The sequence below is a fragment of the Mustela nivalis genome (genome assembly GCF_964662115.1).
Source record: "Mustela nivalis genome assembly, chromosome: 6".
In the NCBI taxonomy this organism is placed as follows: domain Eukaryota; kingdom Metazoa; phylum Chordata; class Mammalia; order Carnivora; family Mustelidae; genus Mustela; species Mustela nivalis.
In genome coordinates, this window is record NC_139025.1 from 153,872,184 (window position 1) to 154,117,758 (window position 245,575).

The following is a 245,575-nucleotide window of genomic DNA, read 5'->3' on the forward strand; positions in this document are numbered from 1 at the left end:
TCCTCCTCATATAATCATTCCCTTTGTTAAGACGAATCCTTCTATTTCTGTGCTGAAGGGTCACTACCCTGCCCCCGGCTCTGCTGCACCAGGACGGGCTGCATCCCCGGGGCTGAGGCTGCCCTGAGTGCCTCCTTGAACACCCTCCTTTCCGTCTGCGTCTCTGGAGCCGATCAAGGCCGGGAGCGCTCCTGCCACCAGCCCCCTCCCTGCGGTCCTGCGCCTTGCCCACCACGCCGGAGTCGTTCATGATCCAGGGACACCGAGGACCCCCCAGGAGGGATTCTTGCTGCTGCTTTCTGAGGCGGCTGTCCCTGGGCTGCCCCACGGCTCCCTCTGTTGCTTCTGTGTCTCCTGTGTGTGCGGCTTCTGCGAGGTCCCAGCCGCTTCTCAGATTCAGGCAAGCGGAGACAAAATTCCCCCTCGTCTTCCTTGTTCGTGGGGTTACTTCCAAAGAGATCTTGGTGAAATTTCTGGGGGAGAGGAGTCTGGTTTGCAAAAATAGTTTGTGCAGAAGAGCATTTTCCATAGTGCATTCTAGAGACAACTTCTTTATAGGGCAAAGGGTTACTTAAAAAAAACAAAACAACAACAACAAAAAAAACTGGTCAGAAAAGTTCGGAAGATATTGGACTTCCTGACTGCAGAAAGTGCTCAGAGCCTTTCTCATGCTAATGAACCTGTCCCTCTTCGGGACATACTGTAATATTTCCCTCCACACGCCAACACCCCTAATAAACCACTAGGTATGATTTAGGAAGCCCTCATCGAAGACCTTTCTCTCCGGTGTCACTTGACTTCTCAGCCTTCGACACAGGGGCTGCTAGGGACATCCGGGGAGAGAGGAGTCCGTGCCTGAGAGAATCTCCCTCCACCGGGCCCACGGCCAAACCCTGGAAGAATCCAGCCCACCGTGTGGGACCGTCGGGGGCTGGGACAGCAGGGACAGGGCTCTTCTCCAGGAGCTAAGAGACCCGTGTCACAGTAAAGAGAGCCCAAGGCAGGAAGTAATGATGCAGACACGGGCGTGGAGGTGTGACATCACACGTGCATGTGGGGACAGGGCTGGTTCACAAGAAGCAAAGAGGGGTCTGAGTTCAAGGTCACAGAGTGAGGGGGATTTCGTGAGGCTGAGCGCCTACGTCCTCCTGTGTCCTGTCTCCAGGGGCTTTTCCTGTGGGCGAGCGGGAGTCCTGCCTACGAACAGAGAGGAAAAGCAGAAAGAGCTCGAGTCTCTCATTTCAGAGGCTCCAAACCCTGAAAGATGACACCGGGTCTCCGTGCTGGAGATTTCATCCGTGTGGCCTCGTTCCACGTGGGGACGCAGAGAACATGCCAGCAAAGGACACACGTGGTAACGTGGAGACTATTTTCTCTTTGGAAAGAGGTGGTGGAGGGTGGCAGAGGACAGGCCTGAGCCGAGGGCGCAGGTCGCCCCGAACAGCGGCAAGGAGCGGATGTGCACAGCTGCGAGGACGGGGCAGAACTGCCGGCCGCGGGGACGTCTGTGCTCCCAGGGCCGCAACATCTACGAGCCCCTAGAAGAGAAGAGTTTTCCGGGGAACCGGGCTGGCTCAGTCTGTGAAGCGTCCGGCTCTTGGTTTTGGCTCAGGTCATGACCTCAGGGTCTCGGGACTGAGCCCCGGGTCGGCCTCGAGCTCAGCCCGGAGTCTGCTTCTCCCTCCGCCTCTGCCGCTCCCCGGTTCATGCGCTCATTCTCTCTCTCTCTCTCCAGTTAATCAATAAAATCATAAAAAATAAAAAAAATTAAGAAATAAAAGGGAGGGAGGAAAGGGAAGAGCTTTCAACCGTCTTGCTCACTTCTCCCAGAAGTAAAGCAGCAATTGGATGCCCCGTTCCTCGTGATGGAGCACCGGCCCTGGGCCCGTGGGGAGACCTGCCGCTTCCTCCCACACGCTGCAGACAGCCACGGGGCCGCCTCCTCTTCCCAGCCGTCTCTCGCGACCTGCCCCCTCCTCACCTCCTGTCTTCCCCCCAAGACCTCCGTGGTGAGCAGAACTCGGGGGCGGGCCCCAAGATTCCGGCCTGCAGGTGCACACGGCTGGACGACCTTGGCCTTGAGCGTGGGCAGGTCCCGGGGGTTTGTCGCATCAGCGGGGGTCAGGTGGGCACACACTGGGCCAGTCTCCGTCTGAGCAGACTCCGAGGAGGGAGAGACTCTCCCGCCAACCTCAAGGGCTCTGCCTGGGGAGGGGGCAGCGTGGCCGGGGACCGCAGATGGCCCCTAGAACCCAGCATTTCTGTCCTGCGGATGCAGGGAACTAGGTTCTGCCAGAAACCACAAGAGCTTTAAAAAGGACCCCAAGGTAATACATTATATGTTTATAAATTTTTTTTAACTTAAAAGAAAAAGGACCCCAAGGAAAAAAATAACAAAATAAGATAAAAAGGACCCTCAAGTCCAGGGGAAACCACAGCCCAGCCGACACTTGATTTAAGCCCCGCGATGCCCTGAGCAGGAGCCCAGCTGCGCCCACCTGGGCTTCTGTGTCCCAGACACAGTGAGGCGACCAGTGGGTGAGGTTTCAATGCCCTGGGTTGTGGTCCTTTGGGCCCAGCAGCAGGAAACGGATGTAACCCTGATCGCCGGGGTAGCCCACACCCTGCCAGAGCGGCCCACAGAGCCACCGGCCCGTCACCCCACACTTCCAGGCCCTGAGACCCTCGTGATTCCCGTGACTTTATCCCACGCGAGCCACCGCTAACACAAGAACACCCGGGACCCCATCGCGCCCGGAACCTAATGCCCGTCTCCGCGCTTTCCTTCACCCTCCCGCCCTGTCTCTGTGGGGCCACTGTCCCCTTCTAACCTGCCCTTCCGGTCCATTTCACGACCCCCCAGAGTGTCCTCTCGAAGCACACATTGCTTTCTCCTCTGCCCTCAGTGCACTTCCCCTCTCCTTCCCCAGGTCAAGTTCTGTACCTGCTTCGGGCAGATGCCTTCTGCTCTAGAACGTTCTGCTCTAGAACGGCTGCCTGACTCCCTGGCCCTCCCCGGGGTCCCACCACCCACGTGCATCCATAAGCATTTCCCACCAGGTGCCCGTCTTCTTGTCCGCTGCCCACTTCGGACTGTGAGCTCAGCCCAGCAGGGACTGCACCGCACTCGCCGACAGACCTGCATTCCCAGCCGCAGCCGGCCCCGTCTCGGGCAGAAGTCCAAAGGAATGTTGAGATCCCCTTCCCAATGGAGTTTCGCAAAGAAGCCTTGTGCTGAAGCTAAGCTGCCCCTCAGGCTGACTCTGCGGTTGCTTCTTGTCAAGCGTTCATTGCAGGGGCTCCTGGGCCCCTCAGGGGGTGAAGCGTCCCCCTTGGCTCCGGTCATGACCTCGGGGTCCTGGGATCGAGCCCCGTGTCCTGCTCGCTGCTCAGCAGGGAGCCTGCTTCTCCCTCTTCCCTGCTCCTGCTCTCTCTGGTTCTCCCGGTCTCTCTCTCAAATCAATTTTTAAAAATCAAATAAATAAATAAATAAATAAAGTCTTAAAAAAAAAGTTCATTGCAGACCTGGATTTCGCCACAAGATGGAGACTTCATCCTGGTCCTGGGGATTTATGAAACACCTTCTTCAACGTCTAGCCCAGCGTCTGGCCCTACCTGGAAGACGGAAGACCTGAGCCGCAGAGAGGTCACAGAGCCGTTGTCAGCCATGCCCGAGTCTCTTATCATCCCCGAGGGTCAGAGTCTCCAGAGAAAAACGCCGCCGTGTGCGTCCCGGGCACACACACAGACACGCACACTCTGGGATCACATCATTTCATCTCTCCTGCACGAGAGGACGCCTCGCTAGTCCTGCCTTGAGGTACCAGGAGCCGGGGAGGAACCAGAGGAGGGTGGGACAAGGTGAACAAGAAAGGACAAGAAAAAGACCTCCAGCGGCGGAGGGGGCGGCTTCATGCGTCACGGGGATCTCAGTGGTCGGTGTTCTCCCTTTTCGCCCTCCGGGAAAGCAGCCGCAATGGTGCCCACTGCCTTTCCATGGTCCAGGGAGACGAACGGGTCCGTGCTGGAGAGTGTGCTGGGGCCTCCATCCAAGCCAGCCCGCGCGGATCGCACCCACTCTGTGATCCAGAACACAGTTCCGCGGTGCCGGACTCGGGACGGGGCCCCGGGCTCCCACAGAATGGCAGAGGCTGGAGGAAAAGTCAGCCGGCCACAGCCGAGGGGGGACCCCACGGCCGCGAGACGGTCTCCCAGAACTCGAGAGAGCACCACACCTCCAGCTGCAGATTTAACATCGCAGAGGACACAAATCAGAAGCAAAGGGAGAGAGAGACGCCTAGAGTGAGGTCTTAGAGGATCCCAGCACGGAGCCTCTGCTGTGCTGCCCCCCAGCAACCAGACGTGTCATCTCCGGAACACTGATGCGTGACACTCGGCCGAACATCACCAACCAGGAAAGCTCCCCCTGGCTTTGGCGTCCAGAGTTTTTACTGAAGTTTCATTATGTAGACGTGACTGATGGGATCATTAGCCACGCGGCTGAACCCCAACCCCAGGCTCGGGCCTCCCTGGAGGTTGGACCCCTCTCACCTGGCTCAAAGCCCCAACCCGTGATGCTGCTGGGTCTTCCCGGCAGGACCCAGTCCCTTCTTGAGTCACCTGCTTAGAATAAACCACCCCATGGCGTCCCAGGGGCCCCACCGTGAACGGACAACAAAGACACTCCTAGCATGCAGGGAATTCCAAAGGTCTGGAGGCGGCCTCCCGGGAACTGGGGACACCGGGGGGGGGGCCTTGCTCACTGTTGCACATCAATTAAAATAACTGTCGGACCACAGTTACAGGGGGAGCAAAGGTGCTAAGACAGACGGTGTGGGCCCAGGAATGGGGCTGGGGGTCAGGTGGCTCAGGCCTAACAAGGTCTCAAAGGATGAAAGAAAAATGGGGGAAATCCTGCCTTCTGGTTTAAGGGACCGGAATCCTGGGACTGTCATCTGTCATCTACCACCTTCCAGGAGGCCTCCCAGCACTGCGACCTCCAGACGGGACCCTTAGCTTCGCCCACAGGAGCTCGGTCCCCACGCACTGACCACCACGTCCAAACACAGATTGGGACACTCTGCATCTACCCAGCCTGCGTGGGAAGAAAGCTCCTGTTTCTGTTCCTATCGGGTCAAGACTGAAGACCGTGGGGAGGCTACTCTCTCCACTGGCACTTTGTCATGAACTCGTTTGAAGAAACAAGTTGCTTTTATTCTCCTATTACCAAGCAAGAACTCTTAAGAACAAAGGAGTTCATTCACTTACTCTTTATTTCAACTCTTACCCCTCGACAGGGGTTCAATTCCACAAGCTGTAGAATGAAAGGATAGGTTGGAGGTGTCGTTCTAAAGACCGGCACCCTGTTCCAAACCACGCGGGCATTTCGTTTCTCCTGTAGATGACTCTCTGGCTGGCCCGCGTCACCAGCCCTCCCGATACCCCTGGTTGTGACTCCACCGTGCAGAGGGACCTGGCCACCAGCTGGAGACAAGGCCTCCTGGGACACAGAGAGGAGGGAGGTTACACTGAAAGGTTGGCTGTGGCCTGAAGATCCTACGGATTATTCCCTGGGAAGTCAGAACTCTAATATAAATTTATCATAGCTCGGTTCCAAAAGGAGCTTGGTTTGTGTTGACCGATCACGTCCATCTGAGACAGCTTTGTCGGGATCCCTGTTCTCCAGGCGCTGATGCCGTCATTGGAGCCAGGCCAGGCTGTGACTAAGGTTCGTGTCTTGTGTTTCAGCGAGGCCCAGGCCAAGGGCTGAGAGGGCTGCCCTGGGGAGGCACTTGGCTAGACGTCCAAAACCTATTTCTCTGGGTCATCGCCAGCAGACACGGTGACTGCCTTTGCTCCATTTCCTAGACAATTTAGGAAGATCATTAAGCAGCAGGAGAGAGCAGAGGTCAGACGTGGAAGGATGGCAGGGAAAGTCTCGGCTGGCCCCCAAGATGAAAAGGAACCGGAAAGATCCGCGGCAAGGCTGCCATAGGGGTGAGAGGCGAGGCTACAGTCCTCTCCATGATTCGTGATGCCTTGAGCCAAGATTCATTAGGAGATGTTATTTTATTTTATTATTATCAAAACCAAGACCACCAACCCTATCAATAAGGACGGCGTGATCACACTGTCACTGCACAATATGTAGGTATGTAATATACCAAGTCTCGGCATCATGGAGGTCAGCAGGGAAGATGTTATGATCAACACAGTGAAGGTTCCTCTGTGGCTCCCGTCAGATGCTGCTGTGGATCCAGGGACCCCCCGGGGAAGCCCTCCTCTGTGCACACTTAGAGACCCTGCTTCCTTCCTTCCTTCCTGCGGCTCTGCCATCTCAAACCGTGACCCCCATGGTCACGGCCAAAGGGGACAAGACAGGTGGATGGGCCTCCCCAGCTGTCACATGTCTGGTTCTGCGTATGACACGTTTTACTTCCGCTCACACATCATGAGAACCAGGCACAGGACCCGGCCAAATTGCAAAGGTGCTAGAAAATATAGTTTTCTCATGTGTCCAGGAAAAACATAGGTGGCTGAGCCCGGTTGCCCCTTTCTTAGTGTCTATAACTGTTGTCATTATCAGGATGATAACAGAGGTCTGCTAGTGTAGTTAGTAGGTGTAAGTGTGGAGGCAAAAGCTACCCAATTAAAAAATAGGTAAATTGGTCAAAGATCTGAAGAGATTCCTCCCCTAACGACACAGGAGGTCTTCAGTCCACGCTGCTGTTGTCTTTATTAGGTACCCCATACCACTAGTGTAAGCACGTAGTTCGAGCAAAAGAAATGTCAAAAAAGCAGAAGCAGGACACATTTGGGGGTGCCTGGGGGGCTCAGTCAGTTAAGCGGCTGCCTTTGGCTCCGGTCATAATCTCAGGGTCCTGGAATCGAGTCCCGCATTGGGCTCCTTGCTCGGCAGGGAGCCTGCTTCCCCCTCTGTCCCTCCGCCTGCCTGAGCTCTCTGCCTCACTCTCAGATAAATAAAAACTTAAAAAAAAAAAAAAAAAAGGAGACATCTAGAAAGGCAGCTCAGAACTTTGACACTATTATATTCTTAAAAATCCTTTATTTTAGAATACTTTCAGAAAGATGGATAAGTTGTGCCGGTAGTCTAGGAAGTTCTCATATATGCCACACCCACTTTGTCCTGTCACTAGTCTCTTACATCTGGATGGATCATCTGTCACAATTAACGAACCAATATGGATACACTGTTATTAGTTAAAGTCCCTAATATATTCAGATCTTCTTGGTTTTCACTGAATGACCTTCTGTTCAAGGATCTCATCCAGGATCCCACATCTTATTCATGCATTATTTCTTTTTGGACTACTCTTGGCTGTGATCATTTTTCAGATATTCCTTGTTTTTGAAGACTTTGGTAGTTCTAGGGGTTTGGGGTCAATGTATTATAGAATGCTCCTCCCCTGGGATTTGTCTAGTGTTGATCCCAATTGCATGGGGAGCAATGAATTCAAAGACTACAGGAATCATTCTTATGGCTTATGACTCAGGGCAAGACTGTGTTCACTTTTGTAGGAAAATGTTGACCCATCTTCCAAGGTGGCTGCACCATCATGCGTTCCCACCACCAAAGAATGAGCATTCCTGTTTCTCCACATCTTCACCAGCAATTGGTATTGTCAGTTTTTTGGATTTTAGCCTTTCTAAAGATTTTGGAATGCTATCTCATCATTGCCTTAATATGTGTTTCCCTACTGATGAATGATGTGGAGCATTTTTTCATACACTTACTTGTATAAACCATCTGGGTCTCTTCTTTGGTGAGGAGTCTATTCAGGTCTCTTACCTATTTTTTTTAACTGGGTTGTTAGGGTTCTTATTATTGATTTGTAATAGCCTTTTGCATATTTGGGGCACAGATCCTTTACCACATATATGTTTTGCAAATGTGGTCTCCTGTCTGTGGATTATATTTTCCTTCTCTTACCACTGTCTTTCCCACAGCAGAAGCTTTGATTTTAATAAAGCCGAACTTAACAAGTGTTTCCATCCACAGATCATACTTTCAGTGTTGTATCTAAAAACTCATCACAAAACCCAAGACCATGTGTGCTTTCGTTGTACTGCATTTCACTCTTGGGTCTCTAATCCCTTTTGCATTAATTTTGTGAATGGTGTAAGGTGTGTTTCTACGTTTATTTTTTTTATGTATGAACATCCATCTGTTTCATCACCATCTGTCGAAAAGACTGATCTTTCTCCAATGAATCGCCTCTGCTCTTTTGTCGAAAATCAGTTGACTCTGTTTCTGTGGGTCTATTTCTGGATGTTGTTCTGTCCCATTAATCTGTACATCTGTTCCTTCACCAGCATCGTGCTCTCTTGATTTCCATAGCTCGTAAGTCTGGAAACTGGGTAGAGTGAGGCCTCCAGTTTTGTTCTTTGGTGTTGTGTTGATTAGTCCAGATCTTATGCCTTTCTATATAAACTGGAGAATGCGTTTATTGGTACATATAGAACAGCTTGCTAGCATTTTAGCTGAGATGCTGTTGAATCTGTAGGCCAGTTTGGTAAGAATTAACATTTTCGTAATAATGTGTCTTCCAATCTATGAATATGAAATATCTCTCCACTTATTTAGATCTTTTATTCCTTTTGTTAATTTTACAGTTTTTCACATACAGTTCATTTATCTATTTTGATATATGTACACCTAAATATTCCCTTATTTGGTGCGATCATAAGTGGTATTGTTTCTTCAATTTCCAACTCCAGTTATTCATTGCTGGTATACAAAAACGCTTCTGCGTTTTTGTCAAGACCTTGTGTCCTGCAACCTGGCTATCCTCATTTGTCAGTTCTCTGGATCCAGAAAATAATAATCAGACGCATGGGTAGAAACTTTAGAACGATGATTTCAGACCCATATAAAGAAGGATTAATGATGAGGGCAATCTGCAGATAAGTGGACTGCGTCAGGAGAAAATGATCTCTTAGACCCTGATGTATTCAGGCGGGAGCCACAGAATCACAGAGGGAAATGTTAATGATGTTCCAATACCAGTAGAGGAATTCCAGTAAAGGCTCTGAGATCCCATCTTCCCTGAAGACTGTACCTACCACGCTGATGGAGAAGCTAGAAGAGAAAGGAAGGGCGTGCTTACTAAATACGAGCTCACTTCCCAGTCTCCGCTAACAGAGGTGGGGCGGCACCGTAATCAATGAAGAGGCACTCATACGTTTACTAATATCAAGTTCAGACGCTTCGAGATTTCTCATTCCATTGCAACTTCAAACCCAAGCTCTGGAAGGGGGCCAAGGCGTGGTCCTTCTCTCCCCTCCCCATTATCACAGACCTAGAGATGCCTCCTCGAGAAACCTGTGTCTAGAGCAGTTTTCCTGCGATTCCAGGAATCTTCCTGCAGGTAAGGCTGGGAAAGGGTGTGATTGGTCGGCTGGGGGCCTAAGCTTGGGGGATGGAGCAGGTGGGGTCATGAGAGAAACGGGGCAGCAAAGGGAGGAGACCTGGGGAGAAGGGCTCCCTTTGGGGTTCTGCCTGGACAGACACACTTAGAGGGGGACAGTGGTGAAGGGCCATCTGTGTTTGGTTATGCGGGGTTCCAGGAAAGCGTGGGGGACCCAGATCCCACAAGTAGAGGAGAAAAGGCGGTCCTCGTGAGACGATCAGGCCAGCGGGTGAGGCAGGTGATTTGGAAGGACGGTCCCACTGCCTAGACGGAGGGGACAAGTTTTGAGGCCCAAAGGGGACTGATGTCACAAGTTCTTGAATGGCAGACTGAAAAAGAGAAATACCGGCTTCTTGTATTGAGGATGGCAGGGGGCCAGGCGCGTTTTCTCAGAAGCGTGGCGGGACAATCCAAGCTTAGGACTCACAGTCGACCCGAGCCATGACTCCGAAGAACAGACATCAGACCCCAACCCCAGTTACCTCGGATGGTTTCCCATCCTCCCGCGTCCCCCGGGGCTCGCGAAGGGACTGGCACGCTGTCGGTGTCAGGAAATGCTGAGCACGGGATGAATTATTGAATGTGTGAGGCTCGTGCTTAATTGGCGAAGGGGCGGGGGTGGCTCACTCCGAGTGAGGCTTGATGGCTTCACTTGACTTTCGTCCAACACGTCTCCCGGACGCTAGGAACGCACCGGGCGAGAAGCGTGTTAGGTTCCCTGGATTGCCAGACCTACACCTTGGACTCCAGCTCCTTCCAACTGTGTCTTCTCGGGGCCTGGGGTCTAAGCATCCACGCACCATCCCCCACCCCCCAGGCCCTGCAGGTGGTTAGGGGCCCAAAGGTATTTCACTCTTGAATGGCTTATCCGTGTCCCTCTGCCAGCCGCCACCATGCCTTCAGAGCAGGGATTTACCTTCCAGGGCCCCAACAAAGCAGCACTCCTTTTTTCTCTTCTACCCTCTAGAGTTCCAGGCGTCCACCCAGCTGAGAGGGCGCAGACCCCATCACTCTGAAATCGGCCACTTTGGCAGAGCGATCACTTTGAATTACAGGAGCCGGAGAAGCCGCAGGTACCAGAAGGACCCTCTGTGCCCCATTTGTTCCCAGGTAAGACACAGACATTGTTGCTTCGTCACGATTCCCGACCCACAGCCCAGACCCCTTTGTCTTATCTGCTCCACACAAATGTATTGCTTTTTTTGACTAAAAGGCATAAAAGCGTCCTTCTCTGAGCACTTCTGCAGCTGCTCATTCTCCTGCAAAGATGCTTGCGTACGTGCAAAAATTCGGTCAGAGGTATAGGCTTTCCTCCTGTTAATCTGTCTTGTATCAGCGGAGTTCTTGAGCCGAGCCAAAGCCCCAAATTGCGTGAAGGGAATGTTTCCTCCCTCCCTAGCACGACTTACCATGCTAGCACTCCTCCTGGTCTGCTTGTCAACCCGCCAGGCCCACGTGGCTTTAACTAAGGAGAGGGTCGTGCATTTCTTTTTTTCTTTTTTTTTCATTTCACCCCCAACGGAGTGCACAGGACCAGGCACAAGCCAGCCTTCAATGATGAATGTGGTCATTGGTTCCGTACCTTTCCAGCACCTTCGCTCATACTCCCTGACCCCGACGTGCCAGCTCATACCAGAACCGGCCAAGCCGGGACGTCTCTTTTGGCCTTGACATTTGGATTGGAGGGGACAGAGCAGAAAGGCTATGGACAAGAGGAGGGGACTAGAACAAGTTTCAGTGAGGATGCCAGAGGGTTTCTGCCGGAAGGTAGGAAGGACAGGAAGGGGTCAACCCAGCTTTCAGAATAAGCCATCTCAGATTTTAGCCAGTCGAATGTTGTTCGTGCTTTCCTCCCATTTCGGTGAACGGCCGTCTCCACTTTACGACCATTCGGAGATCATTGGAAGTCCATTCCGTAATTGTTCTCTTGCTAAGCTTCCTTTATGCAGAAAAATGATAATGTAGTTAGGAGGCTTTCAAAAGTCCTGGGGGAAATTAATTTGTTTACAGGATGGTGTATCGTATGGTTAAACCAACAAGGAGAAGCAGCCGGTCGTTTCTCTTCTCCGCGGAGCTGAAGGGGGGCTGAGTGGAGTTGCTAGGCAGGTGATGTTCACGGGGTCCCCAGGAGCCCCGCCATGGCTCTGTCTCCCACTGTCCCCACCAGACAAATGTCCCAGCACCATTCTTTGGAGTGGGTCATTCTCTAATGCTCCCCACCACGGCTCCTCACAGCTCCCCACCCCCCCGATGTCTGTCTTCCCAGGACTGATGGTTGCTGGGCAGACAGACGTCCCTTCTGCACTCAGTCCTGTTGCTTCTTGATCTCACCCTCCTGAACCTTCTCTCTCTGCTCTGCCACCACCCAGTTCCTGGCACTCGGGGAGTTGTTTCTTCTCCCTGAGCATTGAAAGGGAATCACAACCGCATTCAAGCAGCTGGCGGGGGGTGGTTAAGTCTCAGTGCCCAGAAGAAAAACACAGTCAACGTCATTCAGCTATAGGCCTGTGTCACCCGGCCACACCACTCACGGCCGAGGGTCTCAACGTCATTCAGCTATAGGCCTGTGTCACCCGGCCACACCACTCACGGCCGAGGGTCTCTGCTTGGGACAGTGTTTGATGGCACACTGACACGTCCGTCGCACGTGCCGACATCATCACAGGTTGCAGACCAGCAGCGTAGAAATGTAGTAAGGCCCCATCATAACCAGTGAGGGTCTGTCTTCCTTTCAGAACTTCGAGAAGAATTCCACTTACCAAATGTCTCCTCTTCCTGCAATCAGGCGGGGACCACATGCTCGGTTTCACGGTCCTGGCCCGTGGGACGGTCAGCCGGCTTCCCCGTGAGCTCTGGGAAGGAAATCCCTGTGCCTCCGAGCCTTGGCTGCCTCCTCCCCTCGCCCACAGCCGACCACCATGAGTGCAAACACCCGCTTGGACTCCGCACGGGTGATCGGCCTCCGCTCGGGCTTGTCTGTCTGCTTTTCAGAAGGAGGAAGGCATTTCTCAAAGTCTCACTCGTATAGACGGGTATACTGAAAGGAACACAGAGAATGGCTCTCCTGGAGTTAACAAGTAGCTTCGCAACACGCCGTACACGAATCCGGTCCATTGTCAGGAAATAAATTATTTCGATGCCATTCTCATCAGCTTTCCTGCTGAAGTTAAAATAAGGTTGATGATCGTGAGAATGACAGTCGTAACAATGGTTCGGATAAAATGACTGAGCTCAAACCATTCCAGCCGAGCTTTCATAGTGGGGTTGGAATGTTAATACGATCAGAGACACAACAGTAAAACCTACCTGTCAGTTTGGGACTCTGACCACGTTCCAGGCACTGTGCTAGACCCATCGTCCACACGAGCATCGACAACCTTACAAGGTCACTTCCGGCCCACAGGAGGGGACATAAAGGCTTGTGGACAGTCCGTGACTCCTCCAGGGTAACCCAGTCGGCCCACAGTGACACAGTTATTAGTGACCAGAATTTCGTGCTCCCAAGGTCGTTGCAAATGATCTCAGTTGATGAGTTGGAGTCTTAGGAGAAAAAGAACAAATGATAGACTCAATTTTTTCCATTCATACACGTTTGAGTAAATCCTGTCTTTGTTAGACAAAGATGTAATATACAAACCTTTGTTTTCAGCTTTTGTGCAAAAGTATAAAATCCGTGATTTGTAAAGAAGACCCTCGCGACCTTTGTATGTACAGTATTTTACGATGAGAACAGAACTCACACGTGAACCCTCTTTCTGGACGCACATGGGGCAAAACTGAACCTTCCTCTTTAAAAATCAACAGAGATGTAGATAGACCTGGGAAAATTCTCTTTAATCACAAGGAAGGAAACAGAGTTCTAGAAGAAAAACGGGGCGGGGGGGGGGGGCTTTCAGGTTGTTAAGTCTTGCTTGGGGGAAGTAAAGTGTTAAGGGAGAAACTGCTTTGCACTTTAAGGAAAAGGACTTCACCCGGTCATTATAAAACAGGAAACGGTATGTCAAAACAGGATGAAGAGGGATGTCCGTGAAACTGAGGGGGAAAACACTCGAGATAAGAAAGCCACACACAGGCCAAGGCGGGACCCCGGTTCGCCTCCTGGTCGGGTGGTGGGTGACAAAGACACTCCGTCGGACCCGCCCAGCTGTGTGGACCTGGCCCGCAGAGGCTCTCGGGCCCGTTCTCCGCCGTCTGCTCCCCCGCATCTCCACAGGGCCCTGGAGAAATGCCGGCAGGAGGCTGCCCTGCCCAGAGACGGCGTCCGCTGGGCTTTCTACTCGTCCCCGAATATTCGGGAGCCCGCAATCTGAGAATCATTAGAGAGGAATCACAGCCAGATCTTAAGTGCCTCCTTGATGAGGAGCTCAGCTGCTTGCTTTCATCCGACGTTCGAGCAAGTTCGATTCTGTTTTTCGTGTCCCAGGATGGGGCATGCATTTCGATGGCGTTCTCTACACAAAAGGCCTTCTTTCCTCAAGGAGCCATGACCACAGAGCAGCACGGGGCGGGGGGGGGGGGGGGGGCCCGGAACTTGTGTCTCGACGGCCACCCGTCTGGCCATCAGCATCTCGTCTGCAGGGAGTCTGTGGGGTGTGGACAGTCCGTCTTCACTGGGGTGTGGGAGGCCACCGAGGTCAAGACCAAGCCGGCCCCCCTCCGCTGTGTGAGGACAGGCTCATGGGCTACATGAGTCACCGCCCAGCACGCGACCCCGGATGGAAATCTCAGGGTGTCTGCTCAGTTTCAGACTCAGCCGCGGCCGCTGCGTGCGTGAGAAGCTCACCACCAACGAACACCCGCTCCGAGTCTGACTGATTCGGTTGTCACCCAGAGAAGTGGAAACAATCGTTTCCTGAGGCCCCCGCCTGCATCGCCTCTTTCCGACCCAAAACGGAGCTCTCGACTTCAAAGCCAAAGCTTCAGAGTCCCTGAAGCAATATCCTGGGGCTGTGGGGATGTCTCCGAGACAGAAATGTCTCTCTTGGAAAAGGCAGAGAGGAGGACTTGATGCCATTGAGAAGAGAGGCTGGCGTGGCCCGAGGGACGCCTACCTTCCTCGGAGATGCGCTCAGGGGCATTGCTGTCTCTGAACAGAACTCCCTTAGCGGGGGAGAATATCATTTAATCGATGACATAGGTTATGAACATTTTTGTTCCTGTAAGCTAAGCCTCTGACCGGTTCTATTAGGACCTCCTGGGAGGTGTAACCAGATGAGCTGGGCTCTTCCCCGCCCCCGCTCAAAAGGATCTGTAGGTTCTGCAACTAGGTCTTCTAGAGCTCCTTCTCTCCCTCTGCCTTCATGACCTTGCTTTTGCCCCCACAAAGATTCTAAAAGCAGTTGGTCTAGAAACAACAGTTTTTAGCTCACTTTGACATTGGATCGTCTCTGGGGTTTTCCAACCATGAGCATTTGAGGGGCTTGTCGTCCTTCTGTCTGCAGATGCCCATCTAACACCCAGAGCCCCTGAAACCTCTGATGAAATCGTCAGAGGGTGTGCAACGCGCAAAAGGTGATTGAGCCCCTCGCATTCTGGAAGCGGCACCCCCCATCTGCACTTCCTCTGCCTGCCCCCCGGGAGCCTGTGGGCCCTGGGGGAGAGAACCAGCGTCCCAAGTGCCCGGCTGCTGTGGGGGAGGAGCAGCAGCGAACCGCAGCTAGAACTCACTAGAACTCATCGCCAGGATGGGCGGCGGGTGGACCTCGAAGGGAGTTTTAAAAAATCAGATCACGGAAGCCAGAGGGAGACCACAGACGAATCTGACCGCATTAACAACTCATGTTTACTGGTAATAATAATAATAAACCATGAAATCCACATACAGGGGAAGAGAGCGACCTCAGCTTGACAGACAACATGACAGAATTTTGTGATGATTCTCCCTTTGATCCAGTCAGTTCACTTCTGGAAAACTAATTCTGAAGAAATGATGGGAAAAGCCCAAAAGTCATTAGTGGCAAAACCAAACCAAACCAACCAAACAAACAAACAAAAACACGTGGAGAGAGAACATGATGTTTGAGAAATGGCGCAACATTCGAGTCTTTCGTGTTCTAAATAGAATACCCACTAAATATTGGTGAAACACATCCACAAACAATTGAAAAATAACATGGAAATTGCTTTAGATACGAAACTAATGGAAAGTCAGAGATGCACATTTATATTAAAACCGAAAAATGTATAAATAGTCACGGCACCCAGGAGGCTCAGTGGGTTAAGCCTCTGCCTTCGGCTCAGGTCATGATCTCAGGGTCCTGGGATCGAGTCCTGCATCGGGCTCTCTGCTCTGTGGGAAGCTTACTTCTCCCTCTCCCTCTGCCTGCTGCTCGCCCTCCTCATGCTGTTTCTCTTTCCCTTTCTCTCTCTTTCTGATAAATAAATAAATAAATAAATAAAACCTTTAAAAAACGAAATAAATAAATAAAATCTTAAAATGTGCATGCACACACGCACACACGCGTATCCGTACACATACATATGCGGGGAAGAGACAAAAATGTTCAAAATGTTAATGCAGAAGGACCTTCAGAAAAAGTAGGATGAAAAACATCTTTGAAACGCTCAGAAATAATCCCTTAGGTAAAGATCTCTAGAAGAATGCAAAAAAAAAGAAGGTGGGGGAGAGGGTTGGGTAGAAATAATCGTATTACATGCACTATTTTGTCGGTCTGACAAGCGCAGATGTTGTGCAGTGTTACCAAACAGAGCATCAGACCACATGGCCCCGGGCAAACTGGCAGACAGGCGATCTGGTCTCCCAGCCCACCCCCCCACCCCCTACCGGGGACCTGCTCTAGCACCGGCCTCTGCTTCATTCCCCTGCCCTGAGCTCTAGGTCTGAGCACACCCTCTGACAGTCCCTGAGCCTCAGGACCCTGGCTAGGGCTCCAGCTTGCCTTTGGCCCTCCAGCCTGGGGCAGACTTTTAAGAGCTATCTCAATTAAAAGAAAAAAAAAAAAAAAAAGAACGATCTAATTGATTTGCTAATGAGTCAACGGAGGAATCCCTACAGGGGAGAAAACAGCCTGTGCCCAGCCCCTTACCTAGAGCTGCCCATGGATGTGTCTCTTTCTCTTGCCCAATTGTGTGACCCCTGCCTGCCGAGTCTCTAGGACACCAGACGGGCTGCTCTGCAGAAGTGGACCTTTCTGTTCCAGTCCTGCGCCTTCTTGTTCCGTGAGTCCAAACTGCAAACAGGCCGTTTTGTGTGTCAATCAGAAAATAGAATTTTATATCATGAAATGGTGGGAAAATCCTGGATTTCGGGAGAAATGTTTCGGTAGAGAATCCCAGGGAATGACTGGAGAAGGGAACGTGTGGGTGGGCTCCTTTCTACCTAGGAAAGCCGCTGATGTGTCCCCCAGGAGCAGCCCGACCTGGGTACCCCCTCTTCCAGCAGCAGCAGGTCTGTTTTCAGAACCCGTCCTGAGCCTCCCCTCTCTCCAGTTCTTGTCTATGAGCCCAGGGGGCCTCGTAAGCCTCCTCACCCCACGCCTCAGTAGGATTATCCTGCTGATTAACAGGGCCACACTTAGAAAATGTAAACTGTAAGAAAACGTTACTTTGAGTCTTGTCCATATCACGCTGAAATAGTTGGGGGGCGTGTCCTTATTTCTGAAATATGCTTATAAACGATGTTGGGGGGGAAAGTGAATAGATAGAGATAGAGCAGAGAGGGCAGAAGGTCGGCGACCCCTGGTCCAGGCTGGGGAGGAGGCAGTGCTCCTGCTGCAACCTGGGCTGGGGGGTGGGATTCGGCTTCTGTCCAAGAGGGAAAAGAAAGTTGAGAAAAAATTTAAGTCCTCTCCGGGACTTTGCCATGCGAGCACAGGCAAGGTTCTTACTGCAAGCCTCTTTCTTGAGTGGTAAACACGAGAGAGCAAAGAAAAACATCTGTGCCTGCATTCTATTTCGTGAGCACCGGTCACAGGAAGAGACAAAAGGCAGTTTGCAACGCGCAGAGCCCCGCTGGGTGTGAGGGTCACAGATGTGAGGATCCGGGCAGCACCTAGCGGTCCCTCGCTCAGCCTGGCCAAGCCTCCCGCCCAGACTCCAGCCAATCTGAGCTGCCGAGGCCACCTTAGCATTACATATGCACACAGGCCTCCTGGGCAGGGGACTCGCTGCAGACGCGCACTCCTGCTCCTGAGAACCGGCGAGACCAGCACCGAGCAGCTCCCCAGCAGAAGCCTCCTCCGTGGTGGGAGCGGACCCCTGAAGCCGGCCCCAGAGGTCACTGGCAGTAGGTCAGCCCCCATGAAAGCTTCCAAGGCATGTCCGCGCCACAGAAGCCGGAGGAACACCGGCCAGCACTACTTGTACCAGGAGTCCCTGCTGCTCAGGTGAGTGGGTCCCCGCCCTCCGCCCACAGAGAAGGCAGGTGTGTGGAGGAAGGGGGGGCCGAGTCCCCAGAGCCTTGCTGCAGCTGCCCCAAGGACAGAGCCCCCAACCCACTCCCCACGCCTTCAGAACGGACCCAGAAACTCCCTTCTCCGGGCTTTTGTACCGCGGGGCTGGCCACCTGCTCATTGCCCGGGGGACCTGAATCCAAGCTACCCCAGCCTGGCGGAGCCCACGGGCGTGCGCTCTCCGTTTCCCCTCTTGACTCGGTCGGCAACGTCAAGTGAGAGCCGGAATCCATCCGTCCGAGTAAATGAGGTGTCTGTCGGAGCAGGCTTCAGGCTGGGAAGAAGGGGGGGGGGTAGTGCTGTTCGAATCCGTTAGATATTTACAAAGGTATATTAAAACCTCCATTAATTTGGAGAAACTGGAGAAAATTCTCCTCTAAGTAAAAACCGTCTGAACCCGGGAAAAGCAAAGGAACGATTTTGTCTCACTTGTTGAGCCAAGACCACAGCACTCCCCTCGTGCTGATCAGCCGTCGTCGGGTTAACACGGTAATTGTTCCCGGGAATAGATGCATCCACGTGTGGAACACGGTTCCCCTACACAGTAACTCCTGCCCTGCGGTATCTGCCACCTAAACCTGCTCGGCTGCAGCCTCGTTTCTAGACGCTGCTGGCCGTTCTGCGTCCACTGTCCCGGTTTGAGAGAATGGAAGTGAGCACACAGGGAGGGTCTCTGGAGGGCAGCGCGTGGCTTTGCTTTCCGTTGCCTCCAGAGCTGAGGGACAGGAGGAGCGCGGGCTCTGAAATGAGCGGGTGATCTCGATCGGCCTGAACAGAGTTGCCCATCCGAGATGTGGCTGCTCAGGAATTGTTCATCAGCGCCCACTTGTCTCCTTCTGTGGTGTCCTCTGAAGACACCTTTCCTCCAGGGAAACCATTTTTTTTTTCATGGACCCATCAAAGCAGCAGACTCCGATGGGTGTCCTTCCGGGGTTGCCCGAGGCTGCCAAACTCTCCCTCTGCCTCCCTGGGTCCCTGTCCCCTGACAGGTACAAACCTCACACAGACGACCCTGGGGCAGCGAGGGGCTAATGTGCCCCGGGCAAGCGCTTTGCTGGAAGCAACAGCACTAATCAGATTTCCTCCTTCATGCCCAATCCATTCAGCAACCTGGATGACAGCTTTAATGCTGAGGAGGCAGGGGACAGCGCTGATCCGGAACAGATCTTCCAGAATATCCAGTTCCAGAAGGATCTCATGGCGAACCTTCGCTGCAGACCCTGGACCATGGGCCAGAAGCTGGGAGCACTGAGGTGAGGGCTACGGCGGCCGTTTTTGATTATTGCGAATACGCTTCCCACGCAACCACCCCGACCTGCCCACGGAAACAAGCACAGAGACCCACGTGAGGGTGGCGGGTGGGCGCCTCGACCTGACTCGGAGATGTCACAAGGGCCTCAGGGTGGCCAGGATCTCTGTGAGGGTCTGTGTACGAGCGTCTGGGTTTGTGTGTGTGTGTGTGTGTGTGTGTGTGTGTGTGTTGATGGAATTGGTGGTTTTCTACCTCCTGTCAAACACTAGATTTTAGAAATCTAAAATCCCCCTGCTGGGCGGTTACTCCCTCTGGGGAGAGCCGGACTCTATGGGAAACCAGAAAACCATGCTATCGAGTCGCACTACAGAATCCGAGAGAGAACTCGGAACAGCTGAGGAGTGGCCGCTAGGTTGCGAGGAGCTGACCGCCACCTCCCAGTCCTCAGCTGAGCGATGCTGGGTCGCTCTCTTAATTTCTTGGCCACTTTCTTTCTCTTTAAAGTTGAGGGGATGGGGCAGAAAGGCACCTGCCACCTGCTTCCAAAAAAACGTGCCCTGTTAGGCAAGCCGGTGTGTGTTGAAGACTCAGAACCCCAGATGGCCCTGAGAGCTGCCCCATCAGAACGTGCGGGAGAGACGGCCCGTGTTTTTAACACACATTCAGGTAGATTCTTTCACTTACTGAAGTTTGAGATCCACGGAGAGGTCCGAGGTTAAACAGATGAGAGCGGGGACAGTGCCCCCACTGTCTCGGGTATGTGGAAGTCACGCCCCCGCCCCCGGGGTCCTGATGGACGGGGCAGAGGGAGTTCACTGCATGGTCTTAATGAGCTACTCGGACCTGTCAAACGGACCTTCCTGGAGAGACAGGCAGCAGCCCCACTGATCCGGCGCCCCACGGAGAGACGGATCGGAAGCTCGTTAGCGCCCCTTTCCCGATGCCAAGCACACAGCCCCTCAGGCTTCCCATTTGACTCCCATCAGATCATGGCTTTGTCGGCTTCCCCGGCAAGCAAGACGCAGTGGGCCCCCCAGGTTGGTTCAGCAGATGGCTAAGGGCACCTGTCATCTCTAGTCTCAGCAGTTTCTGGCTAACCCTCCCTGTCTGCTGTTGGCTCCCACCCTGTGTGTGTTCCCTTGGGCGAGGACAGCAATTTCAGATGGAAGATTGATTCTCGGAGATGTGAAGTGACTTACCCCAGGACACACAGCCTCTGAGAGCTGGCCCTGAGCTGTATTGAAAGCCAGACTTTCTGACCCTGACTCTGATGTTCTATTGAAATACTGGAACTCAGCCAAAAGAATCATGGGGACAATTTATCCGAAAACCAAAAATAAGTTGTGTGTTGTATCCAAAATTATTTTTAAGATTTTATTTATTTATTTGACAGACAGAGATCGCAAGCAGGCAGAGAGGCAGGCAGAGAGAGGGGGAAGCAGGCTGCCTGCCGAGCGGAGAGCCCAATGCGGGGCTCGATCCCAGGACCCTGAGATCATGACCTGAGCCGAAGGCAAAGGCTTTAACCCACTGAGCCACCCAGGTGCCCCCAGAATTGTTAAGAATCATGCAGAAATGCTCCTGCTGATTCCTGATCACTGCCTAATAGGAGTCATCAGTAATTACTAATTAGTAATTAATGATCATTAATTATTAGTACGAGACTGAGGCTTTTCAACCTGCAGGCAGAGCACAGAGAATGATAACTGTCCCATCAAAAAAGCAAACCAGGCCTTCGGGGCTGATGCCTGGCCAGGGGCTCAGCCTGGTGACAGCCCCCCCCCCCCAGTTTCCCTGGGCCACCAGTCAGGCTCCCGGAGGAGGCTCGTCCTCTGAGCACCTCCGTTTATCATTCCCTGGTCCCCATGTCTCCTCCCTCATCACCTTGAGAAGCTACTGGAGCAATGCCTCCCTCATTGGACTTGCTGAGGCATCTGGAAAGCACGGTGACCACTGAAGCCTGACCGCGGGGGGAGCCAGCGAGGGGGGCCGACGCCGAGGAAGCCAGGGCATGGGCGAGGCTGTGGAGCTGGGATGATGGCAGGGAGGGCACAGTGCCCCAAAACCCAGCAAGCACTCTGATGAGCTCACGTCTCACTCGGGGGAAGGGAGTCCGCTCGTTCCTGCGTCTCTTAGGGAAAGGCTCAGCCACAGTGGGTATTGCTAAGAGGCTATTGGGGTGCACATGTAAGACCTCCCTTGCACGAACGGGGCAAACTCGAGACCGAGGGACTCCAAAGAACCAAGCCCTTCAGCACTGAGCATACTCAAGTGGAGGGGGCTGGCCACCCGTAACGAGGGTCTCATCAGCTCAGTGTCGAGGAGGTCGCCTTGAAAGTGACATTCACCTCTAAGCGTCCTTGACTGCTGTCCCTCCCACGGGTGCTGACATTAATTGTCTAATCCGGCTACTCCTGTAGGTGTGGATTGAACCACTTATCCCAGTAAATTCAGTGCGTTTCAAGGATCAGCCCACCAAGGAGGTCAGTTAGCGTGCTAGTAGTTGGTGTAGGCTGAATCGGGTTCTTTGTGGCCGTGTAGACAGCACCCTTTCCTCGAGGCAGGACTCGTAGGCTCGATCTGACTTTCTCTTCCAGAGACGAGGCCATAGGAGGAAGGCTGCTGAGGTTAAGGGGAGGGGTGAGGCCCCCTAGTGCTGCTGCCAGGAACCCCCCCACCCCTGCCCCTACCTGCTCATGATTGATTCCCAGGCAACAATCAGGGAAGGGCTTTAAGAAATTCATTGAAACTCATTTCATCATTGATTCATCATTTTCTAAGAATTTAATCCATTACATTTTTTTTTCAGAAAGTTTTTTTTTTTTTTTCAGCGTAACAGTATTCATTGTTTTTGCACCACGCCCAGTGCTCCATGCAATCCGTGCTCTCCCCAATACCCACCAGCTGGCTCCCCCAACCTCCCACCCCCCCACCCCTTCAAACCCCTCAGAGTGTTTTTCAGAGTCCACAGTCTCTCATGGTTCACCTCCCCTTCCAATTTCCCCCAACTCCCTTCTCCTCATCATCTCCCATGTCCTCCATGCTATTTGTTATGCTCCACAAATAAGAGAAACCATAAGATAATTGACTCTCTCTGCTTGACTGATTTCACTCAGCATTTTTTAAGAGCGCTTTCTGGTTGCTGGAGGTCAGGAAAGGAACGATTTGCCGACCTGCATAGCCTTGCCTTGCCGTGGCCGCTTCTCCCTCACCTTTTGGCTCCTGTCGCACTTTGGCACATTTAGCCAAGATAGCGGGTGGGATAAGATTGTGCTCACTGGCGTGTTTTTGTCCTCTCAGGCGAGCGAAGGAGATTGTGCTGAAGTTTGAAGGGCGGCTGACCAGGACCCGCGGCTACCAAGCAGCCGGTGCCGAGGTGAGAGCCTGCGTTCGCGGACACCCCCACGCCCTCTTGTGGTCTTGGGGCCGGGAAGTTGCGAGCCACTGCTCTGTCACTGCACACGGGCTGCACCATCAGTCACAGCAGCCACAGAGAAGTGCTGCGAGCTGCAAGGTCCCCGCGTCCCAGAACCTGGAGCTTAGTCCCGGATGTGGTCACCTACTGATGGGACACGGCCCTGGGGCAGCCTAGCTCATCTGAGAAAGGGCGTCTTCCCTTGAGAAAATGATCTAACATCCTTCCTGATGTGCTCCCATCCATACGTGTGGGGTTTTGTTTTTTTCAGTGCACATCTTGTAATGAGAAAGTTCCAGATAAATCCCAACGCTCACTTTATAATCCAATGCTAAGGTTTTTGTCTGTTATTTTTTCCATCCAGTTCCCTAAAACTAAATTTTAGTATATATTGAAGTTATCTGTCTGGAGAGATGCTACAATAATTTTCATAAATGTTTAGAAGGCAAGGAAAAAACATGCCCTTAGTATCTTTTTTTAAATCTCACATTCCAGTCACTGAATATATAATTTTCACGGAGAGGATGTGTAGTATACAAGCCTTTCTCTTTCTTCTTTTTTCACTTAACCCCACACATAACAGAAGGATTTTTCCATGTTGCTCCTATCATGTCCCATGACAGACAAACGCATATTAACTTAATTAGTTATTTGTCTGCTGCTGAATATTTAAGTTGTCTGTAGTTTTTCATTATCATTACTAACCCTGCAAAGACTATCTTTGCACATACTGCTTTTCCTACCTTTTATTTGTTTATTTAAAATATATATTTTAGTTATTTATTTGAGAGAGAGACAGCACAAGCAGAGGGAGAGAGAGCTCATGATCAGGGAGAGAGGCAGAGGGAGAAGCAGAGGCAGAGGGAGAAGCAGGCTTCCTGCTGAGCAGGGACACTGACTTGCAGCTTGACCCTAGGACTCTGGGATCGTGGCCTGAGCCGAAGGCAGACACTAAACAGACTGAGCCGCCCAGGCGCCCCCTTTCCCTACCTTTTAAAATTTCTCTCCTAGGATAAATGCCAGAACTATAATCACTATAAAAAAAAATGTCATTTTTTGGCTCTTGATAAATATTAATAAATGATTCCTCAACCCTTGATAGTTGATCTTGCCATACATGACAAGTTTATGATTTTCATAATATTTTTTCAAGTACTGGATATTGTATTTTTTTAAACTTTGTTATACTTGAACAGAAAAAGCTGACAGATGCCCTTTTCAGATTTTCTGAAACAAAAAGTGTTCTTCCTGAAGTTTTCCTTAAAGCTGACCACAAATTTTACATACCTGAAAAATTATAAAATCTCAAAGAATCCCCAAGGTCCTGCCCTGGCTGTCCGCTCACTTTCCTCAGACCCTGCCTAAAAACTCGAATCTAGTCCTAGGACCAAGATTACCCATGACTGCTCACGCCCGTCCCACGATGATGTGGCTTACAGATGAAATACAGAAAAAATTATCTTTTGAATAATTAGCGTATGTGCTCCCTCCTTTTTTCCCCTGCGTAGTATGAAATGCTGTGGGAAAACTGGAAGGTCCTTCTGTTGGGTTCAGACAAACTGTCGTATATCAGAGTGAAAGTTACCGCCACTTTTGGTCACAGTGAGACCGGTGTCTTCACACTGTGCTCCTCCCCCGCCCCACATTCAGAACTCTGTTTCTGCACCTTATTTTACACTGGAAATGCTATATTTTTATATGAACAGCTGGGGACCAGCATCTGCTCCCGCTGCCGGGTAGAGAAAGCCGAAGGCGTCTAGCCAACGGCATACTGCCTGCAGCCGGTCTGTATGTCATCCTCGGTTTATACCCCGAAGACGGTTCAATATTTTCCAAATAAGAAATTTTGTGAGCTCCCCATTCTCTGGGACTCCCAGCACTGAGATCCCGTCTCCACTCAGAGCGGCCGCACAAGGCATCCTGGGGAGGCCTCCCCTGATTCCAGCCTGCATCCCCCGTTCACGTGGGTCTCCACTCGACTCCAGCTCGTTAGGGACGGTCTCCCTTCGGCACCAGCACGTGTCCGTGCTTCTGAAGGAAACCAGGTGTGAGTGTGTGGGACCCCTGGGATCGGAGGAGTCACACCGGCACGAGTCAGGACGCCCAGGTCCCTCTGCCATTGGTTCCTGGACCCCACTCCTGGAGCGGGGTCAAATGGATGCATATGGACATTATTTGACTTTGGCTTTCATGTTTGATTCTCAAGGTTCCTTCTAGTCCTAGTAGTCTGTGTCCTTGTGTCTCACACGATACCAGTGAAGGAGGTCACCGTTCCAAGAGCCTTCGTGATGCAATTGGGCACCTGCCCATGATGGTATATAGACTCCGCGAGCTCCTGGCAGGTCCCCCGGCTTCCACGTACCGTCTCCTGCTGTCCAGGCTCTTCCACAGAGACCTGCTCACGCCAGCCCTTACTTAAAATAATGGTAGATGAGAGAGAGAGAGATACAAAGATACACACACAGACAGATACATGGACACATGGACACACAGATAGATACACAGACAGATACACAGATACATAGATGCGCTTTCATCACACTAAGAATTAAATCTAAGTCCTTCCCATGACCCACCTGATCTGGCCATTGCTTACCTATTAGATCTCCCCCCCTCCTCCATCCTCTATTGTAAAACGCCCAGCACAGTTTTAACATCTGTGCTAACTCACAGATGTGACTGGGCTGCCCTGCCCTCCTGGACAGCTTCTCTACCAGCTTATTCTTTTTTGAAACATCAATTCCTTTTCATTCAAGCCTCAGCTCACATGTGACCTCCCCACACGGACCTCTCCTGATCCCCTTGTTTAGAAGAGGTTTTCCTCCTCCTGATGGACGGTGTCCCCCTGTGGCACTGACTCGTCCACTGCTTCCCTCCCTCTACTGGACGTAAGCTGTGCAGCAGCTGACATCTTAGCTGTCTTGTCCGTTTGCAATCGTGGTACCGGAAACACACGTAGGTGCTCGGTACATGCTCTGAATGAACTCATTTTTCACGAACTGTAGTATGTGTTGTTAGAGCATCTTTATTCCAATATCCCAAAAAGGAAAGAGCGAGCTTATTCTTTCTGATGGCCAGTAGCCCGAGCCCACAATTAAGACCTATTTCCTCCAAGCCCAGCTTTTGTTTTGTCTTTGCATTGCTCTTAAAATCTCAACTCGTTTCAGAGTTCCAGGGCTTTCCCTGGAGATGCGGGGCAAACAGCAGAGAAGTGTATGTTCCCTGCCTTACTGAGTCTTGCCATCAATAAGTCGTGTTTTTCCATCTCATCTACCTCTAGGAAGCTCCTGTGGGAAGCTAGAGTAGACTTGCCTCACCAGCGTGAGTGTTGAGGGTTCAGGGCCCTAGGAGCTGCATTGGAGGCCCCCAACTTCCTGCATGAGCCCAAAAGGCAGGGGAGGTTTTGCATCTCTTACCTCCAAAAATTGTTCTGCATTAGTGTGTTTGGGCATTGACATTCTCATTGAAATTTAACCAAAATTTAAATTGAAAAAGGAGTTCTGCCTACCTCTGACGGAATCCTGTTTCTCATGCAGACAAGGAAATTGAATCCTAAAGAAAGAAAATCCCTTTTCGCACAGTAGGATAGCAGTGGAGCTGGAACTCCAGTGTGGGGCCCCCACGCGGGACCCCTGATGCTTCGGGACCTCATTCGCAGTGGGCTAGAGACTCAGAGCTCTCCAATGCCAAACCCACCCCCACGGGTGTCTGAGCCCCTGCTTCTGCGTGCTACAGGGCATGAATGAGCAAAAGCTTTGATGTCCCCTGCGTGCCACGGCGTGTGCACCATGGGGAAAATCCCAAGGCAACGGGAGGCAGGCTGTGATCAACATGACAGGGTTTCCATGTGGGGAGTTTACAGGGAGAAGGATCTAGTTCTGTCTCCCGAGAAGCCGGGTGAAACACTATGGGCGTGGCTAGGTCTGAGCTGGGTCTGGAATCCACCATCTACAGCTTCTCATTTACAAGCAGCCGTTCCGGCCTGAGCAGACACATTCCCGAAGGACAGTATCACGCGCGTCTGCCTCAGGACCACGTGGCGTCTCTGGGTTCAGAATGCTGTAATCACATTTGCGAGCTTTCCTTCGGCAATGAGATCATTGGCTTTCCACACGAACCCAGATTGTTTGTGTGTTAAGAACGAGCAGCCCGCCAGTACTGTGGGGAGCTGACCCGGGGAGAGCACGTTCTGCTTTATTCTCCTTGGAGGAAAAAGAAAGAAAAATAAGGATTTTGAACTCTTGGCAAATGCATCTTAAACACACAAGATGAATTTCCAGAGCTCACCGCTGGCAGCAGTGGCCAGGAGCGAGGGGGGGAGACAGACAACAGTCGCAAGACGGGAGGCACACGAGGGTCTCTCATTCAGCGGCTGTTCTAGACTCCTTGTCCCCCAAACAAGGCACTGTGATCCCGGGGGGGGCAGTTTCCTGGTCACATGGATTCCTGGACCCCACTCCTGGAGCGGGGTCAAATGGGTGCATTGGGACATTATTCCTCAAGTAATTTCGGACACTTGTTTTCGTGTCCGGAGCAGGAACAGGAGGAATAAGGCAGGTGCAGCCCTGGAGCGTGAGCCTCGTACAGACAGCACAGCTCAGAGCCTGAAGCAGGGCCTCCTGCACAGAGGAGAGGAGGAGGCTGCTTTGGCCCTCATATTGCCCAGAGTCCTGCAGAGGCGTGATTGAAGGCATCAGACAGTGTGTGGGAGCCCGTGCTCCACTCAGGACCTTAGCATCCCAGGGTCACTGCCGCGTGGACCGCTGTGAAGTTCTCTAACCCTGCTCTCTCCTTTTCAGCTCTGGCGGAAGTTTGCACGTCTGGCCTGTAACTTCATGGTCATCTTCATTCCCTGGGAAATGAGGATAAAGAAAATTGAGAGTAAGTGTGGGCGCTCGGAGGAGTGTGGCGGGGATGGGGTGCCCGCGGCCTGAGAAGGAGGGGCCGGGCCTCCCGGTGCCCGCAAGGCGCCACGGGGGCCATGCGGACATGATGTGGAGCACGGCTGGACGTGGGACCGTGGGGGATGGAAGACATTGGTCCCACCGCGGCCGCCAGGACGGCAGCAGCCCCACATCCCTGCGGCTCTGCTGTCCCGGCCTTTCCTTCCGAAGTCGACCTGGCGCGGACCCCGAAGCATCAGCTGAGAAACCGTAGGAGAGTAGGAGGGTCTTGTGTGAGCCACGGCCAAGCAAACCCGCAGCAGTCCGCGTTTTCTCAGACGCAGTAGGGTCAGCTCCGAGAGCATGTTCGGAGAAATAAGTAAGTCACGTTCACAGCGTAGTCACGAACGTGTACACACAGCACATACACCATAACGCACAGCGAACAAGGCCAGGGATAAACCCAACAGTGAGCCTACAGTGAAGAAAACTGGACAACTGGGCCACGGGCTGTTTAAAAAACCTGTGAAGAGACACAGGAGGACTTAAGATTGGAAGAGGTGGATTCCCTCAGTTTGGAGAAATCTCATGTCAACTCTTTGTTCGATCGAAATGATCGATCACGGAAGAAGCCCATCCATAAGACTCACCTAAAAAAAAATCTTTTTACAAAGAAAAACACAAATGAACTTGCATAAGAAATGTTCAAAGACATTGTAAACCCTAGAGCCGTGGAAAGTGGAGCATAGCATCGTAGATGGTTCTGGAACAGGTGGTTTCTCTGTTGGAGTGAAACCCTTCACCGTGAGGCTCTGGGAGTTGTTACCGGAGATAGGGAGCCACTCGGAATTATAAGAAACGATAGAGCACAGAAGGCGACCCTGTCTGAGAGAGGACAGGAGGACGTCACCAAGGAAAGGAGCACTGTGTTTAGTGACCTGTAGAAGAAATCGTGCATACCTACAACAACAAAGCTAAAAGCCCACAAACGGAGAGAACACAATTTTCAGCATTTCAATGGAAGTTAGCAGTTTATTTATTTTTTTTTTCCTACACAGTGGGCGGGAATGCACATTGCAACGGGCATTTCTAGGGGAAAGGTACCATTTGTAACCAAAGCCTTCCTAATGTTTGTGCTCTTTGATGAAACCCTCCCACTCCCTAACAACCAGAGAGAGGAGAGCCACAGCAAAAGCAGCGCGCCAGGACCCAGTGGGTGCCCCACCCAGATTTCCTGGCTGGTCAGGCTGTTCCTGGCTGCTCTGGGTGTCAATGCTGTGACTCACCGCTGTCCCCTTTCCTGGAGAATGGTCCTGGGCTTGCACTGTTGCAGCAGTTGGGCTCACATCACCTGCCCTGCCTCCCGGGGGGGGCGGGGGGGCGAGGGAGGACCTAGACGGAGGGAGGGCCTGAGCAAGGGGAGTCCAGTCGGGGTCCTCGTGCAAAGTGGACCAACTGTGTTGTGCAATTTGCCTTCTGGGATTCCCCAGGGATCTGGAGAAGCCAGGTCCCCGCAGAGACCACAACCTTGCACCCACCCTGACCCTTCAGCTCTCCCCCTGCACCTGCCTGCCCCTTCCTCCCTCCCGCCCCCCTCCCCACTCCCTTTCTCCAGAGTGGGGTCCCTCCCTTAGGCTCTGCTTCTAGGAAACCTGCCCTTGGAGGGAAATTATTTATTGCAGACTTATTTCCCCTAGTGAATCCCCTACCTAGCAAAAAGTCAGAGGCTTAAGTCTCAAGCAGGTTAAAGAAATTATGGAAAATCCAGTTGAAGAAACAATAAAATTTATTTTATAGAATATTTTTTGTATGAGAAAACACGTACAATATATTAAAAACTCAAGATACATATTGTAGAGAGACGCTGATTTTATACCCAAGATCTATACATACAGAATAAGAATGGGGGAGCACACTAAAAGTTTACTAGAAAGTCATTCTAGTAGTGATTTTAAGTTAGTGGGCTCAGAATAGGTAAGTTTTGGTTTTCCTTGTGATGCTTTGCATTTTTCTAGTTATTATGATAAACATAAGCTAAATTTGAAGTAAAAATTCAAGAGGTTTCTTTTTCTAAGGATGATACAAATCACCCACGTTCTCATCTAATCTCGAGGCTCCCTTAGTTTCTTAGTACACATTTGGTCTCGAATACACTTTCTTTGTTTTATTTATTTATTTATTTAAAATATATATATTTTAAATTTATTTGACAGACAGAGATCACAAGCAGGCAGAGAGGCAGGCAGAGAGAGAGAGAGAGAGAAGCAAGCTCCCCGCTGAGCAGAGAGCCCGATGCGGGACTCGATCCCAGAACCCTGAGATCATGACCTGAGCCGAAGGCAGCGGCTTAACCCACTGAACCATCCAGGTGCCCCACTTTCTTTATTTTAGAATAAAATAGATATATAGAAAAGTTTAGCTATATGGAAAAGTTGTTAAGTCCCTGTGATTCCTTCCCCCAGTTTGCCCTAACATTAACCCTTAGCAAATTGCTCTATTTCCAAGTAAAAAAATTAAGACAAAGTAATTCGAAGAGAAATTGTTGAAATTCTCAAAAGGACACACAATGAAAAAAAACCAAAAAAACACATATCCAGTTCTCAAAAGATGCTGATTCTTCTGAACAAAAGTGAAATGTGAAGTATTGACAAGTATTTTAGATGACTGTGTCATAAGGGAATTGATTAAATTAGGGTTTTTTTGTGTGCTTATACGTGGAAAGCCTCATGGGCCTCTTGACCCCCCCATAAATGACTATTTGGGAGGATCACCCCGATTGGTACAATCACGGCGTTCTCCGTGTTTGTCCTGATACACAAAGGATCGCAGGGCTGCGGTACAGAGAACTTTGCTCTGTGCGGATTTTATACTGTTCATTCCGTTGTTGCCGGGTTTCACTGTTCTTATCGTCCGGCCTTTTTTTTTTTTTTTTTAGGTCATTTTGGATCTGGTGTCGCCTCCTACTTCATATTCCTCAGATGGTTGTTTGGAATTAATATTGTGCTGACGATAATGACAGGCGCTTTTATTGTCATTCCAGAGGTAAGAACGAGTTGGGGGGAAGTAAGGAAGCCCTTTCGTTCGAAACGGGAGACGGGCGTGCAGCCTCGTAAAGCGATCGCCCCCACTATCCTCATGGGAAGGATGACCCGTGCGTTCAAGCAGGACACAGCTGACCTCTTCCGTGAAGGGCCGGGTAGCCAAGAGGGGAGGCTTTGGGTCCCACCCGTGCTGTCCCCCATGCAGCATGAAACATGATACACGAGCTCATGATGGTGTCGGTGTTCCCGTCGAATTTTATTTACGGATATTTACGGATACGGGTTTGACTGTCACATCATTCCTAAGTGTCCCGATGTATTCTTCTGCTTTTGATTTTTTTTTTTCCAACCCATTAACAATGCAAAAACAATTCTTAGCTCTTGGGCCGCGCAAGAGGAGGTGATAGGCGGAGTCTGGCAACCGGGCCAGCTCGCCGGCACCGTGATAACACGGAAGCCGCTTCTCAGCTAAGCTTCGTCCTCACGAAATAAATGGGGCTATTTCCCGTGCAGAAACCCAGTGACCTCAGAAAGCTGCCTGTAGAAGCCCAGGGAGAGGACTCCCAGGAGGGCTGATCAAGCAGGAAGCTCGGCCCACGCAGGATGACTGTGCCCTCAGTGAGGATCTAGCAGAAAGGCAGCCGCTAGAGACCCGGGCCATGCAGGGCCTTCCCAGGCCGTGGGGATCTGGGCATCCGCCGCCCCTTTACTTGTGGTCCCCTCCCCGCCCCAGAGGATCACAGGACATCCTGTTTTCTCTACCAGCTCATCGCAGGCCAGCCCTTCGGAAGCACGGCCAGCAAGACCATCCCCAAGGAGCATGTGGCGGCTGCACAGGACCTGGACACCGTCTGGTCCCTGGGGGTGAGGCTGAGGCTTGGCCGGGCTCTCGTCTCCAGGGAGGGCTGACCGGGCGGCGAAGTTCCGGAAGCCGGGGCAGGAGGTGACGCCGGGCGCTCTCTTGGCAGGGTTACCTGCAGTACTCCGTGCTCTTCTACGGCTACTACGGCAGGGAGCGAAGAATCGGAAGGGCTGGTTACCGGCTGCCCTTGGCCTACTTCCTGGTGGGGATGGCCGTGTTTGCTTACAGCTTCATTATCCTCTTGAGAAAGTACGGCTACTCCGCCTCCCTCCGTATGCCAGGGACGGTATGAGGGATCGAAGTCCGGTCGGTGATGGGTACGGGTCAGCCGTAGCTGGACCCATTTTGCAGATGAGGAGACCGAGGCTAAAAGAGATATGCTCATTTTAACCGACATATATCCAACGTTCACTGCTTTGTGTCAGGTTCTGGGCTGGGTCTGGAGAGACGAGAATCACATGGGCTTGGCAGCTAGCGTAATTTCAGGAGATTTAGTCCTTGTGCTCACAGAGACAGGAACAGCGTGGTCTCAGTGACCAGAGGCTGCAGAGAGCAAAACGCGGTCCTTCAACTGTACGTATGCCTGCAACCTAGCTACAAGCCCTGCAAAGGCCAGGCTTATCTGTACCGTGATGGGGTTTGCACAGCCAGTTTCTCACCGAGAGGAGGCACGGTGGGTGGAAAACAGAGTGGCTGGGGGCCAGGGCTCAGGCACCATCCCCACACGTTCTGGGCTTCTGTATTAGCGTTGGTTCATTGCACGGATGGGCAGGCTCTGAGCCGGGGGAACGCAGCCCTCCCTGCCTGTTGCACCTGCTGCTTCTGTCTGCTCCCTGGGTGTCTCCATCACCCGCCCCGTGGGGCATCTTAGCCCAGTGCACATACAAGTGCTTGGGGTAAAAAAAGACCATTAGCATCGTCATCCCCATCAATTCCAAGGAGGTACACGGGGTCCTGGGGGCCTTTGGCTCACAAGAAGCTTTCTCAATTAGCTTCTGTGTGTGTGTGTGGGGGGGTCTCAACACCCCACCTACAAGACAGACCGTTTGCTACTGTTACAGTTTAGGGACAGATGGAGGCAGGCTCAGGACGAAGAACTATGGAGGGAGAAGATAACCAGGGAGAGATCATCTGAAAGACGGGGAGCTTCCACCCAAGGGGGGCGCAGAGCCCTGCCTTCTGGTGCATCTGAGCAGCACCACGGGCTGGAGGGACCCGGCTGGCGTCCTGAGGTGGGGTCGCTGCCCCTCCACGGACAGGGCCTCCAGGAAGCTCCAGGAGAGTTTGATTTCACAACCAGGCTGCACGGCGATGGGACAGGCTGGACCCCCCAACCCCGGGCGCACACAACTCAGGGACCTCCTGGCCACCACAGCATCGAGTCTGCTTGTCAGATGGGCTTACCCCACAACCGTCCAGTGCCGTATCCCCATGAGGGGGCTGAACCCAGCCCGCTCAGTCTCCTTCACACCAGGGCCCTGCAAGGATGGGCGGCAGCTCCGGGCAGACAGGACCCAGCCCGACCCTGCTCTCACGCTCCCGGCCCGGCCCCTCTTTCACAGGATGGCTAAGAACTCCCGCACCAGCCTGGCCAGTGCCTCCAGTGAGGACTACACCTTCTGCTGGCGGGTGTTCTGTGCCTGGGATTACCTCATCGGCAACCCAGAGGCCGCCGAGAGCAAGACCGCGGCCGTCGTGAACAGCATCAGGGTGAGTGGGCACCATGGTGGGACGGGGTTGTCAGGGCTCCTGCCACCAAGCCGTGGCCCTCACTGTGGAGCCACAGGGCCGCTGCAGGCATCGGCAGTCCTCCCCCCCGGCGCTCCCTGGGCAGGGCACTACCAATCCCATGGAGCACAGGAGGAGACACTGAAAAACTCCTTTTAATTCTTTCACTCTGCTTCCCTAAAATTTCAATTGGTGTATTTTGACACTTTGCATAATGGGTTGGGACCATATCATAGGTAACTTGTGGGAGACGGACACACGTAACGTGCTGGGGACGTGAGCTTTACCTTTAACTCTGAGGACGAGGTCACCAGACACACCGGGGACGTGGGTCTCCTGAGCAGCACAGACTGCTAAATGCTGCCCCTTTGAGGGAAAAAAATCTAGATTATTTCACTTATATAAATGATGCGCCCTTTCTCCTCCTCTGCCCAAGCCCCGATTTCTTCTGCATCCACTTATCGTTAGGCAAAACACTGATGTCAATAAAAATCTCAATTAAAAATAATAAATCATGCCTTACCGTGCAATATTTCTGAAGATTAACGATTAATGGCAAGGCTAAGCGTTTAATTCGGTTGTGTCTTTTCTTAAAGGAGGCAATCCTGGAGGAGCAAGAAAAGAAGAAAAGCAAAAACCTGTATGTATGGACCCTTGCCTCCCTTCGTTCGCTGACGCGCTATTTTTAGTTCAGTATAAAATTTACCAGATGATCTCCGTCTCGTCCCGCACATTGTCAGGCAGCTTGCTTTCTCCTTCAATCGGTCCTTCTAGTAAGGTGATGCGTGGGAAGCCGGTAAAGGCTAGAGAGCGGTCCTCGGGACTGGTTCCTCCCTCCGTCCATCGACGGAGAACAGTGCGAGAGCTCTGAAGCTGACCGACTTCTTTCACTTAGATGATAAAAGAGGTATTTTGGGCGCCAATTTCTAGTTTGCTAAATTAAGCAAAAGTACTTTATTTAGCAACAGATCCCTGAGGGTGTAAGATACAAGTAGCATCTAGTTCTTGCTGACAAGGCTTCCAAGGTGATGTCTCCAATCTGAACTCCTGCTCTGGGATCTGAGGACCGCCTTGGTGTGGCGAGTCCCTTCCGCAAAAGAGTCGATGACACGGAAGGGCCCTTCCCTGGAAGGGACGGTGGCCTGTCCTCATGAGATGGCCACGTCTGCCCTCTGAGGTCCTCACTGGTTCTTTACCCCTGGATCAGTTCCTGTGATGCAGAACCTGATGGAGCAAGACAGGGGACATGGGGCGAGGGGGCCGTGAGGAAGCAGGGTGTGGGACCGGAAGGACTCTCCATAGGGACACGGATGAGGGTCTCCAGTTCCCCTTTGATCATTAGCTCCCATGACCTGGGAAAGTTCGCTGGCCTTTCCAGGCCCTACTTCCTCCCCCATGAAATGAGGGTGGGCTCCAGCCGTGCTTCTCAGAGGGAAACGTGGACCCGAGTGCACGACCTGCCTGACCCTACCCATCGCAGCGTGGTTGGGGACAGGAGGGAGTGAGGAAGCCCCGGCATGGGATTAATGGGCCTCGCTGTCGCTCCGAATTTCCATCTCCGGGCTCCGATTCTTTAGGTAAAACTCTCCCCAGAGAGACCAGGTGATGCTTATCTCTTCCTTTGGGAGTGAGCTTCCTCCTTGAAAAGAGAAAGGCCCAAGAGTCACGTAGAGAGAGGTCATGACCAGCCCAAGGTCACCCAGAGGGTAGACTTGGGCTCTGCGGGCAGGATGGTACATCTCTCCTGTGCCCTTCAGATCCTCCTGCCCCACCTGTTCCTCTAGTCCCTGCTGCCCGGGGGGGCCACGCACAGGTCCCCGGCACCCCTGACCCGTACCTGCTGCCCCAGGACACCCACCAAACCCCCATCAGCCCCGTCAGTGCGCACGCATGCAAATCAGGGCGGCAAGGGCAATGCGGGGGTTCGTGCGGAGGGAGGCGCCCTTGACCAGTAGGGACGGGAGTGATGACCCAAGCCTCCCTGCTTCTCCGTGGACGGAGATGAAGCTGTCGCTCCCTCAGAAGGCCCTGCCGTTGCCTCCAGCCGGGGCCGTGTCCACCACACACCCTTGTCCGGACCACTCCTCCCCCTGTCTGGCCCCTTAGACCTTGTGGGATCGTGTCCCAAATATAGTACTTGCACACAGGCCGTTGCCTGAGGCTCTGCTTGAGGGGAAACCCAATGTGAGATGTCCTAAAGGCCAGTTGGTTGGTGTCTGTGAGATTTCCCCAGCGTGAGGAAGGACAGGGCAAGCCCCCGTTCCAGCTCAGGAGCCCGCTCGTCTGGACCACAGCTCTGATGCGCACGTACGTGGCGGGCCTGTCCTGGGCGCCGAGCCTGCAACAGCAGCCCCCGCCCCCGCGTCAATCTGTGTACGGCGCAGGTTCATGGCGCCAGCTTCAAGTCCGACCCACGGTAGCCGGTCAGATTTTAAGCGGCTGCAGCTCCCTGAGGAAATGAGGAGTTTGGACCCGGGTAGAGGACGGGGTGGTAGGGAAAAGCACAGACCCTCGGGGGCCAAGGATTCCCGCGACAGCAGGCAGGTCCCGTCGCTACCGGGCACCCGTGCGTCTCACCCGCTGCCTGTCCCCGCAGGGCGGTGACCATCTGCCTGAGGGTCGTTGCCAACATCCTGGTGCTTCTCTCGCTCGCGGGGAGCATCTACCTGATCTACTTCGTGGTGGACCGGTCTCAGAAGCTGGAGCAGTCCAGGAAGGAGCTGACGCTCTGGGAGAAGAATGAGGTACCCGCCCTGCGCCCCCACGTGCGCCCCCAGAGGGATGTGAGAGCTGCCCACCCTCTCTTTCATGTTGTGTCGAAGGGGGGGCTAGCTAGACGTGTCTCCCTGCAAGGACTGAGTCCTCTGCTCCTAGAGCCCGAACTACAAGGGCTTTAAGCCAGAGGGACGACTCCAAGACCTGGCTGACCGGTTTTACTGGTCCCCATCGGGAAGGTTCTCGTACAACATGACCCTCAGCACTCATCCCACTGCTTGTCTTTGGGTCTTGCCGATGGCTTGGTTGTTCTCCCACGGTGCCTTTCCAGAAATAGACTTCACCTGCTACAGTGCCTGGACAGTTACCACGGCACGTGCCACAGATGACCGTGGGCCAGCTCTCAGACACTTAAGTTGTTTCTGTTTATCTGAATTACAAACAATGCTTCCCAAACCACGTTGGTTTGCTAAAAGAGCTCTTCCCTTTGTTTATGGGAATATCCCCACGACGGGAAGTGGCCAAGAGGAGAGTTGGGAACAGTCTTACAATTCTTAATATTTGCAACAAGACGGCTGTGCTCACTTTCCCTGCAAAGATCTGAAAAGCAGACGGACCACAGAGGCCAGCTCGCCGCCCGTGGAGGTGGGAAGGAGCGTCCTTCATGAAATTTGTAAAGCAAAGCGTGTAGGGGACATGATGCTTGTTCATCCCCAACGTACGGTGGTTGTTCAGAATCTGAGGCCACGTTAGGTCGCGTTTTCCCAGACCTCCTTGTATTTCATGCCAGTTAGGTGGCTCATATGAGGACGTGCTTGTGTGTCTGCAGATAGGTCAGGGTCTTAAGGGCCTATCCAGGAATTCCGTCTTCCTTCAGCTCGCGCCTCCCAGTTTCGGGCAAGATGTCCTCTTTCAGTTACCGGAAGGGCAGACACACCAGAGCCAGGAATAATCCTCTCGATAACTCTCTTCCACGCACAGGAAGAATATCCCACGCCCCCTCGGCCCGCCCCCTTCCCTGTGCGTAACAGTTGGGGTCCCTCCGTCTGCCATCTGAAGTGAGCAGGACGGCAGGGCGGTGGGAGAGATGGGGCCGGACCGCTCCTGCTGAATCCCAGCGGCCGGTGGGAGCCTCTCGGATTCCGGATGGTTTCCGCCAGGACCAAGTGGCGGGGGCCTCCGGGCAACAGCTGACTGGCTGTTGGGGGTTCGGGGGAGGTTTTCTGTGCCGCCCTCGGAGCGACCGCTGACCAGGAGGCCGGCATGAGGGAGGGTAGGGCAGGCCGCGAGGCCGGGACTCAGGTGGGCACGCACGCTCTGGGCAGGTGAGCGTGGTGGTGTCCCTGGTCACCATGCTGGCGCCATCGGCCTTCGACCTCATCGCCGCCCTGGAGATGTACCACCCGCGAACCACGCTGCGCTTCCAGCTAGCAAGGTGAGACCGCCCCGTGGGAGGTGCCCACGGTGGGACCCCTGTGCGTCCGCCGCCCCCCGCCCCCCGGGAACCCACACCCCTCGAGAGCCAGGCTTGCCCCGCTGCCCCCCAGACCTCGCACGGAGCTTCCCTCAGGATGCACCGCAGGGATGACAGGAAAGCAGGACGCGGCAGGAGAGAAGGGGAGAAGGAAGATGGACAGGGGTGGGGGGGAGAGGAGGGGTCGCAGGAGGGACCGGACAGCAGGTGGCGCTGGCGGGCCCACGGGATGGCCTGAAAGGGGCCCAGGGAAACCCGTCCACCAGCGGCGGTGGCCCTGTCCCTCACAACTTTATTTACAGAAACGGGGAAGGCTAGCGTTTGGCCTCGAGGCTGCCGTTGGCCCCTCCCTGAAATCCGACCGTCATTCCAAAAGCAGGAAAACAGGACTAGAAAGAGCCAGGGGTCTGCAGAAGGCCCTGCCCGGGGTGGCTCCGGGCTGAGACTCTGGTCAGCCCCAGCTGGGCTCCGCACCACCTTGACCTGCGGGAGAACGTCTTCCTCCTCTCCTCCCTCACCGGCAGACGCGGGAGGATCAGTTCTGCGACTTGTTCTGAGGGCGACCCAATCACACAGACTCCTCTCGACATTCTCGTCTAAAACTGGAGAAACGGAGGCGTCAAGAGACATGCCCCCGACGACTGAGGGCTCATTCTGAGCCAGACGTACTATTTTAGTTCCATTTAGTCCACCCACCGCTCGTGTCTCCTTCTGTCCAAGACAGTGAGGACCAGAGCAATGGGAGAGCTGGGCAGGGGGTGGTGGGGGGGGCAGCATCAGGGAGCATTTCTGAGCACACGCCCAGGGTTCAGGGACCCCGAATGCAGAGATGGGCAGGCCCCCGCTGGGTGTGCAGGGAGTCACGGGGAGAGCTGGGGCCGGCCGCAGCAGTGCCCCCGATGCCCTCTGCTCGCTCCCACACAGGTGTCTGCCCTGCCCCTGTGGAACGTCAGGACCTGTGGGCACCAGGGGCCACACAAAGCTTCACCTTGGAGTCTTGTCCTTGGGATAAAGCTGCTCTCTCGTTGTCCTCCACCTGTATTGGTTTCTTGACTCCCTAAGTTTGCACTTAGTGTCCGTGGGGGGCTGTTGGTGAACCTGCGCTGTCCGTTCCCACCTCACTGTCCCAGACATGTTTCTAGTAAGATGCAAGTTACGTCCTGGGAAACTCTGGGATGCTTCCAAAGCCTCGGGGAGATGGTAGCAAGTCTTGGCCCGCTGGCTAGCGGCTCCCACCGGCTCACAGCTGTCCGCAGCCCCCCTGCCCGCTCAGCCTGCATTTCAGAAGCAGACTCCGAGATCCTGGAATTGTGTCTGCCTCTTGCAAACTGTGCAGACCTGAGAGGCTGCCCTGCGCGCCCCCTGCCCCCATGTTTCAATCTCGTCCGTCCACGGGGGTTGTCATCACGTGTGCCTCCCAGAGCCGTGAGGGTCAAATGAGATCCTGCTTGGAAAATCACTTCTGCCACCGGAAATCAAGGGGAGAGCCGAGGCTGCTGCCGCGGTGCCCGGCATCCTCAGCAAACCCTTTTGCTCTGACAAAGTGATTTGAAAATGCTGAGCCAAGCATGGACTGCAGCAGGATCTTGGGGGAAAACTAGAACGGGGTGTCCAGACCCCATCCAGCCTGAGGGTAACAGAACGGGTTCTGGGATCCTGTATTTTTTAAATGCCACCCCCCGCCATGATTCTGAAGGAAACCAAGTGTGGTGGCCACTGGCTTAGCAGGACCCTGAGAGTCCCCCCGACGGGTGGCACATGTGTCCCCCAGGACTCTCCTACGTGGTCTTGTCTCTCCAAGCGGGCTTGTGCTTTCAGGGTCCTGGTGCTGTACCTGGGGAACCTCTACAGCCTGATCATCGCGCTCCTGGACAAAGTCAACAGCATGAGCCCCGAGGTGAGCGCTCCCCAGCCCGGCGGCCACACACGAGGGCACGCGTGCACGCACCTACACCCACACAGGTACATGCACGTTCACATGCACACACGTGCACACGCATACACTCCAGGGCCAGCCTTGTGGGCGTCCTCACGGCTCATAATCATGCTCCACACATCACGTTCCAAACTCAACTCAGCTGCAGTGGTCTCGACGTGAGGAGAGGAGTGTCAGCCCCGCTTCCAAGGTAAAGAAACCAAGGCTGGGGTTTAGGGTGAGTGAGTGACCCTGCTGGGATGAGAACCGGGGTGGGGGGGTCTCCGGAGTCCAGCGGTGGGTGAGGCACCGCTCCGTTCCCAGCAGCACCAGGGGGACAAAGTGTCCGCAGTGGTCACCGGTGATCCGAGGACAGGAGGCAGGCTGTGGGAGTCTTTTAGCAAACTGGGAGAAAATGAGAGCCGGTGGGCAACAGCTCGGAGTGGATCCCCCATCCCACCCCGCAGGGGTTTCGGCTCCCATCCTAGGGAAAAGCGCCCGGCCTGTGAGCGCATCCCACGCGGCGGGGGCGGGGCAGGGAGGGAGGAGTCGGGGGTTCCCAGGGGTCTCGGTCCACGCCGCTCTGCGCCCGAACGTCCCATCCCAGAGGCTCACAGGGCAGAAGAGGGGGTGCACAGGGCAGTTTTGTATCCGGATGTCGCACGGCTGGGTCTCACCGCCACCCCCTGGCAGAACCCCCGGCAGTGGTTCTCCTCCACCGGGCTGAGCTTCAGCCTCTGCGTTTGTAACGAGGGATGATGGGTCGGACCCGAGGCACTTGTAGGGACGAGGAGAACCAGCAGGTGTTAACCTAGTGTCCCCGACACTCACTCGGGATCAACAAATGCTGTCCATTAGGACCCTGTGTTCATGGTCAGAGACAGCTGCAAAGTGACCCTCCGCCGAGTGGAGACAGAAAGATCCAGTGAGCACGACAGAAAGGGGTAGAGAGAGGTTGCTCCCAAGCAAGGCAGAGGTGCCCTAGGTGGCTGTAAAGTTTGCGAATATGTGGACAGCCTTTTTTCCTTTCTCCGTCCCCCCATAGGAAGCTGGCACCCCAAATAACACGAGCCGCTGGACAGATCTCATCACCTTCTCTGCCACCAGGACGGCCCCTGAAGAAGAGACATGGTCCACACCCGGGCCGGGGCTCCCGAGACACAGCACGTGGGCCCCGGAAGAGACCAGTATTCCAGCTCCCACCTTGCCCTTCTCCGAGGCCAACAAGACCAGCGTCTACACCCAGCGTCCGCAAGACCAGTGCTGGGAGACCTACGTCGGGCAGGTGGGTCCCTTTTCTGCCTTACAAGGCCCTTCCCATCATCCTTAATTCGGGAAGGTCGTCATCTCTGTTTTGTAGAAAAGGAAGATAATATCCCGTAACGGTTTATGGTTTCCCCAGATGAAGAGTGACCGTCGGCACAAGGGCCCGCACAGTGTGAACGACATGTTGGCCCTGGTTTTTGTTTTGTTTTGTTTTGTTTTATTTATTTATTTATTTGGGGCCGGGTAGGCGGGAACAAGCGGGGACAGAGGCCAAGCCAGGGGGAGAGAATCCCAAGCAGACTGTGCTGAGCAGGGAGCCCGATGTGGGGCTTGATCCCGGGACCCTGAGATCACGACCTGAGCAGAAATCAAGAGTCAGACGCTCACCCGACTGAGCGCCCCAGGGACCCCTGCCGGCCCTGTTTTAAGAGCTTAGTCCTCATGAGAATCTGAGCATCCTCCTCACAGGCACAAATGGGGAAACTGAGGCACAAACGGGGACGTGAGGACACAGACGGGAGCACAAGGAAGGTCTGAGCCCAGGCACCTGCTCCAGACCCTGTGTCTGAGCGGCTCTGCCTTCCGCCTTCCACATGGGATCTCGTACAGAGAATCTCTGCCCCTGAACTGGAACCACTGACCCCGCGTGGTCTCCGGTGGCTCGGGGTCTCTCCTGGTTTTGTGTAAAGTTGGCCTCAGACATCAAAATTCAGTTCAAATTAACAAATATTTACTGAGCCCCCGTGATGTGCCAGACGTGAAGACGCTGCGGGTGAGACCGTGGAATTGGCAGAGGAGGGGCCCCGCAGGAAGTGGGGGGGGGGGCGGTGGCGAGCGGGACGTGGGGGCACTGAGGCTGCTGTGTGTCCAGGAGATGCTGAAGCTCTCCATCATCGACATGCTGTTCACCGTGGCCAGCACGCTGCTCATAGACTTCTTCCGAGGACTCTTCGTCCGGCACTTGAGCGACTACTGGTGTTGGGACCTGGAAAGCAAGTTTGTGAGTGAGATGCGGAGGTCCCCCACCACCCCGGGGGACCTTCAGACGGCTGGACCCCCTCCCCCTTTGCTGACACAGCTGAAACTCAGGCGGGAGCGGGGGAGGGGGCACAGAGCTGAGTCTTCTCGTTCTGACCCTGCGTCCTGGGGCGATCTCTCCGTGGCTGTGGGAGCAAAGGGTCCTCTGCCTGGGACGATCAGCACCTGGTTTGTGCAAAGAACCCCGGACCCTTTCTTTGATGCGGTTCATTTTCTCTTGTAGCCTGAATACGGGGAATTCAAAATAGCCGAGAACGTGTTACATTTAGTCTACAACCAGGGAATGATCTGGTAGGTACCGAAGCTGCTTCTTACCTCAGCTTGCGTCTCATCTGGGCTAAGATTTTGATTTACTTGGTCTGGACGGGACATGCCTGTAGTCAAGCCATAAGAATTAGGGAGGACGTACACCGTTCCTAAGGAACCCATTTGCTTGCATGATAATTTAGTAATGGCTTTCCGAGCATTTTGAGGAAAGGAACAATGAAAGAAATAATCTGGCTTTAAGCCACTATAGGTCATATCCACCCCCCAACCAAAAAAAAAAAAAAAAAAAAAAATCTGCACAGGAATCATTCAAATAACCATTCTGAGTAAGAATCATTCAGAAGCTTCTAAGCTTAGACCCTCCCCGGAAGTTTATTCGAACGATTCCTATTAGAGGCACGTCCCGTCTATGGTTATCATTGTTCTATTTTATTATGAATTATTATGAATTTGTTAATTTCCTACTGTGCCTAAGTTACACACACAACGTTATCATAGGCACGTAGGTGTGCACAGGGAGAAGCAGCTTTGGCTCTGTTTTTCTGGGCATCCCCCCGGGGTCTTGGGACAAACCCCGTAGAAAAGGGGGCACTGTTGTACCATTTTGTAAACGCAAAAAAATGCCAAGATCCTCTTCGGATTTCTTTCCACTAGCGAGAACAGGGAGGAGGTCAGTCTGCCGTGAGCGGGTTGGCCTAGGCGGACTCTCAGACGGGCTGGGGCGGGGGAGACGCAGGGGCGGAGGGAGAGACGAGCTCGGGGTGCGCAGGTGCACACGGGGTGCCGGGCAAGGGGACCCCGGCTGGAGAGCTGGGGCCGCACACCTGTCTGGGGCTTCTCTAGCTCTTCAGGCCTAGGGAGGGAACCCCAGAGTCGCAGACGCACGGTGGCGGGAGGAGGCCGGACGCTAACCCGCCTCCCTCTGCGGCTGTAGGATGGGGGCCTTCTTCTCCCCCTGCCTCCCGGCGTTCAACGTCCTCAAGCTGATCGGCCTCATGTACCTGCGGAGCTGGGCTGTGCTGACCTGCAACGTGCCGCACCAGCAAGTGTTCCGGGCCTCCAGGTAGCGGGGACCCCGTCCGCCCCGCCCAGGGGACCTAGGCCATGTGCACCCTCCTCGCCGGCCAGGCGGGTTCCGGCACGGGGCTCTCCCAGTGGCCTGCCCCCCCCCATGGTATCCCTTCCGGAAGCCACGCCAGTGCCCACCCTCGGATCCAATCATGACTCCCCTTTCTTTTTTTTTTTTTTTCCCAACTTTTTACTGGTTTAATAACCATTTAGAAAATGCACGAGGCATGAACGTCCATCAGAATATTCACAAACCAAAGATTGTAACCAGCGTCCAGATCAAGACATGAAGCAAGAATAAGCCCCAGAGGCCCCCCTTGGCTCAATTCCACGAGCTACCAATTCCCTTTTTTTTTTTTTTTTAATATTTTATTTATTTATTTGACAGAGAGAGATCACAAGTAGACAGAGAGGCAGGCAGAGAGAGAGAGGGAAGCAGGCTCCCTGCTGAGCAGAGAGCCCGACGTGGGACTCGATCCCAGGACCCTGAGACCATGACCCGAGCCGAAGGCAGTGGCTTAACCCACTGAGCCACCCAGGCGCCCCCAATTCCCTTTTTTTAAAAAAAGATTTTTAAGCTTTTTTTTTTTTAATTTTATTTATTTATTTTGACAGAGAGAGAGAGAGAGAGAGTGCACAAGCAGGCAGAGGGAGAAGCAGCCCCCCCCCCAGCAGGGAGCCAGATGCGGGGCTCGATCCCACGACCCCGGCATCATGAGAGCCCAAGGCAGACCCTTCACTGACGGAGCCCCACAGGCGCCCCGGAAGAGATTTTTAAACTATAGTAGTATACAGTATACAATTCTACATTTAAAAAGTTGAATCATAATAAAATAGACCTTTTTATGCAAAACTAAAAGCTGCCAAGATGACTCATGGAGGAAACTAGGAAGATTAAGGATCTTGGAAATAGACGGGAAAGAGAAACATCTCCCCAAAGCCTTCAGCTTTACAGTGTTTTACAAACAAGTTTCTCAAATTTCTAAGTAACCGTTATTTCTGATCTTCACAAGCAGTTTTTTAAAGCCCAGAAAGGGAGGTGGGGAGAATCGAAATGGGATTGAGACTATTAAAAAACGAGGCTATTAAATTAAAATTTGATTGAGACTATGAAAGAATAAGACTATTAAAAAATCAACTTTGAATGAGGACTGCCTCCTAACCTATGTGCCCATGCTACTATCCTATACAAATCACTCCTAAAAACACCACAGATTTATTGTCTCACAATGCTGTTTCATCTATCAGGTTTGGAATTTAACTCTTCGTAACCACCTGGCCCTCACTCTTGAGGACCGAGGACCACCCCGATGTAAACGTAGCTTTCCAAAAGATGCTCTTTGCAGGGCACGTGACACACTGAGTAAGAGATTGTTAAAGTATGGCTTTCCCTGAAGAATAAAATAGTTCAAATTTATACTCGTTCCAAAAAAAGTCTACAGCTTCTTTCCCATAATTGTAGAAATCTAGCAAGGGTTTCTTCCTTCCTTCCTTCCTTTCTTTCTTTTTGCTTTCTCTTTTTCTTTCCTTCTTTTTCTTTCTTTCTTATTTTCAGAAGTTCTGAGTATCTAGCTAAAGCAGCCAGGTCTGTCTTCTCAAAGATCACAGAGTCATGACCAACTTCTAAAGGTATTAACGGTCCGAGGTTCTTTCCCATACTTAAATGCCGGCACGCACACTCTGGGCTCTTACATCCCAAGCTTCTCCGCCTCAGCGTTCTGTTGGGGAGACTCAGCTAATGAAGGAAGACCCCCCAGGGTCCGTATCTGCGCCCCTCCTGGTGGGTGCATGGGTCGCTCGCTATCACAGATAGCGCTGCCTTGACCACGCTCCTCAGCGTCTCTGCTGGGAACACACTTGGGGTACAGCTGCCGGCTCGGGGCATGCATGTGCTCAACTCCCCACACAGGCCCAGAAAGGTCCTCAGAGTGGTCACACCTTTTGTCCCCTCTCTCAGCATCCTGGGAGCGTCTCGGATGTCCCACAACCTTGTCAGCACTTGTTCTTTTCTGTGTTTTCCTTTGAGCCACTCTGGTGAACTTGTAACACAGTTTGAACACGTTGGCTAGAGCCCCGTTGTTTTCTTTGGATGTAAGAGCTACTTAGGCGGCTTTACACTGGTGGCTTTCAAACTTCGGACCATGAACTGCCTACGTGACAATGTATCTGGTGACCAGGACACACATTCAGGCATACACTCGTACATATATGTATATTTATATGTTTTTATATGTATCACACATACATGCGTGCATATATTTTATGTGTACACACACACACACACACACACACGAATCCGGATAACTGTGGATACACACCCTGTCCATGTACACACTATGTGTGCCCACCTACCGCGCTCCTCATACTTACACGTATGTGTAGGACACAGAGAAAGGTTTCACAAATGAACAATCAGTGTTCACCTGCTTACTCCTTTGCACGAGCTCTGATATTTTCTATTCGCTTCTAGGCCAGTCTCTTTCACTAAAGAGAGAGAGACACAGAGCAGCAAAGGGCGCTAGCTGACCATCTCTACGCTGACCGCTCGTGTCCTCTTTCCAGAGCCGTGTGCAGGGCCTCGCACACTGAACCGACCAGAGCCGCCCTCGGGGACGCCCCGCGGGAGCTGAGCTCCCTGATACCAGCGTAGCGCTCAGGGCCCAGGGCTTAATCAGGCAGAACAGTCACCCTGAGCAGCCAGGACCAGAAAGGATAAGAAACTGGGCACAAGCCACATCCCAGTGTGAGAGCCAGGAGTCGCCCCAGAGGACCCTAACTGTCCTTAGACAGAGGAGGCAAGTTCAAGGCTGGGAACACGACGGGGCAACCATCAGGCAGGGACGCAGGTGGACGGAGGAAAGGCGCTAAGATTTTTCGATGAGTCGAGCTCATTCGGGGACGACCGAGGGCCTGCCACTCTCTCGGTTTGAGGGGGCAGGTGCTTGTCCAGCGCGGAGCAGAGGACCGGGCAGGGCTGGACCGCCTACGAAGTCCCTCTGGGCGCCCAGTTCTAGTTCGCGAAGCTCCCCACGACCTCATGACAGACCCTCTGTAGGTAACTGCCGGAGGAGCTCTCTGTGTATAGTCAGAGCTACGGCTCCGGGGTCGGTCCTCCGGACAGGTGGGTCCTCGACCACGGGCCACGGGAGGGACTCAGCCCGCGGCGGTTCCTCTGCAGATCCAACAACTTCTACCTGGCGATGCTCCTGTTCATGCTCTTCCTCTGCATGTTGCCGACCGTCTTTGCGATCGTGCGCTACAAGCCGTCCCTGAGCTGCGGGCCCTTCAGGTAAGTTATTTTGGAGCCTTCTGCTCCTCCTGGAGCGACGGCCAGCTCTAGGGGAAGGGCCCCTGCACGCAGATGAACTCTCCTCCCGACCGACAGAATGCGTCCGCAGCAGAGAAAGCTCTCGAACCCACAGACCAGGGCTCCTGCCTCGAGAGCAGGCGGCCGTCAGAGAGGCGCGCCTCGGGGTTCATCTTGCAAAGCTGGAGCTCCACGAAAAGCAGCAGGGGCTGGGGCAGAGCTCCTGGGCTGCGGAGAAATTCCGGCTGGGCACCGTTTCCCTTCCAGAACTCGGGAAGCTTTTATTAAAAGATAACCTAGGTCGCTTTTGATACATTATTTCTCAAATGGCATCAAGGCAGCGAGTTCTAGACTCTCTCCTCCTAGCGTTTGCTTCAGGTCAGTTTCAAAACTACATACGACATTGGGAGGCTGGGTTTTATACAGCCTCAAACTCACGCACACGCGCACACACCGGGATCACGGACGCCCCCGTTAAACCTGGTGTTAATCGGACAATCAGCTCCTAGAAGACCTTCTTAGGGGCCTTACGTATCCTTCCCGTGGGGGTGGGAGGGTGCCCTGCCTCTGCACCTGACCTTGAGGGCTGGACCTCCAGCCCCGTGGCTGTTTGGTGACGGCTTTGCGGCACCCTCCCGCCTAGAGCGATCCAGTCTGGGTTTTGCCTTTCTCACAGCGGACAGGAGAAAATGTACGACATCGTGTCAGAAACGATCGAGGACTTCCCCGCGTGGTTTGGCTCCGTGGTGGGCTATGTCAGCAGTCCTGTGGTTATCTTGCCCGCCGTGCTCCTGCTTTTGTGAGTACCACCGACGGCCTCCTGGCCTGCTCCGGCCAACAGAGGAGCACGGCTTTCCAGTCATTCCAGAAAACCAACGAGCTCATCGCAAAGTCCCGTACACAGCCTCATGATACAGGCAGGGACTGGATCACACAGGAGCCAGGGAGGTTTGGGGTCCTGATTCGTCAGCTGCGTGTGGGCGATCGCTGGGACCACGGTGATGGGGCTGCGTATCATTACCATTGTACTATCTGACTGAAACTAAAATAATCTCCAGAAGGGGTTTCACAAAGCAGCTGGGTAGCTTCTGCTTGTTTTTGACTGAGAAGAAACACAGCAGAGAGCAGGTCCAGCACTCCTAGTGCGATGCTCTGTAAAACCTCTCCCCCTGTCCCCACCTTGGCCGTGTCCGTATGACCCTGCAGAAGTCCAGGTGAGGGGATGTCACTGGGGAAACCAAGAAGCTTTCCTTCTAGAGCAGCACTCTCCTGATGCTGGCCAGCTTGAGCACTCGCTCATACCTCCCTCCCCGGCAGCAGCGTGGGAGGTGGTGGGGACCCCTGGCTCCTGCCCGCCAGCCTGGCAGGGAGCGTGCCCTGAGCCCCAACCCCGGGGAAGGGGCTCACTCTTGGCCCGTGCTCTCTTCCAGCATGCTCATCTACTACCTCCAGAGCATCGCAAGGTCCTTAAAACTCAGCAACCAGCAGCTCCGAATGCAGATCCAAAACGCAAGTATCACACCATCTTTGCTTTGTCCCGTGTGAGGGCCACACGGCAGGTCTGGCCAGCAAGGGAATGCAGGTGAGGTCCCGTTTTCAAATCACTGGCCGTACCCAGGGAACATAAGGCCATGCCTGCCCCAGGCTCCCCAGAGTTATTTCTAAGAACACCCAAGGACATCTCCCATCTACCCAGGAACTAGCGGAGTCCAGCTTTTCCTGCCCCAGGACCCTTGCTGATGCCCTGAGCACTTTGGTGCCCTCTTGTGGCTGCACCAAGGCTTTAGGGCGTGGCAGGCAGGGGGAAAAGTGGGCTTCCCAGGCCTGTGTCAACCTGGACATCTGAGCCCACTCTGCTTGGACCCAAAGACACACCTTTCTCATGGCTTAGACTCTAGTAATCATTATCTTATCTCTCATCTGGGACTTGGCTCTCCAAACAGTCAGAGGGAGACCGACAGGTCCAGTCTCTGCATACCGCAGGGGGCCCCTCCACCTCACCCCAGGCCAGGACGGGGACAAGGGAGGCACCTGTCCTCGGGCTCGCACTGACCCTGCCCCACATGCCTGAGAGTGGGTGCGACCCTTTTCTCACCCCAGTCCCAGAACCCCGTGCAAGAAGAGATGCCTTTTTCAGTTCTTGTAAACATAGCTCCATGAATAATCAATTCACATAAAGAAACAGTTCCAGAAGCAATCAGAGAAGAAATGAATTTGGAGCTGCGAAGGGCATTTTTGGGGAAACATACATTTCCTACGTTGTCGATCTATACTTTCTCTTTTGTGTCACAAAGTTTCGGCAGAGTCTAAGCATGGTCTGAAAACAAACCTTGCAAACAAACAAAAACTTCCTAGGTAAAACGTCAGCTCTGGGTTTGAGCATTTACTTATTCAAGTAGCAGGTCCAAGTCCGGAGTACGCCGTCCCCAAGTGACAGCAGGTGTAGTAGGGTCATGGCCTACGACAGGAGGGATGACATAATGCCCCTCCCTGCTCTCCACCCAAGATTAGTATTATCATGTCTTCCTGCTAAACCCAAAACAAACGTACACTTATCATTTGTATTTTAGGCCAGATCTGAAGATAAGAAGAAGGCTGCCCAAATGGTAGAAGGTAAGTATAAGCGAAGACGTCAGGTGTCTCGGTCATGCCTGTGTTTAAAACTGCGGCAGCTTACGGTACACCACCAATGGCGAACCGTGGTTGTCACAGTTAACCAGGCACAATAAAATAAAGTCTACGGTTATAAATATTGGTTTAAATGGACAAGTTTTACATCATATTCAGGCCTGTGAATAACACCAAAACATGTCTGAACAGAGAAGGAAGTTTTGAGGTAGGGGAGAAAAAGAAACCCCCAAATCTGGAGAAAACCCCCAAGAACACCCTTGCTCACTTTTGTCTACTTCTCAGTGGCCGTTTCTTCCTGGCAAGACCCCTTCCCCAGGTCTCTACCCCAGGGTCCAGCCTCCGGAGGGCACGCCCCTCGGGTCCCCTCCGGCAGGGCAATGCCTGATGGACACCCCAGCCACCCACACAGCGGGCACACAGCGGGCACACCTGCTCTGCCCGATTCCCCAGCAGCTCCTGGAGAAACTCGCTCCCACCCAGGCTCCTTGAGGGAAGAGGAAAGAGCCTCGTGGAGAAAGAAGGAAAATGGGCTCGTGTGGCCAGAAGGGAGGCAAGCGGGCAGGGATAGCTCGAGGGAAACTGCCCCTCCCTGGGGGCCACTCCGAGACCACGTCATATACGGACTGCCTCATTTTATGAGCTAATGGGAAGGGGGGCGTGGGGGGAGGCCTGCGTTGGAGCCACACAGACCAAGGGTTGGGTTTGCCCCACCCCCTAGCAGGAAGGCAGCCTCCGCACAGAAAGGGACTAGAGCTCATGCCATCAAACCCCACTGAGAGTCATAGGACATAGTCAAGTTCAGCTCATGTTGTCTTCAAACCCAAGCGTCTCCGGGACCTCTCTCGGGATGGCAGGACCATTGTCCGATGGTACTTACCTTAATTCGGTCTACATGTCCTCTCGGAATGCTCTGTGAACCTCTTCCAAAAATAATTGCAATTGTCCCATCGGCTTTAATAGATACCATCAGAGCCCCAAAGCTGGGCAACGACCCACTTTCTCTCTAGGGGGCATTCAATGGTGCATGTGTAAAGTCTCAGGGTTCATGTGAGTCCACGCTGCCTTCCTGTTCCAACTGACCGTGAAGAAATGATTTGAGTGGCCGAATGCTCGTTGCCGGTGGAAGGGGCGTCTCTGCAAAGCTCGCGTGATTGTTTGCAGACCCAGCAGCTGGACGTCCGCCCGCGCCGACCGCCCGGTCAGCTTGAGCGTGTCACCCCCTCTTCTCCCACCCCACCTTCTCCCTGCAGCCCGGATCCAAACCCAAGAGGAAAGCATCAGGAGGCTTCCGAAGGAGAGTGACCTCAGCCTCCAGCTGTCCTCGGCTCACTCGGTGACGCCCCAAAGCAACGGCATCCTGGTCAACGCAGGCTCCTCCAGCAGCAGGAGTGGCAGGATGGAGACCGGCACCCCGGGCACACCCCCGAGTCCCCGGCCAGGCCTCAGGAGCCCCAGCTCGCCTCTTCCTGGCACCTTCAAGCCCAGGCCGGAGCAGGACCCTAACAGGTGAGCCGACCCTCAGCAAAGCAGAAAACCCGCCTCCCTGGCCGGGACACCTGTCGTGGAGGGCCCAGGGCCATAGAGCTCAGGATAAAGAGCCCTTAGGGATTTGAGGGCCTCGGCAGTTTCGGGGGGGCGGGGCCATCGAATTCCGATTCTGCCAGAAGGGCCCCGGGGCCAGCTGCTCCTGAGAAGAAATGAGGGGACAGAGCGGGTCCAAGTCCAATGGGGCAGTGCTTCCTAGGCCTTCTGCCAGATAACCTCCGGGCAAACATTCCTGCCCACCTAGGGTGGGTATTTCTATAGCCCAAGGGGGGAGGGGAATGCCTTTTGTAATTGTTTTGTCTTTTATTTTTTAACTTCACAATGGCCGTATTATTGCCAAGATCTTTTATATTTTATATATTTTATTTTATTTTATATATTTTATTTTATATATTTATATATTTTATATATTTATTTTATATATTTTATTATATTTTATATATTTATATTTTATATTTTAATTCTAGACTGTCCGAGTTAACGGCAGGATCAGCCTGCCGTGATCGGACACGGGGTGTGTGGTCTCGGCCTTACTTGCCTGTTAAGACAGCAGCGAAACCCTGGATCTCCTTCACGGAGGAGGGGCTTCTGGAAGGATGCAGGTCCCCTAACCCGCCTGGAGAACTGGATCTCAGTGTAACACAGAGAAGGCCACACAGATAAGATACAGGTGGATGGAGGGTTGGCGTTCCGTTCTGGCTTTTTTGTTAAAGCCGACGGCTAGGTTAACAAAGGATTGGAAAGCTTGCTGTAGGAGGGTTATCTTTGTATATCTGTGGGGCCTTGACACAGAGGGATTCCATTCTGGTGGGTGGGCCCCAGGCCGGCCGCATCTGAGCCGCTGGACAGCTGGGCGCCTGGCCGAGGGGGTGAGGGGTGACACTCCTAACAGGTTTTCCACACGTCAGTCCCGCTACGTGCTCCAGGATGAAAGGGGGCTCCCTCGCGAATTATATTAGCACACCCTCCGTGGAGGGTCACTGGGCACACCATTCCGTGAAGGGCTCTGAGAATTCCAGGAGTAAAGACATCTGTGTAGCCGCGTCCCCAAACCCTCCTGAGTGCCACCTGCAGAACCTGCACTAACACTTAGGAACGTGGGTCAGGGAACACGCAGAGAGCGCCACTGCCCTCGCTCACTGCACGCAGGAGGCCCGGGGCTCAGAGGGTACCGAGGGCACGGGAGACTCACCCCCTGCCTTACAGGTGTCTGTGCGGTCAGAGTGCGAGGGCAGGTGACCGGCGCAAGAACAGGTCCTACTCCCCGGGGACGCAGGCGAAGCACACGGAAGATGTCTACTCACAGCCCCTTTGCCGAAGAGACTTCCAGCAGATCGACCCCCCTCTTCGTGGAGGGGGGCTCTCGGCCGCCGTGCCGCGTGATCCCAGGACCCATGCCCCCAGATACTACATTGTTAATGAACGAGACTCTCGCCAAAAAACCCATCCCACTTTCTGGCCAGAGAGACGTTTCAGGATGGAAGCCTCAGGGGACATCGTGGCGATGTGCCCCAGGACCCCGCGACCAGGTGTGTCCTGGGCCCACCAGCAGGGGCCCTCTCCGCGGCTGAGCGAAGAAGAGGAGGGTGAACTGAGGAGGGAGCTGGTCCGTCGGTCTCTCCACCCCCCGTCCCTAAGAAGCCTCCAAGGCGCTCCTCATTTTTATGTCGGCGACAGGTCAGAAGGTCAGAGCCCGGCTCCTGAGCGCCAGGGAAGGCCGCACTTCAGGTCCCTGGATGATGGCTTTGGGGCTCCACTCGACAGGCCCGTGGCTGGGCACAAGAAGCTGCGCTCCCGCAATCTCCAGTCCACACAGCACCCCGCGATGGTCAGGGGCAAGCCCGAGGTTGAGCCATCCCTCTCCGAATCCGATTCCATGTCGGCGGCGTCCAGCAGCGACCAGCAGACCAGCGGCAATGACCAGCACCTCCAGATCGCCCCCGGCCAGCCCAGATTCCCCAGGTCCATGAGCCCGCCGGGCGGGAGGAAGGCCATCTCCAGGCAGGAGCTGATCGTGGATCTGAATGACTTGATTTGTTCCAACGTCTAGGGGCGTCTTCTGGTGTCGCGGTCATAGCACGGGAGCCCTTCCAGACTGCCCGCGTGGTCTGACACCATGTGCTCCCAGGCCTTCTGGAAGGAGATGCAAACACACAGCCCCGAGACAGGACCGCAGCTCCCCCTTCTCCAGCAAGGGAGCTGTGTCTGGCGGGTTCTTTGTGACCAGTGCCTCTGGAACACGAGGCTGTCCTTTCTAAAACATCCGTCCCCTTCCTCCATTCCGGGTGACCACAAATCACAGGCAAGCCGGACCGCTCATGAAAACGGATGGCAGGGCCCCTTCCGAGATGTCCGCGCCCACCTTCATCCCAGGTGTGCTTTGTTTGCACCATCCTGCCTGGGACTCAGTCCTCCCCAGTAAGCACCCGGGACCCATGTGCCCGCCCTTCAAGGTCTCACAGGGCTTCGTTAGTTCCCACGGATAACGGTTTGGGGGATGACAGCAGTAACTAAAACTGGGGAGCTGCTTATACTGGCTGCGTGCACGTCGTGTTAATGAGTCAGGACAGTCGGATCCCTGAGGTTTACTAGTTCCTTGAACTGGGAAGGACGGGACTCAAGCTGGTTTCAGGCTCGGCTGGACCTGGGGGTCCAACGCCTTCAGGATCCTCTGTCTTCCCCTGTCAGCTCTCCTCGTCTGCTGCCCTCAGACTTCCTCCGGGAGGGAGGAGGAAGAGGAATGCATAGCCGCAGAGAACGGCAGGTCTATGCCACGCAGCCGACGAGCCCGGGGAAGAGCGGAGGGGTCCCGCCTCACCTGGCGCAGTCTTCACCCGTCACGGCTGGAGCGCCTCCCGCCGGCGCTGGGCAGGGTTCTGCAGGAGCGTGGGAGGGTCTGCCGCGCTCAACCGAAGGGCACCCCCTTATTCCCATCTCCAGGATCCCTCTTCCTGCTGTAAACTGTGTCTTTCCCGTTTTCTCTCCTCCACCAGCCCGAGCGCTTGCGGAACAAAGTGCCGTTTGTTCCTTTCTGCGTCCCCAGCAAGCGACACATAATGCGTATTGTCAGTTTCTACGGCGGCGCCGTGGCTTAGAGCAACGCACATTATCATCTAGCACTTCGCGTGGGTGGAGGGTGGACCCAGCCCGGCAGGGTGCTCTGCTCGGGGTCTGCTGGCACCTGGCATCTCCTCTGAGGCGACGGGTACCCTTGGGAGCAGTGCATGGGCTTGTTGGCAGATTTCATATGCCTGGGGCTGTGGAGGCCTTATGCTTCCCTGCTCCGTGGCCCGTCCCCAGCACGACTGCCTGCCCCTTCAAGGCCAGCAAGAGAAGGCCCTCAGCTAGGACTCTCCTTTTCTGGGGAAATCCTGGACAGGCTTATAACAGACCCCACCTGATCAGGGCAGGCCCACCCAGGATAATCTCCCTTTCCGTTACTTCAAAGTTCCCTGGTCAGAGACCTTAATGACATCTTCCCAAATCAGTTCATCTGGACCACATAAGAGAACCAGTCGGGACTGAAATCTCATCTCATTGGCCGGGGCCAGCACGCTCAGAGGGTGGGTCCACGGGAAAGGTACGTCAGGCAGCAGGAATCCTGGGGGCCGTGTGGAAGCCCTGCCTAACCAGATACCTGTGGAATGTCGCCGGGTGGGTGAGTAAATGAAGGAGCTACACTACGAGCCAATCGCAGATGACGGCGTGATAGGATTCCAGTCCAAGATCTGCTGCCAGTTCTAACCAGAAAGGAAAGTTCTGTGCAAATAACACCGCTCCGAAAGCAGACACACGTGAATGTTCCTCCTCCAAATTTGTGACAAGGTACACACCTATTTTTAATATATGTTGGGAGGTCGCCGTCAGTCCGCTGTGGAACAAATGTTCTGTAGTGCCACGGGAACACGTGCTTGTGACAGGGGCACCCACTGCAGGGGGCGTGCGTCCCCTCTGCCGAGCGCTTGGTCTGGGGCTGAGGCTCAGGGCTTCCAGGGACACCAAGACACACGTTGGAGAGGCTGGTGCTCCCGCTGGGGACCTGCCGTAGCAGCTGTGTCTGTGAAGGTGGGAAGGTGCTCCGCCAGGACGAGAGAACCGGCAGGCTCTGCGTCATAACAGAGGACACACGGGCATCGCCAACACACACCCATGGCCGCAGGTGTGGGTAGCACCTTTCCCTGCACAACGTAGCTCACCTGCGTGCCCACACTCAGCATTGGGCTCCGTCTTAGAGAAATTTAAAAGACGCAGAATAGTACCAAGCTGGGTGTGACAAGCACCCCCCTTCCTACAGTGTCAGCAGCCGCTGTGATTTCACGTCCTCTCCACCTGGTCCCTTTATTATGATTAATAAGAAAATATTACAGATATAATCAAAGTACACAAAATCCCCACACACAGATCCACGCCCCTCCTACTGCCAAGAATTCCATGTATGTCCATTAAATTGTTTAGACTTATATAAGCTGCGTGCCTGTATGAAATAAATGTCTAAATAAATGTCTAAGTGTCTAAATAAATATCCATAAATAATGTGCAAGCAGGTGTTACTCCATAAATATTATCCTTGTGCATGTATCATTGTACCTCTTTGTGTGTTTGAGGTCTTTCGATAAAATGTATCGATCAAGCTCACTTAGAACCGATGCATGGTATTTCGCCGTATGAATAAACTCAGTATCTCTCCATCCCCTGCTGGTGGACATTGAAATCATTCCCACTTGAGTGAAACACGTCGCACTCAGCATCTTCTATAAGGCTTCATCCACACACATGCTGGAGCTGACCCCGGAGTGCATGCTGGTCCTGCCGGAAGGAGGATCCCCGGGGCACAGGCCAGGCGTTCAGCATCACAGGCTGCTCCTCCGTGAGTCTCTAGGCACCCAGACCCCCATGCAAACTCTATCGGCAGCTGACAAGGGCCATTTTGCTTAGAGCCCCACTCAAACATGATATCACTGCACTAGGTAAATCCTGCCAATGGCTGAAAAAAGAGTTATTTTAATTAATTTGCATTCCCCTGATTTTTAGCATCCTCCCCTGTGTGGACCAGCCACCTGCATTTTCTCTTCTGTGAACCGACAGCCTGCCCACCTTTGCTTGGTTTTCTGTCCCTGGAGGCCACCAACTCTGGTCCCCCTGTCAGCTGTGTGCTGCGGGAGGCTTCGCGTCTGCACGGTCGAGCACCTTCTCACTGATGCTGCACAACATTCCTTTGGCTTTCAGTGGTGGGCGCTGGGGGGCAGTGATTCACATCTGTGCTTTGGTCAAACCATCACAGAGAACAAGACTCACGCTATTTTTCAAAGTCTCTCCTATAAAAGCCTGTGTAACAAACTCCTCTGGGGTCCCAGAAATTGTCATAACGATATCCATTACATATGACATGTGAAATTCTTTCTCTTTTTTTTTTTAAGATTTTATTTATTTGACAGAGAGGCAGGCAGAGAGAGAGGAGGAAGCAGGCTCCCTACTGAGCAGAGAGCCAGATGCGGGGCTCGATGCCAGAACCCTGGGATCGTGGCCTGAGCTGAAGGCAGAGGCTTTAACCCACTGAGCCACCGATAGGAATATTCTGGTAAACATCTTACTAATCTTAGGACACTCCCTTGGGTCACTGCTTATGTTTCTAAATTTGCGAAGGTCAGAACTTTTACAGAAAAGTTTTCTAGACATCTTTAAAAGACTCACATCTACAGTCCAAGGTAGAATTCCTGCTTTCCCGCTATTTGGTGTATGTGTCTCTCCTGTGTGTGTGTGTGTGTGTGTGTGTGTGTGTGTGTGTGTGCATGTGTTCCGTCTTTTAGGGTCTGTAGATTGCTCCGATTTCTGATTTCACTCGCCACCCATTTCATGCTAAACTGTATGTCATTACGGGGAGGAAGAGGCAGTAAAGCATGTAAGCAAACCCGTGACCTTCAGAAAAAGGAACTGGGTGTGGGCCACAGTTCTGCTCCTCAGTAGCTGTGTGATTTTCAGTTTCTTAACCTGTAAGATGGGACTGTGGCCGCACCTCCCACTGCTAGGGTGTCCTGAGGCTTCGAAGGTCCAGCACGGGTGCAGAGCCCAGGATGCTGGCCGGTGAGTAGCACAGCTCAGTAGCCATCAGCTGCTGCTAAGAATAAACAGACAGACATGCGCTTCCGGAAGGCGATTCGCCCATGTGGACAGCACCTGCCTGAGCTAACGTATTACAGAACGAACATCATGGTCCACATGAAAAGCACATACTCCATGCAGGAGCTTTTAAGGCTGGACCACTTGTGCACGTGGCTCCACCCCATGTCCCTGGTGGGTTTGGGGTGGACACTCCTGGGCCCCCTCCCATACCGTATACACCTATTTAAAATTCATCTGGGACTTTGGTGAGATCTGGACTACAGCCGGGTTACTCCGAGGCCCTCGAAGAAGGGGCTCTGATCAGTGGACACGACAGACCCCTCCCCTCCACCCTCCTTCCCATCAGCTCTGAACTGCAGCCCCAGGTCTCACTGAGCACCTGGCCGTGTGGGTGGACCTCCTGCCCCCTGCTCCTGCCCCCTGCCTGGCCTCCACAGGCAAGAGACCAGAAGTTTCCCAGGGAGGATGCCCTGACCTCGACGTCCCCTGCTGCCATTTCTCCCAGACCTCGGGGATCCGCACTTTGCTCCTGCAAATATCTCATCTACCTGGGGCTTCCCACTTTCTGAGAGCAAACATTAAAAGCTCTTACAGGGATTAAAAAAAAAATTCATAAAATAAAAAAAAATTTTTAAATAAAAAATAATAAAAAATAAAAATTCAAAACCAATGCACCATTTGATAAAAATAGAAATCTCTCAAGTGTCGGATGTCTAATGGAAGTCACTTTCTATAGCAAGTCTTAATTTCCTCCAGCTTTGTTTTCAGAGCATTTTATCTCCAAATAAAATTCTGCAAGGCTGCAGGCTGACTGGGTGTCCAGTCATAGCTCTACAGAGATAGTCTACATTGAATTTTTCAATGAGGCTTTTTTTTTTAATTTAAAAACTCTTTCATATCAGTAATTAAAATAAACAGTATATGATGAATTAAAATAAATAAGTAATCTCCTTTGGCATTACTCCCTACTGCTCACAGTTTATTCTGTACCTTTCTAGAAGTCAGTCTTCCAAACACCTAGATGTATAAACATGCACAGACATCTCTAGATATTTCTCGCTCACTCAAGATATTTATGGATATCTTACACGTAAACATGCATTGTATGCCAAGCACCATTCTAATTGTTACTCATCCATTGAAACCTTTGACCCATACTTCAACCTTATGAGTTAGTACTATTATTTTTCTCATTCTCCAAAGGAGGATGCTAAGGTCTGCATGGGCCAGTGACTTACCAGGGTCACAGCTAGTAAGTGGTGATGCTGGAATCTGGCCCCGGGCCATCTCAGCTGAGCACCGACTCACCTACAACACTCCTGGCCTTCAATTTACACATTTGGAAAATATATATATGTGTGTGTGTGTGTGTGTGTGTGTGTGTGTATAAATATAAATATATATTTATATATGAATGTAATAAATATAATAATATTAATTAATATTATAATATAATATTGTATTAATTATATAATTATATATTATATTTATATATAATTAATATTATATTATTATATACTATATATATTTTATATTATATAATTCTATTATATTTAATAATATAATAAATATATATATTTAATATACACACATATATACACACACATATATACACACACACACACATATATATATATCATATATATATTTATTAATATCATATATATGTATATCATATTGTTCCCTGTCAGTACACATATAAAACATTTTAAGGAGGGGGATAAGAATTTAAATAATATTGAGCTATTTTTTAAGTTGTTTTAAATACCATTTATTTCCTTTGTGGAGAATAAATTGTTCTTGGTTAGAACAGTCTCTTCGTAGCAAGTCCTGCTTCTAGATGAGCTCTAGAGAACATTTCCTGTTCCAGCTCCACTTTCCTTTCATCTGTGTCACGATAGCTACATAGTATTCTACCAAGTGAGTATCCTGTTACTTTCTTTACTCCATTGAGAAATAAATCCTTCCCTATTGCAAGAGCCATCCTATGCATCTTGGCGCAGGAGGCTTTGGGTCAAAACACAAGTAAATGCAGATTTTAAGATAGGTTGTTTTCCTCCTGTAAGGTTATATAGACTTACACTCCTGGTTACAGTGTATTAAAAAAATTGTTTCTCTGTGTATACACTTGCCAACACAGGGAATTAACAAATCTCTTGCTATCTAGGCATCAGATAGCTGTGAATGTGCTCCCTCGTTTTAATTACAAATTCCTTAGCTACGCAGGGGTTCTGCATCTTTTCATGTCTCCATTAACCCCGTTAATTTAGTTTTCTGCCTAGTATCTGTTCATTTCTGATGCATTTGTTTTGTCTGTTGGGTTGTTTGAAAATTTCCTAATAATTTATAACAGCACTTTATACATGGAAAAAAAAAAACCACTTTCAGTCAAAGTATGGCCCGATTTTGCCTTTAGACTATTGCCTAACTTTTTGAGGCATTTTCGATGTGCTTAAGTTTATTTTTAAGACTTTATTTATTTGTCAGAGAGGGCACAAGCGGGGGTGAGTGTTAGACAGAGGGAGAAGCAGGCTGCCCCCCAGGCAGGGAGCCTGATGCGGGGCTCAATCCCAGGACCCTGGGATCATGACCTAAGCCAAAGGCAAACACTTCACCTACTGAGCCACCGAGGTGTCCCATGCTAATTTTTTTTTAATGTGGTTATGTTATTGGTCTTTTTTTTTTTTTTTTTAATGGCTCCTAGGAACAACCACATGTCTCTTCGCTTGCCCATCACAAGCGTATTACTGTGATGTAATACACACAGAGACACGTGTTACTGTCCCCGAAACTAAGGCTCTGGGTTAAATGACTTGCCCAAAAACCACACAGTCACTACTGGGGGAAGCTGGGTCCAGAGTCTGGGACCCCCTAATTCCCCACTCACGGCTTCTTTACAACCCAGCAGCCCACCACATCCTCGGAAAAGGGTTTCCAAGCAGTCCTTTTGTTTACACCATTTGTCAAACCTTTATATGAAAGGATAAGCCAACAAACAGAAACAGACCTCAGTGAGGACCTTTTTAAATTTATTTAGTTGGTTACAGAAGAGGAGGAAACCGAGACTGCCCTAGCCATGCACCCGCAGGGGATGGGACCCCACTAGCTCCCCGAGACTGGGGACACCTGCTCCCAGAGAAGCCTGTACTTAGCCAGAGCCCAGCTCTCCCCGCAGATGCCTGGGCATCTCAGCCTCCTGGACACCCCCACTGAGGTCTTTCAGGCCCTACTGGCCAAAAACTAAAGAGAACAAACCGAGGGTTGATGGAGGGAGGTGGGCAGGGGCTGAGCTAGATGGGGGACGGGCATTACGGACCGCACTCTTGATGAGCACTGGATGTCCTGTGTACGCGATGAGCCGCGAATCTACTCCTGGAACAAACCAGTCTTGCACTGGGAAGTTAACTAACCAGATGGGAGTAAAAATTAAAACAATAACAACAAACGTGCCCAGCACTGAACGCGCCAGGTGTCCACTCCGCCGGGCCACCAGGGGCTCAGGCCGGGCCCCCGAGCTGCCCGCTGCCGCAGCCCCCAGGTCACAGGCACCGACCTCCGGATCCCACCCGGGGGGGCACTGCCCGAGGAGCCTTCCGCTGCCCGCCGCCGCCGCCGCCCGCGCTACAGGCCCCACCGCCTCCCCCACTCCCCGCGCCCCTCCTGCGCCCCCCCAGGTCATTCCTGGCCCTGCGACAGCCCTCTGGGCGCTCGGAGCGGAACTCCCCGCTCCCGCCGCCTCTGCCACCGGGCCGCCCACCCCGCCCCTCCTCGGCCGCGCGGGGCCCCTCCCAGGCCGGAGGCGGACCCCGCAGGTCTGCACCGCCCGCCCAGGACCGCCCCGCCCGGCTCGGCCGTCTCCCGCCCTGCCAATCTCGGGGCGGGGCGGGGCCCGCCTGCCCGCCGGGGCCAATCCGAGGCGCGAGGCGGGGCCGGAGCTGTGGCTCCGCCCCCGGGGCCGGGCGCCGCGGCCTCCCGGACCCAGACCCAGAGCCAACCTAGGCCACAGCACGGCCCGGCCGGGATCCCGTAACCGCGGGGACCGCTTGGCGCGATGGACCCGGCGCTGGCCGCGCAGATGAGCGAGGCGGTGGCGGAGAAGGTGCTCCAGTACCGGCGGGACGAGTCAGGATGGAAGATTTGCCGGGAAGCCGTGAGTGCGGAGCTGGGCAGGAAGGGGTCGCGTGCTCCCTGGGGCTGGGGTCTCCGAAGACCGCAGGCTCCTCCTCTTCCTGCCACCTTTCTGCTCTCCAGTACCCTGGAGCTGGAGAGGGTGGGGGTAGGTTCCACTGAGGGTCGATTCCTTAAAAAACCCTGGGCCTGTTTGCACCATGACCCTGGGAGATGCGGATCTGTCCCTTTCAGTGAGTGACTTGCCCCAGGTCACTTGGCCAGCAGCCGGTGGTTAGGCTCTAGAGCCTGCCCTCTTCCTGACAGGAGCCTCTCCCTGTCCCCAGGAGGGCGGCATGGGCATAGTTTTGCTTATGCGAGGCTTCTGATTCTTAACAAATAGAGGGAAATTGCTTGACGAGACAAATGGCATGGTGGCTTTTAGGAGGTTTGAAAATCACCCCAAGCTCTTGGAATCAGCCGGTTCAGAACCCCTGCTCCACCACGTTCTACGGAGGGAAAGCTCGGTCCCAGACCAGCCCCTGCCCTGCCGCACAGGAGTCGGTCGGCGTGGAGCAGCCAATCTCTTGAGGCTGCAGACTCCTCTTCTGTAGCACAGGGGACTGGGTCACGTGACCTCCCTGAGCCTTTCTAGCTCTAAATTCTACGATTCTGTGCCTTTTGACAGAATGGAGTGTCAGTTTCCTGGAGGCCATCTGTGGAGTTTTCAGGGAACCTGTAAGTGCCTGCCTCGCCCAAGTTTGTGAGAGGGGCCACTCCCTTATTGATGTCTCTGTGGGTTTGCTTCCTGAAATCAGGCAGATCTGCCCTAGCACCCTGGAATCCAGTTGTCGGTTATGGTCCAGAAAAGCCTCTATTGTTAGGTGAATCCTTTCCAGCAGGCTGTATCTCACGAATGCTTAAGGTCCGCTCCGGCAGGTGTGAGGGAGGGAGGCCGGTTCACTCGCAGCCCCTGACCGCAAGGCTGTCTCCAAAGAGCAGGGACAGGTGTGACGTCTAGTCCTTGCCTATGATCCCGGGATCAGAAGCTTGGGTGGATGCCCCAGCTCACGTTCCTTCTCATGCTCCAGGTACCGGGGAGAAGGCATGGTGAACGCGCCCCCAGAGAAGGTGTGGGACTGCATCAAGCCACTTCCTGGGACCCTTCGAGCCAAGTGGGATGAGAACGTGAGCAGCTTTGAAATTATCGAAAGCCTCACTGATGTAAGTCTTTCCAAGCATGGTTACTCTAGGGGGTCTGGGTCACCTTTGGGCAAGGGCAGCACCCCGCACGGCCCCGGTACCGCGGCAGACACGGGCTGCCCGCTGCTTGCCATGTTCAGACCCGACCTTGGCCCGGGCGCAGGTGGGAAACCGTGTGACCAGATGGGGGGAGACTCCCTAAGCAGTCAGAGAAACAGCACTGGTCAAGGCCGGCGGCGTGAACGTGCTCTGAGGTCACTAAAGCCTGGACTCGTCAGCTCGGGTTTGAAATGGTGCCCCTCGATGGGGCCGTGATAATGAGTCCAGAGCCGCAGAGTGAGCACCTGCCTCGCCGGGTAGCCTCCCTGGATTACAGTTTCTCCGCTGGTGCCAGTGTATGTCATTCGAGCTCGAGCTGCCCGGGAAGAACTTTCTAGAATAATGGAAATGTTCTGTCAACCCTGTCCGCTACAGTAGCCCCTGGGCCCCATGGGGCCACAGAGCACTTGAAAGGTGTCTCGTTGGAGGAAACGAGTTGTTCGTTTTATTTACTTTTTATTACTCTCGGGGTAAATTTAAACAGACACGGGGAGCTAGTGGCTATCGTATTAGCGCCATTCTAGATGCTTCTGTCTGAAGAACAGTAAGCGTTAGGAACTTGCAGCGTGAAGAACCCAACTCGTTTGATTACAGAAGTTAGAAAGGGGGGTGGGGAGTCGTAGCCAGAACTAATACTAAAGTTGCCCTGGGGGAAAGTTGCCAGTCCGATAGTTCTGAGGTGTGTAGACGTGATGCCCTCTTGCCTATTTACACAGATGGTGTTTTGAAACCTCAGGCCACAGTTCTGTGCTGGTCCATCTGGATGACCCAGGAGCTCTTGGCCTGGCCCAAAATTCACATTTGAGTTCATGGTCTAGAGTTTATATGGGTGTTTCCTGAAGGGTGGGGCACACACCCCTGAGATACAAGGTTGTTAGGCAAACCCTGACCTTGAATCATGCACGGTGACATCACTGGGATTCAGTTCTTTTCTAATTCCTCTCAGAGCTTGAAGGGGAGAGTTTCAGTTAGGTCCCTGTGACACCCATTTAACACTTGCTAATCTTTCAGCCTCAGAATCAGAATTAGAAGCAACAATATAAAAATCCTATATTTTACAGATAAGTAGCTTCCTTTTAAAATAAATTTATCCAAGTTTATGAGAGGGAGTACATTTGGATAAAAATATTGTGAACAACAACATGGGAGCCACCAGAGAGTAAAAAAAATTAGGAAGCCAGTAAATAAATAGACACCTATGCTTCAAGTTGGGAAACCAGGGGCTAGTGGCCTTTACAACAGAACACAGATGTGACAGAATGACTGGTTATGGAGTTTTCTTGAAGGTCACAGGGGCTGCATTTCTGTGGGCTGTTTAGACTTGGAAGTTGGGGGAGGTAAGGAAAAGGGAAGGCGTCCAAAAGGCCTTTCATAGGCTGGGATCCTGGAGGCTTGGCTCCCACCAAGCTAAGGTTGTTTTAGCCTCTTACAAATAGTGGCGAGTGTCCTGGAGGAATGTCACACACACCCACCCAGGAGGGGCGTGGGGGAGGTTGTGGGTGGTCAACTCAGGCTTTGTCCTCTGCTAGCCTTCTGCTCCCTCATCAGTGCCACAGGGTCTCTCCCTGAGCACCCTGGTTCTTCCTGGAAAGGCATGCCTGCTTCCCTGCCTGGGGCCCGCACGGACCCTTGGTCCTTGGCCCATGGCTGAGCCAGTGTGGGCCCAAAACAGCCCCCACGCCCTGCCCCCTCCCCCTTCCCTGCCTGACCCTGTCAATCCTGTCCTGCAAGTTTCCAAATGTTTTGCGAGCATGCCCTCCAGCAGAGTTCCAAGAAATTCTCCATCATCCCCATAGGTCCACTTGATGCAGAACATTTCGTGAATGTCTAAAATTTTCATCATAAATTGCAAAGCAGAGCATATATTTTTTTTTAAGATTTTTTTTATTTATTTGACAGACGAATGAGAGAGGGGGCATAGGCAGCGGGTATGGGGGAGGGGGAAGCAGCTTCCGGCGGAGCAGGGAGCCCAGTGCGGGGCTGGGTCCCAGGACCCTGAGAGCACGACCTGAATTGAAGGCAGATGCTTAACCCACTGAGCCACCCAGGCGGCCCTAGAAGCATGGCATTTTTACATGGGATAAATCAGACAGTTTTAGGCAAAACAAGGACGTCATTCTTCCCGATGCATCTGCATGACATGAGGTTTTATTTACTATCCTTTATTTTAAAAGTATGTTGACACGAGGTGGGCCAGGAGTGAACGGTGTAGAAAGAATTCTTGAGACATGTTAGGCGCAGAAAGGCACTTTTATTAAAGCACAGGGACGGATGTGGGCACAGAGATCTGCACTGGGAGTGAGAGGAGCCTGTGATTCTACAGTTTGAACTTGGGGCGTTGGGTAGAGATAAAGGAAGTTTCCAGAAGGGTTTTCATATGCTAAAGAAGACTTCCAAGATCCTGGAGGCCTGCCTAGCTGTGGTCAAGCTAAGGTTGCTTTTTGCCTCTAGCAAGGCAGTCCTGAGTTCCTGCAGGGGTATCTTTCCTGACTCAAGTATTTGTCATTCATCTTCAAGCTGTAAGGAAATTGAATTTTATCTACTTTCTTTTGTCTTTGTTCTCCTCATCACAACAGGAACACGTTTTCCTGAAACAAAAATTTTATATTATTTTTTTTTTCTTGAACTCGTTTCTCCATGGCTTGCGGGCTACAGAATTCCACCCTAATATATTTATGCTTCAAAGACATCATCCTTCATTAATATGGCTATTAATTATATGTACATAATACATCTCCTGGGACTGCATGTTAGGAAGACTCTGGATTGAGATACGGTTGTAAGTTATTAAGACAGTACGATTGTATTACAGATGTGGGTGAAGCACTAGTATATGTAAAAAGTAATATATTTGACATCTCTTGAAGAGAGGAACGGGAGGCCTTTTCTCACGCAAATTCCCAGGCCCCTGGAAAGATAGGACTTCCTGCTAGGAAGAGAGAGGGGCGCCTGGCTGGTTCCAGTCGGTGGAGCAGGTGCAGGTGACTGGCTTCGGGGCTCCCTGAGTTCGAGCCCGCCATTGTTGGATGCAGAGATGACTTAGAGATGAAGTCTTCAAAGAAAAAAAAGGAGGAGGAAGATGGAAGGACAGAGCCTTCGGTGGACGGGACTGTGAAAAGAGGAAGACCCAGGCTGCCGGTGAGCTCAGGTTTCAGAGAAGGGGAGGCACAGCCAACCTGTGGTTCCTCCTTGCCAAGACGACAATGCGGAGAAGGAACCCTCCCTTGCAGACTGGTGTTGATGAGCCTGATTTTGAGCACTCCCAAATCCTGGAGTTCTGCGTCGGAGAGAGAGACGGCCGGCGGACAGCAGGAAGGATGAGACACAGATCCGCGCGCAACTTTTGGGATTTATCGCACGTTGCCGCCCTGGGTGTTTCTTACCAATACTGTCCGTGCTCCTTCAGGAGGGATGGATCCTGCAGCAGGAATCAGGACGCAAAGCCAGCTGTTACTAATAAAAATACAGATAGATAGGTATCACTTCTGTCATTCCTGCTGCAAAATAGGAGAATTCAGAAGCGTCAAAACTGCCTTGTTTCTAACAACCAGCTTTGGCCTTTAAAAAGAGTAAGAGGGTGGACATGGGATCCTAACTGTGGCCGTGTTCAACTGGTGGAACCAGCGTCCGGACCTGTCCCTTTGGTGCCCTGGGGGACGTGGCCACCGGGACCGTGCCTGCTAGCAGGATTCTGGGTGGGCAGCGTGTGCTGTGCATTTGTTCCCAGCGGAAAGGGAGAGCCTGTGTGCGGGTGACCCTGTTCCAGGGCTGGTGTTTTTAGGAGGAACATAGGGAGGCCGCATCGTCTGGAAGTGGATTCCCAGTGCCCTCCTGAAGGCTCAGACCCTCAGGGCACAGGTGTCTCTGCCAAGACACTCCGTGCCTCAGTCTTCAAACCCAGTCCCTTAAAGGCAGCCCCTTCTTGCCTGCGCGCGGCCCCGGAGAGGTGCGTGCCATCCTGCAGCTGACCTGCTCTAATCCCCTGTGCCCCGGAGAGGGCGGCGGCCCGGCTGGAGGAGGGAAGGGGGGGGTAAAGCCTGGTTGGGTTTGGGGCGACCTTGACTTCAAAGCAGGAGGGTGGCCTGGTGGCGTATTCTGAGATTGGGGTGTGGATCAAAGGGGGCTCCCTCCAGGGCCGGCCCGGGGGGACCAGAAGGCTGCCCAGGCACAGCACTGAAGGAGGCTCTTGCTCTGAAGGCCGGACTCCCCAGACTCCCCGCTTCCCAGACGCCGGGTGTGGGGCAGGGCAGGGAGGCCTGTGGCCATAAGCGCGACCCTCTGTGCTTTGACAGACATTGTGTGTGAGCAGAACCACCAGCCCCTCGGCTGCCATGAAGCTCATCTCCCCCAGAGACTTCGTGGACTTGGTGCTCATGAAGACGTATGAGGACGGGACCCTCAGTTCCAATGGTGAGTGACAGCGAGACTGCCGCGGGGGACTCACAGCCTGGGTCCCCTGTTCTGCATAAATCCGGCCTCGGCAACTGGCAGGGGGATCACCCTGGGTCTCCTGTTCCACGTGCACCTGGCCTCGGCGGGTGCAGGGGCATCGCATGTCGTGGGGGGCCATGGCAAGGGAGCGCACAGGCCAGTCATTGTAGGTTGACGTCACAGACGTGGCCAGCATCCCCGGTCTTTCCCACTGAGGCTCGTGGTCTACACTGTCACTGCACGGGGTTGTGACCCTGTCCCCTCCCTCCTGCCCCTGCACGTGTCCCACTGCCTCCTAAAAGCCACAGCCCTGGCCATTCATCCGGATCCTCTATGTGGGGACAGGTGGAGATGGGAGCCTCCCTCCCGCCCCCTGGCCTTACCCTGTGGAATGTTCTCGTCTCTGATGCCAGCAGGTTTGGGAAGCCGTGAACATGGGTGTGTGCATGTGTGGATTTGTGTGTGTGTGTGTGTGTACGCGGGACAGGTCCCAGGGCACTCGTGCTGACTCCTCGGGCTCCAGGTGGTGCGGTCTGCGTGCACAAGAGCTGAGGTCGTAGCTCACTTCCCGTTTGGCTGTCTTCCAGCTATCAACGTGGAGCACCCGTTGTGTCCCCCGAAGCCTGGTTATGTGAGAGGGTTTAACCACCCCTGTGGCTGCTTCTGTGAGCCTGTGCCAGGGTAAGGATCCTCGGAGTTGAATGATGTGCCCAGACCTACGTGTAGCGTCACTGTGGACCTTCTGGGCCATGGGTGCGTTAATCACAGTTTGCGATAAGACACCAGCCCGTGGGGAGCCCTGTTCTGGACACGTCGTGACGCAGTGCGCCCAAGCACCAGGGGAAGGCACAGTGGGAGGCCTTGCTCTTACTGTTTCCAGTGTGGGGCTCCCCTCCAGCCCCATAAGGCAGGCTAGGCAAATGTCATGGTCCCATTTAGCAGATGAGAGAAGGCGCTCAGGGAGGTCGGGGGACCTCTCCCGGGTCAGAGGCATCAGAGGCTAGCAGTGCAGGCCCGGAGGGCCAGGTCCTCCCTTCTGCGCTCTTTGACCTCTGTCTGCCAGCCCGGAGCAGCTGAGGGGGGCGGTCCTCACCCCATGTCCCACGCAGGGCTTGTCTCCCCCTCCATGAGTAGAAAAGCCACAGCCCAGAGCAGCCCGTGCTGGGTTCCCAGCCCGTGCCTGTGCTCATCTGCCCACCGTGTCCCACCCCAGGCCTCTGTTGTCCTGTCTGTGCGGCTGGGAGGAGGCCGCCGTTTGGAAGGTGCAGGCCCTCGGGCTCCCTGATGGGCAGGTGCCGTGCTGGGTGGGGTTCCCGATCACGAATCTCGGTGTCCTGGCCTTGTCTGTCAGGGTGGGTGCTCCTCTGTGGCCTCGGGGCACAGCCCCCATGCCCCGCTCCCGACGCGTGACGCGGCTCTGCCCCTGTTTCCCTAGGGAGCCCAACAAGACCCACCTGGTCACGTTCTTCCAGACTGACCTCAGCGGCTACCTCCCGCAGAGCGTGGTGGACTCCTTCTTCCCCCGCAGCATGGCCGGGTTCTACGCCAACCTGGAGAAAGCCGTGAAGACTTTGCACGACTGATGTTCGCACCTGCGAGACGTGGACTCCCGGGCCTCACTGCAGAACCCTGATGCCGGGGTACCGGAGAGCTCCAAGGGCCAGTCTTCACTCTGTGGGACCTCCTTGGGGACAGCTCGTCTTGGCGGAGAAACCGGTGGGAGTGGCCCCCACCACCCCGCTCCCCTCTCCGGGCCGGCTTCGGGAAGTCGCTCCTTGGCCCTGGTTGGCCGCAGACCCCAAGGGGTGCGCTCCGGTCTGAGGCCTGCGTATGCCAGTCGCCGCCAGAGGCCTCCTGCCCCCGCCGGATAGAAAGGACCCCCACGGACGCCAAAAGCCAGGCCCTGCTGCCTGGTTCGCACCTAGTGCCCTCCGACCTGATCACACGGCCCCAGGTTTTCCCCCCTTAAAAAAAAATAACAGCTTGGAAAATACTCTTTTAACAAATGAGCTGAGCATTGGGGAAAAATACATTCGCTATTTCTTCTGGTTGTAGCTTCCATTTGAGTCTGTCCTTTCTGCTCTTTTCCACTGAGTTAACTCCCGTGTCCCCAGTGGACCCCGGCGGCCGGCAGCGGCCCGGAGCCAGCTCTGCAGCCTCGGGGCTGGCGTCCTCCGTGCTCGAGCCACTCTGCTGTCCCCATGAAAGATGGGAGGGCAGGTCCCCTCCAGCGGCGCTGGCTGGAGTCCCCGCTCTAGGCTCTGTTCTGAGATCGCTCAGGTCTGGCCTACTGTGTAGGTCGTCAGAACCGGGGAGCACGGCTTTGCCACCTGGAAGGGGCCTTGGCAGCCACACCCCTCCCTGTCTCGGGTCAGGACCACACAGCCTGTCACAGTGCGCACTATCCCGTGTCTGACCCCAGTGTCCTCGAGTTGCGGTGACGACGGTCCGCAGGAAGTTTTCAGAGTCCCTCCAGGGAAAGATAGCCCCGCTTTGTGCGTAGGACTCACTTCCCCACCTTCGAGTCCTGGGGCGTCTGTCTCTGGATGTGCTGAAGCACGAGCCAGCTTTGAAACAGGAGGGGTTCGGGAGCCCCCTTCTTACAGGTCGCGGTGGGACCGCAGACCTCATAGTCCTGGCATTGGGACCATCCCGCTGACTTACCGAGAAACCTTCATCAGTCTCTCGGATTCATTAGATCGCATCCCTCGGTAAGTGCGTGGCAGGGCCTGACTCCGCCAGGCGGCAGCTCAGGAGACCCTGGAAACCACCTCTGCCTCCCTGTCTAGCAGGATGGAAAGTCCACTGCGCCGCGGACCAGGGTCGCAGGGTCCTTCGGGGGGAGCCGTGCTGCCCAGGAGACTGAAAACGTGCCCCTGTCCCGGTGCCTGCCTCTCACTCAGAATTCCTTCTCCCTGTCAACGCCCTCACCAGCCCCTGCTGCTCCTCCTGTCTTGCAGGGACAGTGTGGGGACAGGAATAACAGTCCCCAGGTCGCCTGCTGCTTCAGGTCCCTGCAGATGAGATGGCGTACCGACTGGCTAGACGGGGCTCAAGGCGAGGAGCCAGGGCGCCCTGGGAGAGGCCCTGGGGTGGGAGTGGGTCCCTGACGGTGAGCTGTGGCACTTGCCGTATTTGGGGGTGACCGGAAGCCGTTCACTGAGGCGCTCTCCTCGGCCTCTGCTCCCTTCTCAAGGCGTCGGCCAGGGACGGCCAAATCTCCCGCGTAAATCCCAGCACCGTGACTTCAAACGGATGAGTGCTTTTGTGTCGAGACCTTGCTGGCTCCTCGACTGAAGACGTGTCCCCCACCCCCCAGCACCGAGACTGGAAACGACCAGTGGCCGCGTCCTGAGTGGGGAGGGCGGGACCTTCTGAAGCAGGAAGAGGGACTGGGAGGGCCGCGGGCCCGCTGTGTCCTAGGCCTGAGACAAGCCTGCTGAGACTTGCCTTGCCGGGTGCCTTCTGTTCCCGGCCCGCGGCCAGCCCTGCGCTCATGTGCGTCCCCTGCTCCAGTCCCGATGGCAGGCCACTCCTTCCCTGGGCTGGTCCGCATGCCTGACCCGGCTACTCGCCCGGCAGTTGGTTGCCACGAGATGGTGGGATCTGGGTGTGCCTCCCCGGCCAGCCCGGGGTGGGGGCAAAGGCAGGATCCCGTGGAGTGACCCGGGGAACTCGGGCACGTCTTCCTGTGCTGGGTCACAGTGATCTTCAGTGTCTGTTAAAGCTGAAGAACCAGTCCGCCCGGTGTCTGAGACCTTGTCTCAGTGTGGGGCCGGGCAAAACTCAAGGGGAACACGCCAGGCAGCAGGCAGGACGCGACCGCTGTAAGCCCGCCGCTTCCTGGGATGAGGGGATGGGCAGCAGGCAGGACGCGACCGCTGTAAGCCCGCCGCTTCCTGGGATGAGGGGATGGGCCAGCTGGTGCCCACTGCGGTGACGTCGCACGCGGCGATGGCGTGAAGAGGACCCCCGGGTGAGACTCCTAGGAGTTCGCTGCCAGGAAACAGTCTGCCTCCTCCAGACCCTGGAGAAGCCACCAGAGTCCACGGATGTGGCCCTAGTGCTCCTGGCCTGGGAGGAACTCGCTTGTGTGTTGTCCCCAGACTCCAGCAGTCACGGGGCTGGGGCAAGGCTGGGGCACTGCGGGGGCTGGTCGGCGGCTGCTGCTGGCTGCTGCTTGCTGCTAAGACGTCGGTCTGCCCTGAGCATGGCCGTCAGGCATTAAGAGATGAACAAAGCAAATATGTGCTGGTCCATACGGGCCCGTCGGTCCGTACCGAGTCACAGAAAAGAAGGACTTAGTCCCGGCTGCATCGTTCACCAGCCTGGACGGGCCACTTGCCGTCTCCAGGTCTTGGCCCCCTCATCAATTCAGTGGCCCAAAACCACGCCCCATAGACCCCCACTGTGATTAGCAAAGACCGTGACTGCTAACGCCAGCCCGGTGCTCGGCCCGGGGTAGGTTGACGGTAGCAATTTCTAGTTTGCCGTGTCGTACGCGTCGGGTCCGTGCTGTCGGCACACCTGCCCACGCTTTGAGTCTCACCTGTACTCCCCTCGGCGTCTTGGCCTCACCACCCGGTTCCCCCAGGCCTTGGACCGTGTCTCCCACCCGACGACAACCAGCTTCGCAAGGGTTTTGTCTGGTAGATGGTGTTTCCCCCGTAGCCCAGCAGCAGCTGCCCTGGCCTCGCACCTGGGCCGGCTTCCCCGATAGGGTCCAGCGGAAGATGCCACAGGGCTCCGAGGCAGGGTCCGAAGAGGACCCCCGAGCTGGCTCTTACTCTTGCCCCAGCCGCCGTGTGTGAGGAAGCCCGGGCCCTGGGGCGAGCGTCCAGGCCGACCACTCCAGCTTGGGTCCCACCAAAAGACCACAGCAGACTGACCCTTGGGGGCAGGGATGGAGCAGCCTCCGAGCGGTCAGGCAGATGCCCAGGAGAGCAGCACAGCCCATCCCCACGCGGCAGACGCCTGAGAAACGCAAATGCCGTATGCGGCGTGAATCATGCCACCGTTGGAGGACTCGGGAAGTCTGCCGAGCAGGACATGGGTTTCATACAAACCGGGACACAGCCGTTTTATTTATAGCACCACAGCATTTTCTTTACGCTCTCTGTGCATCGTCTGTACGGGCCTCCCCGGTGTGACTCTGCCCTTTCCTTTCGGGACCGCGTTCTGGCTGGGTGACCTCCCGGAAGGTCAGGACCAGGGCAGCGACACCAGGAAGCACATCTCTGCTGTCCCCTGTCCCGGCGGGGAGCAGCAGTGACCCTGAGAATTAGCGCTTGTGAGCAGCTCTGGGCTTGCCTACGGGTCTCCCGCCCCTGCGGTCCCCTTGGCCTGATGGCTTTTCCTCCTGATGACGATCGGGACGGGCCCATCGGGCAAGGTCTTGATGATGTTCCAGGCTTCAAACCGCGTGAGGCCCTGCATGGCCGTGCCGGCCAAGTGGAGGAGCTCGTCCCCTGGCTGGATCGTCTCGCTCTGCTCCGAGGCGGCCCCTGAGAGGCAGAGGAAGAAGATAACGGGTTGCACAGGTGACTGGGGAGCAAGGAGAGTCCCCTCCCAGCGTCAGTCTCCCAGGAGCGGGACAGCTCGGGAGAGGACAAGGGTGCCCGTCCCTCAGGAGCTTGGCGGGGCATCTCATCGGACGGTGACCTCAAGGTGGGCACGCCAGGCTCCAGCTCCGTGGCCCTTGGGAGAGGTGTAGCCTGTATGTCCCCAGGGAAGGGAGGTGCCGGGCAGCCCCAAGCCCAGAGCCAGGTTGAGGAGACTTTCTGGGTCCCAGAGGCCTGGGAAGAGGACAGAACCGCGTACGGCCCCCACTCTTCCAAAGGACTGTTGCTTTACTGTGACGGATTTCCCATCCGTTTGCTGCCATGAGATTCAGAGATAGTGACTGAAAGCTAATAGGAATGAGAATTTAAAAACTGCTCAAGTCTTTGGGTTCCTTGTGCCCATCGGGTGTCCGACTAGCACTGCAGGAGGAGCACTCGTCCCTCTGCACCTGCCGGGAGCACGAGGACTCGGGTAGCCAGCCAGGCCTCAGAGCTGGTAGTCCACCTTCAAACGCTAAGAACGTCTTTCCCAGAGTTGGAGTCAATGAGGATCCCCGGGGAGCCCCCGCCCGAGGGAGCTCCTCGCACCCGGGTCCAGACACACCCCACAGCTCTGTGTGGACAAGGAGCCCTGGGCCCTGGGGGGGGCAGCAGTCACTCAGCAAGTGAGAGGCTGAGCGGGGACCCGAAGCCGGGTCCCTCGACCCCTGCCCGGGGCTCTGCCCCAGCTCCCCGCCCTGCTGCTGGGGCTCTAGCCTGAAAAGCCCTGAGAGTGCAGGCCTCCCACGGCAGTCATGGGGAATCCTGAGTGACCCCCACATTTGGCCGGCTTGCACCTCAACCTACGGTGAACCAAACGTCAGCGTTTTGTATAAAAACGAGAGGTGATGGGTCCAGGAGTGGGGGGAGCCGCGCGAGGCTGAGTGTGTCCAAGTGGGAAGACCCTGCCCTTATTTTAAACTTTGATATTTTGTTCATTATGGATTTTGTTTAATTTTAATTCTTAGACCTAGTGCATTAAAACTGACTACTGTGGGTCTGGGGACCCCCTTCAGGGCCATGTCCTGGGCTGTGCCTCTCTGGCCTCACCGTAGTTCTGGGCCCTGTGCGGCTGAACCAAGCCCAGGGCTTCGTCACTTAGCAGGACCCAGCGAATGAGAAGGGGAAAGGGACTGTCCCGAGGCGAGGAGAGAAGGTAGAAAAAGCAGAACTGAGTCCCTGAGTAGACTGCCTGACTCCAGAAGGGCACAGGGTTGTGGGAGACGAATGTGGCCCAAAGGTGCCCAGAAGCTTTGTGAGGGCCTGGCCCGACCCCCCCAACCGGAGAGAACACAAAGACACAGACGCACACCACACCTTTGAAAATCCGGTTCACGGTGAGAGGCTTGTCGCCGAGCAGGGAGCCCTTGCCGCCCTCCAGGCTGAAGCCCAGCCCCGCGGAGGTCTTCTCCAGCGTCACTGTGTGCACCGTGGTCTCTGCTGCGGGGGAAGCACAGGGACATTGTTAGGGACGCCCTCCGCTCCGGGCGCCCACGTGAGCCAAGGAAGCTGCCTGCTCGCCTTGCACCCGTGCCCACGCACATATGAACACAGACACGTGCCCCCGGCAGTGTTCCAGGCAGGCCACGCATGATCGAGCCCCAGCCGCGCTGGCCCCACGTGGCCAAAGGCGGTGCGACCCCCAGCGCCTCCCGCAAGCCTGGAGGCACTTACTGGAATCTGCGGAAACGTCGCTGGCCTCAGAGGCTGCTGTCGTGGAGTCCGAGGAGGAGTTCAGGTCGGGCGTGGCCTCCAGAACCGGCTTCCTGGTGACGATCACGGCTTGCCTGGGGTCCCGAGCTTGGCGGAGGATGGCCAGGGCATCGCTGTGGGTGGCCCCTTTGAGGGACTTGCCGTTGATGGATAGAACCTCGTTGCCCTTCTGAATAGTTCCCTCCTGGGAGGCCAGCCCGTTGGGGAACACTCTGTGGACCTGCAGAAACCAACGGAAGTCAAGACCCCGGAACCAGCCGGCATCAGCTCCAGACGCGTGCTGGAAGAGGATCCAGACCAGGTGGCCAAACCCAGACACCCAGAGCAGAGATCCCCAGCGAGAGTGGTCAGACCCGTCCTCAGAACCCTTCCCAACACAGTGCCCTAGCCGGTCCCAGCAATCCCAGTGAACAACCCAGTTCAAATCTCTCGCCTTCCCTGCTCCGCAGCGCCTCCTGGAGTGTCTTCCCGAAGCACAGTTTCTGTGCCTCCTGCGCGATCCTTGCATAGGGAAGGGGCTCTAAGGTCTGGGTGCAACGGAAGGTCCGAAAAGGTCTCCAGTTGGTCAGAAGACGTATTAGAGACTCAGCAAAGCCAGTGTGCGCCGCACTCCTGGAGGAGCGCGCCGTGACCCCCGAAAGCCTTTTTCACAAACCATCCTTTTTTTCCGGGCGCAGTTCTCAGGCCCCCGTCTTCCGCAGGATGATTTTTTGAGAAATGCTTTTCTGGGACGTCTGGGCATTTTTTAAAGCTCCTCCCGCAGAAATTCTGACCCAGAATTTCTATTTTGCTGAAAGGGGACCCCTCCCGGTCCCCTTTCTACCCAGTTCTACCGTGCACAGCGCGAAGGGACTGCGCGACGACGTGCTGGGGCTGTCACTGAGACGTGCGACAGCATCGTGCAAACCAGGCCCTCAGCTTCTCTCCGTTATTTTGGTTTCCGAAAAATTCTGTGTCGCAGACAGACGTAGCGAGGCTCTCCAGGCTCTGTAGGAGACCCAGGGACGAAGCAGAAGTTCTGGTAGGCATCTCCGTCCCCTGCCGGAGTCCCTCCTTGTCCACCCCCGCTCCCTGAGTCAGGGGGAAGATGGTTGACACGAGCCAGTGAGTGTCCGGCACGGCCCTCGGTCAAGGACAGTGCTCAGCATTGGTTCTCTTGCAGTGACGACTCGGGAAAGGAAAGGACGTGTTCCCGCCCGGAGGGTGAGAGAGGAAGTCTGGTGCCCGTGCCTGGCCGACGTGCATTGTCTGTTTGGTGTCCAGGGAGGCTGGCCAAAGGGGACGGAGACAGGTCACCCCTCAGGGCAGAACCCAGGATCCCAAGGGCTCTTCTCACAGGCCCGGCTCTCACTCCTCCTCAAACGGAAGGTCAACCGCACAGCCGGGGGCTCTTTGCAGTCCGGGACTGTGTGCCTCGGGACAGAAACAGGTCCTGGGTGGTTTTCGGTACTTTCTTATGGCAGAGAACCTGCTTCAGAGAAGGAAGTCACCACTCACGCGGGGGCGGTCGGAACAGCCGAGTCATCGGCCGGGAGGTGGGTGCTCCGCGCAGGCGGGTGGTGAGCTGGAGGGTCAGCCTCCGGCTGGGCAGGGGAATGCGTGTGCGCCGCACCAGGAGCCCCTGCGACAACGCAGCTGTCACGCGCAGGTGTCGGGTCCCGGCTGCGCAGCCTTCCGTGGAGGCCCCGAGACCATAAACCATCCCGGTCTAAATGTCCAGCCGCGAACAGCTTCCTCGTCTCCTTGTCCAGAGCAAGAGACGTTGGATACAATCTGCTTCGAATTGTTGTTGTTGACTTGAAATTCGCACAACACGCAATGAGCCACTTCCAGGTGTACGATCCCGTGACATTCGCTGGGTTTGCTGTTTCTTAGAACGTCCCCTTTGACGTCGAGAAATCCTGGCCCAGCGGTCCCCGCTGTGAGGCTGAGACACCTGGGGGTTTTTATTTATTTAGTCATTTATTTTGCGTTCCCACAAGTGATTCAGGTTCCCTCGCCGTGTGCAGGTTGTCTGGGTTCCGCAGAGACCTGCTTGTTCAGTGAAGGATTGCGGTGAGGGTCGAATGTGCAGTCCCGTAGGGGACATCACTAAGCTCCTTATAAAGGGTGGGGTCCCCACAGCTCCCCTCTAGGAACCTGTCCGGCGGCCCGGCGCCAGCCGCTCGCTCGTCGGAGCCCCAGAGTGAGGCCCTTCCTGGCAGGTGTCCTCTCCGCTGGGGCCGTTGCCTCCAGCGCTCCTGCCCCCCCGCAGCCCCGGGCCACTCACCGTGATCACTTTGTTTTCCAGATCCGCTCCCCCTGCCAGGCTGAACCCCAGGCCGGCCCCTTCCTCCTTGTGCAAGACGGTGACGTGGATGTTGTCTAATTGCTGTGGAAGGAAACACATCTGTTAAGGACATGCACCAGGCCGGCCCGAACAATCGAAGAGCCACGTCAGGCTCGCTCCGTCCCCGAGCCCAGCGTGGCCACAGGCCAAGTTCTAGCCTTTCTTCAAACCCCGTCCATCACCCGGACCGGGAGCACTGTGCTTTCTGGAGTCGTAGGAACTTGAGCAGGGAAAAGGCGTGTATAAAGTAACGGGTACCCCCCCTCTTTCCCTCTCCTGGCTGCCCCACCCCACACCCACAATGGGTTTGGACAGGGCCGGGTGCCGCTAAGTTGGCTGGAAACCCGGCGCTTTGGGGAACACAACTCTGCCATTTTGGTGTGGGGCGAGGCCAGCCAGGGGGCTGCAGGGACGGCCGGAGGTCAGGACTGGTCTGCACAAGTTGGCTCTGCCCCTGCCCTCTTCCTCCTCCTCACGGGGCACCGCCGCACGTGGAGGAGCTCGGCCAGGTCCCAGCCACAGCCCACGCGGGCGCCCGTGCACACACACGTGCCTGCAAGAGCACACACACACACACACACACACACACACGGCTTCCCGCTGTGGGCTCACAGGAGCCGAAAAAACCCCTCTGACTGTCCTCTGAAATCACAGACACTCTGGTCTTGACCTGAGGCCTCAAGCTCAAATACGTAGTAACAGGGGAGGGGGCGTCGCAGGCAGGTCCTTAAAGGAGCAAACCAGACAGACTGAGGAGTTGCAGGGTGAAGGGAACCACTGAGAACCAGGGAGCCCGTCTCCCCTGCACCCTAGCCACACAGACCCAGGGCTACCCGGCCACCCCCTTTCAATGAGGAGAGAAGCCCGACCACCAGGTATCAATTCAGCTCTTTAGAACGTAATAGTTCAACAGTCCCCACAAAGACCAAATTCAACACCCTGGCGGGCCCATGTGGCTCTCGGGCCATCACGTAGCCCCTCGGTGCTAGGGATGACCCTGTGCCAAAGGATTCCCTTGCTCGGACACCACGAGAGCTCCTGGTGTGCAGCTGACCTGTGATGCCTGTTTGGGAGTCCCCGAGACCCAGAGGGATGGGGGCACTGCTCCACCCACCTCTATCATCCCAGCACTGGCCCAAATCTCCCCACTTTGACCCCAGTATCAGGTCACCTGCCCTTGCCCAGCACAAAAGCAAGTGGCCTCCCAGGGACACCCTAGACAAGACAGCTCTTTGTTTCTGACCCGTCATTCTGTGTGAATGAAGCCCTGGGGGACGGTGGTCCCGGGTCCGGGAGACGAGTGAGTCGCCGCGCAGGGTGTCTTGTGTTGGCCGGGCTGTGCCAACGCTCTTGGCCTTGGGAATTTCAGCTACGAGGCCTCCTTAATGCTTTCACCCCGGTCTGGACGCGTCTGGGGGCAGAAAGCCCTTGCCGATCCAGACGACCCAGGAGGGCCACGCCGTGGGCCGGTGCTCGCCTGCTCACCCGGGCTGAGCCGCCACTTCCCCTCCCCCCATCCAGGGGGTGTGCCCAGAAGCAGATGGGAAGTGGGACTTTCACAATGACTTGAGTGAAATGGGGGGCCCCTTGCAAGCCCTGGGAGCTGTCCCTTCCCCCCCCCGTGCAGGGGAAGTCTCCGGCGTGAGAGCGCGCGAGCCAGGCCGCTTACAATGGCGCGTTTCCGTTAACACAAGCTGGTCCCTGGACGTGCACGCCCGGCCGGCGGCCCGTGGGACAGGGATAGGGCACAGAACGTGGAGAAAGAAAACTCGCACCCCACCTTTCTCATTTCCAGAATGGCTGGAAAGATGCAATAAGCCAGAGGTTTTTAAAAGCACTTTCTGAGCTGCCAAGCATCCTTCGAGGGTGGGTCTTACTGTGGGCCAGTGAGGCAATGTCCTTCTCCCATGGGGGCAGGGGGACCCGCCCAGGGCCACTTCTGCACCCGCTCTGGCCACGGCTTGGAGCATGGCCGTGGTCACTCTAAGCGCTCGCCAAGGAAGCCTACCTTCAACGTCGCTTCATCCAGAACCTTCACTTCCTCAATGAGCTTCTTTAACTCCTCGGAGCTCAGCAGGGAGATGACCGACTGGCCAGGCTGAGGGGAGCCGTGGTCCCAGCTTTCAGCTTCCGTGGGCTCACTGAGGCCCTCTGTGTACTCTCTCAGCTCTGAAAGGCTTTCAGGGGGAAACACCACAGGGTACGATCAGAATATTACAGACACTTGCGGTCACCGCATCACCTTCTGTTCCAGGCACGGGGCTGGGCACCCACGCGCGTTCCGTCATTTGATGGAGTAAGTCTGAGTGGACACCAGCGTCCCACCACTGAAGCATCAGGACTGTGGGCGTGCGGAGGGCGAGCCCTGCTCTGTGCTCACGCGGCTGCGGAGGGCCCTGTCCGGGGGTCACGGTCACAGGTCGTGGCGTGTCGGACTCCGGGTCAGGGTGTGCAATGTCAGCACCTCACCCCGGAGGACAGTGGGGTGGACGACCGGCACCCACGCCAGGGTCGGACCGCGGCCACGGCGCCTCGCACACACTCACCCCTGCGCTCCTTCACAGCAGCCGTCAGCACCCGTGAATCCCCCGCTGTTAGCACCTAATAACTACAAGCGGCACCACACAGCCGGCGACTGCCCTTCCTTTCCCTTTGGAACTTATTGGGATATTCTGTAGCCAGTTTTTTTTTTTTTCAGCTACACCTCGTTTTTGCAGGAAACTGTGGTTTCAGCGAGAAGCTGCTTCCCCGCCCTCCAGCCGGCAGAGCTCCGATGCGGGCAGGTGCAGCCATCCCGGGGCAGAGCCCACTGGAACGGTGAGCCTCGCCGTCACGACCAGAGCACAGCTGCTCCGCCAGAGAGAGCCGGCCCCCGGCCACCCCCACATCAGCCCGGCTCCCAGGAGCTCCCCGTGCGGTGTCCGGCTCTGGAGACCCTGCCCTCCATGTGTGCTCGGGGCTCACGCGGGCTCTCTCCCGGGCTGTGTGCTGGGGCTGGGACATGGATCTGAGGGTCAGCAGGTCTCAGACAGGTCTCGGCAGTCTGAGAGTAAGAGCTAAAGCTCTGACATGCAGGGTGGTCCTAATTCGAGGCAGGACCTCGCCCCCCAGCAGGAGCCCCGGGGGACTGTGGGGAGTCCCCCGGTTTTTGGACCAGGTCCTGCCCACCTCCTAACCTCAGCTGAAGGGCAAACTGAGAGTGAGGAAACCGCACACGGTCCCAGACGTCCTAACGCCCAGGCCAGGGACCGGGAGCCACGTACAGAGGACGTGTGGATTCCTTCGGGACGTGTGGATTCCTTCGGGGGTGATGGAAAAAACAGGGAGAGGGTCGTCCCCTCCGGATTCCAGTCGGGTCTTCCTGAGCAGGAGCGGGACATGTCAGATGTGCATTCATTCCAACCCCTCATGGACAGCTCACCGGGGACCACCAGCACAGCCCCGTTCCCCACCCCTCCCAGACCAGGGGTCGGGAAAAAGTCCTCCTTCCTGCGGAGGATGTAACGCACATGCACGTGCCCGGGGAAGAACAGGTAGAACCACCCTTTCGGGTACCCGAGACATCGTAAATAAAGTTATGCCCAGTTACGAAAGAGAAGACGAGAAAGAACGGGAAGACCGACAGGACGCTGCGGGAGGTCCCGGACACACTCACTTGAGGGAGAAGCCCGTGTCCGAGGCAGGGGTTTCTGCAGAACTGTTGGCGGCTGGGGTGTCCCCGGCCGACGACGCAGGAGAACCCCCTTCCTTGGGGCTGCAAGGTGTCTGGCCCCAGGAGACGGAAGACGGAAGACACAGCAGGGACTTCATGACCGCCGACGACACTTGGCTGCTGATGGAGTAGAGCTTGCTGGTCTTCTCATCCAGCGGCTTCACCTCCCAGGACTGGGTCCGGGACAGGGGGAAGCTCCGCGCCCGCTGGCCCGGCATCTTGACGATGGGGCCCTGGGGCTCCTCCGTCTGTGCGGACAGCAATCTCGAGAGAGGGTCGGGGTCACGGAGGGGGGTTTTCTGAACGGACTGCTGTCCGGACAGAGGGGACGCTGACACACCAGGCTCATTGTTCTCGGGGGAGCTGGGGGACCCCCGTGACGGCGGCTCTCGCTCTGGTGGCTGTAGCTCGACGGTGGGGGGAGCTCCTCGCCCCGAGCGGCCGGGACCCTGTCCTCCCTCTTGTTCCCCCGGAGCTTGTGCTGCTTCCCCCCAGGAGGCCCGCAGGCTCTGTCTCTGGGCTCCTCTGCTGGGCAGTGGAGAGGAGCCAAAGGTCTCAAAGGAGCTGATCCTCTGTTTGATGGAGGAGGAGAAGGTCCGAGTGGGGGGCCCCGGGCGCTCCCGGGGAGCCGGGGTCGGCTGGTCGGGGGAGGCTGTGTCGGGCAGCCGCCTCGGCTCCTGGGCACGCGTCCTCAAACTTTTCAAACTTTGGCGAAACCAGGCGGGCTTGGGGGCCACTGGGGGGCCCTTCTTCACAGTGCCGCCGTCCGCCAACTTGTAAGCTTTGGGAGCACCGCCGGCGGCCTCCGGCTTGGACGGCGTCCCATCAGGGTGGCCCCGTACCCCGACTTCTTCACCCAGACTGACGCTGGGCGGCAGAGGCACGTGGCCGTGGTTCTCGCTCATGATGGGGCTGAACAGGTTTTTGATGCAGTCGGAAATTCGAACCCAGGGGTCTTCGATGGTGCTATCAAGGCTGTAGTCCATCCGAGCCTGCCTCTTAAGGAGAGGGTGCTTCACGGCGGAGGCTGGGGCCCCTGGGGAGCACAAACAAGACCAAGGCCGAGCGTTACACCTCCGTCCTATTTTCAGAGCTAAATAGCAAGGAGCCTTCTGCAGGAGAGCAGCTCTGGTTGGGGGAGCAGCTGCCCCCACCCTGGTACTGTTCCCTGACGGCAGGGCCAGCAACAAGCACCGCAGAACCACAGTCAGCTTCTCCACGCTTTAGAGCTAGAAGGATCTGCAGAGACGGTCTGGCTCCTTCTCTGGCCCTTCTCAGTTGGGCAACATTAAGGGCTCCCCTCTCGGCGACAGCCCCGTCTCCTGACTCTGCCCGCTTCCCGCTGCACTACAGCAGCCTGCCCGTAGTCGTGCAAATTTAAAAGCCAAAGCAATGTTCTTACCCTTCCAAACTCATAAGCCAAAGGTCACAGAAGGGCGGCCGTATTTGCTTTGGACCACTCATGCCATTAAACAGCACTGGGGACGAGCGTGCCTTCCGATGGGGACCCCTAGCTCTCCTCGCTCCTTAACCCACTTCTCACTGCTCAGCACCTTACGTCACCTGTGCACCCCGCCCCCACCCTGGAAAGGTGGGGAGACTCCCTGATCCGGGGACAGAGGGAGCCGGCCCCCCAAGCACCAGCCAGCAAAGACGCCAAGTGGACGTGTGACCGTCCTGTGGCCCCCGGGTCCGATCTGGCCCCAGAGGCAGAACGTGTTGCTCTGGATTTGTGTTCTAGGGGCTGCGTGGTCCCCGGAAGCAGCCCAGGGAGAGGAGTGCTGACCCCTGCTATCCCAGTCTCGGTGCGGGGCTTCTAGGGAAGCCTCAGGGAACCAGAGCTGCTCTGCACAAGCCGGAGATCTGCGGGGGGACTGGATTCCAGGCTTGGCCAGCGGGCCCAGGCCTCTCGGCCCGGCTCAGCCTCTGTCCACTGCTCTGCTGCAAGGAGCCGTCCGGAAGCTCCGCGGTCAGAGTCAGCAAGCCCTTTGCTCAAAGGCGTGAGGCACTCTTAGAGCTGAGCACCGAGGTGTTCTGTCCTGTGTTCCTCAACTGGGGTGGTGAGGGGGAGGGAGCATGGAGGAGGGGAGCCCTCTGCAGTGGGACACCTGCTCAGGGGACATGAGCCAGGTGTAACCCACTCCTGACCTGCTCAGGAGACATGAGCCAGGTGTAACCCACTCCTGACCTGCTCAGGAGACATGAGCCAGGTGTAACCCACTCCCGACCCTCCGGGAGCCGCTCCTGTGCTCTCCACGGAGCGTTTCTCCAACAGGCGTGCAGTTTGCAGCCACCGCTGGGAGCACCTCGACGGCCCAAACGGGTTTGTGCGTTCTCTGTCCCACGGTCCCTCCCTCTCTCGGCACCTAGCCCAAGCCCCAGAGGGCCAGCATTCAACATAGGTTGGGGTGACATGTGACTTTCCACACCCCACTAGTGAGCGACAGAGGCTCAGGAGAGCAAAGGAGGTGACCTGAGGGGTCAGAGCCAGGGGTCCTCCCGACCCCGAGTCCTATGCCCTGACCCCACACCCAGCCGGGGGCATGGCCACCCTCCTGGTCACAGCGCCCGCCAGGCTGCTGCCTCAGCTGGAGGCCCATAGGACACCACATGCGAGAGGGCGTCCTGCTCCGTCCCGCGGCTGACTGTCCTGACCGAGACCCTCCACGGCATCGCCGGTTGGACCATGGGGTCCTGCCCCCCCCCCGGGCACCTCAGGGCTCCTGCCCATTCATCAGCCTGTGTCCAGCTGCCCCGTTGGGCACAGCCTCCATCCCCGGCGCCAACACACGTCCTTGCCCCAGTCCTGGACCTTAACCCAGAAGGTCCTTCCTGCCTTTGGGAAGCCGGAGCTGAGAGCCTACCTGGGCTGCCTCCTCTCCTCCCGGGCTCTGCCTCCGAGGAGGGTGCCGTGGGCGGGCCGGCCTCAGGCCCCGGGCAGCAGGCAGGGGCGCAGGGGACTCTCCCTGCTGTGTCTTCCTGCGGCAGCGTCGGTGGCAGCCGCTCTCTGGCTTCCTGTGGTGTAAACAGGAAGGGAGACCACGTGAAAACGGTGGCCTGCTGCCGTGAGAGGCCCGGCACACGCAGGCTGGCACCGGAGAGCCCGCGCCCCACTGCTCCCCCGACGGGCTCTCTGGCAGCCCTGTACGCTGGCCCCTTCCTCCCAAGGGCTGTCCACTCCCCAGAGGCCCAGGGTGCCCCACGGCTTCCAGGGAGCCCGCGTCCTGCACAGAGCTCCTCCTGGCCAGACGTAAAGTCCCTGGGTGCAATGAGACAGGGACCAGGAGCTCTGGGTGTGGACGGTAGCTGCCTCCAGGTGAAGCTCTGGCCTGGGAAGGGGGGAACAGCAGGCTCCTGGTCTTAATGAACGTAAGGTTTGGACACTCGGAGCCATATGCGTGTCTGTCACTTCCCGCACGGCTCTCCGTCACAAGCGTGCTTTGAGGACACCAGGCCCTCAGGACCTGCGTCCCAGCGGCCCTCTCCGCACCTGCCGTGGCCAGGTCAGTCCCTGGCAGGCGTGTTTCTCCCCACCAAACCCGGGATGCAGTCGTAGGCTCCTTCCTTACGGGCTTGGACCAGCCGGACCAGCCCCAAGCACCCGTCTCCAGCTGGCCTGGGGTTTGCAGTCCCACAGCACACACCAGAGGCCGCTGGGGCCCTGAGGAAGAGGACAGGTGAACGAGGCTTCCTAGAGAGATGTTTTCTGTCTGGTTCTTGAGCAAAGAGTGAGAATGTCCCAGGCAGAGAGGCAGAAAAGGAGCGAGCAGGACACAGTGAGAGGGACAAGCATGACGCCAGCCCAGGCGAGAAGAAGAAGGAGTAGGGTGGCATTATTACAGGGACCCCCCCGTGTGGGTTCGTCTACAGGTGTAACACTTCACGACGCCGTGGTGGCCCCGTGTCCACTCAGTCCAGAGGCAGGTGGTGTGAGGGCTGGCTGGCTGACAACGCTGCCGGCTTCCTCCGCAGAGGAAGGAAAAAAGGGGCAATAAATGCATCATTTGCGACTAACACAGAAATGGCAGATGTCTGTGGCCCGAGGTGAACATCTCTATTGGCAATCAGCCTTCCTTGACAGAGGGCTCCCGAAGCTAGAAATGTGTTCACAGAGCCTCGTCCCCACCCAAGGTCCCCGTCAGAGACCTTAGCTTGGGGAGAGCGTTTGGAAACACAGGGAGACCAACCAACCTAGGAATCACTGGGCTCCTTGAACTAGTCCTTTGAAGAAACAAGACGTGGCCGTGGTATTTGGAGCTTGAAACACTAGTCCAGGGGTGTCTGAGACCCTCATCACACCGAGAAAATGACAGGGGGCTGGGATTCAACTTGGCTCAACCGGGAGCTCCGTGTGGGGACATCTGTCTCATCCATGGATTGCTGGCCGTCTTACAGGCTGACCTGACCACTAGTCAAAGCAACGTTGCCTCTCAGAACAGACATGAATGTATTTTGCTGTTTCGTTAACACACCTGCTATTATTAGGGTTTTTTTTTCCCCCCTTAATTAGCCCTCGAAATAAATCCAAGTTGACTCAAATTTTTCTGGAAGCTACTTCGAGCTCCTTCCCTAGCACAGAGCTCAGCGAGTGAGGGAGAGAGGGGGAAGGGGACAGGCAGACGCGTGGGCTTACAGGCCAGACAGTGTGCTTCCGCCCGAGGGATGGTCGGAGCTGATTTTCTAGAAGGGAACGAACTGGTCTTTGGCTGAAGGAACTATCCCCGGGGTCGTTTCGGTGGTGGGTCTGAAGTTCCCGTGGGTCTCAGGTTGGGAAAGCTTCGGGGCTGACCCCGGAGAGAAAGGCTGCAGGGGGGCTGGGAGAGAAGGGGGGGCAGAGGGGGGCCAAGCAGAGACCCACCCAGTGGGAATCCCCAGGAATGGTCGAGGGAGGTCCAGCTTTACTTCTTGGTTTTGTCCTTTCTCCGCGACTCCCACTCCCAGGAAAAGTAGCTCCTGCGGCCTGTGCTGCTGAGAGGGGCCTGCCGGCCACGCGGGACTGAGCCCAGGGACAGAGAAAGGCAGCTGTGGGCAGGGGTGGGGAGGCCGGACAGCGGACCCCCGCGGACCCCCGCGGACCCCAGCGGACCCCCGCTCAGGGAAGGCTGCTCAGAGGACGCGCCCCAAACCGCGGCGGGATCTTCCTGCAAAAACCCCGCTTCTCCCTCCAGCCGGCTGGCCTGGGGACACCTGCCTCTAGGGCCTTGCTGAGCAAGGAACCTGGCTGAGGAGGCCCCGCAGACCTCCTCCTTCTCGAAGTCTCCGGGAATGAAGCCAAAAGCCCGGCTTCCAGGCCTGCCGGCTCCTCACTTGCCCTTCCAGACCCGCAGGAAAAGAGCAACATTTGCTTCAAGCCGGGGGCGGGGAAGAGACCCACCGCGACAAGCCCAGCGAAGCCGCCACATCCGGCCTCGCTCTGCAGGACCTGCTTCCCTCCCAGCACCTGCTTCCTCCTCCGCCACCAGCCCTCCTGCTCACAGCCCCCACCCCCGCCAGGCTTCCCACCCCACCGCTCTGGCCTCCTCCCCTCCTGCATGGTCAACCCGGATGGCAGGCGGTTGGGGGATTTCCTGGGGTCCCCCTGCCACCTGCGTGGCCACGGCCGCTGCAGGGGTCCAGGGTGGGAAAGGTGGCCGGGCCGCTGGCAGAGGGAGCTGGAGCTCGGCTGCGTCTCCATGACCAGGTCCCTCGCCCCAGCAGGGTGGGGCCGAACAGGGGCGACGCCTGCATGGCATGAAGACGTCCGCACTGTGCAGCCTGGCTGGCCTCGGGGGCTTTCCTCTGGGGGGCGGCCCGGGCAGCGGGGGAGGGGCGCAGAGGTCGTGCACAGACTTGCGGGAGGGACCATCCCAGCCGCGAACCCGTGTGCGCCTGAGACGGGGCTGGGCTTCAGCCTCGTGGGTCCACATACCGAGCAGGGAGCCACCGGCGAGCCCCGGGGACCAGGAAGGGAAACTGAGGTTCAGAGAACTCTGGTTCCCCCCAAACTCCACCCAGAAGGAAGTGAGAGTCGGCAAGAGGAGCTGGCAAAGCCCCAGGAGCCGGGGTCTCGCCATCGCTCAGACCAACCCCCTCTCAAAGCGGGGAACGAGTTCCGCTCAGAAGCCCCCAGCCAGCGCCTCCCCCAGGGCCTTCCGGGAGCTCTGCTGGGGCTCCGTCGATGCAAGCCTGACGAATGAGCCCCGTGAAAGCAGCCAGAGACCCCCGCGTGTTCTAGAAGGGTTCCCGCAGCCCCTCAGTGGGCTTGGGTTCCGGGCCGCCCAGCTCGGACTCAGCAGTCAGCCCGGAGCTTGGCTGAGGGAGCCGGAGACCCTCCCCCAGGGCGAAGGCTGCGCCCGCGGTCAGGAACAACTGTGCACACGACGAACACCAAACCAACAGCAACAAAACCACGACCCTGGCTCTGGAGCTCAGGAGGACATTCGGCCCGCCAGACCCCTCTCTTACCTGGCCACACGGGGGCACAGTGTGCCCAGAAGGGCCGACGGCGTCCTCTCTCTCTACCAGACTCTTCCGAGGGTCACTGTCACTTTTGAAGTATTTTCTGGGCGGAGGCTTGGGCTTGGAGGTCGTGGGCTTTCTCACCAAAATCTCGAAGGACTTCTTCAGCTTCAGGGGCGGGTGGCTGTCCCGCGTCCCAGGGAGGGGTGGGCTCTCCTGGGGCGGCCTGGAAGGAGCCGTGGGAAGTGTCCCCGGCTCCTGCCCCTGGGACAGGCTGGGGCTGTGGGTGGAGACTTCCGGGTCAGAAGACTGCTGCTCGAAGCCACTAATGGGACTCCCCCCGGGGGACCCAGACATGTAGCTGCTGTCGCTGCTGGAGCGGATCATGACCTTCTGAGCCCTGCGATGCGGGGGTGCTGAGTTCTTCTCTCTCTCCTTCTCCAAGGTCGGCCGCCCGTGCCAGCTACTCTCCAGCCTCTTGACGCCTGCCGTGGGAGCACAGGGGACCCCCTACAGCTGAGCTTGGAGGGCACACAGAACCTTGGCCCCCGTGCTCCCAATGGCCCTGGGTTGCCCACTGCACCCCCCCAACCTGTCTGCTGCTCATCTGAGGTCCCTTTGGATCTGGAGCCCAGGAGGTGTCGGTCTGTCCTGGGTCGAGCTGTACGACTTCCACCTGGGAACATCACGCGACCTTTCTGAGTCTCCATGCGATGGAGACGGAGGTGCATCCCCGATTTACTCATCAAGGGAGGGTGTGCTGTCCCACCCGTGGGGAGCAGAGGCCGCTGTCGGCCTCTCCAGGGACTGCCCACAGGGAGTCTCTCACATCCTGCCAAACATGGTCTCAGAGTTGACTTCTGGGAGAACCCAGCCAGCAACACCCCATTTTCTCATCTGCTAAATGGGGATAATAACCCCAGGGCCATGGGGGTGGTTTCAGGGCTCAGTAGGAAAAAGAGAAAACACCTGTGAATGTGTATAGAGACTTGTCCCAAGAGGCTACCATTTCTCTCTCTCTTTTTTTTTTTTTAAGATTTTATTTATCTATTTGACAGAGACAGAGAGAGAGATCACAAGCAGGCAGAGAGGCAGGCCAAGAGAGAAGGGGAAACAGGCTCCCTGCTGAGGGAGCTCCATCCTAGGACCTTGAGATCATGACCCAAGATGAAGGCAGAGGCTTACCCCACTGAGCCACCCAGTGCCCCGAGACTACCATTTCTTCCAGCTGAGCGCAAATCAAGACCCAAAACCACAGTTTCTTAGCCACAGCCTCCCTTTCACTTCCCTCCCATCTAGCCTTTCTTCCTGGGCCATCCCCTCAACACACCCATTCTCAGCACCAGGGACCATCCACACAACCTTCCTCTAGCGACAAACTGTTCCAGGTGTTTCTTTCCTCGAGTCAGTGCTCCAAGGAGTGGGAGCAGGCTGAAACCCAGCCTTTTGCTCAAATTCCTGCTCATTCTGGAAGGCCAGGAGAGCTAGGAGAGCCCCAAGGAAGAGAATCCTAAACTTTAGGAGAAAATCACAATCAGCCAAGCTCACAGCTCGAATCCTCTTTCAAGAAAAAAACTTTCTTTTTGCTTTATCCTGGCCGTAAAATAGCGCACCCTCCTTAGAAAAAAAATTCAGCCACAAAAAGGAAGAAATGAAAGTGAAAATTCAGCAGCAGTCCTACCAGCTGGAGGGAACCGCTGTCAAAACGTTGGTGAGCTTCTCGGCTAGATTTTCCTGAGCATAAATGCATGTCGAGTGGGTAAAGATAGTAGAACAGAGTTGAAATAAGATTTTGTGAGCCTTCATTTCTTGGATCATTTGCAGAGAGATGAGCCTTCTTGTTGATAATTTGCATGTAGTTCTACCGTTTGCTCCATGGTTGAGCACTGAGCAATTAGAGCCTAGCACTGAGCAATTAGAGCCCAGTAGCCCAGGCACTGGACTCATCTAACCTAGTTAGATGCACCACACAGAGTGATTACAGGCAGCTTGGTGTCAGATAACAGGGGACACTGTGGACTCCAGAGGCTGGGAACCTGCCTCCCCATTGAAAAAAAAATCAAATTCAGATGCTTCTGTCATCCCGTGCTTCCCAAACAAAGCGAAAATGTGAGTCTGGCTTAGCTGGTGGGCAGCTAGCCTTCAGCCTTTGTCCATGCGTCGTGCTTGTCTGTGGTCACTGTTACGTCGCTGGGGTAGAAGGTGAGTGAATGGCGAAGCCCTAAGCTATCTAAGAAGGGCAAGATGTTCAAGTCAGAGCTTGCTGTCTCCCTTACCTTCCAGACTCCACTGATGCCTCTCCTTTCCAAACTTGACGCTCTCCACAGCCTGGGCCACAGCTTCCTTGAGTTGCAGTTCAGACACCTGGAAATACGAGTCACTTACTCAAGGAAAACAGCAGAAATGTGCGCATCGGGCTTTGTCATTCTTGTCATCATTGTCGTTGTCAATGTTGTGACTGTCGTCTTCATCATCACCATGGTCATCATCATCATGGTCATCACCATCATCCCCACCATTGTATCATCTTCATCACCATCATCATCACCATCAGCACCATCATCACCATCCCCATCATTGTCAACATCCCCATCCCCATCGTCAACATCCCCATCACCATCGTCATCACTATCACCATCATCGTCACCATCATCATTGTCATCATCATCATTGTCATCATCTTTATCACCACCAGCATCATTATCACTGTCCTCATCATCCTCATCACCATCAGCACCATCACCATCATTGTCATCATCACCATCACCATCGTCATCATCATCACCATCATCGTCATCGTTACCAACATCATTTTACTGTCACAGGTCACTAATCACCTTAGAATAATAGTTGAGAGTATGACTTTTGGAGCCAAACAGACTTATATTCAAGTCCTAGTTCCTCCACTTTCTAGTCATAGACTCTTAGAAAGCCACTTAGCCTCCCAAGTCTCAAGTTCTTCTTCTGTAAGGTAATAATACAACCTATTTCCCATTGAGGTCAGAGGGTTTTTAAAAAAATAAACCATTCGACACCAAAAGTACAGGCAACAACAATAAAAATAGGTAAATCTGACTATGTCAACCTTAAGATCTGTATGTTAAAGACACAATCAACCAAGTGAAAGGCAACTTATGGAATGGGAGAAAATATTCATATATCTTCTAAGGGATTATGACCCAGAATATATAAAGAACCCCTACAATTCAACAACAACAACAAAATCAAACAGCCCAATTTAAAAAGGAGCACGGGACTTGAATAGACTTTTCTCCAAAGAAGACATAGAAATGGCTGGTGAGTACATGAAAAGGTGTTCAATATCACTCATCATTGGGGAAATGCATATCAAAACCATAATGAGGTACTGCCTCACACCATAACATGAGTGCTATCAAAAAACAGGAAACAACATGTGTTGATCAGGATGTGAGTGCCACTGCTGTGGAAAACACTGTGGCAGTTCCTCAAAAAATTAAAAATAGAATTATCCTACGGTCTAACAATTTCTCTTCTGGACACATACCCAAAGACGACGGAAAGCAAGGACTCAGATAACAGCATTATTCACAATAGCTAAAAGGCGAAGCAGCCCGAGCGTCCGTTGATAGATGAGCAGATAAACTACACTGCGCACAATGGAGTATTGAGCAGCCTCCACGAGGAAGGAAAGGCTGACACCTGCTACCACGTGGATGAAATTTGGAGACATTTACTGAGTGAAATAATTCAGTCACAAAAGGACAAGTCCTGTAGGATTCCACTTCTATGAAGTACCCGAGGTCGTCAGAACCACAGGGACAGAAAGAAGAATGCGGGTTTCCAGGGGCCGGAGGGAGAGAGGACAGCAAGCTGTTTCGTGAACCAGAGCTGCAGCTTTACGAGGTGAAAAGAGATACAGAGACGGATGGCGGCGCTGGTGCCGAGGAGGAGAAGGTCCTTCATGCCACCAAACCATACGCTTAAAATGGTGAAGATGGTGAGTTTATGTTGGATGTGTTTTACCACGATAAAAAAAATAATAACAAATCATTCAACGCCCTGGACACAATGCCCAGGAAACGGTCAATTCTCAACGCAGGGATTTAGAATAAGCAGCCATCCTGCCGGGTCCAGAACGCTTCCCCGATTCCAGAATTGAGGAACGAGAGGTGCTGGGATGTCCCAGGAGTCACTGAGAGTGAGGAGCCGAGCTGGACAGGGCCAGGTGAGCACATAGGACCTGCCTCCCTGCGCTGCCTTTGCCCCACCCCCTGGCTGTCCTTTCAAGACCTGGCTCGGTTTTCTGGGCCACTGGAACCCTGAACCCTCGCCCCCATAGCCCTCACCCCTCGTGGCCTCTCTGTGTGCGTGTCCCACCCCTCTGGCTAGAACCAAGCGCCACGAGGCCAGGGTCCCCGGCTGTGGTCCCACGCCCGAGTCCTAGGCCACTGTCCTCTCCCCGTGGTGCCCCAGCACAGCAAGACACACTGAGCGGCTCTCTTTTCTTCTGCCTCCGGAGGTTTAGATGAATCCCTTGCTGGCCTTCCTAGGAAGTCTGCTTTTGCCTCGGGTCCTCACCACGCAGCGCCCCCCAGAGGAACGGACCTGGGTCTGAACCCCATGACCCAAGGAGCGTCTGGATCTGGTCCGTGATCCCGTCTCTGCCCTGTTTCCACGGGGAGTTTGCAGTCTGCTGTCAAGAGACAGGCTTTAAAGCCGAGCTCCTCACATGGTAGCTCCACCAGGAGCCCAGTGCCTTGGTTACCTCCCCTGTGGCTTGGAAGGGAGAATTACACTGACTTCAGAGGGTGTTTCAACAACTAAATGCACCCGTGCACGTCACGTCTTTCGGCAAATACGCCCGGTACCTACAAAGATTCCGTGAGTAGAGATGGGGACCCAGCAGGCTCCCGGAGAACCTCACCGGTGCCCACAACCTCCGCCTCGGAGGCTCACTCCGAACTTGACCCCACGCATCAGCCATTGGATCTGACCATCTCCTGGGCACCCCATGGCACCTCAATCTCTTTATGCCCCTCGTGAGACCATTTCCTCCCTCCCAAGGCCCCTTCCTCCTCCTTGTCTTCTCCTTACTGTGGGTGCGGTTGTCATAGCTCAGTCTTCCGACCTGAAAACACCCCCGTCAGCAGAGAGCCCCCTGCCCCAGGCTAATCAGCCAACAGCTGGACCAGTTCTCCCCGAGTTGTCCCCACACCCCCTTCTCCTCCATCTTCTGCTCACATCTACTGTGTAGTCAGGCTCTCGCCATCTGTTTCCTTCCTCTTCCAGACTCCTGGCTGCACCCACCCCACCCCGTCCCCCACTGTCCCCCACCCCATCCCGCACCCTGCCGCCCGCCCCGTCCCCCACCCTGTTAGAGACACTGACTTCCCCCACCCCGTCCCCCACCCTGTCCTCCACGGCACCATCAGTGGTTAAAAGACAAAATGTGACATATTCCTCCCACGGCCCCCGTCGCCCCGCAGCTCCTCACCCCCACAGAACACAGTGTGAACCGAGCACCCCGAGGGAAGCCCACCACCGTGTCGCTCCGGGGCCATGCCGACCTGGACCCTGGGCCTCTCCACTCAGTCCCCACATCCCAGCCGCACGAGAACCCGCCACTCCCCTGTGACAGGTCCCTACATGACTCTGCCAAAGAACTTTGTGTCCCCCCTTCCAGGAAGGACCCCCTCCAAGCTCCTCACCCGGAGCCAGCGATCTCCTGGTGCTTCTTGCTCTGCCAGCCTTCCTTTCTGTCTCCCTCCGTCCCCAGCATACTCTGCCCTTTGTGCTGCAATCATCCCAGCGTCAGTGTCTCTAGGAAGACCCCGAGCTTCCAGAGGGCAGGACTGGGCGCTAGGACGTGTCCAGCTTCGTCTGCTCTGAGCTGGACTGTCACGCAGCAGGTCCCTGCGAGACGTGCGGGTGAGCTGTCTGACTCCTGGCCTCTCTAGGAGAGATGCCCTGTCTATAGTCTCTTGCCCGTGAGCTTGCAACCCAACCTCAAGCCTCCCCCTAAGCTCACGCCGGTTGCCCCTGCTGTCTAGGACTCTGCCAGTTGAGCCCTGCTACGGACACATGTTATCACACTCGGAGCAGGTTCTTGGAAATTCAAGTCCAAACCCAACCAGCATCACCTGCTTTTGTCTATGTCTTGTTCGAAGCTGAATCCCGGAAGAGGGAGCCTGGGTGGGGACGATGTCCCGGCGGATGTTACCTGCGGGTCTGGGTGTCGGCTGATGATGATGGGGACCGGCCCGGGACTGCAGCGACTCAGGACCGCGTAGACCTCATTGAGTGTCATGCAGTGCACGGGGGAGTCGTTGATTTCCACGATCTCGTCACCGCACCTGTGAGGGCACACACGGGGCCGCGGTCAGCAGGCCAACCAGCGTGGCATGCAGACGCCCCCTTCCCGGGAGCCCCACTCCGAGCTGGGCTGTTCGATGAGACCTAAAAACTCCACCAACAAGAAGAGCTCCTTCGCCACCCAACGGAGCCTCAGAGCAGGACAGACCAGAGCCGTTCACAACTCGCCCCCTCACTGCGCAGCCACGGTGGGGGGCACCTGTCATGCCCCGTGAGCAAAAGTTTGTCCGTAACCTTCCTCCTCCTTTTCCCCCGTTAAACTCTGCCTGATGGAGACTGAGGGCGTAGGTGAACCAGCTGACGTGACTGACCCAGTAACCGTGATTTAACCAATCACAGCCGCTCTCTGGGCCTTGGCGTTCCCATCTGTAGAATGGTTAGAGGGAAAGAGGGACGCTTTGTGCATTGAAGGCTAGAGAAGAAATAACTGTCTGGGGAGTAGCTGAAGTCCTTGCAAGAAGTAGGGAGAAGGGGCAGGGAGCACATTCTGGCCCTGAGATGGGAAGTGAGTCATGGAAAATTCACATTTGTTCTGTGACATGACCAGGAAAAAAAAAAAAAAAAAAAGAAAAGAAAAGAGGGATTTATCCATACACAGAGAATGGTGCAGTCCAACCCCCTGTGCCTCACAGACGGGGAAACGGAGGCACAGGGTGAAATCGTCTCCTCAGTAAGACCTAGCTTAGAGCTAAAAAAAAAAGCTTTCTCTGAAAAAGGCCAAATAATAACTACTTTAGGCTTCGCAGGCCACACTGTCTCTGCCACAATCAGCCAGCTCTGATGTTGCCCATGAAAACAGCAGTCACAGGTATGTCGACAAATGAGTGTGACTGTGTTTAAATAAAACTTTATTTAAAAAAAAAAAAAACCAAGCAGGTGGTGGGCCCCGGTTCGCTGACCACTGGCAGGGCTGGTCATCAGCATGGCCAGGATTGAAACGCAGGTGTCCTGGGACGGGTGTCACTGACCCCCACACTGTGGTCGACTGCCTCCTGCTACAGTGTTGCTGAGTGGGTCCCCCTTGACCTCGGCTAAGAAAGTACCCATTTTCATTGACATAAAGGAAGACCACAGACGTATAGCGCCAGATGCCGGGGAGAGCAGAGGCTTCGGGAACAGTCCCTGCCCAGCAACACGTCTAGGAGGAAGGACTGTCATCGGAAGGGATTAGGGCGAAGGCAGTTGCTGTGATTCTCATTATGTCCCCAGTGACAGCACAGCAGCTCAGCCAATCAGCCGTCACCACCCTACACATGACGGCAAGTCCGCCTCTAACTCGAAGCACCACCAAGACAGTGTCTGAGCCTGGCTGGCCCTTTTGCCTCCGCAGCAATCGTAGGAAAGAAAATCTTGGAAAATATGGCAAAGCCTTCCTGATGTAGCAAACCTCAAACCCGGGGGGGAAGACAGAGAAGAGAAGACACCTGAGCCACAAATATCGTAACCAGTCAGTCTGGGAGGAATGTACCCGAACCCAATCACGTACGGAAAGGAAATGTAGAGTCAGGGCTCCTGTCACAAGTATTTTGCCCTGAGATATGTCTGCGGTGCCTGCAAAGATTTTGTTTCTCCCATCCAGAAACTGATTGGCTTGGTAAGCCTCCTTATCCACACAGGGTCCACAGGCAGACCGCACCGGAGTCCCTACGATGTCACTATAAATTCTGGGTCAGCTCCATCAGAATTAAAGTGTGGTCACTTTGTGTTTTCCGTTTCCGACTGGAATTCCCCGAGGTGATGCCTATTGAACTGCCACGTGCCCACAGATCCCTGAGGATCTGGTGAAGTTGTGGATTCCATCGTAGGAGGTCTGGAGAGGAGCCCGAGAGTCTGCATTTCTACCGAACCCCCAAGTGATTCCAATGCCGGCGGTCCAGAGGCCACAGTCTGAAGACGGAGGCTCCGAGCCACGCTGGTTCATTCTAAATACCTCGTCTCCAAACGAACCTCCTGGCCTTCTAAGGAATTCCTTCCCTCTGCTGTAAATCAGGGTGTTTTTTGGTTTGTTTTGTTTTTTCCTTTCTGAGAACAGAAATAAGGACCTACCGGAGCCGTCCATCCAAATGTGCCACCGATCCCGGAGAGAGCGTGTGGACGAAGATGCCGGAGATGCACTGGAAGTAGGGCACGCTGCACAGGCCGATCCCCAGACCGACGCCGGCCTCTGCCAGGGAGAGCGGAGACAGCCCGGGGGCTCGGGAACGAGGGTAGGAGCACAGGTGCCCGCGGGGAAGACCCGCCCCAGACCTCGCGGTGTCTGAGCTGCTGTCGAGCCCCCAGCCCTGCTCTCGGTGCGCCCGGGGCTCGCCTTGCTCTCTCCTATTTTCCCCGCGGCCACAGAACCCCTGGATGGAAGGTGCCTGGTGTGTCCTGGGCTTCGGCCGACACCCAGAGCAGTGGCCGCAATCTGCTCGCCGACCGCACCCCGCCCTGTCCTCGGACTGACTCCAGAGGAGGGAAGCGCGGGGGACCCTTGGGTGGCAGGAGACCCAAGCAGGAAGGTGAAGGAAGAGAGGGGAGGAAGAGGCACTGCCCCCCTACCTTTCTGCAGAGAGACCTCCACCATGACCCTGTAGTTGGCCTTGGCCGTGCTGGCAGGGGCGGCCGAGCTTTCCAAGCCGAAGGAGCTGCCGTCCTTGGTGGCACAGGTGCTGGAGCTCAGGGAGCGGCACAGCGGCGGGGACAGGTGGCTGCTCAGGGAGTGGGGGGCCGTCAGGCGCGTTCTCACCGTGAGGGTCAGGAGCCCCTTTTTGGCTTGCTGAAAGGAAGAGAGAGTGTAGCGTTCAGCAGCTGTGTGTGTGATTGTGTGTGTCTGCACGTATGCACGGGCCTGTTGCCGTGTGTGCCCACGCAAGTGCATGTGTGCCTACATGTGTGCATGCGTGTGCAGGTGTGTGTGTGAGCACATGCGTGTGTGCCCGTGTCTGCATGTTTGGTACAATCTACATCCATCTGGTGTAGCCAAACGGCTATGACACATCACGCACGTAACCCGCACGCGTGCGTACACAGATGTGCAGAACGGACCGAGCCTCGAACTGAACTCATTACATGGGTTCTTAAAACCATCCGGTTGCCTTAAAAACTATGAGCAGATCCGAAAATATGTCACCATAAACACATTGAGCGTTTTGAAACCATCTGCTAATCTTAAATAGCGGAAACATCCCGACAGCAACCCAGACCACACTTGTATTTTCCGAGCAGGGTCCTTTTTTAACGCTGGGCCCAGGCCCGCATCAGCGGGGCGCCCCACGTCAAGGATCCCACGGTTCGAATTTGCAGGTTTGAGTGGAGGAGGGTCGTAGCTTGGTTCCTATGCCCGAAGCCCCGGCGTCCGGCCGCGGACGGAGAGCAAGCGGTCACCTTGAACTTCTGCAAGGCATCCTGATGTGTGAGCCCGGCCATTGATTCGCCATTGAGTTCCAGAATTTCATCCCCTGTCGGGAGAGGGAGAGATCATAGCGGAGAGGAGTGTGACCCAGTGAGGGGACATCCACGCACCCAGTCTGGGAAAACGGCTTCCCGGCCCGGGGCTCTCCCCCTCGGGGGCAGGTGGGCAGCCGTGACCGGCCTTCCAAGGTCCCTCCCCTCTCCCGAGGGCAGATCGAGGGTCCCTGGCCGCCCACAAGGCCTGGCCTGACCTGTCCTGCCCACCTGGGGTTCAGCCCCTGCCCTCCTGCCTCCCCGACCCTCAGGCCACACGCTCCCACAGCCCATTCCCTGATGCCTTTCCCACAGCGGGGTCTGCGCTCCGAGCCTCCCGCGCCCGCCTCTCTCAGGGCCCTGCCGCCTTCATCTCCTGCGTCCTCCGCTAACGATCGCAGCCCGGGCGGCGGGCGCGGACCCTCCACTCCGGCTTTCTGCTGCCGGCTGCTCCCCCAGTCACGCCCTCCTCCCCGGTTCATTGAAAGACGCTCTTGCTCTTGTCTGGGACGGTCCGAAGCTCCGCCGTGACGTCCTAGCGTGCTGCCCCGCACAAAGTTTCGCGCCTTCAAATGACTCTGGGAAGTGCTCAGCCGCTATCCCACGTGGCCCGCCTCGTCTCTTCCTCGCTGACCTCGCTGTCTAGAACTCGCCCTCCCTTTGGTCCCGCTCACCCCCCACGTGTCTCGGACGCTCGCCCGGTCCCCCACCGCTCCGGGCAGCCCACCGGGTCACGCCCAGCCCCGGTTCTCCTTCTCGCCGCGGGTCACCTGGGTTTGAGCTGGTCACGGACTTCCCTGTTTCCATGACTCGCCTTTTGTTCCCTCCAAGTTATTTCTCCCCCCACCGTGTTCTTTTCTTTCTAGGTCATTCACGTTCCCTCTTGCACCTTTTCAACGATGTCTTTAGACACAGCAGATCTAAAACTACGAAGATACTAACGCAAAGGGATACATGAACCTCTATGTCCAGTCACGTGGTTATCGACACTAGCCAGATTCTGGAGGCGGCCCGAGCGTCCACGGACTGACGGACAGGTACAGACGACGTGGCGTACACACACCCAATGGACTATTACTCAGCCGTAAAAAGAACGAAATCCTGCCCCTTGCAACAACACGCATGAAACTGGAGGGTATTCTGCTGAGTGAGGTGAGTCAGTCCGGGAGAGACAAATACCATATGACTCCACTCGTGTGCGACGTTTAGGAAACAAAACAAAGAGAAAAAGAGACGAACCAAGACACAGACGCGGAACCCTTGGGGACGCAGTGCTGGCCCCCAGCGGGGACGTGGCTGGGGGGTGGGGGGACGAGGTGATGGGGTGAAGGAATGACGGGCCCCGGTGATGTCAGGAGGTGCTGAATTTCTCTATTGCACACCTGAAGCGATTGCAAAGCTCTACATTAACGGACTGGAATTAAAATTTAAAAACTTAATTAAAAATGCATAGTTAAAAGTGGTCGTTCTATAGTGTCTTAGATGGTTCCGTGATCTTGGGTTTTTGAGGGCTTATCCTCCTGTTATTCCCACCAACGCTCATTAATTAGCGAAGTTTCCCCACCTCCTGAGGTGTCTCTGTGTCGAGCTCATTTTTCTGTGGCCCGTTTTTCTCAGGGACTTCCCTACACCCCCCGCTGCTGGGTGGGAACATTTCCTTGCTCTCCGGGGGCAACCAGAGGTTTTCCCTCCTCCAAGACTAGCGCTGAGGTTAGGTTCTTGGCTTGGGGTGTCCTGCACCCAGTAGGGATGCCAATGTGCCCAGGACACGCATACGTGATGCAGGCTTGGGTCTTCCTTTGCCTGTGGGGAGAAGTCTTTCCTCACGCCCAAGAGCTACGGGCAAAGTGAAGCTTCCTCTCTGCTTCTCTGGGTCCCGATGGCCTCTCACAGGGGAACTCTTTGGTATCAAGGCTTCAAGCAAGTTCTCCAAGGTTCCTGGGGACACAAAGCTGTATCTCCTGTCCTGTGTGGGCAGGTAAATCCTGGTCCTGTGGGCTTCAGCTCCACGGGCCACTGTATCATCAACTCCTACGTCTGCCGTACTTCAATTCAAAGTTTAAATGAGGTACTTTATCCAACACATCCTTGGGTCAGAAATAAAGGGCAGAAGTGGGCTGGGCAGAGAATTCAAATCAGCGTCATCGGTGAAGCCACCAGAATTTGACCAAAAATGGAAGAACCCACCCAAGGAAGAACCTTGGACTTCAGAGAGTCCAAGCGGAGTAGAAACAGACAAAATTTTTTTTTTAAATAATCAAAATGTAACTAATGTGTCCGAAGGAAGAAGAGACAACGTATTTCAGAAATGACCATTCCTTTTTACCGCCATGGACAAGAGGCTGACGGGTCGATGACAAAGATGTGAGCCTCATCGACGCTCTGGGTGCTCCGGCCGCTAACGCTTACGTCTTGACGTCGAAGGACAGTGGACACACTAGTTTTAGGTCTGCAGCATGACGACTCGACAACTATGGATGTGACGAAATGCTCACCGAGGAAGCGCGGTCGCCATCCGTGCCACCCAGAGTCATCCCGACATCGCTGACCACGTTCCCAACGCTGCACTTTTCTCCCCCGTGACGTCTTTATCTCATCACCGGAACTTCGTCCCTCTTGACCTACTGTACCCCATCACCTACTTCACTCCCCCGTCTCCCCGGGCAGACCCAGCTCATCCTCTGCGCGCACGTCCGTTTCTCTTTCTGTCGTAGGTGTTTGTGGGCTTGTTCACTGGTGTGTAGTTTGGGTTCTGCCTGCGGGTGAAATCCTACGGTGTTTGTCTTTCTCTGTCTGACTTATTTCACTTATAATAATGCCCTCCAGGTCCATCCATGTCGTCACAGACGGCATGATCGCATTCTTATTGTATGACTGAGCAATAGCCCATTATGTGCGTGCACACGCACACACACACACACACACACACACACACAGGCCAGTTTCACCCATTCATTCATCCGTGGACACCTGGGTTGCTTCCCTATCTTGGCTGCTATAAACAACACGGCAGTGGACATGGGGCCGCCTTTCTTCACTTCTTGAGACATGGCCACTCTGACCAACCTTCATGACAGAATGGACTGAACTTCTCCTGTCAGCCTTAACAGAACTACATAGCCCAGCTCTGGGCTCTTTGGAGAGTCCCAGCGCTTCTGTGGCCATTATCTGGTGGGAAGTGATTAAACTTTGTTTTGCCAAATCAATCTTACACAATCGTTTGTGTATTGAGAGTTATGCAAATAAAACATCGTGAGCCTTGATCTGTGCACCAAAGTTTGGTTGCAGTTGGATGTACCTCATGGGCTCAAGGGCAGATTCTAAAACTTGACTTTGAAAGAGATACAACAGGGTAATCTGGTCAGTCATTTGGGGCTAGAATCAGGGGCTGGGGGAAGACTCAGTGTCTTTCCCACTGAAATTTTTTAGGGTCGGTATTCACAAGGTGAGACAAATAGTGGGGATCGAGAAGCGCGCCTCAAACCACTTGCATTCTGGAAAGAAAACAGAGCTCGGTACCCTTTTTCTTGCCGCTCAACCCCTCCCCCACCTTCATTTAAACCCCTCCCCCACCTTCATTTAAGCCCCTCCCCCACCTTCATTTAAACCCCTCCCCCACCTTCATTTAAACCCGGGAGAGCACAGAAGCTCAGGAAACACCGCAAGACTCTGATTCCGCTTTCCTCCCTTCGTCTCACGGATTCTCGTCTTTACTTGCCTCTCGATTAGGCGATTCCCCTAGAGCCGCGCCTCCGCCCTCCTCTCCCCCCCACACCTCCTTCACCTGCCCTATAACTCGACTATTTGCAGGTGTGCAGCCCCCCCAGATCTACATCCAGCCCTGCTCCCTCCCAGGGCGGACCCGGCTCCGCCGCCTGCGGCACAGCCCCACCTAGTGGCCGCCTGCGTGGCTGCCCCGCACGGCACCCCTGCACGCCAGGGCGCAAACCCGGGCATCCTCCTTGGCCGTCCTTGGCCTCCTCCTCTGTCACCTGGTCCTGTTTCTAAGGCCCGAGCATTCTCTCTGACCTCCCTTCACGCCCGCCTCGGGGAGGCTGTCTCCTCTGCTCCTTCCTCCTCCCCTAGAGAAGCCTTGAGAGCCGAGCTGGAGCCTGGCTCTTTCAACGGCCTCTCCGCGGGCTTGCCCACCTCTGCTCTCCGGCCAGCCCGCTGCATCCCACACCCTGCTTCCCGAGTCCCCTAAGAACCCTGGGCACAGCTGGTCCCTCCCAAATTATAAGAACCTTCAAAGACTCCCCCTTGCTCCCTCGATAAAGTCCGAATGCGTTATCTTGCATAACCCTGATATCAACGAACTCGTCCTAGGAAGGGCCAGAGAGCAAACATGGTGGGCTTTGCTGGCCACGGGCCCTCCGTCGCAATGACACAAGACTGTGGTCACAAGCCCAAGCTTCAGACCGCGGGTGAGCAAGACAGCTGTGCCCGCGGCTGTAGCCTCCTGCAGCTTTTCTGGGGATCCTGAAATTTGAATATCATGCAGTTTTCACTTGCCACAAAAGAATTATAAATTCCTTTGACTTTTTCCCCAGCCATTTAGAAGCAGGAAAACCATTCTTCAGTTGGGAACGGTAGGAAGACAGGAGGCCGAACAAGTGAGGTTCTTAAAGGGGGTCAGGCTCCCAGCACAGCCTGGAGACTGGCCTGGCGGAGAAGGGTGGGGACAGCTGTGACACCGCCTCTCCCAAGCATCCCTTGTGTAACCCAGTGTCTGGCCAGCAGGGGCTGCCCTCGGCTCAAGAGGTGCCTGCTCCCCTTGAATTTTTGCCCCTGGTTGCAATTTGTGGGTATCTTCAGACCAAGACTGTTGTCCAATGCTCCAAAAGTTACTTTGGGGGGGTGTTGGGGTGGGGAGAAATCCCGGGCCCTCCAGGACAAGAAGACGGGAAGGGCCCTCACGAGGTAGCTCTGTTCCCCGGGCCCCTTACCCGGTGGACTGTGAGCTCCACAGAAGAAAGATCATACGCGGTCATGACCTCTACTCCTAGAGCCGGGAGCACTGCCCGCTCTCAGAGAGTGTTTCTCAGATGCATCAGAAGCACAAGGCCTGATTTCCCTGTGGTTGTGGTCAGGGAGGGCAGGACAGAAGGAGAGGGGCCCTTGGAAAGGAAAGGAAGAGAACCAGACAGCTCGGGCCTCTGTCCCAGGCCGGCCACAGGACCCGGACTGAGGGCAAACACACCCAGCAAAGTGCCTGCCCGACGGCATGGGCAGGGACAGGGACTGCGGACCCCAGACGCATGCAAGCCGGATTCTGAAGGCTGCAGAGGCATTTTGCTTTCCACCCTCTCCTAGGGCCGCGCGAGTCTGTCTGCCGGTGAGACACGGGAGCTCTACCTTCCTGCAGCCTTCCGTCCGCCGCCGCTGCTCCCCCCGGAAAGATGGTTTTGACATAAATTCCAATGGGGCCATAAATGCTATCCTTTCCCCCAACGATGCTGAAGCCCAGGCCCTGAGGAGAGAAGAGGAAAGTATGTGTCAGGAGCGGGGTCCGCGCTATTCCTTGGGCTGATGTTTGCCGAGCGCCTGCCCCAACCCTGAGCCAAGGTCCCGGGGAGGAGACAGGTGCCCTTGGCCTCACAGACCCCCGGCCTTGGGGAAAACCAGGACTTCCGAGCCACACTGGGCTGCGTGGGGTCACGGGCTCTCCTGCGGGTCTGATGTCCTGACCCAGAGCCAGGGATGTGGCCCGAGACCTCGTCACGACGCTGAGCCCTGGCTCGGCCGCTCTTTCCGGCAAGTCTGTCTCCGAGCCCCGGGTCAGCCCCGTGGGAAATGATGCTCGTAACCTAACCCACAGGCTGCGCTTGGACCTTCAAGGAGATCCAAGCAACAAACGCCCGCGGGAGTAATTACAGCAGCTTGCACCCGAGGAAGCCCCGTTCTCCCACCAAGGGCTGCTCACTTCTTTTCTGTTTTTGCATCTCACCCTCTCTTTCCCAAGGACATCACTGCGACCTTGAGCCCCCTCTACTGGGTCACGAGCTGACAAACGCCCCAGGAGCTCACAGCACTGGCCGGCGGCTCTGGTGGGAGCTCAGGGGGCTCAGGAGACAGCCCCCAAAGCAGGAGCGGCCGGGAGGTTGCAGAGACAAGGCCAGGTCAGAGGCGGAGGAGGAAGAGGAGTGGCGTGTGCACCGTCAGAGCGAGGAGGGAGCCCCCAGCCTTCCCCGCGGACCCGCCCCTGAGTCAGGAGAACCGCATGCAGACCCAGAGAGCAGCCGAGGAAAGTCACACATGCTACTCGGATTGTGGGGGACTGAGGAGCTCCCTGCTTCCCAGGAGGGCTTGGCTGTGGCCTCGATGGGCCCCCTTCTAGACTCTCAGCTCCTGAAGGCAGGGAACGCATCAGACTGGTCGCTGCCTGGCCACTGGCAGGTGCTCAGGTGACGTGCGTCATGGAGTGAAGCCACGAGTCCGGTGACAGCTGGGTCTTTGGGTCCAGCTCGCAGGGGCATTGGGCAGTGGCTCAGAGCGTGGCTCCTGGACGGACCCCACGGGGACAGCCACCGTGGTAACAGCCTCATGGCTCCGGGCCAGTGTCCCTTTGGTCGGCAGCTGCTCAGAGCTGAGCCCGTGTGTCACCAGGTACCAGATCGATGGCAGGCCCGGCGCCCATTCAGATGCCGTAGGGAACCAGGCAGGGACTGTGTTTCATGGTAGGAGAGATGAGTGGTGTCCAAGGATAGCACGGGGCCAGGAAAAGAGAGGGGGTGTGGCTTCGGGGTCCTCTGGGGGCCCCAGCTTCATCCTGAAATAATTGTCGTGGACTCGAGTCTGCCACCACTGAGGAGGCCGCACGGCACCGCGGGAACAACGAGGCCCAGGAGTCAGGGAGTCTGGGGTCGTTTTAGTGCGGCTGCTGACTAACCCACAGACCCTGAGCAAGTCTTGTGCCCTCAGACCCTCAGTGTCCTCAGCTGGAAAGGGAGGGTCCCCCGGGGCTGTGGCCGCCGTCGGAGGAGGCATCCTTGCCCAGCCCTGAGCACGATGCCTGGCCTTCCTTCCGAAGCTGCTCTGTGGTCCCCTTTGATCGTGACCCTGCCTCGAGCCCTTACGGAGCCTTCGAGCTCCGCTTCCTACTCCCCAGCTCAGCTCCACCGCTCCTACTCGCCGTCCTCCACCACGGGCCTTCCTTCCAGCTCCTGTCGCGCGAGGCGGCCGGTGGAGGTCCTGCTTGCGTCGGACTCGCCACCATGCTGTGCACTCAGGCTTCCTGCACCCAACAGCTCGCCTCGCCCTGGCCCCTGCCCCTGCAGGCCGGCTCGGTCAGCCCCGTGACCCGTGATGTGCGATCACGTGGGATCTAGTGAAGGTTCAGACACGAGATCAGTTAAACCACCGTCGACCCTCTCTGCGTGCCCTTTGCTTTCTTCTGAGCACCGCAAACGACTTAAAAGCCACCGATTTTTTAAAAAAAATACTGCTGCCTAAGTCCAGGGGGAGGGGAGGAAGCATTGGGATCTACGAGTCAGAAAGCCGGACTGTTAGCGAGGTCGGCGAGGAGAGAGGGCTTCTCCTTGCGCCGAGAGGAGCCGTGGTGTCGGCATTTGGTGCTTCTGTCTTCTCTTTCGTGTCTCTGCTGAGCTCCCGGGAGAAGGAGGGTATGGGGAGGAGGGAGAGAACATCCGGGCGCAGGGGCCCCTCCGGACCGACCAGAAAGGAAGCGGCCAGCAAGGACATCTCCTGACACACCACACGCTGCGTTGCAGCAGGTAGATCAAACGAACAAACAAAAACCCAAAACCCACTGTTTTGTTATTTAAGCATCTCGGCTCCTTGGGCTCCTCTGTGAACTTGGCAACCACTGCCCATATCTACTCCAGAATGTTCTGGAGGGAACACGAAGAAACATTTGGGATGTCCCCCCCCCCCCACCGCTGCCTTGTCCCTCCTTTCAGGATTCCGCAGTCATGGTCAGAACTCAGGGTGGGTGTATCAGGCGGGTGGGGACACGTGGATCGAACCAACGTCGTGTGTCAGCTGGAGCCTTCGGGAGGGGTCAGGTCATGGAAGGGAGCTCACGAAAGGATGAGCGCCCTTAGGGAGGAGACCCCAGAGCGCTCTGTCACCCTTGCCACGTGCCCTGTACCCACACAGCGAGACGGTCCCATCCACCCACCGGGAAAGCCGTCCTCAACGGACACCTTAGCCATAGACGTCCAGCCTCCCCAGCGGTGAGACCGTGCTGGCTAAGCCGCCTCCAGCAGCTTGAACGGACACAGACACAACTGAAAGGATTTGAATTTAATCACCAGGGGGAATTCACTTCTAGAAAACACCACGCCAAGAGCAAGCTGGCCGACAGTCGCCCTGTGGTGACCTGCACGGGGACATCGCGACGCTCACACTAGCAGCCAGAACCACCAGCCCTGGTTCCTTCCTTCCCTGAACAGGACAGCTCCTTGGGAGCGTGTGTCCGTCCAGCGGCTTCTGTTGGCAGTGATCCTTGCTTACCTTGGCCTGGCCCTTCATCAGCACGATGTTGGAGATGACGGAAGCCTGCAGGCCTCCCGTGGGCTGCGCGAGCTGAGCTGTGCTGAGCGACCGTGTGGGTCTCGAGGTGCCCTGCAGGAGGGAAGCGGCGTGGGGAGGGTGAGCCGATGGGACAGCAGCACACACCTCACAGGACAGGAGAGGGCCAGAGCCCCTCTCTCGGGGGGCTCACGGCATGGCCCCCACGTGTGGTCGATGAGGCACAGTGGGAGTCTGGTGAAGAGGGGCTGTGTTTCATGGTCTGCATGGTTTCAGCCTTGCTGAGTAGTCCTGTGTCCCTGCAGACCAGCACCTGGGAGCCCCCCGAGACCTGTCCAGTTGGCAGGTGCACAGCAGATCCCAGACCACACGGCCCTGGGGTGGGTGATGGATCCTACCGCCAAAGTCGCAGACAGAGGCGGGAACTGCAGCCGCCCAGAATGCCCTTGGCAGACCCTGTCTGATTCAAGACACATGTGCTGAGAGCCCTTCTTGTGCGGGGTGTGGGTGGTGGGCAAGGCACATGAAGATTTTTAAAAAGCAGAACATAAATCTCAGGGCAGGCCCACAGGTGACTTGCCCCCGAGAAGCAAAGTGTGCCCGAGAGACAGACGCCCTGTGTGCTGCTGGAAGCCACTCGGGGAGGGGACAGTGGAGCCTGGCCCGCCGGTCAGGGCTGAGACTCGAGCCCCCACTGCCGCGGGCTCTTCTGGTGGCTCTGCCCAAATTCAGCCGGTGACCTTGAGGAAGTGACCTCACCATTCTGTGCCCGACTCCTCTTACGTGAAATCATCGGCCACTTGGAAAGTCATCTTTTTCCTAACCCTGGGACCCTCGATGCTCCCAGTTGGCAAATGAAAGACATACTAAGTCCACGAAGGGAAGGGAAGAGGAAAGTGAGACTTGCGGGCATCTGCCGGGGGCCCGAGTACCGTGCGGAGAGAATCAGGCATCACTTGCCTACGGAGCCCGCCCTCAGAGCGCTCCTGCTCTGCTGGGGCGAGGCTATGAGGACAGGCGCCCAGGATGGGCACTGGGAAAAGTGTAAGGCCCACGCAGCTGGCGGGTCAGGGGCGCTCCCAGCAGAGGTAGGGTTAGGCAGGTGTCGGAAGGATGAGGTGGGCTTTCCAGAGCTGGAGACAAAAAGGGGCTGGGTGCTACAGACAGGGCTTCTGGGTGGTCGTGGGGGCCGCACGCGGTGTGCACTCCCCACAGCTTTGGGCAGGAGCAGGAGGAGGCTGGGGACACCGTGTTTCATGACTGCTAAGCCAGCTGATGCCCGCAGTGGGAAGAACGTGTGATGCACAGTGTGCGGGCTGGGCTCAAAGTCTGCCCGGTCCCTTTGGTTCTAAGACATGTAAACTCAGACAGCTACTCACCTGGCCACGCTCCTGCTACACATTCATTTCTGAGCTTATGAACTGCAGGCACTGCATGTAAAGCGCATTGCCGTAGCACGGGGTTAAGAGCCCAAGGTTTCGGAGTCCTGAAGGTCTGACTTCAAGCCCCAGGGGCCGTCGGCCACCGGCCGCATGCACGTGTGTGCGTTCCCTCCCCTGTCCCAGCCCAGTTCTTCGGCGACTCGCCGAGTCAGGGTGCAGGTAGGGCACAGCCGCGCCCCAGGCTCCGCTCACGTTCACTGCCCATCGGCTCCTGATAGCGCGGACGAGGCAGCCGCTGCACGCGGGGAGGCTCAACGGGGACCAGCGCCCCCTGGGGTTCTTCCTTTGCCCAGAGCTGCCCACACCCGCTAGCCGGCGCCCCCCGCCCCCACCTCGGCCACTGCTGAGCCGGGCCCTTCCCCGCTCCCTTTCCCCCTCCGTTCTTACCGCAGCCCTGCCTGCCGGACAGTCCAGCTGCTGAGACAGAGACTTCCGGCTACTGCAGAGGGAGTAGGGCTGTCTGTCTGCACAAGCCGAGGACTTCTTGATCATCGGGAAATCGATTTCTCCTGTGCAGTAGGGATTCACACCTGAAGCACGAGGGGAGGAAAGGGAGAAGTCATGTGTGCTCTCCGCACGCAGAGGGCCGGGGAGAACACCTCGGAGCCACCCCAAAGCCACAGGCTAGTGCAGGGGCAAGCTCGGGGCTCTGCCCCCCAGTCCCCTGCCACCAGGCAGCCGGAGGGCAGTTCCCACTCCCAGTACGGAGCTGGGACCAGCACAGACCCAGGCCCGGGGTCCGGACAGAGCGGGTCCCCGAAGCACCGCTGGTCTGAAAACGGCTCATGGATGTGCTCCAGCCACAAGGTCACCATCGCAAGTTGTGTGTTGGGTGGGGGGGGTGCAAAACCAGTTAAACACACCGCACTGATGGAGTTCATCGAAAACGTGGTCGTGAAAGGGGGTGCAAAGGCCCAAGTAACTTCTGAAAGGGAGACTGTACCGTGAGGCTGGCACAGCAGTGACGCACGTCGGTCCTTGACGGTGAAGCTGAATTATGGGATGGAGACATAGTCGGGAAGACACGGGGGGTACAGGAAGCCATTTTCCAGGGGGGGGGGCACTTGGAAAATCGAGTCTCAGGTGTTCCTTAATTAATGAAACCCAACTGATCAGTTAATTAACATCCCGTGAAGGAAACCAGAAGTGGGGATAAAAATAGGACACACCTCTCGAATCGCTGCCAAAATGAAGCAAACACAGAGCAAGAAGCAGGGGACCAACGAGCCACACGTGACCAGAATCACAGCGAGCGAAACGCAGAAAAGCGAAGAGAATATTCTCTGTAAAACCAACACCCACCGCCTGAGCATCTCTCTTTAAAGAGACGGCCCTGTTCGCTTCTGAGATGGAACCGCGCATCGTTTCAAGAGATGAAACAGATGCACGAGAAGAGGACCACGAGAGGCGGGCGGAGACCGATCCCCGACCAGCAAAGAGCAATCGTCCATCAGCTGCGCTGGGCCTGGCTTCAAAACATGGTTAGTCCTGCTTCACACCAAACAGCAAACGTGAATGACGAACAGAGCAGGCTTGTTAAAAAAAAAAAAAAAAAAAAGGCAAATTGTTTACAAATTAGAAGGAAGTTTGGCCAAATATTTCATCGTTCTCTGGATGTGGAAAAAACGTTAACAGTATTAGGAAGGAAAAAAAAAAAAACATACGTTTGATTATGGAAAGATATTCTCATCTTTCTGTTAAGAAAAGACTTAAAGAGAAAACAGTAAACACAGAATGTACGTTCCACAAAAGACAGCCAAATATTAACACAACTGAGAGGCTCTTTATAAATTAACGCTAAAACTGATCACCCGGATAAAAAAATAAGAGGAACTCCTGCCAAAGGGAAAGGAAGAAACGAGGAACATTTAAGGTCAGCTGGGTGGAGAGGCTGGTTTTCGGGGCCAGCGAACCAGGCAGGTGGGAGCCCACAAGGCCCCTGAGAGGAATGAATGAAGGGCCGTGTGCAAAGTGTGGACAGGGTTTAGGAAAAGAGCGAAGCCCACCGGGTATCTAGGAACTGGCAAAAACTGGAAGCTGGCGCCATCTCGGGCCTGAAGGGGCAAGGGGAGGAGACCGTCTTCTCAGAGTCCAGTGGGTGCTAGGTCCACGGAAGGTGGGCCACCCTGACCTGGTGTCTGGTCCCAGCCAGACAAGGTCTGCCAGGACACAGCACGGCGGCAGAGGGAACTGGGAAGACGCGCTCCAGCAGCTGTTCCTTCACCGTCCAGTCTCCTGCTGGTGCTCCTCTCTCACTGAGCTCCATGAAAAAGCAGAGAGCCAGGGGGGCAGGAGGCCGGGGGGCTAGGGGGTCCCGGGGAGTCAGGGGCTAGGGTCTGCTCGGTGCCCACAGTGCAAGCAGGGCTGACTGCGTGCGCATGTGCCCTATGGAGTCACAGAGCCTCACACTCAAAGGGGCCTTGGCTTGGGTCTAATGCCCCACCGACTCCCGTTCTATATTTGAACAAGGTTCCCACACTTTCATTTCACACAGATCCCTACAACTCACGTAGTCGGTCCTGGGTGCGAAGCCGACCAGAAGAAAGCAGAGGTGAGGAAAGAGGGGAGTAGAGAAAAATCTGCAGCAAATACATATTGTTAAATGCTCATATGGCGGCTATGAACGAAGAAGGAGGTACACCTCCACGTCACTGGAGTCTTCGCTTCTTTAACTGGGCAGCACGGATCAACTCTAAGGCATAGTTAACCTTTTGAAACTCCATTTCTAGGAAATTGTTCTAAAGGGGAAAATAAGCAAAAACTTATGATAAAAAAAAAAAAATAACTAGCAGCCCCCCAAATAGGAAATGAGCTTGGGAAATCATGGTTTAGAGATGGAATGAAAGGGACCAAAGGTGGCATGGACGGTTGTTTCTGGAAGCAAGTGTGAACTCCTAACCATGCTTCTATCCACGGCCCCTCATGCTTCCCTAAGAAAATCATCACAAACGTAAGCAAAATTTCACAGACGAACTTAACACTGCTGCTTATCCTCGTGAAAACCTGAGAATAACGGGAATAACTTAGCTCTCTGACAGGAGGGAGCTGGTTGACTAGGTTAGGTGTGGTCACACAATGAAATACAAGGGACCCACTGAGCATGGTGTTTGCAGAAGAATGTTCAAGGACACGAAGTTGTGCCGTGTGCGCGTGTGTAGACGTGTGCTCTGTGGGCATATAGAGGCATCGGAGGGGAAGCACAGAAAACATTAGTGTGGGTTGTTTCTAACATCAGCATGTGGTGTGGTTTTAATCTCATCATGCTTTTCTGCATTCTTCAAATTCCCTGACTTTGGAGTAGAGCTCCTCTCTTTGCAGCAACCAAGAGTCCTGATGTCCTCCAGCCTCCACTCCCATCTGGTGACAGATGAGGTGACGGAGAGCTGGGGAAAGCCAGTGGCCTTCCTAAAATCAAGGAGCACATCAGAAGACAGAGCTAGAGCAAAGCCCTTGCCTTTTATCCTCTATGTCGGCTCTTCCCAACATGGCACCTGAGTCCATCACGAGGCGGAACTGCCGAGGGAACCTTCCAGCAGACCACAGCCGTGTGTAATCCAGCTGGACCCACCGAGACCTGCCCTCCCCCAGATCCCCCCACATCCCTGATGTTCCCGGTCCTCAGCAACAGCGAGGCGCCGTCCCGGGGACAGGTCCACAACACACTTACTGGTTGAATTGCTGCGAGTCCTTTGGTGACAGGCTTTGGGAAGCAGGAAGGTACTACTCTGCGCTTCTACTTTTCCAGACTTTTCTCGGGAAGACGTCGTGGAAGCTTCCTGCAAAACAGTTCCCACCTTTTATTCAGTAAGTCGGTTAGAACGGAAAAACCTGCGTAGACAGCGGCCGTTCAGGCACTGACGTTGGAAGTACTGGTTGGATTCTCTATGTCCCCCAGTAAATTATAGGCTCTATACAGGCTGGGATTTAGAATCACCATCATCGGCTAAGCTATGGGTAGAGTCACCCATTTAATAAAAATTGAGAGAATAGATATATTTGCACAGACACGGATCTAAGGCAAGAGATGATGTTGAATAACCATGTCAGCCAATACACGTCTGATTATTTGTCAAGCGCTGGGGAAACGAGCGTGAACAAGCCGGACAGGGCATCGATGGCAGAGCAATGCTGTTCTAGCAGAGGAAGGCCCCCAGCAAGCGAGCAAGCCAAGACGAGGGGTCGGTGATGACAGAGGACGACAAACAGGGGAAAGACCTTCCCTGGACGGGAAGCCAGGGAGACGCATTTGAGAGAAGAGCTCAGGTCACTTGCCCTGTTCTAAGCATAGGAGGCACTTAGGAACTCTGTCGAATGAATGTTATGTGAATAGTTTCTTAATATCAAACCATCCTTGCATTCTTGAGAGTATTATGATTTTATTATCTTGCTGATTTCCTTCTCTGAAGATTTAATTCAAAGCCTTAAAAACCAGCGTTCTCAAGTTATGGCTCTTTTCGTCTTCTTTACCTTGTCATACAGATCACATTGTCCTTGTGCCTTTTTTAGACTAATAATCTGGAGCACTCTCCCATGGTGCTGAGTTTATAAGGCAATATGTTGAACAGTTACATTTGGACTCATTTCTCCATCGGGGCGAAGGATGAAACAGAAAACATACAACTTGGAGATTTTAGGGACAGAAGACAGGAGGACAGAGGGACAGAGGTCAATAAGAGGATCATGGAATTATTTCATTTCTCTCCCTAGAACTGTTTTTATATAACTTTATTACCTATAATGATTTTGACCTAATTCTTGAATTATGTTGTTTACACTCATCACTACCATCATCATTGAGTGCATACGCATGTGTGTGCGTGTGTGTGTGTGCATGTTTTCTCTCAAGGAAGTTATGCAGATGGAAAGCTCTGGATATCTGCATGTCTGAGAATGTTATTTGGTGGTTGTCACACTTAAATTATCTGCTGAGTATAGAATCTTTGGGTATTTGTCATTGGACCTGGAAACCATTGTCGGCTCGAATGCTACCTGGGACTGAAGTGTATGGGGGAGAGGTCTGTAGGGCACCTGCTGCTGTCTTCTTACTGATATGCCTGCCTTGCTTCGAAGCCAGCCTTGTCGGTGCCTGGTTAATGTCCTGGCTCCAGGGGTGTGTGTGTGTGTGTGTGTGTCTGTCTGTCTGTGTGTCTGTGGGGGGGGGGGCTTGAGCACCTGGCTGCTTTCCAAGGGTGGAGAGAGGATCTCCCAGGGCCTCTCACTTTGCATCCTAGCCCCTGGCACTGCGAGTGAGCGGGTTCTGCGGGAGCGGGGAGGGGTCTGCGGACATCTGCCGCACTCATTTCCTGCGTGGCCAGCGCAGGTGAGTCAGCCCTGCCCTCAGTCCTGAGTCACCCGCACTGCTCGTGCAGGAAGTTCTCCGGGGTCCCAGAAGGAGGCTGGCCTCACCCGCGGCTCTTGTCCTGACATGCACGTCTCCCCATGAGTCTATCTATTCTTTGAATTTTGGTAGAAATAGACTTTTTTGGTAGAACATCTAAGAGGAGGGGGAATGACTAGAAAGTACTCTGGAGTGCATAGTCCACTTCCAGCCCCTTTCTAGGCCTACGGTTGTATCTAGTTCTGACCCAAGAGGATCCTGCCAGAAACCGCATCTCACTCTCCTTGTATTTCTTGCACACGTCAGGGTTTAAAACCAGCGCTCATCTCCCTCGCATGCCTTCTCCTTTTCAGCAGCAGGTGGTGCTCTATGAATCTGAGCAGAACTATCTTCCACCAAACTCCCCTGAGAGCCCTCAGGAGACGGAGCAGGAACTTTCCGGAAGGTGACGCAGTTCATTTGAACCTTTGAAACTCTCTATTTCTAGGACTTAGCATCATGACTCGTTCTTTGAATCAGTCGCTTCATGCACTGTAAGAGTCAAAAGATATTTCTTAATTACCAGAGTCCCTGAGGTCATGTCCTCTGATATGATTCCCACTTCCCCATGCTTTCCAGGGAAACTGTGCAAGCGAATGCTGACATGTGAACTCAGTAGCTCTTTGGGTTCACGGAACATAGAGAAACCTCATAAAACAGCCAGTACGTCTCCTCGTCTAAAGCCCAGGCTTCCCTGAAAAGTACCTTGGAAATGTGAACCTTCCCTGAATCTCTAATAAGATGAAGATAAATAAGGAAGTGAGCATGGTGTGCCTGCATGGCTCAGTGGGTTAAGCCTCTGCCTTTGGCTCAGGTCATGATCTCAGGGTCCTGGGATCAAGCCCTGCATCAGGCTCTCTGCTCAATGGGGAGCTGGCTTCCTCCTCTCTCTCTCTGACTGCCGTTCTGTCTACTTGTGATCTCTGTCTGTCAAATAAATAAAAATCCTTAAAAAAAAAAAAGGAAGTGAGGCATATGCAAACACGAATCATCTTTAAAAATTGTGCTTCTAGAGAATTTTTGTAGTATATGTAAGCCTCTACTATCATGGTAGGTAAAAAAAGAAAAAAGGTGCTATGAATAGAGTTTCACAATAATCATGCAATGTAGGCAGAAGGAAAGAACTGGAAATAAATACACCAAGATAGTAATATTATCCATTCAATGTACGTTCGTTAAGCACTTCCTATGCATGAGGCCGTATTCCAAGTAGTGAGATGATGTTCGCAGACAGGGTCCTGCTCTTACGGGATGGCAGGGCATGTGGTGTGTCACGGGGCCACGAATTCTTACTCTCCTACTTCCTCCTCCCCTGTGTATTCTGCGTCTCCTACAACAAGCTTGGGTGACTTTTACCATCAGACCAGAAACAAAAATGCCATTTTACATGCATTTCAAGGGTCATGTGAGTAAACTTAAGACAGTGTGTTGACTGTTCATTATTTTTTTCCTCTTCCCATCCTCTCTCCAAAGCTCCCTGTCCCAAACAAAATGTAGAAATAGCTCAGCAAGCAATAAGAAGCAGAGACTTTTTCTTTTCTTTTCTTTTTCTTTCTTTCTTTCTTTTTTTTTTTTTTTTTTTGGTCCAGATGGCCTGAAAGTCGTTAGTGTCATGTTCAGAAGAAGGAAGCTTTCTTTCAGGGTTTCAGGGTTGGCTGTAAGGGACTTTATCCAGAACGAGCCAGATGAACCACTGGACCGCTCTGCTTTCTGCACACCGGGGTGCAGCCTCTTCTGGTCAGGACGGTGGGAGCAGTGACCTCCCGGTGTACAGGCAGGACGTGCCCCCCCCCACCCCACCGCGGCAAGCACAAGGCAGCACAAGGGTCCTTCCCTTCATGGCTCTGCGTCCTCTGACCAAAGACACGGGGGCTGGCAGCTGGTCCTGTCCCTCTACCGTGGACCCTGTTTCTGAAGCAGCTGGAGGCTCTGACAGCCTGAGTCAACTCGGGCAAGCTCCAAACTCTTGGATATGTGTGTAGACTTTGCTCTGACCTGGCTGAGGCAGGAACGGGCTCCCTGGACGGCTAGTGCAGGGAAGAACGAAAATGTACTACTCCCCACCGGAGGCAGGATCCAAGAGGCGGTTTTCTATCGGGCATGTGAAAAAAAAAAAAAAAAAAAGCCCAACTACATGACCCTGAAAAGTTCCCAAAATAGAGGCAGTGCACAAGTTTTGTGGGTCTTCGACTTCTGGAGGCCCACGAGGATCCAGCCCTCATCCACACTCTGGGATTATCTCAAGGTGTGGTTTGTTCTCTGCAATCCCTACAGCTCAGAGCACGACAATCCTTTAGTCGAAATGCACCGTGGGATGGAGTGGGTGGAGGGTATGAGACCAGCAGCAATAAATCACGCATTACCCTGGGCTTGTCACCTAATTGTTTGGACTCAGTTTCCCCCTTTGTAAGCCAAGGGGGTCGATTTGACAATCCCGGTAAGCGCTTTCCACTCCACACTTCTGAATGCAACGGATGGTTATGTTTAAAGATCTGAGTGGCTACTCTCCCCTCGGAGATGATCACTTGGCGGAAGATGGTTCTTGAGACTGAAACAGCTTTCCTTGGCTGCTGGGGGCCTGGCCGCTCTTGGGCAAGACGTCCTGGGTGGAGTGGTTTCTCCTCAAAGGAGTCTCTGTGGGATCCGCTGTGAGCGTCTGTACAGTGTGGCGCCCTTCACGGCACTCAGAACACAGCTCTTCTGTCCCAGCTCCCAAGGTGGGGCAGCCCTGGAAAGGGGGGATGCATCACTGAGGTCAGGGGCTAAGGGACACGTCTCCGGACACATCTCCCCTCGTTACCGTGGGAGACGGCAGCCGCAGGTAGCAGCTCCGGGGGAGTGCGCCCATCGCCCTGGGGATGGCAGTGTCCACGGCAGTCGGTCCCACCACAGCCTGGGTGTGGAATAAGGCAGAACGGCCAGGAAGCTCTTTATGGGGTGTTTCCCGACGTGACGATCAGCCATGGGGCTGCGGGGGCTCCACAGCCAGGCCTCACCCACGGACGGAGCCCAGGCCCCCGGGGGAGCGAACCCAGAATGAAGATGCAGAGTTCCGGGATGCTGGGTCCTACAGGCAGCTCCCTTCTGGAGTCTGAAGTCCTCCCCAGGGGCTAAAGGGATGCATCCACCGCTTCCCCAGAGACGCTCATCTTTATCAATGCCCGACGGCCGGCGGGAGCTTCGGGCCTCTGAGTTTGCTGACCGCTCTCCGCTCACGTGGGTGTCTTCCCATTTTCTCCTGAGCTGAGGCCCCGGAGCGGTGCCAGCCTAAGGGAACCGCAAGGTGCCATCCACCTGTCCTCCGGGTCGAGGCTCCCGGTTGGGCCGACGATGGAGCAACAGGCTTTGATCTGTAAGTCACGGGGGTGAGCCGCGGGGCCCGGCAGATCGGCCCGCAGATGGTCACGCGGGAAGCCAAGGCCACACGCTCCTGCCGCGGAGAGGACGGGAGGGAACGGAACCGAGAAATCCTTCTCAAGCCTCCCTTCCCCTGTGCTCCCCCCATGACCCCCGTCTCCTTGGATTCCGACCTTTTCAGATGCCTCAACACGTCCCCTCGTGCTGGCTCTGCCTCTGTTCAGAGGACTCCTCCGACGCCGGAATATTCCCATGGCTGGAGGTCTAGGAAGGGTCTTTTAAAAGACTTTTTAAAAAGATTTTATTTATTTATTTGAGGGAGTGAGCTCAAGGGGGAGAGAGGGGCAGAGGGAGAAGCAGATTCCCCGATGAGCAGGGAGCCCCAGGACCCTGGGATCATGACCTGAGCCAAAGGCAGACGCTTCACCAACGGAGCCATCCAGGCGCCCCTTAAAGATTATTTTGAACAAATGACTCTGGGATGAGTAGACGTCCACACGTCAAAGAATGAACGAGACCACTTTCCCACAGCAGACACAAATATTAACTCAAAATGGATCAGAGGGCACCTGGGAGCCTCAGGGGGATAAAGCCTCTGCCTTCGGCTCAGGTCATGATCTTAGGATCCTGGGATCGAGCCCTGCGTCGGGCTCTCTGCTCAGCAGGGAGCCTGCTTCCTCCTCTCTCTCTGCCTGCCTCTCTGCCTACTTGTGATCTCTCTCTGTCAAATAAATAAATAAAATCTAAAAATGTAAAAATAAAAATAAAAACCACCAAAATGGATCATAGACCTCCATACTAGCTACAACTGAAAAAATTCTTAGAAGAAAACAGATCCTCATGACCTTGGGTTAGGAAAACATTTCTTAGATATGATAGCAAAAGCACGAGGGACCCCAAAAAAAGTGGGAATGGGCTTCCTCAAAATTACAAAAATTTGTGCTTCAAAGGACACCATCAAGGAAGTGAAAAGACAGCCCACAGACCTGCAGAAAATATTTGCAAGTCATGTATCTGATGAAGGATCTGGATAGAGAATATATAAAGAGCTCTTCCAAGTCAATAATACAGATGATCCAACCGCTCAGATGGACAGAGGATCTGGACAGGTATCTTCCTGAAGGAGTTAGGGGAGAAGCGCAGAAGCACATGAAGACCCCCAGGGTCATTAGCCATCGGGGGAATGCGATCCAGAGCCACAGTGACGAGGCTCTGGTTCCAGACGGCGACCAGGGGCTCCTGAACGCACCTCCCCCCGCAGACATCAGACATCGACGGCCACGTGTGGACCCGTTTGCTCCAGGAAACAAACAAACTACAAGCTGGGGGAGAGACCCTTTGCCATCAGGCAGATGAGAGAGGGGAGTGGGACAGCAGGAAGTTCTGAGACACAGCCTCATAATCCCTCTTCTCACGGGGCAGCCCCCGATCAGCAGGGACCCCGAAGCTTGGGCCTTGGATGCGTCTTTTTAATTCCCGGGCATTTGGTCTTTTGCTTGTTTGCTTCTCTCGTAAATGTCATCTTTCCTTCCATTATTTTATTTGCAGTTTGTACATAAGGAAAATACTGATTTCTTTATTGTTAATTTTGAAGCCACGCCCCTTACAGAATTCTTTTATTATTTCCTCTAGAGTTGTTCTTTTTTTTTTTTTTTAATGAGTTTCATGGGCTTTCCATAAGTAAAATCCTTTCATCTACAAAAAATAATTAAAATAAAATAAAATCTTGTAGTGACGGTTACGCGACTCTGCAAATAGGCTAAAAACCATTTACTGCTACACTTGAAATGGGCACATTGCATATTATATCTTAATAAATATATTTATATCTATAAAGATAAATATATATTAGAAATATATAATTATATATTTTAAGTATATATTACATGTAAATAGAAATATTACATAAATATGAACAAATATATATATAAATATTGGGGTTATATCTTAATAAAACCAATTTGGAAGGAAAACTCATTTTTTTCCTTCAGAACGCCCCTGCCCTCGACCACTCCTCCTGCTGGTGATTTTGCAAAAATGCAAATGCTCCTCAGAGACACTGAATCTCTGAGGCATCTATCGCTGATGGAGTCAAGATCCAATCTGAGCTCCCGGCCTGCGTCTCCTCGGATGTTACTCAGACGGACCCCACGCCTCCCGCCCCAGGGAGCCGGACCCCCGCCTCGCGCACCTTCGCATCCTGTCCCGTCTTACAGTGACCCATCTCTGCTCTCCTTCCCTCTTCGAGAACACCTCACCGCACGTATTCTGCGGGAATAAACTCGGGGCCGCCCATCTGTAAGACCGTCTCTGCGCAGAACAGCCACCGCCCGAGAAACCCGGGGGCTCCCTGTGCTCATCAGACCCAGGGAAAGCTTCACAGTGGAAGGGCATGACGCTGGCGGGCGGCTGTCTCAATAACCCGTGCGACCGCCCTTCGCCCGTCTGCTCCCAAACTAGTCTCACCTGTCTGTTTCTCGTTATAAAACTAGGTTGCCTGGTCAAGAAGTGTTTCCTCTTACGAGTTCTGTATGCGCTCCTAAATGTAAGAACAACTCTGGGGAATACCACTTTTCCAAAAAAAGCTGAGTATTTTTCTGCCAGACACGGTTTCTATTTCTACTAATTTAGTAGAAATGACCCTCCGTCCAGTTTTTATAGTAGGTCCCGTGGAATTTTCAGAAGATGTACACGGAACCCTCCGGGCGGAGCATCTGCACTGACAGCCAGCGAGAACCCTACTGATCCTGCCGGTCCCCGAGGAGCGCCAGTCCAGCTCCCGGAGATGTCCCGCTTCTGTCACATCGTTTTCGTACTCTAGAAACGGGTTACAGGAAATAATTGGACAAAATGCACAAGGACATGTATAGAAATTTGTTCATCCCGTGGTCCGTAATAGAAAACACCGACAAGGCAGTACTGAGGATGTTAAGACAGGAACGCGTTCCTTTGATCCTTCTGCTAAAACCAAGAAAAAGCGTGGGATGGGGCGGGAACCTATCAATGAAATAGCGAGGGAGTAAGGAATTCTCAGAGGCCACGAAGTAAATAACGGCTGCGCCACCATATTCCTGACAGGGGAGCGGCTCAGAGCCTGGCCGATGCCCCGAGATCATTTTATGAACCGTCTGGACGTGAACTTCACCTTCTAAAGCTTTCTGGGATGTTGGGAGCAGAGAGTCCCGATTTCTTCCCAGGATGCAGGGTTCAAGAGGACCCTCCCCTTGCACTGAGGGGGCCTTAATAATTACATCCTCATTTGAAACGTACACTGGAAATGAATCCCTTCCACCCTCAGGAACTGCCTGAAAATCATCAGTCTGGAAATGGCCCTAATGGAAGGAGGGGAAGCCTCCCTGATTTGCTGGTGATTAACAGTAACCGGATGGCCCTCACAGCACTTGGCAACCCTGATTCATACCACATGCATGTCTTGAAAAACCTCGAGACGAGAATTTAGTTCAAAATGCTCCTAGGTTGATGGGGCCCCAGCCACCTGGCAGAAACCAACTCGAAACTTCTCTGCAGGACCAAGCTTTAACTTGGGTCACAAAGATTCCCGCCGAGAAGCTAACAAGACTTACAGGATCTCAGAGAAAAAAAAGTTAAATAATAATAATAATAAAGAACAAAACGCATATTGGAACAAGGTACCATGAGAGAGAGCCAGAAGGAGCGATACACACCAAAATCAGGCCTGTGAAGGCTTCGAGTGATGGGAAACGGACACAGAAAGCAAAATAAATATATTTAAATTTCTCAAGAAGTAGAAGAGATGACTGAGCCGTTTGAGGACAGAGGAACCATGAAAGTTTCTGAGCAGACTTGGGGAAAGTACCAAGAAATTTTAAAGATCATAAAATTATTTATATCTCAAAGGAAATACGTGGGTTGAACCGTGGGTGAGGGAGCACTGGGGAAGGAAAAAGAGGACTGATCGGAAAAAGACACCCGGAGGGCAAGGAAAGAGGATGGAGAGGGTTAAGGAGGGTTTAGAAGCATTAAGCTGGGGCGGGAATGCCTAGATCTAACCAGCCTTCCAGAAAGAGACGCACTGCACATGCGTGTGAATACGGTTCTTCCGATCCTGATGAAATCATCCATCCACAGCGTCATGAAACCCAACAAATCCCAAATAAGGTGAATAAAGAGAAAAGTAGGCTTAGCTCCTGCTTGAACTATGGAACATCAAAACATGTAGAAGATCTGTAAAGCAGTCAGAGAGAAGATAGACCGTTTTTTTAGTGAGCAAGGATTTAACCCAAAGCTCCTGTCTCCGTGGCAATCGTGAATAATTGATCCATTGTGGCAAGAGAGAGCAACCATCAGTGTAAACATGGGGGCCTAAGAGTGAGTGGAATGAAGGCCTTTCAGATGGAAAACCTGAGAGAGTTCACCACCGTTATATCCTCCCCAAGGACATTCCAAAGAAGAGGGAGGAGAAGGGGGAAGGTAGGAACAGGAGATAATATATATATCTATATCTCGATATAGAGATATATATATAATATATGTAAAAATAGAGCTAAATTACCTGAAAGTAATAGGATATAAGAAGCCAAGAGCACTACCTTAATGAAAATATTCAGTGGCTTTTGTACCATTCAGAAAGAGGGTACAAGTAAAAATTAATAAGTTTAACACTGAAAACCTAGATGTGCATGCCAGATTTTCTGGGGTAATCATAAAATTACAGGCACAGAGTTATAAACAGAACCAATAAAGGAGAAAAAGAATGAAAAAATGTAACCATCGAAAAGACAAAAAAAAAAAAAAGGCAGAGAATAAAAAACAAGAAAAGTAGAAAAAATATTTTAAATGAAATAATTTTACATGCAGGTGGGTGTGCATAATTTAAGAGGCTCTATGAACCAGCTAAAAGACAAGGACTGTCAGGATGAATTTACCTAAAAATGTTTTTTTAGACACGTCACTTGACTTTTAAAGAGAAACTTAATTTTTAACAGCAGTTTCAGGCTTAAACAAAATTGCGAGGGAACCTCAGAAATTTCCCACACACCCTCTGCCCACACGTAGGGCACATTCCTTACCAAGGATGAACCTCCACAGACACATCATCATCAGGCAGAGTCCACAGCTTGCCTGAGGTCCCCTCCCCATTGTGTGCAGCCTGTGGGTCTAGACGAATGTGTAACAGCAGGTACTCATCCCTGTAATCTCATACCGAGTACAGACTTCACCGCCTCTGTGATCTGCCTATTTACCTCTCCACCAGCCCACCCTGGGCAACCACCGATCTTCTCATTCTCCCCATTGATTTGCCTTTTCCAGAAGGCCATGTAGATGGAATCCCACCGTATGTAGGCTTTTCGGACCAGCCTCTTTCTCTTAGGAATATGCATGCAAAGTTCCCGCATGTCCGTTCAGGGCCTGGCAGCTCGCTTGTTTTCAGGGCTGAACAGTATCCCATCGTGGGGTTGCATCCCAGTGTATGAACGCATTCCCCTGTGGGGGGCCGTCTTGGTTTCTTCCAGATTTGGGCAATTATGAACAAAGGTGCTGTACACACCCGCGTGCAGGATTTTGTGTGGACACAAGTTTGCAGCTCCTTTACCTAAATGCCAAGGAGCCCAAGTGCTGGGTCATATGGCGAGACTCTGTTTCGTTTTCTAAGAAACCAGCAAATTGTCTTTCCAAGTGGTTGCGCCGTATTGCCCTCCCGCCCTGAGACAGAGAGAGTTTCTGTTGTTCCACATCCTCACCAGCAGGTGTCCTCAATGCTCTCTATTGCTGCCAGTCTACTGTGTATGTAGTAGTGGCTCATTGTTTTCTTCTGCATTTCCTGATGCCCTCTGATGCGGGAGGTCCTTCCAGGTGCTCACTTGCCATGTAGATCTTCTCTGGTGGGGTATTTACACTTTGGCCCACTTTTTAATTAGGTTGTTGGTAAATTTTGGATAATAATCCTTCATAGATGTGTGTGTGTGTGTGTGTGTGTGTACACAACAATGTGTATGCTGTATATTTTGGATAACAGTTGTGTTTTTGGCAATGATTTTATCCTATTCTGTGGCTTGTCTTCTAATTCCCTTGATACTGTCTTTCATAGAGCAATTTTTTTTTTTAATTTTTAAAGATTTTATTTACATATTGAGAGAGAGAGCCAGGGGAGGAGGAAAGGGAGAAAGACAAGCAGGCTCCATGCTGAGCATAAATCCTGATGTGGAACTAGATCTCAGGACACTGACATCATGACTGAGCCGAAATCAGATGCTTAACCAACCAAGTCAACCAAGTGCCCCAGCAGTCTTCCTAATTTTAAAAAAGTCCAAGCTAGTCAATTATTCCTTTTATAGCTAAATCAGACAAATGCTGATCAAAATAATTCTGGTATGATTTTATAGAAAAAGGAGACTTAAACAAAAAAAAATTAATACAGGTAAAGTCACCATGTAAATGTAATACCTGCTTTAGATCATGAAGATACAATTCTAAGCTTGTTTGCATCTTCTATAGCCCCCCTCACGTGGACATAACAATATTTTGTTAGAAAGCGTAGATTTTTATCCTGCTCCCTAGATACTCCTAGATCAAGCAGATACACATCAGAAAGTGTGTAGACTATTTAAACAATTCAATTAACCAGAGCAGATTATAGTTTCTCCTCAGACATACATAAAAATTTTATAAAAAATAATCGTGCATAGGGTTGTCAAACAATTGTCAGTAACTACAATGGCCTGGCATAGTACCATGCTTTCTGAGAACAACACCATCAGCCATAAAGCATGATGAAAAGACAGATTTGTGATGCCAGAGGTTAGGAGTGGTCAGAGGCTGGGTGTGATGGTTAAGGGGTAGTGAAAAGGGGTTTGGGGGGGATGGAGCTGCTCTGTATCTTGACTGGAGTGGTGGTTACACAGATGTACATGTGGGGTAACAGCACAGAACTACACATACATCATAACTGTGTTAGATTTCTGGTTTGAATGTCCTACATAGTTATCATAGAAGATGCCAACATTGGGGAAAACTGGGTGAAGGTGTACTACTTGTACTTTGCCACCATATAGGAATCTACAATTATATCAAAGTAATTCAAAAAAACTTTGCAGAAGATTAACTGGAAAATACTCACACATCTGAAAATTAAGAATCACACCTTCTAAATAACTCATTGGTCGAAGAAGAAATTATGTTGGTAATGTTAAAGCATTTGGAACTAAATGATCATGGAAATTTAGATATCAACTCTTGTGAAATGCAGCTGAAGAGAAAGCTATACTCATAGAAGTTGCCATCTTAAATGCTTATTTAAAGAGAGATGAGGTTGAAAATAATTAATGAACTAATCTTCAAAGGAAGCAGGGAAGAAATAATACTAGAGATAATAACAAGATTTATGAGACATGCAAGAGGCAGATGGACAAAATTAAAAGCTGGTTTTGGGAAAATATTTTAAAATATTGGTGAAATTCCAGTAAAATTAATCAAGAAAGAAAAAGAGAGAAAACAAATAACATGAGGGGTTAGGAGGGGACATGGTTACACATGTAATACAGATTAAAAAGATAAGAGAATACTATAAACAACTTTATGGAATAAATTTGAACAATTAGGTAAAATGAAAAAATCTGAGGAAAGAAAAACTTCATCAAAATCAACTCAAGAAAAAGTTAGGAAATCTTTAGAAGTCTGTAAAAATTAAGAAATACCCAAGCAAGAGAATTCTAGGGTCAGATGGTTTTACTGAAGAATTCTACCAAACGTTTAAAGAATTAACATCAATTGCATACAGACATCTCCAGAAAATAGGAAAGAATAGTTCCCAATTAATTTTCTGATATTAGTATTTCTTTAGTACTAAAGCCAGAAAAAGACAGTAAGACAAAAAGAAAAGAAAAGAAAAGAAAATTACAGATCAATATTATCGTAATTGCAGAGGTAGAAATCCTTAACAAAATACTACCAAATAAAATTCACCAGTGGATAAAGACAACTATGCCTGATAACCATGTGGGGTTATTCCAAGGATGCAGAGATAGTTCATTCAAAAATCAATTAAGGTAATCTATAAGGTAATCTACTGTATTAACAGGCTAACAAAGAAAAATCAGATGATCATATCAATCAATGCAGAAAAGCATCTGATGAAATTAAGCACCTATTCATAACATACACTCTCAGAATACCAGGGCTAAAGGAGAACACAAAACCCATAGCTAACCACACTCTTAATGAGTAAAACTGAATGTTTTACCTCTGAGATTGGGTACAAGGCAAGAAAACCTAATCTCAACCCTGAATCAACTTGGTACTGAAGGTTCTAGCCATTGCAATAAGGCAACAACAACAAAAATGAAAGGCTTCAGAAAGGAAGAAACCAATTTTCCCTTATTTGTAGATGACATGATTGTCTACATAGAACATCCCAAGGCATCTATGAAAATAATTCATAGAACAAATAAGTGAGTTCAACAATTTGCAGGGTACAAACTAGACATAACAAAAATCAATTCTATTTCTTTCTATGAGCAATGAACACAGAGACACTAAAATTTAAATGCATACCATTGACAAACACTCAAAAATATAGTTAGGTATAAGTATAAGGAAACATATACAGGACTTGTATGCTGCAAACCAAAAAAAAAAAAAAAAAAAAAAAACCACTAATAAAGAAATTAAAGATCTCAGTGGATAGAGACACATAATCATATTCATAGATTGGAAAACTCAGCAAAGATTAATTCTCCCCAAATTCATGTATAAAGTTCATGTGATTCCTGCTAAAATCCCAGCAAGATTTTTTATAGACATAGACAAAATTACTCTAAAATTTATATGGAAATGCCAAGAAACTAGAATAGTTAAAAACAACTTTGAAAAAAACAACAATAAAATAGGAGAAATGCACCTACCTGATTTCAGGATGAATTTTGTCGCTACAGTTACCAAAAATGTGTGGTACTGGAAGAGGGATATACATATAGAAAAGAGAACCCAGAAATGGATGTACACCAATATACCCACCTGATTTATAACAAAGGAGCATATACAACTTTTTGGAGGCAAGATGGTCCTTTTAACAAACAATTCTGGTACCAAGTGAATGTTGATACGTTTGGGGAGGCAGGTGGAGACAGAGGAAGCTTGGCCCACATCTCTCATCTCATACAAAAATTAACTCAAAATGGAACTATGTGTAAACTATAGAAATTTTAGAAAATGTCAAAACTCTACTATCTTAATCACTACATTTAAAAATAAGCATGTTCTCTTGTATGGAGGTTTCTCTGTCTTTGCTTACTTGATTATATGTCTATTTGATGCATACTTTTAGAAAAAAAAAATGGAAGAAAACTTTCAGGATCTAGAGCCAGGGAAAGAATTCTTAAACTGGACGCCAAAGACAATTCATAAAAGGAAAAATTGATAAACTGGACTTCAACCAAATAAAAAAATTTGCTCTATGATAGTTCACATTAAGATGTAAAGACAAGCTGCAGTTCTGGAGAAAATACTTGCAAGCAACATGTACAAAAAAGATGAGTACTTGGAATTTGTAAAGAATTCTTAGAAATCCACAAGAAAAATAACAATCTAACCCAAAAATGGGCAAAACACATGAACAGTCTTTTCACTGAAGAGGCAAATAAGCACCTGAAAAGATGTTCAATGCCATCAGCCATGATGAAATGCAGATTAGGGGCGCCTGGGTGGCTCAGTGGGTTAAGCCGCTGCCTTCGGCTCAGGTCATGATCTCAGGGTCCTGGGATCGAGTCCCGCATCGGGCTCTCTGCTCGGCAGGGAGCCTGCTTCCCTCTCTCTCTCTCTCTGCCTGCCTCTCCATCTACTTGTGATTTCTCTCTGTCAAATAAATAAATAAAATCTTTAAAAAAAAATGCAGATTAACACCACAGTGAGATATCACTGCAAACCTAAAATAAAAAATAGTGGCATCGAATACTGTCAAGAGTGCAGAGAAACTGGATCACTCATACTCTGTTTATGTGTATGTGAAATGGGGTGGTCACTCTGGAAAACCGTTGGGCAGTTTCTTTAAAAATAAAACGTGTAACTATTTGTACAACTCTTGTCCCCAAGATTACGCACCATCTGATACCATTTGTATGATGATCTTGAAATGATGAAAGCGTAGATAGAGTTGCCATCGGTGAAGGTGGAAAGGGAGATGGCTATAAAGGGGCAACAGGAAAAATCCTTGAAGGAATGGAGATATTCCGTACATTGACTGCATGGATACCGATAACCCAGTTGTGATACTATACTATCATTATCCAACATGTTACCCTTGAGAGTAGCTAAGATATATGGATCTCTCCGTGTTATTTTCTTACAAATTTAGGTGAATCTACAATAATCTTGAAATAATTTAATTTTAAAAACTGTTTTAAAATTGCATTAACAATGCCAGAAAAGAGTTAGAAAATAGAATTCTTTAAAAAGGTAACATTTAGGGGCACCTGGGTGGCTCGGTGGGTTAAAGCCTCTGCCTTCAGCTCAGGTCATGATCTCAGGATCCTGGCATAGAGCCCTGCATCAGGCTCCCTGCTCGGCAGAGAGCCTGCTACCCCCTCCCCTGCCGTCTGCCTCTCTGCCTACTTGTGATCTCTGTCTGTCAAAAAAAATAAAACAAAATCTTAAAAAAAAAAAAAGAGGTAACATTTACAATTGTATCAGAAAATAAAGAATGTCTAGGAACTAAATCTAAGGAAAGATACAAAAGATCTTTCTGAAGAAAATTACAAAACTTACTGAAGGGCATAAAATAAGTCCTAAATAATGGAGAGATAAGTTATATTTACAAAAATGGAAGACTTAATATTGTAGAGTCATTTATAATTTTAACATAGTATGAATCAAAATTACAAGTGTTTGTTAGAACATTAAAAACAGATCCTTAAATTTTAATTAAGAATCAAAGGGTGTCGAATAGACACATACTTAAGTAAGCAAAGACAGAGAAACTTCTATACAAGAGAACATGCTTATTTTTAAATGTAGTGATTAAGATAGTACAGTTTTGACATAAGGATAATAAAATGACCAACAGAGCAGAATAGGGAGCCTTGAACAGCTGCGTGTTCATGGGAGAAAATCTGATTTGTAAGAGAATTAACACTGTACTTTTGAGGGGAAAGATGAATAATCCAACAAGGGGGCTGGGACAACTGGTCAACCACGTGGACCCAATGTAACATACGCCCACATTTGAAAACATCAGTTCCAGGTGGATTAAACACATAAATATAAAAGGCAAAACCATAAGATGTTCAGAGGACAATAGAAGAAGATAGACATTATAATAAAACATGTTTACTTTAGGAAATTTGAAGCAAGATGCAAAACAGCACAAACTATAGACACATGAGTGGTAAACTTCCCATTAAAATGAAGAACTTCGGGGCGCCTGGGTGGCTCAGTGGTTAAGCCGCTGCCTTCGGCTCAGGTCATGATCTCAGGGTCCTGGGATCGAGTCCCGCATCGGGCTCTCTGCTCAGCAGGGAGCCTGCTTCCTCCTCTCTCTCTCTCTGCCTGCCTCTCTGCCTACTTGTGATTTCTCTCTGTCAAATAAATAAATAAAATCTTTAAAAAAAAAAAAAAAATGAAGAACTTCATGGGGGACCTGGGTGGCTCAGTTGGTTAGGTGTCTGAGTCTTGATTTTGGTTCAGGTCATGATCCCAGGGTCATGGTATCAAGCCCTGCATCAAGCTCTGTGAGTCTGCTTGAGATTCTCCGTCTCCCCGTCTCCCTCTGTCCATCCTATGTGTCACAGGGAGGGAGTAGGCTCTCAGCTTGGGGTTACCTTAAACTGTGATCCAGAGCACAGTCAAGCCACTACTTTTTACACAGGGACCCCACAAGTGGCAGATCTGAGGAGATTCACCTTCCTCTGGGAGGGGCAGGGCTGCAGGAATCTGCTGGGTGCTAGGTTTGGAGACTCCAAACAGAGCTGTGCATCAAAAATAGTAAAGCTCAGTCACAGGCCAGTTGAGCTCAGAGTGCAGCCAGAGACCAAGGAGCCAGGAGGAATTGACTGCTTTTATCTGAGGGCGCACTGAGGAGTGGGGCCCCAAGCTCTCGCATCCTCTGGGCTGGAGATTGGGAGGCTGCCATTTGCATTCCAGTCCTCCAAAGCAGTACAGAAAGCATTCAGGGAACAAAATCTCCAAGAGCAAACTTGAGCAGATGCCTTAGACCAGCCCCTGGCAAGGGAGATGCAGTTCCACCTCAGGCAAAGACATCTGAGAATCACAGCAACAGGCCCCTCCCCAGAAGATCAGCAAGAATGTCCCGCCAGACCAAGTTCACCGATCAATGAGAACTGCGGAACTCCACAGCTAGGGGAACGCAACACGCAGAATTCAGGGCTTTCTCCCCATGATTCTTTAGTCGTTCAAAGTTAGATTTTTTTTTTAATTTTATTTTTTTCTTATTCTATTTTTTAAATTTTTCCTCTTCCTATTTTTTAACTTTTTTAAGCTATTTTATCTTATCAATGTCTTTTTAAAAAATCTTCCTTAGGGACGCCTGGGCGGCTCAGTAGGTTAAGCAGCTGCCTTCGGCTCAGGTCATGATCCCAGCGTCCTGGGATCGAGTCCCGCATCGGGCTCCTTGCTCGGCAGGGAGTCTGCTTCTCCCTCTGCCTCTGCCTGCCATTCTGTCTGCCTGTGCTTGCGCTCTGTATCTCTCTCTCTCTCTAACAAATAAATAAAAATCTTTTTTAAAAAAATCTTCCTTAATTTTCATTGTTATAGTCCTATTTTATCCCTTCATTGTATTTAACCTTATTTTTTGTAGACAGATAGGTTTCTCTTTCTTTAAAATTTTGGGATACAGTTTCTTCTAACAGATCAAAATATACCCTAAAGCTAGCGCATGACTTTGTACTAGTCTCCAGCCCGATCACATTCTTTCCTCCTTTGTTTTTCTTTTCTTCAAACAACTTCTGATCTTATCAATTTCTTTTTTAGATTCTCTTTGAGTTTTGATCTTTACAGTCATATTCCATCCCTTCATCATGTTTACCTTCATTTTTGTATATATATAAATTTTTCTTTCTTTAAAATTTGGGGAGGCAGTTTCTTCTAACAGGCCAAAATACACCCAAAATCAAGTGTGTGGCTCTGTTCTATTCACCAGTTGTTGTTGTTTTCTCCTTTCTTCTCTCCACCTCCCCCACCCCCCCCACCCTGTTTCAGGTCTCTTCCAATTTGGGTAGTGTGTATTTTTCTGGGGTTGTTGCTACCCTTTCAGTATTGTGTTCTCCCATTCATCTCTTCTTATCTGGGCAAAATGACAAGGCAGGAAACCTCACCTCAAAAACAAGAAAAAGAGACAGTACCGACAGCTAGGGACCTAATCAATATAGTCATTAGCAAGGTGTCAGAACTAGAGTTCAGAATGACGAGGTGCTAGTTGGGCTCTAAAAAGGCATGGAAGATACTACAGAGTCCCTTTCTGGAGAATAAAATCCCCTTGGAGAAATAAGAGAACTAAAATCTAACCCAAATGAAATTTTTAAAAAGCTATTAATGAGGTACAATAAAGACTGGAGAACATCCTACTGAAGAATGAATGGGTCAACCAGGAAATTAAAGAACTTAAAAAATTCAGGGAAACCAACGAAAATGAAACACAACTGTTCAAACCCTTTTGGGACACAGCAAAGGCGGTCCTGGGAGGAAAGTATATAGCAATCCAAGCCTTTCTCAAGAAACAAGAAAGGTCTCAAGTACACAACCTAACCCTACCCCTAAAGGAGCTGGAGAAAGAACAAGAAAGAAAGCCCAAGCCCAGCAGGAGAAGAGAAGTCATAAAGATCAGAGCAGAAATCAATGAAATAGAAACCAAAAGAACAGTAGAACAGATCAATGAAACTAGGAGCTGGTTCTCCTAGTTAGTAAGAATTAATAAGATTGTTAAACCCCTAGCCAGACTTACCAACCCCAAATTAATAAAATCATGAATGAAAGAGGAGCGATCACAACCAACACCAAAGAAAGACAAAAAATTTTAAGAATATATTGTGAGCAACTATACACCAGCAAATTTGACAATCTGGGAGAAATGGATGGAGACATATAAACTACCAAAACTGGACCAGGAAGAAATAGAGAACCTGAACAGACCCATAACCTGTAAGGAGACTGAAGTAGTCATCAAAAATCTCCCAAAAAACAGGAGTCCAGGGTCAGACGGCTTCCCGGCGGAATTCTACCAAACATTTAAAGAAGAATTAATACCTATTCTCCTGAAACTGTTCCAGAAAATAGAAATGGAAGGAAAACTTCCAAACTCATTTTATGAGGCCAGCATCACCTTGATCCCAAAACCAGGCAAAGACCCCATCAAAAAGGAGAATTACAGACCAATATCCTTGATGAACACAGATGCAAAAATTCGCACCAAAATACTAGCCAATGGGATACAACAGTACATTAAAAGGATGTGGTGTACATGTGTGTGTGTGTGTGTGTGTGTGTGTGTGTGTGTGTGTGTGTGTATGAATTCTGCTCAGTCATCCAAATAAATGAAATCTTGCCATTTGCAATGATGTGGTTGGAACTAGAGGGTATTATGCTAAGTGAAATAAGTCAATCAGGGAAAGACAATTATCACATGATCTCCCCGATATGAGGAATTTGAGAGGCAGGGTGGGAGTGGGAGGGGGAGGGAGGGAAAAAAATGAACCAAGATGGGACCATGGAGGAAGACAAACCAAAAGAGACACTTAATCTCAGGAAACAAACTGAGTGTTGCTGAAGGGGTTGGAGGGGTGGGTGGGAGAGGGTGTCTGGGCGATGGACATTGGGGAGGGTGTGTGCTATGGTGAGTGCTGTGAGCTGTGTGGGACCGATGATTCACAGACCTGTACCCCTGAAGCAAATAATACATTACATGTTAATTTTTAAAAAATGGTAGAATGGATCAAGAGTGTGTTCACACAATAGAATACCACAAAGCAGTGGGACAAAATCAATAAACTACAAAACGAAGCGGAATGAGTGAATTTCTAGAACATACTTTGAGTAACAGGAGCAAGTCTGCCAAGGAGCAGTCACTGGGCGGTTCCACCTATATTATCCTCAAAAATCAGTAGGACCGACGCTCCCCAAGTTCCAGGACAAGATGGCGTCCACCCACTCTCTTCCTCCCGGCAAAATACAAGTAAATACCCTGGAAGTTATTCAACAGAGAGCAATAAAATAATTCTGAACGCCAGAAAGGTGACAGCTAATGGGGAGGGAACTCAGGACTTGAAACAATATGAGGAGTTTCCCTGGCTTGCTGCTGACCTACTGTACACCCAGACTAGGTGCTGGAGAGACCCGTAAACTAGCACAGCAGATAGACAAACACAAGAGACAAACAGACAAAAGTGTTCTCTCTTGCCTGCCCAAAAGGTCAGGAAAGAGGGGAAATCAACAAGACCAGAGGAAGCCAACCAGGCCACCAGTTTGTGGCCCCAACTCCATACAGCAATGGCGGCAGCAGAGCCCCAGGCTGACCCAGGCCCCACCGCAGAGCGAGGACACAAGCTCGGGAGGTCCATCCGCCTGCGAGGTCTGTCCACCCCAGCAGACGGAACTGCAAGCAGCACGTGAGAAGTCCAGTAGTTCCAGAGAAATAGAGCCGACCAGAATAACACAGCAAGGGCTCCAAACACTGAAATGTCATTACAGGGGAAGTCCACAAAAATAGTCCAGAACCACACGCTCAATTTAAGTAGGTGCCGCCAGCTGAAACAGGAGGTTAAATCAGATCAAGGGACTGAACATACTAATGGAAATAGCCAAGATACAATTCATGGTCACATTTAGCATCTAGAACCAGGAACACGTAATTTGAACGACAGCAAGTGAATGGTTAAAGCCAACACTGAGGGGAATCTGGGGTCAGAATCCTCTGGCGAGGATTATAAAGCCGCCTGCATAAAAATGCTTTCGGGGGTGGCGCCTTGGTGGTTCAGTTGTCAAGTGTGTGCCTTTGGCTCAGGTCATGATCCCAGGGTCCTGGGATCGAGCCCCGCATCGGGCTCTCTGCTCAGCGGGGAACCTGCTTCTCCCTCTCCCACTCCCCCTGCTTGTGTTCCCTCTCTTGCTGTCTCTCTCTGTGTCAAATAAATAAATAATCTTTTTAAAAGAATGCTTTAACGGTCACTTACCAATTCTCTCCAAACAAAGGAAAAATGAGGAGATATCAACAAAGAAGTAGAAGGGTTTTGTTTTGTTTTTTTAAGAAGCACATGGAGATTTAAAGAACAGAATATAAGAAATCCAAAGAGATCAACCTCAAGGTACTTCACAATCCAATTCCTGAGAACTAAAGACAAAGAAAAAAAGCCTTAAGAACAACCAGACAGAAACGACACATCTATAAAAACAAAACCCAACAAAAACCCACTAACACAAATGAGGGATTTCACCTCTGAAAATGGGAGAGGGCAGAAGGAAGAAGTGGAGGAAAGTTTATGTCAACTGTATAACCTCTGTCCATCGACCATACCCCTCTGGGAGGAAGCGGAAATAAAGATGTTCTCAGAGGAAGGGAAAGCCAGCAGAGGCTCCGCTAGCAGATCTCCCCCTTACGGAATGGCTGGAGGACGCTCTCCGAATACAAAGAAAAAAACAGCAGCTGGAAAGCTCAGAGAGGGAGGAAACGCGGCAGAATGGGTAAAAACAGAATTAAAGTTAGTAGATCAGCTTTCCCTTCGTGAGTTTCATGGCTGGAGCAAAAGTTATACCCCTACCTGCGGCGGGGCCCACTGGTTGCACAGGGGACCCTGGAAGTAGTAGAACTCCAGCACCAAGGTGGGGGTACGTTCAGCCCCCCGCGCTGAAAACTATCAGACCTCATAAATGAACCGAGACGGAGCTCCAGGTCATGTTCCAGGGGTCCGTGGGACGGAGAGAGCAGAGAAATGATGGAGGAGGAAGCAGAGGGAACAGGCAGAAAGGTTGGCTCCAGAGTTCAGGGCAAGACTGGCTTCTTAAACTTGGGGGTTGGAATGCAAATATCCAGGGTATCTTCATTTTTTTTTTTAACAGTGTAGGTACATTGTATAAATTTTTATAGTCTCAACACTTCCTAAAATATTTTTTTTAATTTTATTTATTTATTTGACAGAGACCACAAGTAAGCAGAGAGGCAGGCAGAGAGAGAGGGGGAAGGAGGCTCCCAGCTGAGCAGAGAGCCCGACGCGGGACTCGATCCCAGGACCCTGGGATCATGACCTGAGCCGAAGGCAGCGGCTTAACCCACTGAGCCACCCAGGTGCCCCCCTAAAATATTTTTTAACGATCCTGAAGTCATCCATTCCAAGTCTTCTATGTGGCGGATTCTCAACGCAGCCTTTAACGTTCTTCCAGGCTTGTCCAAAGCTGGGCGGAAGCCCCAACAGACACGATCGGGTCTTCCTGCCGGAGCCTGACACGTGTGTGTTTCTGTGATCGATTGGTGTTGTGCGATCGGGAGGCCTGGCACGCCCCTGAAATGCAGAGGGAGACGGTGGTTTCCTGTAGGGGTGCCGGAGGGGGGGAGGGTCAGAGGAAGTTTCCTGCAGATGGCCCACGGGTGCGGAGCCCTACAGAGAGGATGCCCAAGGTTAGGGCTCATGGAAATAAGTCGGGAAGCTACTGCAGGCGAGAGCAGCAAGGGCAGAGGCTCAAAGACAGTAACCAGCGGGCCATGCGCAAGGAATAGGGAAGCCCTCGGGGGGCTGGAATGGTCGTGAGGAGGGCCGTATCGAGAAGCAGAATTGGAAACGTCGGTGGTTTACTACTGCCTCCTAGTCTCCCCTGTGGTCGTCTTCTTCCCCCCAAACCCCTTCTCACGGACCAAAGGGGTCCCAGTAGAACCAATGAGATTCAAAAGACCAGCTTCCAGGCCAAGAGTTCCAAATGCCCTTTGAGAATGGAAACGGGGACCAGAAGGCCCGTGGAGGCGGGGGGCCGGGCAGCAGGTGCCTGTGAATCACCCCTGCGGGCCTCGGCTCCCACTGCTGGCGCGTGGACCACCGTCCCTCGCATCCTCCTCGCCGCACACGGTGGGGGTGGGGGGGTGCGGCTGCTGCTCCGTGGGAGTCCCGGAGCTCCGAGCTTCCCTCCCAGGGGCCGCTCTCAGCCTCTCCAAGCTGCTTTTCTGTGGCAGGAAGAGGCAAGCGGCCAAAGGATTGGGTTTCCCCACCGGCCAAGGCAGCCTGGGCCTCAAAGCCACAGTCTGAGAGGCTCCCAGGCAGCGAACGGCAGGAACTCGGCCGCTCAGGGAGGCCCCGACCACCCTCCCTCCGCCCCCGGCACCAGCCCCGACTCAGACGCTCGCTCTGACCTCACCCAGCCTGAGTCACCCAGCGGGAGTGCTGACTTGGCCTGACCGATATTTTGAATTTGTGAAGAAAAGCAGGACGGGCCCCACTACAGAGGCCTTTCCCACGTGGATCAAAGCATGTTGCATTCTTCCAGGAGGACCGCCCTGAGGGAGGACCTCCCACGCAACTGCTCTCCCCTGCCACAGCCCCCCTCCCAGAGGGGGCGTCCGGTGACCCCAGCCGGCGGGATGCGTGGAGCGCGGTGCAGCGGACACCCTCACGGCGGCTCAGAAAGCCGAGGCCAGCTCGGGCTCCGTCAGGACACTCTGCCTCAGCTGTCCTCGCCGATGCGACCGTTGTTTCTAGAGCTGTACTGGGTGCCAGTTTCCAATCCCACCCAGTTCCATCAAAGGACCGCCCGCTCCAAGCTGAGCAAATGCAGGGCCTGAAGCCAAGGTGCCGATCCGGTAATATTCAGCCCGAGAGAAAGTCAGAAACCGGTGAGGTAGGAGGCGTCAGACTGCACCCCGCGGAGCTTGGGCCGGCACCTCTGCTGGTCTCCCCTTCTACTGTCCTGCCAAGGGCAATCACACCCTTGGTGTACACACCCCTAGGCTGCCCCCTGCTGGAGGCAGCGATCACAGAACTGCAGGCGGCCCCACCGGACAGGGCTCTGGGCAGTGCAGGAGCAGCAGGACAGAGGACACAGTGGCCAGTGACCCAGAGCCAAGAGATGGCTCTGCCCTGTGTCCCCTCACTCTGACGCAGAACCCTGAGCGCCCCTCTGAACTTGACTATCCGCGTTCTTATGAGGGGACATTTGTCCAGGTAGGAGGGAAGATCACATGTTTTTAGACAGGTGTGACCACGGGCACTAACGTAAATGAGCACTGACTGGACAGACCAATAATAAGGACCTGTTCTTGGGATTCACGTATACAGAGAAGGAAAATGCATGAGAATAATGTCAAAAAAGTGGGCATGTGTGTGTTCTAAGGCCTCGGTATCGTCTGAGAACGAATAAAAGTACTCATTTATATGAGACTCAGACACATTCAGGATTATGTTTTATATTTTAACGATTAAAAGCATCGTGAAAAAATGTATAACAGACAAGCCAGTCGAAGGGGAAAGGGAGTAGTGAAAAAATATATTAACCTAAAAGAGGGTCATGGGAGAGAGAAAACCAAGTGTAAATCAATACTTTTTATGAGAAGATAAAGATTGTAGGTGAAGAAAATGAACCCATTATATGCTGCTTACATGAGATACTCCTTAAATACACAAACACAGGTTGATGGTTAAAAAAAAAAAAGGAGAAAATAACCAAAAGACATTAGGTTAAGCTTTACTCATAGCAAATAATTTTTTTAGCAAAAATCTACCCCTAGACAAAAGATGGAGATTTGTCGATTATAAAGTGATAATACCCCAGGAAAATATTTTTTTAATTCTAAATGTCTGTGCACATAAAATATATACCTTCAAAATGTATAAAGCAAAAACTGACGGCACTGAAAGGAGAAACAGATCCACCGTCATCGCTGGAGTCTGACCCACGACTCCCAGGAACCAACTGAAGAACAGGAGCAGGAAAGGGAAGCAGATCTGGAAAATGTGGTTGTTGAACTTGATCTAAGAGACATGCCTGAAACACTGCCACAGAAACAACCTGCATACTCTGTCTCAAGAAGTTTCCACGGTTAAACTTATTTACAATACGCTCTCTTCTCTGACTCTAGAATAATCAGTCTAGGAATGAGTATAGAGAGGGACACACTAGAAATTCCCCAGCTGCCTGAAAATTAAACAACCCACTTCTAAATAAACCATGGGTCACCCTAGAAATCACAATAGAACACATACACTATCTAAAATAATGAAAACATGGACTATCAGAGTTTATTGATGAAGCCACTAAATTTTGAAGGAAATCTGTAGCCATAAATTACAAAAAAATTAAAATGCTGAAGATCAATTATGCAAGCTGCCATCTCAAAAAGCTAGCGAAAAAAAAAAAGAACAAAACGTTGGACGTGAAGAATGGAGAGGAAAGGAATTGTAAGCATAAGGGCAGGGGTTAATTAGAACCCATGGACAGAGAAATCCAGCAAAATGAGGAGCTGATCCTTGGGGAATGGACACGCTCGGGAATGGCAGATGGGTTAAGGGGAAAAAAGAGAGAGGGCGAGGAACAGGCAGCCACACCAGCTCCTGCCGATCTCTGAAAGGTAACACGCACACACCCATAGGCGGGCAGGGAAAGCTGGGGCCGTCAGAATCGGATGAATGGTTTGTGTCGATGTCCCAGTGCTGGTTGTGACATTTTACTACCGTTTTGCAAAACGTTTACCCTTGGGAGAAACTGGGAGAGAATACACAGCATCTCTCTGGATTCTTCTTTAAAAATATTTATTTATTTATTTATTTATTTATTTATTTATTTATTTGAGAGATAGGCTGAGAGAGAGAAAGAGAGAGAGAGAGAGAGATCACAGAGACAGAGGGAGAAGCAGACTCCCCACTGAGCAGGGAGCCCAAGGCAGGATTCGATCTCAGGACGCTGATTTATGACCCGAGCCTAAACCAGACGCTTAACTGACTGAGCTACCCAGGCATCTTTCTCCAAACTATTCTTTACAACATCATGTGACTCTAACCATTATCTCAACAAAAATGCCAGTGAAAATGTACTTCGATTTACAAATGACTTTATGCTAATAAATTCTGAAACTCGGTTGAAAAAATTTCTGAAACGAAAATGCATGTTACCAAAATCGATACTGGAAGAAACTAAAAACAAAACAAAACAAAACAAAAAACCCTGAATATTCTTGTAGCTATTAAGTAGATTTGGTGAAAATTTAAGACCTTTCCACAAAGAGATCTCCAGGCCCAGATGGGTTCGCAGGTGAATTTTCCCAACCGTTCAAAAAAGTATAGTGCCTGTATTAGTTAAACCATCCCAAAAGATGAAAAAGAGGAAATGTTTCCTAACTCATTTCATTAGGTTAGCATACACACTCGTGATGTGAAAACCAGACAAGGGCATCACAAGAAACAAATTTTAGGTCACTCTTTCCCACATACAGAAATGGCAAGACTCACAAGCGAAACATTTCCATATCAAAGCCACAGTTGCACCCAAAGGATAACAGATCTTAGCTAAGTTGAGTCCTGGGATGCCAGGAGTGTCACGTTGTCTTAAGATTTTAAAAAGTCAATCAGTCCAAGTTACCACATTCATAAGAAAAAAGCAGGGAAAAAAAAAAACCCACCATATGATTATCTCAATAAAAGCTGAAAAAAATCATGTGATAGAACGGGACAACTGATGTGGGGAAAAATAAGACTTCTTGTCTAAATACAAATACTGAGAAACTTCCTCAATCCAATAAAGGACACCTACAACAAAACCAGGGCAAGCATCATACTTAATTGCAAAATAATGAAACTTTCCTCTTGAGATCAGAAGGAGACAAGGTGCTACCGGCAGCGCCGGCCAGTGAGACTGAGGAAGAAAAACTATAAAAATTGGAAGGAGGAGACAGAACTCTGATCATTCAAACACAGTGGAAACACGGCTGTCTCTTGCAAAAAACAAATGTGAACTCTAGAGTCAGACTTGGGAGAGCTCTATCGTGCCGACAGATGGGGGGATTCAAGACTTGGAAGGTATCAGTTCTCTTCAAATAAACCTCTGGGGTCAAGGCAATCCCATAAAAGTCCCAATAGCATAACCAAGTGTAGTTGGAAGAACAAAGCTAGAGGACTTACCAGATATCAAAAAAAAAAAAATTATAAAACTGTCATAATTAAAACTGTGTGATATTAGTGTGGAGGAATAAAAAAGACTAATGGATCGTAATGAGAGAACAGAAAACTCGGACAAATGATAGATACGTGTGTAGGCAGGTGACAGATACGGTTCTTGACTTTTTTTTAATGATAATACCGCTCTGCAGGGAAGCCTGTGCAGGCTCATCAAAAAATCGTGCTAGGGGAAAAAAAAAAAAATCATGCTGGATCACTCAGATATCCATACAGGGAAAAAAGGTTTAAATATGTATTTCATAATGCATACAAAATCGACTTCATATGAATTAAAGATTCAAATGTGAAAGGTAAAGCAGCACCGCTTCTAGGAGAAATGTGGGGAAATGCCTTCATGAGTTTGCAGCAGACAATGACTTCCTTAAAAGGATCCTGTCATCCTGCCCCCCCCCCCCCCGGGGAGACCCGGACCAGCCAGGAGCAGCAGTCCGGTTTAGTTTTGCAATACTTGACTTGCTTTAGGAATTATTCAACTTCGAAAACTATAAAATAAAAAAATAGAAAGATCCCATCGTGAAATGCAAATCAGCCCAATGAGGCATCAGCTCACACCTGTCGGAAGGGCTAAAATCAACAACACGGGAAACAAGTGTCGGCAAGAGCGCGGAGAGCAAGGGACCCTCATGCACTGCGAGTGGGCGTGCACACTGGGGTAGCCTCTGCGGGAAACAGTATGGGGGCTCCTCGAAAAATTAAAATTAAAGCTGCCCTACGGCCCAGCAATCACACTACTGGGTATTTGCCCCCAAAATACAAAAATACTGATTCAAAGGGATACATGTACCCCAGTATGTATAGCGGCTTTATTTATAGTAACGAAGATATGGAATCATTCCACAGGACTATCGATAGAGGAATGGATAAAGAAGATGTGGTGTAGACACACAGTGGAATATTATGCAGCCATGAAAAAGAATAGACTCTTGCCATTTGCAGCAACAGGGCTGGAGTTAGAGAGTATTATGCAAAGTGAAATAAATCACTCAGAGGAAGACAAATACCATACGATTTCACTTAAAAATAGAACTTAAGAAATGAATAGGGTAAAAAGAGAGACAAACCAAGAAACAGACTCTTAACTGTAGAGAACACACTGCTGGTCACCAGCGGGGAGGAGGGTAGAGGGTGGGGGAAACAGGTGATGGGGACCAAGGAGGGCACCTGTGGTGATCAGCATGGATGAGGTATGAGAGTAGTAAATCACTACGTCATACACCTGAATCTAATATTACACTGTATGTGAACACCACTGGAATTAAAGTATTAAAGAATAATAATTTAAAAATGAAACTGGACACCTGGGCGGCTCAGTCAGTTAAGCATTTGCCTTTGACTCAGGTCATGATCCCAGTGTCCTTGGATCACATCCCATGTCAGGCTCCCCTGCTTAGCGGGGGTCTTTTTCTCCCTCTACCCCTGCCCCCTGCTCATGATCTCTCTCTTTCACACACTCTCTGTCTCTCAAATAAATAAATAAAATCTTTTGAAAAAATCTCTTTCAAATAAATAAAATCTTTGTAAAAATGTGTTTCAAAAAATGAAACAAAGAGGTTCCCTTTCGGGTGCCTGGGAGGCTCAGTGGGTTAAAGCCTCTGCCTTCCGCTCAGGTCATGATCTCGGGGTCCTGGGATCGAGTCCTGCGTCGGGCTCTCTGCTCAGCAGGGAGCCTGCTTCCTCCTCTCTCTCTGCCTGCCTCTCTGCCTACTTGTGATTTCTGTCTGTCAAATAAACAAATAAAATGTTTTTAAAAAATTAAAAAAGAGGTTCCCTTTCGTGCACCTGGAGCCAGGCTTCCACGGGCGGACGCAGACGTGTCTCCTCCCTCCACGATCTCCCCTGTCTTCCCGCCCTCATCCGACCTGCACACCCGCCGCCGCTCTGGTCCCTCCTTGCACTCCCTATTTCCTTTCTCCACACGGGCCGAGCCTCCAGGAGGGGCGGGCAGGAGGACCCCTGCTCGACCTGAGCTCAGCCTCGCCTTCCGGGATCACCGAGATTTCACAGTCACTTGGCAGGACACATTCACCTATTCACCTCCAGGGAGGTGCCATCGGAGGAGCATAAACCCTGCTACGGCACAGAGCTCCGGGGACATGGAAGACAGCCCACAAGGCTCCTTCGAGGATCTAGTTCTGCTACTCGTCCTCTGCGTGAGACCCTCCCCTAAGAAAGCGGAACAAGAAACGCCATGGCTTGGACGAGGGGACAAGGGACAGGATTCACTGGGCTCACACCTGTCCCCTTCTCCAGAGCAGGAGCTCCCTGAGGGAAGGAACAGTAGCCAATGCTACTTAATGCATTTCTTAATCCCCAGGGGGTAGAGAGCTAGCTATAGCCCAGGGGTAGCAGGTGCTTAGCCAGCGTTTGGGGAAACCAAAGGAAAGGGGAGGAGGGACACGGGAGGGACACGGGAGGAGCACAGTCCGGGCGAGGCCTCAGTGCCGCCCGCCGGAGCTTCCTTCCCTCTGCCCGGGCGTCCTACCCAAAGGGCATTTTGAAATACTCTTTCCGCTCGGAAAAAAAGTGGGTCTGGAATAGCCAAAGGGTCTGAGCATTTCTTCCTTTTCAAGGTCTAGGCCTGATAAACTGAGTATTTTTATTTGTTGGGTTAGAGTCTAGTTATCAACGTTCTTCCACTTGAATTCACCTCCGGGGGGCCTGCAAGCTCCCCCTGAAGCAGGAGCCTCACCGGCGCCTTCTCGCACGACGCGGGTTCGATGCCCGCCCCGGACTTTGCACGTTCCTGCCCCAACGCGGGTTCGATGCCCGCCCCGGACTCTGCGGGTCCCCGCCCGGCCCTGGCACACCCCCGGGCACTCACTTCCTCAGCCCTCATTGTGCCAAGCACAACGCCTCCAAAAAGGCTTTTTTTTTTTTTTTTTTCCATTTGGCTGTTTGTCTAACTTCCTCTTTAATTTTCATATGAGGCGTTTCTCGAGGAGAGACTGATGTCACGGGGCCTCTTTCCAGATACTGTTTTGAAATCAGTGTAACCACGGCGCTGCTGGACACTGAGGAGTCCATCTGGGCCAACTGAGTCACACCCGGGCACAGGGCGGGGCAGGAGCTGGGGCAAGCACTAGAGCGTCCCTCCAAAAGAGGGAGGGAGGGGTGTGTTATTCGACTCTAAGGCACCCCCAGGAAGAACATCGGGACCAGCTGTCACCTTTGCCCTTACGTCCTGTCCTGGCGCTCCTGATAGGAGACGCGCCCAGACACTGAACCCTCAGTTGCTTAGAACTCGAGGCCTGGATGGCTCAGGATCACCTATGCTCCTCAGAAGGAAAACAAGAGCTCAGGTTGGGTTCCAACCTGGCCAGTAGCCCTCCCGGGCTTCCCGGGCCATCCTTGCTCCCCGCCGGACTCAGCTGTGCCCATTACCCGCTCCCCGCCTCCCAGCCTCAGTCCACGCCCCTCCTGTCCTATTGGGAGGGCTCAGGCCATACCAGCAGAAGTCATGTCATAGGTGACAGAGCAGCCCGTGCTGAGTGAGGCCCTTGGGGAAGCTGCTTAAGTCTGGAGACCTCCATGGCTATCTCATCTCTGGAGCCCAACAGCCCAACCTGGGGCGGGGGGTGGTCCCTGATAGTGTTTATTGTACGCATGCTAAGCACTGGTTTTCCTCCTCAAGGAAGCAAGCTGTGCAAAGGTCCTGGACCCCTCCACGGGCACTGGAATGTCTTCCCGACTTTCTGTTGACAATCGTGTGCCTGTGCCAGTAGGGGTGGGACAGACCCTTCCCGGCTGGCCCGTTGCCGGGTAAGCTGCATGAGCTCCAAGGTTCTGGGCTGCTTGGACCCTTGAGAAATCCCACCTTGGACGGAAGGCTGAAGGCACAGTATTGGACAGAGAATCAGCCTCTATCGCCTGGTGCCTTGCCATTTCCATCTTGTGATGACACAACTTGAAATACGTCCTAATGGAAGAGAAGTCATTCTGAATTTTGGCCGAATTTTCAGCTTTCCTTGACTCCTCACCTCTGTTTGCTGCAGCACGCACACCTGTGTGGGGACCGGCAGGGGCACCTGGCAGACGCTCATGGCCGGCACTGAGGGAGCAAATGCACTGATCCTCTCCTCCTTGCCCAGAGTGACCTGAGGTCTGTTCCCCACCCGGGCCCCGTAAGTCAGTGACCTGACATGCGCGTATGCCAGAGAGCGTCTGCCTGAATTGAGAACATGCCAGTGTGCTGACCCCTGCCCAGCATTTTCCAGCAGGGACCCAGGCTCAGTTTGCCTCCTACTGACACAGCATCTCACTGAATCTCTCAAGTGAGAAGGTTGACTGAGCCTGGTTCCCTATCACGCTCCTCATTACCATTCCGGTGAGCCCTGCCTCAGCTTCTTCCTTGCTTTTGTTCAGAATTAGAACTCTCTGCCTTCCTGACCTCCGAGTGAAGGGGTTCAAAGACCTTCGTTCGGAGCCCCCGAAACCAACCACAGACTCTTCCGACCGTGCCGGCCCTGGGCATACCTTCATGAAGAGTAGCCTCCGGCAGCTCTTGCCTCGGTCGCCTCCGGCTGCTTGGACTTGAACCACCTCGGAGGCCAGCGCCAGATCAGGAATGCTGCCGGGCCCAGCCTCCGATGTGTCTGCCAGCTGCACCGACGAGTGCAAAATCCCCTCCTTGCCCTGGCCCAGGGAGATCTCGAAAGGATCCGGGTATCTCTCCTCGGGGCTTGAGCCGTCGTCACTGGTCTTAGCGTTACAGAGCATCAGGGACCGGGAGATGGACCGCAGTTTTGTAGATTTCCTGCTCCTTCCAGAACGGCCGTGCGGGTCCATCCTCAGAGAGGAGGTGAGGCTGCCCTTCTTCTTCTCCTGGTCTGCGGCCCTCGGGGGGCGGGTGGTGACTGGACTGGGCTTAGCTGCCACGTCGTGGGTCCCTGGAGGAAAGAGGAAGCAGAAAGAAGCAGTGTGACTCGCTACTGACAAGTGGAGTGGGGCAGAGGCCTGGAGCAGAGCCACGGGAGCCGATGCCCATGTGGCAGGGCACGGGGGAGATCAAACTTTGGTGGCACTGGCCCGCCCACGTGGCCCACCTCATGGGGTCTGGGGGACCCAAGTGTTTACCACCCCCTCCATTCTCCGAAACCAGAGCTTCTCTTCTCCAAACCCTCACTCTGCAGACAGAGAAACCAAGGCACAGAACAAGGAAACGCAGACCTAAAGGCCCAAAGCACCGTGGCAGAAAAGCAGTCGTCAGAGTCCCGGGATGTCTTTAGGGACAGAGGTCCAAGCTTTGTGACATCTGTGCTTCCAACCAGTCTGCAGGGGCTCCAGTCTATGGAGCAGGCTCGGGGTGATGGGGACAAGGATGTACCTGCCTGCCCCTTGCACCACCGCTGGTGAGTCCTGAGGCATCTGCAGAGAAACCCCAGAGTCCAGGAGCCCCGTCTGAGGACGGCTGCTGCCTTGTCCTCCTTTCCAGATGCAGAGCCTATGACCCGGGTTGGGAGTGTGGCCAGTGCGGACCCTCCAGGGCTGATTGCATCTAAGAGACGGTAGCGCAGGGGAACACCCGCACACAGCAGGTGCTTGGCAAACCAGTGTGCCCTTCCCTGGGCCCAAGGTCACACCCCGGCCAGGGGCTCCTGCTCCTTCGTCCATCCCCTGTCCCCAACTCTCCCAGCCCGACAGAGGGAGGACCGGCCTCAGACACCTGTCAACCCCGTCTCTCGGTTCCCAGCCCGCCCTGCTCGGCGTCACCGTGAGGCCCCTCCCTCGGCTTCAGTCTCCACGAGGCAGGTGACGAAGGGGTCCATCCAGAGCTCCTGACTCAGGCCCAAGCCACAAAGGAGAGCCAGTGTCAGAACAGCAGACCCTGGGGCCGCTGCGGGGGCACAGCCGGGGTTGAATAAGGAAGAGCAGAGCCTTTTCAACATTCCTAACTAGAAGCGCTTGCAGAGCCCCCCCAAGGAGAATTCCTTCTTAAAGGAAGATTGTTTTTCTTCAACCCCCATGTGGCACCCAGTGATCGTTTTCTGCATCAGCTCCTTAATGTCATCCGTTTACTCACCATCTACAGCAACCTCAGCCATGACTACAGAAGAATGAATGAAAAAATGTGGGAAAGCCCAGGATATGTCGGCGTCGCTCTTGAGACGTTAGTACAAACTAACCAGATATTAGGATATTGGTCCATTTCGTCCAGCCACCGCCTTCCCAGCATCTCAAGTCCCATCTATGGCCTTCCAGCTTAAGTAAGGGAGAACCTCCTCCGCAGGTGGAGTCAGCCCTGTGCTGAGCCCCGTGCCTGGCTGCAGGTGCTGAACCCTGCATGGGACACCCCCAGCCCCGAGCACAGGGGACACCCCAGCCCCGAGCACAGGGAACACCCCAGCCCCGAGCACAGGGGATACTACAGCCCCGAGCACAGGGGACACTCCAGCCCCGAGCACAGGGGACACCCCAGCCCCGAGCACAGGGGACACCCCAGCCCCGAGCACAGGGGACACCCAGAGCTGCCCACCAAACCCTCAGCTCTGGCCAACAGCTGCCCAGAGTTTCCACAGTGAGTCTGATCCTACATTCTCAGGAATGACTGTTTCAAAACATTCCCTTCTTAGAAACTGGATTTCCCTCCCTTTTGATCCTAGACAGAGAATGTCTCCTCCTGTCTCGTGCAGATGCAGAAGCTCTCGGAGAGCGATCCTCCTGGCTTCCTACTATCGAATTAGCACGTGCCTTTGCCGTCCACACAGGCTGGCCACACCCTCAGTGGTGGACACCTGCCCTCCCATTGAGGCTGCACCCTTCCCCCACCCCCATCTGTTCTCTGGCTCCCACTCCCCCAGAGTGTTGGTGCACAGCACCAGCAAAATAATAACAGACAATAATAATTCCCTGGGCTTGTGACGCACCAGGCACTGCTCTGAGTGCTTTTAGTATTTCATCCTCACAAAAATCTACAGCAGGCTCCCTTAATATCCTCAGTTCACAGAAAGGATCATCGAAGCACAGAGAGGTTAAGTCACTTTCTCGAGATCACACAGCTAGGGCTCAGTGACAGCAGGAATTAAATCGGGCAGCGTGAGTCTGGAACCTGCTCTCTTCCACAGCTTCACACGGACACTGGTTACCCCCGCTCTGGAGGGCAGGTTCCCTAATCACTCCTCCACACCGGGTCTCCAGCAACAGGGTGGAAACACATGCAGATCGCTTCTGTTTAAAAAAAAAAAAAAAAAAAACAACTGTGTCGAGGGGTGTCTGGGTGGCTCAGTCAGCTCTTGATTTCGGCTCAGGTCATGATCTCAAGGTCCCGACATCGATCGCCGCGTTGAGTTCTGCATTGGGCGTGGAGCCTGTTGAAGAGTCTCTCTCTCTCCCTCCGCCCCTGCCCCCTCCCCTCAACCTGCTCAGGTGCACGTGCTCTCTCGCTAAAAAAAAGAACAGCTATGTGTCAACTGCACACGCTCCTCTTGTTATCTGTTTCTTATCCTCATCTTTCCTCTTTGTCTTTTGTTACAGTGAGAATTCTTAACACAAGATCTATCATCGTAACACCTCGTAACACTAACCCTAATCCTAACACATGCTGACAAGGGAACACTGGTCCTTCTTATCTTCTTGAACAAGTGCTTTACACCCTGCACTTTCTCTCCTCTGGCTCACCTCCCCTTCAAGCCACAGCCCACAGTCGGCTTCCTTCCCCTGAAACCACTGAAACTCTCATTTTATCACTTCTGCATTTTATGTGACTCTAAGTCATGAACCCGGGTCCAGAGGATGCAGTCTGCTTACCTGGAACCTGTTCCGTTTTGAAAGGATTTGTTAAAACCAGACAGGCAGGGCGCGGATCTATGGCTGTAGAATACGTAAAGTCCAAGTTTTTAGTGTTTTCTTTTTCCCTTCTCGTTACTCACCTTTACTCCAGCTGTCACCTTTCAAATCCAAATGCTGAATTCTCTCCTCCCTGCCATCATCCCCAAAATGGGAGTTCTTTTGATTCTGTTGGTTCAACCCCCCAGAACTAGTAACTCACAACACAAAGGTCACTATGAGTATTTACATATTTATATCCAAATTTTTGCATTTTTAAAAAATATTTTATTTATTAATTTGACAGAGAAAGACAAAGCAAGAGAGGGAACACAAGCAGGGGGAGAAAGAGAGGGAGAAGCAGGCTTCCTGCAGAGCAAGGAGCCCAACACGGGGCTCGATCCCAGGACCCCGGGATCACGACCTGAGCCGAAGGCAGACGCTGAACCAACTGAGCCACCCAGGTGCTCAATAAATTACTTTGCATTTTTTTCAAATTTATGAGGACTCCCCATAGCTTACCTGAGCCTCATGGAGATGGAAGGGTGTGTGTGTGTGTGTGTGTGTGTGCATGTGTGCACACGCACATGTGTTGCTCATAGCCAGCGCTGGTCCATCAGGCATTTGGAAAATTGAAAGATAATCAAAGTTGTGTGTTACGATCCTTCTGCACATGCACTTGTGTTAGAGGGGAAGGATATAAATACAGAGTTGCTGAGGGCTGCTGAGTGGGGAGAGCTACTTTCTATACACAGGGTGTGTAGAGCTCACAGAGGTTAGGAAACAGGTAGGGAACAAGAAGAGAGAAAGCAAGGAGGACAGAGAAAAAGAGTGAGAACAATGAATTTACAGGATGTAATATGAGCACCTAGATCCAGCCATACCTAATACCCACTATGCAAGTTTCTCTTTTTGCTTAAAAAAAAAAAAAAAATGCTCCTGGAATAATTGGTCTCTCTGATGCTACTGGCACACGTAAAGTAAAACAGTAACATCCAGGGACAAAGGGTCTTTTCGAAACTTTCATCCCACCCCAAGCCTAGGAGAGGAGCCAGTTACCAGCAGTCAAAGCCGAATCTCTCCCCTCCAGCGTCAGTCTCTCATATAAAAGCCTCTGCATTTTTTCCCCAACAAGCTCTGTCGCTGTGTGCCTGGATTCGTAGAACGCAAGTCCAATCCTCCTTTCGGTTCCCGTTCTCTCCCAGCCCACCACAGCATCCCAGCAAAGATGGGCTCCCTCGCTGGCTGCTTTCCAGGACACAAACACTTGGGGACTTCAGGACCAGGTGCAAGGCTGTATGCCTCACTCAGTGGTGGAGAAGTTGGCGGCATGCGGGACTTAGGAGAACAGAAGGGTCACATTCCTCCACGGACACTGTGCTAATCCCAGCGGACCATTTGCAGGAGTGTCTAATGAGTACTGTCAGTTTTTTTTAAATAAGCTTTTCTGGAGGGAACCGTGACTTTGCGTAGACTTGGCTCTCCCGTGGGGATGGCAGTGGCCGGGAGATGGGACGCTGGTGGTATGCTGGGGGCAGGGGGCTAACCCTTGGGTCCAGAGCAAAGATGGTTTTCAAAATGAACCTTGCTTTTATGGCAAATATAACAAAAGGAGGGAGTAATAGCAAAAGGGCTGTAGAGGAGGGGCCAGAGTTGGACTTGGGTAGAAGACTGCTTTCCCTCTCGGCCTGGCGTGGAGGGCGAGACAGAGAGAGAAGGGAGAGAGAATAATTGGAAACACAGCACCGTGGTCACATGGTTCCGCTTAGCTTTGGTAATTGTGCTCAGGACGTTGGAACCAGCTCTGGCTCCTACTGGGACCAAATGTCAGCAGAGCTCGGGGGCAAGCCCGTGCCTCTCCCCGGGGTGCAGCAGCCTTCCAGCGGCCTGCAAGGCCTGGCCAGTGGGTTTTCTGGGATTCTGCTCTAGGCTCCAAGGGTGTTTGCCAGGCTCCTGTCGGTTTTTCTCTGCCGCTAGTGCGTTCTCCGCAAGACGACCTTAGGGGTCTCTTCCAGGAGGCTTCCTGGGGACGGGCAGAGAAGCTTTCCAGCATGGCTACGCCCACAGAACCAGCTACTTTCACTTCCTGGCAGAAAAACCCGAAGGATTTGCTTTAGCCCAGGAAACGGCTCTCCCACTCCCTGGGGGCCCTTTCCTCCCATCTGAGCTCGTCCGCCGCCCCTTCCCCAGAGTGCTGGGGCTGGAGGGCTGTCCCCGCACACCCACGAGGCCACCGCACCCCAAAGAGGGATGAGGACTGACGCACCGTCACGGTCCTCGGCGGACCTCAGGACTGACCTTGGCTGCCATCCCTGTGGAAAATACAAAAGCCAAAAGAATAAAGCCAACGTGCAAAGAAATGGCCAGCTCCTCCTTTAAAGGAGCTTGAACGACTTCTGGACTGTGCCAGGGAGCAGGGCCAGTAAGCCCGCCCGCCCACCCTTCCCATTTGTTTCATTCAGCACTTGCTGAAAAGCATGACGTGTCTGTTGCTCCGCTGGGCACCGTCAGCCCTGGAGGAAAGGCCACGGTGTCTCCATCTGGATGGAATACACTTAATTCACTGGAGAACTTCGAGAGGGTAAATAACCATATGGAGAAAGGCGAACTCGCTGATAAAATGTGTTTCAAATTTCTGAATTCCCCGACAGTGTCTTATATCAAAGGCAATTTTTCAAGCTGGGTCACTGCGGCCCAGGGGGTGTTTTCTGTCCTGAACCGAAGAGGGACGCGGAGGCGGGATGAAGGGGAGGACGTTCGGGGACCTGCTCTTTCGGGGCCTGGGGCTGGGACCGGTTGGGCGTGTGTGTCTGGACGCGGGCACGGGACCGGGCAAACGGTGAGACACCTCGGGGCTGTTTCCCAGCCGGTAGTGAGGATGGGGAGCTCGTCTCCCCACCGTTGGGCTAAGGTGAGACGTGTGACGGGTAATTCTCCGTGACAGCCCAAGGGGGCCGCGGGACGCCCAGATCGCTGGTCAGACGTTCTTTCCGGGGGTGCCTGTGACAGCGTTTGCAGAAGACACGAGCCTTGGAATGTAGACTGAGGAAAGTCTGTCGTCCTTGACGGTCCGCATAGAACAAGGCAGAGGAAGGGCAAGCGTGCTGGGCTCGTGCTGAGACAGACCCCGTCCTCTCCCGCCCTGGGCTGTGGTTCTGGAGGCTTTGAACTCGGGTTGGCTGTCCTGGTTCTCGGGGGCTGTGGGCTTGGCGTAGAGTACGCCCCGCGGTTCCCGGGGCCTCCAGCTTGCGGGTTGGCAGATCGTGGGACTTCTGCACAATTGTGTGAGCCGACCCCTCAGAACACATGTCTCTCTCTGTGTTTCCCTCTCCTTGTCTCTCTCTAGCCATCCGCCCCTCTGCCACCCGCGGGTTCTGTGACTCTAGGAGAAGGTCCCCCACCTGGGACCACAGAATGAGGGACTCCAGGCAGCCAGCTGATGTCACAGGGACAGGGAGCCCCCTGGGCCGCCTCTCAGAGTAGCTGACAAGGCCGAGCCACCAGAAAGACATTTTGGAAACTGCTGCTCTGGAGGAGCCTAGAAGGCGCGTATGTAAGACGCTGGAGGCGCACTCTCAGCTCCCTGGAGGAAGGTCGTCTCAGCCCTCAACATGCAGGCACGAGTGGGGTCATCAGGACGCCCTCCCCAACACCCAGGCCTCTGAGACAAAAGACAAGGTGGGGCGGCCCTTTCCCCTTCAATATACAGATTCCCCCCAATGTGGTAAAGGCTGAAGGTATAATTCCTCTCGGGAAGTATTTGGACGCATTCGCCAAGGGCACATCGACCCGTCCCTGCTCGGAAGGGACCAGCTAAGGACACTTCTTATGGAACCCGGTGCCCAGAGCTAGGCTCTGCTCATGGGAGACGTCTGGAAAACGCTGCTGCCACCCGCGAGGCGGCCTGTCACGGGGAGGAGGGACAGGCAGGAGCACAAAGGTCCCGGCTGCGGCTGGGACACGGAGGGGACCACGTAGCCTGAACTGCCATGTGCAGCCCCTTTACGGCTTCACGGACGGCCCCCTGAGGGCAGACGACCGTGCTCACCCCCAAGGAAACCGAGCGAAGTACCCCCAGGAGGTACCAAGATGAAAGGCAAAAAAATCAAAGTAGTGGAAGCAGCTTACATGTCCGTCAGTGAGAGACTGTGTTACGCTGTGCGCAGTCAGCGGTGAATCGTGCCGCCAATAACACGCGTATAAGAAATCTCCGTATGGGGCACCAGGGTGGCTCAGTGGGTTAAGCCTCTGCCTTCGGCTTGGGTCATGATCTCAGGGTCCTGGGATCGAGTCCAGCATCGGGCTCTCTGCTCCGTGGGGAGCCTGTTTCCCCTTCTTTCTCTGCCTGCCTCTCTGCCTGCTTGTGATGTGTCTCTGTCAAATAAATAAATAAAATCTTAAAAAAAAAATAAAAAAAGAAAGAAAGAAAGAAAGAAAGAAAGAAAGAAAGAAAGAAAGAAAGAAAGAAAGAAAGAAAGAAAGAAAGAAATCTCCGTATGTGGGCGCAGAAAGAAGTCCGCCGTATACCACAATGCTGAGAAACACTGTAAAACGGTTCTAAAGACCAGGTTTGTTTTCAGAAATGTACTCATATTAGCGAACACCAAACTGTTAATGACTTTTCCGGAGGGTACATAAAGTGCCAGGGCATGGTCTTACAAGAAAGCTTTTTATTCCTACTTAATAATTTCTTTGCCTGATCTTTTTTTTTTCCTTATACCGTGTATCACACTCAGAACCAGAAAAATAAAGGTTCCTGTTTTGAAGAACAAAACCGAAATTTATGGCAAATTTTTGCCCACAAGTAGTTCTGGTTAACTTTACAGCGATTTTTCTCAGGCTCTGAAATATCTGGTTGAAATTTTTATTAAGATCGCCTGCGGTTTGCAGATGAACTTGGGGAGAAAGTCTTCCCACCCGAGAACATTTCTTCATTTTTTAAACATTTTCTTTTCAATCAAATTTTATACTCTTCATTTAGGCTCTACATATCTCTAACTAAATTTATTCCCCAGTGCTTCTGTTTCTACTGAGAATGGTACCATTTGTGAAATAAGTTTTCTAGTTGGGTATTGCTTGTCCATAAGTAAGTCGCAGATTTTGCATATTCAGCTCATAATTGACAACCCGGTAGATCTCTCATACTCCCTGAAGCCCTAGGTCCTCAACAGCTTCTCTTGAGTTTCCAACTGATTCCAACTGAATGTTAAAAATTTCCTTCGTTTAAGAGTGCCTGGGTGGGTCAGTCAGTGAAGCATCTGTCTTCGGCTCAGCTCATGATCTTGGGGTCCTGGGATCGAGTCCCACATCGGGCTCCCTGCCCAGTGAGGAGTCTGCTTCTTCTCCATCTCGTGCTCTTTCTCTCTCTCAAATAAATAAATAAAATCTTTTTAAAAATTGTACTTCATTTAAAAATGCATATACGACTTATTTCCTTTTCTTTTTTTAATATCACTGAAGTTTCCATGCAGGACATCAGTAAACAATGGTACACAGGGGCATGCCACATCTTTTTCTGGACAGTAAGGGAAGTTCCTGTAAGCATTTGATGGTAGGGAGGAATACGGACTGCTGTATCAAGGAAAAAATTATTTTTTATTATATCGAGGACATATTCTACTATTTCTAACTTGGGATGCATTTCCACCAAGAATGGGTGTTTATTAAATGCTGTCTCAGCTGCTTGGCATACGCACGTACCTTTCCTCTTCCGATTTGTCTGCAGGAAGGAACCTCTGGCTGTCGTGAAGCTGGGTCACCTATACTCTGATGTTATTTCACGTCCCACTGGCTCACAACTCGCAGTTTTTACTAAACACCAGGACTCACTTGTCCATATTTTGCTCAGGATTTTTCTGTCTATGTCCCCAGACAGAAACAGCCCATCATCTTCCTGGGTCGTGCTGGCATTATAAAGGATTCGGGATGCCAACATCTCCTCCTACCCTCTGAAAGGGTTGGATTGTCTAAGATACACCTAGTAAAAGCTTGAAGTAACTTTTCCGTAAGATCTTCTGGCTCTGGCATTGCTTTTGAGGTGGTTCCTTGAAGCTCTCCTTGGTTATCGGACGACTCAATTTTATCCAAAAGTCTTTTCCTTTGTCAATTGCGACGACTTGCTTTTTGTATTTATTAGCAAGGAGTTGCCCATGAATTTGCAAGGTCTTCTGCAGAACTCTGTGCACAGGCTCTGTCGGTCACCCTCCTCTCTGCTCTGACTCGACGAGATGGTGCCATCTGCACTTCCAAAGGACTGAGCCCAAGAGCCAGTGCAAACTTCTCCTCTTTTTGGTTTGCTTTCTGTTACATTTATTTCTGCTTGAGTTTTACTCCTTCCACACACCCCCAACCCGTGTTTCTGATATTCTCTTTTTTCTACCTTCTACAGCTTTGTATTTGATTGCCTCAGATCTGTTCTTCCTGTTTCGGAGAGGACAGAATGGCATGCCGTGGTCACCTGCTATGACTTCAGAGCCCAGCTCGACCTGGGTTCAAATCCCAGTGCAATCATTTACTAAGTGTCTGACCTTGAACGTCTGCTTGACCTTTCTGTGACTCAGTCCCATTCTTGGTAAAATGCAGATGATGGTGGTGGCCACTCCACGGCAACTTTGTGAGAATAAATTAAAATGCTGGATGTCAAGCCCATCACACAACTCTTGGGCTATTTGTGATTCCCAGTAGTGCTGACATCATCGCTGTTAGTTAAAGCTAGAACTCCTCCTCCGAGTGTCCCTGTGGCTGCAACCCCATGGATTTTTGAAACATGACATTCAATTGTTGTTTCATAAATGGTCTGTAATTGTAGTTTTGATTTCCAACTTGGGCTCCGTCCTGCAGGGGACTGCTCTGGTCCTCGTTCAGGTCTTATGGTCAGAACTCCAAGAGGCAGCCTTGCTGTTCTTATAATTTTTTTTATTAGAAAATTCCAGTTTAATTGCATCGTGGCCACAGGATGTGTCCTGGACATTTTTTACTTGGTGGAATTTATTGAGGTTTACTTTGCGAGCCAGCATGCGACGTGACTAAGTGTTTTCAATGTGGCGTGCACATTTCCAAAGAATTAGAATTCTCTGTTTGAAACTTCAAAGATGTATGTGTCCAAATGTGATATTAAGATACATGTATATACATATATACCCAGTCTTGACTTCATGCAATTCAACACATCTATTTCCTTACTTATATTTCATCTGATTAATCTGACAAGGGTTAGACGGCTGTGCATTCGAATTTGACACCGCGTTTCTCATATCCCAAACATTTCTGTTTTGTGTACGTCAGGGGCTTTATCGGGTGTGTGAAGTGCTCTGATGTCCGTGTCTCTGTTTTGTGTTCTATGTTTTGTCCTTTTGTGGGAGGAACTTCTTTTTTTTTTTTTTAAGATTTTATTTATTTATTTGACAGAGAGAAATCACAAGTAGACTGAGAGGCAGGCAGAGAGAGAGGGAAGCAGGCTCCCTGCTGAGCAGAGAGCCTGATGCGGGACTCGATCCCAGGACCCTGAGATCATGACCTGAGCCAAAGGCAGAGGCTTTAACCCACTGAGCCACCCAGGTGCCCCGAGGAATTTCTTGATTGACCCCATATTTATCTGGTCCGCTACCCCACTTTCTTCTCATCTGCATTTGCTCTGTCCCTTTTCATTTGATGCGATTATGTTTTAAATGTGTCTCTTAAAAGAGGGATGGAACTAGATGGGGAGGGAGAATGTGGGGTTTTTTTAGGTTTCATTTTTTAATTCTTTTTTCATTTATTTTTTAAGCTGAATCTGGGAGTCTTTCTTTTTTAAATACACACATGACCCTTGAACAACAGGGGGGCTAGCGACACACCTGGCTCTCGACTCCCCCAAAAACTTACCTACCAACAGCCTACCACTGACCAGAAGACTTACCGACGACGTAAGCAGCTGATAAGCACACATTTTGTGTAATTTATGTAACACAGAGATTCTTACAATCACATAAGTTTGAGAAAAGAAAATGCGGTTTAGAAAATCATAAGGAAGAAAAAATCCACTTACACTACCACACTGCACTTTTTTTCCAAAAGAATCCACATAGATGTGAATCCACGCGGTGTAGCCCCACGTGGGACAAAGGCCAACAAAGGGATGATCTCATGTCTTATGTTACCCACCATACACCTCACACGTATTTAATGTAGAACGTTGTCTTCCTCCGAATCCGGACATCTTCCTTCCGCCATGTTTTCTCTAGGTGTGGCTCCTCAGTCACCTCCTTCCCTTGCTTCCCCAGCCAGTCAATCTCCCATTCTAGTCCTCCTCAATGACCGAGAGGACATGCACTCTGATTCTAGGTTGCTGGCGGCCCCATCGAGAGTCTCTGAGCGCCATACTGGGACTTTGTCTTTCCTCTCTGTCCATTCCGAGCATGCTGCCATGTCTGATGGGTCTTCCCTCGCTCCCTCCCGGATGCCGACCTCCCAGTCCCCGTGCTTCAGAACACATGACCGTCTGGGGACAAGGACACACCGTTGCTTCACAGGTGGTTTTTCTCATGTGCGTCCTCTCGGGTGGTCTCGCTAAGAACGTGACTGGTTGAACGGACGGGACTCGTCTCGGTGGCCCGGCGTCAGCTCTGACATCATCAGCCCGGTGGGCCCATTCTTGCTCTGCTCCTTTCTGGACCCCTCACTGGATCACTGGCCCGGGAGCCTCCGAAGCGCCCCCTGCCCCAGCCCTCGGGCCCCGCACAGGCATTGCCCATGCCTCGCACGTCCTCGGTCTCCGTTGACTGTGCTAGATTCTCACCACTTTCCATGCCTCCTCCTTAGGTGACACTTGCTCAGAACCAACCACGCCGCTCTCCAGACCCCAGCGCTGTCTTAGCTGGCGGGGAGGGGGTCTGTGCTCTCTGAGAACCCGCTCTCCCCACAGCGCAGCCCGAGTCTGACCCCGGCAGGCGCTTGTCCCCGTGTTCAGAGCTGGACCGCCAGACCCGACTCAGCCAGTGGCTCCTACCAATCGCTCGATAATTACCAAATGACTGGGGACGCCTGCATGTGGCGTGGGAAGGTGCTTCCTGTCCAGATAAAATGTGTAAAGTCGAATCAAACATCTTACGGACTCTGTGTGGTAACTTGGCCTGGACGACCTCTAACGGGGGAAAGTTCGCCCACTTATCCCTATCCTGGGACATACCCAGAGAGTTGTCCCGGCTACTTTGTATCGATTCTGACCTTGAAGATACAGGGACAGCTCTTCATGCCCGGAGAAGAATGAGGTAGACTTTTTTGTGCTGTATGAAGCGGGGAAAAAAAATTGTGGAGCAGTGTGTGTGTGTGTGTGTGTGTGTGTGTGTGTGTGTTTGGAAATAGAAAAATTCAGAATCCCACCAAAATGTCATCAGAGATCATTTCTGAACAGCAGGCAGGGGCATGGGGGAAAACTGGTCACGCCGTTAACTACAACATCTTCGTCAAAAGATTTTGCAGAATTTGTGGTCCCGCCACTGCCTCTGTGTGCGTGGGTGCATGTGTGCGTGTGTGTGTGCATGTGTGTGCGTGTGTGTGCGTGTGTGTGCTGTGTAAGATGACGGGTTTAGGTTTGCCTTTTGGTAAGAAATGACATATCTTACTTCTATTTCTGTCAACACACCCACACGCACCACACACGTACACATGGTGATATTATCTGTGTTTACTAATCAGCCCAATGCATGGGGAACAGAGAACAGGGACATAGCTTGAGGACGCGCCAAGGGTCTCCTGCTCCAGGGGCTGGACCCCCGCAGCCCAGCGGGAGCTGGCCACCGAGTGCTCAGAGGACAAGGAGAAGAAAGGTGCATGAGGCTGGGGACCTGCCAGACCTCCCTGACCTTTCCATTGCTCAAGCCCTTCTGATCCATTTAAGAAAAGACAAGAACAGAAAGAGACAAACTCAGGGCTGACTCAGTCCGGGATCTCTGCCTCGGCTGATGGGGAGACGGCCACCTTGTTGGAAGAGAAGATCGGGGATCTTTGGGGTTTAAAATGCTCTCCCTACCCATCTCTGTTCCAAATCCTATCCATTGCTTTTTGAAACTTTGTAGATCCTGTCTTACTGTAAAGATTTACATTTTGCACACAATACATACCGCATAAACACATAGGAGATACATGTGTGTATAAAAGTTTGTAAACACACAGACGTGCGTAAACATAGATCACTAAGACAAGCGTTTCGTGAAACGATACCCTTACTACGGCGTAGTGAAGTAAAAACACGACAGAAACGATATACAATACGCCTTTGCTTGGAGCCTGGTGCATTCTGATATACTCTATTCTTCTCGTATTTTTTTTTTTCTTTTAAAAGCAATGCTGGTCTCAAGGCACTAAACGGATTTCCAGTGCACTCGTGGGTCTTGTCTGAAAACCACTCTCCTAACGCCTTCCCTGACTGCCCACAACCGCTTCATCAGGAACATTCGCTTTCATTTCCCACTCGGCCCCATTCTTCTGAGCCACTGAATGTTCTCGCGGACACGGTAACGTCCCTGCCCTTGCTTGTCACCCCGCAGATTTAGGAGCCGGGATGGATTCTGAAATCCCCTGTTCTACTCTTTGGCTGCAGAGAGAGGAAGGAGGAGGGGCCTCGAGTTTGCCCCAGCGTCGCTTTGCCAGAAGACGGCTGCTGTGGTCCGCAGGGGGCCCGCACAGGTGCCGGCTGTCCCGGCCGTGAGGATGCGTCCACGGCGGCCACCTCCAGCCGCTGACTGGCAGAGCAGCCGCGTCCCGGCTGCTGGAAGAGCCGTGAGAACGTGTCTGGCCAGCTGTCCATGCAGACCACAGAGCAAGAGCAGGACCCAGAGCAAGCCCTAGGAGAGCTCCGTCTGTGGGTGGTCCCAGCTCCGGGGTCCCCGTGCAGAGGCGCCGCCAGCCCAGAGCCGCTCCCCCGGGGCACGCCCTGCCCTCCAGCCTCTCCAAGGGTGCCCAGCCCAGCGGCCCCCCTGGGCTCTGGCTGTCCCCCAACCTGCCCTCCACACGTGGTGCCCTGTCCCCCGTCTGCTCGGCAATCTCTCCGGCGGAGACCCTCGGCATCTCTGCCAGACGCTGGGCAACCTTGCGGAGCCGACGGGGCCAACAAAGGTTGAACACAAGAGAAAAACGAGAAGCGCGTTCCTACTTCAAGCCGCCCTCCTACCCACACCTAGAACAGTTGGTTTAGTTTGCCTCCCGGGATATTTTTTTGCACCCGGGGATGAGAGTGTGTCGCTATCCTCACTAATTCGTGCCTTAGGATCAAAAAAAAAAATCTTACGGGTGACAATTTGTTGCCAGCCCGAATGGACAGTGTTAATACAAGGTAAGATGGTTGCGGCTAAGGTTATGTCCGTGCTGTTTCCTCCCTTGTTCAGGCAACAAACAGCTTCCTGCCGTTCACCGCGTGCCCGGCGCGGACGGCGCGTCGAGGAGGGAGGCACGGACTTGAACTCTGCTGGAGAAGGCAGATGTGGGCCCCGGAGACGACTCCGAGAGTGGGAGTGTCCTAATGCGGGTTTGAAGGGGGAGCCACTGCCTGCGGTCACTCGCTAAGTGGCCTCACCGAGGAATGGGCCCACGAGCTGGGGCCAGAAAGCTGACGGCGGGCTTTCCACCTGGAGAAAGGAAGGCGGGAGTTCGAGAGAACGCGTGTCCGGTCAAGAGAACAGCGGGCACGAAGGCAGGAAGGCTTGAAAGACCTTCTGTCCTCATGTCGGAGCGAATCTCTCAGTGGCCCCGGAGCCGGGCTGCGAGCAGGAGCCAAGACGCCGAAATGCCGGCTCGGGCTGAGGAGACGGAGGAGCCTGTGAGGAACAAGAGCCTCACCGCACTGGCGAGTGGATTTCAATTCTGGGTGTTCCGTCCCCACGTGACCCCGAAACCCTGGGGTCCGCGCTGGGCCCCAGAGAGGGGTGGTGGGGGAGGGGGTGGCAGGCTGGCCAAGGGCGCGTCCCACGCTCCTGGCTCACCTTCCGCCTAGACAATTCTGCGTTTGACAGTTTACATGTGAGTTTTCATGAACGATTTCAGTTCTGAAGAAGTCCCCCTGGATTGAAAGAGCTAGAAAACACCTGCTGTCGGTAAGGAGAACCCAATTTCACCCAGGAAAGTTAAGATCGTTTTCATATTTAGTAAATACAGACATTTGCTAGGCGCGTATCAGAGCTGTGGAGAGCGTAGATTTTGGAGTCAGGCTGGGGTGAAGGTCCCGGGAAGCCACTTTCTAGCTGAGTGATCCTGGGCATGTTACATTAGCTCTCCTAAGCCAGGGACACTGAGAGGCTCCAACAAGATGCCACCTGCAAACATTCTAGAACGCGGTGCCTGGGGCAGAAGACGCACAGGGACGGGCTGGGGGGTTGGGTGTGACTCGGGAGCATCACCGGGGACTGAACAAACCAACAGCAGGGCTTCCGTGGAGGCACCTGGCCCGGCCTGATAGCTTCTGTCCTCACCCGGCCTGGAGGAAAGGGGCGCCTCTACGGGGGTCGTACCTGCTGAGCCACTTACAACAAGACACCGACGGAGAACGGAGGAGCAGGCAAGCCAGGAACACTCTGGTCCTTCCCCGGGGGCTCCGAGGAAAGGGAAGCAGAGCCACAGATAGCGGCTCCCCGGGCTGCCTCGGGGCTGGGCTCCTGGGACAGAGCTGCTGTGCTCAGGGCAGGGCGTGGGGGGAGGGGGTCCGCTTATAGGAGGGGATTCGTTTGTGAGGAGAAGGAAGGGTAGATGCTCCACGTGTCCGCAGAGAGAAGGAGATTTCCTCCACCCACAAAGACGCAAGCGCGTTCATCAGGGAGGACCACCTCCCGGGGAACTGGCGGTGGGACCCCGACCACGACAGTGGAGAGACTGACAGCCAGTCAAGGTCCCAGAGAGGGTCAAGGTCAAAGATGTCTGTGCTCCCGGCGCACTTCAGGGAGGAGGAGCCTGGCGGCAGCCGGAAAGCCTACCCCGGGGCCTCCACCTCTCTCCCACTCTCTCCCTTCTGCTCCCTGCCGCAGACCCTGCACCGAGCAGGAGGTCCCACGGCCCGACATCCCAGAACCACAAACTCCCGTGGATGGCGAGCCAGGGCAGGGGACACAGCAGCCACGTCCCCTCACCCCAGCGACTCCCAGCCAAGCACTGCGGCTTCCGTTCCTGCCCAGGCCCCAGCACAGCTTCCAAACAGGCCATGAAGCCCCTCCCCCAACCAAGCCGCGCCCCCACACAGGTCAGCGAGGCCAGCCTCCCGGGCAGAGCAGCTGTCCGTCCGAGGGACATTCACTCACCTGGGCCCACCTACCTCCCCGTACACGGTCCCCAGAGCGGCCACCTCCCTTACTTTCCTCTCCAAGCGCCCAGCAGGGACCGAGACACCATCGGTCTGGGCCAGCCCGGGGCCGCGGCCTGGGTCCGAGCCGGCCGGCAATGAGAAGCGGATTTCCTCGCTCGCACGGAGGCCGGTCTCTGGGTCGGATCCCCGGCCCCGGTGGCTGGGAGGCTCTGAGTCAGATGCTGCTTGACCACCTGCTCTGGACAGGTGACTTGGGGCAAACGTGTCCAGGCTGGCACGGCTTTGCTCAGAGACTCCTGGCCTGGGCCATCTGACTTCTCCACGTGAAAAGCCTCGATCCGATGGGGCAGCTGCCAGCACTGGGCTGCTCGGCCCTGGAACAGAGTCGACCATCTGCTGGGCTAGAGAGAACACCCAGGAGGCCAGTCCAACCCAGGAACCCAGAACCCCAGGAAGGATCCGTGTTCCTGGCGTCGCCTTCCTTGGACAAGCCAGGAGAGGTTGGAAGGGTGGGAACGCATCGAGTGTGACTCAGGGCGCACGCTGTGCCCGGCACACGGCTCGGGGCTCTACAGAAACATCAGCTCGCACAGGCTTGCCACCGATGGAGCAAATATTTTCATACCCATATCACAGGTGAAAGCTATCACCACCCAAAAATTTGCAGAGCTCGGAGACCCAGTGGCCTGGGGTCACAGCCCATCGCTGGCTCAGCAAAGTTCAGCAACTTCCCTGAGGTCACCCAACCAGGACCTACTGGACCCACCCAATGCCGAAGCCCGCGCTCCCCATCTGCAGCACCGCATCTCTGTCCCTGCGCTAAAAAATGGCTCTCGGGCATGGGAACGGATGCTGCTCAGTGCTTTTCAAAGTCTGGTGCCCAAGCCAGCAGGATCAGCCCCGGCTCCTAGAAATGCAGATTCTCAGGCAGGGCCCTAGTCCTCCTGGATGGGAGGCTGTGCGGGCGGGGCCTGTCACTCTGCTTCGGTAAAGCCCCACAGGGGACGCAGGCAAGAGAGCTGGGCCAGGACGGACACAGGGCGAGTGGAGCGCCGCGGCCCAGAGGGACAAGGCGCTTCTGTTTCCGCTCTCGGAATGACTGCCGTGTGATCGGGGTGCTTTGCCCCCACGTGTCCCCTTGTGGAGCTCAGTCTAAGGGTGGCATTCAGCCCATCAGCCCCCTGAGGGGCCTCCTCCCACGCGTGTCCTCAGCACAGGCTCTGTGAGCCGATGGCGTGTGCCAGGCCGGGACGTCGGGGGGGGCCTCTTACGAAGTGTGGAATGTGCCCTGGCGCCCCCCAGCAAATATTTCAGGACTTCCTGGCGGCTTTAATGAGGGTGTAGGTGCATCCCGTGGGACGCCCTTGGAATTCCAGCGGGGCTGGCTGCCGAGGCTCAGCCGCTGCGGGGGCCGCCAGGCCCAGGGTCACCGGGAGGCACGTTGGAGACAGAGCTGTCTTTGTCGGCAGGTGCGGGGGACAGTCGCACATTGCAGGGCTGAGTCTGGAGGGCAGCAGAGGAGGAACTTCTCATGGGCAGGAGGTGGAGGCCCCAGTCAGTGCTAGCTTTTCTGTGCACACACGCAGCCTCTCTCCACTCCCTGGGCACCGTGCAGCTGGGGCCCGGGCCCAGGCAGCAGTTCCTGGGGCTGTCATGCTCGTTCTGGCAGAAAGGCTGGGACTTGTGCAGTACCCCAGGCCTCTGGAGGCCAGTCTCACCCTTCCCAGACCCCACAGCCTCCCTCCTACACCGAGCCTAAGCCCCCCACTTCCAGCCGCCATGACCCATGCTGCATCCGGTCCCGCCTGTCCTACTACCAGATGACCTTTCTTGCTTAACTAGCCGATGGCGACTTCGTTCCAAGGTACGGGTGAGGTCCTGCCCAGATCCTTACCGACACAGGGTGCTTTGCACCTCAAGGTGGAAACCACTGCATCTGCGCCCTGCAGGACCCCCTCCAGAAAAAGGACAGACTTCCCACTGCCACCCGACACCCCATAGGCCAGCTCGCCGCGTACCAGCAGAAAGGGACCAGAGAGCCGGCAGGAGAGCCCGCACCGCTGGTGTCAGGCCGCATGTAGCCCAGGTCATACTGCAGGATCTGGGTCGTGTCTCTGCTTAGCTGGTTCATCAGCCGGACGGGGTTAAAGACTCTGAGCACAGAGCTCGTGAGGGATGGGCCCGCAGGAGAAGCAGCCCCCAGCACACCACACCCGTGCGCCTTCCACCTGTGTCTTCACCTTTCCGTAGCATGAAAACCAAGGTTGACCTCCACGTGATCGCCTCTGTGTCCTGGAACACGCACACGCTTGCACACGCAGACACACGTGTGTTCCGGTGACGTGAGGACGGGCAGGCAACGGCAGACAGCTGTCCGTGCGTTCGCCGCCGAGCAGCACTCTGTTTCACTTTCCCTGTCCTCACCCCCGTGGAACAGGTTCTATCCCTAGAGCCATTTCACAGATGGGGAGACTAGAGCACGAGGAACGAGCAACTTGTCTCCCTAGAGCGCACAGGTGCTGCGCGCAGCACCTGAAACCCCCGTCTGGGGGCCCCACAGCCCTCAGATGCAGCCACACCGCCTGCAGGGTCTGGGAAGACACACACGTTCCAGCGGGAAAACAGCACCTTGCTCTTTCCAGCCCAGGGAGCCCAGAAATCTTCACCAAGCGATTCCGATGCTTGCTAGAGTTTGACAACCGATACCCTAAAATGTAATGCACAGAGCGTGTTCACATGGTGGCTTAACGTGCCCAGACACCCCTGCAGGTCCGCTCAGGATTCACGCCCCCCGCAGAGCCGGCATCTTCCAGGACTACACGGAGAGTTCTACTTATGCGCTGATGTTTTCATCCTTTTTTTTTTTTTTAACTCTATGTCCACAATTTCTTCTGATGCTCCCCTTGCTTTTTTTAAATTGTGAAAGTAGTACACGTTTGCTATCACAAATCAAAATATTCAGAAGGCAAAACGAAAAGTGCATTCTTTTTAAAACACCGCAACGGGGTTGTCTGTTCTGGTCCAAAAGCAGCCAGATCAAGAGGGTCACACTTGGCCTCACAACAGATGAGGGACCCCAGCTTCTGCGCCAGCCCTCCCTTGAGCTTAGCCCGGTCCCGTGCCCTTTCTAAGCCTCACTGTTCCATTCTGCAGAATGGGGACAGCAATCCAACAATCTGACAGGGCTCCTGGGAGGTCCAAGCACAGCCCTAGCTGGCATTCTTTAAAAACCTTGAGGAATTCTTCATGGTATGAACTTGAGGTCGTGAGGACGGGACCAGAGGTCTTACTTGCTGTGACAGTTGTCACTGACGTCTGCAGAGACGTATTGTGCGCCCACCAGCCTTCCCTTCTCTCACTTGTCCACTCCGGGCGTGCACCCTTGCCATGTCCCAGAGCCTCACTGAGATGCCGTGAGGATCAGGTTCCGCTGCACGCAGGCTGCCCCTGGGCCAACAGCTCCCAAACCCACGCCTCCAGCCGCGGACTCACTTCTGACTCAGGAACTCTTTTTTCCTGCCTCCTGCTCAGCATCTCCACCTGGAGACTGACCAGGGATCCCCAAGACTCCCACCCCGAGCAGCGCTCTGGGTTTGCCCCCTTCCCATCTCTTCCTCCCAGACTCCATGTTTGCAGAACTGTCACCATCATCCATTCATTTGCAAAAGCCCAGGAATCCAGGGTCCAGCACTGAAGAACCAGGCCCTGCCGCCAGGACTCCCGCCCCTGGCCAGATGCACAATCACAGGGAGAAACGGAGGCAGCTCCCTGGGGACCGGCCGACTCCTCTGCAGGCTGGTCCCCCTCCTAAACCTCTCTGACAGCGTCGCAGGAGCACGAGCATCGTTAGGAACAAGCCGTCTACGGGCCAGAGGCCCCACATATTCACCCAAGACTTTGCGTCACTTTTTCCAAATCACATCCCAAAGCCTTACCATATCCCCCAAAAGTTACACGACCTTAGGACCGGTCGTCTTCCCTTTCTCGAACACACCGAGCCCACATCACCCTAACGTGCTGGTCCAAAGTGCTCGCTTCTGGGAAGGCTCTGCTTCTAGATCTGCACATGGTGGGCTCCTTCCCTCCTTGATGCCCTACATGTGGCCTTCCCTGTCCACTCCACCTGCACCGGCCCCCGGGCACTCCCCGGTACACCTGCGCTTTTCCCTCTTCGGGGAACCTGCTACTGCCCGGAGGTGCTATTGGACTGTCTGGGTGCCTGTGTGTCAGCCGTCTGTCCCCCCAACAGACATCGCCAGCCTCATTCACTACAGGGTTTGCAGCTCCAGGACACGTTGGGCCCCTAAGGGCTCAACAAACAATCAGCCCACGACTGAACAAGTAAATAAGTGACTAATGCCCTGTAACGAGCTTCCACATCTGTTTGCATTTCAGAGCCTACAAAGATCTCTTACAGATAGTTTCTTAATGAAATGAATCTGATTAGGCACAGCTTTAAACTCAAGAAGCGTGGCCACACTCTCCATCCTAGCTCCTCACCAGGATTAAGAAATAGCGGGACTGTCTCTCCAAGGGAAGAGAGTTTATTTCTAGGAGCCCCAACAGCCCCGCGGCCTGGACACGCAGAGGCTCGTGGTTTCGTCCACGGGCATGGCGTGAGAAGAAAGCACGTGGGGCTGCAGGTTTGGCTGGTGGACGCCCTCTGTGCGCACACCCCCCGTGGGCCGGACGCTGGGCCACGATGGCTGGCTTCACGATGAGGCGGGTGACCTCGGTTGTCCCCATTCCCCTGCCTGGCCGGGGAGACAGAGGAAGGGCGGTGGTAAAGTGACGTTCTGAAAGCTCAGAGCCGGGATTCGAGCCCAGGGCTGTGTGCCCACAGGGTCCCGGCAGCCCTTGTCCCTGAGCACGAGCTGAGTCAGGGAACGGAAATCTCGAACCAGGCAGCACAGCACGGGCTTAGAAAGGGTTAAACGCCCACTGCGGGAGGGAGCGGTCTGGGCTGCCTGGTGCTTTTTCAAGGCCAAGATTAGGAGGACTGTTGGCCTGGCCTCCCCTCCACCTGGCCCCCCCGAGAGGGCCAGGTGTTAGTCAGCGACCCGCGGGGGCGAGGGCAGGGGTGAGGGACTAGGGTTTCCTCTCCGCGGGGCGTTGGCAGGACCCCTGGGTCTGCGTGCTCACACTGGGGTGTCGAGTCCCTGTCTTCGGGGTCTCTGACAGGACGCCAGAGGCCCTGCCAGCCTGGGTGCCGCCCACCCCACCCCCACACCGTGGAGCGAGGCGGTTGGACCCCACTCCTCTCCCAGCCCACACAGTTATCTCAAGAGCGCTGCTTCCTGCCTTGCAGCAGAAAGCAATATTTGCAAAGATGAAGAAATCCTGACTCTCTTTTCTTAATTTGTTGTTGTCATGACATGACTGACTCAAGAAGCAAAAATTTAAAATTCCTGCCCAAGGTCACGGGCTGGTCTCGCCCGCGCCTGATGTTCCCCCAGATGCTCCCGCTTTCCTCTCCCACCTCTGCACCTCGCTGCACGCACCCCGCGCTGCCCTGTCTCACGCCCAGACCCCTGTCTCCTAGCCAGCCCTTGGAGAGTGTTCAAGGTTTGGCTCAGCGTCACCTCCTCCAGGAAGTCCTCCTTGATGCCCCTCCCAGCTCTCCTGAACAGGAGCTGCCCTCCTGCAGTCCCGAAGCCCTCCACGCGGACTGGCTTGTGCATGTCCTCTCCAGCAAGCGTGAGCTCCTCTGTGCTAGGGACCACATCCCCCTCCTCTCTGTAGCCCTTGCTGTCCCCCAAACAGTGCGGGCTCAACAGCTGTGCGAAGAGAGGAGGAGAGGGGAAAAGGAGCAACAGAGGGAAAGGCAGGGAGGCCAGAGGGAGAGAGGGATCTGGGGCTAGACGCACAGGCTGGGATGAAATACAGACCGAGACAGAGGGACGTGGCGCGCTGCGGGGCTGGAGGAGGAGTGTGCCCTGACGGAGCACTGGACCAGGAGTCCGGGGCCGCCGCTGCTCACCCGCTGGGTCACCCGTACCAACCCCTCCTCAGAACCCAGAGCCCAGCTGTCATGCCCACCGGGGGACGCCCTGCTCCAGCAGCAGAGTGTCTTGCTTCCCTTCAGCCCCGAGCAACCTGCCGCTGGGGTGCGGGGGTCCCTCCTGGCAACCCCCAGCTGAAGTCAGCCCTTGAGCTCATCAGGAGGCCAGCCCCACGCAGCGGGGGCCGTTACGGCCTAGAGATCTGCCCCACGCAGAGGCAGGACAAAGCAGGTACTGTGTCTTACTAAACTCCATGTTTAAATTTAGTGACACGTAATATATTATTAGTAAAAACCGAACACAACTGAGAAGGGGCTCGGGAGAGCGTCCTGGGCGCAGCACTCCGCAGGGTGCCGAGAGCGGGGCTTACTGAGCTGCGTCTGCTTTTCCCGAGACGAATCGCACGGCGCCCGTCAGATATGCGTCTTCCGGGCTCTGTGCATTCTACCTACAAGAACAGTGAGCGCACACGGAACTCAGATGGTGACACACTTGCTGGCGTGTTTAGACATGAAGGGTAGGGAATGCCTAGAACTCATCCAGAAACGTATCCGAGAAGTAAGGAGGCTGCACGGACAGACAGACGGTTGGCAGGATGGACGGACACGTGGGAAGACAAGTAGCGGAGACTGTTGCTGGCAGAATTTAAATAGTGGGCTATGCTCCCTGATGGCAACCCTTTCCCCTTTTCTGTATGTTTGAATGATTTTTAACTGTAATATTTCAGAAGAAATACAACGGAGAGCAGTTAGAGAAGCCCTAATTTGGGGAGTGTTTAAATCAGTTGTGGGTTTCTGAGCCCGTACAGGTGGGGATCCCACTGACTGCAGGAACCAACGCCGCCGCGTGGAATGAGTCTGTGCGCATGTAAGGGTCACCGTCGGTGCCGCTCGGCCACGGTCCCTACAGCATGCTATCAACACGGGCTTTAGAAGGAAACAGACCGCTGGGAGAAAGTCCCCAGGCCTCATTTCTGTTCACCTAGAGACACAACTGCGTTTGCCTCCCAGAGCCGCAGGGAGGGTCAGAGGAGTTGGTGTCTGGTGCTGGCGGCTGCTCGGGAGGGAGAGAGGCTGGTGTCACAGAGACACTCCCGGGGGCTGCCCTCCAGGTGTGGGGGACACAGGGGACGGGCTCACGCTCGCAGAGAAGCGTCTTGAGGCCTCAACCCTCCAGCAAAAGCTTGTATTTCCTGAGCTAACAAGTCACCCTGATTATTTTTATTTTCTTAAGATTTTATTTCTTTATTTGTCAGAGAGCAAGAGCACAAGCAAGGGGAGCAGCAGAGGGAGAAGCAGGATCCCCACTGAGTGGGGAGCCTGACGTGAGACTCGATCCCAGGACTCCGAGATCATGACCTGAGCCAAAGGCAGACGCTCAACCGACTGAGCCACCCAGGTGTCCCCATGATTATTCTTCTCAAATGCTGCAAAGAAAACAGATGGTGGAAGTACCCTAGAAATGCTCGCGGTCGCTCGTAAGCTGGTGAGGTCTGGGACAGTTCTCTTCTCTCATGCCTTTCCTACAAGGCTCCATGCCCTTTACCTAGAGCTGGTTTCTCCGCCCCTCCCCCACCGGCCTCCCAGACGCCCTTCAGAAAACAGCTCAAAGAGCACCACCTCGGGGAGCCTCCCTGGCCCACCAGACGGGTCAGTGCTCCATCAGAGCACCCCAACACACACAACCCTCCTTGTCCGTACAGTTACGTCTGTCTCAGAAGTCCCGTTTGATCCCCGGAAACCAGCCTGGGGTCTGCAACCCAGAACGTCCCAAGTACGTGGTTGGAAATGAGTTCCGAGTGTTTGAGAAAGTGGCTTCATTCTTTGCAGATTGAAAAGTAGGAAGAGGGGCACCTGGATGGCTCAGTGGGTTAAGCCTCTGCCTTCAGCTCAGGCCCTGGGGGATCGAACCCCACGTCATGCTCTCTGCTCAGCGGGGAGCCTGCTTCCTCCTCTCTCTCTTTGCCTGCCTCTCTGCCTACTTGTGATCTCTCTCTGTCAAATAAATTTAAAAACAAAGAAGAAGAAAGAAAAGTAGGTAGAAAATGGGCGGCAGGATGGCGGTGGGCAACAGACTCAGTGCACGCACGATTGTCCTAGACACCACCATGCCACTCTTGACTATCCAAGAAGTACGGCGGTGCGCCACGCCCTCCGACTCCTTCCGTGGGCACAGACCCCACTCGGGATGCCCCAGCTCCACGCCGAGCCTCCCTCTTCGAGCCCTTCCCTGCCGACCGCGGGCCGTGGGCACTCAGGAGGCCCCCCAGGTATGGTGGCTCCACTCCCGGCAGGAGGGGTGGAAACGCCTGCGGGGGACGTCACATGACCTTCGGGGCTACAAGCAACCGCTGCATCACGCGTTCGAAACCTGTGAGATGGCAGGACTAGAGCCTTCCTGGAGGTCAGCTGGACTCCAGCAGCCTGCTGTCCACCGTCTAGATGGGGACAGTGAGCCCCCACGATGGGAAAGGGCTTCCCCAGGTCATGTGGCAGGGGAAGGCCTTAGCTGGACAGGTGTTTGTGCTTTTAATCTCCAATTATCCTGCCGCTGAACTCAGAGAAAAAGGGACTTACTCATCGCTATGAAGGGGATGGAGGGTGTCCCCCAGATTGGCCCCCAGACCCAGGACCGAGGCATTCCTCCCCACAGCTGACCAAGGGCTGCCCGCAGCTGTCTCAGCTAAATCTCTTTGCAAGAATTAGTCTCTGCTGAGGACAGCTGCCTTGCCGAAGTCTGTGCCCCAGACCTGGGTCAGCCCACAGGCAGCGATGGGTCATTACAGTAGGTGTACAAAACCCATGGGATCAGCTGGATCACAGCTGTATCCTGTGCAGCTTCTCCTTCTGGGGGAAGGAGACACAGGTGGTGTCCCTAGGGACACTCTCCAGTGACCTTCCTGCACAGATCTCTGCCCCAGCGTCTTACCAGGAAACCCAGCCAAACATGGAGACGCAGCCAGGGACAGGAAGTAGCAAGGCCTCCCCAGAAATAAAATGGTTTCCCCAAATACTGAGCACCTACTGAATACCAGATCAAGCCCAACCCTTGAGGACTCCCCAGTAAATGCATCCAAATGATCTACGGCCAAAGGGAGACATTCTGACGGGTGGCTGGACCCCACAGCTCGGTTCTTGGTCCCTATATGCCACTGCCTTCCTTCCAACTTCAGAGATGCTTTGAAGGAACCTACCCAACGGGCCCCCGGGCTCTCGCCCTATCTTCCGTATCTCCCTGCAGCTGGAACAGTCAGAGGGTGCCTTTGACTTGTCTCATTCCCCCTGTTAAAGAAAACCATGTGTTTACTCTCTTATGCCAAAGTTACAACAGAGCTGAGGTTCCGCCAGTGTTGACTTTAAAATTTGGGCAGAAGGGTTAACATCCTTCTCCCTGGTGCCTGTTTGTTTATGTTTCCAGAGCAAAAGGAGGTCACTGAAGAAACGAACTCCGATCTCCTGGGCCATACCGGCATAAAGGCAGTAAGGATGGCCCTAGGGCTCCAGCCCCTCCCAGCCTCACCTCTCCCCCACCCCGTGCCCAGCCCTGCAAGGCTCAGAGGTCCCCTGCTCCATTCTCCCGGAGACAGAGACGCCGAGCAGCCCCCTCTTCTGTTCTGTTTCCTGCTGGGACCAGAGCTCAAAGCGGGGGACCCTGACAGCTATGCGTTTAGACAGGGATGCGTCTGCCGCGCCCCCGCCCCCCTCCAGCGCTGCCAGCAACGTTCACAGAGGAAGCAAGGGCTCATAAAAACCCGCTGCACCAGCCCAGGCTCCCTCTCGTCCCCTCAGGGGACCTGGGACACCGTCACCGCTCACCTCTCTGCCAAGCACCCTAGTGTGCACACAGCTGGCTCGCAAGGACAATGCAGACAGACAGGGATGTGTCCTGCTGCACCTCACAGGGGCACGCACACGCACGTGTGCGTGCACACACACACACAGACACACACTCTCTACATACGGCAGAACCCAAGTCGTGATTTTCCAGAGCCCTCCTGGAGGATGCCGAGAAGAGGCAAACTGTCCATCCCCGGCTCCCCAGGAACCCCCGAGAAGAAGCAGCACTTACCATTCTCCCTCCGAGGGAAGATTCTCTTCTGCAAACTCATGCTGCGGGGCTTTGAGGATGGGGCTGAGCCGCAGAAAGCCCCTCGGAGCCCCAGCCCGATGCAGAAGTCCCAGGGATCGCCGGCAGCTTCTGGGCGGGGAATATTTGAGTGTGACTTAAAACTACGAAGTAGCTAGCTCCTCGTTAGGACTGTTTTCCCCGGCAGGGAGGGAGGGAAAAAATCCCTTTCCCTCTGCCAGCAAATCTTTAAAGTCTCACAACGGTTGCTTCCAACTCCTGCCCTTCTTACGAAGCAAATGCTCACGAAGGCAATGTTATTTCACTGAATCAAGCCCTCCGATCACAAGCCTTTTCCTGTACCGCAAACAGACATGTGAAACCTCAAACTTTCCTTTGGACTCAGGCTCTGTTGGGAGCGGACTGAACACAGCCCTCTCTGAGGTCGAATGTATGGAAAATGTGCTAAACTGTTTAGATCATACCCAGCACTAGGTTCTGCTCCCCACCTCCCGACTTTTTTTTTTTTTTTTTTTTTAATGAGTTCTGGTGTGTTTATGTAATTGCGAGGGACAAACACAACACCTAAAATCCCTGCCCAGAGTTGAAGTGATTCATTTTCTCCTTCACACACACCACACACAAACACAGCGCCTGTTTAATCCAAGTGAAAACGCCTTTCATAAAATCTGCTAAGGGCTCGGGCAGAGCCGCTCCTGGTGAATGCAGGCTGTGTCCCCAGAAGGGCAGTTGGGCCCCGGGGAAGGTGGAGGCTGGCTTTCATCAGGACAAACAGAAGGCGCTCTGACTCCCGCCCATGTTGGGACAAGCAGGCAGAAAAGAAAAGTGGGCGCGAGCCCTGGGTTCGCTGGGTTATAAAACGCATTCCGCCAACTCTACTCGATTTCCCTGTTTGCCTTCTCATACCAAGAGATTTTATTTTTAGACTTGGACAAGATGTACTATTATTTTAAGTGACCAACTTGATTGCTGGTTTATAGAAATCCTTGGATTCCCCACCGAAGAGACCAAAAGAATATACAATAAGTGAGCACAGAGTCAGAGCTGGAAACTGGGAAAGAATGTGGTCGTTCGGGGGACGCGGCCACAAAGGGTCGGACTGAAAGGAAAGGCTGCTCCATCTGATAGAGAAAAGGCCACTGGGGAAGCAAGTGACACAGACCTTGGTCCCGTTCTGGGGTTACCTGGCACCTGCCCCGAGCTCCCGGGGCTTCCTGGGTTGGGTCTCTGGCGTGGCCATGGCCGGCCCCTTGACCAGTGTCCATGCTGTCACCGCTCAGGACCTTGGAGAGTCGAAAGCGCGTGAATTACCAACCCTTTGCTCAAAACGCCTCTGGGTCACTTTGGCCCCTCGACCAACACACACAGTCCACGTACCTCTGAAGTGAGGGTTTCTTAGGCCAGTGCCTCGGGTTGCCAGGAAAACCTCTACTATCAGCACCTGAAGTGGGAACAGCTCCCTGAGCGTCATCCCCATCCCGGGCCCGCAGGCCCTACCTCGCTCCCAAGAACCAAGTAACCGCCCAGGCCTGGAGCTACGGGAAAGCAGCTCAGACGTCCGCACCCGGGGCCGGACCTGGCCTTCCAGTCTAGCGGGTCCCAGCCGTAGCCACAGGGAGAGCCCGGGCTACCGAACCAGGGCGTGCTTTGCAGAAATTAAAATAACGTGATAGAGTAAGATTTATTGTGCTAGAAAGAGGTCTGCGCTACACGGCCGAGTGAAAAAAAGATGCACGTTGCCGAGTGCGGGGTGTGATCTACATCCACGGAAGAAGACTAAACTCGGAGAAGGAGAATTAGGGGTGTTTTCTTCTACAAACTTCCCCGTACCCACGATGATCCTTCACAATTCGGCGAGCAGCGGTAGCTTTCCACTCGTATCATCTAGAGGATGAGAGAAAAGGATTTAATTAAATAGGCTTTTTTTTTTTGTTTTAAGTTAAGTCACTGTCTTTAGAACCCCTAAGTAGGTTTTTGTCAAGTCAACAGCGAGGACTATAATTTTGAAAGTCATGGCTTTTGATCAGATGCAGTAAGCCTTCGACAGAGGAGTTTTTATTTGCTGGGGTAGGCAGAAGCCTGGTCCCTGCAAAAAGGTCCGCGTCCTGCCCCAGGAATCTTGGAATGATTGAGTCCTCCAGCGGGTAGTTAAGGCTGCCGATGGAGATGGATGTGCTAATCGGCTAACTTGAAGATAATTAGGATCATTGGGATGATCCTGGAGTATCCAGGTGGACCCCAGGTCACCGCAAGGGTCCGTAAGTGTGGGAGAGGGAGGCAGAAGAGGGGGTCCAAGGTGGACCAGAAGGTCCATCGCCGGCTTTGCTGAGAGAGGACGGGGCCGCGAGCCACGGACGCAGGCGGCCCCCAGAAGCTGGAGGAGGAAGAAAACAGGTTTTCCCCTCCGGGCTCCAGAAAGAAACGCGGCCCCTGCCAACCCCGTGACCTCCGCCGGGTGAGACCCTGCTGTGTGCCCGACCTCAAGAACGGCAAGGTAACGACTTGGTAGTTTCTTAAGCCACCATTCCCGGGGTGAGCCCTGCAGCAGCAACAGAAAACTGGCCTGCTTGGTTTGTTTCTATTTTGTTTGCTTCCTTGATGCCAAAACCTTGCCTCTGGCTACGACCAACAAAGCGGGGAAGATTCAAACACAACGTTGACCCCGTGGAGCCCCGGATGAACAGCCGTCTTCTTGGGGCGCCTGGGGGCTCCGGCGGTGGAGCATCTGCCTTGGGCTCAGGTCACGATCCAGGGGACCGGAGATCAAGTCCCACACCGAGTCCCGTGCTGGGCTCCCTTCTCCCTGTGCCTTCCCCTCCACTCCTGCTCTCTCTCCAATAAATAAATAAAAAAAAAAGAAAGAATAGTTGTCTTCTTATCCAAAAGGAGATGAAAATCTGCCCAAGGCCCACGTGTTGGGGCCTGAGAAGGAGCCCCCACTCCACTCCCTCCTGGATGACAGCAAGAGGCCGGGGAGGCATGGGCTGGGGACAAGAAGGAACACACTTCCCGCCTGAAATGCTTGCCCGAGTGGAAACGTCCTCCTACGGAGGGAGTGTGGCTGAAGGTTCCCCGGGCCCAGAGCAGGTGCCCAGAACTGCCTGACCATGCCTGGGTGACCAGGGAGCTCCGGACAGGGGCACGCAGAGGGAGGAGAGGCCCCTACACCAGCTGAGGAGGGAGGCCTGGGCGCCCAGCTGGGGGGGTGCAGCTTGTGGGCTCCACGCACACTGAGAGCTCGGAGCGGCGCCCACAGATGGTTTGCACCCTCCCCAGCACCCCGGCGCTCCTCAGCCCCCCGTGGGGGACGCGGGACCCCGAACGGACTGAGCTCGTACGTACCCAGAGGAGACTGAGCAGAGCAGGAGTAAATCAGAACAGCTAAGTACACTTTGCATGAGCAGAATGAGTATCCGTCCGCTGCAGAAGTGACGGTTTACAAGTGAGTTCGGTGCAGAAAAATTCGGAAGGCTCCGTGTCCATACGTCCTTTTTTTTCTCCTGTAAGTAACCTATCAGTTCCATGCCAAGATGGGGACAGACGCTGTTTCCGGCCAGTGGGAGGATTAGCACTTTTTACTTCTTTTACTTTGTATTTCCTAATTCATTTCCCCCCTCAAAAAGAGCAAGTTTATTTCTTAGCAAAAAAAAAAAAGGGAGGGGAGATACCGATAGAGGAAACCGTAGTGCATGGGAAGCAGAGCTCTGCCCAGAGGCACAGACTGTGTTCATCACAAGAAAGAAGGCTTTGTTTCGGTCACTGATTTATCCCGAGTGCCCAGGACAGTGCCTGGCACAGATCCGAGGCTCCAGAAATTTGCAGAATGATTTCCTCCACCGATCCGCCGATCCGCACGCCTCCGAGGCAGCCCGCTAGCCGGGTCGTCTACGCTCTGTGTCCCCAGGGCTCTGGTGGAAAGCTCGAGAGGCTGGTGCCTAGAAGGCGCCATTTCCAAAGTGTGCGGCAGGGGAGAAGCCAAGGGCACTGCGGCCGCCCCCGAGCTTGAGGCCCCCCACCTGCGCCCTCTGTGTCTGCCCCCGCCCAGCTCCCCCGGGAAGCCCCCAGGCCGCCCGGCTTCCTCACACAGCTACTTCCACTCAGAAGGTGCCCGAGTCCGGTGCATGAGGGAGGCCAGGTAGCACAAAGTCAGGTATAATCACAGATTGTAAGGGACGAGCTAGGATGTGGGGGAAGGGGTTTCACATGCGGGGAGTCTTCTCTCTGTGTTCTCTGTTCTTTCCACGTAGCCTCCTCCTATAAACAAAGTCTCCTCCTCGGCCCCAATCACCCCATGAGGGGACTGAGGGAGCATCTTTTCGTCACACAAGGTCGGGTTTTGGACCAAAGCACCCCGAAAGGGCCCGATCTCGTCTGTCACATGAGGTCTGCCCCAAAGAATGGGAGGCCCTGTCTTTCACTAGTTAAACTACCTGAGGGGAGACGTGACCTCAGCCCTCAACATTCCAGCCCACCATCCTTGCGCAGCCTCTGCCTCTGCTCCCGGCAGCAGGGCTAGGGTCCTGGGACAGGGACGTGTGCAAACCCCTCGACTCAGCAGGCCCCCCGGGTGTGCTCACTTCAGAGGACTGGGTCTCCTTCCTTAGCTGCGAAGGGGGACCTACGCGATCCTGAGACAGTTCTGCCCAGGGAGCCTGGCGGAGGCAGCTCAGCGTGCGTGCCTGAGGGCCCGGCGGTGCTCCTGCCGTGGGTGCAAGGTCTGCCAGGCCTGCCTGAGCTCTGGGCCTCCAGCTCCCATGTGTCAGCCGCTCTGCCAAGCCTGCCTCTACTTCCACAGACTGGCCTGTCCCCTCCCTGCTGCACCCAGAACCCACCCTGAACCCGACCCTGACTGTACACCCCGCCTGGTTCTCACCTCCGACTTGGATGCTGGACCGCGCGGCCCGTGCCGGCTCCTTCCCTCCAAACCACACACGGCTGTCCCCACCGGGTTCCGGCACAGGCACCGTCCCCAGGCGCAGCCCCATCCACATCCGGCTCTCCGCTCCCTAGGACACGGTTCAGTGCCAGTGTCCCCGGGAACCAGGTCCCCGGCTCCCCGGACCCCTCCCTCCAGCTCCCCTCGGCCGATGCCTCTAAGTGCCCAGTGGCCACCGTCAAACCCCCTCTCACGTGTCAGAAAGAACGGAGCCCCAATGTCACAGACCTCCCCTGCTCGGCTTCCTGGTCCTCCGCCGGGGCTCCGAGCAGCATGTGGCCTGCCCTGTTGTCCGAGGAGGTCGGCATGACCTCCCAGATGGGGCCGCCCCGCTGCCCGGAGGGACACGTGACCGCCTAAATGACAGTGACCCCAAGGAAGCCGGGGCTGGCCCCGGGGAAGCCAGCAGACGATTTCTCAGCCTGATGTGTAATGATTAACCTCGATGCCTCTATGCCCTGGGTATTTAAATGCACCAAAGAATCAATTTCCTTGGTCAACCAACCCACTCGTTTTTAAATGTTCGCTGGCTTCAACATTTACTTTGGGACTCGGAGAACGATAGAGTCAGATAATACACCAATTCATGGCGTTTAGGATGTTTGGGTATCGATTTTAGGGACAAATTGGGTCTCCTACGCCCACTCAGAAAAGGCAAAACACAGACTGATAAGCCCAAATCTCATGGAAAATTCCTGAGATGCTCTCCATCGTCTGTGGCAAGTCCAGAAACCACAATACCTGCTTCATTATTAACCTCCTGATGGGGAGGGTCCCGCCCCTCACTCACCTTACCCTGAAGACCTCCCGTCTTACCGTCTTACGGATGTGGAAATGGAGCCTCAGAGAGGTGAGTGGGGGGCTCGCTTGGGCCCCAGAACTTCCCACCCAGGGAAGGGGAGTTCTGTAAAGACAGAGAAAGGGCCTGTTTGGTGCTCGATCAAGAACGAAATGGGTCGGTGACTGCATTGGGACAGGGGACCTTCTCCCGGGTCCCCAGCTGGGGAGGTGGCGATTCGTGGAACCCACCGCGAGCCCGAGAGCGCAGTCATGGAACTGCGGAAGTCAGAGCTGGCAGGGCTCAGGGACGCGCTGATCTGTGCGGTTTGCAAACTTTCAGGGGGGGGCAGGTCCCCTGCTCTCAAATGTCTCACAGGGAACTTTAGATAAGACAGTGGATGAGGGTGACGTTGCTCTCTCTGAAGGGGGGTGACGGTTGGTATCTCTCCCATATCACGCCTCGGCAGCCCCCCGAATTCAGCCGAGCACGTCCAGAAACCTCTGTCCCGAAGCCTGGCTCTGGTCCGCACACAGACCTGCCGTGGTCTAGGGGAGAAACAACGTGCCCAGAGACAAACCATCACGGGAACCAGAGGGTCCCCAAAACCACCCACTCCGGCCACTCCTTGCTCCCAAGGCCCATGTCGGCCCCACTCGGTGACCAGTCTGCTGGATGCTGAGACCAGAGAGAAACCCGAGGGTGCCCGGGTCAGTCCGTTCGCAGTCTCCTCAAGCACGTGATCTCCCCCCGGGTCGCAGAGACAGGGGGGCTGCAAAACGGTTTTTACCGACCTTTCGTGCGCCTTGTACTTTTGAAAGCACATCCCAAAGGCTCTTCTCACGTCCTGCGCCTGTAAGTTATCAGGAAGTCTCTTCTGCAGACTCAGCGTATGGAGTCTCATTTGATGCTGGAAGTTTCTATCGTTTTAATGCAAAATCTTGCATTGCTTATGTGTGTGTTACATTACATGTCTACACACACATGGAGACACACTTACATACACACATGTGTATTCACACACATACACACACACATTTATCATCCCTTGCCCACGGCCCACACAACGTCGTCTCTGTGAGTCCCCAAGGGGAACCAGCAGCAAGCACAGGTCACAGGGAAGGTCTGGCGTCTGGAAGTCCGTTGGAGATGACCAGTACTTCCCCAGCAGATCCCAGCACGGAGCCAGGCGCTGCGGGCACCAGCGGCAGGCACTCCTGTGCCCGCCCTCCAGCAACCCTCTCTACTGCTCTCCCAGGTCGGACCCAGGCCACCTCCCCGCAGGACGAGGAGCCTTCCCGTGGCAGCCACCACTCAGGAGGCCATCCAGAGGGTCCCTCCGTCTGCTCCTGGGCTCTGCCCCCGGGGTCCCACCCTACTCTTCTCCAACCTCCTCCCGACTCCAGACTGACCTCACAGAGACAGAGCTCAGTGGCCCCTAGGCCTCGAGCCCCCTGGATGACAGACACCGCTGTCCGCTGCACGGATAGCATGTCACAGGACGGGAGAACTATCTAGGCTGGGCCTGGACCGTGCATGTCGGAGAGGTTACACACCCGTGGCTGTGACCGACGATGGGGATGGTGGGGACGGTGGTGGGGACGGCCGTGTCGTGCGGAGCATTTCCTCTGTGCCAGAACGGTACCCGTCGCTTCCTACACCTCACCTCCCTCAATCCAGACCGGCGCGGTGAGGACCACATCGCAGAACGCCTCCGTCAGAGCTCGCTTATTCCTCCCACTTGGACAGGAAGGCGGGGGAGGAACAGACAAGATCCCAGCGGGAGCTGGTGGCCACTCTCCGGCTGGCCGGCGGACCGTGGGGGTTCGGCCGGGCCATCTGTCCTGGCCCAGGGAGCAAGCAGGACAGCGACCCCGGCACCAGCCCATGCAAGGGCACAGGACGCATGGGGAGACTCGGAGAGCGGGCACGGGAATGACTTGGGACCCAGGACCAGCGCCAAACTGATGGTAAGGCCCGGGGCGTCATGGGGATGTGAGCCCCACCTCTCCATGGGGAACTTCTCCTGCTTGCAGGGACCTGACCTGAAAGAGGCCACCGACGCCCCGGTCTCCTCTCCAAGGCAGTTTGGAGTACGGAGAGCTGGCAGCAAAGGTCAGAGCTCGGTTCTCAAGGGAGACCCGAGAGTCAAGTTCGAGGTCCCGGACCGCCGTCCTCAACGCCGTCCCAGCAGCTTCGTCTCCCCCTCCTGTCCTTGTCCTCCGAGAGGATCCCATTTGCAGCTGACGTTCCTCCTGCCCTGCTGAGGAGCAAGGGGAGGCCTCCGATGTGAGCCCTGGGCTGTGGCCGTCCATCTGTCTGCTCGCCTGTCCGGCAGCCCCCTCCCCACGCTGGTCTCTGTCTCCAGGCTGCTGGCCATTCACCGTCACCTGCGGAGGTAGAGAGTGCCCAGAGAGCTGACTCCGGTCCTAGGCCACCCGCCCCAGGCCACCGGCCCTGCAAACCTGCCCGAGACCCCCCTGGTACCAGGTGTCTCGAAGTCAAAGCTCAGACGTCTTCCCGCGATGTCCCCCTTTCTTGAACACATTGAATTTTCGTTCCACAACCAGAAAGAACAACTTTATCCCTTGCCAAGACAGACTCTGCATTCAGCAGACAGCAAGCGAAGGGGCGCGGGGCCGACCTCGGGGCTCTCTGAGGGAGAGTGAGCGGGCGGGGAGGGGCCAGGGTGGCCACAGGGCAGTGGCGCGCCGTGGAGGACGAAGTCTGCCCTTGGCAGCGAGAGGGGCCCAGCGTGGACCGGTGGGCGGGTTCCGAAGGTCGGGGGCGTGGGAAGGGGGCTTGTCTGAGCCCGAGGAACCGCGGGGCAGAGACGAAACCAGACGTGTTCAGGATCCGCCGTCAACTCAAGGAGACCGTGTCTGAGATGTCCCCTGCCTGCTGTCCGGCTCCGCTGCTGGCTCCCCGTCACCCAGCCCGGGATCCACTCCCATTCCCCACTCCTACTTCTCCTTGTTCCTACGTTTCGTTCAATCCTGCCGGTATCCATTCCAGACATCGCTCGAGCACACTGACCTCGCTGTTCCCTCTGCCGCTCCCTGGCCTCCCAGGTCCTCCTGCCGTCCAGGGACCCCCAGAGCCGCTTCTTGGCCAGTTCCTCTGCGTCGCACGGGTCCTCCCCCATAGCTACAGAAACCGGACCTTCGTAGCTGTACCTCGCACTTTTCTGAGATCCCGCACAGACCGTTGGATAAATTCCAAACCCACGAGCAAGGGATGTGAGACCTCCAAACTCTGACCCTGTGCCCCCCACAGCCTCACCAGACCCCCTGCCCGAGACCCCCTCCCCCAACCGCACTTCTTGCCTCCAGACTTGCGCCCTGCTCCCCCCACCCCACCCATTTACTTGGCTCATCTTTGATGTGCCCCTAGGACACGTCTGAACCCCCCCCCCGAACCCTCCCCCCCGCCAATGGGATCTGTGGCCCTTTCTCGTGCTCTGGGAGGCTCCCCTGTGCACTCCCAGTGCTGTGCTTCCCGCTGTTTTGTGATCATTCCCCTCCCACCCATCCACCCCACTGGGTTGTCAGTATGTGGAGGGCAAGAACCGGGTCTTAGTCCTCTCAGCGTCCCCTGATCCAAACCAGCGGCCGGTCCACTGAGAGAGCTCCAACTTTTCTGAACTACTTAAATAACGGCCTTGGCAACCGAATGAGCGGTTGGCACTTCGGTGACTAAAATCACAAAGGCGGGGGAGAATGGCTGGAAAGGGGAACAGGGGAAGCGTGTGCTTTGGACACGGTTTGGGACCCCCGGGGAGTCCAGCGAGGAGGGATACCCGCTGGGTGCATGGACCCCAGGACTGGAGCTCAGGACAGAGCCTGGAGCCCGGGACAGCCATCTGACCAGCGTCAACATGTAGAAAGTAGCCAAAGCCAACGGCTCAGATTGAAAATAACCTAGAGAGTGCGGAAAGAGAAATGACAAAGGAAGGACTCTCAGGGAATCCCAGCACGTAAGGGACAAGCAATGATGAGATGTACGACCCCAAGGCAGGGGAGACGCTGAAGACACAGATAAAAAAGTCTGAGAAGTTCCCACACAGAAGCCAAGGGGAAGGGAGGGTCCATTTTGCATTTTATTTTCAGCCTCCACTGGCTTTGGGACAGAACAAATAAACCCCAGGAACCCTTTGGCAAACGCGTTTGGCTTCTCATCTTTCTTGGAGGCCCCTGGAGTGAAACAGCTGTCATTTCTAGGGTGCTAAGGCGGCGATGTGGGGGACAGCAGATGGACGGAGCTGCACTGAGGAGCCGGTCAGCCACCCAACCCATTTCCCGAACCCAGCGCTCCCCGGGGCAGCCCACGGTCCATTTCCCATAAATCGAAGTCCCTGTTTATTTCACCGGAAATACAGTCCACGTGTTTGTGATTCATCTGCACTTTATGTAACCAAACGCGGGGCTGTCACCGTGTGATGTCCGAGGGACCATGTGAAGCGTCTTTGCAGCCAGATCATGGCCGGCCCGGGGAATGAAAAGGAGGCAAAACTCGGCCAGCCTCCTCCGTCACTGGAGGCGCCCAGCGGGGACTGACTAGGTAGCACGCCGGAGCAGGGACCTCCCATCTGCCCGTTCTCAGCTCACGCCCACGCCCCACGTCCAAGCTGCAGCCCCTGATCCCAAACCAGCCACACCCCCAAGCAGGCGATGGCTATCGCTTCTGTAACTATTGGGTTTCTGCCGTATGTTTAAAGCAGCACCAATTCTGATACTGTAACTCAAGCCAGAACGAAAACCTTCCTCTGCGTTTTCTTGCTACGTCTCTGGTCCCGGACGGTGGGTTTCCAGAGACAGAATTACTGGATTGAAGGGGATAAATATGTTAACTTTTGCGTCTCAGAAAAGCTGCATTAAATTATGCTTTCGCTGAGAGCAAATGAACTTGGCTTTCTTACTGTACCTTTCCCAGCATCGCACCCGACCCACGAAGTAGTTCAGACAAATACAAGGAAGCTATTAAAAGTCGCGTTTTCAAGGACTCTGTTACACAGTACAGGAGCTACTAATAATACAGATACTGTGTTTTTTTTCAATTATGTAGGGATATAAACTCAACGTTTCTCTAAATGGTGAGGTGGGCGTGCTGTATTCTCTAGCGGTCCCAAGAGCAATTTGAGAGGGAAATGATGAATTAATCCTCAAATCTCGGTATTTTAACCCAAATGAAGTTAGTTTTTTTTTGTGTTGTTTGGTTTTGTTTTGTTTTTTTCTCGTTCCCACAAAGTCTGATACACGTCAGACTCCTCTTCCAGGCAGGTCACAGAGCACAGAGCTGTCCTTTCTGGTGCCTTCGACACCACGACGTGACGCCTCCAGTGCTCCGTGATGGGGACACGACAGGACAGGAGGCTTTCAGGGTCCCGGGCCTGAAGAGACACGTGTCATTTCTACTCAGCACGTGTTGCCTGGAACCCTCCCTCCGACCTGGCACAACACAAGGCAGCTAGGATGGGCAGGTGGATGCTCCTTGCCTCCTAGCTTCGTCGGAAGCGGGCTTTGGAAGCCGGGTCCTCCGTGGGGGCTGCAGTCGCACCTCCCGCCGCCCGCGGGAGGGTCGGGGTCTTGGGAAGCCGCAGAATTCACAGGCTCACGTAATCACAGGCTTTTTCAGGCAGGATTTATTAATGTTTTTTGGCAGCACAGCTCTCAAACTCAGTAGTCCGCTTCACGTCCAGAAACCACACCCGCTGTTCTTTCCTTCCAGACTGACTTCCCAGATGTGCTTCATGTCTTCCCTTCACGCCCGGAGCCTCTGTCCCTCCGCGTCCTGGCGGCCGACTTCAGACAACCTGCAGCAGTAGGCGTGACCTTGACCGACCTTGTTCTCGGCTCTGCTCTGCGACGCTCTAGCCAGAGGGGAGCCCTACACAGTGTCCAAGCCAAGCCTCCGGTCTCCGCTCTGCCGGGATTCTGTGCCTGGGACTGGGCACCCTGCCAGGCGCCGCACCCTCAATCTGACATTCGTCTCTGGACACTCAACGTCTTCCTGAATCCTATTTCTTGCTTGATCATCTGGAGGCGGTGAATTTTTTTTTTTTCCATTTTCCTTCTTTCGATTTTCTCTTGGGAATTAGTCCCTTGTGGTTGCTCCTGTCTTTCCTGTTACACCTTGTTAAACCCCCGGTGACAAGCAGCTCACACTCGCGGACTCTGTGTCCCAGCCTCTTCCCCCGGGGGCGGCAAACTCCTCGGGAGCCCAGGTGCTTTCCAGCTCATCACAGCCGACTAGCCTTGCCGGTATTTCACCAGTGCGCAACAGGGGCTGCTGGTCTCCTGGCGGACGGGTCAGCGCCTGTACTCCTGGTGTTTGTCCCGACAGCGCCTGACTCCTACTACCGATTTCTACCTTAGTCAGAAGGAGCTGAGGTATATCACCGTCCCAGATTAACCTCACAAGTCAGGAGCTTAGCTGCACAGGTCCCTCGCTTGCTCCTCTCAGGTCTGCCCTGAGTCCCTGTGGCATCCCACGGCATCTAAAACACACGTTAGGGAAACACACTGAAAATTAATGATACGTACTTTGTTGTCCTCAATTTTCCACATCGAGTATTTATCACTTGGTGATCAGAGAACAATAAACGTTCACATCAACGGACAGGTCAGCTGGTTGCAAGATATGGTTCTTGTGTTTGTTTTTGTTTTTGTAAGATTTTATTTATTTTTTATTTGGAGGGGCAGAGGGAGAGGAGAGAGAGAGACCCCCAAGCAGACGCCCCACTGAGTGCAGAATCCAACGTGGGGCTCGACCCCACGACCCTGAGATCATGCCCTGAGCTGAAACCCAGGCACCCCAGGATATGGTTATTACAAAGTGAACTGACTTTAGCCTTGGCCATCTGTACTCCCCGTACGGACCTTCCACGACGCTCTCTCACGGTTCCACGTACCGTACAGCCGGTGCCCTCGGGGCGAGCCTTTCCCGGGTGACGTCTTCCTCGGTCGCCAAGCATCTGAGAGTCCCCCCCACCATCCCGCTCTGCGTCACTGCTGTTTACGCAATGCTGACATTTGGAGATGGTAGTAACGTTCTAAAAATACATCCGTGTGCTTTCCTCCCTTGGATTTTTGTTTCCATTGTTTCTAGGCAGCCAGAGGCTCGCACCTGTCTGGGAGGGAGCAAAGTCAAACGGCCAGGAGCGTGGGCAGAGCTAGTCACCCCGCGTGTGACGTGTCCCATTGGACACTGGGGTGTCCTGCAGTCCCGTAAGCCAGATTTGCTGCAAGAAAGGGAATTCTGGACTGGTTTTTCTCCCCTACTTCTCCCTGGCTTGGCAGCAAAGCACGTTCAGATACCAATTTCCTTAGTTTAGTCCATAAGGTCGAAAGACGACCTCTGGCCCCAGAGGAGATGCTGTGGTCTCAGACGTGCCCCATGGGGGGAGAGGGCAGAGCGGGGGGAAGTAGGTGAGCAGGAAGTGCTCTTCTGTCCAGTCCCAGAGGACAACTGATGTGAGGAGATTGGCAAGTCAAGGGAAAGGGGTCAGATAGGTGGGTCCTGAGGTTTAGGGGAGGTGAGGGACATGCTTCTGCCCAGTTCGTGCCGGGCTCTTCACAGGGAAGTGACAACCCACACAGGGAAACCACATCACAGGGAACGGAGCTGCCTCCGGGCTAGGGACTGGCCCGTCGGTTACGCAGTCATGAGCGGCGTCCCCTGCCTTTGCGCCGTGTGTGGGATCAGAAGTTCCAACGTCCTGAAAAGGATAAGCTGAAGTTGGCTTGGTCAGAGAGTTTGTCTGGGGAGCTTGGTCAGAGAGTTTCGGGGACAAAGTCACCCCTACCTAAAGGCCTCAGGCCAGCCACAGCACTGTCGAGACTGGAGGTGACGCCAGGTCAGCCAGCAAGGACCGTGAAGTCCTGAGCAGGTAGCGGAGAGACCGATCGCAGATCCCTCCGGCCACACGCACCTGTCACCGGGATCCACGGGACGCTGGGGAGACAGCCGGTCACCTGTCCGCAGCCACCAGGCCGGGATGGTGATCGGGGAGGGCTCAGCGAGGATCTGACGGGGCTGCCCACGGATCCCAGGACCTGTCTTCTCGCTGCTGCCGGACACACCCAGCGACCCGGTGCACCCCGAATGCCGTCTCGGGGTAGGGAAAGACAGCAAGGACAGACTAAGAGATCAACCTTCCCACCTAAAGGGACTCTTGGAATTATTGCATTGGAATAAAAGGCAGGGCTGGATTCTGTCTGATTTGCCACGTCCTGACCACCCCTTTACCGGAGGGCAGGCCTCCAGGAAGAAAATCATAGTGGAAACAGAATACAAAAGTCCTCCACACTGTTCTACTGAGTCAGTGTTCCGACCCGGCCACGGTGGTCCATGTTCCACAAAATCGTGAGCCTTTACCCTCAGGAGCAGCACATCACTTCGGAGAGCAGGGAGATCTCAGGGAGGGGCAAGGAGGCAGGAAACTCTGAACCCTTGCAGACAGGAGGCAAGGTTGAAGCCGGCATCGGGACCAGGCAAGAGTGCGATGGAAGCCCCCACCGTGGGTGGCCGGCAAGGTGCAGAGCAAGCCGTGGGGGGAGCGTCTCCATGAAGAGTCACGTGGGGGGAACGAGAGCTCCCCGCTCCGCCAGGTACACACGCATGTGGCGAGGACACATGCAGATCTAAAAGGGACACATCGGCCACGGTCTGTGCCGCCCCTTGTGTCCCCCACGCCTATGCCACAGCCAGGGGCTGGAGGAGCGACGGAGATCGTGAACCGCCCTCGACACGGCACCATTTGATCAAAACAGCTATTTTGCTCCAATTCTTCCAACATGTGGATGTCAGTTAGTCCGTCTCCCCGCCCCACATCGACACCGTCCCCTCCAAGGGCTTCCCTTGAAACCCCACGTCCTCAGGAACCTGCGGAAGGGAAGCCCGAAGGCTTGGGAGATTGAGGAAGGCGCGGCCTGAAAGAGGACACAGAGGGCGTGACGGGAAGGGACCTCCGCTTTCGGAAAAGCGGGACTTGCCCAGGGGTGTCAGGTCAACCCTGAGCAGAGCCAGGAATGAAGATGGTCGGTCGCCGGCAGCCCACTCGTCCCAGTACCCGAGGGGCCCGGGCCCGGGGCAGAAGCACGGCAGAGCCCAGACCCCGAGGTGAGTGCATCAAACTCTCCCAGTGGCTCCTTCCTTGTCGCACACTCAGGGCTGCTGGCCCAGGGCGTAGACCCCCCCCCGCCCCCCCCCAATACGAGGATCCGCCAAACCCCCGGGAGCTGGGTCTGACCCTAACCCCCTCAATGAGCGATGCCTCCCAGGTCCTCCCACGAGCGTCCTGCTCGGTCAGCGCACCCCGGCGAGAACCTCCCGGCCCAGGCGAGGTCCCTGCCGACCCCAGAGGACGCGTTTGGCCTCTCGACAAATGTGCTGAGCCGTCGCTAAACCCAGACACTGGGCTGCTCGCAAGGGACACTGCCGTGAGGAGCCCACAGGGACCCCTCACCGGACCAGGGGCTTATCCTGGTGTCCATGTGCTGGGGTGCTAGGCAGGGGAGGGGACATGGAGGAGAAAGCACCCCCCTCCCCGGCCGCCTTGATGCTACGAGAGGGAACGGCACTGGGACGGGTCTGCCCTCAGACGAGGCTCGAAGAAGCCACAGCTGCCCCGGGGTGCCAGACAGAGCCATGCCTGAGACAGGATGGGGAGGGCTTTAGAGGGTGTCCCGGAGCAGTAAGCAGACCTTGGCAGGAGGAACCCCGAAGCATGGGGACGATCTGGGACTGAGAGGAGGCCTCGGGTTCGGGGGGGCACATTCCCTTCAGCAGGAGAGTCTAGGTAGGACCCCAGGAGTGCGCGGTACCCCAAAGCCTCACCGAACTCCTCAAGACACACCATCACTTGGCCATCCGTCGCCTTGGCCATCCCTCAAGGCCAGAGAACCCAGAAGCAGGGTGTCCCTGCAGCGCCCGTCAGGAAGAGACTGTCCCGATGTCCTGAAACCCTTTCCGCCCCCTAAACTGCAACCCCAAAGTTCGGTCAGCACCTTCGGTAAGACAGAGAAGGGTCTGTCTCCCTCCCAGGGTCTGACTGACTGACCCCTGTCTGACCTCCAGGGTCTCCTGCCAGCAGGGAGGCAGGGGCGGGGGCAGGGGGGGCTCCCTCTGCAGCCTGCCAGGGTGTCAAGGGGAAAGTCACGGTGCACCTGCTGGACAGAGACCGGTTCAAGTGCTCAGCACCGTCGGGTGCCCAAAGGACACTTGCCCTCCACAGGGACAGCAGAGCATTCACGCAAGGGTCTGGACAGGATGGAGGGAGACGAATGACCCCATCCCTGGCTCGTTCGGGGTCAGGGCCACGTGGGGAACGGAGGAGGAGAGGCAGGTACGAAGGGGAAGAGGGAGCGAGCATGACTGACTCCGGAGGATGGAGGCAGAGCGGGTGGGGGTGGGGTCACCGAGACGGGGTCGAGAGCAAGAATGGGGGTGTGAGGGATAGACCCTATGCCGACGCCCCTAAATCTTCAGACAGCCTTTCCCTCGTGGTGCGGGCTGTCGCATTCTGCCCACAGTCCCTCTGTGTCCTGACCCCAAGCCCTGAGGCTTCCTCCCCACCCGCTCCACGCTGGGGGCCAGGAAGGAGGGAAGCCGGCGGCCGATGCCTGGCGCTGCCCTCCTCAGTGGCAGGTGGGGTGACACAGTCTGTGCTCATCCCTCAGGCGCATGCCTGAGGCTCACCCCGTCTTCCAGGTCCCTTACTGGGATGGGGTCCCCCCCCCGTGTCCGTCACCCGCTTAACTGGGCCCTTTTCCTGATGTTCCTCCTCCTGCTTCACAGCAGCCCACACGCTCGCGTCACCGAAGCCGCTCGCCCTCCCGTGGTCACCGGGTGTCCTTCGGAGGGGCCCCACGCCTGCGTCCACCCGGGTCGGGCCGACTGCCTTCCAGCCCAGCCATCTCCCGCAGCCTCTCCTCTGTCACACGTCCCTGACACGTCGCTATGTCCCTTCTGGGGAAGTGGGGAAGGACGTGGAGCTGCGAGGCCTCTCTGGGCACCGTCCTGGCTGCCCCCGAGATGAGCTCTCGGTTCGGGGGCTCCCACCAGCCCCCAGCAACCCCGGCGGAGTCGGGGGCAGCGGGGCTGCTCGCAGGGCCTGGCACTCCAGTTCAAGGGTGGTGCCGCTTCCTGCCCGTCTGTTTGGGAGAACATTCAGGAGACATGACCAGATGTTTGGCCCAGGTTCAACCGTGCTCACGTCAGCCAACAACAACACAGCACAGAGACATGCAGGGAGGGCGGAAGGGAGGAGGCTCCTGCCAGCTGCGGGGACAGCCGAGGAGACTCCGTGCCCCCTCGCCCGGGGGAGGAGCTGTTAGCTGTTCCTGTGCGCCTCGCCCGCTGTGAGCTCGAGCACAGAGCCCGCCGTGCCAGGGTCTGGGCTGGAGCCCCGGGCAGGACCGCCTGCTGTGCTGGACAACCGGGCAGGGCCCAGAACCCCAGGGCCGGGCAGCCTGGACGGCCGAGGGAGCCTGGAGCAGCTTCGAGAACTGGGGTCTTTCAGAAAGGGCAGGCCTGGGAGCTAACTACCTGAAATACGGCCTCCGGCCCTCTCACGGACACACGGGGCATCTCTAAGCTCTGTCCAGCAGACTGGGCACAATCCCAGTCTCGCGGTCTCCAGAACACCCCTGCTGACCCACAGAGCGGGTATCTGCGACGGGCCCCACACACCATCCATCTGGGCTCACGGGGGTGGCCCAGGGCGACGGGCTCCCGGTGTGCCAACCGAGCCTACAGGTGCTCAGAGCCGAGCCTTTACAGAAGAGGCTGCCTGTGGGCCCGCCATGGGCTCCTGGCAGCTTCCAGTCCTACTGCAAGGCTCCTGCCCCTGACCTCCCCGCCTGGGCCTGGACAGCTGCTGTGCTGGGATGCTCTCCCCGCACCCTCCTCCCAACCATCCAGGGGTGCCCGGCCACAGACACACACATGCACACGCGCGCACCTGCAGGTGTGGACGTGGACTTGAAGGCACACCCTGGTCGCTCGCCGCGGGCACTGTCGTGGGGGTGGGCTTCCCATTCCCGGCTTACTGGCTCCGTCCTGTCCACGACCACACCCTGCAGCCTCCCTGCCCGGGAAGCGCCGCGAGTCGGGATATGGTGCTCTTGCTCTCCCTCTCGCTCTGGATCCAGACCCCCCTGCTGAGTCGCTGGGCATTAGATGAACCTTCCTGCATCCCCGCTTCCTCGCCTGTCAGACTCAGGAGAGGACGGTGCCCCCCTCACCGCTGTGTGCGTGAGCTCGCACTTTTTTTTTTTTTTAATTTTATTTATTTGACAGACAGAGATCACAAATAGGTAGAGAGGCAGGCAGAGAGAGAGAGAGAGAGAGAGGAGGAAGCAGGCTCCCTGCCGAGCAGAGAGCCCGATGTGGGACTCGATCCCAGGACCCTGAGATCATGACCTGAGCTGAAGGCAGAGGCTTAACCCACTGAGCCACCCAGGTGCCCCCGAGCTTGCACTTTTGCTACGGGAACGCGTGCTTAGGCACGGGTCTGGCACCGGGTGTGGGACCCATGCACAGCAGCCGCATGGACACTGGGGACCCAGTCGGGTGCGCTTTCCTGCCCTCGGGGAGCTCACCATCGAGCCTGACGGACAGAGATGTCATCTGGAGGCCCAGGCGCTGTGGCCGGGGGGACCAGCTCCGCGTGCAGGGCTGAGCGACACGCCCCCCGTGCCATGCAGGGACAGAGCGGCCGCGGCTGAGCCTCAGGTGTCTGCACACTGGGGGGCCCCGCGGATAGGCTCAGCCTCTGTGTTTGGAGAGCTCACGGTCACGCAGAGGACACGGATACTAACTAGCTCTCATACCATGAGACCGGGTGGCCCTCGAAGCCACAGAGATGCCCACCAGGTGCCCGAGGCGTGGGGGTCAGCACCGTGGCTATGGCAGAAGGCTGGACGCTGCCCGGGAGCCTGAGCACATGGCACGCGTGGCCTCACTCCAGGAGCTCACGACACAGGTGACTGGGGTGCCCTGTCTTTAGCCCATGAGTCAACGGAGGCTTGACGAAGTGTGGTGACCTCCAGGGTCCCCATGGAGCTGTCGGGCCCCGAAGGCAGGCCCAGAACCATGACCCAGCCTGACTGTCTCACCTCGTTGCACTTGACCTTCTCAGCAAGGCTAAGCAGAAGTCAATAGCCCCGCAGAGGAAGCCAGGGCTTGAACCGGAGCTCGGGCAAGGCTGGAAAGGAGCAGAGAGGCCTCGGACGGGCTCAGACATCACGTTGTTGTCACTCCAGGAGGTTTGGGAGCCCAGAGTCCCCGGGCCTGGGCCCGGAGTCCAGTGTCCTGGGGAGAACTCCAGCCTTGGGAGGGGATGTCGGCCCGGAGTCCCAGCGGGGCTGTGCGGGGCGGGGGGGGGGGGGGTGACCCCGTTGGAAAGCAGATGCCCCGTGTGCCGTTGGGAAGGAAATGAACAGATACCCTGGCCACAGCGCTCTCATGGTTTCCCCCGACCTCTTAAAATGTGCATTTTTAAAAATGGGAAACTCCCTCGTGTTTTGAAATTTAGCTCAACAGTTGAGCAATTGCTGGGCATGGGCCGGTTTGCGTTTTTTCACATTGACCCCTTGTGGCCCCTCGGGGAACTGCAAGACCAGAGCCGGGGAGGGGAAGCGCGGCTCCCCCAGGAAGGGGGGGGTGGCCTCGGGGACTCCAGCCCCGGCTGGCTTCCCTCACCCTCCCACACCTGCCCTCCTTGGTCCGTGACCCCCAGAGTCAGGTGTCAGGCTGCCCTGCCGCGTCCTCCCCGCCCCTGGGCTGTGGCCCGTCTCTGCTCTGGGTCCATCTCCCCACCTGTAAGAGGCCGGCGGGAGCCCCAGCGGGCTGCGGTCCCCAGCGGGCTGCGGTCCCCAGCGGCCTTCCCGTCACGGGGGCGAGCACGGCCCCCAGTCCTCACCCGAACATGCCCTGGGATGCCCCGTGGGTGCTCTCGCGCGCCGGAAGCTTCCACACTCAGTGCACATTGCGTTATCCAATTACGATGGTTCTAAATGGTTCTTGTCACGGATGAAACAGCTGCTGCCCTTTGAAAAAGCCCCAGGTGACCGCAAGAGCTGATGTGCGAAGTCACGAATGGAGAAAACGCGGATTCTACTAGCTCTGCCTTCGGGGGAAGGGACAGTAGAAAAATATGAAGTCGACTGCCAGACCCCGCGGGAGCGCCCGCCAGCCGCGTCCCAGTGCAGGCCTCCCGGACTCTCGCCGACTGTGACTACGGACTCCGAAGTCACCTTTTGCTCCCCCGTACCTCCCGCCCGGGGAAGCCTTCCACTCTGGTCCTACCAGCCGCCTCCTGCTCAAGACGGCGCAGTGACCCCTCGCCCGCCTGCTGAGTGGACGCAGACCCCCGCACTCGGGCCTTCCCCTTCCGTGTCTCACAGCCCTCAGACCCCCCCACACCACGTTGCAGCCAACGTCAGCTGCTGTCCGTTGCCAAGCACACCCTGCCTTCCCCCAAGTCGGTAGCTTCGGCTCTCGCTGGGGTTTTGTGGGGGATCCTGGAGCTGCTGCCTCTTACCCACGGAAAAGCCGCTCTTCGTCCCGTAAAGCATCACGTCGCCGGTGGCGGACCTGCAGGTCAGGACGCGTCTATTCCTCCACGGATCCCCCTGTCCAGCTCAGCCCTGGTGCAGAACAGCTGATGAGCTCTGCTGGACTCGACGGAACACGTCGAGTGGGAACAAAGTGGGGTCCAGTCCCGGGTTGGGAAGAAGCATGGTGACAGAGACAAGGTCACTCCTTGGCTCGAACCCACGCCTGGCTAAGCTCTTACACGAAAGCAGAGGGGAAGAGGACACGCCCACGCAGAGCACCTGCTGCCTCGTAACTGGGCACATGCTGGGCTGTCCCGACTGCTCGAGTCACAGAACGTACCCTGATGCTCAGGAAGGTGACCTTCTCGCGGCCAGGAAGCGGCCAGTCCTCGCTACGGGGCGTCGGCCTCCTCCCTGCTCGCGCTGCCGGGGAGTTAAAGGCACCACCAGTCCTGAAGCTGTATTTGCTGCCGAGCACGTAGCTCGGGTTCAGTGGGGCCACCATCCCACCCACGGCCACCCTGGGCCCCGGGAGAAGCCAGAACTGGGATGCCGCCATGTCCACGGACGTAGCTTCCACTCCGGGCCAGACATCCCCAGGTGCCGCCTCGCCTCCCAGCACAGCCGCTCAGCCCCCCGTGTCCTGACTCTCCAGGACGGGCACCCCTCCAGACCTGGGGTCCACCTTCTCGTCCTCTCTTGTCCTTACTCTACCGAGGTGCGGCGCCATCTCCGCCCTCCCCACCCCAGACGTCTCTCCCTCTGTGCGTCCGACACTTAGCCCGGAGCCTCATCTCTGCTCCGGGATGCCTCTACATCCCTGCTGCTTCCATAAGAATCCCTCTAAAGTGAATCGTGCCGGTTCCCTCCTCAAGCTCTTCCGGAGGCTGACCATCACCCTCGAGATAAATTCGAATCCAGTAATTTGTTACACACAGCCAACAGCGATATTCAGAACACTGCACGGCCTGCCAGTTTGTCCTGAACGTCACTGGGCACCAACCAAACCAAACAGACTCCAGCCACCTGTCCCGAAGGACCCTTAAGGGGCCAGATGTTAACTCTTCAGTGGCTGGGCCATCATGAAGGCGGGGGTCCCTGCAGGGCACCTCTGGGACTTGGGTCATAGGCAGTTTGCAAGCAGTGCAGACACACCTGCAGGGCGTGCTCACTGAACACCAGCTGCGCACACAGCCCACAGCTACCGGCCACTCACTAAGTCCCTGCTTCTAGGCACAGCTCCAAAGGCCACACTTCAGGAACACGGAATGTCCCCCCACCCCCAATCGTGCCTGGAAGGTTCTTCTCCATGTTCCTGCTCCAAGGTCATCCAGTCCCTGGGTGTGGGTCATCTCCCCGCACAGTCTCCCCCTCCTCACCCTCCCTGCAGGGTCTTGGTCTCAGTCCCCACGGTGTCCACCCCTCCCCCCCACCGCAAGAGAATGGACACTCGGGGCACAATGCACAGACCTCATTCAGGTGAGCTGGTGCCCTCTGGGGCCCTGCAGACCTCAACTCGGGGCAAAGCCATGCAACATCACCAGCCGACTCTGGGACAGTTTCTGTATGAAAACCAAGCACAGTGCACAGCCCCCCACGACTGCCACAGTAAACCCCTCACCGTGAGTTCTGAGTACGAACTACACACACACACACACACACACACACACACACACACACCCCGAGCAACATTCATCAGTTTTACTCAGGCCCATTAAACTGTGTGCGTTTAAAAAACTAACGTTTTGAACAGTAGAAAACACACACTGATGCAGTTTAAAGGATAAAATGGTAATACCCATAGAAGTTCTAAGCTTCTCTTTTCACGTCTCTCTGGGCCGTGCTGGGTGTCGCCCGTGCTGGACGCCACTATGGAGTTGCTCTGCGCCTTCTGGGCGCTGTAACCCCCTCCAGACCAACCTTGTCCAGGGGGCCACTCTGCACAAAATTCTAGGTCTCCACCAGAGCCCAGATCCGACGCTAGAAACAGGTTATTCTTGTGCCTGGAAGTTACCTTGAAAGCACATAGTGTGTCCTCTGTAGAAAAAATATATAAATAGAAGAAAGAGCCTTTTATCGCATCTTCTGTAGATGGAAATGAACCTAGAAGATGGAGGGCAGTAGTGTCCAAAGTTGTGCCCCCAAGGGACATGTAGCCATGTCTGGAGACATTTCCAGATACGCAAGAGCTGGGATGCCACGGTCGTCGTCCAGCGGGTAGAAGCCTCAGGTACCGTCAAACGTCTCATAGTGGGCGGGACAGCCCCCCACCCCCGCAAGAGAGAATTATCTGCGCCGACCACCAGAGAGCCCTGGGTCGTCTACCCTGGTGCAGAGGAAGGTCTAAACCACCTGACGGGCTCCTGCCCCACCTGGTAAGGAGGAGCCTCGACCTTGAGCTGACGACCTGATCGTGTCCCCCTGCTGCTCCCTCTGGAGGAGGACTGGACACATTCAGCTGCGCGTCCTGTCAGTCAGCGACACGGTGATGGACAGTGTCTGGTCTAACCCGGAGAAGCGTGATGTTCAGTGAGGAGGTTGGTAGTTTGTAATGTGTGCGACAGAGCCCAGGCGGCAGTCCGATGTGACCGCGCAAGGTGAAGCCAGTCGTGCTGGGCCCCCAGCAGCTGGGTGTCCTCCGTCCACACTGAGGTGCACAGGGACAGCTATGCCGTAGTTTAACGTCTCTGCATTCCAACGACCGTGGTCTGCTGTCGCACTCAGCCATTACAGATGGTAACTGCAGTCACCCAAACTTGGTGGTCAGTTTGGGCACTAAAACCCTACGGCTCGTGGCGGGAACGTGAGCCCTGACGTTGACTGGAAGCCGCCCGTGGGCACCTTTCACGGTAGCAGCACGAACGCCACAGAACTTCCAGAACATGCAGAACTGGCCCAGTTGCTCTCAGAGAGCTTGAAATGTGGAGCACTCCTTTCCCCGGATGGAGCCCCGCCGACCTGCTCCCGGCCCGCTCTCGCCCTCCGGGCACACGCAGGTGAGCCTAACTGAGCTCGCCGGTCCGCGGCGCTCAGCCCAGTCTGTACTTGGAAATAAAACAGTGCGATTTTAAAAATATTGTGACTTCCGCACCGAGGCACTGAAATGAAAATCTCGAGAGGCGAGCTTGGGCGGCGGAACTTTCTAAAGTCCCATCCTGGGAAGTGACTCCCGAAAGAGGTCACCAGCTGGAAGCAGCGTCTGTTGAAACCACACCTCCACCGCCTGTGACCGCCTATCTGTCTCCTGGTGTACTTACGGCGGGACAGCCGGACCCATCTACCTGCGGGCCGGAGACTCCGCATCCCGCCATGAGACCTTACCTGATCCGGCACGGGGACTCCACAAAGAACGAACGGACAAGCAGGTTCATGGAAGGGGATGGTGTTTATTTTGTCGGGAACTTTCAGATCACACGGGTGCCACGGCTCGTGTGCCCGTTTCAAAGAGTAAAGAGTCTTTGCACTTTCAAAATCATTAGTCGGTAGAGTGACCCGTCCAGGGCAAGTCCCGAACCCCCACCCCCGCCAAGTCAGAGGTAGAAACAAACACACAAGGGGGAAGACGGTTAGGTCTAAGGTCAGGCCACAGCTCACAGCTACATGGTGCTGATTTCTTGGTCGCCGTCTAGTGGGGGTGGGGAGGACGGGTGACAACACCCTGCGTGGTTCTGACAGCTTTGTCCCACACTCGGGCTCCTTGTCCAAGCTGCTGCTGAACAGCAGCTCAAGTTCTCCAGGAATTTAGACTCGACAAAGGAAAGTCCTCTGTCACCTTCAAATCCACTTAGGAGCTCTTTCCTGGAGCCGGTGTTTCCTGTGTCCCAGGCCCCACCACAAAGTCAATAACCTTCATATAGCCTTTGCTTTGACCTCGGGTTCAGGGACATCGATGCCCGGCTTAAAGAGAGCTTGGGGCACGACCTGGCTAAGCCAGGTGTTTTTGAGCACGCGCGCCCGGGGTCACTGCCCCCCGGGGTCCACGCCCTGTTCCGGGGCTTGGGAGTCCTGCTCTGGGGCTCACGCGTCCTCCGCCGGTGGCTTGGGCACATCCAGCATGGTGGACGAGTCTCTTCGGGGGTTCCCAGTCACCAGCATCCAGTGGTTTTTCGGCTTCTCAACTCGGTGCGAATCCAAGTGTGTGTGAGCGGCCACTTCCACTTCCTTTCCGAAACGGCCGCTGGGTCGGGAGAGAACAGACCCCGGTTGGAAACGGAGCAGTGGCTCTGGGTGAGTAACTCTGTCCGCCCCCGTCCCAGCCCCAGGTCCAGCTGACTCGGGCTCAGGGACGGTGGGCTCTGAGATACGTGTGTGCCGGACCTTGCCCCTGCCTGCACAGTGATGAGGGGCCCAGGGTCCCACCACAGCTATAGTCATCTCGTCAGGCAAGGACCTGTGGGACACCAGGGCTCGGGCAGGATTTGCCACACCTTTGAATCGTTTGTGACAACACTTCATCATCGAAGCACTCGTGTGTGTGGCCACACTGACTCAAGCTGCTTGGGGTGCCTGGGTGGCTCAGTCAGTTGAGCGTCTGACTCTTGATTTAGGCTCAGGTCGTGGTCTCAGGGTTGTGAGATCGAGGCTCATGTAGGGCACTGAGCTGGGCGGGGAGTCTGCTTGAGAGTCTCTCTCCCTCTCCCTCTGCCCTCCCCCTCCAAAATAAATACAGAAATACAAACACATCAGTCGAGTGTCTTTGCGCCCCTATCCGTGGCATTTAGCTGAACTGAGCAGCACGTACACATACCTTAAGAACAGGTGTCTGTGGGCTGCCAGCCCCCGGTTCGTTTGGGAGTGATTGAGGATAATTTTTGCATTTGCCTTTAAAAGATGAAGAGAGTGTGTTATTTGCATTACGAACTAAGACCTCCAATTCCTAAAGGCAAAAAGTTGGAAATATACTATATATTCACTTAAATGTAGTTCAGTGAAATAGAGAGATGGAAATAACCTAGAAGCCAGACTTTAATGGACGGATTTCATACACCGTTGCAGGTGCACAGGGGACGGAACATCCTAAAATCCCTCAGAGCCACACTGGAAATCTCTCACAACATGAGACATAACCAGCAGTGTTTCTAAGTGGAGAAGATAAGGATGTCACTGATGTCCTATTTCGTTAAAAAAAAAAAAAATTGAAATTAAATAAAATAAAGAGACATGCACGGAAAAAGACAGAGATGATAAACGCTAGCGGGCCTCTATGGAAGGTGGTGGAATTACTGGTTATTTTCATTTTATTTGCTTTGCTTTGCTGATTTTTCCTTCAGCGAGTATATATTCTGTTTATAATCAGGAAAAAAATATACATATTATTTCAAACTCCTGGCTTCTGGAAGCTAACGACCGTGAGGAAGCCCCCGCCGCTCCCGTGGGACTTACACAGCATCAGAAATGCCCACGTCAGATCGGGCCACCCTGCAACCAAGGAGCGTCCCACCCGAACACAGACGAACCGTGCGCCCTGTCCCAGATGCAGGTCTCCCCACAGCCGCCCTTCCCAGCTGATACAGCAGGAGCCTGGCCCGGCCTCCCTCCCACAGCTAAAGGGTGCTGAGACAGCGGCACAGAAATACCCCTGCTTCCCGATGGCATCACGAGCAGAGCCCGCTTCCCAGGAAGCTCCCTAGAGCCCGGCCGCACTCACCGGCACGGGGGAGCCTTCGTACTCCAGGCGGAACTGGGGGTCCAGGAAGGCGGCCTGCCAGCAGTTCAGGTAGGAGGCCTCATCGGTCAGATACACCTCCTGGAGCCAAGACCTCTTCGACGACCTCAGCAGGGTCCTGTGGTCACTGGATAAATACAGCTGAAAATGGCAATGCAGGGGTGAGCCTCGTCACACGGCTGGAGAAGCCGGGGGCGGTGAACCACCGACCAGCGGGGTGTCAGGTGTGGTCCAGCGCAGTTCTGGAAAGCCCCTTCTTGCGGGTGGTGTGAGAACACTCGGGTTCTCGTCATCGCAGGAGGCTGAGGCTACACCCCCAGCACCTCCACTGCTTTGCCTTCCTCTGGGTGCCAAACCCGCTCTCTCTCCTCCTCATCCGGGCCCTGCTCCCCCTCCTCCTTCCCAGGGCTCAGGCCAGAACCCCGGTTTTGCTTCTTAGAAACAGCGTTGCACAGAGTTGCCGCATGAAGGGAAGTGCCTCACAACCGACACCGTCACCGCCGACATTCACCGTGGGCCCCTGAGGACGGCTCTCTGGAGCTGACGTCCCCACGGGAGACTTATTCCGACAGCTCTCAGGCCCCTGGAACCGGGCCCAGAAGCACCCCAACCTGCAGAAAAGCCGGAAACGTAAGCTACTGCTTAGTTCTTTAGTGATTGAGCTTCACCCCGAACCTGGAGGCTGTTTCTGCCTCTTTCGGTGGGTTCTCATGGGCAAAGCTGGGCCACGAGGCACTCACTGCGGGGAAGGCAGAAGTGAGCTACTCTCTTCGAGGCCTTTCCTGGCGAGCCAGACAGGGATGGAGGACTGGCCCGGAAGCACCTGTAGACCCCAGGGAGGTTGGACAGGCCAGCAGGAGTGGGAGGGGCTGCCGGCAGGCACCGGCGAGGACACACACTTACCCAGGGGCTCAGGAGAGGCTCTGAGGGGGAGGCAGTGTGGGGCTGGGCACCCGAGGGGCTGGCTGCATGTGGACAGGGAGGGCGGGGACATATCACAGAGGACCTTAGATGCCACCGTGGACGGCAGCGCTAACCAGACCCGAGCTCCTAGAGCATCGACCTGGCAGCGTGCGTCTCCTATGGTCTGAGGTCAGGACAGACTAGAGGGATCCAGCGTGGACCAAGGTCCTGGCACTGGGGACGAAAAGACAGGCCCAAGAGCACTAGGAAGGGAGAGCCACGGCCATGACCATGAGCAGGATGTGGACAGGGAAGGGAGACAGGCCCAAGACACACTCGGGTTCTCAGTGATCGGAGAAATCCAGGGCAACTGAAAACCTGCCCTTCCAAGGGCAAAGACTGTCCACCTCAGACCACAAACTCCGTTGTGTTAATGTGAAGAGAAATAATAGTGAGCCAGGCACGACTCTAGAAGGGCGGCATTACCTGATTTTTTTTTTATTTTTTTTTAACGAATGCCCCAGAAGTACTTGCTAATTCACAGACGAGGAACAGAAATAAGAGAATTTGAGAAGACTGAACCACCGTCCCTTGAGAATGAGAGCACCGTGGACCTGAACGTCCTAAGAGAATTAACCAGAACACCATGAGAGAGAACAGAGTGAGGCTTTCACCAGCGGTGAGTCTCAACAGCGATGGCTTTCTTACATTTTTCTTGCAACTAACTTAGGGCCCCCCATAAGGGCCATCCATAGCAGAAGATACCAGGGGGACAACCTCAGCGGGATCAGCATCGAATCCCCGGGAAGAAAAACCACAGAATTTCACGGAGAGATAAGAAAGAATAAATGAATTAAATGAATAAATGAGGAGACCTCTCAGAAAAAGAAATGTTATGAAGCATCAAATATGTGAATTTATGGAATTTTCCAGTGCCAATAAAATGCCACGTGAGGGGCGCCTGGGTGGCTCAGTGGGTTAAGCCTCTGCCTTCCGTTCAGGTCATGATCTCAGGGTCCTGGGATCAAGCCCCGCATCGGGCTCTCTGCTCAGCGGGGAGCCTGCTTCCTCCTCTCTCTCTGCCTGCCTCTCTGCCTGCTTGTGATCTCTCTGTCCAATAAATAAATAAAATCTTAAAAAAAAAAAAATGCCACGTGATTTTTTTATCACACCCCCCCCCCAGGGAGAGGGACTTGCAGAAATAATTACATGTAACCGAGAGGTTAACTAATTCCTAATATAATTCAAAAAAGTGTAATGAGAGAAAACTGACCCAACGTGCCGTCAAAATACACATTATACTGTAAAGCGTAATTCTAGAATAAAAAGACACAATTTGGGTTGAAAGGGTTAGAACGGAAAGCTCAGAGACAGCACACGGGCTGTAGAGTGATGCTCCGCGGAGATCTGCGTGTCAGAGAGGAAAGGAGTCATCGTCCAAGAAACAACACAAATGCAGCTTATTAGTCGTTTAGGGGAAATTGCACGTCTCCACAGTACCTGCACCAAAATAAACCTCAGGCAGATAAACAACAAACAGGAACAAACGTGAAACTTCAGCCACTGAGAAGTCGATACAAGTTGGTCTTTTCATGGTATTTCTAGAGCAGACTTTATGGGGCTCTGAGTAATGGAAGGGATTGAGAAGGAAAACACAGATACACGTTACTCAAAAATATGTTAGAACCACTCCGACTTCAAAGCCACATAGCCAAAATAAATAAATAAATAAATAAATAAAATAATAAAAATAACAAAATCCAAGAAGCAAATGGGAGGGAACATGACCAAGAAAATGACAAAATGTTATAACCTACGGAAGAGCAGGTACCGAACACAGGTCAGTACACGGACCCAGGACGAAGGATTTACAGGAGACAAAGAAGATGGGACAATCGAGGACAGCATTGGGGGAGAGAGTAAGGGAAGGGAGGTCGAGGAAGAGAGAGAGAGAAACCAGAAACGGTGCATCTACTTCTTGTGGGGCTTGTAACTTTCTCTGTATTTTATTTTTTTTTAAGATTTTATTTATTTGACAGACACAGATCACAAGTAGGCAGAGAGGCAGGCAGAGAGAGAGAGGAGGAAGCAGGCTCCCTGTGGAGCAGAGAGCCCGATGCGGGGCTCGATCCCAGGACCCTGGGATCATAACCTGAGCTGAAGGCAGAGGCTTAAACCCACTGAGCCACCCAGGCGCCCCTCTCTGTATTTTAAATCCATTCTGAGAGAACAAAGTGTAAAAGAAAATAGCGTTAGTAACGTTAACCTCTGGATAAGACAAGGGTGATTTACCCCCCCCCTTCAACAATATGGTAATTTCTCTAATTTCTACATTTTTTTCTTAATTCAGGCTGCGGCTTACCATCTAAGGTATGTAGGGGTTTAACTGGCAGCGCTGATTTTTCTTAGCATCACACAAGGTAATAAATAACGTTAACTCATACCATTATGGAAGCTTTGATTCAGCAAGAAAGGGTTAAGTGGTACCCCTTTTGCCACTGGACCCCTGAACGGCTTGGAGCAAGATCACCTGACCTTGTGCCTCAGTTTCCCCATCAGTAAAATGGGGTAAAACAGTCCCTAGTTCAAAGACCTATTTGGATGATTAAGAGTGTGTGTATTTGTGTATGGTATGTAGTAAGGTTTACTAATCCCCATTTTATAAATGAGAAAGGCTCGAAAAAGTTAAATGACTTATCTGAGGTCCCACTCCGTAAAGAGACATCTCAGCTCGAGTTAGACCCAGATTTATCTAGTTCTGTTACCCTCCTAATCTCCAAGGGAAAGAGAAAGATCAAGTTAAAAAAAAAAATAGTTATCAGGCGACACACCTCGCTAGCCTTAGTGACACTGACAGTTATCAGACTACGATTAGTTAATCCAACCATTAACTTAGGGGTGGAGGTGGCAGAAAGCTATGCTTGATGTCAGCTGCATTGCAAAAAGCTTTTTCTCCCTTACTCCGTAGCGCCTAAGGGTCTGTTTCTGTCCTTCGGAAAGCTAGAAGGCAAGAAATGGCCCAAGAGCCGCAGGCGGAGGTTCCAGAAGCCAGAGGCAAAGCCCACACCTACAGAGTCCTCTATCTGTCTCTACAGGTGACCATGAGCCGCACAGAAACCATCCTCTGGCTCCACACACCATGCACCGTGAGGACTCACCATTTTGTCTTCAAATCCGCCTGTCGTCGCGAGGCAGAAGTTCTGTCCATATGTAAGGACCTGGCCCATGGCGGTTCTGTCTGCACTGTCAGGGAAAAATAACCATCATGTCAATTCTCTATTAGAATTTTTCTACATTCAGGGCACCTGGGTGGCTCAGTCGTTAAGCCTCTGCCTTTGGCTCGGATCATGATCCTGGGGTCCTGGGATCGAGCCTGCTCGGCGGGGAGCCTGCTTCCTCCTCTCTCTCTGCCTGCCTCTCTGCCTACTTGTGATCTCTGTCAAATAAATAAATAAAATCTTCTAAAAAAATCTATTTTCTTGATAATGTATTTCACACACATTAGCTGATTTGGTAGCTAAACATTTACAAAATGGTCATTTCTCTGGGCCTTCAAATCTGGCTGACATCCTGTCCCTGTCCCCCTGCCCCACCCCCGCTCCCGCCGTGGCCAGTGTGCGGAGTGTCCGTCCGTGTGAGCACGGCGTGCTGTCTTCCACTGAGGGATTGTGGCCAGGGACGTGGGCATCTGGATAAAGAGCCCTCCTGGCCAGGGAGGGCTTACACACTTAACACAGTCTTCCCTCCTAATGCTCCAGGACACAGAAGCTGTGGTCCATTTTTAGTTGTCTTGACAAAACTTCTCGGTGTTCAAAGGAACTCTAAAGCAAACACTCAAAGGAGGGGCACCTGGGCGCCAGTCAGCAAACCACCGGCTTCGGCTCAGGTCATGATCCGGGAATCGTGGATGAGCCCCACATCAGGCTCCCTGCTCGGCGGGAAGCCTGCCTCTCCCTCTGCCTCCCCGCTGCTTGTGCTCTCTCTGACAAAAAAATAAAATCTTTAAAAAAAAAAAAAATTAAGACCTAAAGGACTGGCTGTACTCTTGTCATCAAAACATTGCTATCATTGTTCGATTAAAGTAAAAGCAATCCTTTTTTGTTGTTACTATGTATCTTTAAGGATTTAATTGCCGATTTCAAGATCTCAGCTACAGTTTTAGCGAATAATTACAAAGTAACAAATCCCGCATAGTGCCACCTTGCACTGGACTATTTCTGTCCTAAAAATAGCGACATTGAGAGACACTCCAATGAGCTCCAAAGAGCATCCTGAGATGTTATTAGGAAAACCCCAGTTTGTAGGCAGAACGCGATTTTAGTTTCCTAGATCCAATACTTTTGAATGAAGCATTTATAAGGGAACACAAATGAGCAGTTGTCCTGATGTTTAAGAAGGGCATGTGAAGGCCACCAACAGTAACCCCCGGGGGGAGGCAGCAGGACAGAAAGCACAGAGAGCGTCCTAACCCCTTCACCTCCAGGCGACAAGCCCTCCCAGGGCTTCCTGAAGCTGGAAGTGAAAACACATTTATGATAACCATGAGCTGAAAATTCAAGTGTCTGTACCTCAAAATGACGAAAGTGTTTCTGCCAACGGGGATCTTGGTTTGAGCTGCGCTCAGCCCACAGGGCACCTCTAACTGGTCACTCGGGGGCGATTTAATTTCATCCAGAGCCATGCAGAGGCTCAGGTCCCCGCCCAAAACCAAATCAGCTTCCGTCTCAGGGTAATCTGGATTCACAAGCATCACTTTGTAGCCACAGCGAAGGTACCCGTCCTCCGTGATGGAAAGCTGCATCTACAATTTAAATTGTTTTTCAGACAACCCTGGTGTGTCCTCAACAGCCAGTGCAGAGACCCCTGCCAGATGCCCCTTCCCCCCTTCACCTGTCCCAGGAGGGGGCACATCCCTCAGGGACCTTGTGATAACTCGCATGCCCTCAAGTCTTTCATTCTCTTCCTTTTCCCGCGGCCGACCCCCTCCCACTTTGCCAAGGTCCCCCCCAAATCCCAAACAGAGTCAGAAAGCCGATGAAAAATCATGCGCTGACCCCACTCTTCTTAACTGATTCAGACTCACTGGAAATGTCCTGAGCACCGAGTAAGGGGCGTTTTACAGATTCCTGTACTGATCCTGGAAAATGCGGGTAAATGTAATTAAGAGCAGATTTCTCCTACGTTTCTAAAATCTTAGGGGGTTATAAACATCGTGGTTTTCAGCTCTAGAACGGGGACAATGGTATCTTCCAGACGATAATTCATTTATGAAACGTTTGCTTGCTTAACACACACTCACACTTAATTCGATATAATTTTGAGGACGGCGCTCAGATTTAAAATTACCGGTCTCAAAAGATTCTCTTTGAGTCTCCTATTTCTCTGTATGAGAAGCTGTCCCTTTTCTCTCTTCTCCAAGAAGTCCTTCATGCGCTCCTGGTGAAAGACAAAATGAAAAAAACCCCAAAGGTCAACAATGGTCCTCAATTTACAGACCCCGGTAGCTTCTAGGTCAGAAGCATGTCGAGCTGAAAAAGCAGAATCTGAGAAAAAGAAAGGTGAGCCTAACGGGAATGGTGGAAATTGTTTTGGCTTTAATATTCTTACTTCTTTGTAGAAGGCTTGAAAAAATGACACACACCAAAAAAACAAACAAACAAACAAACAAACAAAAACAGCCTCACCCTCAATTACCCCATCCAGAGACAATCATGAACAACATTTGGAGGCCGTGTGTCCGCAGTGGAGGTCTCCCCTGGCTGTCCACCACCGCAGCCACCAAACCCTCCCCCACCAGCTAGATGGATGCCTGATGGCTCAGGGCCTTGTCTGAGTGTAAGGTCAGGATAAGGGACACCACCAGACCCCTAGGAGGGAACTTGTGGGGCTGAGATGGGCACCGAGTTTGGAGACCCAGGGACCTGCAGAAGGAGCAGGTGTGAGACCTGGGGGTGTGGGACAGCAGGTGAACTTCCTGGGGCTTTCAGACTCCGGGTGGGTTGTTAGGCTACTTGGCGTCTGCTGGGTGAGAAGGAGGCCCAGGGGGCAGAAGGACTTGGGGTGGGTGGGGCGGGGAGGCCCCTGAGTAGTGGGCGGCGGGGCCAGCTGCACCTGCCTACCTCTTCCAGGTAGATGTCCTCGTTCCAGTTGCCCATTCGCACTCCCGGACCGTACAGGTTCTGCGCCATCCTGCCCTCCGGCCAGCGGCCAGCAGGCCAGCCTGCCTCCCACACCTGCCTTGTTAGCGTGCCTTGTCGCCATGGCAACTGACCCAGAGCAATTGGCCAGGTCCGGGGCCTGCTGGCCAATCAGTGGCAGCGCAGGAGCAGGGGGGGGGGCGCGCAGCCAGGGGGTTGGGGGAGGGGGCCCTGCAGGGATGGGGGTGGGGAGCGGCACACTCGCTGCCTGGAGTCCCTTCCACTGTGATTTCTCTGAATTTAATTCCAATGCAGGCTGGTGGGCTAACGCCAGCCCTCGGGCCACGTGGTGCTAAAAATGTAAAACACTTTTTTCTTTTCTTTCTCTCTCTTTTTTTTTTAAATCCAAACAAAAAATGCCATGGGGGGGAAGTATCCCTCGCTTATTGAGACGCAAAGAGGAGCCTTTGAACCGAAGCTCCTTAACCCTAGAACTGCGTATCCTCTGTGTAGAAATCTGGAAACCAAAGTAACATGGAGGAAAAAGTAAGAAACCTGTCGCCTTAGTATCTTTCCGCTTATGCGACTGGGGCAGTCCTGCCTCTAAGGGTTTTACAGCATCACCCCCCCACACCCCGTCCCCCTCCTCCAGTGTCCAAGCTAGAGGACAAGTCCATGGCTTGCAAGGACTCTGGATAAAGGTAGAATATGTGGGAGCCAGCGTATTTTGTTTTGTTTTTGTGCTTTAATGCCGGAGCCAATGTTTTTAAAGCAGCACTTTATGAACAGGCAAGTGCTTTCGGACTACCGGGAGCTTGACGCTAATGCCGTGCCTTGGTAGCTGGCCGTGCTCCTGTCTATTGAGACAGCACAGACACGAAGGACACGCATCCTTTCCTCCCTCCAGCAAACCCAGTCTCCAGGAGAAGGTACTTTGTGAAAACAGATCACCACAGGAGGAATGGGACAAGTGAGACTACAGATGCACTGATGAAAAGCCACAGGACTGCAAGGAAAGATTCGTTTCTGCCTCGGGGAGGTAACTGGGGGAAAATCAGGAAGGACAGCCCTGGGTGGCAACTGGGGCAGGACACTTGGCAGCTGGCCTGGGGAGGGTCTCAGCGGCTGGGCTGCAGGTCCCGGTACGGATGGGACACTCCCTCACCCTTGCGAGTCTGCAAGCTCTGCCCCTCCACCAGCTCGCTCTAGGACACTTCAAAAGGCTAAGCAGGACGGTAGGTCGCATAGTATTCTGCCAGAACTGCATTTGATAAATTAAAACGAGAGTCTCAAAGGAGTGATTCTCTCATCCAAGTTCAAAGTGCTAAAAGTTGCGCAGGACAAAGACTCAACCCAATTTCCTGACTCCAAAGTTCAGGCTTTCTCCAAAGGTGTTCCCTGTAAATCAGGAATATCCTAAGACAGTGCTGGTCTCCACGTAGTTTACTAGAGTTTTCAGGAGTCGATCCGGAGGGAGTTTTGAGCTCATCTACTTCCCTTGTGCCATTATGGGGAAATGAGTTACATTGCCGGTTGTTAGAGGCCCAGCAAGACACTATCTACATGTTGTTTTGTGAAATGGCTTTTTAAGTCAGTCTGGAGACAGATACAACCACGTGATTGTGGAATTGCAGACACACTGGTCTTTGCTGGGGGTCTTTGGTGGGTGCAGCTTACCACCCGGTGTAACCTGCTTCCTGCCCAACAACTGCTGTGTTTCTGGAAGACAAGCCTAGCAACACATTTTCAGGGCGGTTACTCCCTTGATTTTTTTCGTCTTTAGTTTTGTAAGATAGTTTACTGGATGCAAGACCCTTGGTTACAAGTTTTCCTTTCAGTGCCTTAAGTCTGTCATGCCCTTGCCCTCTGACCGCCACCGAGTCTGGGGAGAAGCCAACCATTGACCTCGTGGGGGTTCCCCTGTGTGTCCGTGAAGGGTCGTGTGTGGGCTCCTCTGCTCTCAAGGTGCTCTGTGGCTTTGTCCTTCGTCCCTTGACCATGGTCTGGGGGGCCTCGCCTGCCATCCATCCCACGTGGAGGTCACTGACTGTCTGAATGTATAGATTGTTTTTTTAATCTAATGTGGGATTTGCCATTCTTTCTTTGAATATCCGTCTGCTCCTTCCTGTCTCTCTTCTCCTTCTGGGACCCTGTTGCGTGTTATGGGGGCACTCCTCATTAGGTCCTATTTGTTTGTCTTCCTTCTTTTTTCTCTCTGGCCTGAAGATTGCATCATTTCTGTTGCTTTTTCTCAGGTCTGAACTTTCTCCTAGGCTGGCTCAAATCTGCTGCTCCACATGTCTCGTGAATTCTTCATTCTGGTCGCAACGCTTCCCAGCTCCAGAATTTCTGCCCGGTTCTATTCTATCGTTTCTTTACCGATAGTCTATATTTGAGGAGACATTGCCAATATATGTTCCTTAAATTCTATCATCACAGTTTTCCCTTGGTCTTTGAACATATTCTTAATTGCTCTGGAGTCTCTGCCTGCTAAGTCCAACATCTGGGCCCTCTGAAAGCCTGCCTTCTCTCCAGAAGATAGATGGCATTTTCCTCTTTGTTGGCTGGGATCATGATTTTTTGTCAAAAGCGAGACGTTTTCAGTAATGTAGTATCGTAATACTGAATACTGATTCCAGACCCCCAGTGCTGTTGTTTGCTTGCTTGTGAATCTGGTCAGTGAGCACTGTTTCCCACTGTGCAATCCTCTGATGTCACCGTTGAGAGGTGCAGTCTGACCTCCCCCCCCAAAATGACTCTTAGTATGATAAACAAAGCTCCATAAAGGAACGTCTCTCAACCTAGAACACAAGCAGATTTATTTTTTAAAGACTTTATTTATTTATTTGACAGACAGAGATTGCAAGTAGGCAGAGAGGCAGGCAGAGAGAAAGGAGGAAGCAGGCTCCCCGCCGAGCAGAGAGCCCGATGCGGGGCTCCATCCCAGGACCCTGAGATCATGACCTGAGCCGAAGGCAGAGGCTTTAGCCCACTGAGCGACCCGGGCGCCCCACAACACAAGCGGATTTAAAGGTCAGGTAATAACAACAAAATGCTAAACAAACATGCAAGAAGCCTTTTCCCCTTGATTTTCCTAAATTTTACTTTCATTTTTGAAAAATTATACAACCTTTATTTCCTACATAGGTATATAAAATGTTTATTGTATAACCCTTGAAAACCCCCAAAGCTACAATTGAAACAGAAATGCACTCTTGCCTTTCTGGCTGCCATAAACTCTGCTCGGTTCTTGTTTAGCCTTAAGTACCCCCTTGACCTCAGGCCATTGTTCCTTCTTCTTTCGGGTTACTACAATTTTGATGTAAAGCAGGTAGGTACTAGAGAACATGTTTGCTATTTCTTTTCATGATTCAGTGAGGCTCTTGGAAAAATTTAATTGGAACCTTTTGTTCCTTACTTGTGAAACATCTGGCAGGAAAAGAAAAGCCGAAGAAAAACTTGGACACGATCGTTCTCAGAAAAGAGAAGTAGGACAAAGTTCATATATTAGGACAGAGAAATGAGAGTTGCAGTCTTAGAAACCAGTCATTTCCGGGGTTCCAGAGAGTAAGTTTTAAAGTGCTCACTGGATAACGGATACTGTAAGTCATCCTAATATGGGGGAACAAATAGGACTGACGCTCCTTTCACTAGGCTCTGTGAGAATTACCATCTCTGAACGGGGGTTTTCTTCCCCAATAAAAACAGGTTAAGGATAACGTCACTGATAAGACTCAGGGAAGCATTTCGCAGATGGTCCACAGGGTGTTCACAGATACGGAGCGGGGAGGGCTCTAATGTGGATACATTTAGGCAATGCTGGGGTAGAGACACGTGCTGATGGTGGCCCTCCTGGGGACCTTAGCCACTGTGGTGTCACTGGAACTCTGCAAAGGAATGCTGACCCATGACTTTACCCAAGCCAGTTTCAACATGGAATCCCTTTTTAAAGAACCATCTTGTGAGACCAATGTTTTACGACGGATTCAGAGATTTTGTGAGGCTCAAGTGACATAATAATATAAAAACCAGGTAGGATTTGACCACAGAGATGACAGAACCCAGGACAGCTCTCTGCAGACGGGGGGAGGCGGCTGAAGCCAGCGTAGAAACAGAGACCCGGGGAACAGCCAAAGGGCCAGAGAGGCACAGGGGCAGGGAAGGAGGGTGGAAGGGGGAAGTGGTGAGGGGCCCACAGCGCCAAGGTGCGGAACAGGGATCCTCTTTGTTGAGTCCTGGAGAGCGGCCCACAGAGCCCAGGCACGCCTCGGAGATGGGCGGGGTCCCTTCCTGACCGCGGCCGTAAAGCCATGATTGGAATAAAGTGAGTCACATGGATTGTTTGGTTTCCCAGGGCACATAAAAGTTATGTTTACACTGTACTGTAATCTGTCAGGTATGCAATGGCTTGATGTCTAAAAAAAGTGTACACCTTAATTTAAAAATACTTCATTGCTAAGAAAAAAAAAAAAATGCTAACCATTATCTGAGCTTTCGGTGAGTCGTAATTACTGGTCACAGATCACATGACAAATCGAATAGTGATGACCGGAAATGGTGGAATAGCGTGAGAATTACCGATCCCTGAGCCAGAAACACCACGGGAACAGATGCTGTTGGGAAAATGATGCAAGGTTGCCGCAAAACTTCAATTCGTTAAAAAATAAAATAAAATAAAAAAGCCGTTATCTGTGACATGCACTAAAATGAGGCAAGCCTCTAGAGCTGGGTGACGTTTTTCTGAGGCCACAGGCTAGTGCATGGACTTCGGGGCATGAGACCCGGTAGGGGAGGGGGGCAGGAGCCCCAGTTAGGAGGCAGAGTGGGGACAGGGGACACATGTGCATGAGTACGGTGGTGAGAGTGGGACTAGAGGGAAGAGAGAAAAGTCGAGATCGTCGCCTCTTGGGAAATGACTGTGTATTGGGGAATTCGTTCATTTCACTGGACAGCGATTGGCCGTGTCCCAAGCGTTGTGCTTAGCAATGGGGAGCCGGGGATCAAGGAGACCCTCCGGGTTTCGTGGACAGCCAGGAAGCAGAGACAACTCAGAAGGAGCCGTCCCATGTGGGAAGCACGTTGTCAAAGACCCAATAAGGCAGATGTCCCTGAAAGTGCCTCAGCAGGTGTTTTCTCACTTATAAGAGTCTTTCGAGAAGGTGGGCAGAGCCATGAGGACCACATAATTGTTGTTTTAATGCCTCATCGAAGCAGGGCCAATCCTCTCCGAAGAACAGAAGGTGGAAGCTGCCCAGAAGAGGGTCTTCCGGTCTTTCTTGTCTCCATCTGCTTTCCCTCTTGGTTCCACCAGACCTCCACGGGGAAAGACCCCCAGCAACGCACCTATAATTCTCCGCAGCCAGACACAAGCCCAGAGCCCAGCATTCGGTACAGGGACAGACCCGTAGGACTTCGTTCTCCCAGCTTCTGATCACCTCCTTGCAGCCAACGGTCAGTGCCCCTGCGTTCATGTGGGTGCTCTGCTGGCATGTGTCCTGAAGTCCCCATAGCAGAAGAAATTTCCTTCCATGCGCAGTCCTGACTTCTGCAGGGGCTGGACCCCATGAAGAGGAAACCTTTTTGGTCTACTCAGCACACTGATGGGGAAATGCCAAGGGGGACCCAGGGCAGGGCGTGACAGCAAGAGACAGAAAGAGGCAAATGCCTTTGCCTAGAAGAACAGAAAGAAAGCCAGGTTCCCCATGGGGAGGCACATTTTGGAGAGGCAGCCAACACCCATGGTGACCAGGAGAAAAGAAGTTTCCCTCCCCCCCGGGGAAATTTGGGGAGGACTTTGGGCTTCCCAGAGGCATGAAGCTGGGGTGTCAAGCCGTCTTTTCTGGAGCTCCAAGAGCAGGGAGGCCCTCTAGCTGATATTTAGGTTTGAGGAGTATCTCTTTCTTTTAAAATCACCAGAAATTTATTTCAAATCCGCCCCCCCCCCGCCTTTTGAAAGCAGGAAATCGTATTTTCCAACAAAAGCTGGGCAAAACTACATAAAACAAATAGATTTTTTTTACAAAAAAAAAAGGTAGTTTTATGGTTGATTCCAGTGGTGACCCCAAACTCCCACTTTGCCCCACTGGAGGACCTCAAGAGTCTGCAGGTCTCGTTTGTCCTCTGATGTTACAGGGGAGGCTTAAAGAGCAGGGTTCAACCCCGGCTCCACGAACAGGGGCTCCATCAACGCCAAAGGCAGGCTGCTGTGCCGGGACTTCTCTGCTTCCCAGCCCTCGCCAGCCCCACCCGGGGGACACTCACCGGCTCACCTCTGACCCTCGCTTGTCTTCCTGGTCAAGAGAGAGGACACCTGCGAGCTACAAGCCAGTGATTGTAGCAGCCTCCTGAAAACCCTAGAATCGTTCAGACACTTACCTCACAACAGGACACAGTTAAGGAATGAGGGGTCCAGGAAGTCGTCCCGGATGCCGGGTAGAGGTGCACAGGGGGAAGCAAAACAAAGACCCCTTCCCTCCAACCGTCAGCTTCTCCGGCTCCTTTCATGGGATGGGCAAAGACAGGGTGTCCCTTCCTTTCACAAACAAGGAACCGGAAGCGCGGAGAGGTTGTGGGAAATGGGCAGGTTAGAAGTCGCTGCTTACCGTGGAGCAAAGACCGCCATCAGGGGGGCCGCACAGGGTCGCTTCCTCTTCGTAAGACTTGCCAGTTCCCAGTTCTACAGAAACTTCCCTTGGCCAATGGGCAAACAGAGGCGCAGCCCGGGGAAGAGACGTGTCTCAGGTCAGACAGCTAGTGTTGTCAGAGCAAGAGCCAAAACCCAGGACCCGTCTTCTGTGAGGGTGAAAGGTCCCATGTAAGAAGCTGAAAACTGAAGCCTGTCTTTGATCCATGTTCGCAGACCGACGGCCACGACAGCAGCGCTCCCAGCACAAGGACCCTGTGGGGCACAGAGCGAGATGCCCTACAAGGAGTTCATCTCGTGCTTTTGGGGTACCTGTGGACCCAGTGGGGTGACCTGAACTTCTCCAAAGCATCAAGCCAGGGCCAGGCGATGGCGTGGCCAGAGTCCCGGACACCCTAACCCCAAGTCCGAGCTCCCTGAATTGTACGACCTTTAACAGTCTCCAAGAAGTGGAGAGAGAGATGACCTGCCCGGCTGTCCTTCAGTTACGGAGCCTCTCCCTCAACTGCCCGTCAGGGAGTCCTGGGAGCCCCGCTAAACTGTGGATTCCGGGAGGCCGGCAGTCTTCTGTTTGCTAAGACCTGACAAATACTCTGAGGGTACCTGGGAAGCCCTCATCTCGGCTGCGGATGAGACAGAGAGTCATGGTCGTGATTCTGGAAGGGAGTGCCGCAGGACCTTATCAGAAGCCTCAGAATGAAGCGTCCTGATCTCTGAAGTCCAGGCTGAGGATACGATACCGGTGAGACAGGTGCTTCAACAGCAACAAATCAGAGAAGTCCCACAACCCAAATATCCAATAATAAGGGGTTGTTTCAGGAAAATACAGAGCATTTATGTTTTGGAAGGTTATGCAGCTATTAAAAAATCATAATATAAAAACAATATTTAGGGGCACCTGGGTGGCTCAGTGGGTTAAACCCTCTGCCTTCAGCTCAGGTCATGATCCCAGGGTCCTGGGATCGCTGCTCAGCAGGGAGCCTGCTTCCTCCTCTCTTTGTCTGCCTCTCTGCCTACTTGTGATCTGTCTGTCAAATAAATAAATAAAATCTTTAAAAAAAAACAATATTTAGTGATCTGGGAAATGTTTGGAATATACTAAGTGAGAATGGGATTCTGAAATAGTGTATAATGTAACCAGTCTCCTTTGCAAAAACATCTATCAGAAAAAAGCAGTTTATAAATATGTGTTTATCATATGTGTCTACATTTGTATGCATAAGATGCGTGTGTGTTTTATAATATCTAATATTATATACAATCATATACATGTTTCCTCTCCACACATATAACCTATACACATTTATAATCCTTACATGTGTAGCTGATGGGAAGACAGCATGAGGCTTCCTGTAGGCGTCTGCAATGCCTTGTAATCATAAAAAAGAAAATATTCTGAAAACATTGGCCCAGTGGCATTCCAGACCTGCCTACACTGAAGCCTGAGTCCTATCACAGTGGCAAGAATCGTCGGGAACCTGTCTCAGGGCTTGGGAAAGTTAGGACCAAGCATAGGAGCCAGGTTTCTGCCCCAATTCCCCCTGGCACGTCACGCGGCAGACGTTTGTGGCTTTCATACAATTACGCTGGACGGTTTCTTGCCCTCGAGGGTCACTGTCGTAAGGAAGAAGTGCCGACAAGGTCTTTCCTGACCTCTTTTTGGGGAACTTTGAGTCCATCGTTGGACAATTGTGCCCTCATGTGGCCGGTCTTGAGTACAGCTGTCTGTCCTCCGCAAGGAAAATGACCTGAGGAAGAGATGGTCTATGGGCTCAGGACAGGAGACCCCACAGTGTACAAGCATTCCCAAAGGGAGATGCTAAGTACGGGCTTCTAGGAATTATAATGCATCTCCCCCTCGAAATGATAAACATTAGCTCGAGAGCCAGCCTCCTGTCAAATCCTAGTGAACCTTTACACACGGTAGTAATCTCGGCTTCCTGCCCTGTAGGAGTGCTGTTTAGTAGTTCCAAAAGTCTCCAAATATTTGAGGTCGCCAACACAATGCTTTTATTGGCCTTGGTGTTTCTTCCACTTGAATTTCCTTACTCAACATGCTGCTTCTCTGTGTCATTTCTACTCATTCACCAAGACCCCCCAATAATATCCCCAAACCACGTTAAGCCAGGTCCCTCCTCGGGCTCTCACGGGGCTTTAAATTTTCTCTGCAGAGCACTAGTATGCCCAGCTTTGCTTAGCCATGAGCAGTTTGGATGCACGGCAGCCCCACGAGGACAGAGGGCTCCCATTCCAGTGGCATAACCTTCACACCAACATGGTGCCCGGCATAGAACAGGGGATTCTAGATACAGATTGCAATAGCATATTCTTTCTGTCCCATGCTCTTGGGACCAAATGTGGCACAGGAAGGACAAGCATCTTACCCCAGTTATAGACATAAGTGCTAGTCCCTGAAACTACCCAGCTACTGAGTAAACACCGAGCTTGTTTGCACAGGGACTCAGCAATCTCCCATCTGCTCACAGCCTGGCAATGCCCAGCCACCGGGATCTCACGTGAACCCTGAGGTAGGTAGGCATCAGCATTAGGCAAGCCTCAGTTTCCCCAGCATCATGGACTCATTGGCAGGATGTCTTCTTTATCCTCGCATACCCGGAGCATGCTCTGCATCTTGGGAGCGGGCAGGAAACCGTCTCCTACTCATCCCAGGCGATTCGCTACTCCCTCCTTTCTGCTTCTGGAGTGACCGTCCTGCTCTCGGCTGCTTGGTCGCCTTCTGCATATCCACAATGTTTTCCCAGGCTCATGGCATGTCCTGTACCCCTGCCCACAGACGAGGCGCACCCATTCTCCACCAGAGTCTGGGAGCAGAAGGTGACCAGTTGTCTGATAAGTAGATTCCTCTGTTCCTGTGACGTGGGTGGGTGTCCTGGGATAGGCTCAGCACATGCAAGGACTGTGACCTATTCCAGCCTGAAAGCCACGCGGAGCGCTTGCTGGGGGGCGGCCACCGCCATCCTGGTCAGACCCAGCCGTGAAGTCAGAACACATCTTCATTGCAGGAGCTGCTCCCTTTCCTGAACATTCCCACAGATGGCGGCTACAGGCCTTCCTAAAACTGTGCCAGAGCAGACCCCCCCAACCCCTCCCCCATCCCCTAGCGTCTGCTCTCCCACCCCCAGGCCCCGTGCATTTGGCTTCCAAAGAAAAATCACCATGGAACAGGCAGAGATTTCCAATCTCTGCCCAATACAGCCCTTGTTTTTCCCTGGGGAAAAAAATTATTTTTCATAAATGCCCACATTCATTTAATAAAGACTCTTTAAAGACTTTCTGTACGCCTCCTATAGGTCAGATACAGAAGTCTCTTGTGGCCTTAAAATGAGCTTCCATGAGACTCTGGAAATCCTCTGGAGACCATCACACCTGGTGAGTAAGAGAAGAGCCCCTCACGCCCTCCCTCACTGCTGGGCCATCGTCCTTGAGGGTTTTGGTCAAGAGATGTCAAGATAATGAAAGTTCATGCCCTTTGGATCACCAACACTGTTTACAGCTTTTCTCTAAGAAGAATGACCACACAATCATAAAGTCTATGCAAAAGGGTCTATATTAAGCAGATGCTGAAAATAGCCCAAAAATAAAATAAAATAACCTAGAGGTAAATTCATGAAAGTTGGGTTTAAGTAGATCATGCTACAAATCTCCAGGGAAATATTATACTGCCCTGAAAAATAATGGATGTCTCCATGTACTTATATAAAGAGATGCCTGTGTGTATTGGATTGAATGTTATGTCCTCCCCACCCACCCCCATAAATTCACCTCGTACCTATGAGTCTGACATTGTCCACAAATGAGATCTTTACGGACATCATCAATTTAAAATGAAGTCATACTGGACTAAGGAGGGTCCTAATCCAATGACTTGTGTTCCTCTAAGAAAAGGGACAGATATACAGACAAAACGCCCCGTGAAGAGGTAGACAGAGAGCTGAGCGAGGGGTCTGCAAGCCGAGGGTGACAGAGGACTGTCAGAATCCACCAGAAGTTTAGACAGAGGCATGAAGAGGTTCTCACAGCCTCCAGGAGGAACCAACCCCACCAGCACCTGGATCTCAGACTTGCCACCACCAGATTGAGTGAGAATCAACAGTGGCCCCTGGTTCCTGCTACTTTGTTTCCGCAGCCCAGGAAACTAACCCACAGAGTAACTAGCGAAGCGGTCTGTCCTGTCCTGCACTCTATTATTTTATTTATGTAAAATGTTACATAAATTGGTGCCATGTAGGGAAGCCTAGGTCTGGCACATTGATTTTGGTAGCCATCTCTGAGTAGTGAAATTGGGAATGATTTTTCTTTATGGTATTTTTTTCATGCTACTTAAATTTTTTACAAGAATCCTATTTAAAAAACAATGAAGTTGTGTTCACAAGGCAAACAGATGAACTTGTCTATTATCTCGGTCTGCTGTCACGAAATAGAGTGGGTTAAGCCACAGAACTTAATTTCTCATCATTCTGGAGCCTGGGAAGTCCAAGACCAAGAGAGTTTGGTTCTGGGAGAGAGCGCTCTTCCTGGCTTGGAGATGGCCGTTGTCTTGCTGGGTCCGTATATGGCAGAGATGGAGAGCTCTGGTGTCTCCTCTTCTGCTAAGGACACCAGTTCTATCATGGGGCTCCTCGTGAGTTTGTCCGCAGCTAATTGCGTCCCCAAGGCCACATCTCCACGTGCCATCACAGTGAGGTTAGGGCTTCAGCATGTGAATTTTCAGGGGACACAGACCTTCGGTCCCCGACCAGCTATGTGTCCGGTGGATGGGAGGGAGGTATGGAGATCATCGGGTGATTCTCAGATGCAGGGAAGAAACTCTACAGTTTACAGCTGATCGTCTCCGTGTTCTTCGGGCTGAATAAGCTGCAGCAGACGGGTGCGGCATGGGGCTTGCTGGAGCCCCCGAGCTCCCGGGCCCTGCAGGTAGGTGGGGCCAGGCGCCTGCCCAAGCTCACTGGGATTTTAAGCCACTGAACTTTCAAAGCCTCAGTAACCTCCTCTGTACAATGAACAGAAAAACAGCTGTCTCCTAGGATATCCCAGCTGTCCAGTAAGTAATACATGAAAGAGGTTGCCATGGCTATGGGCAGATACGTTCTGTAAGGGAATACTAGAAGATATATCAGTTATTTGTGGTTGTTGAAAGGATCAGGCCGTAAACAAAAATTCCCCCATCTGGGGGCCCCTGGATGGCTGAGGCGTGAAGCGTAAGCTCTCGGCTCAGGTCATGATCTTGGGGTCTTGGGATCAAACCCCATGTTGGGCTCCCTGCTTAGTGGGGAGCCTACTTCTCTGCTGTTCCCTCTGCTTCTGTGTTCACTCTCTCTCTCTCCCTCACTCTAATGAATAAATAAAATATCTTTTAAGAAATTCTCCATCCGGATGAGAAAACATTTCTGGCCGCCTGAGCCTGCTTCCTCACTTCTGCCCTGAGTTGAGGAAGAAGAAACACCAAAATATACATAGAGAGAAAGATGCTAAATTTAACTCTCTTGGGACTTTAGTGATTTACTGATGATGCTTGGGTGCCAAGGAAAGAAGCAGGTGACACCAGCAGGACCTGCCACCGTCCTCATCATCACTCTTCCGTCTTCAACCCAACAGGGAAGCTTGGACGCCCAGGTCGGCTGGTGGACGCCCCAGGTCCCACAGCTTTATTCATGAGGAACAGCCTGCAGCCAGCCTACATCCCCAAGCCACCTTGGAATTTAACAGCTAATAACACCCCATCCTTCCACCTGGCACTAGGAATCACCAACTTCTCACTAGCTCGTGATCTGGGGGCACAGTGAACTCTGCAGTTTATAGTGATTCCTCTCAGTAAGTTTTAACTTTCCCAAACTTCCATATTGGAAAAGTGTAAGATTTGGGTACACGGCATTGGAAATAATTCTTTGAGATGGTTCCTCAGTGAGTAATCTCCAAAGGCAATCATTCTAGAATATTCCATAGAAGGTTAGACTCATGCCTTGTAGCTCATGAGTGTCCCACCCCTTTGGCCCAGTGTAAGGTCTGTTCACAGGAGAGAGCACCTCCCCTTCGTGCGTCTCCTTCTGTGTCCTGAGATCTCTCACGTTCAGATGGTGGCTGTCTAACTTCATGTCCTCACCCCACACGCAGGGGAGACAGAGAACCAGTTCCCATTGTCCTCAGCTCCTATCTGACCTCATGCACTCGCTGGCACATGAAGCGTGAGTTGGGATCAGGGCTGAACTCAACTCCCCAGCCTGCTGACCACAGTATGTCTGAATTTCCAGAAAGTCTGGACTCAGCGACACCCACCAGACTGTAATGCAACCGTGCCCACCATTAGCCTCCGATGACTCGTCTAGAAATTCCGGTTTCACCAACACGCACCCTCCCTGTAAAGTCTATCCAGGAGCAGGGACCAGTCCCCTCTCACAGAATGAGGTGGAAATGACCGACAGCCCAACTCAGCCTGGCAAGTGTCTCCGTCTCTTCTGTTCTTGGGACTCTGCCCGTGGCCTTGCCAGTCCCAGTGGAAAGGACTCGGGTTCAGGACAGCAGCTCCCTGGGAACAATCCAGAGCAGCTGGGCAGGGGGGCTGGACCTGATGGGGTGTGACTCCAGCCAGCCAGAGCCCACGATCTGAAACTCTCCTCTAAAAGACACAATGGACAGGGCCGCCTGGCGGCTCAGTCGGGTAAGCGTCTGACTCTGGATTTCAGCACAGGTCGTGATCTCAGGGTCTTGAGATCAAGCCCTGTGTTGGGCTCTGCACTGAGTGTGGAGTCGGCTTGAGATCCTCTCTCCCTCTGCCCCTCCCCTTGCTCGCTCTCTCTCTCTCTCTCTCTCTCTCTCAATAAATAAATAAAATCTTTCATTATGTAAAAGATGCCATGACCCACCCTGCGGAGGCCCTCTGAGGGGTCTTGTTGCTGAGATCTCGAACCGCATCCCAATCTGCCTCCTCCCCCAGGAGGTACTGAATCCCCGCTGTCCTGGTCGTCGCCGCCAGCCCTCCAGCTCGGTCCCATTGTCTCGGCATGAGCTGGCCAGCCTTGCCCGGGGTCTGCAGGCAGCCTCCGCGGGCCCGTGCCTGCTGCCGTGGCTTTCGGGCTCCCACCTGGCTTCTTTGCATTCGTGGGAGAATGAAACCCGGGGGAGGAGGTTGGCTGGAAGCCTCTGTCCGTGGACGCCTCCTGGCAACATTCCCCCCAGCCAACTCCCGTGTCTCATGTTGAATTCTTCTGCAATTTTCTCCGCGTTGTGGAAGAATTCCTGACTTTTAGTACCCAACCAAGAGTCCGTTTGCTCCTTCTTTGCCAGTGGAAAAGACCTCGACGCCGTCCCGCATTAGCGATGTGTTTTAACAGGGTCTTGCTCTTCTCTGGGCCTCTCTTTTCTCATCTGTGAGATGGGGATGGTGATGCTTCCTACTTCGTTCACTTTATTGCGGTGCATAAGTGAGTTAATGGGCTTTAACAGGGCGAGGCTCACAGTAAGCGCTCAAGACACGTTGCTTGTTGTAATCACCGCCATCAGCGCGGTCCTCACAGGCTTCCTCTGCCCTCCCTTCCTCCTGCTGCCGGTCCTCCAGACTGCGGTACCCGCTGTCCAGCCCGAGGGTCGGTCTGGCAGACTCATTTATTTTCAGCCCTTGGGATGTCCCATGCCCGTGGCATTAACCTCTTGCAAGCAATCCCGTCGATCGAGTGCCTCCCTTCTAAATTAACACCCAGCGTAAGAACCCCAAACCAACTGTGTTTCTTGCCTCATTGCCTGTTCCTGGCCTTTCAGTGGGTTTCGAGGTCTTGGTGAGCAAAGCCAGTCTCCCTCTGGGTTTGCCTGCCAAAAACACCACCCGGCTCTCGCCAGAAGCAGTCCAAATGTCTACCTAATTTTTGTGAGCCAATTCTGTGTTGGGTCCATGCGGCCCTCTCCAGACCATTCCCTCTCATGGCCCCCAAAGGAGGCCTCACCCAGGAACTGGCCTGGAGAACCTGGCCACGGCCCAGTCCCAGCACCTTCTCCGACCCCACCTTCACCCCGCAGATCAGGTGCCAAGATCCCGATCGCCTCCCTGTGCGAGAAGATGGTCAGAGCCTTCACAGACCGCGCCGAGGAGATCTGTGCTTCTTGGCTCCTTCTCCTCACAGTCTGGCTGCCACGTGATAGAGCCGGTCTTTGGCTCAGTTCTAGGGTATGAGGATATTCGAGAGCAATTAGGTGCCAATCTCGGTTCGCTATCCAGATGGTGCTTGCCATCCCCCAAAGTATGCTCAGAGCTAGAGCTCTCCCCACGGAGGCGTGGGGGGGAGGGGGGTGCAACCTGCTGCAGCAGGGGGCTGGGGGGGGGTGTCGGTCGGTCAGGTGCATGCTTAGGTTCCTGGAAAATGTCCCATCGTTGTCTGCCTTCCTCTGGGCTTTGAAGGACAGCGTGGTATTCAAGTGGCTTTGCAAACATCCTTTCCAGAAGGACCTTGAGCAAGCAGAGGGACCGAGGGAGACACGGAGCAACAGACCAGACAGACTGTCCCCGACACCGGAGGCTGGATCTGCTCGGGTACAATTACTCTGATTTTAATGTGTGATATGCTTCCGCACTGGTGACCGACAGTGGCTGCCCAGGGCTACCACGGCTTCCCCAGTTCCTCCCTCCCGGGCCACCCTGACATTGTCTCCCTCTAGCACCACGATTCCTCAACAATTTAGGACAAATATTTGGCACAAGAGGGGCTGCCTCACCTCTGCCTCCATATGACCTCTGCTTCTTTCTGACTGCCAGGGACAGGATGTGCAGTATCTCGGCCACCATGGCTGCGGCGGCACCTGTCCACACAAGGAAGGCTAACATGATCAGAAACTTGAGATGGCAAGTTTGCCCCAGTCCCGTCGCATTATGAAAAACAAAACACACAGATCTAGGGGTTTTTGCTGAACGCCTTCCCCAAGCCGATCAAGATGGCAGCCAGATCCCCGGGCTACTAACCAGACTTGACCAGCGGGTCCAGAGCGTGCGGAAGACGGTGGGCACCACCCCTCCAGGATCTCCCAGCGACCCCGCAAACACATACTGTGGGAAGATACACCTGGTCGAGTCAAACCTCCTTTTGTTGAGAACAAGAACTTTTAAGAGATAAAAAGTGGAGGCATTTTTTTTTTTTTTTTAATCTCAAGGGTAAAGGGAGACGGCTGTCATCACGGAGACATAAAACCTCAGGGACAAAGGAAGAGACACGGAGCCAGCCTTGGGGAAACGCGGAGGGGAAAGTTCTGCAAAGCGAGATTTCAAAGCCCAGCAAGCAGGTGTTCATGATTTACGCAGCAGAAAGACAGTTCCAGGCATATATCAGCCCAGAATATGACTCTTATGTAACTTTCCTCAAAAATATCATGCAACTGGGCTATAAATCACATTAAAGAGCTCAGGGATAGGGAGACTGAATTATAGGACTTCCTATAGAGAAACGCTGAAAATATGTGCGTTTCAGAAGTGTGTGGGAACTCCGGGGACGTAATTCCAGGGCACACAGAGTGGCAAACTCATGCAGTTTAATAATTCCTGAAGGAAAAAAATGCTTACTAATAATGAGTATTAAACTTTGTCCAAAAAAATTACCAAGTCTCAGACTATACCCAAATCCTGAGAGGCAGCCTGAGGCGGGAGACGTTACAACCAGAGATCTTTCTCCCCTCAGAGAAGGTCTACGGAATGTTTTCAAACTGTCTAACGTGCTGCACAGACACCGTCATCGGTATCTGGATCGTACACGCGTAGGAGGCCACGATCACGCCCTTCCCTACGTGACACAACGGGTGTAGAGAAAGACTTGTACAAATCAGAGGGAAAACCTAGAAATAGGACGGACGGAGGAGAAAGATAGCAGGACAGGGAGATTTGCATACTTTTATGCCGAACAACATAGATTCTTTTCAGATAAGGATTTAGGAGACCTGGAATGATGTCACCAGTAAGCCCGACTTGGTATTCTCTTCCGTGTCCTCCTCTGTACGGAGGGGAGGGGTCCTTCCTGCCACAAAGTCCTAAGTGTGCGAAGAGGATGTTTCCTCTCAACAAACAGGCTGGGGCTCTTTGGGGAACTTTTGGAATCTCCAGGGCCTGGTTTCCAAGAGCTGAGGTGTTCACCCCCAGAACGGGGGGTCCAGGTGGAAGAAAGGACCAGAACTCCCCTTTGCCCTCAATGACAGACACGAACTTGGCCTCTCCGGTTGCAACATCACAGAGATCCGGGGAGGGGCCGCTGCGATCCCTCCCAAGGGTCCCGGGAGAGCGCGGCAGGAAGACGTCCTCCTTCTGCGCCCTGCTTTCCTCGCCGGTCCTCGGTCCCTGACCTCCCTCTCCCGCCCCTGGCTCACACGTTCCCTCTGGCCTAAAGGATTGGGCAGGGCTCCTCTCTGGTAGTCTGCTGCTGGAGATAAGTCCTTGATGACTCTCTGCAGGCTCCCACTCGGGAGATAAATTTCCTATTAGGGAGGAAATCACACCCCCTCGTCCCCAGCGGGGTCGCGGCATCTCCCGCCTTGGCAATGGTGGGAAGGCACACCCACCCTTCCCAACCCGGGGGGATTCCAGCGTTTAAAAGTTCAGAGCTGGAAAGATAAACACCGCGGCTTCTCCCTCACTCCCTCATTGTTGCTTGTCAGCAGCAGAAAAGGAACCGAGAACCCGGCCGCACGGAAACGCACCCATCCGCAGGCGTTGTTAGGGGAACCGAGGCTGTGAATTGTACGCAGCAGCCCCTCCCTTTGCTCCTCACCGCCACTCCGCCCAGCCCTTAAGGAAACACAGACCCAAACTCTTGAATCTCCGAGGTAAGATGCACCGGCCAGGCCCTGCCAACCCCTTTCTCCTGTAAACCCAGAGATGGAACCGTGCCGGGAAGCGAGCGCCAGATCTGCGTCTGAGGCACAGGGACTCTCCCTTCCACTGTATGTCTGAGAACCAGTTCCCGAACAGGTCCGGGGCCCCGGTCCCGACCGACACGAGGGAATCATCATTGTTCCCTACGTGATTCACAGGGTATTTGGGCAAAAGGATATACTGGGCCCAATTCTGTTTCCAAATTGCCAAGTAAAAGAACATCGTCGTGAGCTCCCAACGCTCCTCCTGGTCTCTGGCTGCCGACGGAATGAGATCCCTCCTGTTTGGGCCAAACTCGAGGGCAATGTATTTTTCCCTTCATGAGCCTTGGTTCCAACTGTTCCCTCTGCCAGGAATGTTCTTCCTCCTCCATTTCTACCTTCGAGTTCTGTTGCATCCTTCCCGGGGAAACGCCCATTCTTCCAAGGAGTCCTCCGTGTTCTGATGTCTTTGCCCCGCGTTGGCTTCTCCTTCTGCGTGCCGCTGGCCTCCTCCCGGTCTCAGCACTGACCCTGCTCTGTCTCACGGTCAGGTTCTTTCTACATCTGCTGAGCCTCCCTGTAGGCCAACGGTAAGCCACTCGTCCCTGCAGCCCCTGTGCCCGGCACGCAGCCCGGACAGGGAATGTGGCGGGGGTGAGGGTAAGGGAGGTCCGTCTATGCCATGTGCACGGCTGCATGAATTTCTGCAGGGGAATATGCAATCACGCTTTCCTCCCCCCAAAAAAAGAGTCTAAGGAAACTACAAACTGAACACAACTCCCAGAAGAACAAGGGAGAGTAAAACAGAAACAATATGTTTGGAACCACCTGGGATGAGCTGTTTACTAGAGCGGAACGCTGGGTTTATCTCTGAATTTCCTGGACGGAGGGGACGCAGGCCGACTCATATATTTTTCATCCTACAATAACTCTGGAATCAGACTGGAAAGAGCAGTTTTTCCTGGCTCTGCGTTCGAGGAGAAATTCATCAAGTGCGTCCTTACAGAACAGACATGAGGCATGAGGTAACACAGTAGCCCCATCTCCAACGGGCATTGTGCAAAAGGACCCAGATGTCTTAGCCTGGGCGATTCTGGTGTTGGACCGCAGTTCAGAGAGAAGGGATTTCTGCATGGAAATGAGACCGCATGGCCCATGCCCAAGGCTCTCTCCACAACTGAGAAACCCTAAAAACCTATGAAAAAAAACATTGGGGGAGTTGTTTAATATCAGATCCCAAAGACCACATCTGTGTTCATCCCAAAGATGGCAGTAGCCAGCTTGCAACAGCTCAAGGCCGGTCAAGGCTGTCGGTGCTCCGGGCTGGGACAGGGTCACCCTCCCATGGACAGCCTGCAGAGGGGCGGGCATGCACGAGGTGGGCAGGGCTCCGTGTTCAAGCACACCAGCGTCCGCCCCTCTGTGCAGCCTTATACTGGATCATGTCAAGGAGCCCGTCGCTCATCGGGAAGGCAAGCCCAGCCTGGTCAGCCTCCAAGGAGAGTCAGGAGAGGTGTGGGAGCCTCGCAGATGCCCTAACGGACGAGGGAAAAGACTGGAGGAAAGAGCTCGTGAAAATAACACCAGGCCCTATGGCTGAACACAGCAACTACCAAGATGGCAGATGAAGATGGGTATTTCCTACCTCGGGCTGAACCTGAACGTGGGAGCCTTGGGGTGTCCTTCTGGGAGCTCCACAGTCAGGAAAGGAAAGTGGCTGCTGAGCTTTCGCACGCGACCTCCTTATCCCGTAACGGGAGGCACGGAGGCCCCAGGAAAGGACCTCAAGTGTAATAAAGGCTCCGCTCTGTGGCTACCGCCCGGAAGGGCTTCTGGCCTCCCAGGCCAGGCGTCCAGCTTCATCTCCACAGAGAAGGCTCCCTTCTGGGGCCTCACAGACGCCCTCAGAACAGCGGGGGTCCCCCCGTGAGTCCGTGGCTAACATGCCTGCAGCCTGAGATTTTTTTATGTCTGGAAGGAACTATCTCTTTTTCTCTCCTTCCGTTTTGGGCATTTGCTACTAAGGCGGGTCCCGACGGGCCAGCTCGTCCCTCACATGACCCCAGAAGCCTGTCCCCTTGTCTCTGGAGGCATTTCAGGGTGAGCAGAGGAGCCGGTCTCTGACTCCGGTGAAGCCTGAGGATGGAGGCCCCCACGGTCCCCGCGGACCCCCGCGGACACGGCAAGACGCGCAGAGGGGCTTCCCGCTGTCCTCAACAGCAGGTGCCAGGGGACAGGATTGGCCAGGAGACCTTCGAAAGGCGGGAGGAGGGGACGGCCCAGAAGGACAAGCCGCTCCGTGCTCCTCGTGCCGTCTACACCCGGGGTCCGCTCCGGGCAGCCCCGGGTGGGCTTCTCACTCCAGCCCTTCCCGTCTGTTCACACTCCTGCCGCAAACAGCAAGGAGGGTGCGCATGGCCTCACGGGGACGGACGGCTCAGGCGTCAAGTGCTAAACTGTATTTCCCCCAAGACCTGTTTTCACTCAGCTGAAAAGTCCGGAGTGTCAAGGGAACGGCTTGATTGATGAAATGACTTCTTAAAAATTCTTAATAACTCATCCATTGCACAAGCCTCGTCTCACGCACCTGCTACGTGCCCACCACGGCATCGGGCGCTTTGCGTTCAGTCCGGCACAAGGTCTGCCCCTCGCCGGGGAGGCTCGGCTCCGACCGCCGGGGTACCGCACGGGCACGCAGGCCAGCTCCGTGGGAATTCCTTGTCACCAGTTCCCGCCCGGCCAGGAGAGGCGCGGGCCAGATGCCCTCTCCACGTATCTGCCTGGAGGACATCTGGGAAGACCTGGGGTGAAGAAGCGACCTTCAGAGCCAGGACCCACAGTGCGGCGAGGTCCTTGAAGCAGAACCCGCCGAGCCCGGTGGACCCTAAAATCACCTCCTCATCTTGAGTGCGATCTAGGGTCAGGCTGCCGGCTCGTGCACCTCCGAGCCGCCCTCGCTCCCCGCGCCCCCCCCCAACCCCCACGTCCTCCTGGCTCTCGAGATGCCAGATCTCTCTGTTTTGCTAATAAGGAACATGAGGTCCAAGTGATCGGGTCAAGATCCTGGTCAAAGCGAGGACTCCAGCCCTGCCCGAGCACCCACTCCTGCCGGGCACGCTACGGAACCGCAGGACCCAGAAAGGACACACTTTCCTCCTTCTGGAGTTTTGTCTAAAATCTGCTATCTTCGGGGGAGCCTCCGTGGGGCCCACAGCCCAGCAGCAAAGGGCCCAGGAGGGACCAGGCAGACAGGCCTTGCACTCCCGCACCCTTCCGGGCACACAAGTTCACTATCTCTTTGCTCGCTCTCCGTCTTTCCTTCTTCCTTCCTTTCCCTCTTTTGTTTCGTTCTTTCTCCTCTCACCTGTTCTCTGAAAGAGTGTCTGAGAGACCAGAACCCCCCCCCCCCGCCCTGGTTCCTGGGCTCGGGGTCCCCAGAGTAGGGGGAGCTCACGGCGGGCTGCTGGGGTCATGAGCGTTTGCAGGACGCCAGGCGGAGGGAGACATTGGCTCACGGAGGGGCTGGAAGAGGAATGACCTTGATGGAGGCAGCAGCCTGCTTCTAATTTTAGCAACAGCGGAGCCCTGGACTTCCTGGAGGTATCGGGTTGCCCGTGCTCCCCCCCTGCCCGCGCTGGGCTGACACCAGACATGTGGAAGAGATTCAGATCACAAGCATCCCCAAGTTGGGTCACACCCGTAGCTCGTCCGGCTCAGCCTGTGTCTCTGAAAGTGGGGACAGAGAACCCCTGACAGTCCGAGCTTTTCCGTCTCCTCGTAAAACCCCCTCAGTCTGCAGATGGAGCAGAAGTTGAGGGAGGGGAAGACGGCAGTTGACAACGAGGGGCCAGCGAACCCAGGTCTAGAACCGGGGTCCCTGGGCAGCAAGTCGTGCCTGCCTGCCTGTCCCATCACCCTCTCCAGATTAGGGTTGTAGCCTGAGCAAATACTCATTCCAGGCAGGAATATTGCTAAATAATTTCCCTACCATTTCTATATGTTTTATACAGTTTAAAATTCACTTACAGTGAAATGCACGTATCTTATATGTGTAACCTGATGAATTTTGAAAAACATGTCCACCTCCATCGAGATACAGGACACGTCCACAGCCCTCGGAGAACTTCATCCTGCCGTCCTTCCTGTCAATCCTGAGCCACAGGTAACCCCTGCTCTGATTTCCATCATCAGAGACTTGTTTTTCCGGTTCTTAACTTCGCTATTTGAAGTTAAGTTCATTTCGTGTAGGTCCTTCACTGGGGGGTTCCAAGGCCGTTTCTCTTCTCCAAGCCCCTGCTTGCCGGGCTGAGTGGAAAAGGACCCTCAGCTCCGGGTCACACCAGACCACCGTGGTCCCCATTATGTTGTCAGGTCACAAGTCATTCATTCCACCGAGATCCTGCCCCAAGAGCGACTACTTGACTCCATCCTTCCAGCGCTCCTGGAACAGACTGCAAACCTTCTCCTTGTTTGCTAATGAATCCACCCGGTCCCGAATGCTTTTCTCATTCCAGCGTGTAAATGAAAACAGTGAGTCTCGGTTTCTCCCCAGTAAAGGGGTTGAACGGTTAATCCGTAGTAGAGTAACTCAGTAGGAGAACTCCTTAAACTGTATGTCGTGATCCCACTGGCCGGGGATTTCTGTATCCATTCCCAAATGCTTGGCACTGGACGCAGGTGTGTGTTGTACCCGCTACGCATTCACTTGACTTACACCTTGCCGGGGACTGGCCTGTTTCTTTGGACTTGTCACTGTGTGTCCTCGGCTGCCGGGTTGACCGCCGGGGAACACATGCGTGCGTTAGTGAATGGTGCCTCCTTGATGGCCTCTCCTGCCTGCCCTTGCCTGAGGTCCCCTGTCCCGTCGCTCCCCCAAGGGACAGTGAATCTTGCCTTGCCAAACTCCCGCGTGGAGCATGCTGGGATCACACAGAACGCACAGGCTCTTCGCCTCTCTCTCCCAGCGTTCGCCATCCGGCTCGGCTCAGTACACACGTGCAGATCATCAGGGAACTGCGATGACTCAGCCCACGGAACAGTGACAGAGAGGTTCCCCCAAAACGTTGGCCCCTCCCTTCCCATAGTCCCTTCCAGCAGGTGCCGAGCCAGGACAGGTCCTCCGAGCGTGCAGGACCAAAACCCGCCCAGCTTCCCGGCGATGGCCGTTGTGATCCCCCTGCGCGCCCTCGGAGTGTCGTCCCGTTTCTCTCTGTCACAGGCTGTCTTTGGGGGTCCAGCTCGTTAGACTGTACTCCCACGAAATAAAGGGAGAGTCCGCTCCTTAAAGAGAGTCTTCCATTGTCTTCGTGTTGTTTTCTTGAACCGGGATCCCCCCAGCCCCCTTCATCCATCGGAAGTTTCACTGAGCCCTCCTCTCCCCCAATACCTTCAACGTGTTTCCCTGGGGCTCCCGGAACGTGGGCTTCCAGGCCTCTCTGCTGCACCCAGAAGGAGGAGAAGCTCCTTCGCTTGCCTCCATTCTCGGGTCTGGCCCCACATCCCCAGAGCCCCGCGTCCGTCCACCAAGCAGGGCTTCAGCGTTGTGAGTGTGCTCTGCCCTCAGACGCCACAGCGAATGTGCACCCCTCGTGTGGAAGGCTGCCGACCCGGAGTCTGGGGGTCCAGAGGCCAGGGACCCATGCTCCCCCACTCGGCCGTCCCGAGAGCCTCTGATCCTCTCCCTGGACGGCAGCAAGGACCACATGGCCCAGCCCCGCAGCAGATCCCAAAATAGAACTCGTAGGAAGTATTCATGGGTCATAAGTGATGGAATCAGAGCCAGGAGGGACCTTACGAACCTTCTGACCCAACGCTTTCCAGAGTTTAAAGGACAAACCTGAGGGACAGTGATTTGCCCGGGTCACCTGGTGAGCAAGCAGCGAAATAGGTTTCTGGTTGATTATATTCCAGACACGGAGCCATCATTTTAGGTAATAGGCTGTGATAGGACCAGACATGCTCAGTACCTTTCCAGTTAACCCAAAGAGACGCATGGGATCGTCTGGAAACTTACAGACAGGAAAAGGCAGCCCACGGGTATACAGGTGCCAGCTGGGCGATGAGGCAGAGGCTCCTGGGGGAGCTTGGGTGGAGGCAGGTGCAACTCGAGGCAAGGGTGTCCTGCATCCTGATCTTTCTGGGAAGGCCTGGGTGATGCCCAGCGGGACACCATTCAGCTCCGGCCAGAAAACAGCCTTGGCAGGGCTGGTGCATGGGAGTAAGGGGTTAGGACAGCTGTTTCTGCAGCAAAAACTGTAGGTGCCAGTGGCTGAGGAGAGCAAAGGTGCTAGAAGGTGCCCGTGAACAGGCGTGTGTGCAAGTGTGCAAGCGTGTGTGTGTGCACAAGCGTGTGTGTGAGTGCAGGCTCCTGTGTGCCGGGTGAGCAGGCAGAATGCAGACAGCGGGCGCCCAAAGCAGCTGGCGTCTTTTCCTTTTGGAAGCAAATGTACAATCAGCATAACAGCCCCGAAGAAAAAGCAGAAAGAGAGAAGAAAAAGCCCCACCCCGTTCCCATCCCTTTGACATAGCAATCTCCCCGCCCCTTTCCAGTCATGATCCAAACACAGACAGTTTGCACATTGCTGTCACGGTGCACATGTCATTTTGTCACTGGTGACCCTTCGACGCAGTGCTCTGAGCTCTTCCTCATGACGACGGGCCGGCCAAAGCCGGAGGGACCGTCGCGCTCGGAACGAGCCCCTGGACTCTCTCATGTAGTCAAGCCACTGTGGAGGGGGAGTTTCTCTTCTGATGAATTATTTGATTAAGACAAATTACCAAGAGTTTAGGTCAAAGATGGTGCAACCTTTTTGGCTCCTGCTGTACTTTGTCGAATGAATCAAGCCCCCAGGAGTCCAGCCGGGGACAGCCCCACATGCAGCGAGGGGAGACGGTGCTTCACCAGAGCCCTCGCCCGACCTGGAACGCTATGATTTCGACGAGGCTGCAAAGCCCTACGTGGGAGGACCAAGTCCAGCACCTGCAGCAACGTCTTGCAACGGCCAACAGCAGATGACCCGGAGCCGGTCCAGGCTTGAGATGCTGGAAACCACAGCAAAGTCAAGAACCATCTTTAAGAAAAAGGAATATGAAATCACCAAACTGAAACGAAGTATGAAAGCAGCTTTTTCAAAGGGGGTGTGGGGGGGATCCAAACAAATCACACATGTTTAAAATTCATCCATGCCAGAAATTCACAAAACTGAAGAGGGAATTTTCATGCACGATCTGACACCCCCTAGAGAAGTTTTTTCCCCTACCTCTTTGGTTTGCATACTTTTTGCTGTCCTGTTCTCCTGATGGTGATTTTCAGGATCTTTATGTGTAGCCAGAAGAGAAAACCCACTCAGTCCTTCCTCTGACACCCTCAATCAGAATTCTAACAGCTTGTAAAAGTTCCTGCCAGCTTCACGGCTAACAGTATCACATAGTTTTACAATGTTATAAAATTTGGGAACACCTCGGTCAAGGGCCTTTTGGATATGAGCCCAATTCATCTTCTTAAGTCGAGGCTGCCTTTATCGCCCATTTCAAACCAGAATTTGTTTTCCCAATTTGGGCAGATGCCTTGGAATTTGCTTTATGTCACAGTTGGATGTAGAAACGATCTGGGCTGAGTCTGAATGTATTTCAGATTTTGTGTCCCCACCAGGACGCACGGACTTCCCATGCCGGCCACCGAAGGACGTGCTCGTGAAGGGACAACCTCTGGCCGTCCCCCCCCCCCCAGGTGACCGCCTGGCACCGAGGAGTCAGGGAGCGTCCCTGAAAACCACTCCTGTGCGGATACAGCCAACAGCAGTTCCACTCTACGTGGAAGGAAGTGTGAATCACACAAATACATCCCACCCAACGCAGAATAGACGCCTCTCTGAGTCCGTTCCAGACCCAAATATTCCTGCAGCCACTCCTATGCCGACCGACCCAAGGGGAGATGAGCAGAGGGGGAGTCCGAGGGGAAGGACATCATGGTCTGAACCAAACATGGTTAAAAATATCTTGTTTGTTCAGATTGTAAAAAAGCACGGGACCATTTCTAGGGCCCCTCCCAGGGCTTTGGAAGGGGTCCATGCGAGGGAGAGCCCCTGAGATGAAGCTTTGAGGGTTTCCTCCGTGCATGTTCTAAATTAATTCATGCACGGGTTTGGCGTGGTGAGAATTGTTAATTACCTTAATTGCAGTGGGGTGTTGTGTGGGGCTTTTTCTCTGCAACTGAGAAATCACGCCGAGGAGAAACGTATTTTGCATTCTAAGTCCTCATCGGCCCCCCTGCTCCCCCGGAGATGATTAAGAGGAAGCCAGCCCAACCCTTGCTCCAGCCACCCTCCCCCCAGCCAGTCGGTTAAGCAGACAACCACAGGGGACACAGGAGGAAATCAGAGGAGTCATTAGAATCAGAACTCATCCACCTGCTTTGGAAGTTCTCGGGGGTTTCCATCTCCGGGACTGAATGATGGGCGCTCCACGGCAACCGCTCACAGTGAGCAGGGGCTTGAAAGAAAGGAAAACTGAACTCTTACTTCCAGCGGCGTGGCTGTTTGTGCAAAGTAGATGTGGACGTGATTCCTGCCTCTTGGAGCCAGGGCTGGGGAACGAGAACAGGAGAGAAAGGGCAGGTGGAAAGTGGGGTAGCAGGTGAGCACCTAGCAGCTTGGATTCCCCAATTTGGAGAGTCAGGGCTGTGTGAGTCTGCCCCACAGAGGTAAACACAACAGTAGTAACCGGGACATGTCCCTCAAAAGGGCTGGCCAGCAGGTGAGGGACCCTCACTAATGGCAGTTCTGGAGCAGACCATCCAAGGGGGAATTTGTGCGGATAGCAGGAGGTCACACCAAGCAAGAAGGGACCTCCTCTAGCAGGGGAGGGTAGGGGACAGAGGCACCATCCAAGACGGCCTTCCACAGGACTCACACGTGGCCGGCACCAAGGGGCACCAGCTGAACACCTGCTACCCAGATAGCCGTGGTGGAGAAGAGTGACCACCGACAGAGGAAGGACCATAATGGCATTAACCCCTGGCACGCCAGAGGAGAGGGCGACCCTGGGGAGGCAAAGGAGGGATTCAAAAGGCAGACTCGAGCCCATCAGTCCCAGGTCCCTGGAGCTGAAGCCGGGCTGGACAGGGGAGCAGTGAGCACCGAACCAACCTCATCGCAGAGTTCTCGACCAAGGCTTCAGCTCTGCATCGTGAGATGCACCAAGGGCGGAAAGACAGGAGATGTGTCCTAGACCAGTCCCCGGGCAAGGAGAGGAGGCTTAAGAAAATTTGTCTCGGCAACAAGTTCAGACTGTTCAATAAATTGTTCATGAGCTGGAAGAATTAGGCAAACCGCTCAGGAGGTCTGCTGCGGGACAGAGTCATCCTTCCAAGCGGTTTCTCTGTTCCTTGCCGCGTCCCACAGCGTGCTGGGACAAAGCAGCGCTAGTACCTTTGCCCTGATGAGTTCCCCAGTTAGTGGAAATACGTGTCTCTCCAAACCTCTGGTTTATTCATCAGAGCGATAGTTGTAAAAAGTAATGCTCGTGAAAATGGGTGCTTTTAAGTGTGTCCTATATAAGCCATCCAAGAACAGAAGAAGCTCAAATCTGCAATGATTTTCTTTTTCTCTGCTTTTGGAATTCTCTGGACCATCTCACGGGTGAGAGGCGTATGGCCCAGTGAAAGGGACGTTTAGCTGCTCACAGGCACACCTCGGTCCTGATTTCCACCCCAGCCGCTGTGAGTGTCCACATTCACCTCTCCTGCTGGGACCTGCCCAGCCCTACAGGACTTCTGCAGGGTTTCTGAATTAGCGACAAGGGGACCGAGGTCTCAAACCCGGGTCTCCTGCCTCCAGATGAGCTCCGCGCCTACATCCAGCTCAGCAGTCAGAACTACTGTGTGGGTCTCTCGTTTTCCACGTGCGCGCTCCGAAGGATGGGGACAGCCTCTTCCCACAGATGTATCCCTAGCACATGCCCATGTCCTTGGCACGGAGGACCTGTGGCAAAAATGTGAAATGAATGAACGCAAAGCCGTGTTCTGTGAAACAGGAACTCTGTGCGCCAGCATTCTCTTGTGTCCCCCGCGCGATCCACGGATCAGACCCCTTTCACGTACACAGGAAAAAAAGAAAAATTGAAGAAAGGCAGAAAGGAAGGCACAGCGTCCCTCACGGAGTGGGGGAGCGGGGACAGCGAGACCACGCGTCGGAGGGAAGGAAACATTTGCTTCACACAAGCTGGCGTGGGTGAAGGAGCAGATGATTCTCTTCGTTTCTGAAAACACCCTGGTTAGTCTTCTTCTGCAGTGGAAGGTGAGCCTGGCGGGCAGACCGGCTGTCTCCCACCCCCACGGGGATTTGGAATTGTTCCCTCGACAGACAACAGAAATGGACTCAAGGATGCCCGAGCCCTGGAGAAGAGGGAGGATGAGAGAAATGTCTCCCACCCAGACTGGATCTAGGAAAAAAATCTAAAAATGGAATCTAAAGATGGCCCAGGGGCAGGGCCTCGTGGGTCAACCCCTAATGCTCCTACTCGGACTTCTTCATTTCAGGCAGACCAGTTCACGTCTCTGGGCTCAGCTTTCCCATCAGTGAAATGGGCACGAGCCTGAGATTTCAATTCCGGTCTCCCTGGATCTAACCTTCCTCCGACATCCCAGCTGAACGGTGTGAGCCCCCAGACCCTCAGCTGTGGCAAATCCGCCTGGACAGCCCCCAGCAGCCCCTCACATGCCCCATCCTCGCCGATCCTGCGAACATTCTATTGAGCACCTACTACATGCCAAGGTCTCTGCAAGCAGAAAAAGGCAGACAAAGGAACCCAGGAGGCCCTCAGAAGCCCCCTTGGCTTCCTGGCTTTCTGGGGCTGCCTTAGGAAGCCCCCATTTCTCGTGGGTCACATGGAGCAATTCGGGGTCCCTTCCACTCCTCCTGCCAGCCAGGTTGTGTCTGGGCGGCTTTGTCCTCCTGGACCTCACCTCACCCAGGTGCTTCTACAAGAAGGTATCGGCCCTTCTCACGAAATACGCCACTCTCCAGGCAGGCAGACAGACAGACGTGAGCACAGACGGTTTTGTCTAAAGTGGATGTGGATATTCCCTGCACTGCCCGGGAACGGGGTTTTGTGAGTGAGCGGAGGTGAGGGTAGGAGAGCGCTTTGGGGAGCTTTGCGGAAACCGGAAATACGAAGGAATGAAGAGAGAGGCCTTCAGTCCCTTTCCCCAAGGCCAATGTAACCTTCCCCTCCCCGCGTTGCGTCTCAGCCTCGCGGAGTGTGGCCTTCGGCGGTCTGACCCGCCGGAGCGCACTGAACCGGAGGGCGCCCTTCTCTGCAGAGAAGGCTTGCAGGAGTGGGGTCTGGGGACCCGTGAGTCTTGGCCACAGAAGCTAGTTGTGTTGCCAAACAGTAAGAAACAATCCCTCCCAGATACAGCCGGGGACAACTTAGCGTCCGACAGGGACCCAGCGCCCCTGCCTCCGGCTTCAGCAGGAGCGAGGCTGCTCGAAGCGTCCCCGGGAGAAAGGTGGTCATTCTTTGCCTGGAAGGCAGCCCTGCCTCGGGTTTCTCCCCACCCACGGCAAGAGTTTCCATTGTAACTAGTAAAGGCACAAACCAAAGGGAATTCCGGGGGCTGCCTTGGCTTTGGACCTGATTAAATAGCTCTGATTTCTTTTCTCCTTGCGTAAGTAGATAAGAGTATTGCCAATAAATACAGCCTGGTGTGTCCTCGGCCAAAAGCCGGACCAGACAGAGCTCTAATAAAGTCAAAAATTGTATTTAGGGGAAGGACCTTTTTCGTCTCACATAAAATGAGAATCACCGCGTTCAGGAAGCTGGGCCTCAAGCCACCAGACGTGGAAGGCCGGGTCCCGGGGAGGTGGGGCGGGGCGGGGGGCAGGGCATGTACTCGGTGGACAGCCTCTGTGGAGGGACACGGGCAGCCAAAGGACGGGAACCCTCGGGAATGCTCCGGAATGCTGGGGTGTCCAGAGCTCCGGATCCAGAGACGGACACTGTGGGCTCAGGAAACAGCCTCGGAGCCCACCTCCAAACAAGTGCTCCTGGGGTCCGCAGAGGGGAGGGCGCTTTCTTCAAATACAGTGGCCTCTTCTCTTCAAACTTGAGTCCTTCAGGCCGTCGCGATCGTATCTAACAATGCCAATCGGGACCGAGAGTGGAGGGTGTGTGTTGAATTTCCCTACCTCCGAATTCCAGTGGGGATGGCCGAACAGCCGATGTCGTCTGGGAAGCACCGCGGGAGTGGTAGCAACCGGGGACGGGGCCGTGAGCGGCATGGACCCCTCAATCACGCTCTCTTGTTGGGACACTGTCCTTGCATGACTTCCACAGGCAGCTAGCTGTCCGATTTTTCTCCTGCTGGCCTCACCTTCTCTGACCTCCATCCGCTGGAGAGCCATGGGACCCCATCCTGGGAGCTCTTCTGCACCGATACTCACTCCCTAGCAGACTTGGTCCGCCAGACTCACTCTGGATATATATGGTGCGCCGTCTCCCAGGTGGAGCCCTGTCTTCCCGAACTCCTGCAGGAGCTCTCCCTGCCTCCATGGCCGTCCCCTAAATTTCCATCCCTCACAGAGGTGCTGCAGTGCTCCTTTTAAATCCCAAATCATGTCCTCTCACTTGCCCCCTCAAATCCTACAATGGCTCTCCTCATAATCAGGGTAAAAGAGAAAACTCCTTAGGATGGTCTACAGGGCCTTGCCTGGTGTGACCTGGTTACCTCTGTGAGCATCTGCTATGCCTTCCTCCCTCCCCACAGTCTAGCCACCCTGACCTTTCGGATGGGTCTTGAAGGTGCCAAGCTCTCTGCCACAGGACCTTTGCACATGCTGTTCATCTGCCTGGAACACTCTTCTCTGAAATACTCATACTTTCCACTCCTTCATTTCCTTCTGGTCTCTGCTTAAATGTTCCTTTATCAGAAAACTCTTCCAAGGTCCCTGTTTAAACTAATGTATGCCTTCTTCCCCCACCCCCTCCCGTCTCTTTAACCTGACTTGATCTTTTTTTTTCCACTTAATGAATTTCTATCTATCATTATATCATGCATTTGCTGGTTGGTTTGCTGTCTGCCTTTCCCTCTAATGGAGTATCTGAACACTGTATCTCCAAGCTCTGGAACCAAGCCTGGGCACATTATAGGAATCCAGTAAATATTTGTGTATGAACAAATGAGTCAAAAATCTACATGCCAATAACTCCAGACTTTTTTTTTTTTTTTTTTTTTGCAACCTAGAGTACAGATAGGACTGCATGAGGTTGAAGCTGTGAGGGAAAAGCACTCCTAAAAGGATCAGATCTCCTGCAGACTTACCAAACACTCAGGGGCTGGATCAGGAGGGGCTAGAGGCGAGGGTCGTCCGTGCCTCCATGGCCCTTGGAGACGTCGCAAAGAGTGCCCGATTCTCTAGGCAGCGAGCTAACAAGACGAGAGCCGTGGACGCTGAGACGGGCTGCGCAGATCCCCCTTCAGGGTGGGAGGGCGGATGCCCACCCCAACTCATAGCAACCGGGCACAGCGGAGTCCTACCCACCTCGGAGGCCACCGTGGGGTCGGTGGGGGCTTCCTAAGACTGAATCATGGCCACTGTCAGGTGGCCCTCTGTCCACCTGCCCCCTTCTCTCCCCTGCCCTCAGTCCCATCCAAGAATACTCCCCAGACCCCCTCCTGCCCACTGTGTCCGTCCCAGAGACCCCACCTTGGAAGACAACCCTTCAGAGCCCTGCTGTGTACAGAGTGAGCTGGAAGGAAGCTGCCGGACACGCCCCGGGGTCCGCTGGGGGAGCCGATTAGCGGACGCCATAGACTTGTGCGCTGGACAGTCAATCCAGGCATCCAAGTGGATAAATCCCAGAAAACACAGTCCCGCAGAACACATCGCTAGGATTGGATTTCTTACCTTTCTTTGTTGTTGTTGTTTAAATACATGAAATAATACTCCACTGTTTTCAGGGCAGTACGAATGCACAGAAACACGGATCTGGGGGCAGCCACAGATTTCGTGATGGGGTTTGCTCCGAGGAGGCACAGGGAAGGCCGGGGCCAAGGAAAGCCCAGGGGGGACTCCAGGGGCACTTGATTTCTGGCTTGTATGAAACAGCGTGCCAGACTGATGGTGTCTGCTCAACGCCACCAGCAGACTATTCGAGGATGCAGTACATGAGTTCCTGAGCTTTTCCTGTTTTTAACCTTCTTTCAAAATTATATAAAAAAAAAAAGATTTTTCAGAGTCAAATGTTAAAGAAATGAATTAAAAAATAAAAATACTATATAAGTAAAGTTTAACTAATATGAGAACTTTCTAAGAATAAATGCAATGAAACAAAATGACAGAAAAGGTCAATTTGACTTTAAAACACTTTCAGTTGAGAACAATAAAATTCTGAATTAATTAGAAGACGGTGAATTGCAAACTTGCCGTAAAATAACAAGGACTACTATTCATAACTTGTATGAGCTGATGAAGAAAAAATCACGTCTATTTAGGGAAAAAATAGATAAAAATAAGAGTTTTCACAGAAGGAAAAGAAGACATACTTTAAAAATCAACCCCACTACTAATCAAACAAATGCTAATCAAAATATGTTTTATTAATTCATCAAATTGGCAAAGAGTTTCTTAAGATACTAGGGAACCGGACCAGAGTTTGGGAGTTCCTTCAGTAAAGGTAAAAAGGAAATGATCATTTGCTCAGGGCAAGAGCCTACACAGGTTGAATCTTCCTGGAAAGAAATGTCATATGTCATAAGAGCTTTAAGCTTTAAGAAATGTCATATGTCATAAGAGCTTTAAGTATGTGTGTCTTCCTTGAGCTACCTCTAGAAATCCAGCCTAAGGAAATAATAGAGAAGGAGGCAGAGTCGCTCCAGGAAACATGGAACCATGGACCCAGCATGGTCCATACCTAGATGCAGACGTAGAACATCTAATAATATTCCTCAGCCACCGGAAAGGATGGACCCCCACCATTTGCATGGACGTGGATAGAACCGGAGGGGGTGAGGCTGAGTGACGTAAGTCAGTGGGAGATAGACAGTTACCACACGGTTCCACTCAGATGTGGAACATAAGGAGTAGCACGGAGGACTATGGGGAAGGGAGGGGAAATCAGAGAGGGAGACAGACCATGAGAGACTCTGGACTCCAGGTTGCAGAAGGAGGTGGGTGGGGTTCGGAGTAGCCGGGTGACGGACATTCAGGAGAGCACGTGATGCGATGGGCACGGGGTGTGGTACGCAACTAATGAATCATTGACCATTATATCAAATTGAATTTAAATAAAAATAAATAAATAAATAAGGGTGATTTTTTAAAAATTAGAGAGAGTTAAAATCCCAACAGAGAGTGGCTTAACGAGATGACCGGTATCCACAGGGGCCAGTGCTGTGCCCCGCCGGGGTAGGCTTCCAAAAGACGTGATGATGCCAAGTGCAAGGGGCACACAGGAAAAGCAAGATACTGAGTTCAGTACACAACGTGCTTCCGACGCTGTGTGTATCCACGTGCACATTTCATGTTTGGAAAGCATGTGCGTGAAAGAAATCAAGTTGCAGAATGAAATGGCATCGTCCCGCTTTTAAAAACACATGCATTTTAAAAACTGGAAGATTTTTAATTAAATTACTAGCATCTTGTCTGGATGTGTGAAAATTCAGAGATTTTTTAAGCCCTCCTGTATCTACCCTCTACTTCTGTGAAGTCTCTAACTGAGTCGAGGAGGCTGAAACACGATTTAACAACTCGCAGAAACCCAGGGCTTCCCGGTGAGTCAGAGAGAAATAACGAAGCTCGGCCCAGCGATGAGAGAATCCGATGGTGACACGTAAGCTCATCCTGTTGAAAGCCCTGGCAGGGCAGACACGGCCGCTCCTAGAAAGACTCAACATGGCGCACGATGCGCCTCTTGAAGCTGTTCCAAGTTCATGGCTGGAAGGCAGTGTCTTCACAGCCCGGAGGCCCTCCCGTGGAGCCTTCACTCCCGACAGCTCCCCAGCCAGCCCCCCGAGCACCCAGCGGCCTCTCTGCTCCAGGGCCTGCGTTCTCCCCGGGTCCCCTGCTGCCTGTCCCCCGTGCGGCCGTCTTCCCAAACAAGAGCACACCTCTCGGGCTTTGCATCCCCAAACTGCCTGAGAATCGTCCTGTTCACTCACTTACACTTTGACCATTTGATCCTGGGTTCTGGGATGTTTTCATGCTTTCAAATCCTCTCGTTTCTCTCCTGCTAGGTCAGGAAAGAGAACAGGACCTCGGCACTGCCACCGTGACCAGCCTCCAACCTCAGAGCCTGGGAGCGCATTTTCCACAGCAGCAACAAACCAGAGACAACTTGTCCCAGTTTGTCCGGGCTTTCTGGGTTGATTAGCAAAAATCCCACATCTCGGTAAGCCCTTCTGTTCCCGGACAGGTAGGGGTTCGCCCTGGGGAGGGCCCGAAATCCTTTGGCAGGAACACCAGGAATCATCTCTGATGCCTGGAAGAGACAGACGTTTCCTCCACGGCTCCTCCTAGTCTCAGCCCTGACCCCAGACCCCCGCCTGCCACACCATGTCCACAGGCTCCCCTTCCTGCAAGGGAACACAGAAAGCATCCTTCTTCTTCTGACCCCTCACTCTCTCTCAAGCACTGACCTTCATAACCCTTTTATGATTCAATATCCGAGATAAAAACCACACTCCCTAAAGCAATAGGGGTCCCACTGGAATTCTAGCAGGGAATCTACTCTAACGTCCTCCGTGACAAACCAGGGCTTAATTCCTCAGGAATGGGGGCTGTGCAGCCTCTTATGCCTGGCCCTTGGGGGGAGTCCCGTGGCCAGCACTCCGCAGCGTCTCCAAACAGGAGTCCAGGGAGCCTGGCCGAACTGGTCTGATAGAGTCCATGGGCACGTCAGGGGAAGGCAGCCCTGCTCCGGTGGAGGACTTTTTTTCTCTGGCTGAGGTCACGTGCCCATCCTTTTGGCCAGGAGGCCCTATTCTGTTATCACAGGACAAAGGAAAGGACTAAGCGGTCAAAAGTGAAAGATGTCCACAACAGTCCCCCTCAACCACAGCTCATGCTCACACGGGTCCTCGAAAATCTGGCCTCAAGCCGCACTTTCTGGCGATGGTGGACCCAGAAGCATGAGGTCTGACCGGATCTTGTAAATATCCACCATCCTGTCCTCTGCACCACCGCAGACTCTCACATGTCCTTCCTCGTGCAACCAGATCATCCTTCACAAGATTATTTGTTGGGAATGCTGAGTATTTACTCAATAAATCTTTCCTTGTGGGAGAACTGGATTGCGGGTCACACAGACGTCCACCCTCCTTCCCTGGATCCTGACCCGCGGAGGGAGGCGCCCCTGCCCCGAAACCGCTTTCGACCATTTCTTGCCTTTCCCACTGGCTTCCACAAACTCAGATGTCCTTAACCTTGGAAACCACACACTTCCAAAAATGACAACAAAGAGTAAAGATGGAAGATGCCCGAGCAGGGTGACCCAACTCCCAGCTCTGGTCTCCCATGCTCCAGGCCGGTGAGAGAGATGGAGGGAGGAGGCTGCGTGGGGTGGGGACAAGTCTGAGGGTTTGCACTGACCTCCTCCCATTTGGAGGGAAGTGGACCAATGCTGGTGCTGCACAGCCTGGGGAAACACGTCGTTGGAGCCCTGACTTAGCCCCTCGCTAGCTGGGCAGCCTGTATAAAGGGGGGGACATTGGTCTCCAGGGCTTTGAACTGAGCTCGAAGACACGAAGGTCAGAGATGGGTGTCCTACCCCCCGGGAGACAGGCGCACCCCCGTGTGTGGGAAGTGAGCCCAGGAACAGTGCAGGAGACTATTTCAGATCAAGGGCAAGACTACCCACACGCTCTCTGGTGTGTGGTCTCCCCACACTGTGCCCTCCGGCCACAGGAAGGCCGGGCGCGACACTGGGGCTCTTCTCAGACAGCAGCGATAAAGGAAAGGCCCACGGGCTCAGATGAGTCGGGAAGGGACACACGTTTGGGGGGGGAATGAAGGAGGTTCTACTGGTCCACACCCGCATCCAGGACTCTCACCGGGGAATTCTTCCAACCTGCCAAGGAACACGTCATTCCGTTCCCAAGCCGTGACTACATGAAAAGAATAAAGGAAAATTTGAGGAGTCACAAATTCAAAGGACCTCCCAGGCCAGGCAGGTGAACAAGATGCAGGACCCTGACTGACAGAGACCATAGGCATACAGCCTTGTGAGTGCTGACCCTGGGGGGCTGCCGAGCCTGGCCAGTGACAGTCACCTCCATGCACCCCAGGTGGCCAGCCACACGGAAACCCAGGTCCACCGAAACAGCTGGATATTCAAGGAAAGCTCAACTGTTACATTTGATTCCCCCAATTCTGAAACTCTTATGGCCATAAAACTTTGTCAGCTGCCTCGGTGTGGGTCATGATCCATTTGTTTTCAGACCCCTCCCCATTGATGCTGTACTTGGGAATATTGACCTGAAATCTTTTTTTAAAAAGTCAGCAAATATGTTTTCTCAATGACCAAGGCAGACACATCCTTAGACTACAAATATGGTTTGGTGTGAGGGAATCTATTAATATATCATGTTAGCAGATCAAAGGAGAAAGAGCATAAGAATATCGTAAGAATCCTTCACAAATTCCATTATGCATCCTTGATTTTTAAAACCAAAAGAGCCCTTAATAGAGCTGACGTGTTCACATTCCCTAGACTGCTCAGGACATCGGATTGTTAAGAGCTCACACTCAACTCAAGCTACGTGAGGAGAAAACGTACAAGGAAGGATTTTGTTGACTTGCATGTCTGAAACATCCAGATGTCTCTTTGCTTCCCCTCTGGCTGGAGACCAGAGTTTAGCACAGGGCAGTCCTGACTAGTTTGCCATGATTCACATCTGCCTCACTCTTCACGTGACCCCTTTGTCTCCAGCTGCAGGTCACTTTTCCCATGTAGCTGGGAAAGACAAGTACAGGGAGCACCGGTGGAATTCATGCTTAAAGTGCGGGGAGCTTGTGGGCCGCTGGAGAAAGAAGGTCTCTCCTCACCGTTCCAACAGCGAAGTTCCAAGGTGTGTTCTAATGTGCTCGGCTAGGGACCCACGTACACGCAGCTGTAAATCCTATATCTGATAAGGAGCTCCTGTCTAGACCATATAGAGAACTCTTAAACTCAATAATAAAATGACAAGCCATTTAAAAACCAGGCAAACGATCTGAACAGATATTTCTCTAAAGATGGTACACAAATAGCAAATGAGCCCATGGAAAGATGTTCAATATCATGAACCACTGGGGAAATGAGAACCAAAACCAACATCAAGAGACCCCTTCACACCACTGAAGCCAGAAAGACAGACAGTAACAGTGTCAGGGAAAATGCGGAGAGATGGGAACCCTGACACACTGCTGGTGGGAATGTAGAATGGCCCAGGCCCTTGGGGAAATGGTCAGGTACTTCCTGGGGAGATTAGATGAAGAGTTACCACGTGACCAGCAATTCCGCTCCTGGCTATGTACCCAAGAGAGATGAAAGCTCATGTCTACGTGAAAACTTGCACATAAATACTCATCGCAGCTCAGAGCCAAAAAGTGAGAACAACCCAAATGTCCTCAGCTGATGGAGGGTCAACAAAGTGGCCCGTCCACACAGTGGACCATTACTCAGCCACGGACAGGGACGAAGGGCTGACGCTCGCTGTGCGACATGATGAACTTTGCAAACATGACGCTAAACAAAAAAGTCAAATGCAAAAGACCTCATCGTGTGTGATTATATTATGTCCAAAACGGGCAGAAAGTAGGTAGGGGCTGCCTGGGGTAGGCTGGGGGAGGGACTGGAAGTGACCACCAATAGGTACAGAGTTTCATTTTGAACAATAAAGTGTACTGAATTAGTTGTGTGCCTTACAAGGGTGAGTCTGGTGGCATAAAACTATATCTTCATGGGACGCCTGCGTGGCCCAGTTGGTTAAGCAGCTGCCTTCGGCTCAGGTCATGATCCCAGCGTCCTGGGATCGAGTCCCACATCGGGCTCCTTGCTCGGCAGCGAGCCTGCTTCTCCCTCTGTCTCTGCCTGCCATTCTGTCTGCCTGTGCTCACTCTCAGTCCCTCTCTCTCTCTGATGAATAAATAAAATCTTAAAAAAAAATTTAAAAAAAAACTATATCTTCATAAGAAATTATTTTTATTGGGTTATGGACACTGGGGAGGGGATGTGCTATGGTGAGTGCTTGGAGTGTGTAAGACCGGTGATTCACAGACCTCTACCCTGGGGCAAATAATACATTATATATTAATAAAAATAATTAATAAAAAAAGAATTTATTTTTAAAAATAGAACTCGCTAAGGCTACTAGTTAGACAGCTGATAGGTCAACATTAGTATCTTTCCCATGGAAATAATAATCAATAATAAATCATAATGGAAGATCATCTCCCATGTACAAGGGCAACTAAAGGGAGACAAAGCCTGATGATAAACTGGGTAGGAGTCACACAGAACCCAGATAAGAAAACCTTTGAAAACACAAGTAAATGGAAATACTACCTCGCTCTTTAATCGACAGTTTTTATTTCTCCTTAGAGAAATACCTGTGGTCATGAGTTTCCAAATACAATAGAAAACGGACTATCTTGAAACGTAATAAGAAGTAAAATTCATCTAGAAAAGTGCTCACACAGAATACCCAGGTAATTTCTGAAAACAAGCCACAGGCTGGTAGGGGACAGAAAGAACGAATGCTGACATATATTATCAAGCTATAAGAATTTTAAAAAGCTACTTTTACTGCAGAAGAAGGAGACCAGTAGAACAGAATAAAGGCCTATAAATAGACTTAATTGCACATCGAATTTAAGTTATAATAGAGTCAGTATTTCAAGTTAATGAGGAAATTGGAAATTATTTAACAAATGATGCAGTGAGAACAGAGTCTTTGGAGACAATGAAGCTGAATCCTTGCTGTACTCCTAAAACAAAGTAACTAACTCACAGGCCAAAGCTTTAAACATGTAAACAAACAACCCATGTGACTTGAAATAAAGCCCTGGGAACTGACTTCCATTCTCGGAGCCGCGAACACCCACCAGGCCCGGAGGCACGCAGAAAGCAAGCTAGCTAATGTCGTTTGGCAAAGATGACTTTCATGTAACAAAGAAAGAAGGACAGCTAAAACCAGGGCAAAATTTGAAGTGCGAAACAGAGATCCTTGTTCTCGTTATGAAGAATTCATGCCAATCGGGAGAAAACCTTGTCGATCTGATTGAAAAATGGGCCAAAGGTGGGACACCTCCCAGAAAAGTGGACTCGAATGATCCGATGACCCTGTGAACATCTTCAACCTCATTGGTGAGTTTTTAAAAAAGGAAACTTTTAAACACGAGATGCCATTTTTGTTTTATTTTTTATCCTTCAGCACGGCAGAAAACCCAGGTGCTCGAGAGGGTGTGCGGACACCAGCGCTCCTCATGGGGCGTGCGGGAATGGAGGCAACATTTTGGAATGGCATGGAACGGCCGCTACCCACGTGTGTAGGTTTGGGAAATGCGCCATCCACAGCTCGGAATTTACCCGACAGGGACACAGACCAAAGGTGACCAAGATATGCGAGAATGCTCCCTGCAGACTTAGAGAAGAAAACAAAGCTGTGCAGAACAAAACCAATGAAACCGACCAAAGAATTCAGCAGCGAGAAACAGATGAGGTGACACACTGCGTCCTCCACCACCGTGAACCACACCCATGTCACCTCTGCCTGGAATTTTCCAGAAGTCTTCAGATGGCTCTTCACTTATGCTCTCATGCCCCCCCCCACTTCACCCAAGTTCATCTCTTGTTCCATAGCCGACATCTTTTCAGAATGCAAATCTGATTATTTCACACACACACACACACACACATCTTGCTTCATCCCCTTTCAAAGGTTTTCCACTGCTCCGAGATGAAGCCCAGACTTTTTACCACCAGCATACAAAGTGCAGCCATGATCTGATCTGCCTGTCCCTCCAGACTTGTCTTGAGCCAAACTCCAGTCTCCACTTCCTTCTCTCATACTCACAGCGCTGCCCTGACCCCTGGATCTTTGCACATGCTATCCCATTTACTTGGAGGTTTGTTTGTTTGTTTGTTGTTTGTTTTCCTTTGAGTTTGTTTATGGTTGTGTGTGTGTCTAAAGTCACATTTTTTACTTTGTACTTTCCTATATTCAATAAAAAAATAAATGAGATGCTATAAAGAATCTTAACACAACAACATCATTCTTACCATTTGCTTGGCCTTTCCCCAAAGCAATCACATTCTGACCTGATCCTAAATTGCTTATCGTCCAGACAGCCAACCTTCCTTCTGCCTGCGTTTGCTGATCACCCACAGCGATGGTGTCTGCTTGACAAGGACACTCCTTTCCTTTTTTATTTTCATAGAAAAGAAATTCAGCTGGCAGTGCCTCCTTTGCAGGCCATCAGGCCAATCCCACATGTGTCAGGTGCTGGGGGACAGGGACAAACCCTGCACCGGAATTGTGGTCCCTCGGCTTGAGCCTATCCGGAGACTCTCCAACGAAACGCCAACACACCCATCTCCTGCTGGCTAATTTGTCTGCAGAGCCAACTTTGGTTAAGTTCTATTATGGTTTCTTCTTGACAGTCAACCGCCAGAAAAACATAAGGGGAAGGGTGGCAGAGGTAATAGAATTCCTGTTAAATAATTTGGCCAGGGTTTTTTAAAAAATCATATATTTAAAGAAAAATCATAAACCGTCATCAAACTCAGGTGCCACGTTGAAATGGAAATGAGTGCCTCTGAAGGAGCATTCCGCAAAGATACTGGATTGACAGGGAAAGAGAGTAGGGCTTTCCTGGCGCTTGGAGAAATACTTTAAATGTCTGCCCTCCTCCAAGTCAATAAATTTATTTTAAAGTCACGCTTTAAATAATCTCTTCTAGCAGGCTCTCTTGCGTTCTCCACCGGGCGTCCCAGCATGTCCCTGCCAGCGGTCTTCCAGGAAGAAGGGCAGCCCGTTCAACCCTTGCAGCCTGCAACAGTGACCACTACTGTATCCGGAAAAAAAAAACCGTGCACACTCTGTCAGAGGTGTTGCTGTAGGGTTATCTGTCATCTTGGTGTCCTTCGTAAATTCCACATGGAGAAAAATGTCCAGGAAAACTGACTTGGGGCTATTAAATGTTTCATTTGTGCAACGCATCCCCGTGAAGGGTTGGCCTTGGACACCTGTTAGCAGAGGCTTCTCTGGGAGGATTCAGCTGGGCGAGGACCGATAAAGTCGCCAACAATGGGCACAGCCGCCAACTTGAGCAGCTCAGTCTTGATAACTCTCGGTGCTGACACGGCCCTATTTCGGGACTTGCTGAGCAAGAGAAATCCATTCTGGTACCTGGAATATGAAGGCGGGGCTGGGGCGTCACCACCCACCCGGAGCGTCCCGCACCCCAGGAACCGGGCCTGGCTAAGGCCAGCAGCTCCGAACCTTCAGGAAGAAACGAAACCCTCTCCTCCCGTCCGTGAGGCTGTCCTGCCGCTTCTTACCCTGGATGTCAAGGCCCGAGAGAGGCGGTGGGTCTTGGGGCCAGAGGCAAGGACGCTGCTCAGCCCTTGTTTCATGCTCACTCAGGCCAGAGGTGCTGGACAGTTCGGTGGCTTGCAGGTGGGCCCAGCAGCCCACCAGGGTCAGGGGCTCCACGGAGTGGTCTGAGCCCAAGATCTTCACTGTAAATGAAGAAAACATGCCAGCACTTGTCCTCTTTGCCCTGAAGGACTAACGGGCATAGCCGATGCTGGGGCCGTAGCCAGCATCAGCTAGAGACCATCCCGCGTGAGGCAGTGCGCCAAACACGTCCTATGGGCCCTCGGTTCCCCCTCCCCCCTTCCGCACCCTCCTTGGTGCCCACCCCTGTGGGCATGGCCCAAGGGTGCTTCCTGGCCTCCAGCTTCCTGGCAGGCGTGGCCAGGGGGAGGCCCAGCAAGGGGGAGAGAGCAGATTCGGGGCGTCTGCTCTCCTGCGCTGTCCCTGGACGTCTGCAGGTGAGTGTGTCCTGAGCAAGGTCAGAGCATCTTCCTTACAAGACTCTCTCCCTCCAGATGCCTGGAGCTCGTTCCCGCCCTTGTCCCTTTGGGGTGTGGAAGTCCCAGGTCCCTGCACGACTCCCCTAATCTGCATCTGTCAAAACCACCCCCTTTGTTGACTCCTTCTCAAAGCATGCACACTTGACCGTGTCATTTCTTCCTTCCTGGGATCCTGCGAGGGACAGGATCCGTCTGTGGAAACACCCAGAGGGACATTCATCTCTGCATTTTAAGGACAAAAATAAAACGCACGGGTTACAAACAAAGCAGCCCATCCCACAGCCTGAAACCACGGGACTCTGCGTACCTGCCGCCTCCCACCGTCGGCCCCGGCTGTGGGACCGGGACGAACCTGCAGCCAGTGAGACCGGAGGAAAGATCCCGGTCGAGTCCTTGGGACCGCCTGTGTGTCCTGCACCACCCCTGACCCATGAGACCTGGGACATCCCCTCTGTGCTCCAAGGAACTTATCACAGGCTTCTGGTCCTGAATTCTGCCATGCTCCTCGGGCTTCTGGAACCTGACCGATTTCTACGGGTTCTGCATCCTTGCCAGCTAAACCGGACGCGTCCAGGGCCCAGCACACATCGGTGGGCTGCTTGAGGCCCCTGCTCCGTCTCTGCGGCCTGAGCCCCCTCAGTGACGTGTGACCACTGCCGTGAGGACAGGAGGGACCCTCCAACCTCCCTCTGATGCTGTGTCCTTCCATGGCCCGGGGCCATCCTCTGCTTCCTGCCTGACCTAGAGCCCCGAGAAAGAGGTTGGCCTAGATTCTCCCTGGAAGCTGGGAGCTGCTGCCGGCTCTTTTTTTGAAAGAACACACTGGGAGTTCCGCCAGCCTCGAGGTAAGCCTCACACTCCACCCGAGGAGTTTGCAAGGCAGTATTTGAGGAAAATATTTCAAAATGTCCACCCTTTGGAGGACCAGGGTCCTGAAAATGAGGAAATCTGAATTCTAACATGGCTCTGCCGATGGTTTTGAGACGTGATTTACCTTTTCAGGCCTCGGCGTTCCCGTCTGTAAGGTGGGGGAAATCGGACAAGAATGTATCTTAATACTCCCAGACTTAATATTAAGTCAGCCGCGATTTGTAAGGAGGAGGAGAATCTCCTTTCAGGACTCTGGGGCTGTCCAGCAGCTTCTGTCCTGGGGGCCCCCACTCTGGCCTGAGACAGGGGGCTGGGCCACAAGGTCAGGCAAAGCTCTTTTCTACCCCACAACCTCATGGTCCTCTCTCCCCGCAGCCCGAGGCAACGTGGGAATCAGGCCCATGGGCTGTCCACGGCCCCCAACAGGTGCTTATCCCTGGTTTACCACACTGGGTCTTGACTTTCAGAGAGAGCAGTGACTTTCCGTGCACATGTCCTCACCTGCCGAAGCCACCTGCGAAGTGTGTTCAGACAAAGGTACGAATGGGTCACAGGGACTCCGTGAGCTGCGCAAACTGGGACAGGCCGTCGTCCCGAGGGAGTCTGCTACTCAGGCTGCTGGCCCCGGGCGGGCACGGGGAAGAGAGAGAGGCCCATCTCCCCAGCCCGAGGTCTCCCGCTGCCCGCTGGGGGAGGGCCGTGCACAGGCAGGGATGGGCTAATGTGCCTCCTTCCAGCGGAAATGGGTGAAGTTGGCTCGAAATTATTACTCAGACATTTTGTGTGTGAAGGAAATGTCTTCTGATAGCACAAAGCTATTGGTTTCCTGTTGTGAACGGAGGGTTTCTGGCAGCCCAAGAATACGCAGGAAGGGAAAGGGTGGTTGTCCCTGGAAGCTCGTTCAATGAAACCTGCAGCTCAGGGGCGACCGGGACAGTCCTGGGGCCCCCAGGGAGGCTGGGGGTGGAGGAGGGCGAGTCAGGAAGGGCGGCAGTGTGGAGGGAAGAGCTGGGGGCCCGTCGGTCCCGTGAACAGCTGTCACACGTCCACCGCACTGTGTGCCCGTGGCGTGGGTGGCCCGTCCCCTGGAGGCGACAGTCTCAGCGGTGCAGACTGACAAGAACGTCACGTGTGCAGAGTACGACACGGAGCTCTGGCCGAGCACGGGTGACCCACGCCAGTTCCCTGCACCCAACCTGACACCTTGCTGGCTCAGGTTCCCATGTTTGCAACGAGGGTAGCAGCAAGGAGTCAAGCTTTCCGAGGCGATTCCAAGGCAGGAGTCATAACTATCGGACACATGAGATGTTCTAGGTGTTTCCCAAGCGTTTTCTCATCCAGCCTTGACAACAGCCCTGCAGCGGGTCCTCGAGGCTTAGAAGGGTCGACACCTTACGGAAGGTCCCCGTGAGCGAGTGGCAGGGCTGGGTGCTGGCACCCCTCCCGCACGCCTACCCGCCCTTCCAGATTCTCCCTCTTGCAGTGAGTGTCAGGAGGGCAGGGCCCCCCAGGAGCCCGACTCTGGGGCCGAGTCACCCCCTCAGCACGTGCACTTGGCAGGTGCCACGTCGCACCTGTCCGTGCCGTGGCGGCCGAGTGGGTCTGTCCTGCGGGTCCAGGCCCAGCACGTCCACGCGGGGCTGCTCCTGCTCACGCTGGCTTCTGGGAGGTGGTGTGGACCTGGCCAGGAGCCCCCCCAGCACCACCCCAAAAGGCTGACTACACAAGGGTCATCCTGCAAGAAGAGTTTGGGAATTAAGAAGTAGAAGCAGAAACTCCACGGGTTCATCAGACCGGAACGTTCTCTCCATCCTGAAGACAAGTCTCCCCTAGAACATGGAGGCCCACCAGGCTCGACCCCCTCTCTTTTCCCTCCACGCTGCCAGGCTTCACTCCACAGCCCAGAGCACTGTCCGTTTTGTCCCGAGCTCTGCCCCCTCCGAAGACACAGCAGCCTGCGGAGAGGGGTCTGGGGCTCATGCCGACCGCCGCCGGGGCCCCTCCTTCAAGACAAACCCTCGCCTCGCCCTTGGGGGCACGCCCTTGTGCGCTGCGTTTCACGGCTGCCTGGGAAATGACCTTCTCCATCTGGTTTTAAAGAAGACAATTCTTAGATGTTTTTTCCTTCATCCTTAGTGTATTGCATGCATGTGTCCACTCAAATATGTGTGCGATTTCAAGGAACAGTCCACGAAGGACTGAAAACTATTCTGGGCACTGGGGACTTGGGACAGGCATTCACAGACCAGCCCTGCCTTGACGAGACGGTTCCCAGTAAGAGGGACCCAGTCGTCGACACTGGGGGTTGGTTCACCGGACACCTAATGCCAGCGGCCCTCCCCCGCAGCCTCCTCTGTGACGACGGAGACCGGAGAGCCCCGTACGTGCTGGCCCGCCCTCCCTCCGGCCTGGAATGGCGATGTAACACAATCAGGTCAGCCAACTATAAACAAAAGTCCGTTGAAGGGT

General features: G+C 53.6%; 4 protein-coding genes across 11 annotated transcripts; 2 read left to right on the top strand and 2 right to left on the bottom strand.

Annotated features, from left to right (window-relative positions):
* Positions 1-17,677: 17,677 nt before the first annotated feature.
* On the top strand, positions 17,678-54,921 carry TMC3 (transmembrane channel like 3). Its single transcript, XM_082736225.1, has 22 exons — positions 17,678-17,776; positions 18,949-19,095; positions 22,395-22,470; positions 27,309-27,390; positions 30,328-30,434; positions 31,199-31,297; positions 31,402-31,544; positions 32,858-33,005; positions 33,620-33,663; positions 35,620-35,767; positions 37,064-37,173; positions 39,031-39,109; positions 40,173-40,412; positions 41,265-41,393; positions 41,655-41,722; positions 42,633-42,761; positions 45,945-46,055; positions 46,750-46,872; positions 47,504-47,582; positions 48,644-48,686; positions 49,955-50,210; positions 51,456-54,921. The coding sequence occupies exons 1-22, from the start codon at positions 17,691-17,693 to the stop codon at positions 52,297-52,299; spliced, it is 3,291 nt and encodes a 1,096-aa protein (XP_082592351.1). The 5' UTR covers positions 17,678-17,690; the 3' UTR covers positions 52,300-54,921.
* A 5,387-nt stretch (positions 54,922-60,308) lies between these two features.
* STARD5 (StAR related lipid transfer domain containing 5) lies at positions 60,309-68,268 on the top strand. 2 transcript variants are annotated; one of them, XR_014313152.1, is made up of 7 exons: positions 60,312-60,519; positions 61,165-61,214; positions 61,568-61,700; positions 66,071-66,188; positions 66,797-66,890; positions 67,645-68,051; positions 68,110-68,268. XR_014313152.1 is itself a non-coding variant. In XM_082736223.1 (6 exons), the coding sequence occupies exons 1-6, from the start codon at positions 60,421-60,423 to the stop codon at positions 67,790-67,792; spliced, it is 642 nt and encodes a 213-aa protein (XP_082592349.1). In that variant the 5' UTR covers positions 60,309-60,420; the 3' UTR covers positions 67,793-68,268. The 2 variants fall into 2 exon arrangements, 1 of the variants encoding a protein (XP_082592349.1); XM_082736223.1 differs by having other exon boundaries at positions 60,309-60,519; positions 67,645-68,268.
* A 2,995-nt stretch (positions 68,269-71,263) lies between these two features.
* IL16 (interleukin 16) lies at positions 71,264-168,115 on the bottom strand. Of its 5 annotated transcripts, XM_082736217.1 has the most exons (20): positions 167,679-168,115; positions 166,804-166,891; positions 141,054-141,466; positions 109,384-109,492; positions 106,104-106,246; positions 104,257-104,367; positions 101,137-101,251; positions 95,722-95,795; positions 94,897-95,113; positions 94,402-94,519; positions 92,204-92,336; positions 88,278-88,365; positions 86,008-86,486; positions 82,428-82,578; positions 79,507-80,599; positions 77,860-78,028; positions 75,792-75,893; positions 73,484-73,742; positions 73,127-73,249; positions 71,264-71,713 (listed from the first exon to the last, which is right to left on the bottom strand). In XM_082736217.1, exons 3-20 carry the CDS (start codon positions 141,363-141,365, stop codon positions 71,520-71,522), a joined length of 3,990 nt encoding a protein of 1,329 aa, XP_082592343.1. In that variant the 5' UTR covers positions 141,366-141,466; positions 166,804-166,891; positions 167,679-168,115; the 3' UTR covers positions 71,264-71,519. The 5 variants fall into 5 exon arrangements, with proteins under 5 accessions (XP_082592343.1, XP_082592342.1, XP_082592344.1 ...); XM_082736216.1 differs by lacking the exon at positions 166,804-166,891; XM_082736218.1 differs by lacking the exons at positions 88,278-88,365; positions 92,204-92,336; positions 94,402-94,519; ... (7 more) ...; positions 166,804-166,891; positions 167,679-168,115 and adding an exon at positions 86,744-86,969 and having other exon boundaries at positions 86,008-86,517.
* Positions 168,116-191,337: 23,222 nt separating this feature from the next.
* CFAP161 (cilia and flagella associated protein 161) lies at positions 191,338-207,318 on the bottom strand. Of its 3 annotated transcripts, XM_082736228.1 has the most exons (8): positions 207,279-207,318; positions 207,052-207,173; positions 199,886-199,975; positions 199,108-199,340; positions 197,698-197,782; positions 193,619-193,777; positions 192,719-192,792; positions 191,338-192,148 (listed from the first exon to the last, which is right to left on the bottom strand). In XM_082736228.1, the coding sequence occupies exons 3-8, from the start codon at positions 199,967-199,969 to the stop codon at positions 191,989-191,991; spliced, it is 795 nt and encodes a 264-aa protein (XP_082592354.1). In that variant the 5' UTR covers positions 199,970-199,975; positions 207,052-207,173; positions 207,279-207,318; the 3' UTR covers positions 191,338-191,988. The 3 variants fall into 3 exon arrangements, with proteins under 3 accessions (XP_082592354.1, XP_082592352.1, XP_082592353.1); XM_082736226.1 differs by lacking the exon at positions 207,279-207,318 and having other exon boundaries at positions 207,052-207,232; XM_082736227.1 differs by lacking the exons at positions 207,052-207,173; positions 207,279-207,318 and adding an exon at positions 200,659-200,797.
* Between the last annotated feature and the right edge of the window lie 38,257 nt (positions 207,319-245,575).

Bases quoted from the DNA above. Each gene is read 5' to 3' on its own strand.
- TMC3 (XM_082736225.1), top strand. From the start codon at position 17,691: ATGAAAGCTTCCAAGGCATGTCCGCGCCACAGAAGCCGGAGGAACACC. The intron at 41,394-41,654 runs GTGAGTGAGATG...TTTCTCTTGTAG, and splicing joins GGGACCTGGAAAGCAAGTTT to CCTGAATACGGGGAATTCAA. The intron at 42,762-45,944 runs GTAGCGGGGACC...GTTCCTCTGCAG, and splicing joins CAAGTGTTCCGGGCCTCCAG to ATCCAACAACTTCTACCTGG.
- IL16 (XM_082736216.1), bottom strand. From the start codon at position 167,718: ATGAGTTTGCAGAAGAGAATCTTCCCTCGGAGGGAGAATG. The intron at 73,743-75,791 runs GTGAGTGGCCCG...TGGTTTCTGCAG, and splicing joins TGGAAAACAAAGTGATCACG to GTCCACAGAGTGTTCCCCAA. The intron at 73,250-73,483 runs GTAAGTGCCTCC...CTTCCCCCGCAG, and splicing joins CGACGTTTCCGCAGATTCCA to CAGAGACCACGGTGCACACA.
- STARD5 (XM_082736223.1), top strand. From the start codon at position 60,421: ATGGACCCGGCGCTGGCCGCGCAGATGAGCGAGGCGGTGGCGGAGAAG. The intron at 60,520-61,164 runs GTGAGTGCGGAG...GCCTTTTGACAG, and splicing joins GGAAGATTTGCCGGGAAGCC to AATGGAGTGTCAGTTTCCTG. The intron at 61,701-66,070 runs GTAAGTCTTTCC...GTGCTTTGACAG, and splicing joins TTATCGAAAGCCTCACTGAT to ACATTGTGTGTGAGCAGAAC.
- CFAP161 (XM_082736226.1), bottom strand. From the start codon at position 207,180: ATGAAAGGAGCCGGAGAAGCTGACGGTTGGAGGGAAGGGGTCTTTGTT. The intron at 197,783-199,107 runs GTACAGACACTT...TTTCCCTGACAG, and splicing joins AACACTTTCGTCATTTTGAG to TGCAGACAGAACCGCCATGG. The intron at 192,149-192,718 runs GTATGTGTACGT...CTCCCGACCCAG, and splicing joins CACAGACACCTGTTCTTAAG to CGGCCGTTTCGGAAAGGAAG.